This window comes from Meriones unguiculatus, chromosome 4 (genome assembly GCF_030254825.1).
Source record: "Meriones unguiculatus strain TT.TT164.6M chromosome 4, Bangor_MerUng_6.1, whole genome shotgun sequence".
NCBI lineage: Eukaryota > Metazoa > Chordata > Mammalia > Rodentia > Muridae > Meriones > Meriones unguiculatus.
Window position 1 is genome coordinate 137,683,926 of NC_083352.1, and position 288,358 is coordinate 137,972,283.

Below are 288,358 nucleotides of genomic sequence, written 5' to 3' on the forward strand. Positions count from 1 at the left end.
CAGCTGTTCTGGAACTCACTTTGTAGAGCAGCCTAGTCTAGAAGTTGTGGTAATCCTCTTGCTTCTGCCTTCCAAGTGCTGGACGGAGAGGCATGTACCACCACTCTCAGCATTTTATTTTCAAGTTGCCTGTAAGTTTAAAACTTTTTCACCAGGCTGGAGCAATGGCTCAGAGGTTAAGAGCACTGGCTGCTCTTCCAGAGGTCCTGAGTTTAATTCCCAGAAACCACGTGGTGGCTTACAACCATCTATAGTGGGATCTGCTGCCCTCTTCTGGCCTGCAGGCACACATGCAGGCAGACTGCTGTATAAATAAATGAATTTAAAAAAAAAATTTTTTTTCCCATCATTTAGAATTGGGAGGAGAATGAAGATAAGTGAACTAGTTTGGAAGTTCTATAATTGTGTCCTGAGCTCTGCTACTCCCTAATCTCAAATCCTAAATCCAGTGAGGATATCCTTACAGTAAAATTTAAAAGGTGCACCCATAACCCCAGAACACAAGGTTCAAAATGGAAGGATAGGAAGTGCTAACAAGTTCAAAGCTAACCTGTGCTACACAAGGCCCTCACAAAACAAAATGATGAGGGGCATTAGTGGGAAGGGATGCAGTATAGAGGAGCTTCACACAAGGCCCTACGAACTTTCTCCTTGTATTGGTTTTAGTTTTTCCAACTTCAGATGAACCTTATAGAACAGGGAAATCAATGCCCACAGATTTTACTTGTTTCTGATTTAGTAACAGTGTTGTAATATCTTTGGTGTTTGGGGTTAAATAATGTTATTATTTGTGCTATAATTTTTATGGCAGTATTATTTAACCTGATATCATAATTAATAAGACACAGACAACTGTTAAATTTTATAATTGCTTTATTTACCTTGGGCTGGGCAGATATTTCCCCTACACTGTCTCAATAACCTCACTGTCCACCTCCCAGTCCCCACCCAATGCCATCCTCCTTAACCACCCTCATCTGGGCTACTTTCCCTCCACAATCTTATAGATACTTGCTTTTATTCTTCATCTGGGCTCTTCCACGCCATTGTTGGAGTCCTTCCTTCTGGACCATGTGGGTTTTTTCCACACTAACCCATAATGGCGTCCTCCTGTCTCCTCTCCCTGTCTGTCTGCTTCCCGTGACTCTCCTGAACCCAAAGCCTGGGAGCTTTATCCACGCCTACCCTATTCTGCCTTGCCCAGGTTTTAGGCCTTCAGTCAGTCAATCAGGTATAATGTCTGGGCAGGTTTACACAACAAGGATAGGTGTATCCAGGCAGTAACCAGATCTTGAGGGCCAGCAATTAGCATCAAAATCAAGCATCAGACCAACCCCTAGCATAACACTAAAATGTAAAGACCCTTAAATTTTGGGGAGCTGGACTGGGAACACACCTCATTAGTTCAGATATTTGGGTTTGACTGCTATAAATATAATAAATGCTCAGAAAAAATAACTGTTTTGTGTGACCCTGAGAATATTCTTTTCAAACAGGCCTAACTTCCTTGTGATTATTAGGTAAAACCCTTTTGAAATATACAAACAGAACCCTAACTTCTACCAGCCCAAAGGCTAAAAATGGCACCATATGGAATTTGAGGCCTACAATGACAAGTTTCCCAGACTTTTCTATATTTACATATCTGGTGATGTAAAGAGCCCTGATTTACAGTTTTCTTAGTGTGTTGCTGCAAAGACAGCATGAACCTGTTACACATGGGAACATGGTATTTGCGGTAACCGAAATATGCTCTTGGGTAATGGTCATTCATACTTGGTTCCAGAATAAATGCTTTCTCACTCCCTTTGCAATGAAAACAGTGTTCTTCGGCATCAACAATTTGATCTTTCATTTTACCTGTAAAGGAAAACGAGACTCAAAGATGTGAAATGCCAGTTCAGGAGGATGGTAGCAACTTCCAGAACTCGGGCACACGTGGGTTTCTTGTTGATCTTTCCACCTCCCAAGTGCTGAGAGTATAGGCATGTGCCATTATGACTGCTTTTTATGTGGTGCTAGGTCAAACCTACAGATCTCTTTAATGTATTCTTCACATAGATTTCCTTTGCTCCAACTTTCGTTGGATTAACCCACTGCTACCTTTTCAGCAGTTACATTGATGGTGAAAAAGCAGAAGCTAAATATACAGAGTGAGTGAAAACAGAAGTGGGAGTGGGGACGAACCTTTGTGTAATTGTTATTCTAATGAGCTAAACTTTGGAATCAACCCTGCCAGGCTTTCCTTACAGAAAAGAAGGCTGATCTGTAGGCTCCCACCAGCTTATGGATAAGTTGTTTACACAGCTGGATGGTCTGAAGGAAACCAGGGCTGAAACCCTTAGGTGAGCAGTCAGATGGCCAGCCACAGCTGGAAGCATGTGGCTCCCATTAGAGACAGCAGGTACAAAGGGCTGCCCTCTGACCTCTGAGTGTAGCTTCTCTGGGGCCCTAGGTGTGCCTTTAAGTCTCAAGGTGCTGACAACCAACTCACTTGCCAACATATGCTAGGAGAATCCATGGCTAGACTAGTGGCTGAGCAGGTGGAAGTAAAGCTAAGGAATCAGGGAGGGTGGGTGAAGTTACTTATTGTCAGCTCTTGAGGCACACTTTAATTCTTTATAACAGCCGTCACAAAGGCAGCTTACTCCTTTCCTTTCCTGTTTCCCATTTCTTCCTTTTTAACTAAGCAGCATTCAACTAAAATTCTTATTTTTGAAACAAAAAGGGTTCATTATGTTATAGTATATGCTAGACAAAAAAAAAAAAAAAAAGAAAGAAAGAAAGAAAGAAAGAAAGAAAGAAAGAAAGAAAAGAAGAGGAGGAGACCAGGTTCTAGAATAAGTTTCTATAAACAAATAAAACACCAAAACAACAAAGTTACACAGCAGTTAAGAAAATATCTGCTTCCAAAACTAGGAGTTTTGTTTTTCTTAATAATGAAAGTTCAGGAGAGAGGGCCTAAATCACGTAGGCTCAGCCTGTTTTTACAGAAACAATGATGGGATCTCACAGGAAGTAAGGGAAGCAGTCCACAGAGACCAGGCTTGTTTGGTTTGGGGTTGGTTGGGGTCAGCAGTATGCAAGGGTTTTCTATGGACTATCCAGGGGCTGCTTGCGAATGTAGTGGCGGTTTTAGCTCTGGGAGCTTTTGTTCCATGTTTGCTTCTTGGTTCTGTATTGTGGGGTGTGGACCATGATGGAGCTCCACGAGCCACAGTGTCGTGCACACTAGGTAAGTGTTCACTATTACTGCACTCTCTCAGCCCTACAACAGTCTTTTTCTTGGTTTGCCCTAGAGCTGTCAACTGCTTTTCCTTACCTCCTTCCTTCCACCATCTTGCCTTCAGCGTGGATACTGAAGAGACTGGTAGTCACTTAGGTAGAAATGCAGATTAAGTCCTCCATAACAAGACATATTGAAAAGCATTTCAAAAGGTATACCTTGGCAGATCTCTGTGAGTTAGAGGCCAGCCTGTTCTACAAAGTGAGTCCGGGACAGCCAGGGCTCTGTTATACAGAAACCTTTGTTTCAAAACTAACTAACTAACTAACTAACTAACTAACTAACTAAAGGATCCACCTATGTGCACTCGGCACATTGTGTAAATTATATTAGACTTTGCCTGTCCCCAAAAGCTGTAGCAGGACAAACAGTGCCAGCGCACAGGGTACTCTTTATGAATACAGACCCTGTAGGTGCAGGGGATCTGTGGAAGCAAATGTGAGAACTTTGCAAAATGAGGCTGGGAAGAAGGAAAGGCCTATAGAAAAGATGCTTCTTTAGTAGTCAGGACTTAATATCCTCTTGCAATTAGCTTAAAGGACAGACAACATTTCAACTCCTTGGACCAAAGATTGCCTTTGGGGAAAAGTTTCCTTCCAAGTACTTCCAGCCAGTACTTGGGCATTGAGGCTGAGCAAGCTACTTCACACTGGGGATGGTGCCAGGAAACAAAATGCAGGCTAGCTGACTGTGCAAGTGAGAATGGCTTGGCAAGCGTGGGGGCAGAGGCAGCCAAGAGGAGACCTGGGCAGCGGAAGCTTCCCTTAACAAAGTGTGAGCAGCAGAATAAACTCGGATAAAGTACAGATTCACTGCTGTATGGAACATTCCAGCACTGAATTTTTAGAAAATTTCTGCAATAAGAGGTTTTTTTTTAAATAGTTAAATATGAAAATTACCTCTTTTCAATGGCATCCCCACACTCAAAAGAAACATTAAAATAAAAACTAATCTCTCTTAAATTTTATCAGAACTCTTCCCTGTATTATAATAGATGAACAAATGCTATTAGTTTTAAACTAGTAAGTAATAAGGGCTAATATCTCCAAACAAATGATTAACTTGAAATTTGTTGAAAGTACACTGAATGCACAAAAATAGCTGGGCATGTTATCTTGTTCTTATAACTATAGTACTTCACAGCCAAGGCAGGAGGATTTCTGGGAGTTCAGGGCCAGCCTGGGCTACATAGTAAACTCCATGCCATCCTGGGCTAAAGAATGAAACCCAACACTTCTTGTAGGCAGGACAAATTTTGGATTGAAGGTTGTGGGAGCAGAGATTGGGGAAATGACCAACTAATAACTGGTCCAACTTGAGACCCACCCCAATGGAAGAGAGCCAGCCCCTTACGCTATCAGTGTTACTCTGCTATGCTTGCAGACAGGAGCCTAACATAACTGTCTTCTGAGAGGCTTCTTCCAGCAGCTGATGGAAACAGATGCTGAGACCCACAGCCAAACATTAGGTAGAGTCTTGTGGAAGAGTGGGAGGAAGGATTGAGGGAGCTTAAGGGGTCAAGGACTCCAGAGGAAACTAACCTAGACCAGTGGAGGCTCACAGAGACTGAACCAAAGAGCATATGTATGTGGACTGGACCTATGTCCCTATACCTACATAGTGGATATGCAGCTGATCATCATGTGGTCCCTTAGCAACTGGATGGGGGCTGTCTCTGACTCTGTTGTCTGCCTTTGGATGGATCCTTTTCCCCTAGCTGGGCTCAGTGGATGAGGAAATGCTTAGTCCTGCTGAGACCTGATGTGCCAGGGTGGGTCGGTAGTGTCTTCTGAGGAGAAGGGCATGGGGAATGAGGGGAGAGAGATGTGAGGGTGGGACTAGGAGGAGAGAAGGAAGGGGTCTGCAATTAGGCTGTAAAGTGATTAAATAAATCAATGAAGAAAAATAAGGAGTGAAATCCAGAATCCAAACTAAAACAAAACCAAATAAACAAACTAAAAGAATTCACAGAAATAGAAGCATATCATAGACAAATATCCAAATTATCCCTCTGATTTTTGGCAACATTACATATAAAACATTGTGGACAATAAATATTTACTGGCCTTGCATCACAGTGTCCACATGCCTCCCTCAGGAGATAACTTATTTACTTTATCCCAATTAAGCAGTTTTAGTGGGATCATAAGTTCAAGAATTATATGCTTGAGGTTGGAGAGATGGTTCCGTGGTTAAGAGTACTATCTGTTCTTCCAAAGGACCCAGGTTCAATTCCCAGCACCCATATTGCAGGTCACAACTTTGTTACGCCAATTCTAAGGGAATTGTGTGACACCTTCACACTAATGCACATAAAATAATTTATTAAAAAAAGGATTATGTTCTTAGTGCTGGAGAGATGGCTCAGTGGTTAAGAGCACTGGCTGCTTTTCCAGAGGACCCAGGTTCAATTCCCAGCACCCACCTGGCAGCTCACCACTATCTGTAACTCCAGTTCTAAGAGTTCTAAAACCTTTACACAGATACACATGCAGGCAAAATATCAATGAACATAAAATAAAAATAATTATGTTCCCTCATGAACAATCATCCAAGTTAATCTACATAGAATTTGTCCTTGGAATTTGAATCTTGCCTATAGAAACAGAAGAAACTGAAAAGCTTGTCCAATAGTGTTTGCTATAGAACCAGAACTTGGGTAGTTCAAATCTAATCTGACCATTGTTTGTTTTACTTTGTAAACTACCTCCATGATGAATCGACCAGAGACACAGCTCCTGCTGCTGCCATTGGTAGCCTGAGTTCTTCCTAGAGATTTCCACTCAGGTACAATTTGAATTCCTCAATTTACTGCAGAAATGACTTTCAAGATGAGCCAGTATGAGGCAGACTTGGAGTTCATTTTAAAGGTTTGCCTACTTACTTTTATTTACGTGCTGATAGGAAGCTCAGTCTCCATGTGGGTTTCCTAGTAAGGGGAGCAGGGGCTGCCCCTGTCATGTTATTTGATCACTTTCCCCTGACAATGCAGCCAGGGAAGAAGAGGATCCAGGCAGTCCTGATAAGACTTGATAAGCTATGGGAAGATGGCAGAGGAGGAGAACTCCCCCTTTCAGTGGACCAGGGGAAGGGGATGGAGGGAGGGACTGGGAGGAGTTGAGGAAGGAGTCTATAATTGGGATATACAATGAATACATTGTAAAAAACAAACAAACAAACAAACAAACAAACAAAAAAACCCATGGGTCAAAAGGGTTGCATAAACAAGAGGGCTAAGTTATGTCTTTTTCTATAAATGGTGTTTCTTGTAGCTGCCATAGGCTACATCTGAGCAAGGGTCTAGGTCCTCTCAATGCATGGTCCTTGGTTGGTCCTCTATAGGGACTGATGCACCATGGTTTTTATTTTTTAGGTTGTGGTCTTACACAAAGCACACCCAGAGATACCCTATAGCCTCTCATTTTTTTAAAAGGAGTGTCAGAGATTTTGATAGCACAGGCAAGACCTGTGCTAAAGACATCCTAAAGACATTCAGGAAAGGAGAAAGGCCATATGCATTTAGGCCTTAAGCATGATTCATTGCTAATTCAATATTCCCTTTTGAAATAGCTCTACAAAGAAAGAGCAGATATTGTGAATTATTCTGGAGTTGTTGGCTCATTTGGTAAATGAGTTTAACCAGACTCCAGGATGAAGGGCTCCCTTCCCTTCTCACCTCTTAATTTTCCCTTCCTTTTTATAGTCTCCCACCTGTTTTTGTTGAATAAAAAATTTTTTTTCATGTGTGTGTTGGTGCACTCCTTTAATCCCAGCACTCGGGAGGCAAAGGCAGGCTGATCTCTGTTAGTTTCACAGTAGCCCTGTGTGTGTATGTATGGCAGAGGAGGATATATATATATATATATATATATATATATGTGTATGTTTATATGTATGTATGTTTGTATGTATACATCCAATGCTCTCTGGTCTTTGTGGGCACCTGCACACAAACTGTACACACAACACACATACACAGAAAAAATTAAAAACATTTAAAAAGGAATTTGAAATTACAAAAAAAAAAAAACAACAAAAATCTGTCCTCATGGAGCTCATTCCACAGGTGAAATGATCAATACCAAAAATAAATTAGAAAAAAATTATACAAGAAGGTTAGTTGAGGCTGTGCGCTACTGACAGAGCAGGGAGGGGAGCAGAGAAAGGTAGAAAGGCAGGTTTGCCTGCAGCTTAAATTTAAGTATCTGGGGAAAGCAGCTGCTAAGCTCACACCAGTTTCAGATCAATAGGTCTCATGCCAAGACGTCTCATTTTATGAGAGAAAGTGGGGGCACTGTTCATGAATTATAGCAAAAAGTTACGTTTTGAGAATTCAGAGAAAGATGCCAAGGTAAGTCACAAACTGGTAAGACGATTGCTCAAAACCACATGGAGGGCTGGAGAGATGGCTCAGAGGTTAAGAGCACTGGCTGCTCTTCCAGAGGTCCTGAGTTCAACTCCCAGCAAACACATGGTAGCTCACAACCATAAAGAGATCTGGTGCCCTATTCTGGCATGCGGATGTACATGCAGATAGAACACTGTATACATAATAAATAAAATATTAAAAAAAAAAAACAACACATGGAGATTGCCCTGCGGATGAGGGATGGTGACAAGGCTCGCCGGATATGGCACCGTGTACAGACAGCAAGGCAAGAACAGATGTGAGTCAAGAAATTTATCCCTGCTTTGTCTTGCTGGCAGTATAAAAGGGTATGGAAGAAGAAAGGAATTTGCTGGAGGATAGGGGGTAGCTTATATAATTGAAAGAAGATGCAGAGAAACAAACCTGGGAAGACAAGGGCTGGGGTAGCAGCAGAGAATCTCATAGCGGACCTAAATTACAGCAGCTACTTTTATCCTTGCATTATCTTGACAAGATTCCAGTTCTGAAAAATGCAGCATTGGGTTCACTTGAGTTGTTATGCCCAGTTCGTGAGAACCCCAAAGACCACCAGGAATCGACTGCAAATACATGAGGATTTATTGTATATGTGCTCAGCCATGAGTAGAGGGAAGCAGGAAAGGAATGCAGCTCCCAGGTCTAGGGGAACAAGGTTTTTAAAGGAAAAAAAATGCAAGCAGGGCGTTACATGCCTTGGCGTTATCTGATTGGGTAAGGGAAATTGACTTTTGAAATGATTGGTTTTCTTTAGGCGCCAAGCCTGGCCATCTGGGCCAGTTTCCTAGTAACTGTATCTCTAGTGGGCAGGAAAAGAGCGCAGTAAAGCTAGTTCCTTTCCCCAGGTGGCTGGACATGTCTACACCTGGCTGGCTTTTGTTCAGGCTTATAATCCAATACCCACTAATTTTAAATTCTTTGGTCTCTCAGAGTCTTATGCTCACCCCTTGGCAAGTTCGTATCATCCCAATCAACAGCCCCATTTACCCTGGATGCAGGTAGTGAGGCACAGTCAGTGTAAATGAAATGGAGTTCTGACAGAGTGACACCAGGGGATATAGTGCCACTTTTGCAGGGACACTGGTCTCATAGATTAAGACTTAAAAGTAGACTCGGAAGGAAATACTCAAGAGATCTATTTGCCTCTGCCTCCCTCTAGAGTGTTGGGAATAAAAGTATGATTGCCCCAACTCCCTCAAAGACAATTTTATTGGCAACAACAGGGCAGGCAAGCTGAGATCTCTTGGCAGGTGGGAGGAGTGAGATAGATGAGAGAAAAATAAAGCCATACTTTCTCAGAGGTCAAGAAAGCAGGCAGGCTCTGATCTAGAAAATCTATGGGCTTCTGAAAGGATGGCAGCAATGGTGGTGATTTTTAAGAAATAATGACAGTGACTGGAGCGCTAGGGCAAGCAGGCTACCTCACAATTTTGTTCAGTGTTTAGAAGAGGGAGTGGTGGTACACACCTTTAATTGCAAAGGCAGGCAGATCTCTGTGAGTTCAAGGCCAGCTTGGTCTACAGAGGGAATTCTAGGACAGCCAGGGCTACACAGAGAAACCCTGTCTTGAGGGGAAAGGGGGTATTGAAAGAGGGTAGAGACATTATTCTGAGTTTGAACTAAGGAAATGGGTAAGCTTTGTCCTGAGGATCTGTAAGCACAGCTGCATTGAGGGAGGGGTGAGTATTTAACTCATATCTTTTTTTTTTTTTTTGGTTTGTTTTTCTTTTTTGAGATAGGGTTTCACTGTGTAGCCTTGGCTGTCCTGGACTCTGCTTTGTATATCAGGCTGACCTTGAACTCATTGAAGAGATCTGCTTGCCTCTGCCTCCCCTGAGTGCTGGGATTACAGGCGTGTGCCACCAAGTCTGGCTTTAAAACTCATATCTTGTTAAAGGATATTTATTCCCTCCATTTCCTTATATCTTCACTTACATCATATATGTGTGTGTACATATATATATTTCCACCTTTGGTGCTGGGCTGGTCTTCCTTGTGTTATAAACAGAGCTCACTACTGAGCCCTATCCCCCATTGAAGAAGATCTCCAGCTTGGTCTGGGCAAGGAAAGTGCCTACTGTGTACATCAAAACACAATTATCAACCATTGACAAAACAATTTGTAAAACAGGTTCCTGACCATCAACTACCATATTTGTGTCTAAAGATGTCACCATGCCATTATTTCTATTTCTCAAAGTGGTTCTCTGTCTATATCAGAAAGTTAAAGGCTGTGGATCCTGCCATTTGTACCAAAGAAGCTGGTGTACACTTGAGTATGTCCCCAACTGGAACGTGGGAAGCAGCTAGTTGTACAAGGCCCCTTTCATTCCCCACTGGAGGCCTATGTCCTGGAAAGAAAAAAATGACAACAAAATACCACAGTTTAGCATGCAGGGTTGGTGCAGTCACCCTACTGTTGCAACTTTCTTTAACTCATAGAAGTAGGAATATCTTAAGAATAATTTCTACTCCTGGTGGTATACACATATTGCATGAACCTCTTTCCTTGGATGTAAACAGAAACAGGTATTTATTCCATCACCATGAGCTTGTGAAGGCATGGGTGAAGACACAAATTAAGTACATGTGAAAAAAAAGCCCCTTTAAAAAATATTACATTTATTAAATCAGGCATGGCAGCACAGGTAAGCCCAACACTTGGGAGAGTGGGTCAGGAGCATTTCTGGAAGATCCTTGGCTGTACTGTGAAACTGTCATAGAAACAAAAAAATAAACAATTCACATCTATAGATTACTCACTATGGGGCTGATACTTTAAAAAGCATTTCTCATATATTTATTTATTTCACACAATTTTTCTCATTTTACAAATGTGGAAATAATAGAGAGATTAAGCAAATTGTTTAATGTGAGTTATTTAAGTGGTAGAACAGAGATTATAAATACCAGTTCTTCTGTTTCTAGAATCCTTGCTGTCAATCTCTACTTTACTGCTACCATTTGCTGGCTTGATCATTAAGATAATTTTTCCTTACCCAAACCACTCATTTTAATACTGGTCTCTACATTCCCTTTCAAATCTAATGTTTGACTTAAACAGATAAATTTCACAACCATCTCTTAATTTTAATCCATAAAAGAAAATATCAGAAAGATATCCTGGACAATACAAAAATTATTAATTCTATGTTTGGGATTACCAGCAGTTGAAAGAAATATTTATTTTAATCTAGGAATGTCTTGGTAAAAATCAAGACAGTTGTCTCTTGCTCTTCCCTTCTCTTGCTTTCTGTCAGGGTGCCCCCTCTCCCTACCATGTCTCTCTGTCTCTTTTTCTCTCCATCTCCATCCAATAAACCTCATTGGATTAAAAAAAAAAATCAAGACAGTCAACCTCAAACTGCCATCCTGCATTTGGTTTGGTTGCTCTCCTCTTCTGAGGGGTTGGGCTTATCACCCTTTCTGCTTCACCTCTAAGACTCAGTCAAGGAGTCCTACAGTCCAGTGACTCTCAAGCTTTAGGTGCAGTGTAATCCCCTACAGGGCTCATTAAAAGCTTGATTTAGGTGTGTTCTAAGAGTTTGCATTTTTAGTACGAGTTGAGTGGTCCTAAACTGTTAGTCTAGGACCTCACACAGGAAAAAGTACATGGTGAACATCTCTAGTCTAAAACTCCTAACCCTCCACTGCTCCCACACCAAGCACCAAGTTATTTTAAAGTGCTTTATGAGATTACTGTTAGGTTCTGTACATAAGGTCTGTATGAAAACTGAGTATTTTTTGCAACTAGAGTCCCATCCCCAAGATGTCTTATTATGTATAAACAAGTATTTTAGGTGTTGAGGACAGGATCCTGGAGGGATATGAGGGGGATTCAAGCAGAGACTCCTAGTAACAGAGGCCATAGAGACTGAAGAGGACATCCTCTAATTAGACTAATCTAGTAAGGGGCGGGGAACACCAACTCACCCACAAAAAACTTCAGCCTAAAATTTACCCTGCCTATGAGATGTGCAGGGATGAAGACAGAGCAGATAGAGCAGAGACGTCGGGAATGACAACCTATGCCTGGTCCAAACAAAGACGCATCCTATCAGCGAGTCAAGCCCCGATTATGAATGATATTCTGCTAAGCTTGCAGACAGAAGCCTGTCAGAGTTGTCCTCTGAGAGGCTCTAACCAGCAGCGCCTCAAAACAGATGCTGAGACTCATAGGCAAACATTGGTAGATGATAGTGAGTCTTGGGGAATAGTGTAAGGAAAGAGAGTAAGACCTGGCAGTAACAGCAGCGCCACAAGAAGACCAACAGAGCCAACTAACTAGAGCCCAGAGGGGTTTGCTGAGACTGGAGCATCAACGAAGGACCATGCATGAACTGGACCTAGGCCCCCTACAAAGATGTAGCAGATGGGCAGCTTAGGCTTCATGTGGGTTCTCTAATAAGGGAAACAGGGACTGCATCAGACATGGACTCACTTGCTAGCTTTTTTATTACTTTCCCCTGGCGGGACTGCCTTGCCAGGCCACAGGCGATGAGGACAAGCTCAGTCCTGATGCAACTTGAAGAGCTGGAGTGGATGGGAAAGGGAGCTCCCTTTTTCTGAGGAAAAGGGGAGGAGGAAGGGAGAGGAGAGAAGGTGGGACTGGGAGGGGAGGAGGAAAGGGGCTACAAGGATGTAAAGTGAATAAAATGAGAGGAAAAAAAACTGAAAAAAAAAATCCAAAATAGTTCTCATCCTAAGTATTTCAGATGAGTGATACTTCACTTGCACGATTCTATTCCTTCTAATATCTGCTTCTTCCAAACAGGCTATCTGATGAAGGATTCATGACCCTAGTTACAAGGAAACTATATACTAGCTACTGGGTCTCGGTCTTTGACCCTGGACAGTAAAGAAGGCCAACTACATTTTGCTTCTTCCGGGTACGGCTGGCTCCCTCCACACACAAGCCTGGCAGAATCCTAGTTTTCTATAGGAGTCAGACTGTAAGGATGGGGGAAGGGCCCTTCAGCAACCTGATGACCACTATTTTCTCACGTGCAACAGCGACAGTCACCCAACCACGTGGTTAAGAGGTAGAACACAGCCTGAAAGCTAATTACCGGGTCCAGGGAAGGCAAAGTGGGCATCGGTGACGGTACAGCTACGACAACAAACAAGCCCTAAACATGGCAAAAAAAACCTCCCCAAGTATCGGAGACTGAAGGAAACCTGCGCGTCTCCACCCTGAAGCCTAAAGAGCCGCGACAGAGTGGGCGTCCCAGACACAGGCTCGCGGGGCGCCTGCTTCCGGCCACGTGTGCGCCCCAGCCAATGGGAAGGCTCTACGCCACACCCGCTTCCTCACCCTGGCAACGGGCGAGCGACTACTTCCGGTGTAGCGAGCGCTCTGCGCTGACGCGGTGAGTGTCCCTCGTTCTCACGCTGTCCGTGTCGCCGCCGCCGAGCCGCGGTCTCCGTGTGGCCCCGCGGGCCAGCGTGGTGTCCTCCCCCGGCGGCACCGGGCGCGCCGCCTGCCTGGCCTGGCGCAGCGGCGCGCGGATTCCCCGGCCCCCGCCGAGTCACGCGTGGGGCCGGCAGTTCCCTCAGCTTCGGCGCCGAGCAGCCCCGGGCTGCGGGGAAGTCGCGCCCCCAGGTCCGCAGCGGGCCGGGCTGGTGCCGCCGCGGCGTCGCGTGGGGCCGGGCTTCCCCGAGCGTCCCGGGGCCTGGGGACCGTCCGGGGACACTAGCACCCGGTGCCGGGGCAGAGGAGGCTGGGATCGCGCAGATGAAGCGGCTGCAGGCGTCTTGAAGCCGAGGGCTTAGCGATTCCGAATTCAGCGTAATTATGCTGGGTAGAGGAAGGGAAGGTGTGTCGGAGGCTGTTGGACTAAGAGCTTTGAATAGTCAGCCTAGGGAGTTTAGCTTAACACACTTGGGTGTTTAATTTCCCGTTTTGTTTGTTGTAAATAAACCCTTTTCCTCTCACAAGTTCAAAAAGCACTGGTGGTCAGAAAACGTTTGGGAGTTGCAGAAAGAGATTAACATAGTTGCCCCTACTGAGGATTTTGTTCTTTATGATTTCTTAGGCGTTTTAAGGTATCACCTAGAAGTGTGTGCCTATAAAACGGTTAAACAACAACAACAACAAAAGATTGCAATTTGTGCATGTTTATGTGTGCGAGTGATTGCACCATAATGCCTGTACATTTTATGTGTGTGATTGTGTCCTAGTGCCTGCGCACCTCCTGCATACCCGTGGGGGCCAGAAGAGGGCACCCTATTTTCTGCAACTGTGATCAAGGATGGTTGTAAGCCAGCATGTGGTGCTGTCTCCCCCTACTTCTGACCCGTGGGTCAGTATGTGTCTCCCTGTTTTGTACATAATAAGTAGAACCATGTAACAAATGTCTAGCCTCTTTCAGGTAACATAATGCTTTCAAGATTCGTCCATCGTGTGACAATGCAGCATTCCTTTTTATTTCTTTATTTTCCCCTGTCATTCTGGGGATAGACCTTATACTTGCTACATAAGCATTCTCTTAGGACCTACACGCCCCACCCATTCCTTTCTATGGATATGCAGTTAAATCAGTTGGAATGTTTTGTCCTTTCGGGATTTGGGACAATTCTACATACATCCTTTATAACTTTTTGTGTGGATATTTTTTTAGTTTAGTTTTATTTTTTAATTTTTTATTATTTTATTTTTTGGTATGTACCTAGGAGTGGAACTTCTGGGTCATATGTCCTGAGAACTGAGGAGATACTTTCCAGAATGGTTATAGCATATTGAATCTCACAGATTATAAAGGTCCGCATCTCTAACTTCTAGCAAATATCTGTTTTGATTATACTGTATTTTACAGTGACAGTATTGAAATAGTATCTTGATTTTGATGGTTAATAATCATAAGCATCTCTCGTCATTTTTATCAGTCCTTCCATAGTTTTGGAGAAATGTCTAATTTGTTTGACAGGTATTTTTAAATTTATGTGGATGCGTGTTTTGCCTGCACATATGTCTATGTACCATATGCATGCTGGTTATCAACAGAGGCCAAAGAGGCATCAGATTCCCTGGGACAGGACTTACCTATGGTTGGGTTGTGCCATGTGTGTGCTGGGAATCAAGAGCAGCCAGTGAGTGAGTGCTCTTAACTACTAAGTCATCTCCCAAGGTGTTTTCTTTTTTGAGACAGGCCACTACAGCAAAAGCAAAAACAAAAACATTGCTGAATTCAGGGTCACAGATATTTATTTCTGTATAACTTTGGTAACTGCAAAAGATTTTATAGTTTTGACTCTTGTTTTTTAGTACTTAATTTTGGTGTGTAGTAGCAGGGAGGAGTATGTCTTTTTCTTATTGCCTTCTGGCTTCTAATTTTCATCACCTTTGTTGACTCTCATTTTCCCACAGAATGGCATAGGAATCCATCTTTTGTTTGTTTTTGCTTTTTGAGGTAGAGCTTTTCTGTGTCTCCTTGGCTGTTCTGGAACTCCCTCTGTAGAACAGGCTGGCCTCAAACTCACAGATATCTGCCTGCCTCTGCCTCGCATTTGCTGGGATTAATGGTGTCTCCCCCCCATTTATCTTGTAAAAGCAAGTGACATAAATGTTAGTGCTATAACTATTCTTCTCTGTCAAATTCTTAGGTTGTATATATTTTTAAAATTCTGTATTCTGTTATTAAGTATAGCATGAAAGAGGTAACCAGGAGCACATGCGGGCAGTCCTAGAATTTGGGAAGTAGAGGGAGGAGGGTTAGGAGTGTGAATTTGGCCCAGGCTACGTGAGACCCAGTCTCCCAAAGCAAAGTAAAACAAGACAATATATTAACAACAACCCAAACCAACGAAAGGAAGACTAAGATTTTTCCATATTTAAAATTTTGGTAGAAAGTGTTTTCAAAAGTAGAATTACTGGATCATATATGTTTGCTCTGGAACTCTTTTAATGATATTAAATGTACACAATACTATATTTTGTTTTTTAAAATGATACGGCTTCTCATCTCCTATGCCTGGACTACAGCCCATTACGTAGTCTAGATTGGCCTTGAGTTTGCAATGATTTTTCTCTCACTGCCTCTCTTATGGGCTGGGGTTACAGTCATCTGCCACATGGCTCCAAACAACATGGCTTTTTATTGTCAATTGCAAAAGCTTAAGGGCTGGATTTCTTCTGTAAAGAAATATTTTGTTGGCAGATGACTCCTTGACTATCTTCCTCCTATACTGCTTTGGAAAGATTAAACAGGACATATACTTTTCTAAGTTGTTTAACTAAAAAACAAGTGTCATGACATGATAGGAAAATTAAAAAAATATGCATATATACTCATATATTTGAGAGACCCAAGGTCAAGATTTAGACCTTAAATTAGTATCTAGAAAGTGCCTGAAGTTAAAAAAAATGTTTTATTTTGAGTTTCTCTTTTGGTTTTGATTAGTGAATTAGTGTTCATCTTGGTCTCAGACATGGTCAAATAAAGAGTCTCTTTTCAAAGGACAGTACTGAATCAAACAAGTTCAAATATGAAGCATATTAGAGCAAACGGGATTTCAGTTCTCCTTAGAGGTGTGTCTGTGATACTGTATCTATATAGACTAGTTCATAAGCACAGTGTCTGGAAGATGGTTAGCTGTAGTATTGCACAGTTTCAGGCTTTTCCTACCTACATAACAGACCCCTTTTCAAAACAGTTCCGTTCAGCTTACGCCACCAATACAATGTTAGTTAGAAACCATTTTTTCTTTTATGACTATTTTTAAATTTTGGATGTTTAGCTTGTCTTTTCTTTTGTAGATTATCTGTTTCTGATTTTTGGCATAGCATTTGTCTTCCTTAATACTGTCCTTCATGGGATTTATTTTGTCAGTCTTTTGTAATCGGTTACTCTATGATAACTTGTGTTTGTGGAGAAAAGTTCGGATACTGTGTAATATTTATGTAAGAGGCATTTGGGCTAAACGGGTACAGGAAAATGACGTTAGGTGCTTGAGGAAGAAACCTACAGGATTTTGGTGTGGTCTCAAATGACTGTAATGTGAGTTAGAAACAGATTATGCAATTATGAAGGACAATGTGCAGAGGCCTAGCCTTTAGTGGAGCAAATGAGCTCAGTTTGGTAGGTTAGTAAGGAACATTAAGACCGAGCTCCAAGGGAAGAAACTGGAGCCATAATTTTATTTCAAGTCACATGAAAAAGGCAAAAAAAAAAAAAAAAAAAAAAAAAAGATTTGCTGAGAGGATCGTTTTGAAAGATTGGCAGTAAAGACAGTTCTAGAGATGTGAAAAATAGGCTTGGAGGGCTCATGAACTAGGATCGTAGGTTGGCATGTTGCCATGAAAAGTGAGAGGTTAGCCAAGCAGAGAGTGAAGTGGGACATTTAGAGAGACCATCGGCTTTAGTGAATCGGAAAAGTGCAGCTTATGGGAAACAGGAGCTTATATTTTAATATGACAACTTTGTTCAGATAGAGTTTATGCATGTGTATGACTGTTGGTATTTACTGTATTCAGACTGTGAAACCATGAATGCCATAATCAATTTTAGAATGTTGATTGTATGTACATTGATACTGTATTCAATATTAAATTCCCCCCCCCCACCCACCCAAACAGGCTTTCTCTGTGTAGTCTTGGCTGTCCTGGACTAACTTTCTAGACCAGGCTGGCCTGGAACTCACAGTGATCTGCCTGCCTCTGCCTTGGGATTACAGGCATGTGCCACTGTGCCCGGCAGTATTAAACACTTTTAAGGTTCTTAATACTGATGTCATGAATATGTTATGCTCATACATAGAACATATGTATTTTTCTACAATGTTAGAACTTATTGGATAGTGCACAGGGATAGTACTTGGTTGTTAGAGTGTTAGCCTAACAGGCTACAAATGCTGGATTAGATTTCAAAGACTCATAATACTGGTTGTGGTGGCACATTCCTGTAATTCCAGGACTGGAGAGGTAGAGACAGGAAGATGAGAAATTCAGGCCCATTGTTGGTGATGTGTGTAAGCTGGGGATGTATGATCTGTTGTCTCAAAAAAATATATATATATATTGAAGAACAGGTTCCCTAGCTTTTGTTGCCTCTAATTTATAGTCAGATTTACCTTGATAGCTGATTATTACATGCACAAGTTTTTTTTTTTTTATCTCAGTCTTCATGACTGTACCACACACTGCATTATATTACTTAGTAATTGTGTGTGTTAGTAAATGTGGTAAAGGTACAGTGAGCTCAGACAGTTCACAGAAGCCTTCCTAGAGGCAGAGGAAGAGTGAGGTGTGAGGTGTGGGGCTAGACCTGGGCAGAAGGACAGGCAGGTGGACGGAGGACAGTTTGTGGGCCATGGCGGCAGCGGGGACTTACCTGAGCTTAATCCTCACAGAGTCCAGGTTTCTTTGCCTGTGGGTCCCTTTATGTACACACTTGGTGGTGTGGTCAGATGGCAGGTGGTGGAGGCTGTTGATGATAGTGTCAGGGTACCCAGGTAGAGGTGTCCTTCCTTCCTCAAGCTGATAATCTGGTAAAGCTTTGGCCTGTTTTTGCCTGGTAAGGTGTAATGTACCCACGTATCATAAGTTCCCAGTCTGAAAACCGTCTAAAGATGCTGCTGGGTTGGTAGCAGTGCCTGTGCACAGCGTGTGCAGTGAGGTGCAGACTCAACTTGCCTCTGCATTTACACTCAAAATGGACCAAGATTTGCCCTGTAAAATGGAGTTGCCCAGGGTAAGGCACAGCTTGGAAGCCGCTGTTCTCTGTTCTGTGGAAGAATGTAGAGCAGGGCACAGGTTCTTCTCTACAAGTGAGAACTTTCCTTTCAGGTCTCACCACAGAATGAACTCTTCCCCTATTAGCAGCTGTTCATCATTTCTTCTCCAGCTTTAAGCTGCTATGGATGACTTACTTTCTGTCCGCTTACACTGGTGGCCTTTTGCTCTTGGTTTCATTATTGCTTCTAGTGTTTGTTTATATTTTATTCATTTTCCTCCTGTTAGGTTCATTTGCTTGGAATTAATTTGTTTGTTTGTTTTTTGAGACAGGGTTTCTCTGTGTAGCCTTGGCTGTCCTGGACTTACTTTGTACACCAGGCTGGCTACGAACTGATAGCTCTCCACCTGCCTTTGTCTCCTTGAGTGCTGGGATTAAAGATGTGGTGCCACCACATCTAGCTCTTAATTTTAATACATAAAAATTAATACAAAAATCACTGGACAGATTTAAATTGTTAACTTTACATGTTCTGTCATTATTGTCCAGTTCAATAAATCTATTTTGAAAATCTATGTGCATGCTGTTTTGTAAGGAATGTGCATGTTGGTAGGAAGAAGTGGAAGTAACCTCTTCTTGTTTTTCTCTAGGGTGGCCCCTCCTGTGCAGTTGCTTTTGCATGGAAGGATGCGCTTTTCCTGATAGAAGATGAGAGTCTTGGAGAATGACCATGGAGAAGGAGATGAGTTCTGGAGAGGGACTGCCTTCCAGATCATCTCAGGCATCTGCTGCTAGAGGAGCAGCCAGGGAGGCAGAAGCCCAGCAGCCCTGTAAGGACAAGCGGGGGGGCTTCGTGTTGGTGCACGCAGGTAAGGCCGTGTGGGGAGCCGGAATGGAAGCTGAGAATGACAGTTTCCTTTCTTGCTTTGCGGAACAGTAAGAGCTGTGTTTTGTACCTGCCAAAGAGGAGTTAGCCAAAGAGCCTGCTAATAGAGGTTAATAGAGTGAGGGCCTCTTCCACACCCTGGGTTGGAAAGTTTTACAGTGATACTTCTTCCTATGTCTTCCTTAATTCCCTTCCTCAGTTACCTTTACCTTACATAATACATATGTACAGATAAGGAGTGTCAAAACCCAAGCAATCCTTAAAACATTCTTTATTTATTTGGTTTTTTAAATTAATTAAGTTTTTATTTGAGACAGGGTCTGTAGACCAGGCTGGCCTTTGTGTGTACAGAGATGTGCCTGCCTCTGCCTCTGCCTCTGCCTCTGCCTCCACCTTCAAGTGCCGGGATTAAAGATGTGTGCCACTATGCCTGGCTTGAAATCAAAGTAAGTTTCAAATTCTGGTTTATGTTTTATAGAATAATGCTACTGAAAATCCTTTTAGGCCCCATTTTAGACAGGGCTATTTTAAAGTATTATTATAAAATTAGCTAACTTAGCCTTTTTTTTTTTTCATTCATTCATTCATCCATTCATCCATGCGTGTATGTGTGTGTCTGGGCTCGAGTGTCGTAGCACATTTATGGAGGTCAGAGGATAACCTATGGGAGGCAGGTTTCTCTACCATTTGGGTGGTGGGGATTGAACTCCAGTCATTAGTGACATAGTTCAACCTTGTAAGACATATATATATATATATATATATATATATATATATATATATATTAGCTTTTGAGACTCAAAGAAAGGGCCAGATGGTTGAAGCTGCTGCACAAGAAATAGTCTTTTGAGCTATAGAAAGAGCATCTTGAGCCAGGCGCGGTGGTGCACGTATGTAATCTCAGCACTCTTAGAGACAGAGGCAGGTAGATCTCTGTGAGTTCGAGGTCGCCCTGGCCTATAGAGTGAGTCCAGGACAGCCAAGGCTATACAGAGAAACCCTGTGTCAAAAAAAGGGAGGAGCTTGAGGTACCTGGGAAGGTGGTGACGGGTTATGAGTGGACAAAGAGAAGAGATAAACTGTGAACAAATGTTTTGTTCTGGGGAGATGGTCCCCCAGGTTACAGTCATTAGAAGGTTGTGTCATTCTGTGGCAATCTTTTGCCAGGGATAATTTGCTAGGATCTTTACTAGATGTAAGGATGACAGAAGAGTGATACAGATGTTTGGTACAGCACAGATCTCTTCCCTCTGCTCCTCGGTCCGCAGTCCTCCTGAGTGGTTGTATTATGTTATGGTAAAGAAGTGGATTTGATAATAGTGAGATGGCTTTGGGTAAAGGACCTTGCTACCAAGCCTGAGCTCAGTCCATGGAGTCCCCACATGGTGGAAGAGGAGCGCCGTCCCTCAAGTTATCTTCTGACCTCCACATGGGTGCCTCAGTGTGTGCTTGCATGCACACACCCACACATACACAAGATAAATAATAGATGTGAGAATAAAGAAAATAATTAGATTTTGAAGTTGATCATTTCCTGGCTTGTAGCTTCTAGTAGTGTAGGTGAAGACCCTCAGGACTGGATACTGAGGAGCTTACATGGTTCCAGTTATACTGCTGACCCTAAGGTTTTCTCTCATCCTGTGATCTTTCTACCTCAGAGGACTGTGAGGACAGATAGGCTAAAGCTTAACTTCTGGAGCCCCTGTTTTTAAGAGGCATGGTTTTGAGGGTAGGTCTTTATTTTTTGGCAATTTTTCTCTTCTTCCACTGTCAGCTCTGTGACATCTACAGAGAAAGGATGGCAAGTCTCCTTTCAGGTTTTTCCAGAGTAGACCCTTTTCTCAGGAAACTAGTATCTTGTCTGCTTGTTACCCTTTGGCTGTTTTAGACTGCTCGACTTGGAAGTTCCATAGAATCTAATTCAGAGGGATTAACACACAAAATACAGGGAGTTTAGTTTTCCGTCTCTTTTCATTGCCGCTGCCCATCCCCTCACCCCCTGACCTGTCACACTCTTTCTCTTGGGATTTACTACAGGGCCTTATGTGTGCTAGGCGAGTGCCTGGTCACAGAGGTCCATTATCAGTATTTGCCTTCTTACTTTTTAAAAATTTTTTATTGTGTGTGCATATAATATGTGGGTGGGTGTTTGTGCTGTTGTATATGTGTAGAGGTCAAAGGACAGTTTGGTGGAGATGGTTCTTTTCTTCCACCTTTACCTGGTTTCTTGGGATCAAACTCAGATTGCCAGGCTTGCCATAGGTACTTCATCTGCTGAGCCACCTAGTTGAGCTCCACTTTTTTTTTTTTAAAGACACTCTCACTTTAGCCCAGGCTGACCCATTACTCAGTTTGTAGCCTAAGTTGGCCTGGAAGTCAGGGCAGTTCTCCAGTGTGGCTTTTTAGTGTTGACACTGCAGACATGAGCCACCATACATGGATTTGTAGTTTGCCTGTAAGATAGTGTCCTGTTACAAAGCACAGGCTTGCCTCAGAGTTGTAAGTCTCCTGCCTTGGCATGTGCCATCAAACTGGTTCATTCCCCTTTCTTTTGTCTGCTGTGTTTTCCCACTCCACTGCCCTCCTAATTCTCTTTTCAAGTAGGTACTTTTACAAAGAGAGATGGCCAGCTGGAGAGATGGCTCAGGGTTTAGGAGCTCTTGCTGCTCTAGAGGACCTGAGTTCATTTCCTAGCAACCATAGAAGGCAGCCCAGAACATTATAACTCCACCTCCAGTGGATCTTATATTATACACACCCCCACACATGAGGCACACACACATACAAACACACAGATAAAATATACCTTTAACAACAACAACAAAAAAAGAGAGGTGAGGCAAATTACGGAAACTCAGTTAAAAGCAGACCGTTCTGAATAAGGTTTTGGCCTCTTCCCTAGAGTTCTCCATGTTGTTTAGCTTCTTTAGATTTTATTATGTTTATCCTATGTTATATGACTAATATCCACTTATAAGTGAATCTATACCATGTGTGTCTTTCTGCTTCTGGGATACCTCACTCAGAATGGTCTGAATGCTCACTAGAGTGGGACTTGAACATTCTTTCTTCCTGGCACCACCTACATTATCACTGCCATACTGCAGAAACTCCCGAGTTTAGTAGTTGGTTTTCTTTTTTCTTTTTTTTCAATTATAAAGTCATACTTACAGCTGGGCGTAGTGGCACACGCCTTCAATCCGAACACTTGGGAGGCAGAGATAGGTGGATCTCTGTGAGTTCAAGCCAGCCTGGTCTACAAAGTGAGTTGTAGGACAGCCAGAGCCACACAGAGAAACCCTGTCTCGAAAAACAAAAGTTACATTTATTTATTTGGTTGGGTATGTATGTATGTATGTATGTGTATTTAATTTTGTGGTGGTGATGGTAGAGGGGCTGTGCCACAGCATGTTTATGGAGATCAGTACATGTATAAAGATCAGAGGACAACTTGAGGGGGTTGCCTCTCTTTTTACCACACAGGTCTTTGGATTAGAACTTAGATGTCTGGCTTGCTGCAGGCATCTCTCGAGTCCTGGTAGAGTTGTTGAAAGGGGGTGGGGAGTTACTCTGTGGAGGCTCTCTGGGGTATGACTTCTTTTTAGGAGCTCCAACAGGCAACTTTGAATAAGGAGGAAAGCATGATATTAGCTGTTAGATTTTAGCATACAGCGAAGGTACTGGGATTGTGTCTGTGTGGCTGCTTTTCTGGGTGGTGGGGTCCCTAGTAGCTGAGCAGTTACTAACACTTGATTTTTGTTTCCTGCTGCAGGCGCAGGCTATCACTCTGAATCCAAAGCCAAGGAGTACAAACATGTGTGCAGACGAGCTTGTCAGAAGGTAAGACTGAGTGCAGTATGATTTGTGTGTGAGACTTCACCTTGAGATACAGAGCTTAGATTTCATTTCTAGGGAAGTCTGGCTGGATCTCAGAGTTGTTTGACCCGTATTCATAGACTTAGTCCTCAGCTTTTACTTTGGTTTGTGTTTTGTAGTTATGGGTACATATAACCATATCTTTTTAAACATTTCTATAATGATTGAACTCAATGGAAAGGAGGGAAAAACTGTTCTGTTAAAGAGGTCGATGTCTTTTCTTTCTTCTTAAAAAAGGTTATTTTTTTTGAGAATATATGTATGTATATATAAAAGGTGTATATAGATATACATATATATGTATATCTTTTTTTTTTTTTTAGTTTTTTGAGACAGGGTCTCACTCTGAAGCTGTGGTTGGCATGGAACTCATCTTCCTTTGCCTGCCTGTGAATAAATGCTCACTTTTTTTTTTTCTAATGGGAAGTCATTTACAAAGAAAGAAAGAAGGAAAGAAGGAAAACAAGTGCTTTCCTGAGATGCTCTTGAGCCCTGTTCTGTTCTTCAGCATGGGCCTAGCCAATGCCTGTCTTCTTGGTGTGGTGAGCTCTGCTTGTTTGTCAGCTTCAGCTTTGTACACCTTTGACTTCTGAGGTTTGCTAAATTGTTGAATGTTTAATTTAGGGACAGGAATGAACTCAGAAAAAGTATTATTTTTTAATTTTGATCCCGATTATATAGTCTTGTAGGCAAACTTTCTTTCACTTTGTACACATATAGAATGTTGATTGGATGCTGCCTATCAGCTAAATAAGGGCATTTTTCTTTTTTTATATTTAAATACCATTATAAAAGATATTTTATCAGAGATATAAGCTTTTTCTTATTAATGGATGATCATAAATAGAGTATTTTTTTATAGGGATTTTATATAGTAAATATATACATATACACAAATATGGACTTAAATATTTTCTTATGTTTTTCAAGTGTGAAATCTTTTTATTATCTGGAAATGTTTATTTTTTTCTACAGCCTTAGTCCTAAACTTTAATTTATTTGACCTGTAATTCTTTTCAATTTATGTAATGATTCCCTTCTTTTTTATATTTATTGTGTTACCTTATGTGTGTGAGTGTTGGCCCACATTTATGTGTGTATACCACACGCATATTTGGGAAGTCAGAAGAAGGTGTTAGAGTTCGTGACTGGAGTTATAAACAGTTGTGAGCTGCCATGTGGGTTCTGGAATTGAACTTTCTGAATCCTCTGCAAGAGCAAGAAGTGATAGCTCTTCTTAATTGCCAAGACTCTCTAGCTTCATGAATTACCTTTTTATTTTAATTAACTAATTAATTATTTTTGACAGGATCTCTTTCTCCATAGCCCTGCCTGTCCTGGAACTCACTGTGTCACTGTATATCCTAGGCTGGCCTCAGGCTCACAGACATCCGAGATCTGCCTGCCCTGGCCTCCATGTGTTGTGATTAAAGGCCTGCGCCACCACAGCTGGCGTGAATTACCTTCTTCAGATTTGAGTTATGCGAATGGGGCTGGCACGATGGGCAGTGCGTAAGAGCATTTGCTGCCCTTGGTGAGAGCTTGGCTTTGGTCCTCAGAACCTACATGGAAGCTTATGGCTATGTGTAACTCCAGTCCTGGGGAAATCTGACCTCTTCTGACTGTGGGGGCACCAGGCATTTATGTGGTGCACATCCGTACAGGCAAGCGAAACACTCCTACAGACAGTAAAGCACAACAAAGAAAGTTTAATTGGAAGTTTATTGTTATTTTTGGGGCTTTGTCTTTGTTAATCAAATTAGAGTTTTAGTAAATCATTTGAAGCCATTTTTCTTCTTTCTCTTTTTTTTTTCTCTCTGAGTTTAGGTCTTAGAAAGCTAGGTGAATTTTACAGACCTTTACTCTGTAGAATGTATTCAAAAGAGTATTTTGATATACGAACACATATATCAGTAATTTTTTAAAAGTGATTATTTCCATCTATAGATTCTTTTTTTTTTTTTTTAATTAATATACACTCTATCCCTCTCTTTGAAGCCCAGGCTTCACCTCATGAACTCAGACCCTGTTCCTGCATCAGCCTCATACCTGAGATTAGAGGAATGAGCCTCCATGGCTGGCTGGCTCTGAAGATTCTGTGGCTTAGAAACACTAGTTGTTTTTGATAGATGCGGGTGGGGAGAAATAGTGGGAGAGAAGTAGCTGGGTTGAGATGCAGTTCTTGAAGTAAACACTGTCAGGATGTCTTAACTGGACCACACTCATTGTTTCTGTGGCTGTTTCTGGCCCTCTGTGAAGAGCTGTCGTCCTTTCACTGACTCCTCTCCTTGTGCCTTGCATGTAGTGGCTAACTTTTAGTTGTTGCTTTAGCTCAGGGAATACTAAGGATGGCAATTAGTCTGAGTAACAAACACTGCTCTTCTTAAATCTGAGAAACTACACCTTAAAGCATCTGTGTCCAGCTTGAATCCCTCAGGTCACATGCACCCAGGACAGAAGGTCAGCATGAGCACAGCTTCATGCCAGAGTCATGCAGTCAGCCAGTCCTGCCTTTCAGTGTGGAGTGGGTATGCTGACAGGTGGTGTTAACGCTGAGCGTCTCACATGTTTAAGCCGTTGCAGAGTTTATGGTATGTTTGAGAAGCTGGTTTTCCAGTGAGTAATTTCTCCTCTTGTTTTCATAGGCTATCGAGAAGCTACAGGCTGGTGCTCTTGCCACAGATGCAGTGACTGCTGCTCTGGTGGAACTTGAGGTATTTCTTTCTTGTAATGTTTTATTTAAAATATTGTGAATTTACATTTCTTATTTTTAAATGTCATGAAGATGCTGAGTTACTCAGCCGTAAGTCATGTAGCCTTTGTTTCCCACCAATATTAGCAAAGCTGTATTTTGATTTTGCTACTAAGTATTTCATTGAGACTTTCATGAGTAATGAAGAACTTGGTTAAATCTTTTTTTCTCTTGTTTTTTCATTGGTGATAGGTAGGGCAGTTTTTGAAGTTGACATCTCCGAAATGAGATATCTCTTCAACAAGCTCCTGATTCCAGCTCTCTAGAAGTGTCTAAAGTGGAAAGACAAGTTTTATCACACACATAACAGATGTAGGTCCTGAAGCTATTCGTTGTGTGTTTGTGAGCTCATGCTTGTTGCCGTGGTTTTGCAGCACAGTTCCGTGTTTGCGGTGGCTGTGGAGGAGTGGAGTAGGGAGGCTCTTTCCTAGTGAGTGCGCTCAGTTTCTCTGACTCTGGAGTACGGATGGGTTTGAGGCCTTTGAGAAGGCTGCAGTGTGGAGAGAATAGATTGTTAGCTGAGAAGGTTGTTAGGGATGTCTGTTCTACTGCTTGTGGAGGAAGGGCAAGACACCGCGATGAGCAGTGATGAGTGTGAGAAGGTGAGAGGGAAGACAGACATTCCCAGGTTGACCGTCGGGGCTCTTCGGTTGCTTTTTATGTCAGGGCATCTGTCAGATGTCTTTCCTTGGAAGAGTGTCTCGGGAGACTGAAAGTCCTAGCCGTGTTTTCTGTACATCCCCTCTGATTTAACTGTGTAGCTGCACTTTCAGTTATTGTTTTGTAGATTTTAACTGACGTTTGTAACACTCCTAACTTCAAGGCAGGTGGGAAGTATGTGTGTGTGAGGGAGGGGTTGGGGGAGAGAGAGCTGGCTTTAGTTCTGTTGAAGTTTGGCCCCTGAAGCATCTGATGTTGGGGTTTGTTGGTGCCTTTTGAGACTCATGGTGTCAGTAATCACTGCATGCCACTGGGGTATGGCAGAGCTGCCTGTTGCTCTAAATACTTCCTGTTGACTCAGTTCTGTCTGTAATGGGATAATTTCCACTCTTAGCATGTGCTCTGCAACTATTAGTTACCAGTTTACCATGTCACAGTTTTTAGATGTGGATAGCAGAAGATAAGTGACACAAGGAGGAAGGTTGATGAACTTACTGCCAAATCTTCCTTTATTCAAAATACATAGTCGTGTCCCTTTTGTGGAAGGTGATGCCAAGATTATAATTTTGTAGAGTCAGTATAGGTTTGAGGAAAAAGCTTAATGAGTAATGCAGATATATGATATTATGGCAATCCTAAACACAAAATTTATTTATTTATTTATTTTCACCTTCTTCATAGATGATTATGTGTCCTTAAAAAAATTACCTTTTGGGCCTCATTATGATGGTATATACTTGTAATTCAAGCATTGAAGAGGCCAGCATTTGAGGCCAGCCTGGGCTACTTAATGAGACCATATCTTAACAGCAACAAACCCCCAAACAGCAAAAATCATGAGTTACTCATGAATACGTGGATTTTTAGTTTTGCCTTTACATTTTTTTTCTTTTAAGATTTATTTTATTTTATTGGTATGAGTATTTTGCCTGCTTGTTTTTCCTGAGAAAGAAGAATCTTTCTCAGATTCTTGAGTATTGGGATTATAGGTGTGTGATGGCTAGTCTGGTTGTTTTGACACACTTAGTAAGAGTGAACATCAATTGGGGACTAGCTTTATCAGATAGGCCTGTGGGCATGTCTTGAGGCATTTTAATTGTTAATTGATGTAGGAGAGCCTAGTCCATTATGTGTGCTGCCATCTCTGAGCAGGTGGGCCTGGGCTGTAGGAGGGCAGGATTAGGCAGAGGGAGCAAGCCAGTGTCCTCTACAGCTCTGCTTCAGTTCCTGCCGCAGATTCCTGCCCTTGCTTCCCCAGCAATGGACTGTCACTTAGAAGTTGTGAGACAAAATAAACCCTCCTTTCCCCATGTTTCTTTTGTCCTGGTGTTTATCACAGCAAGAGGGAAACAAATGAAGACCAGGTATCATATCTTTTATGGAAATAGATGTTCATAGTTTAAATGCGAAGGCTACACTAGCTGGAAGAGTTTTCCTGTACCATGAGGATTACATGGTCATTTCCTTTACTGTCTTCTGCAGTCTCTGTCACCTTAAGTGTGTGAAATGTATTACATTAGACCCAGGATAGATTTTTATATGAAGAGTTCAATTGAAGAGTTCAGTTGAAGAATTATTATAATAGTTTGCATCAGTGGGAAGATATAGGAAAGTTGGATGTTTAAGTTTTCTCTGCTTAGATAAATATAAGTAATTCTTGAGTCCTTTGAGCATATTGAAATGAGAAAAATCACAGAAAATCCTGTTTATATAGTTTTGCATTGGAGAGTCACATTCATCATTAAGCTTAGTTAGCTTCTTCAGTTATGTGTTGTCCTAGATGTGCCTTATACTTTGAAAGATTCTTTCTTTGGATGATGGGAGGAGAGGAGGACTCTCTATAGTAGTTCTTGCTGTCCTTGAACTTGTGATCCTCCTGCTTCAGATACCTCAAAACTGGAATTACAGATAGGTGGCATCAAAGCCTGACACATTCCAGAGGGTGGGTGGGTTCATGTGTATTTATGGTTTTTAAAATTAAGTTTTGTTTGTTTTTAGTTTTTTGAGACTGGGTTTCTCTGTATAGCTTTGGTTGTCCTGGAACTTGTGTAATGCCAGTTTTCATAGGACCCTCAGAGACCATCAGGAGGTGACTCAATGCAATAGCAAGAGAGTTTTATTACGAGAGCGATCAAACTCAGGATCCAAGTCTCACTGACGCAGCAGTAGAGAAGTGGGACTCCAAGCCCCGAGTGAACAGGATTTTTAAAGAGAAAGTCTGTGATTGGGGGTTTCCATGGCAGCAAGCAGGGGGGCACAAGCCTTGGCGTTACAGAATTGTGTAAAGTTTAGCAGGACGGGGTGACCTTTTCTGAGGCACACAATCACAATGGCTAAGGCATGTAATCACAATGGCTATTCTTCTAAACCATATCTGAAACATTGGGGAGAATTTTCCCACCTGATTTCTAACTGATACTCATTGATTATTGCCAGGGAATTTGTCTCTATTTTCTATGAAGTATTTATTCTGTATTATTTCCTGGAGGCTGTTGCTAGGAGAGTTTACTTTGTTCTCTGCCAAGTGTACATTCTGTATTATTACCTGAATTCAGCTCCCAGTCAAGATGGCTCTTTACTCAGGCTAACTATACCCAGGCTAACTTAAACTCTTCACTTGCTCTGTAGACCATATTGGCCTTGAATTCACAGAGATCTGCCTGCCTCTGTCTCCCAGGTACTGGGATTAAAGGAGTGAGCCATCACCACCTGCCTGAAATTGATTGTTTACACACATGGTCTCTCTATGTGATCCTGCCTGTTTTCTTCTTTGCCAGCTCTTGGAGTTGAGTACTCTCCCATTACAAACTGAAGTGATGGAAATGAAATGGTTTAATGTTTATTGTCAAGTTAGGGTGTCTAGCCTTGTATTTAATAAAGTGTGCTCACTTGTGTTTTTCCAGATAGTGAATATTTTTATATAGTATATCAACTTTATACGGTAGGGGAGTAAGAGACAGTGTGACACAAAAGGGACTTTTCACAAGTTCCATTCCACCTTGGCATATACTCTGTCATTCTGTTTTCTTTCTCTTTCTCTTTCTTTCTTTTTTTTTTTTTGAGATAAGGTTTATTGTAACACAGGCTGGTTTCAGACTTGTGAAGTAGCCACGGCTGATTTTGAACTCTTGATCTTCATAATTCTACTTCCCAAGTGCTGGGATTACAGACATGTGCAATAATTTACAATTTATTCATTACACATCCCTATTGAAGCCCTCTCCCTCAACTCCTCCTAGTCCCACTCTCCTTCCCTCTTCCACATTATTCCCTTCCCCTAGTCCACTGAAAGGGGGAGTTCTTCTCTTCTGCCATCTGCCCATAGCTTACCAAGTCTCATCAGGACTGCCTGGATCCTCTTCCTCTTGTGGCCTGGCAAGGCCAGATTGCCAGGGGTGAGTGATCAAAGAGCAGGCAACCAAGTTTATGACTGAGGCAGCCCCTGCATCCCTTACTCAGAGACCCACATGGAGACTGAGCTGCCTAAAGTCTACATCTGAGCAGGGAATCTAGTTCCTTTCCATGCATGGTCCTTGGTTGGTGCGTCAGTCTCTGCAGGACCCCCTGGGTTCAGATTTTTTAGATTTTTTGGGGCTTCTGTCCCCTCCATGTCACTCTATTCCTCCCCCACTTTCTTCCATAAAACTCCCTGTGCTCTGCCCAAAGTTTGGCTCTGAATCTCAGCATCTGCTCCGATCCTGGGTCTTCTTTTAAGCCCTGTTGAATTGCTTGTTTTGGTTAGCACACAAAAAAGTGGGTTTTGTTGTGGAATTTCTGTAAATATGTATGTGGTGGTTGGGTCTGGACCTTGTGTTTCTGTGTTTTTGGGCTACTATACAAAGAACTGAAAATAAGGGCTGACAAAGATTTGTAAAAGAAGCAGGATAATTTGATTTGGATTGAGGAGAGTGTACACGTCAAGGTTGACAGGGGCCACATGAGTAAAGATCCTCAAGAGCTCCAGGCTACAACATTGGGTCTCTCTTTATGGGGTCAAAGCAGAGGGAGCTTCTGGTCACTAAGGGGCAGTTTGGGTGGTTCTCTATTTTGCTTGATAAGCCTAGGTTATATAATAATTTTTCAGCTGTCTGTGTTCCTCCCCCATGGTGTGTTTGGTATGACTGCTGCACTTAGGCATAAGGTGGCAAAATGGGGCTAAGGAGCCCAGTTCTGCCTTACTTTTCATGCACTCATACACTGTCCCTTCTAGTCTTTACATTTGGATATGTTGGGATAGATTTGAAAGAGTTGGAGGGAGGAGAAGGAAGGAGGAAATGCTGTAATTAAATCTTAATTAAGAATAACATTGGGGGCTGGAGAGGTAGTTCAGTGGTTAAGAGCACTGACTGCTCTTCCAGAGGTCCTGAGTTCAATGCCCAGCAACCACATGGTGGCTCAGAACCATCTATACCTTCTACTGCCGTCTTCTGGCATGCACGTATACATACAGATAGAGCATTCAAAATAAATAAATAGATAAAATCTTAAAAAAAAAAGAAATAACATCAATGGGCATAGTAACACATGCCTTTAATCCCAGCACTCAGGAGGCAGAGGCAGGAGGATCCCTGTGATTTCAAGGTCCACCTGATCTACAGAATGAGTCCAGGACAGCCAGGGATACACAGAGAGAGAGAGAGAGAGAGAGAGAGAGAGAGAAGAGAAGAAGAGAGGAGAGGGAGGGAGAGAGAGAAAGAGAGAGAAGAGAGAACAATTACATTAAAAAAGAATAGTGCTAGGACTAACTTAAATTTCATCTAATAAAAGGTAAATTGCATAGGTTCTTCTGTGTAAAGTGCTCTGGCTGGGAATGTTGAGTAGTACAGGAAGCACATATTTAAGGTGTACGAGGTCCTGAGTGTGGTCCTCAGCACTACAGAAAAAACAGAAACTAAACTAAACTAACCAACCGACCAAGAAAGCCAAACACTGCAAGAAAGACTCCAAAGTATTCTGTTTAAATTATTTGACCCAGTAGTTTTTTCCTTTTTTTTTTTTTTTATCCTTAAAAGTATTCGGTAGCAGGAAAAGAGCTTAAGTTATGTCTGAAACTGATTTATTGTTTCAGTCCTGACCTGTGGCGACACCCTTTCACAGGTGTTGCCTAAGGCCATGGGGAAACAGATATTTATATTACCATTAATCACAATGGCAAAATGATAGTTGTGAAGTAGCAACAAAAGGAATTTTATTGTTAGGCTCACCACAACGTGGGGAACGGTACTGAGGGCCCAGCATTGGAAGGCTGAGAACTGCGGCTGAACGTCCTTATGAGCAGGTTCCGGGTGGCAGTTTCTTGCCTTTGAACCTCTGTGCTGTCCAGTGGCCTTCTTGCTTATAGACCTGAAGTCCTTTATGGCATGATTTCTTATCCACATGGCTGTTATTTTGAGGAAAAGAAAACAGATACTACCTCGCTACATATTTGTGTTATATTTAATACTGTTACACGTTTGTTCGAGTCTGTATACTCTTCTGTGCCCAGAACCCACTGCAGCCTGCCAGTCACCTTTGAGCTGTCTGCTCCCAGGAGCCCCAGCCATCTGTTCAACTGTAGGGGTTGCCCACCCTCCTTTCCCGGACACTGCGTATTTCTGACTGACACTGTCTGTGCGCTAAGACACTGGAGAAGTAAAATACCTGAAGCCTACTGGTGTTTGAAGCGTGTGGTGGTCATGATGATGAAGTGGCTTGCTGCTAGTGCGTGACATCCCTGGATGGAAGAGCGCATTAAGGAGGGCATATCTGTATCAGAGCAAGAGGGGCCTCTGGGATCAGGGGTTTGTTGTCCCTTCCTCTTTGCATCACTTCTGTTTTTTTTTTTTTTAATTTTAAAGATATTTATTTTATTATGTGCATGTGTATATCTGTGTGTGGACAGGCTCTGGAAGTCAGAAGCATCAAGTCCCTTGGAGCTGGAGCTGTAGGCAGTTGATCTACCTGACATTAGTGCTGGGAACTTAAGGACAGCCAGCTTTCTTTCTTTTTTTTTTTTTTTTCAAAAATTTTCTTTCTCTAGACAGGGTTTCTCTGTGTAGCCTTGGCTGTTGTGGAACTCCTTTGACAACCAGGCTGGCCTTGATCTCAGAGATCTGCCTGCCTCTTCCTCCAGGTGCTGGAACTAAAGGAATGTGCCACCATGCCCAGCTTGCTGCAAGCTTTCTTAACTGCTGAGCTATCCTCCAGCCCTCATTTGTTTGCTGTTTCAACAAATAACAAACCAAACTGAAGGTGTCTGATTGAAGCTCATTTCCATTAATTTGAGAAGTTTGTAGACAAAGTCCTAATTGTCTAAATTAGGACCTCAGTTTTTCTTTACAAAAATGTTTCCATAAGCAGAGGGTGGCTGAATATTCCTGCCGTCCTGTTCTCCAGGCTGAGCAGAAGGTCCCTGTCCCCTCCCCTCCCCCATAGGGCTCTGGACACTTTGGGCTTGATGTGGTTAGTTCGTACCCATTAGCTGTAATGTGGCTGGTGAGGCATTTATACACCTTGCCCTTTTGAGTCCAAGCTTTCTCTTTTGCTGATGATGTCTTTTATTCTATGTGATAGAGGAGGGGAATCCTGATTAAAAGATTTACCTTTAGCAAAAGATTCCCTTTTCCCTCATAGTGCTTACAATATATTCATTGCATGAAATTTTAGTCTTAAGTTGAGATGTTCTTTGTTTTCCTTTTAAAATAGTTTTTATTTCCAGTTATTTCAGAGCTCTGATTGTGCCTACCTCTTGAGCAGTATTTCCAGTGGTGCTTCATTATTTCTGTGTGTTCTAGCTGTGTATGGAGTCTTTATGTTTCTCTACATTTTTTTGTTTTATTTTTTGAGGTGTATACACACAGTTACACTTCATGGAGTTGCATCCAGCCAAGCCTCTATGTTCTTCTTGTGAAGAGGCAGAGAAAAATCACCTCTCCCAAGAATTTCCATCTCCTGCCAAGGGACCTGTGTCCTGAAGAGCTGTACACAGACGGGAGGCACCTTGTTTGCTCGCTGTGCTGCTAGAGCTTTGATTTAATTAGAAGACAGGCTGTGGGTGGCCATGTGCAGACAAAGACGCACCAGAGAGAGCCCAGGTAGCCTGGGACGGGAAAAGTAAGTTGCGTTCTTTTAAAACATTTTTGGAGTACTAATGCTGACTCTTGCCTTTAGTCCTGAGGACCAACTTGTAACTTACTGTGTTTACACACTAGGTAGGTACATCTGTTCTTTCCCAAGACAGTAGAAGCCATGTTTGCTTTGTAGCACAAAGTACTTAGTGGAAAAGCAATTTGTTTAAGAATAAAAAGAAATCCGAGCCAGTTATTAACTTTACTTTGTACCACAGTCCAAGTGAAAACTCTTTAATACCATGTCATGTTTTTCTTTGTATTGATGGGAACATGAAGGATTTCTTTAGCCTTTTCCAGCCATTGCTTTACGAGCTCTGTGGACCCCATGATATGTTTCCCTCTTGACTGAATCTGTCAGGGGTATGCTCTGAGACTACACTTAGCAATTTCTGGGAAGTATGTAGCTCCATGTGTGAGTTTTCATTTTTCTCTGGGCGTTATTACTGTCAAGAATATACTATATTTGATACTCAGTTTTGAGCTGTTTAAACCAACCTATTGGTGGTATTTTTGTGTCTTGACTATGTTTATTCAATCTTTGAGTATAAAATATCTTGTAGTTTTGTTCGTAGATATCATTAGATTTATATGATCCAAGAATTGGGGTTTTGTCATTTTTGAATCATTGTTATCTATGTTTGCAGTTAGTTGATTATTTCAAACATTAATTTAATAGTTTAACAACTTTTCCCCTTTGTTGTTAATGAAGGATCTAAGCTAAAACTTTTTGCATGCTTCATTTCTGTGTACCCATAGACTATTTAATTTGAAAGACTACCTTTCTTTACTTTTTTGGGGGGAGGGATGTGCTGGGTATTAAAACTAGGGCTAAGTTAGGGTTTCTTTTGCTGTGATAAAACACAGTGACCAAAAGCAGCTTGGGGAGGAAAGGGTTTATTTTAGCCTACAGTTTTGTACCATAGTCTGTCTCTGAGGGAAACCAGGGCAGGAACTCATGGAGGGCAGGAATCTGGAGACAGGAGCTGACACAGAAACCATGGAGGAGTTCTGTTCACTAGTTTGTTTCCCATGGCTTTTTAGCCTGCTTTCTTAGAGCCTCCAGACCACCAGCCTAGGGGTAGCATTGCCCACATCAATCATCCGTCTAGGAAATGCCCCTGAGACTTTTCCATAGAGCAGTCTGTGTGGCCATTTTCTCAGTTGAGGTTACTTCCGACCAAATGACTATCTTGTGTCAAGTTGCTAAAAAACTTATTAGGACAGTTGATCTCTTTCAACTTGATACACAAACCCATCACTTATCACGCTATATAACTTGATAGGCTAAGATGTCATGTTAATATTAATATGACAGTATAAAACATTCCAAACTTCAACAACCCTACAGTCTTTAAAACGCAAACATTTTAAAAGTTTAGTCTCTTTAAAACATTGTCTCTCTATTGAAATTCAAAATTAGCTGGTGTGGTGGCCTTTAATCCCAGCACTGGGGAGGCAGAGGCAGGTGGATCAATGTGAGCTCAAGGCCAGCCTAATCTACAAAGTAAGTCCAGGACAGCCAAGGCTACACAGAGAAACCTTGTTTCAAAACAAAACAAAAAACCAAAATAAAACAAGCCAAAACCAACCAGCCAAAAACAAACACCCCCCCAAACAAAACAAAACAACAAACTAGTACTTTTTTTTACTCCAAAAGGGAAAAATGAGGGCATAACACAATCAAATAAAAATAAAACAAAATTCAGCAGTAGAAATCTCCCCATCAGACTTCTAGGACCCACTCATGCTCCTCTGGGCTCCAAAGGACTTCGTTTTTCCAGCTCTGCCATCTGCAGCGCACACAGCTTGTCTCCTAGGCTAAGGCCAGGTCTACTTCACAGCTGCTGCTGTGATGGTCCTGTAGTACTGGCATCTCCAAACGTTGGGCCGTCTGCAAGTAGGGTACACTTTCACTAGTACCCTCTCCTGTCTCTCTTTAGACCCTGACCTTGCCAAGTATATTAAGCTTCCCACGACCCCTTCAGGCCTGGGCCTTCTGCTTCATCGAGTCTGTATCTTCACCAATGGCCTCTCATCAGAGATCCTAGCCCTGCTCTCAGTGCCAAGCCTCCGCTGCCGTTTCTGCCTTCAGCACCACTTGGGAAATGTTACACAATACCAAGTTCAGCTGCCTTGGCCCTTGCTGGGCCACAGCTTCTGTGTGCTGACTCTGTGGAAGTACTTGCAAAGATTTCACCCCAGTGATGCTGGCTTCTTAAGTACAGGAGACTCTAACTCTCACTGACCAGTGTCAAATGCCTCAGCGAAGCAAATATTTCACTTGTAAGAGCACAAAATATGTTCTCCCACAGAGCCTTCCAAAGGAGGTAATCCTCCTGGAACCTTGACCTTAGATCTCAAGCCTCCATAACTCTGAACCAACACATTTCTCTTATTTACACCATCCAGCTTGTGACACTTTATAATGGCCTAGGGCTTATGATTGTGATCTGAAGTGGAGAGGGGGAAGTCTTATGGCTATGTTCCAGTAAACTTGTGACAAACATTTGTAATCCAAGCACTCTGGGAGGCAGAGGCAGGCAGATCTCTGAGTTTGAGGCCAGCCTTGTGTACAAAGTGAGTCCAGGACAGCCAGGGGTACACAGAGAAACTGTATTTCCAAAACAAAACAAAACAAGAACAAAACAAAACCAAATTAAAACAAAACAAAACAAAACCCAAAACACCGTAATGAAACTTGTGTGAATGATAGCCTTAAAGGATTGATTTTAAATTATTATTATTATAGCTATTTTTAAAGCAGCATATTTAGTTTATAAACTGTTGCCTCATGTTGCTAATTTAGATATTGTTTGCTGTAAGTAGCACTTAGAATAGCCTGAATAGCCTTCAGTGCATTAACATGAACAAAAACATGAATTCAGAGTCAGAGAACCTGAGCTCTTAAGAGTTCTTCCTGTTTCTGATGCTTATTCTCTTAGCCCACTGGATCTAAAACTAAATCCAGGCAGACAATGTCAGAATTGATTTGAATTATAGGATGATTATTTTTTTCTGTTATGTTGCTTAAAAATAAAGTTTCCCTTGTTATTTTTGTAAAAAAAAAAAAAAAAAGATTTTGCTTTAGAGGTTCACATCTCTTTTTAATGAGAGCTGATATTTCAACTTGAGCTGACTAGAACTACAGTCTGTTAAGATTCAAAATATCAGACAGCCCCAATACTCTTTATGTGACTCCAAAAATTCTCTGAAACTCCATAAGCCAAGCTTCACGGTCTGCCCCGCTCCCGGCATTCTTATCTTCCAGGTTCCCACAGCTCTGCACTCATAGTGATTTCCCAGTCCAAAGTTCCAAAATCCTTTCACTATTCTTCCTTAAATACTGTCAAGTCTGTTACAGCAATACCTCACTTCTGGAGGCAAAAACCACGGAGGTGCCCTGCCCACGGTGATCGGGATCTTTCACATCAATCATCAGTCAAGAATGTTCACAGGAGGACCTTATTTGCTTGTTAACTCTTTTTTTCAAGTATGGAAGTTAGAGGACAACAAGGGAATTGGTATTTCCTTCTACCATGTGGGGTTCTGGGATTGACCTTGGGTTATCAGGTGGAGGGTAAGTGCTGTTACCTATCGTGCTGTATTACTACCCTGGACTCCTTCTCAGTCCCAGGAAACTGGCTTTTGTAACTTAAAAAAGTGTGTGTGTGCGTGTGCATGCGTGTGCATGCGTGTGTGTGTGTGTGTGTGTGTGTGTGTGCGTGCGTGTGCGTGTGCGTGTGCGCGCGCACGGTACTGAGTACGTGCTTGTACGTACTTAGGAAAGTCTGAATGTAAGCCTAGGCATCCTCTAATGCTCTCCCTTAGTTGTTGAGATGAAGTCTGTCGCTCTGGCTCACTGAGGATAGAGGATCTCAGCTTCCCAGTGCTGTGCTTACAGGCAAGTGTGGCAAGTTATGCCACATATGGCTTGGCTTGGCTTCAAAGATTTACTTATTTGTGTGTCTGTGTATTCATGTAAGTGCAGGTGCCCATGGCTGTGATCCACCCAGTGTGATTTCTGGTAGTTGAACTTGGGTCCTCTGGAGAAGTAGTGCTTGCCATATCTCCAGCTCCACACCTGGTTTTTATGTGTGTGTTGAAGATCTGAACTTTGGTCTTAATGCTTGGGAAGCAAGTACTTTACCTTTTGAGCCACCTGCACAGCCCCAGAAGACTGCCAAAACAAAGAATGCTGTAATGGCGCACTCCTACTCCTTTGATCCCTTCACTTAGGAAATAGAGACAGGCAGATCTCTGTGAGTTTGAGACCAGCCTGGTCTACACAGGGAATTCTAGGACAGCCAGAACTATATAGTGAGATGCTGTTTGAAAAAAAGAAAAATAGAAAAAGAGAGAAAGAAAAAAGTTTGTGTATATCTCTTGAATTTAGTCCTAATTTATAATCTGGGGAAGAATTAAGAAGAAATGTAGCATGTAATTTAAAAAAAATGTTTAAATTCATTTTTTATTACAATTTATTCATTTTGTATCCCAGCTGTAGCCCCCTCCCTTGTCCTCTCCTAACCCTACCCTTCCTCCCTCTTCTCCTCCCATACCCCTCCCCAAGTCCAATGATAGGGTCCAGTCCTTCTCCCCTTCCTAGCCTATCAGGTCTCATCAGGACTGGCTCCATTGTCTTCTTCTGTGGTCTGGTAAGGCTGCTCTCCCCTCAGGGGGAGGTGATCAAAGAGCAGGCCAATCAGTTCATGTCAGAGACAGTCCCTGTCCCCATTACTATGGAGGCCACTTGGATACTGAACTGCCACGGGCCATCTCTGTGCAGGGGTTCCAGGCCATCTCCATGAGTGGTCCTTGGCTGAAGTATCAGTCTCAAAAAAAACCCCTGGGCCCAGATTTTTTGGTTCTGTTGCTCTTCTTGTGGAGCTCCTGTGAGTAAGGTATTGCAGAAGCAGAAAGACACACACGGTATATACTCACTTATAAGTGGATACTAGACATATAATATAGGATAAACATACTAAAATCTGTACACCTAAAGAAGCTAAGCAAGTAGGAGGACTCTGGCTAAGATGTTCAATCCACATTCAGGTAGGCAAATGCAATGAACATCGGAAGAGGGAGAAAACAGGGAACAGGATAGCAACCTACCACAGGGGGCTTCTGAAAGACTCTACCCTGCAGGATATCAAAGTGGATGCTAAGACTCATAGCCAAACTTTGGGCAGAGCGCATGGAATCTTATGAAAGAAGAAGGAAGTGGCACATAACTTTTAAGGATCTCAGCAATATCATATAAATCTAAATCTTGCTTCAAAATTGTGTGTGATACTTTAAAAATGTCCCTGTCTTCTGTCTCATTTTTAATGTGTGAACAATAAGGGATCATATGTCACTGTAGAAAACAACTTTAAATTGTGAGCCTTCTGACAAAAGTTATTTGGTTATTTTTCCTGCTAAAGGAGTGTTATTGGGAATAATTTTCACTTCACGTCTGCTAGGCTCTTGCATGCTCTATACATTTCCTGACAGTTCATTGCATCCATATATCTTGGCATAGGACATGAAAACACTGTACAATGCACTAAGCTCACAAAATTCAGAGCGGGAAACTCATTTATAATTCCCTCTTCTGGCATATAAGTAGAGATCGATAACATTTTGTAGTAGGCTAGAATCTTTTTAATAAAAACAAATATAGTTTGGAGAGGTCTTAAAAGATTGCAATCCTCCCTTCCCCCACACCACGTCATGAACGAAGGATCGTGTAAATACAGCAATTCTGTGATTTGTTAAATTCTATTTGAGTAATATTTCCATATTATTGTCAACACGGTTAAAAGGTATAATGACTTATGACTTAGGTTGAAGGGGGAAGTGTAGGTTGCTGCCAAATCTGGCAGAATTGGAGAAATAGCATTTGTCTTTTTATTGTAGTTCATGTGGAAAGAACAGTTTCAGGTACTGTGTGTGCTAACTTCCTTCTGAACATCATAATGAATCCAACTAAAACACGTTAAAACTATTTCAGATGTGCAAGTTATGAAGCCAGTATTTTAGCTTACAGATTTCTGTTGTGTTTGACAAGTACCTCTTTGTACTGTGGCTCTGTGGCTTTCAGCTAAAAATGTGGAAAAACCTGCCATGATGTCATTTTTTTACTGCATAATTACATTTATTTGAAAATTAGGCAGATTAATAGCAAAGAGGTAAGTATAGTGATTCTTGCTTAAGTATTTTAAAGAAAATATGATTATTTTCTTTGATAGACTATGCCAGATTAACAGATGCTTTAATGAACAAGTACCAACATTTATTCCATTTTTTCTGACATTTTTCAAAAGATCTTACATAGTTTAGGATCATAAGAATTTTCCTAGTACATATGCTGTTGTTTCCCCAGCCAAATTTTTTTTTTTTTTTTTTGTATAGTTGGATCATTTAACAAATGAACTGTCACCAGTATTAAACCTTAGTATTCACAGAGGGTGATGCAAACAAATGTTCTCTGGACTTATATCCAGCACAGCTAAGATATTACTTTAACACATGTTTAAGTAGAGCACTGTAACTATTTGGCAGGATACAGTTCCGGACTGTCTAGTTGAGTAATTTCCTCAGACATTCCAACTTTGATCAGCCACAGCAAGAACTCTTAGCATGCCTGTAAAGCAGCCAGAGCATCTGCAAGTATGTCCTGAGGAAGAGAAAATGCCAAAAGAGAAAGAATACTTTGTCATTAAGGAGTTATGGAATGAAAAGGGAAAGTTGTTTTTTTTTTTCTCCTTAGAAACCGTTTTAGATGATTGACTCTCTTTTTTCAAAGTGTGCCATATTATTTAGTATTGATAAATGAAAAAGACTTTCATTGGGCTTAATACGAATGTTTTCTGGATAACTGCAGTGACTTACTAAAGTAAAGCTAATTGTTAACTTTCTGCTCTTTAAAATTGTAATAGTTTGCTAACATTTCAAATACAGTATGTATCTCAGTAAAGTATGTCTTCATCATTTCTAATTGTCTAGGTTTTTTGGTAGAAATGTTGCTATATAAGTGAGTCTTCAAGAATATCTTAAGAAACAGAATAACCAAAAACAGGCATCATAGGAATACCTCAAGTACCTTTTTTACACATACAATAAAGTACGTTTTCTGTTTTTTTATTTAAGTTACCTGAGTACGAATTTGCAAATATTAACTGATTTTGATGCATCAGCTTAGTGTAAGCAGTTTATCATGGTAAATTGCCTTCTGCAATGTGGAAGCTGCATGCTGTGTTCCTGGAAATGCTTTAAGGTGTAGGCCACAGCTATTTGTTCTCTGACTTTGTTTTCTGTAGTCCTGTGGAAATAGATAGGAGTACTTAATTAGTCCCAGTTCTTTTCTGCTTTGTTTTGTTCAAAAATTTTTTCCCCTCTTAGTTCTGGGGCTTAAACCCAGGGTGTATGGTAGGCAAGTACTCTATCACTGAGGTATATCCCTACTCCTTAACTAGTTTCAGTTCTGAAAGTCTTCCTTAGATTCAGTTTACATTAACAGTTATGGGAAGTTCATATTCCTTTTGTGACTTCCACATGTAGATTCTGTCTTCTCAGTTATTTATTACATAATGGAAGGTTAACACAGTTAAATAAAATTTATTAAAGTAAAAGTAAAATTTATTGAAAGTAAAAGTTTTGCTGAATTTTCACTGAATGTTTATTTAGAATTAAACAAAAGACATTAAAATTGGCACACTTATTCCTCAGGTTTGTATCCTAAAGGGTGTGCAGAGAAATGATCAATTGGCAAGCTGAAGAGAGGGTGGTGGGCAAGTCCCATATCCACTAACAGATATTCAGGGTTGGTGTAAGCAGGCCTCTGAGGTGACCGCTCTATTAGCCTTTTGCCATTGTAATGAAATAGCAGAAACTGAACTTTATTATTATTTGTTATAATTTATTCACTTTGTATCCCGACTGTAGGTCCCTCTCTCATCTCCTCCCAGGAGTCTTTTCCTCTACGTCCCTCCCCTAGTCCTTCTATCTGACTCTAGACTATAAGGTCTCATCAGGACTGACTGGATCCTCTTTCTTTGTGGCCCAGTTAGGCCACCTTGCCAGGGGGAGATAATCAAAGAGGCTGACACTGAGTCCATGTCAGAGACAGCCCCTGCTCCCCTTACTGGTGTACCTACACGGAGACTGAGCTGCCCACGGACTACCTCTGAGCAGGGGGTCTAGGGCCTTTTCATTCATGGTCCTTGGCTGATTCATCAGTCTCTGCAGGACCTCCTAAACCCAGATTTTTTTTTTTGGGGGGGGGAGTTCTGTTGGACTCCTTGTGGAGCCCCTGTTCCCTACATGTCTTTCTGTCTCCTCCTTCTTCCATAAGATTCCCTTCATTCTGCCCAAAATTTGTTTGTGAATCTCAGCATCTGCTCAACTATGTTCATAGCAGATTTATTCAAAATAGTCAGAATCTGGCAACAAACTAGATGTCCCTCAACTGAAGAATGGATACAGAAATTGTGGTACATTTACACAATGGAATGTTACTCAGCTATTAAAAACAAGGACATCATGAAATTTACAGGCAAATGGATGGAGCTAGAAAAGAGCATCCTGAGTTAGGTAACCTAGGAGCAGAAAGACACACATTATATACTTTTACTCACTTAAAAGTGGATATTAGCCATATAATATAGGATAAACATACTAAAATCTATAGTCCTAAAAAAGCTAAACAACAAGGAGGGCCCTAGGGAAGAGACTTAATCCTCATTCAGAAGGGCAAAGAGGATACATCACAAGTAGAAGAAGACAGGGAACAGAAACAGGAGCCTTCCACAGGGGCCTCTGAAAGAAACTGAACTCTTCAGAGGAAATATTGAACTCAAGTATTTGGAAGTTCAGTGCTGTGGAACCTTCATTGGGTGATGTCTGCTCATGACTTCTTGGTGAAGGGCAGGCAGATAGTAGGAAGGTATGTTGGAGCAATTGACTATGTCTCAAACCAAGAAACAGAAACCTGGGAGGGGCCAAACTCAGGCATTGATGATGGTTTTCTCTGAGAACTGCCAGGCAATCCCATGAGGTCTGCCTTCTGAGGGCATGACTCCAGTTATCCAAGATTCTACTTCTGCAGAAGCATGAGACCTAAACCTTCATAAAATATTGAAGTTCAGAGGTAGCAGAAGAGACAACACACAGATGTGTGTGGATGGGCCCATATCCTAGTTTTTAGAAGCTGAAATTTGAAAGCTAGAAGTTTGGTGGCTCAGTGGCTTATGCCACTTTCTTGCTCTTGCAGAAGACCCATTTTGAGTTTCCATCACTCTCCCTGGCAGCTCAGGATACCTGTAACTGCAGATCAAGGGGGTCATATATGTTCTCTCCTGGCCTCCATGGGCACTACATGCGTAAGATGCACTTATGTATGTATTTACCAAGGCACTCAGACACATAAAACAAAATCTTTAAATATTTGGAATTAGTTTTCACCATTTAAATATTAAGAGAATCATATAAAAAAATCTAGATTTATAACATCTCTATAAAAAGAAAATGGTGATCTGGCCAAATGGAATGTGCCGTTTTCAGGGCTACAATTTGCCCGAGCTGAGTGACAGCTGGCCCTTGAGTCCAGAGCTTTTGACTGTGACTAACACTATATTCAAGGTATAACTGAACATAATCTTGGCTCAAGGTGTCAAGTTTATCTTGTTATAAGTGCCAAGAAAAGGAATCGGTACTTTGACAGTAGTTTAACATTCTTAGAGGCTGAAAATTGTTATAAAAAGAATTTCTATCAAAACTAAAGTAGTTCATTAATTTTAAAATGAATCTCGAGGCAAACTAACAATTTTTCAAAAACTCCATTCAAGACAATTTGAACCATTACCTGAGTGTGTCTGTCTCTCCTTAGAATTTTGAGCTCCATCTAAAACAGATCAAAGTACTTAGTGCTCCAACTAAAGTTGAACCAAATTCTTGATCTGCTTGTAGTCCCTGGAGTAAAGCACTGTGCTGAGTGTTTGTGCTGGAATGTATCGCGAATCCAACCCTTCATTTCCAGTCTTTGTTTTGCTAACCTTCTATAAAGAATACTTACCTTTCCTCATTCCATTACTTCTTACTAGAAATATGCTTAGTACTTCATATGTTTGTGACTATATCACTAATGATTTCCTAGAAAACTCTGTCTACCTCACAGTCCTTTCCATTTTTCCCTTGTTTTGATTCACTTTTTCTCTGCTATAGTGTGAATCCTCCTACCATAGTGATCACCTTTATAGTTGTGTGGCTTTTCACTGATTTCCTCTGTGCTACTGTTGATAGACACTTCAGACTTTCTCAGAGAGAATGAAAGTGAGTTAGGCACCTCAGGGAGTCACTGAAATGAGTTTCTCAAAGCAAGGACCATGGCCAGCTATGCCAGAGTCATGTGTGGTAGCTTATTAAAAAAAAAAAAAAAAGACTCCTCAGCTTTAACTGATATTATCCAAATGAGACCCTGTAGATGGGAGAATGGAATTTTATGAACTGATTCTTTTCTTTTGAGCGGACAGACTCATTGGATCCACAGTGGTAAGAATCTTTAAAAACTTCAGTTGTTTCATACTAAGAAATTTGCATTGTGGTTTTAAAGTTTTTTTTTTAACTTTAGTATGATATTTATTATTTATTGGCAGCTCTGATAGTTTTTCATAGTGAACATAGTCCAGGACACACAATTATGCCCTTCTAGAAGGTCCCAGTGACACTAGGGCAACAATATTTTGTGAGGTATAAAACTTGGCATATGTGGAATCATTGAATATATGTACTTTTATATCTACTTTTGTATGTTTAATTGAGGTGAGGTCATATGATGATTTGAAAAATCAGTTACTGGTTCTACAAGTTTACATTCCCACCAGTAAAGGAGGAGGGTTCCCCTTTCTCCATATTCTCTCCAGCATGTGTTGTCACTTGAGTTTTTGATCTTAGCCATTCTGATGGGTGTAAGGTGAAATCTCTACCCAGCAGGGTATCTAAGCAGATGCTGAGACTCACAGCCAAACTTTGGGCAGAGGGCAGGGAATCTTTGAAAGAAGGGGGAGACGGAAAGACCTGGAAGAGTCTGGAGCTCCACAAGGAGAACAACAGAACCAAGAAATCTGGGCCCAGGGGTCTTTTCTGAAACTGATACTCCAACCAAGGACCATGCATGGATATAACCTAGAACCCCTGCACAGATGTAGCCCATGGCAGCTCAGTGTCCAAGTGGGCTCCCTAGTAATGGGAACAGGGACTGTCTCTGACATGAACTCAGTGGCCTGCTCTTTGATCACCTCCCCCCGAGGAGGGGTGCAGCCTGACCAGGCCACAGAGGAAGACAATGCAGCCAGTCCTGATGAGACCTGATAGACTAGGGTCAGAGGGAAGGGGAGGAGGACCTCCCCTATCAGTGGACTTAGAGAGGGGCATGGGAGGAGAAGAGGGAGGGAGAGCGGGATTGGGATGGCTTGAGGGAGGGGGCTACAGCCAGGTTACAAAGTGAATAAATTGTAATAAATAAAAAAATTTAAAAATAAAATTCAAGGGCCCCCTCAGCAGCCAGATAAAAAAAAAGAGAACTTAATAACTCTCAGCATGTTCATAGTGCTTTGTAATACAGTTTTCCATCTTTTAAATGTTTTTATTTCTGTAAACAATCCTCATGCCTTTATTCTCTTGTCTTCTACCAGCTGGCGGCTCATAGTCTGTTGTTTCTCTGTTCTGAATTTTTCATATGACTGAAATCATACGTTTGTGCCCTCCTGCTCCACAGTGCTTTGTGGTGCTCCCACGTTGCAGTACCTGTCAGCACTTTTCCTCCCTTTGGAGGCTCTCAGCATTGTTCTTGTAAACACCATAGCACTTTCATCCATGCATCCATCTGTGGGCTGTTGTGGACGCCCTTTTCTGAATAGCCCTGCACAAATACTGAATACTTGATTTTAGTTTTCTTTGTATATTTATTCACCTGTAGGTAGACTTTCTGTACTTTAAACTTTCTTTGGAATCATCAAGCTGTTTCCAGAACTAGAGGATGAACCAGTTTTTCATTGCAGTAACACTATGTAAGAATTGCTTTCCAACTGTCTTGTTACATTTTTTCTACTTTCCTGTCATTAAATGACCTTTTGGATGAGAATTGGTTTATCATAGTTTATTTATTTATTTTTCATTTTTTTTTAAGTTCGGTAATAGAAATGATGTTCATTCCTAGAGCGGTGGCACATGCCTGTAAATCCCAGCACTCAGGGAGACAGAGGTAAGCGGATCTCTGAGTTTAAGGCCAGCCTGGTCTACAAAGCAAGTCTAGGACAGCCAAGGCTACATAGAGAAACCCTGTCTCAAACCCCCCCCCCACAAAGAAAAGAAAAATGTTAAAAATACCTATTTTTAATGTGTTGCAGGCCATTCTGTATTTTCCTGGGAAAAATACCTATTGGTGTCACTTCAAGTCCTTTGCCCATTTAACATTTTTTCCTGATAACTCAAGGCTGTAGAAGAACTGTTTATCTTCTGCTTATTACACTACTTAAATTTTGTTTATATGTGATTTTCTGTGTTGTCATGCATGTGCCATGCAATCTGTAGGTCAGAGGACTGCTTGTGGGAATCAGTTCTCTTTCCATCACGTGGATCTAGGGGACTGAGTTTAGGTTGTTAGACATGGTGGCAGGTGCCTTTACCCACTGAGCCATCTCACTGCTCGCTCTTGAGTATTGGATTATATTGCAGGTTTAAGTCTGAAATAATGGCAGAAGAAACAAAAGAAAGACTAAACTATATGGATACTTTTTATGGTCTGTTTGTCTCCTCTGTTCAGCTATTTGACCTATTTTCTATTTTAGGTTTGCATTATTGTATTTTCTGTTGTCTAATATGCCACCTAATTTATTATTAGCCTATGTAGCTGTGATTTTTGAATCTTTGCAGTCAACTAGTTGCAGATTGAAAAATATTCCAACTGAAATATGCATTTATACTGAATAAGTACAGAGTTTTACTTGTCTTTCATTTAACAATGCAGTGTAACACCTATTTATTTAAGTATGTATGTTATATTGTATTGTATTGTATTAGGCTTTGAACTCATGTAGATCTTTCTGCCTCACCTTTCTGGGTGCTAAGATTATAGGCTTGGGCCACTGTGTTTGACATCATTTTTGGCTTTTTGAGACAGCTCACTGTGTAGCCCAGTCTATGCCAGTTCTCTCTGTACATATAAAGTGTTTGGGCATTGCCTGCATGTGTATGTATGTATCTTGTGCATGGCTGGTGCCCTCAGTGGCCAGATGGTGCTGTGAGATTCCCTGGAACTGGAATTACAGATGGTTTGTGAGCAGCAATCTCTCTCTCTCTTTTCAAGACAGGGTTTTTCTGTGTACCCTTGGTTGTCCTGGACTTGCTTTGTAGACCAGGCTGGCCTTGAATTACAGACATATGCCTGCCTCTGCCTCCTGAGTGCTGGGATCACAGGAGCGCGCCATTGTGCCAGTTCAGCAGTTTCTCTTAATCGCTGTCTCCAGCCCTGTCAATCGGTCTTTGAATATGCGTATTCCTCCTGTCTCAGCCTTTTGAGTATTGCAGGCAGGAGCCAACATGTGCAACAAATGTGTTAGTCAAGGTTCCTAAACGTTTTCTTTCTCTTCATAATCCTAAGGGTACTGGGGATTGCACTCAGACCCTTGCATGTTAAGAAAGCATTTTACCACTGAACACCAGCCTCAGTTCCAATGCCACTTAATTTCAGGGTTTTCGTGTGGTGGAGGTGTTTTGAAACTTATCCTCTTCAGGTACTAGGGCACAGTTGTGTTTCCTTCCCTTCCCTGCCCTGGCAACTTCTCTTTTCTTGGTACTGAGTATGGAAACCAGGGCCTTGACAGTGTTAAAGATCTGGTCTCCTGCTGAAGTTTACCTCCAGCTTCTGTGTTTAATTTGTTAACAGATGCCTCTGATAGTTGGAATCGAGAGTGCTTGTTGGGAAGACTGTATTTTGTTTTGTGTATTTAGCCTACTATTTTGTGGTTTAGCTCACTATTTAGCAAACTTGGGTCAAAAAGCCAAAAGGGCTTTCTGCCTGTTTTTGATGCTCTGTAAACTTGTAATGGTTTTTAGTTTTTAAGAAGATTGAAATAAAATCAAAAGGAAACTCATATTTCATTGTATAGAAAATTACACAAAGTTCAAATGTCAGGGTACAAATGCAGTGTGTTTGGGAGGCAGCCATGCTCACTCATTTGTGTATTTTTTCTGGCTGCCTTTCTACCTCAGTGGCAGGGTTGAGTAGCTGAGACATTGTGTGGTCCATAAGTCGGAATCATTTAATATATTTGGCCCTTTGCAGGAAAAAAAATTGCCTGGCAATAGGTCCCCAATAAATATTTGTTGAATGAATGAATCCTAACTCATAGTAGCACAAAAGATTTTAAATGGGAAAACTTTCAGTCATGTAGTTCTTGAAAATTTGAGCTTAGTTGATTATGAAATATGTCCCCAAATGGTGTGTGTGCGTGTGTGCATGTGTGTTGTGTTTGTTAATTGATTGTGAAATATGTCCCCAAATGGGGTGTGTGTGTGCATGTGTGTTGTGTTTGTTTTGAGTGTGTGTGTTTTTTTTTTTTTTTTTTTGTAGCTCAGTTTCCTTGGCCACCTTTCCTTCATTCTGTTGATATTATGAACCAATAAGGAAGTACTAGAGAATTGATAATTTTTGGAATAGTGTTGGCTAGGATAGGAATAATGCATTAATCCCTCCCTCCACTTGGGATGGGCTCTCATTATGTAGCTCAGGCTGGTGTGGAGCTGCATTTTTCTTACTTTACTTTAAAAAGGTTTGTAATGGAATATGCACCCTCCCTTTCCTCCTTTCTTTCTTCTTCTGTTCTGGGAATCAAGCCCCAGTGTCTTGCATGCACTAGGCAAGTTCTGTGCTACTGAGCGCGTTGTATTTACATCCCTATTTCTCTTACAAGAGATTCATCAAAGTTTGCTTTAAGACATTTCCTCCTTACTACTTTAAGATGAGTAAAGCTACTAGGTTGTCAATAGAGGCAGTAATTAAAACAATTTCAGTAGACTACTTAATTTGAATGGGTAAAAATTATAACCTGTTAGTGATTGATCAATAGATATATGAGTTCCACTAAGAGGAATGTTGGAGATTGGACAGATATAAATCAGTTTATATAAAATGACCTTGTGCTGTTTTGTTTTTTATATACTTGAAAACTGAATTGTTTGCATCTGTAAGAGATGTTCATAGAAGTTACATAATAATCCCCCAAGGTACAGTACACCCTGTGGCTGTGCAAACTGTCCTTATTTTATGTTTTCATCAAAGAACACTCAATAGAAAATGCAGGTTGTTTCTAGTGAACAAGTGAAGTGTTGCAGCACTTGGCTGGATCTTGCCACATGTTACTGTAGGACTCACTCCCTGTCATGGCAGTGCAGGGACTCCTGGCTTGCCACTTCCATCCCATTCAAAGGGGTCTTGCTCTTTGAAGCTTTGTTTTTGTTTTGTTTTGTTCTCTGAAATTTCTCTATAAGAATGTCATGCAAGAACTAGTATCTAGCTCGCTTAGTGCGTAATAACTCACAATAATAATTATTCTAATTTACCTCATTGTAATTAACTGCTATTTAGACATTTTACAAACATTTGTCATGTTTGAATAAAACATTGCTTTAGACTATGGTATACAACAGTTAAAAAGACAAAGGGTCATGTGCGCTGTGGGAAGAATGAACAAGAGAAATTAAGATGTAAGTGATGCACTCTATCTTAGTTAGGGTTGTCTGGATTTGGGTTACTGTTGCTGTGATGAAACACCGTGCCCAGCAATATTTGGGGAGGAAAGGGTTTATTTGGCTTATTTTTCTATATTACTGTTTGTCTTGGAGAGAAGTCAGGACAGAGACAGGGCAGGAACCTGTAGCCACGTGTTGCTGCAGAGGCCACGGAGGGTTATTACTCACTAGCTTGGTCCATGTGACTTGCTCAGCCTGCTTTCTTATGGAACCCGGGACTAGCTGCCCAGGGATGGTACCACAGGGGTCTGGCTCTCGCCATTAGTCACCAATTAAGACAGTGTCAGCAGGTTTACCTACAGTCTGTCTGTAAAAGGCATTTTCTCAATTGAGGAGCCCTCCTCTCCAGTGACTAGCTTGGATCAAGTCACACACACCTTTAAAGCCAGCACTGGGAGGCGGAGGCAGGCGGATATCTGAGTTTATATCATGAATTCAGGTTTGCCAGTGCTCTCAAAAAATAGTAAGGTAGTGAGAGGGATTGTCACCTAGATGGGAAAGTGCTGTGAAGGTGGCAGTGTAGCTGAGTTAGTCAGGAGGGCCCTCTGACATGATGACAGTAGAGCAGAGAGTGGAGAGCAAAGGGCCATGAGGAGCTAGGAGAGCTTTCAGAGGAAAGTGCTCTACCGACCTTTCTCAGGACTTCGTTGCTGTTAATTCTTGTCACCGCGCACGATCCCTGTCACTGTCAGCTATTCACGTGTGTGTGCGTGCGCCTTGTGTCAGTTGGCCTCTCCTTTCGCTAGAGCTCCTACTAAGCTCAGCATTTCAGAGAGATGAATGAACAACAGATTGAGGTCTGGGTGAGGCGTTCTCAGGGTCCTAAGGGGCTCTTGCTTAGAGAGTAGAAGGGAGACAGTTGGAAGAGGGAAGAATGGGCCTGCCTCTGAGGACAGTGGTTCTCAACTTTCCCAGTGCTGTGACCCTTTAATACAGTTCTTCATCGTGTGGGGACCCCAACCATAAAAATATTATTGTTGCTACTTCATAACTGTAATTTTGCAACTGTTATGAATCATAATGTAAATATTTTTGGAGATAGAGGTTTGCCAAAGAGTCCCAACTTACAGATTGTGAACTGCTGTAGGGTCATGGAAGCCTTGAAAATTAGGATTTCAGGTTTCAGGCTAAGTCTGAACAAGGGAATGACTGGGTCTGACACACTTTAAAGAATTACTGGCTTTTTCCTGAATAGAAAGCTAATTCTACAAAATCTCATGTCAAGCTGCATGGTGATGTGTTCCTGAAATCCTAGCACTGGGGACATTAAGGCAGGAGATACCTGTTCAGACCAGCCTGGCCTACATAATCAGATCCTTTTTCAAAAAACCAAAACCAAATCAAATCAAGTCACATCAATTTGAATGCAAGTCTTAAGGCAGTTATATGTTCATCTCTCTTGGCTGTGTAATTACGTGTTGTGTTGTTGAGTCTGGTGAGTGCATGCTGAACTTTGACAAGCCTGTTAAAGGATTTTCTACTTACGTTCTTAGTAGTATGTGGGTTCAAGTTGCTCAACATTCTTGCTAGTACTTAGTCTCTTTGTCAGTCTCTTTAATTATGGCTGTTATAGTGGCTGTGTTGTGTGTCACTGTCATGGCAATGTTTCTTAGATCTGGTGGAAGTCTAGGAAAATGCTTAAGTTTGTAGATGACTTTGAATATTGGGTAAGCTTTAGGTTGATCCAGAATTGTCCTCCTTTTCTAGTACTATTGAGTGCACCCAACTTGACATCATTTTACAGATTGCCTTAACGGTTTGATGTGTGAGCACTTTTCATATTTGATCACACTGCTATTTTGGGATGAGGGCTTATGCAATGACTCTAAGAGTGTTCAATCTAAACTAAATTCTTCCTTTGTTGAAGGTCAAATAAGCCTTGAGATTTGTCTCACTGCCATTTAATTGTAAGATTTTATATTGTTAGCTTTTCATCCGTAGTTTTTAGTTGGACTTTAAGTATGATATAGGCTTCCCTAACATCACTTAGCATATGCATTAACTTTTAAAACGCAGTACTGTTGTTTTCCTTTAGGTTCCAAATACATTACTGGTCCCCAATTCTAGGCCTTTATGCTTTATCTACCTTACAGCTTTAAACTTTTTAAAACTTAGGTTTATTTGTTTTGTTTTGCCTGTATACATGCCTGTGCAACGTGTGTGCTTCATGCCTGTGTAGGTTAGAAAAGGGCATTGGATGATCTGGAACTGGAATCTAACCTGGGTATTCTGCAAGAGCAACATATGCTCTTAAGTGCCTAGTCACCGCTCTAGATCTCTAAACTTATTTTGACCATGGCTCGATTTTAACATTATTCTTGCCCTTTGGAGACAGGGTGTCATGTAAGCTCAAGCTGGTCTCAGACTTGCTAAGTAGTGGAGAATGACTTCCTGCTGCTAATTTTCTTGTTCAGGATTTTTACTCATTCTCTACCATTCTTAATTTGGAGCTAATAGAACCCTGAATATAAAATGCATTTTTAATATATATTTATAGAACTTCATACTCAAGTGTACCATATTTAGTCATTTCTATTCCTTTCTCTCTTCCCTGTAGTCCCCCCACCTGCATGATTGCACTTTTTTTTTTAAAATTTGTTGATATAGACATATGAGTGCCATAGGAAGCCTGTGGAGGTCAGAGGACAGCCGTGGGAATCAGCTCTCAGGCTTCTCACTCAACTATAGGTTCTGGGAATTACATACAGGTTGCCAGACATTCGTGGCACATACTTTTCCTGCTGAGCCCCGTCTCCCAGCATTATGTGACTTTTTGAGATATAACTCATATTTGTGAATAGTTCATAGTGTCTTTATAACATTTTATCTAGCACAAGTGCCCAGTTTCCTTAACTTTTACCACTCCAGAATGAAACATTTTAGCCCTTAGCAGTTGCTTCCTTTCTTCCTCTTATGGTTCTACTCTACTTAGGGATTTGCCTATTTTGCAAGTTTAATATAATTGGGATGCCTATATGGCCTTTTGTGTCTGGCTTCTTTCTCCTTAGCATAATTATTTTTAAAAAAGGTTCTTCGAGTTTGCATTGTTCATCAATATTTCACCCTATTTTTGTTGCTGATTAATACTGTTCTTTTTTTATTTTTTATTTTTATTATTAGTTATATTTTATTAACTCTCTATCCCAGCTGTATCCTGCTCCCTCATTCCCTCCCAATCCCACCTTCCCTTCCTCATCTTCTCCCTGCCTCTTTCTAAGTTCACCGATGATAGGGGAGGACCTCCTCCCATTTCATCTGACCCTGGTTTATCAGGTATCTTCAGGACTGGCTGCAAAGTCCTCCTCTGTAGCCTAGCAGGACTGCTCCTCCCTTGGGGTGGGGGGTGGGGGAAAGGTCAAAGGGCCTGCCATTGAGTTCCTGTCAGAAATAGTCCCTGTTCCCCTTACTATGGGAAACCAGTTGGTTACTGAGCTACCATGGGCTTCATCCAAGCAGAGGTTCTAGGTTATATCCGTACATGGTCCTTAGTTGAAGAAACAGTCTCATAGAAGACCCCTGTGCCCAGATATATTTGGTCCTTGTGGAGCTCCTGTCCTCTCCAGGTCATACTAACTCCCCCTTCTTTCATATGATTCCCTGCACTCTGCCAAAGGTTTGGTTATGAGTTGCTGATTAATACTTTTCTTATGCAGAGATACCATATTTTGTGTAATGTATTTTTTGGCAGTACTTGAGTTGTTTTTACTTTTTTGTCACTGAATAATGGCCTATTTTGGTAGACATATATTCTCATTTCTCTTACATATACGACAAGTGGAAATTTTGGATTCCTTGGTAACTGTGTTAAACTTCTGAGGCCCTCCGAGTGGTGGTGGTGTACACCTTTAATCCCAGCATGCAGAAGGCAGAGGCAGGCCAGCCTGTCTGAATTTCAGGACAGCTAAGACTACAACAGAAACCCTGTCTCAACAGCAGAGTAAACCAACCGACCAACCAAAGAAACAAAGAAAAAGCAACTAAAACTCTTGAGCGTCTACTAGATGTTTTTCAGATTGGCTGTACCTTTCACAGTCTTTTTAGACATGTCTGCATGCTCTCATTTTTCCATGTCCTTGCCAATATATGTTATTATCTAATTATAGCCATCCTTGTGGGTGTGAAATAGTATTTCATTGTGGTTTTGATTTACCCTTTTTGATGACAAATTACGTTGAACATCTTTTCATGTTCTTATTGGTTATTTATATAACGGTGGAGAAATGTTTATTTATATTCCCTTCCCATTTAAAAAAGTTTGAGGAACTTTTATGAACTCTGAGTAGAAGTCATTCATCGTATGTGTTTTGGCCTGCAAACATTTTCTTCCATTCTGTTTCCTTTTTTCATTAGTGTCCTTTGAAACATAGAAGATTTTAGTTTTAGCTGAGTGAGGTGGCACATGCCTGTAATTCCAGCACTCGAGGCTTAGAGAGGCAGATGCCCGTGAGTTCGAGGCCAGCCTGGGCTACAAAGGAAGTCCAGGGCAGCCAAGGCTACACAGAGAAACCCTGCCTTGAAAAACAAAACAAACAGACAAAAAATTAGTTTTGGTAAATTGCAGTTTATTTATTTTTTTATATTGCTTGTGCTTTTGATAAAAGAAAAAAACAACCACTATGTAATTCAGTTTTTAAGAATTTTTTAAAACTGAGACAGTATTTTACCATGTAACTGGCTGGCCTTGAATTTATCGAGATCTTGCTTACCTCCACCTCCTGTTTGCTGGGATTAAAGATGTGTGCCACAATGTCTGGAGCTCACGCTATTTGGCTCTGTGTTTAATTATACACATATACATTTGTGGTTTCAATTCACATTTAGGTCTTTGATCCACTTTGACTTAATGTTTGTATTTGGTGTGAGCTAGAGATGTAGTTTCTTACGTATGATGTCTAGTCCCAGCACTATTGAGTGAAAGGATTATTCTTTTTTTATGAGTTGTTTTGGCATCCTTGTTTAATTGATTGTGCATGTTTTCGTGAAAAGGTTTCTGTAGTTTGTTAAATGCCCTTTCTGTATGTCTTCTAACGATTCCCTTATTTTATTAACATGGGTTATTTTGATTAATTTTATTTTTCAAGATATTAAACCAACCTTGCTTTTCTGAGATCCCTCTTGTTCATGATACAAAACTCTTGTTTACATTGTGCTGGTTTGTTTTGATTTTGTTTCTTCAATGATTTTGATGTTAGTATCTACAAAGTATATTGATCTCTAATTTTGTTATACTATTTTAGAGACATACTGACATCTGCATGAGTCTTAGAAAATGTTCTGTTTCCTTATAGTTTCTAGAAGGGCTTATGAGGGACTGACATTAATTATTTTTTAAGACTAATAGAATTTAAATTTGTTTTATTTTTTAGGATTCTCCTTTTACAAATGCAGGAATGGGATCTAATCTAAATCTCTTAGGAGAAATTGAGTGTGATGCCAGCATAATGGATGGAAAATCCTTAAATTTCGGAGCAGTTGGAGCACTGAGTGGTATGTGGGCATTTTGACATAGAATGTCTGTTGTTTGAACAACTACATCTGTTACCACTTCATGTCTTCTGCAGACTCATTTCCAGTCAGTGAATTAATCAATTGACTAATTAATTAATTAATTATAATTAAGGCAGGGGTTCTCTGTGTAGACCAGGCTGGCTCCCAACTCAGAGATTCGCCTGCCTCTGCCTCCCAAATGTTAGGATTAAAGGTGTGTGTCACCCACCAAGGCCTGGCTTAGTCCCATATTTTTAACATGGGGAAGTTGAAACAATTATTATTCCTCCTTAACCAAATTAAGAACATAAAATCTTAGGTATAAACAGTTTTAAAGAAAACAACGAATGCTAGGGCTGTAGTTTATTTGGTAGATCACTTGCCTAGTTTCTACAAGGTCCTGACTCTGAATTTTGACACTGAAAAGCAACAACAACAACAACAACAAAACATAACAAATAAAGCAGTGTCCATGTTTGGTTAGAAGTCCATTACTCTTCTCTAGTCCTTAAAGAGATTATAGACATTTAATACTTAATTCAGAATAGTTTATTAACTTTGCAACTTGAAAAGTATTAACATTAATACATCTTAGGTGATACCAATAAAATTTACTTTTTATTCCATATGTCTTTCCTTTTTATCTCTGTTTTTCCCTGGTTATTAACCAGTAAAAAAAATCTGAGTTATTTACATAGTAGAGCTATGGTTTGTGAGTATGGTTGTTTTAAAAATTGAATGTTGTTCTATGTGCATGATATGTAAGTGAGCATACACATGTGTGCCTCACTGTGCGCATGTGGAGGGTAGAGGAAAACCTAGGTGCTGGTGTTCTCTTGCCCCTTGGCTTAGGAAGGCTTTCTCATGATTTCTGTCACACTGTGCACTGGAGGCTACCTGTCACAGGAACTTCGAGTGGTTTTGCCGTTTCTACTTCACATCTCATGGCAGGAACACTGAGATTGCAGAGGCATGCCACCCATCCATATTTTTAAGTGTGTTCTGGGGCTTAAGTCAAGTCCCTGCTGAGTCATCTCACTGGCCCACATGAATAGATTTTAATGAAACAGAATTCCCTTCTTTTCTTTTTTCCTCCCTTCCCCTATCTCCTTTTCTTCCTTCCTCCTTTGTTAAAGGAGAATCTTATGTAGCTTAGACTGTCCTTGAGCTTGCTTTGCAACCCAGGCTCGTCATGATTTCATGATTACCCCTGTGTTTGTCTTTTGACTGTTAGAGTTTTAGGTTTGCGACAAATACCCTGCCACTGTGGGAACTTTTTCTCTTTAAATCAGAATCTTGTAGCTGTAATTTTTCATCATTTACTTCATTTTCAGCAAAGAACTTATGGTATAAGATAAACATTCCAGAAATCATTAAAATGATTTCTGTCCATCATTTTAAAAAATTTACATATATTTCTATATCACTTTGGGCTAAAAGTGCTCTTATCAATATTCTCTGAGTGAAATCCCAGTGCTTGATTTCTTGATGAAAATCGTTGCTTTGGAAAGGACTTTCATGCTCTTCTTGCATGCCTCAGGAAAAAAAAATCTTTTACTCTTTACTCTGATCTTCTGGTGTGATGGCTATTCTCAGTAGTCAATCTACTCTATCTGGATTTAACAAAAAACACAAAGAATAGGTACTGGTGGGAAGTTTTCTTAATTATAACTTTTGAAGTGGAAAAACTTTTTAATCTGAATGTTTTTATGTGATAAAGATGCACCTTCAGTCTGGGCTGCAGGTTTTGGTTGCAGCCAATATGTATATAGGAGATCTTGGCTCTTTCTCTTTTTTCTGTTTGCCCTACTTTTGGTTAGTTAATTTTTTTTCTAGTATTAGAGCCTACTTATTTGGAATTCTGGCATACACTGAAGATCATCTGAGATCTCAGCATTAAATGTCATCTTGTTAGGATTTAGATCAGTAGGCTAGAGAGATGGCTCGGTGGTCAAAGGTGTATACTACTTTTATAGAGGACCCAGGTCTAATCCCAGCAGTCTTCAGCAGTTTACAACCACCTGTCAATCCAGGTTAAAGGGAACTGAAGGCTCTGTCCTCTGTGAGCACCTGTGTTCCCCAGACTCCCACACAGAACATTGTCACAGTCCAGAAAGGCTCTTTATGCTTTTTGCTAGTGCACACTTGCTGATTCTCCCCACCTGCAGATGTGGTTTTGAACCAATATGTCTCCTCCTGAATTTGCTGTGAGTGGAATAAGATAACTGTGTTTCTCTCTCTTTTTTTTTTCCTTCTCAATATGCATGTGAGATTTATCCACAGTTTGTGCCACAGTAATTTATTTTTCTATTGCTTGTCATTTCATTTTGCTTTGAAGTCTGTAACTTATTTCACCTACTGTCACTTGAGACATTTGTAGTTTCTGGTCCTAGACCATTTTCAATAAAGTTATACAGAGTGTTCTTTTACATATGTCTTGGAAATAAGCACTAACTTTTTCTGACTATATCCTACGAGTTGACCTCAGTATTAGGTGTCTTACTGCTTTGCTAGTGGCTGCTGCTAGTTTTCAAAGTAGTCTCTGTGCTTGCATTCCCACTAGACAGTGTAGGAGCATTTCTGTAACTACAGTTATTGATTATTATTGAAATTCAGCAAATGTGATATTTCTGTATTTGTATTGTTTTGAGTTTTCCTATGATTAATTATACTAAAGTACTTTTTCTTCTATCTATACAACCTTTAGACATTCTTGTTGAAAAGTTTTCATTTACAACTTTTTAACATATTTATTGAATATTCTTTTTTATTGCTTTTTAGATATATTTTGTATATCTAGATAAAAATCCTGTCAGATACATATATGATGGAAATTTCTTTCCAAGCTGTAATTTCCTTTTTTTTTTTTTTTTTTCATTCTGTTAATGCTGTCTTTGGGTGAGCAGGTTTTCTATGATAATGCATTTAAGGAATCAACTTTTATTTTTTTAATCTTTATTGAATGTGCATGGGTATTTTGACTGCCTGCATGTATGTCTGTGCCCTACTTGTGTGCAGTGCCTACTGAGGCCAGAAAAGGGCATTAGGTGCCTTGCAGTTAGAATCAAAGATGGCTGTGAGCTGTATGGGTGCTGGGATGGAACCTAGGTCCTCAGAAAGAGCAGCCGGTGCTTTTACCTGCTGAGTTATTTAGTTATTCCTCTCTCTCTTTTTTAAAACCAGCGGGTCATTGTATTTTAAAAAGTTGCACTTATCCGAAGTTAGGAAGCCAGTCTCTCTTATTTTCTTTGTTATTTTTTTCATTGTTTTTACCTTGAGCATTTGTTTTTCTTACCATGTTCAGACTAACTTTTCTGTGTGTTAGGGGTCAGGATTTACTCATTTTTTTTTTCTGGGTTTAAAATGAGTTATTGCCCTTTATTGAAAAGATACTTCTTTCCTTACCAGATTCTATTGGGAATCAGGTGAAGTCCACGGGAAACGGCTTGTTAATGTAGCTGCCATAGCTGGCCCTACACCCCAAGGGGAGGGGTTGTTCTCTACTTGAAAGGGTTTGCGTATCACTGAAATGCTGTTTTTTGAATTATTACAAATTATTATTATCTTTACTGAGAGTCTCATCATGTAAGCTCTAGCTGGGTTAGAACTCACTGTGTAGACTTGGCATTCTTGGTTGGCAGTTCTTTTTTATTTCAGGGCTTGATGTATATCATTCCTTGCTTTCCTGACAGAGTTCTTAAGAGACCTGGCATCTCTTACGTGTTTTCTTTGTAGGTGAGCTGGTGCTTTCTCTTACAACTCTTAATGTTGTTTCTCTGTTTTTGAAGTTTTAATGACTTAATTGTAATAAATCTCAGACATTATATTAATAATAAAGAATCAAAAAGAAGATGGGAATGAGGAAAGAGAACAAGAGGGAATGAAGTAGGAAAAAGAGGAAAAGTATATGAGTTAGAGGTAGGAGAAGTACTAGAGAAAACACCATAGAATAGGTTCAGAAAAGAAAAAACAAACAAACAAAACAGCAATGAAATCCATGAAGCAAGATGAATGCTAAAACAACTAAACACTCACATACAAAAGTGAAAATTAAAACAATGTAAAATTATGAAATAGGATAGAATAAGCATGTCATCAGTTAGCACAGTCTTTTAAATGCTGTGGTTGGCATTTAAAGAAAAATGTGGGTCCTAGGGGTTGAGCTCAGGTCCTTGTGCTAGTGCGTGAGCCGCCGCCTAGGTTCTGTCTTGCGGCTGCTGTAATTTAGGAAGAGGAATCTTTCTGCATATCAAAATAAATGGCTCCAGAGAGTTTTCTCCACCGGACTAGGCTCCTGCACAAGACTCAGTTTGGTCTGGGAGTTCCTCCATCCTAGCTATGGATTGCCACATCTCTCCTTAGAGAAATTATGTACTTCATGTAGTGGAGCCTAAAATGAGGTGGACTAAAGTCCATGCAATAGCCAACATTATTCACAGCCTCAAACAATTTATGCTCGGAGGGTTGGGAATTCCATGAGTAAAGTGTACAATCAGAAGGGCAAGATATATGTAGCACAAACATGTTTTTCCATAGAGGCATATAAACAAATAACAGTATCCAGTTGTAATGAATGACCTAAAGTAGACTCGCTCCTATCTGGGAGGGTTATGAAAGCACATTTCAAGAACAAGTCTGTGATTATTTAAAGAAACTGAGGTCACAAGACTCTTGTTTTGTTTTTATGGAGTTTTCTCACAAGCATTCAGAATTCCCCTCACATGACTTCGTTCTTGGACTGTGTTCCAACAACAAAGGAAGGAAACAACAGCATTAGCAGCCCATAAAATGATAATGCTCCTTCTCCTCCTCTTTCCCCTCTTTTTCTTTCTCCTTCTCCTCCTTCTCTTTCTTCTAGCTCTTGTTGTCCTGGAATTCATTCTGTAGACCAGGCTAGCTTCCAGTTTGGAGATCAGCCTGCCTCTGCCTCCTAAGTGCTGGGATTAGAGGCATTTACAATCTGGCAGGATGGCAAAGAACTCTTTACCAGCTGCATTCAACACTGGGCTAATATCCAGAATATGCAAAGAATTGAAGAATTTAAATACCAAGGAAATAAAACTGACAATCTACCAATGATCAGATGGACCAAGGATAAAGTTAAAAAAAGAAATACAAATGACTAATAGCTAAGTGTTCAATATTCCTGGCTGTCGTAGAAATGCAGTTTTAACTACTTTGTGGTATCACTTCACCACAATCAAAACCATCCAAAAACACGACAGAGATGTTGGAGAGTATGTGAGAGAAAGGAGCCCGCAATCATGGTAAGGCTCCAGATTAACACCATCCTTGTGGAAATTAGTGTGGAGAGCTCTCAGAAATTAAAAGTAGGACTACTGTATGACCCAGCTCTCTCTCTTCTGGGATATACTAAGAGCTTCACACCTACCACAGAGATATTTGCATCCTCAGGTTTATTGAGCTTTAGTCACTATAACAAAGTTGTCTTTCACCAGATAACTAGATAACAGCTATATACAGAATGAAGTATTACTCAGCTCTAAAGAAAAATGAAGTTAAAAATTGCAGAAAAATGGATGGATTTAGAATGTAAGGTCACACTATCTCAGAAAGAAAAAAAATGTATGTAATTCTTCCATGAATGGAATCTAGCCAATAATAGATGTATATATGTAAACAGATGTACATGTAGGTACCAGTATGACAAGAAGAAAAGAGAACAAGAAAGACTAAATATAAGAGGTAAAGGAGGATTAAATGCAGGAAATGGACATGGGTTATAAAAGAAGATATAAAGTTAATTGGGATTTTGTTGTTGTTCTAGTTCTGTCATGACTCTCTTGTTATGTTTTGTGAGGCAAAGTCTTACTCAATAGCCTGAAACTTACTATATATCCTAGGCTAGCCTCAAATATTTGGTAATCTTTTTTTTTTAAACATTCTTTTTTTAAAAATTTATTTATTATGTATGCAGTGTTCTCCCTCCATGTATACCTGTACAGCAGAAGAGGACACCAGACCTCATTATAGATGGTCATGAGCCACCATGTGGTTGCTGGGAATTGAACTCAGGACCTTTGGAAGGGCAGCCAATGCTCTTAACCTCTGAGCCATATCTCCAGCCCATATTTGGTAATCTTTCTGTCTCAGTATCCCAAGGGCTGGGATTACAGGTGTGATCAGGTTTTCCCTGCTGTGTGTTCAGTGTCCCATGTTCTGAGTGGTTGGGTAGATGGGCTGTGGGACACAGACACACTTGTATTAACCTTTGCTGCTTGGGCTCTCCTCCCATCAGAAAAGGACTCTGGCTGTTTTTCTGCCCACAGTGTGTAGGTTTACCTGAATATACTGTATTACCACTGTGTTCAGAAATTGTAATGCTTACTTCTTAGTCTCAGGTCAGAGTTCCCCTAGAGCCGTGGTTCTCAGCCTTCCTAATGCTGTGGCCATTTAATACAGTTAGTTTCTCAAGCTATGCTAACTTTCAACCATAAAATCATTTTCATTGCTACCGCACAGCTGTAATTTTGCTACTGTTATGAATCATAATGTCAATATTGATATGCATATGGTCTTAGAGGACCCCCCTGTAAGAGTCTTTTGACTCCCAAAGGGGTAGCTATCCACAGGTTGAGAACCACTGCCCTACTGCCTTGTCTAGCCTCAATAGGAGAAGATGCCTTTTGTCTTACTGCAATTTGTTATGCCAAGGCTGGTTGATATCTATGGGAGACCCCCCTTTTCTGAAGAGAAAGTGAAGAGAAGGGCTGGGAGGAGAGAAGGGAGAAGAAATTGTGGTCAGGATGTAAAGTAAGGGACTGGAGAGATGGCTTAGTGTGTAAGAGCAGTGGCTGCTCTTCCGGCAACCACATGGTGCCTCACAACTATCTATAATGTGATCTGACATCCTCTTCTGGTTTGCAGGTGTATCTGCAGATAGAGGATTCCATATTTAAAATAAATAAACATATATATATATATATATATATATATATTTAAGGATGTATGTCAGAGGGAGAAAACAGGGAACGGGACAGGAGCCTACCACAGAGGGCCCCTGAAATATTCTACCCAGCAGGGTATCAAAGCAGATGCTGAGACTCATAGCCAGACTTTGGGCAGAGTTCAGGGAATCTTATGAAAGAAGGGGGAGAGAGAAAGACCTGGAGGGGACAGGTGCTCCATAAAGAGACCAACAGAACCAAAAAAATCTGGGCACAGGAGTCTTTTCTGAGATTGATACTCCAACCAAGGACCATGCATGGAGATAACTTAGAACCCCTGCATAGATGTAGCCCACGGCAGCTCAGTGTCCAAGTGGGTTCCCTAGTAATGGGAACAGGGCTGCCTCTCACATGAACTCAGTGGCAGGCTCTCTGATCACCTCCCCCTGGGGGTGGGAGGCAGCCTTCCCAGGCCACAGAGGAAGAGAAGCCAGCCAGTCCTGATGAGACCTGATAGGTTATGGTCAGAGGGAAGGGGAGGAGGACCTCACCTATCAGTGGACTTGGGGAGGGGTATGTGAGGAGATGAAGGAGGGAGGGTGGCTTTTGGAGGGGACAAGGGAGGGGGCTACAGCTTAGATACAAAATGAATAAATTGTAATAAATAAATAAAAAAGGATTTAAAGCAATCAAGTAAACAAACAAATAAATAATATCCAAGTTAAAAAACAAAAAAGAGAACCACTTCCTTAGCAAATCTTTAAGCTATTATTGTGTTCATGTGTGTAAGCTTTGGTGTACATAAAGAAAAATTTCCAAGGCATTTTAAAGTTGTTTTATTGAAATAGTCATGAAATGAAGTAGAGAGATATGAAGATGTTTCTGATTTTTTTATACCAATTTTATTTTATAGGCATCAAGAATCCAGTCTCAGTTGCAAATAGACTCTTGTGTGAAGGACAGAAGGGCAAGCTGTCTGCAGGCAGAATTCCTCCCTGGTAACCACTTTGTTTCTTTTGACTTCTGTTGGATTGTTAGTGTGTGATGGCTGCTTTAATTCATAGGGGACTGCTGCTCTTGGTTCCTTGCAGCAGTAACATGTTTTAGACTAAGGCATACTTTGTTCTGTAATGGTGGAGCAATATACTGTTGATGAGCTCCAGATGGAATAGGGAGGTTGGAGTTAATTTCTGGATTTATGTGTCGTTAATTCTCAAGAGGATTTTGTGTTGTGAATCTCAGAACCTGTCATAGATAGTGGGGCCTATTGTCTGAAGTAATTAGTCTTGGGATGGTCGTAGAAAAATGTACATTGCATATTGTGAATAGTCATGATTCAACTACTCTCCAGCACTAATGCTTAAGAATGTCTTGTCTTTCACCTTATTCATCTTAACGAGAAGAGATAAAAAGGGTTAAGAGATCATTAGAACAGACTTACAAGTCAGTGTCGTGTGTGTGTGTGTGTGTGTGTGTGTGTGTATGTGTGTGTGTGTCGTTTGTGGTGGGAAAGCTGTACTATAAGATGGGCCTGTCGTTCTCCCGTGGTGTAGCCCATTGCCCCAATTGGTCATCACATGGTTTAGAAAAGCACAGCACAAATTAAAGTTTGAAAAGTGGGTGGGAAAGATGTGTGACTCAGAGGTTAAGAGCACTTGATTCACCCTGAGTCTTTTCTTAGTGCCCATATGGTGTTTTATACCTATATATAACTCCAGTTCCAAGGGACCTGATGCCCGCTTCTGACCTCTGTGCACACCAGGTATATGAATGGTATATATACATGCAGGCAAAACACTCATACACACAAAGTAAAAATCAGTCTTAAAAAAAGTACAGTATAAAATTTTCTCAGTATAAAGCTATAAACAGCCTAAATGACTGAGTGGTTAACATTTTTGCTTTCTAGTCCTGTTACTAAGTACAGAGAAGAAGGGTGACAGTAATGTTAATTTATGTCACAGCACAGAATCTTCTAGCAAATGTTTCCACAAAGTTTAAGTTCTCACAAATGTAGATATTGAGACATTCAAACTCACAGTTGTAGCGTGTCTGGGTTTGGTGTGGGCTTTCTTCTTGCCTTGTAGGTAGTTGCTATCTTGTGTTGTCCTCTCACTGGAAGTTTATGGGAGAGGGAAGGGGGAGAGCAAGTTACAGAGGGACAGATGGGGAGAGGAGGGTAAGAAGAGAGGGAGAGAGAGAGGAAAAGGGAGGGAAGGAGGAACAAGAGGGGAGAGGGAGAAGACAGTGAGAGGAGAGAGAAAGTGATAGAGGTGGGTTGGGAATGCTGTTTCTTTTATAAGTACAGTAATACTTGTCATGGGGATCTTATCCTCATGGTGAGCTCCCTCATCCCATAGCAATAAATCTTTACATTGTAGAATTGAAAAAGAAAGTTAACTTATATTTTGTTTCTTTTTGATATGTTGAGACAGGATCTCACTGTGTAGGTTTGGCTGACCTAGAACTTGATTTATAGTTTAGGCTGGCTCACAGAACATTGTCTGCCTCTGATTCCGGAGTGCCCAAGATAAGGTGTGCACCACCATGCCCAGCTATAATTTCTAAACCAACCGACCAACCAACCAACCAACCAAACAAGCAAACAAACCCTCAAGTCCCGAAAAAAACCTACAAAATAATATTATGAACAATTTAATACCACCTAATAAAATATAATATAAATAAAATATAACCAAAATATTTGAGGTTACCTAGACTGAGCTTTTCTTTCTTCATGCTTCTTTTAAGATAGGATATTGTCATTTAGCCCAGAGTGGTTTTGAACTTGTGATTTTTCAGCCTCTTGATTGCTAGGAGTACAGGTATTAAACCATCAGACTCAGCCAACTAAAGTCTTATTAGTGGATCCTCATCTTTCACACTGTCCCGTATTCCCGTGCTGAGCTGTGGAGTTCCTGTGCCTAGTAACAATTGTCCTGAATTGAAGCTTTTCTAATTTTTCTAATTTTTAAGTAGACTTTTATGTTATTTGTATTTTCTATTTACATATAAACGTATGCATTTACATAGTTGTGTTTTGTAAGACTAATAAAAATATGCATTATATTCTTACTTTTTTATTTCTGCAATGAGACACCATGACCAAGCAGTTTGTAGAAGAAAGAGTTTAACTGGGCTTACTTCTTGTTCGGAGGGTTGGAGTCCATTATGACAGAATGAAGGCATTGCAGCTCAAGCTGTGAGCTCACAGTCACAAGCAGGGAAACAGAGAGCTAACTTGAAATGGCGTGAGCTTTTTCTTTTTTTAATTAAAAAATTTTAAAATTCACTTTACATCCTTGTTGTAGCCTCCTCCCTCCTCCCAGTTCCACCTTCCCATCCTTCCCATCCCCTCCCCTTTTACTCAGAAATGGGGAGCTCCCTTTCCCACTCAGCCTAGCTCTTCAAGTTGCATCAGGACTGAGCATATCCTCTTCTCCTGGAAAGTCAGTCCTGCCAGGGGAAATGATCAAAAAGCTGGCAAGTGAGCCCATGTCTGATGCAGTCCTCACTTCCCTTACTAGAGGACTCACATGAGGCCTAAGTTGCCCATCTACTACATCTTTGTAGAGGGCTTAGGTACAGTTCATGCAAGGTCCTTGGTTGATGCTTCAGTCAGCAAGCCCCTCTGGTTCCTAGCGGTCGTCTTCCTGTGGAGCTCCTGTTACCTCTGGGCCCTTTTCTCTTTCCTCCCCCTTTTCCACAATACACTTCTCAGCCTTGGCTGTCCTGGAGCTCACTCTGTAGACCAGAATGGCCTTGAATTCAGAAATCTGCCTGCCTCTGCCTCCCGAGTACTGGGATTAAAGTTGTGTGCCACCACCACTGGTGTGAGGTTTTTGAAACCTTAAAGCTTACCCCTGGTAACATACTTCCCCCGGCTAATAGTGTACACGTCTTTGTTCTCTGTAACAGCCATCACCTGGGCACCAAGTGTTCAAGTGCTTGAGGTTTATGAGGGACCTCTCATTCTAACTACCTCATGTGTAGGGTTAGAGGGACCTCTCATTCTAACTACCACCTCTCATTCTAACTACCTCATGTGTAGGGTTATTGGACACTTTGGAAGGATTAGGTAACTGACTATGGGTTGCTCATAAAGGGAAGAAGGAAGAAACAAGTAGTTGTTAGAATCACTTCTTGTGCTCTTGGAGTTCTTTTCAGAAAGCCCTTATCTGTTCCTATAACTGGAACTCTTTTTCCTCATATCTTCTAGTATCAAAGTTTAAGGTCCTACTTAAGGTCTTCCATTCATTTTAAATTGACTGTTGTCATGTGAGATACACAGATTTCGTTTTGTTGTTCTACTTAGGAAAACTCAGGTTTTGTTGAAGAAGCTCACCTCTTTGCTATGTGTGTGTCTGCATTTCTGGGTTTCTATTTAGCCACACGATTATGAGTGTAAACTATAGTGTGCTGTGTTGCTCAATAGTGATGCTAGGTAGGTTATATATGTCAGATATTTTTGTTGTTCTTATATGGGTTCTTGCTATGTTGCCTAGGCTATCTTGGCACTCATCATTTAGCATGAGCTGGCCTACTTCTGTCACTTGAGTGAGGATGGATGACAGATGTCTGTGACTATGCCCTGTTATCAGATGTGTTTTTCACTTTTGATATTTTGTTCCCTTTCCTTCCTTTGCTAGATCTTGCAAACACTAGGCAAACGTCATGTCACTGACCTATGCTTCCATCTCATTTGAGGACATTTCCCTAAACAATAGGTGTTATAGTTTGTTTCTCTGTTGCTACACTAATCATGGACCAGAACCCCTTTGGAGAGGGAATAGTTTATTTGGCTTACCATTCCATATCACAATCATCATTCAGGCAAGTCAGAGTAGGAACACAAGCCAAAGCTGGAGGTAGGAAGTGAGGTCAACACTGAAGAGTGCTGAATCCTGGCTTGCTTTCTCTGGATTGGTCAACTACCCTTGTTAGTAAACTGCCCACACATGGACACGCCCATAGGCCAATCTGAAGGCCCTCCCTCCACTGAAGATCCCTCCTCCTGGGTGTGTCAAGCTGAAGCTAGCTCTGACAGTGGGTGCATCTGCATGCTCCTCTCCGTTTAGGAACAGCTGGATATGGCTCATGTATAGGTCTACAACTTCCTGACTTTGTTTTTCTTTCCTTTTTCTTCCTTTCACTTGGAAGTTTGCATTGCTTGTGCTTTACCATTCTCCTGTGGTATCCAGTCACCAGAAAATCCCATGCAGTCTAGTTTGTTATTTCTCACTTTTCAGTTATTTTCATACATTTGATTACTGCCTTTAAAAAAGGCTTCTGTCTATGAATATATATGAATGGGGTTATTAATTGCTTTAATATCTTTGTTTACTGTGTTTATCATTTTTATTACTTTTAGATTATGTTGAGTTGGGTGATCCTCTCCCCCCCCCCCCCGGTTATATTTTTCTGCTTGGTAGTTTGTTTTTTTTTTTTTTTTATTACATTGCTGGCATTGTAAATTTTACATTTTTGTGTATTGAATTTTTTATATTTTAGTAGGCATTCTTAAATTTTATTTCAGGATGTGGCAAAGTTATTTAAAAAGTTTGGTTCTTTTCAGGTCCTGCTTTAGACTTTGTTTCACAGGCCTACAGAATGCATTTAATGTTGAGCTAGTTTTGACTTGTTATAAGGCAGAACTCTTAGAGTATTATATCAGATGATGTCAGAGTGAGAAAGTTTCTTCTAGGTGTTGGGACCTTAAAGTGTACTTGGCCCTATCTGAACTTGTTGCCTTTGTAGTTGTAGGTTGTGTGTTTCAAGGCTTTGGTTAATTCTGTCTTTCTTAGGTTGTGATCATCATTCAGCAAACTGCTAAAAAGGTACAGATCTCTGGGGTCCTCTTTGTGCAGTTGTTTTCACTCTGGTACTTTGTCCTGTGAACTCCAGCCATTCTGGCTTCTAGTGGCCCAGTTCCATCTGTTTGCCCTAGAGACTGCTGGGCTAGACCTAGAGGTTCTAGGATTGTGGCCTAGAACCTCTCTGGAAATTATATCAGTTAGCTCTCTGATTGCAGCAAGGCACATTTTATGTTCTTCCTTTTTGTTGCCTGGTGTCTGAAACGGTTGATTTTCATATTTGCAGTTTTCATTGATCCAGACAAGAGGACAAGTTTATTCTACTACCCTAATCTTGCCTAGCAGAGAAAAATCTTTACTCACCTGGAAGCTCGCTGTAAATTACTAACAGTAGTAATTTAAAAGTAGATTCTTCTAGTACCTGTATCAGTTTAACCAGATTTATCATTTTTTTTTCTTCAAAAAAAAAAAAAAGGTATTTTTAAAAACTAGTTTGAGCCTTAGAAATCCATGCAGTCTCCCCTGGTCCCACATAGTATTTTATGGCATGAGTTCTCTCTTCTTACATGCTGATGGTAACATTTCCCAGCTATGCAGTACACCCGTTAATGAAAGAGCCTGGGCCTGAAGTTTAGTTTCCTAATCTGGGCAATGATAACTGGCTAATTACCACATTCGTACATTTGATATGGGTTTCATTCATTGTCTTAAAATGTTACAGAGCTTTTTAGGATAAGACACAGTTTGAGATAGGAGAACTTAGTCCTACACTTACCCACGTTATGTTTTTAGGAGTTTGTGGACTCCATCTAGGTTACGTGCTTATCACCATTGTTGCAGTTACTCAGCACAGGACATCTAAGTATGTGTTGTCCCAGGTCCCTGTCCCTTCATCCTCCTCACTTGCTCCCTCCTGTTCCCCTCCCACCCCTTCTTCCACCGCAGTCTCTCCTTTCTTCACTGCCAATGTTCAATTCATTTCCCCTTCTGATTGAGACTCAGGCATCCTTCCTTGGGGCCTCCTTTCTATTTAGCTCCTTTGGGCCTTTGGATTGCAGCATATTTATCCTGTACTTTATGGCTAATATCTGCTTATATGTGGGTACACACCATGCATGTCTTTCTGGATCTGGTTACCACACTCAGGATGATCTTTTCTAGTTTTATGCATTTGCCTGCAAATTTTATTATGTCCTTTTTAAAAAGAGTTGAGTAGTATTCCATTAGGTAAATGTAGCCTAACTTCTCTATCCATTTTTGGCTGGGAGACATTTAGGTTGCTTCCAGTTTCTGGATATTACAAGTAAAGCTGCTGTGAACATAGTTGAGCAGGTGTCCTTGTTGTATGGTGGAGCCTCTTTTGGGTATATGCCCAGGAGTGGTGTAGCTGAGTCTTGAGGTAGAACTGTTCCCAGTTTTCTGAGAAAGCGTTAGATTGATTTGCAGAGTGGCTGTACACGCTTATATTCCCACCAGCAGTGGAGGAGGGTTCCCCTTGGTCCACACACTTGCCAACATATGATGCCACTTGAGTCTTTGATCTTCTGAAGGGTCTACAGTGGAATCTCAGAGTCACTTTGATTTGCATTTTCCTGAGATGTTGAATATTTCTTTAAGTACTTCTTGGCCATTAGAGATTCTTTTATTGAGAATTCTCTGTTCAGCTCTGTATTCCATTTTGAATTGGATTATTTGGTTTGTTGGTGCTTATTTACTTATTTGAATTCTTTGTATATTTTGGATATTAGCTCTCTGCTGGATATAGAGTTGGTGAAGGCATTTTCTCGTTATTGAGTATTTTCCATCAGTGTTCATCAGGGAAATTGATCTAAAATTCTTTTTCTTTGTTGGGTCTTTGTGTGGTTTAGGTATCAGGGTCACTGTGGCCTCATAGAATGAGTTTGGTAATGTTCCTTCTGTTTCTATTTTGTGGAAGAGTTTGAAGAATATTGGTATTATCTTTTCTTTAAAAGTCTGGGAGAATTCTGCACTGAAACCATTTGGCCCTGGGCTATTTTTGGTTGGTAGACTTTTAGTGACTGCTGACTGCTTCTATTTCCTTAGAGGTTATAGGTATATTTAAATTGTTTACTTAATCTTGATTTAACTTTGGTAAGTGATATCTATCAAAAATCATTCATTTTATTTAGATTTTCCAGTTTTGTAGAGTATAGGTTTTTGAAATAAGACCTAATGATTCTTTGGATTTCCTTGATATATGTTACATCCCCCCTTTCATTTCTGATTTTGTTAATTTGGATATTTGTTCTCTGCCTTTTAGTTAGTTTGGCTAAGGGTTTGTCTGCCATGTTGGTTTTCTCAATGAATCAGCACTTGGTTTCCTTGATTCTCTTTGTTTCTAATTTATTAATTTCAGCCCTGAGTTTGATTATTTCCTGCTGTCTACACCTCCAGGGTCTGTTTGATTCTTTTTATTCTAGAGCTTTCAGGTGTTAATTTGTTAGTGTGAGATCTTCTTCATGAAGGCACTTAATGCTATGAACTTTCCTCTTACCACTACATTCGCTGGGACCCAGAGGTTGGGTCTATTGTACCTTCATTTTTATTGAATTCTAGAAGTTTTTAAGTGTTTTCTTTATTTCTTCCCTGACGCAGTGGTCATTAAGTAGAGAGTTTTCAGTTTCCATGAATTTGTAGGTTTTCTGTTGTTTCTGTTGTTGTTGAAGTCCAACTTTAATCCATGGTGGTCTGATAAGATACAAGGGGTTATTTTAATTTTCTTGAATCTGTTGAGGCTTGTTTGCTTTTTTGTTTTGTTTTGCTTTTGGAGAACGTTCCATGAGGTCTTGAGAAGAACGTATATTCTTTTGTGTTTGGGTGAAATGTTCTGTTGAAATCTCTTAGGTCCATTTGATTCATCATGTCTCAGTTCTATTATATCTCTGCTTAGTTTCTGCCTCAATAATCTGTCCATTGGTGAGAATGGGGCGTTGAAGTCTCCTACTATTACAGTGTGGTGTTTGATGTGTGATTTAAGCTTTAGTAGTGTTTCTTTTACAAATGTGGGTGCCCTTGAATTTGGGGCATAAACATTCAGAATTGAGACATCATTTTAATGGATTTTTTCTTTGAGTATGAAGTGTTCTTCCCCATCTCTTTTGATTAATTTTGGTCGAAAGTCTATTTTATTAGATACTGCAATGGCTACTCCAGCTTGCTTCTTGGGTCCATTTGCTTGGAAAACCTTTTTCCAGCCCTTACTGTGAGGTAGTGTCTATCTTTGTCACAGAGGTGAGGTGTGTTTCTTGTATGTAGCAGAATGATGTATCCTATTTTTGCACTCATTTTATTAGCTTGTGTCTTTTTATTAGGGAATTGAGTCCATTGATAGTGAGAGATATTGATGGCTAATGATTCTTAATTTCTGTTATTTTGATATTGGTGGTGGGTGGAGAGAGAGAGAGAGAGAGAGAGAGGGGAAAGGAGAGAGAGAGAGTCTTCTTTTAGTTTTGCTGGTGTGGCCTCATTTATTCCTTGTGTTTTCTTGGGTATAGTTAACCTTTTTGGGTTGGAATTTCCTTCTAGTATCTTTAGGGCTGGATTAGTGTATAGATACTGTTTAATTTTGGTTTTGTCATGGAATATCTTGTTTTCTCCATCTATGGTAATTGAAAGTTTTCCTGGGTATAGTAGTCTGGGCTGACATCTGTGGTGTCTTAGGGTCTGTAAAACATCTGCCCAGGCCCTTCTGGCTTTTAGTGTCTCTGTTGAGAAGTCGGATGACAATCTGATAGGTCTACTTTTATATGTTACTTGGCCTTTTCCCTGGCAGCTTTTAATATTTGTTCTTCATTCTTTATATTTAGTATTTTGATTAATATGTGGCAGGAGGATTTTGTGTGTGTGTGTTTAATCTGTTTGAAACATATATGCTTCCTGTATGTTTATAGGCATTTTTTTTCCCCTCTAGATTTAGAAAGTATTCTTCTATGATTTTGTTGAAAATATTTTCTGGGCCTTGGAACTGGGAATCTTTTCATTCTTATTCCTTTTATTCTTAGGTTTGGTCTTTTCATAATGTTCCAGATTTCTTGGATGTTTTGTGTAAGGAACTTTTTAGATTTAACATTTTCTTTGACTGATGCATCAGTTTCTTCAGTCGCATCTCTGCCTCAGATTCTCTTGTCCATCTCCTATATTTTATGGTTATGCTTATGTCTTTTGTTACTGTTCTTTTCCGTAGGTTTTTTTTATCTCCAGGATACCCCCAGGTTGTGTTGTTTATTTCATTGCTTTTATGTCCATTTTCAGGTTATGAACAGTTTCATTCATTTCCATTTTAAAGGCCTCTATCTTCTTTATAAAATTGAATTTAAGGTCATTTTCTTGTGCTTTGGCTGTGTTACGATATTCAGGGCCTGCTGTAGTAGGATAGCTGGGCTCTGGTGGTGCCCACAATGCCCTGGATCTTGTTGATTGGCTGTCCCTGGTGCTTTCTGGCCACCCGGATATTCCTGGTGCTTGCAGGACTCCTGAATGTTTCTGATGCCAGCAGGCCTCCTTGGGAAGGAAGGCAGATCTGGGGACTTGGACAGTGGAGCTTAGGGGCTAAAGCATACCTCAGTGCTACTGACTGTGTACCAGAGACCAGAGGGACCTGGTGGGATACGGATTATGGAAGATGGGGGTGCGTGTCTAACCTGGATATTCCTTGGTCCAGCAGGTATCCTTGGGAAGGCAGGCAGAGGAGGGCCTGAATCAGCTCAGGGGACAGAGCGTAGCTCACAGATGCTGGCTGTGCCCCAGAGGGACCTGGTAGGGCTCAAATGTTGCTTTCTGGTAGCAGAAAGCATGGAAGTGCTGATTTTTTTAAATACTGGTATTAGTAATAATTTCATATAAAGACTTCAATAATTATCACTCTTGAGGTGTGTTTTAATACTACACTTTTAAAATTATATTTAACTTATGTGTATATGTCTGTGTGGAATTATGTCCACATGAATTTAGGTACCTACAAAGGTCAGAAGATATTTAGAAATCTTGGAACAGAGGTGGTTATGAACCTGTGAACATGGATGCTGGGAAACTAGTGTGGGTCCTTTGAAAGAGCTTTGAATGTACTCGTCACCACTGATTTTCATAGTTCCTACTCTTGAGTTTCAATGTGTGAATGATTAGAAGAACAGAAGCAAGAAATAGAGAATAGTAGACCAACAGTCAGGTGCAAGTTCAAGGGGCCTATTACTAGCTAGCTGGGGTCTTTAAGTCGTTGACTATGGAAGCAAATGAAGTGATTATTATAGTTGTTCCTTGAAAATACTGTTTCTCTCATGAAATTACTTAGATCGTTACTTTTGTTGGCATGCTTTTTGAGGTCTTTGGAAATTAGTCTTCAGAAGCCCCGTTTCACTTTGTTATATTAAAAATTGTAGTTAGTCCTGAAAAATCTCTTTTGGGATGTATTTCAGCTTTTGCTCACTAGAGTGAAAATGACTGTGAGAATTCTGTATGCCTTTTTGCATTTAACTTAGGGTGTAAACATGACAGTGTGTTTGTGCATATCTAGATTTATTACTTATTTTGAGCGGCTATAGTTCTAGACAAGAACAACAATTCTGAAAACATCCACTTAGACTCTTACCCTGATTGAGTAGGTTGTATGAATTTAATAACAATATGGATCAAAGAAAGCCTGTAGGAAGTGAGTTTCACTTTTTTATTGTGTTATTTTTTTTCCCAATTTCTACATTAGTTACTTCCAGTGAGGAAAAATGTAGAAGAAAATGTGAGCATGCAACGATCTTATTTTGCACCAACTCTAGAATTACTTGTATCTCTAAGACTTTAATTTAGTTCTCATGTGATATTACTTCTATAACTTTATTGACTGTAGAAGATGACACTGCACTTTTAAAAGAATAACTTTTTTGTTGTTAGCTTTTTAGTTGGAGAAGGAGCCTACAGATGGGCAGTGGATCATGGGATACCCTCTTGCCCTCCTAGCATCATGACCACAAGTGAGTAAAACCTTCATGAGTTAAGCTGTACAAACAAGCCTAAAGTGTTATACTACTTCTATTCTGACACACTTATAAGTCGAAGTATTTATAATTAAAAGATAGGTCAAGCTTACTGATTTTTTTTTTTTCTCATCATCTTTTTATTCTGGAGATTTCCTCTTTGCTTTTTGTTTAGAGGCAGTGTTACTCTGTAAGCCAGGCTGCCCTGAAGCTTCCTGTATAGCTCTGAACGTGTAGAAGTCCTCCTAAGTGCTAGCATTACAGGTGTGAGTTTTCAAGGGGGGGGGGTTGTAGAGTTATTTCTCAAGTATCACTTTTAGGCTATTTAAAGTGGTTATGAATAGTAAAGCCAGAGTGCTTTCCCTGGAGGACACTGTGAGGAAGTAGGGAAGGGATGTTTAACTGCTCTTGAGGTGAGGGAGGATTCTCCCTCACCCCTTTTCTCTCTCTTCCTCTCTCTGTCTCTCTTCCTTCCAAGACAGGGTTTGTCTGTGTAGCCTTGGCTGTCCTGGACTTACTTTGTAGACGAGGCTGGCCTTGATCTCACAGAGATCTGTCTGTCTCTGCCTCCTGAGTGCTGGCATTATATGCGTGCACCACCATGCCTGGCTTCTTTTTGTTTTCTTGAGACAGGGCTTCTCTGCATAGTCCTGGCTGTTCTGGAACTACCTCTGAGGACCATGCTGGCCTTGAACACAGAGCTCTGCCTGCCTCTATCCTGTCCCCGACTCCCTCCCTCGTGGTGGCACCAACAGTGTGTGCACCACCACCGCCCAGCCCCCCCTCCCTTTTTTCTGTTTCTTTTTTCACTTTTTAAGATTAGCTCATTTCTATTTGTTTGTTAATCTATTTGTTTAGTTATTTATTTTTGGGTATGGGTAATTTGCCTGCATCTATGTCTGTGCACCGTATTTGTGCAGTGGGCCAGAAGAGGGCTTCAGTTTCCCTAGAACTGGAGTTTCAGGTGATTATAAGCTATTGCTTGGATGCTGGAAATGGAATTGGGTTCCTCAGGAACAGTAGAAAAAGCTGTTAACTACTGAATTCAGCCCCTTGCTTTGTATTTTGAGGCAGGATTTTATTCACTCTATGTGCCAAGATGGCTTGAAATTTGTTATGGCACTCTGGTGGTTGGAATGAGAATGGCCCACATGGGTACATGCATTTGACTGGTTTCCAGTTGGTGCACTGTTGAGGAAGGACTAGGAGATATGGTCTTGTTGGAGAAGGCCTGTCATTGGTAGTGGGCTTTGAGGCTTCAGAAGCCCATGCCAGGCTCAGTCTTGTTCTCTCTCTGTCTCCATTTTCTGATCAGAGGTAAGCACTCAGCTGCTGCTCCAGAACCATGCCGGCTGCCATTCTCCTCACCATGAACTAATACCTTGTGAAATTTTAGGCCAACCCGCAGTTAAATTCTTTCCTCTACAAGTTGTCTTGATTATGCTGTCTCTTGGCCGCAATAGAACAGCAATACACGCTGGCCCCAAACCTAATTCTTCTAGCTCTGCTGCTCCATTGCTCAGATTATAGGCATGGGTACCATGCCTGACCCTAAGGAGTCAGCAACAACTTTTTAGGCTTAAATGTAAAGAAAGACACATGAGTTAAAACTGAGAAACTTGAGCAAGAAAAAAGGATACATTGTTTAATATGATGATGTTTTGCTGACTTCAGAACCACAGCATCCAAGTGATCCCCAGTAGAAAAATGGTCAAGTCATAGTAAGTAACAGGGAAACCCAAATTAAATGAGTCTGTGCTAAATCTATTTTCTTAATATGCAGAAAAGTGCTTAAAAGTTCTTAAAAGTGCTCTTGTTGAGCTCATGAAATTAACAGAAGACAGATTTTGGAGGATGGCTAAATCATGTAGTTCAAAAGTCTTAAAATCATCTAGTAATCTTTAATTGGAGAGAGAGATAGAGACAGACAGACACACAGACAGATAGACAGACAGACACACACACAGATACAGACAGAGAGATAGACCGGCAAGGATGAGGTGTGTGTATATATTAATAAATTTATAAATATACTTATATTATATACATATATATACATATAATATATTACATATATTTTTATATATACTGATTTATGTAGATTGCTTCTCAGTGAGCATTCAGACCACTAAAGAAAAACAAAACAAAAAACCACAAGAGAAATATCCTGTGTCCAACCCAGAGGAACTGGGGTAAAGCTCCATATCTGCAGAGAGCTATGCAGCTGCCACTCTCCTCTTACCCCAAATGGAACTGTTGAGCTTGCTCCCCTCTTGCTGGTTGCTTGTGATCCTGCTTTTACTTTCTGTCTTTATGGATCTGTCTCTTTGGCTACCTTAGAGAATTGCAGTAAAATCTAGCCTGTATGTATGGCATATTTCACCTAATGTCGTTCCTTCAAAGTGTTCATGTTGTTGTTGCACAGCTCAGAAGTCTTCCTGTTTCATGGCTGAATAATATTCCATTGTGTCTTTATTTTTTCCCTGGTGCTGCGTGCATGTTGCAGGTACCCGAATTACTTCTTGTTCTCTCATCATTAAAAAAAAAAAAAGGTTATGTTGCTTTGGGCTTGTGATATTTCCTAAAATTACTATTTTTAAATATTTCCTATAATAATGTGATGTGTTTTTTTTCTCTGCTTTTTAGAAGAATTCTTTATATATGCTTTTCTTCAATGTAAACATGGTATGCCTAGATGTTGGTTTCTTTGTGCTTTGTCTACTTGGTGTGTGGATTAGTTTTATTTTCTTTTAAAAAGTTTACTCATGCCAGGCCGGGTGGCCCATGCCTGTAATCTCAGCACTGAGTGGGGATTGTGGGGAGAGGCAAATGGATCGGTGTGGGTTTGAGCAGCCTGATCTACAAAGCGAGTCCAGGACAGCCAAGGCCACACAGAAAAACCCTGTTTCGGAAACAAAACAAAATAAAAGTTTACTCATGGTTTGTAATGTTGGCATGTATAGGAGTGTCACTGCTGTGGAGGTGCTGGGAACTGGGAGAATGGAGATGGTGAATGAGGTGGACTCAAGTCTCATGGACTAGCCAGCTCTATTCAGAGTCTCTGACACTTTATACTCTGAGGGTTAAGAAAGGTCACGTGAATAAAGTTCTCATAAGTTCAAGCTGTGTACAACCACCAGGACAAGCCATACTTGCAAAACCACGTTTTTCCATAAAGCATATAAAGCATAATTTAAACATTTAATTGAATAAACACCAGCAAGCAATAATGAGTAATCTGAGTTCAACTCTCTAACACCTGGATGGAGCACAAAAACACATTCCAAAAACAATTGTGTGATTTAAAGAGGTCACAAGACTCTTGTTTTCTTTGAGTGTTCTCACAAACACTCAGAATTCTCCTCAGACTCTATTCTTGGGTTGTGTTCCAAAATAGGTTGGTTTAGTGTAATTGACTTCTTCATTACAGAGATACAAGGTGTGCTTTCTAAATATATGGTCTTAATAAATGCAGTGTGAATAGTTAGAAATAAAAACAACAGCACGTAAGTTATTTGTCTTATTGCTGTGACAAATACCTGACCCTTTGGAAGGAAAGGTTCCTTGAGGTCTACAGTACATGGCTCACAGCCCATCATGGCAGGAGAGGTGTGACAGGATGAAGAGGAGGGCTCTGTCCTACTGTTACCCAGGTTAGGAAGTGGACAGTAATGAGTGCTTAGGCTTAGGTTGCTTTGTCCTTTTTATTCAGTCGATTGTTCCAGCTCATGAAATGGTGCTACCCAAGTTTAGGCTCGGTCCTTCTCTTTCATTAACCTATTTATATAGTCTGAAGTATATTTATAGTGCTTCTAAGTCCCATCAAGTTGACCATAAAGATAACAAATAATAGCAATAATTGATAGTAGATATTAACAAATACAGTAAATGTATGTTATAAAAATATGTTATTTAGACATTTAACTCTTTCAAATTATAAAAATCCGACACATCTAAGTATTTATGGGGTACAGGGATTCATTGTACATTGTGAGGGTGAGATCAGGCTAATTAGCATATCTGTCATTGTAAGTTGCTTTTATTTGTATTTATTTACTCTGTGTGTGCATGTGCACGTGTGTGGTTTTTCTAGCGGCATCTCAGTATGCCGTCAGTAGGACGAAGATTGAAAAACGCTGACGTCTTCAAATAGGTCTTCCCTTTTGACTGTTTACGAGGTTGCCCACTTTGTCCTGCTTTCTCCCTGGCAGCCCCGAGATACTGTCTATGTGTATAGTTTTGTCGTCTTCAGCTTCACATCGTGCTACCAAGTGGCTTAGCTGGGAAAGGCACTTGCTGCTGAGCTTATGACTTGAGTTTGAAATGTGGACACACATTGGTGGAAAAAGAGAACCAATCCCTGGACGTTGTCTTCTGACCTCAGTGTATATGCTACAACACACATACAATGTGTGTACATTAATGCTCTGTGTTTAGATTAGCTGTTGCTATTAACTTTTATGTTTTCTAGTATTTGCTCCTTATTTATTTATTTATTTATTTATGTATTTGTTTTTTTATTCCATTAATCTTTATTTGGTTTTATTTTCTTCAATAGTGATTTTAATTCTTATTTCTGAAACTATTGTATATAATTTTCCTATTTTCTTTTTGGTATGATTACCATGGAGATTAATTACCTTAAATTATAGCATAATTTGAATTTATGCTAGGTTAATGGGGCACTATTAATAAAGAGTTTTGTTATATACTTCTGTCACCACTCCCTTTCAGCTGTCAATGTCACAAGATTTCTTAATAGTCATAGAGATGGCTTAGCAAGTACAATGCCTGACACCAAGCCTTATAGCCTGATGATTCAAGTTTCATCTCAGACACACATGGTACAAGGAAGGAACTGATTCTTCAAAGTTGTCTTTTGACCTCTAGATACATGTCATTGCACATGCACAAACACACATTCTCTATTCATGTAAACACACACACACACACACACACACACACACGGAATAACCTTTTCCATGTTTTAGTTGTAAAATGGTGTAGAAAGTAAACAGGAACAACAGAACAGGAATAGCTTTTGTAATTGTGTATTCACCTGGGTCAGATCTCCATTGTAAGCCTTTGTGTCTTTTATGTTGTTGCCTGAGATCCTCTTGTTTTTGCCTGTTGATTTCCCTCTTTAGTCGTTCTTATAGGGAAGGTCTGGTGGTGGTCAGCTGTGTATGTTGAGACTATCTTAATTTAGTCCTCGTTTTTGAAACACAGGTCAATTAGATCTGGGATTTGTGCTTTACAGCTCCTTTTCTTTCAGTTCTGTGAACACATGAATTGATAACTTAGGGCCTCAAAGATTTGGATGAGAAATCTGTTTATAATCCTTTGCTGAGTCTTAGTGTGTGACTATTGGCCTTTAAAATCTCTGTCTTTGGCACAAGTCCTCACTCTTGATTAGTTTCTTTAGGTGTACAGATTTTAGTAGGTTTATCCTATATGATATGTCTATATGAGTGAGTATATACCGTGTGCGTCTTTCTGCTTCTGGGATAGCTCAGGATGATCTTTTCCAGATCCCATCATTTACCTGCAAATTTCATGATTTCCTTGTTTTTTTATTGCTGAGTAATATTCCATTGTGTAAATGAATCACAATTTCTGTATCCATTCCTTCACTGAGAGGCATCTGGGCTGTTTCCAGATTCTGGCTATTACAAATAAAGCTGCTACAAACATGGTTGAGCAAATATCCTTATTGTGTACTTGTGTCTCTTTTGGGTATATAGCTAGGAGTGGTATAGCTTGCTAAAATGCTCAGTCCCTATCCAGAAAGGCAAAGAGGATGGACATCAGAAGAAGAAGAGAACAGGAAACAAGTTAGGAGCCTCCCACAGAGGGCCTCTGAAAGGGTCTGCCCTGCAGACTATCAAAGCAGATACTAAGACTCATGGTCAACTCTTTGGCAGAGTGCATGGAATCTTATGAAAGAAGTGGGAAACAGTAAGATCTGGAGAGGACAGGAACTCCACAAGGAGAGCAACAGAACCAAAAATCTGAGCACAGGGGTCTTTCCTGAGACTGATTCTCCAATCAAGGACCATGCATGGAGACAACCTAAGACCCCTGCACATATGTAGCCCATGGCAGTTCAGGGTCCAAATGGGTTCCCTTGTAATAGGAATAGGGACTGCCTCTGACATGAACTCAGTGGCCTGCTCCTTAATTACCTCCCCCTGAGGGGGGGAGCAGCATTACCAGGCCACAGAAGAAGACAATGCAGCCACTCCTGATGAGACCTAGTTGACTAGGATCAGAAGGAAGGAAAAGAAGACCTCTCCTATCAGTGGACTTGGGGAGGGGCATGCGTGCAGAATGGGGAGGAAGGAAGGGATTGGAATGGGAGGAGGGAGGGAACCATAGGGGGGATACAAAGTGAATAAAGTGTAATTAATAAAGAATAAAAAAATGGAAAAAATAAATTAATCTAAAAAATCTCTGTCTCTGGTCTTTGATAATTAAACATAAAAATCAAAACTTTATAAATTGATACAACTTTTTTAAATATAATTTTTTATTTATTACAATTTATTCACTTTGTATCCTAGCTGTAGCTCCACCCTCATCCCCTCCCAATCCTTCCCTCTCTCCCTCCTTCCCTCCCTCCCTCATTCATACAACATTTATATGTATTTATGTTGTAGAATTTTGTACAGTTTTGAAGTTTATGAGAATGCAGTTAGATTGAGCAGTGTGCCGGTCCCTGAAGAACTTGAACTTGTCAGAGTCCTGATCTCCAAGTTACTGGGCTGTGTGTTTTCAGGTTTAAGCTGCAGAGTCCATATCGTGTCATAAAGCACCACGCTTAGTTACTCTTTCTTGTCCTTGTTGCCATTCTTTATCAGGCTTCTCTTTCTTCTGACCTTTCCTGGTCTTCTTTTCTATCCTGGTATCTGCTGACCACAGTTGTCTTTTGTTAATCGACTTGTTTAGCTTACACAAATGAGTAAGAAAGAGTTCAATTTTTCTTTCTGTGCTTGCTTTATGTCATTAAACTGTCTTTTTATTTCATTAAATGTCTTATCATATCTACCCATGGAACAAATGACAAACTTTGTTTTTTACAACTCACTATTATTCTATTGTTTATATGTGATTCCTTTTCTTACCTACTTTTATCCATTGGTGAGCACCTTGATTGATTTCATGCCATGGGTACTATGTTTGATGCTACAGTAAACACTGGAGTATGTTTGTTTCCATGATAGGATGATTTCATTCATTTGGATATACAATGTATAATAGGTTTACTAGCTTACATGGCAGTTATATTCTCAGACGGAGCTTGGTACTATTTTCTATGATGACTGTTGATTTATGTTCTTACTGAGAAGCATTGGAGTTCCTCTGTGTCTTTCTGTTGACATGTACTTTCCTCTTTTGATAACATCATTCTACTTGGATGAAGAGATAATTCATTATCCTTCTGAATTGCTTTTACCTTATGGCTGTTTTTGCTGTACATTGTTTATATACTTTTGGGCCTCTTTATGTTTGCTTGGGAAATGCCATTTAAATAATTTGTCTCATATCCTTTGTCCATTTAAAAAAGCAGGTAATTTGTATGGTTTGCTGCTGCCCTTTGGAATTTGCTGTATACTCAAGTTTTGTAGCAATTTCAGGTCTTGCATGCAGAGCTGTGATTTTTTTTTTCTTTTATTGAAAATAAATTTTTTGAGCTTCCAAGATGGTGGTGGCTAGTGTGCAGCATAGCTGAAAGTGAGAGGACCTGTAATGCGGAAATTGGTGAGTGAAGGGGCTGATCAACCCAGAACAGAGTTATCTAGACTTCCAAGAAGAAAGAGACTAACCATGATCTGAGTCCATCTAGAATCAGGTCACGGCAGACTCCTTTGGGAGGAGACACCCCGAGAGGTGATCCCTAGGCACTTCCCGGCAACCAAAACCCTACTCCCTCATTGGAGGAGGCAGGAGGCGTCCAGCAGAATCTGCCACAGACCACACTGTCTGTACCCCAGCCCCAGTGAGAGCTGCAGCTCCCACCAAAAAACAACAACAACAACAAAAACAAAACAAAAAACAAAACCCGAGATTGGGGCTGAGAAAATCCAGTCCTTTCGGGCACTCCCCAGAGAACCAGAACGCCACCATAACCCTGCCACGGCGGAGCAGAAGGCTAGAGAGGCACACAACGGCTTCACAGCGCCGGGAAAAGCCGGGACCCCAGTGTTGCCAGCTGCTCCTAGCAAACAAACTTCAGCTCGGGATCTGGGACTGTGGTCATTCAACACGTCTTGAGACTTTCCCGGGACCAGTGCAATAAGGTCTAGCACCAAGTCCTAACACTGGCGGCCACCCCCCCCCCCCCGACTTCTGGCAGAGAAGCCCCGGCTCAGGATCTGGACTGAGAAGTCCCAACTCCTTCTGGCACTCTCCTGAGAGTGCCTCCATAAGCTTGCCCTAGTGGAGGGGAAGGCCAGAGGGGAAGGACAGAGAGGCAGCCTGCCACCGGTCACAGCACCCCCTCTCCAGCTCACCCAGTGGCCCCTGGCAGAGAAACCCAAGCTCTGGATCTGAGGACACTCAACCATACCTGGCACTCTCTTGAAATCAGCAAACATAAGTTCTACCGCCAGGCTGCTTCTGGCAGAGAGATCTGGTCCCAGGATCTGGGATTGAGAACACTCAACCTAACTCTTTCCCGAGCTACCCCGGGACCAGTCAACATAACCCCTCCTGGCAGAGGGAAAGGACAGAGAGGCAGCACACAGGAAAGCTGGACACCAAGTCCTGCGGCCACAGTGCCATAGAGCTGACTGTTAGCCTACCCGCACATTTGCCGCCTCAGGACCAAATCAGAGAGTAGAGAGCAAGGGGAACCCTGTGCATTCCAGCTGGTCCTTCAAGACAGTGAGTGAGCCTTCTAGGGAGAGTTTGCCCCAGACCCAGTTGCCTCGCCACAGAAGCAACCAGATGAGATCCCTGCCACCCACACCCCTAGTGTGGGCATCATAAGGATATTTGGGATAGTGACCCCAATGTTGAAGCCTCTGCCTTGTGGGTCCACCAGTGTAATCCAGGCAAACAATCCCTGGATCTCGGACAAAACTGCATAATAGTGGCCTGCAGGCCACTGCAATAGTCAGATAATCCGCACATGCACACTGCACCCGCTAAAAGCGCATGCGAATAGCGCCAGCGTCACATTCCTTACTTAGGCAAAACTAAAACCAAAACGCCCACTCCCAAACCAGCGAACCTCTCTCATCTTCCTGAAAAAACAGTCTAGAAAACAGAAAGAGACGATCATAGGCTGAACTACAAACTCGAGGAACAAACAGTGAGGGTTATAAATAACCAGATGGCTAGAGGCAGACATAAGAACACACCCAACAAAAATCAGGACATAATGACCTCACCAGCAACCCCACAAACCAATGGATACTTCAATTCACTGGATATACAAGAAACCGACCTCAAAACTATGTTTCTCCAGCTATTAGAGACCCATAAAGATGAAATGAACAAAGCTCTCAGAGAAATAGCCAAAGAAATCTTGATGAACAAAGAGGAAACAAATAGAGCTCTCAGAGAAATGACCACGAAAATTGAGGCACATAAAGAAAAAATGAACAAAGCTCTCAAAGAAATGTCCACACAAATGAAGACAAATGAAGAAATAAAGCTCTCATAGAAATACAGGCAATTATAACCAAAGAAATAGAGGCACAATTAGTGATATATAGAGAGGAAACGGACAAAAAAATAGAAGCTGTCATTGAAAAGCAGGACTCTACATTCAAACAGATGAAGGAAATGGTACAAGACATGAAAACAGAATTAGAATCAATAAAGAAAACACAAATAGAGAAAAACCTGGAGCTGGAGAACATAGAGAAAAGATCAGGAACTACAAAGGTAAGCATCACCAACAGAATACAAGAGATGGAAGAAAGAATCTCAGGAGCCGAAGATACACTTGCGGAAATTGACACGTCTCTCAAAGAAAAAAATAAAATCAGAAAAGTTCCAAACACAAAACATCCAAGAAATCAAGGACACCATGAAAAGACAAAATCTAAGAATAATAGGAGTAGAAGAAAAAGAAGACATCAGGCTCAAATGTCCGGAAAATATTTTCAAGAAAATTATAGAAGAAAATTTTCTCAACTTAAAGAAGGAGATGTCCATAAACATACAAGAGGCCTACAGAACACCAAGTAGACTAGACCAGAAAAGAAATTCTCCACGTCACATCATAGTCAAAACACTGAACCTACAGAACAAAGAAAAAATTCTAAAAGCAGCAAGGGAAAAAGGCCAAGTAAACTATGAAGGTAGACCTATCAGAATCACACCAGATTTCTCAACAGAAACTATGAAAACCAGAAGGGCCTGGACAGAAATCATACAGTCCTTCCTTAAGGGACCACAGATTCCAACCCAGACTACTATACCCAGCAAAACTTTCAATCAACATAGAAGGAGAATTCAAAATATTCCATGACAAAACCAAATTTAAACAATATCTACATAGTAACCCAGCTCTAAAGAAGTTACTAGAAGGGAAACTCCAAACCAAAGATAACAACTACATCTAAGGAAACAGAGGAAAGAGATAACTACACAACAAAAAAACCCAAAGAATACAAGCAGTGAAACTCAGTGACACCACCAACCCCACATCAAAAGTAAGTAACAATTGTTGGTCACTAGTATCTATCAACATGAACGAACTCAACTCCCCAATAAAAAGACACAGACTAACAGAATGGTTTCAGCAACAGGATCCAACATTCTGTTGCATCCAAGAAACACACCTATGCAACAAAGATAAACACTACCTCAGAGTAAAGGGCTGGAAAAATGTTTTTCGAGCAAATGGTTCCAGAAAACAAGCTGGAGTAGCCATCCTAATATCTAATAAAATAGACTTTCAACCCAAGTTAATCAAAATAGATAAGGAGGGCCACTATATCTCATCAAAGGAAAAATCCACCAAGAGGACATCACAATTTTGAATATGTATGCCCCAAATAAAAGAGCACCTATATTCATAAATGAAACAATATTAAAGCTTAAATCACACATTGATCCTAATACCTTAATAGTGGGAGACTTCAACACTCCACTCTCAACAAGGGACAGATCAACTAGACAGAAAACAAATAGGGAAATAAAAACACTTAGAGTCCCTAAATCAAATGAACCTAATAGACGTCTACAGATCTTTTCATCCAAACTCAAAAGAGTATACCTTCTTTTCAGCACCACATGGAACCTTCTCCAAAATAGACCATAGAGTTGGTCATAAAGCATGCCTCAACATATACAAAAAGATTGAAATAATCCCTTGTATTCTATCTGACCACCATGGACTAAAGCTGGACCTCAGCAAAAACAGAAATAACAAAAAGCCGACACACACATGGAAACTGAACAACTTGTTACTCAATGACAGCTGGGTTAAGAAATAAAGAAATTAAAGACTTCCTAGAATTCAATGAAAATGAAGGCACAACATACCCAAATTTATGGGACACATTAAAAGCAGTGCTCAGAGGAAAATTTATAGCACTAAGTGCCTTCCAGAAGAAATTTGTAACATCACATAAAAGCACCTTCATGGCCCAACTGAAAAACCTAGAAAAAAAAAAAAAGAAGCAGAAACACCCAAGATGGCTGGATTTCCAAGATGGCTGGAAATAATCAAACTCAGGGCTGAAATAAATCAATTAGAAACAAATAAAACTATTCAAAGAATCAATGAAACAAAAAGCTGGTTCTTTGAGAAAATCAACAAGATAGACAAACCCTTAGCCAAACTAACTAAAAAGCAGAGAGAATCTATCCATATCAGCAAAATCAGAAATGAAAAGGGTGACATAATTACAGACACTGAGGAAATTCAAACAATCATTAGGTCATACTTCAAAAGCCTATATGCCACAAAATTTGAAAACCTAAATGAAATGGACAATTTTATTGATAGATTCCATCTTCCAACATTAAGTCAAGATCAGGTAGAAAGACTGAATAGCCCTATATCCCCCAAGGAAATTGAAGCAGTAATTAACAGTCTCCCCTCCCCAAAAAAAGCCCTGGGCCAGATGGTTTCAGCGCAGAATTCTACCAGACCTTCAAAGAAGTGCTAACACCAATTCTCCTCAAACTATTCAACAAAATAGAGACAGAAGGTACATTACCAAACTCATTCTATGAAGCGACAGTCACCCTGATACCTAAACCACACAAAGACCCAACAAAAAAAATAGAACTTCAGACCTATCTCTCTTATGAACACTGACGCAAAAATACTCAATAAAATACTTGCAAACTGAAGTATTTTATTCTTCAGAACATATCAAAGATATCATCCACCATGACCAAGTAGGCTTCATCCCAGACATGCAAGGGTGGTTCAGCATACGGAAATCCATCAATGTAATCCACCACATAAACAAACTGAAGGAGAAAAACCACATGATCATCTCCTTAGATGCCGAAAAAGCATTTGACAAAGTCCAACACCCATTCATGTTTAAAGTCTTGGAGAGATCAGGGATACAAGGCACATATCTAAACATAGTAAAGGCAATATACAGCAAGCCTATAGTCAACATCAAACTCAATGGAGAGAAACTTAAATCAATCCCACTGAAATCAGGGACAAGACAAGGCTGCCCACTCTCTCCATACCTGTTCAACATAGTACTTGAAGTCCTAGCCAGAGCAATAAGACAACTAAAGGAGATCAAGGGGATACAGATCAGAAAGGAAGAAGTCAAAGTGTCACTATTTGTAGATGATAGGATAGTATATATGAGCGACCCCAAAAATTCAACCAGAGAACTTCAGCTGATAAACACCTTCAGCAAAGTGGCAGGATACAAAATCAACTAAAAAAAAAATCAGAAGCTCTCCTGTATACCAAAGACAAAAGGGCCGAGAAAGAAATTAGGGCAACAACACCCTTCACAATAGCCACCATTAACATAAAGTACCTTGGGGTGACACTAACCAAGCAAGTGAAAGACCTGTTTGAGAAAAACTTCAATTCTCTGAAGAAAGAAATTGAAGAAGATATCAGAAGACGGAAAGATCTCCTGTGCTCATGGATTGGTAGGATTAACATTGTGAAAATGGCCATCCTGCCAAAAGCAATCTACAGATTCAATGCAATTCCTATCAAAATACCAACTCAATTCTTTACTGATCATGAAAAAAAGATTCTCAACTTCATATGGAGAAACAAAACCCCCAGAATTTCCAAAACAATCCTGTACAACAAGAGATCATCTGGAGGTATCTCCATCCCTGATCTCAAGTTGTACTACAGAGCAGTAGTAATAAAAACTGCATGGTATTGGCATAAAAACAGAAAGGAGGATCAATGGAACCGAATAGAAGACCCAGAAAAAAAACCCACACACCTATGAATACTCGATTTTTGACAAAGAAGCCAAAACCATTCAATGGAAAAAAGACAGCATCTTCAACAAATGGTGCTGGTCTAACTGGATGTCTACATGCAGAAAAATGAAAATAGATCCATATTTATCACCCTGCACAAAACTAAACTCCAAGTGGATCAAAGACCTCAACATAATACCAGATACTCTAAATCTGTTAGAATAAAAAGTGGGGAACAGCCTAGAACTCATTGGCACAGGAGACAACTTCTTGAACAGAACACCAACAGCACAGGCTCTAAGAGCAACAATCAATAAATGGGACCTCATGAAACTGAAAAGCTTCTGTAAAGCAAAGGACACCATTTGGGAAAGAATCTTCACTAACCCTTTATCTGACAGAGGACTAATATCCAGTATATACAAAGAACTAAAGAAGCTGAAAAGCAGCAAACCACGTAATCCAATTAAAAAATGGGGTACAGAGCTAAACAGATTTCTCTGTAGAGGAATATAGAATGGCAGAGAATCACTTAAAGAAATGCTCAACCTCATTAGTCATCAGGGAAATGCAAATCAAAATGACCTTGAGATTTTACCTCACACCCATCAGAATGGCCAAGATGAAAAACTCAAGTGAGAACACATGCTGGAGAGGTTGTGGAGAAAGGGGAACCCTCCTTCATTGCTGGTGGGAATGTAAACTGGTACAACCACTTTGGAAATCTATCTGGCGCTTTCTCAGACAATTAGGAATAGTGCTTCCTCAAGACCCACTTACCCACTTACCACTGCAAAGTATATACCCAAACTTTGCTCAAGTACACAAAAGGGATATTTGCTCAACCATGTTTATAGCAGCTTTATTTGTAATAGCCAGAACCTGGAAACAACTTAGATGTCCATCAACGGAGGAATGGATACACAGATTGTGGTATTTTTACACAATGGAATACTACTCAGCAGTCAAAAAGAGGAAATCATGAAATTTGCAGGCAAATGATGGGATCTAGAAAAGATCATTCTGAGTGAAATATCCCAGAAGGAGAAAGACAAACACGGTAGATATTCACTTATATAGAACTATAAGATATGATAAACATAATGAAATGTATACACCTAAAAATAGATAATCAAGAAGCCAAAACCATTCAATGGGAGCTGTGTGTGTATGTGTGATTTTTTATTTTGTCAGTAGCATTCTGTTCTGGTTACTGTGGTTTTGTAATCTGTCTTTTAAGTGAGGTTGTGTGATGCTGCAGCTTTATTTTTGCTGAAGATGGCTAGGATTCCTCAGGATCTGCTATGGTTACAGGTGAATTTTGATTGCTTTCTCAAATTCTATGAAAAATGTTTATGGTATTTTCATGTAGATTGCATGAAATCTATGGATTTGTTTTAGGTTGTATATGTATTTTGAAAGTATTGGTTGGTGTTTTTAATTTTTTTGTGTATGTTTATGTCCTTTTAAATTTCTTTTTTAAAATTTATCTTTTTTTAAAATTAATTACAGTTTATTTATTTGTATCCCAGCTGTAGTCCCCTTCCTCGTCCCCTCCCAATCCTGCCCTCCCTCCCTCATCTCCTCCCATGTCCCTCCCCACGTCCACTGTTGGGGAAGCCTTCCTCACCTTCCCTCTGACCCTAGCCTATCAGGTCTCATCAGGACTGGCTCAGAGGCCCTCTGTTGTAGGCTCCTGTCCTGCTTCCTGTTTTCTCCTCTCCCGATGTCTGTCCCATTTGTCTTTCTGAGTGAGGATTGATCATCTTACCCAGGGTCCTCCTTCTTGCTTAGCTTCTTTAGGGGTACAGATTTTAGTATGCTTATCCTATATTATATGTGTAATATCTACTTATAAGAGAGTACATACCATGTATATCTTTCTGCTTCTGGATATCTCACTCAGGATGATCTTTTCTAGTTACCACCATTTGCCTGCAAATTTCATGATTTCCCTGTTTTTAATTGCTACGTAGTATTTCACTGTGTAAATGTACCACAATTTCTGTATCCATTCCTCAGGTGAGGGACATCTGGGTTGTTTCCAGATTCTGGCTAGTTCAAATAAAGCTGCTAGGAACATGTTTGAGCATATATCCTTGTTGTATACTTGAGCATCTTTTGGATATATGCCTAGGAGTGGTATAGCTGTATCTTGAGGAAGCGCTATTCCTAGAAGTTAAACAGCAACAAACCAAGTAATCCAATTAAAAACTGGGGTACAGAGCTAAACAGAGAATTCTCAATAGAGGAATATCGAATGGCAGAGAAACACTTAAAGAGATGCTCAACATCCTTAGTTATCAGGGAAATGCAAATCAAAACAACTCAGATTTCACCTTACACCCATCAGAATGGCTAAGATCAAAAACTCAAGTAACAACACTTGCTGGAGAGGATGTGGAGAAAGGGGAACCCTCTTCCATTGCTGGTGAGAATATAAGCTTGTACAACCTTTTAAATTTCTTTACAGTCTTTTGTAGTTGCCACTATAGAGATTTCTCACTTCTTAAATTTATTCCTAGACATTCTGCTTCTGTGGTATTTATACATATAATCAACTTTCTTTTTTTTCATTCATGTTTTCATTTCACAGAAATACATTTTTATTTTTTGTTAACTTAATTTAGTAATTCTGTATTGGTATAAATTGCCTAAGACACAGTTAACAAATAACATACATGACAAATATACGTGTGTGTCTGTCTGTTTGCTTGCCTGCCTGTCTGTCTCTGTATGTATGTACATTCATTCATAGCATGATGTGTGGGGCTGGAGAGGGAACTCAGGTCATCAGGGGGTGGCAAAGAGGCCATTACCTGCTCAGACATCATGCTGGCCTGCTGTGCTCTAGGCCATTTCCAGTGGCTCTGTGAACTCTTCAGGTCTTTCAGTGTAGAGCCTGCCGTGAACTCTCTAGGTGAGCTAACACACAGAGAACGTAGGCTTCCTTCCTTTTCGGTTTATATTTGGAATAGTTTGAGAACTGTATTTCATTTGTTTTGAGATATTTTTTAGAATTCAGCAGTTAAAATCAAGTAATGGCCTTTGCTTTGTCAGGGAGACTCCCTTATACATCCTGTGTGCTCAGGGGTTGTCTTAGGATTCCTCCTGCTGTGAAGAGACACCAGGACTACTCCGGCCTGGTCTTGGAAAGGATAGCATTTGATTGGAGCTGATTTGGGTGTTTTTCTAGTCCCCCCAGTAGAGGCTCTGTGAAGTAGGAATTAACTATTGCCAGCTGTTTTTGTTCTACTGCATTTGATAAATAAGCAGGCCTTTGTCTGCAGTGTTTCTGTCAACTTGAGAGAATTTTTTTTTTTTTTTAGATTTGTTTATTTTATGTATGAGTGGTCTATCTGCATTTACATATGCCAGAAGGGGGAATCAGTTCTCATTATGGATGGTTGTGAGCCACCATGTGATCGCTGGGAATTGAACTCATGACCGTTGGAAGAGCAGCCAGTGCTCTTAACCACTAAACCATCTCTCTAGCCCCAATTTGAGAGAGAGACTTTATGATTTCTTTTTCATTTCCTCAGTGACCCGTTGGCTGTTCATGAACAAATTGCTTAATTTTAATGTATTTTCTTATTTTCTATTTTTACTTATTTATTTCTAAATTTTGTTCTGGCATTTCATGGAAGGTTTGTGTTAAGATTTATGTTTTTAAAATCTTGAGACTCATATTGGTGCCTAACATGTAGTCGAGGTTGGAGAATGTCTCAGTGGAGATAGATGTGTTTTCTATAGATGCTACATGAAGCTCCAGTGAATTTTTTTTTTTTTTTTTGAGGAAGTTTTATTCTGTAGTCCAGGCTGGCCTCAAACCCATAATAGTCCCCCCTTTTCAGCCTTTTGAGTCCTGTGATTATAGGTGTGAACCACTATACTAGGCTACTCAGTGATTTTTTTTTTTTTTTTTTCAAATTGCCTTTCTGTGTGGATGTTCTGGGGGGCGGGGACAAACACCCAAGAAGAAGAAACTTATGAGGAGTGTGTGCTGGCTACAGTTTGAGGGGCACTGGCCACTGGTCCACATGATGAAGCAGAGACACACAAAGATTGGCGCTGAGCTTGCTTCTTTTTTTTTTTTTATTCAGTCTTGGACCCCAGAAAAAGCGCTACCAACATTCAGGGCGAGTCTTGTCAGTATTTCTGTATACTCTCGTAGACACAGACAGAAGCATCTTTCCCTGGTGATGCTAATTCCAGTCTAGTTGCCAGTGGAGTTTAAAGGCCCCTTTTTCCTCCTTGAGATCGTACAGAGACCTTCGTAGTTAGGACTCCCTGTGCAAACTTTTCTCCCTTCTGTGTAGAACAAGGTTAAGATTTGCACCCTGCTTCTTAGTGTGTGCAGCTTGCTTTACCTTCCCGGGTGTATCAGCCTCCAGGATTTCCTCTTTTCTAGTAGCTCAGCTCTAGTGCACTTTCTAGTGCTCTGTCCCCACGTCCTCTTCCATCCGTGCACTGACTTAGCAAACCCCGAAGCAGAATGGCCGTGGGTCGCTAAGGCCCAGTCTGCCTTCAGAACTCAGTTGCTTCTCTTCTTTGAACTTTTCCTTAAGTTTATAAACTTGTGCTGTTTGTTTTGTTTTCCTGTTCTTTAAGTGTACATTGGGAAGACTTTAAAAATCAACAGTTCAAGTTCAACAATCTTAAGTGCTTTTTTTTTTTTTTAAATTTTTGGGAAGACTGTCCAGGTTATCTTGTTTTCCTTCTTGTCCTAATTATTCTCAAATATAATTTTGTTATTCTCTTTTTTTAGGATTCAGCTTAGCTGCATTTAAAAGGAATAAGAGGAAACTAGAGTTGGCAGAAAGGGTGGAAACAGACTTCATTCAGCTAAAGAAAAGAAGACAATCAAGTGCAAAGGTCAGGAGATGTCTGAAGTATTTGCTGATGCATGGTAATGATATTGTTGACCTGCCTTTGGAACAGTACAGTCCATTGGAAATACTACATATGGCGTATATGTATTTTATAGCTGAGTGGAAGCTGGTTGGGCTCTTAGGTAAATGTACTTACCACAGAGCCTGATGACCCCAGTTCCTTCTCCAGAACCCACATGATAAAAGAGAACTGACTCTGGCAATTGTCCACTGACCTTCACATGTGTGCTGTGACATTGACTGGAGCATGTGTGACTGGACACATGCATGATGCACATGTAAAATGTAATTTACAGAGTAAAATTTGAATTGCGTGTCATGGTGCACACCTTTAATCCCAGTACTCTGAGGCAGGGAGATATCTGAATCTCTGAGTTTGAGGCCAGCCTGGTCTATAGAGTGAGTTTTAGGACAGCCGTGGCTATACAGAGAAAGCCTGTCTTGAAAATTTGATCATGAAAAGAAACAAATGAAATTAATTTTAAAATGTAAACAAAAACATTTTAATAATATATGTGTTTTAAGTTACTGAGTTGAAAATACCTTCTGAAACATAATTAGTAGAAAATTTAATAATCATCTTCTTGGAAGTTTTGTAACTGTTGAGGAATGTGGTGGCTCAGTGGGTAAAGACACTTGACATCACCCTGATGACCTGAGTTGATGGCCAGGGTCCACATGGTCAAAGGACAGAGAAGACATCTGAAAGTTGTCCTTTGATCTTCACAATCATCCTGTTGTATGTGTGTATCCAAACAGATACAAATAATTAAACAGACATGTAAAAGGATACATGTAATAAAATTAACTGTTGGAAAGTAAATATATATACATTTAGTTATTAGAATCATGCTTGGCAGTGGCTGAAAGTGTTTAAACTTAATTAAAATTGAATAAAAAAAGAAAACCAGCTTTTTATTTGCCAGCTTTTTATTTTTATTTTATTTGGTTGATAGCCACAAAATGCCATGACTATTGTCTTGATTTGTTCCTTCCATGCTTTCTTTTGATGGTAGAATGAAGTTGAAAGCTACAGAGTTCTTCTTCAGCTTGTGGCTTTCAGGTTCATTAGGACACAGCTCTTGATTGCTGTGTCAGGTCACATATTCCTGGGCTATACCTTATTTGTATCATATATTCTTTCTTCAATGCCTCATGAGCTGGTTTATGGTATTTATCAAAGTTTTGTATGATTGTAGCAAAGCACAAAATAAGCAGTCTTTCATTATAATAGGTATTTTTCTCAGTATGTTTCCTCATAAGGATAATTAATCAAACAACTTGGCCCAATTCTGATCATATATCTCACAAAAATGGGTTTTAGGAAGCAAGTAAATTAATACATAGATTTTGATGAAAATTTGTGTAGTTTGGTTTCTTTTTCGTGTGTGTGTTTCTGCATTCTTTGTAATGGCAGGGTGAAAAATTTTGGACTTTCTGTTCTTTAACAAAATCTGAGTATCTGGGTTTACTTATCGGTAAGCACCGAATGCAGGAAATTGAGTAGAGAGATCACAGGCTGTAGTGTGTAAACTTGTCTCAAAAACAAAATGCATGCAGTAGACAGTTTCTTCAGCTTTTGTATGTACTCTTGCAGCCCAAATCATATCAAGACACAGAACATTTCTGGTTTGGTTGTCCTTCAGTTAACTCCTTTCCTAGATAGTAGCCAGTATTCCATGTTTTACCGCTGTGGATGTTTTGTGTTGCTGTCACATGGAATGTGTTCTTCTCTCTATACTTTTTTCCACAGGATATTTTTAGACATCCCATCACTGTTTCCTTAAAAGAAAAACAAAACCCTACATGCACAGACTATAATTTGCTTATACGCCCTCCTGTTGGAGATTGGTTGTTTCTTGGTGTTTACTATTAGGACTAAAGCTGCTGTGAAATTCTTACACAGTTCTTTTTTGTGGCTGTTAGCTTAGAATTTTATGCATAGAAATTTTACTAGTTTTTACAGGCTGTCTTTCCCTTAAGGTTATTACCAATTCACATCACTCATTTTTTAAATTTCATTCAGAAAATGAAAGTGTAATAAGAAATAAGTAATAAGGTAATAAGAAAACAGTGCTGAGCAAAATGTATCGTGAGATTTGACATTTTAGTGGACAGACGGATGAATATATATATTTATTTATATATATTTAATATAAAACTAAGGTCACTCTTTTTTTAATCAATATATGTTTTTATTTTTATTATTAGTTACATTTTATTAACTCTGTATCCCAGCTATATCCTGTTCCCTCATTCCCTCCCAATCCCACCTTTCCTCCCTCATCTCTTCCCTGCCTCTTTCCAAGTCCACTGCTTGGGGAGAACCTCCTCCCCTTTCATCTGACCTTAGCTTATCAGGTATCTTCAGGACTGGCTGCAAAGTCCTCCTCTGTGGCCTAGCAGGACTGCTCCTCCATTGGGGTAGGGATGGGGTCAAAGAGCCAGTCATTGAGTTCCTGTCAGAAATAGTCTTTGTTCCCCTTACTATGGGAAACCAATTGGATACTGAGCTACCACGGGCTATATCCGAGCAGAGGTTCTAGGTTATATCCATACATGGTCCTTGGTTGGAGAAACAGTCTCATAAAAGACCCCTGTGCCCAGATATATTTGGTCCTTGTGAAGTTCCTATCCTCTCCATGTCATATTAATTCCCCCTTTTTTCATATGATTCCCTGCACTCTCCCAAAGGTTTGGTTATGAGTCTTAGTATCTGCTTTGATACACTGCTAGGTAGAGTCTTTCAGAGGCCCTCTGCAGTAGGCTTCTGTCCTGTTACTTGTTTTCTCCTATGTCCAATGTACATCCCATTTGTCTTTCTAAATGAGGATTGATCATCTTACCCCATGTCCGCTTTCTTGTTTATCCTCTTTAGGAGTATAGATTTCATTATGTTTATCATATGTTGTAGGGCTATATAAGTGAGTATATACCATGTTTGTCTTTCTCCTTCTGGGATACTTCACTCAGAATGATCTTTTCTAGATCCTACCATTTGCAGATTTCATGACTTCCTTGTTTTTGATTGCTGAGTAGTATTCCATTATGTAAAAATACCACAATTTCTGTATCCATTCCTTCGTTGATGGACATCTGGGTTGTTTCTAGGTTCTGGCTATTACAAATAAAGCTGCTACAAACATGGTTGAGCAAATGTCTTTGTTGTGTACCTGAGCAAATTTTGGGTATATGCCTAGCAGTTGTATAGCTGGGTCTTGAGGAAGCACTATTCCTAATTGTCTGAGAAAGCCCCAGATTGACTTCCAGAGTGGTTGTTTACATTCCCACCAGCAATGGAGGAGGGTTCCCCTTTCTCCATAACCTCTCCAGCATGTGTTGTCCCTTGAGTTTTTTATTTTAGCCATTCTGGTGGGTGTAAGGTGAAATCTCAGTGTCATTTTGATTTGCATCTCCTTGATGGCTTAGGATATTGAACATTTAAGTGTTTCTCTGCCATTCTATATTCCTCTACAGAGAATTCTCTGTTTAGCTCCATATCCTATTTTTTAATTGGATTACTTGATTTATGGCTTTTTAACTTGTTTAGTTCTTTATATATTCTGGATATCAGCCCTCTGTCAGATATAGGGTTGGTGAAGATCCTTTCCCAGTGTGTAGGCTCGTTTTGTTCTGACAATAGTGTCCTTTGCTTTACAGAAGCTTTTCAGCTTCATGAGGTCCCATTTATTGATTGTTGCTCTTAGAGCCTGTGCTGTTGGTGTTCTGTTCAGGAAGTTGTCTCCTGTGCCAATGAGTTCTAGGCTGTTCCCCACTTTTTATTCTAACAGATTTAGAGTATCTGGTTTTATGTTGAGGTCTTTGATCCACTTGAACTTTAGTTTTATGCAGCTTGATAAATATGGATCTATTTTCATTTTTTCTGCATGTAGACATCCAGTTAGACCAGCACCATTTGTTGAAGATGCTGTCTTTTTTCCATTGAATGGTTTTGGCTTCTTTGTCAAAAATCAAGTATTCATAGGTGTGTGGGTTTTTTTCTGGGTCTTCTATTTGGTTCCATTGATCCTCCTTTGTTTCTATGCTAAGGTCACTCCTAAGTTTTGTTGTTTGTTATTATTTTGTTAAGAAGGGAAAAAGAGAACAAGGTGATGTGATATAGTAGCTTAGATTTAAGAGTCTGAGGATAGAGTCCCTTCATTAGGATGACAGGCAGAAGTCCACATGTGAAAAATCAGTGAGTTTTATAACCAGTCAGCAGAACAGTGTAACACTGAAAATGAACTGCGTGTTCAGTACTAGAGAGTTGTCATATTGGTGTAATGAAGAAGAGAGTCGGTGTGCTTGAAGCGAAATGGTCAGGGGAGGGTGCTACGGAAGGAAGCTGAAGAGGCAGAAACAGGCATGACCCTGAAGGATGGAAAGAATGTGGAAAGGAGTGCAACTTTATTTTAACAGCTGACTTTTAGTGCGCTGCGCTGCTCTGCTCCTTTCAGTCAGATGCCTCAGTATCCTCGCTGTGCTCTTTGCTTTTCATAATTGAAATTACATATGTTGTTTCATGTTAAAGTTAAGAATAATGAGTTAAAAAAGAGAGTGGTCTATTTGAAAACTAAGGATTGTCTGAATATTTAGCGCTGTATTGGAAAAGTAAACTGAAAAAGTAGAAGTGGCTTGTCAAAGAGATGTTGCATACTGATTATGGATAAGTGAGCTAGGAAGATTGAAAAATCATAAATATCTCTATAGAACTGTATTTAGAATGTTTTGTTAGTGTCATCATCTTGTTCTCTTCTACATATTGTGAAACTCAAAATCATTCTGTTCATTAAGAAAAACAGTATGGAACATTGTCTGAGGACCTATATTCTTCTGGTTCTATCAGAAGATCAGGGCTCAGCATCTAGCTCAGTGGTAGAGCTTTTTCCTAACAGTGGAGGGCCCTGAGTCAGTCCTCAGCACCATGGAAAAAAGATTAAAACGTTAAGGTACTGTTGTTGAGTTTTTCATTACCAGCAAAATACCCAAAACAATTTGCTTGTGAGGAGAGTTTTAATCTGGATTTCAGAGATTTTGCGTATTCTTTTGGCCTTTTGCTGTTGTTCCTTTGGCGAGGCAGTCCGTCCTGGCTGTGGCCATGATCAAGAAAACCTGCTTACCTCATGGCAGTCAGGAAGCTAAAGCAGAGACTGGGCATGGCTCTCCATAGCGTCCTCCAAGTGCACCTTGCAGCGGCCTCATTTCCTCCTTGGGGTTTCCTTCCATCTCTTGATGGTTCCACAGCTTTTCCAGCAGCGCCTGAGCCTAGACACCAAGCCTACCACACCAGAGGACACTGTAGCAGATACAGATTTAAATACGTATTTCTCTGCTTTTCCTAGTGTATTTTCAACTTTGGAAATTTGCACCGGTTTTTCATTATTGGAAAGCTTGCTGTTACACGTAGAAATAGTAACTGTGAAGTTGGTTAGGGGAGCAGCTGCACGTCCATGGGCAGGAGTTTGGTTTATAGACAGGCTGAGAGGACGATGTCTGTGATGAAATTACTGACACCAAAAATGACAGCCATATCGATGCACTCTCTGAACAGTGAGACTGCTTGAGAGGTTTGCACCTGAATCTCAAGCTAGTTCAACATGTGGAAACTGGGAGAGCACAGAATGGCCTAACAAAACGGGAGCAGACACTGTTGAGGCAAAGGTTCCAGGGTGTGTGTGTATGTGTGTGTGCACGTGTGCGTGCATGTGTGTGTTTTGGGGTGTGTCAGAGAGAGGAGAGAGAACACTAAAGGAGTGTGAACTGGCTCACACTTTTCCTGTGGAGTGGCTCTGGGGCTTGGCACTGGAGCCTGTTGGTCTGGATTGGCCGTATTTGTGGCGTATGGATGGAGATGGACATGGCATGGGTTCGTTAGGGAGAAGGGTCGGAGTAGCTTTTGACAAGTTTTGTCATGGAGGAAGAGCAGATGCCATTGCCCATTAATTTCTGTAGGTCAAGTCAGTTTTGTGTACTTAATTTCTAGCTGTAGGGTTTGTAGATTTTAATACAGGCTTTTAGGAATTATCTGTTTTTAGTGATTGGTATTTCTGATTTTTCCTCATTGCTTTTTTTAGTGACTTACATAGTAGAGACAGGAAAGATAACTTTTTTTTTTTTGTTTTAACTGTTGTATTATGTTTTAATATGAAAATAGTAGTGAATGATTGGCCCTGGTTTTCCTTCTATCTTGTTGTTATAAATAGTGTACTTCGTATGTTCTGAGACAAAAAGCGAAAGGTATCTGAGTCAGTACTTACTGATCTTTATCGTAGCTGGGGGAAGAACAGTCTTCCTGGAAGGATGTGATAAACTGGTTGGTCTGTTCCTGTACTTGGCTCATACCACAGGAAGACTGAGTTTTTCATGGCTGAGAAGACATTTACATTTAGAAAGCAGACATGGTGCATCTAGATCATAGTCTAGATTTCATAAATATCATTTTCAAACAGTCCTGGATCTGATTGGAAGGGACTCTTATTCTTCGAGTATTAAAAGAAGTTGGGGGTATTGTTTGATCTCAACATTTTGATGTTTCAACCCCCCCCCTTTCCCTTTTCATTTTCCAGGAGCATATTGCCTAAATAGTTTCCATCTCCTTTTTTTTTTTAATAACAGACTTTGCAGTTGAGTGTGCATAGTTCTCCTTGCCTCCTCCCACCACGTGCATAAAGTAATTGAGGCTTTCAGTTAATTTTGTTGGCTTTTAGGTAAAGCATCACTTCCGTAGGACAGCCCATCAACTGCTCAGCAGACCTTTCCCACTGTGTGAGTATGTTTTAGTCTTCAGTTTCTAACAAACACATTTTGAAAAACAGTCACTGCATTTTGTGCTTTCATACCATGTCATGTGTTCAAAACCACTCTAAAGAGATGCTACAACTTTTAATTTTGGTTCTTTAGCCACCACACAGGGATATTAAATTGGCCACATGTTTCAGAAAGGAAATGTTGGGACTTGCTTTGTGTGTTTCATATAAATATATTCTATTCTTTTGAAGTATATTGTGGGTAATGTTTTCCCCTTTTCCCCTCCATCTTGAAGTTATTATGTAAGCGCTTAACTGCATCATACTAAATCACTGTATTTTTTTTTTGGGTGAGAGGTAGGTTAAGATCAAAGAAAATGAGTGCCCCCAAAACAACATATTTTCTTCAGATTGTTCCATTTGCACACGCCTGTGCATTTTGTGTGCAAGGAGAAGTGTCATTTTAATTTTCTTGAAATTCTTTGCTTGATCTGATGCTCTGTGTTTTTCAAGAAGATAGTTAATATGTGGGCATTGGGTAAGTGGAAGTATGGACTTCTGTCACTTTTGTAAAGAGATGTACATTATAAATTATGCTCTAAAATACGGAAAATTATCTTCCTTTTGAAATCACTGCTTTGAATGATGGGTAATAGTTTAAAAATTGCAAGAAGCCCATCTAAGAATATGTTTATTACTTGATGAGCCACTGCTACAGCTCTTCTGTCTTAATTGGCACTAGGCAGACCAGTCATTAAATCTGTTAGTACCTCATGTGTTTATATGGGGGTTGGACAGTCAGCACAAATGGTCAGCTTTTTCCATTATAATGTATTTAGTTCATGTATTCATTTCTGTGTGTTTGTGTGTGCACGTGTGTATGTTATGGCATGCTTGTGGAGGTCAGAGGGCAACTTGCTGTATTCAGGTCTCTCCTGGGGCAAGAATCCAGGGAATCAGGTGTAGTGGCAAGCACCTTTACCCACTGAGGTACTTCACTGACCTGATGGTGATTCATCTGTATTTAAAATCCTATGCCTTTAACTGTTGATGGTGGGATAATTATAATAATTTTGACCATTTAAGGAAAAGCGTCTAAGTATATGTATTGAGTAGCTGTGAAGATTGGTTTCTAACAGGAGCTAAGTCTTAAGACTGCAGTTAACAAATGTTAAATTTGTGTAGCCTTGAAAGTTATAGATAAAACCAATGAAAAAGTCAATGGAAAAAATTTAACTTTTTGAAAAATGTTGTAATGAAAGTAACCAGTGGTATCCTCGAATATTTATTTAAAGTTTACATTGGATATTGTGAGTCCTTTGTAAATCTTGCTTCATTTTGTTATTAGGCTTCCATTAATTTTTAGTATTTAACGGAATTAATGAAGGGAAGAGAAGTTACTTCTTTGTCATTGGAATAATTCCAGCTGATCTGTAATATGGAGATTGTCATATCATAGCTTAATAAGCAAATACTCCCCGCGAGCAAAGTTTCCTTAACACTTTAGATAGAAGCTCAGTCCATGATAGTAAATATTTCTTAATGATAAATGAGGAGGCCGACTTAATCTCCCACACCTGAGGCTGCATCAGTTGCTGTGAGTTTATTCCTGCTGCGAACATCGGGCCTCTGCCCTCTGGCTTCAGGCAACCTCCCTTGTGCCATGGCCCTGAAGTGGCAATCTGTGATCCTGCCGCAGTCCAAGAAGTCCAGACTGGCTCCTGCCCCAAAGCTGGAGAGCATGCCGGCCTGTCCTGGCCTGCCAAAAGGAGAGAAAGAACAGCAAGACGCAACTGAACATACCGATGAAGTACACAATGAAACAGACAGACCTAGTGAACAAGCCAGTGAGGGAAATTAGAAAATTGAACAAAAGCATAACAAACTCCGCCAACTGTTTTTTCAGAAGAGGTCAGAATTGATGGCCAAAATCCCAAATTTTTGGATAACAACCTTTGTCAACCACCCACAAGTGTCCACGCCCTGCATTATTTGACCAGAGTCGAAGTGACAGAATTTGAAGACATTAAATCGGGTTACAGAATAGATTTTTATTTTGATGAAAATCCTTACTTTGAAAATAAAGCTTTCTGCAGAGAATTTCATCTGAATGAGAGTGGTGACCCATCTTCAAAGTCCACTGAAATGAAATGGAAATCTGGAAATCTGGAAAGGATTTGACAAAGTGCCCAAGTCAATGCAGAATGAGGCCAGCAGGGAGTGGCCTCACAAAGAACCAGAGAGCTTCTTTAGCTGCCTCACCACCCTTCTGATGCAGGGGCAGCAAGGGGGTCGGCAAGGGTGATAATGGGCCAGATCCCTTGCAGTGCTACTTGGTTCCTGATGATAATGACAAAGAGGAAGGGTTGGAAGGTATTGAGGAAGAAGGGGAAGATGATGATGAAGAGGAAGGAGAGGAGGATGAAGGCGAGGATAACTAGCACAAAAGACTTAGGGTTTCCAAACTTCTTTTTAATTTTCTTTTTATGTTTTACATCTTCTCCAGGCCCTGGGAGCAAGTTGCAGTCATTTTCCTCCCCTCCATTCTTGTGTTCAGTCACCCTGTTTTGAGTTCTCTCTTGACACCATGGTTCTCAACTTACTTGGGGCAAAATACAATAGGAAGAGAATCTCCACTTTTTCTTTCTAAATTCATTTGTATCTTTTCTTGTCTCAGAAGCTCTGGATTCAATATCCACACCATGCTATGTGGGGAAAAAAAAAAAAAGAGAAGGCCCCCAGCTCCCTGGGCTCTGCTGGAGGGTGCTGGGCCCCTGTGGAGTAGTGCATAGAATTGTAGCTGTTTTTCTTTCTATAGTGGGCTCAGAGACACACTGTGTTTCTATGTGAATACAGTTGGCATTTACCAGCATGTATCTGTCTACTTATTCTTGTTTAATAAAAAGAAAAAAAGGGGAGGAGAGTGTAGAAGGTCAGCAAAGAGTGCGCTTGAGGCGTTGGGAGGCTAAGTGGGTACTTTGACAACACGGCTTCTCCTTTGGCATGTTTAACTGTGATGCTTAATGGACATCTTCGCAGTTTAGGGTGACACTTTTAAAATACACTTCTCTCCTAATGAGGACTTGAGTTCTGCCACCCGGTGGGAGAATCAGCAGGGTTTTATTTGGATTTGACATTCTCTGTTGCAATTTTAATTTTAATTTTTTTGTTCTGTTTACACTGGAAGGAAAAAGATGCTAATTTTAAATGTTGATGTGTGCAAGTTGCTTTGTTACAATAAAACCAATGTGAACACAAAGGACCTGATGCTTTTCTGTCAGAATAGATGCTTGTTATGACCTTCCAAATTTGACCTGCATAATGACATCATGTCAGACTTTGTCTTCCTAACTCGGTCTTTTTGGTACACACTTTGCAGGACGACCTCAGGGCTATGCAGACTGAGTTAAAGGGGTTTGAATCAGGTCTCAGTGTCTCTGTGTCTGAGTGACGTGGGTACAGTTGCTGTCGTGGACTTGTACCCTTGATTTTTATCTCAATTTGGTATTTTTAAAAATGGGCCTTTAGTTGCCTGGATATTATGACAGCACTGTGTCATTGCCCTGTTGCTCGAATGCCGTCTGTATGAAGGACAGCTGCTGGCAGGTCTTTACTGGCAGTGTGAACTGTTGAAGAAGGTGGGCTGTCAGAGTAAGCAGTCCATGAGGTGGTCGGGAGTGTTCTGTCCCAGGTGTGCAGCAGAAGCTCTCAGATGTGACTCAGTCTGGTGGATGAAGATTTCTGTCTACTCAGCGCCACTGTACAGAGAACATTGTTTTGGGAAGCTGCCTGATGGGTAAGCCTTTTGCTGCTGTAATATAGAACTAAAGTTCAGTGCCACTTTTTCAGAGATGGTTACATTCAAAGCTTTTTGATGTGTAAAACTTTATAAATGGAACTACTCCATCGATAAGCAAAGTGTAGCCAAAATCTGTCTAGGTGGATACTGTGTAATTTCTGCACAGGACTCTGTTTAGAAAATACATCATTGTATATGTCAGGAATCTTGCCTCCAATAAAGGAACGTAAAGATTTGTTATCACATACTAATGATTTAAGCTGAATCACTTTAGACATGCTGATACTGACACTAAGGCCAGCAAAACAGCCCAACTCAGGAAAAGACAAATGTGTGTGCACAAATGACAAACTTGCCAATTACAAGGCTCGTTTTAGATCAGAAGATAAGAACCAGTGCTTAATTGGTTGCCTGCCTGCTAGTCTGCCTTCCTTCCTGCCTCCCTCCTTTCCTTTCTCCCTCTCTCTATTCCTGGCTTCACTTTGTGTGTGTGTGTGTGTGTATGTGCATGTGTATACCTATTTGCACATATATGGAGTTCAGAGGTCATCTCTAGTTGTCACTCAAGTGCTGCCATCAGTCTTGTTTGAGGAGACAAGGTCTGTCACTGTCCTTGAGCCTGTAAGGAGGCTAGTCCTGCTGGCCATGGGGCCAAGGGAGTCAGTCCTCTTGTCTCTCTCGCCCAGCACTGCACTATAAGCTTGCGCCACACGCTCAGCAGTTGGTAATGTTTGTTCTGGAAATCAAACTGAAGTCACGCCAAAATGCATGCCAACCATTTTACTGGCTGAACCATCTCTCCAGTGCTAGAAAACTCAGTTTTTAAAAGCTTGATTGGATTACCTCGTGAAATAGATAGCAGGGACTGCTTACAGTTCAACAGATCCGAGAATTACTTAACAAGTACAGGAAATTGAACAAGTATTGAGGTGAGATATGAGACCAAGCGTTATGTGAATACTGTTGGTTAGCCCAGAAACTTTGGCTAAATGTGATACCCCTTCCAAATTTACTTTCCTCTGTGGTACAGTTGGCATGTTGAATCACACGGTTACTGTGGAACTGATAATTCTGTTGAGATTTTGAGGTAACAGAGGTTGTCCAGATTCCCCCTTTTTCTCTCATCAAGGGATTTTTAATTCTAATGTATCTTAAATCTGAGTGATAATTATTATATCTGATGATCTAAACACTATAGATTAATCTTAGAGGCTTTACTACTTTTGGGTAAGCGAATGGATCAGCGCTTGAGATCATTGCTTCTGTTTTTTTTTTTTTTAATCTTTAGTTAGCATATAAACTAGTGGGTTTATTATGGCACATCGTCTGATACACAGTCATTAAAACACTTATTTATACGGGGTGGTGGGTGGGTGACAAGCCATGGTGCATACGTTTGTGGAGGTTGGAGAACAGCTTGTGAGAGTTGGTTCTCTCCTAGTCTGTGGCTAGGGTTCTCCACAGGTGTTTGTCTTTTTGTTCTGGAGCTATTGGGAATAGGATTTCCTGCTCTGGTTTCTTTCCTAGCAAGTTTGTGACTAGATTATAGAACGGCTCCTGATTTCTGCATTCTGATTTCATCTCCTGCTACATTGGAGAAAGCTTTTTTTTTCTTTCTTTTTCTCTTTCTTTCTCTTTTCTTTTTTGTTAAAAAAAAAAACAACAACATTTCCAAGAGCTTTTTGGTAGACCTGTTGGGAGTTTTAAAATACAGGATCTTGTAGCGATATTTTAACTTTCTTCTATTTGTATCTCTGTTGTTTCTTTTTTTTACAGTTGTTCTGAGATTTCACTGTATTAAGAGCTGTGAGAGGGGAGAGGATACCCTTCCTTTATTCCTGGTTTTAGAGTAGATGCTTTCAGTTTTCCTTTGTTTAACATAATTGGCTATGGATTTGTTATACATAGTCTTTTTTGAGATACTTTTTTTTTTTTTTTTATTTCTGGTCTCTGAGGATTCTGACTCAGTTGTTACCTCCCTCCCTTACCCACTCTTTTCTCCCTACTCTTCCACCTTTCTTACCTTCTGTCCTCTCCTCTTCCTTTCGCCCTCCTTTTTCTTTTTAAATGATCCACTAATTAGGGCTGCTTATGCAGATGTGGGGGTATTTTAAATGACTGTCGGCATCCATTGACCACTTGCTGCTGTAAGCTCCCCTGAAGAGGGGACGCCTCAGGGGCGCTCCCCACTGCAGGTGTTACCCAGGCAACTACAAGTGCTAAGTTCAGGAGTGCAGTTGCCACTGCAGGGGGGGGGGCATCAGATGTCTTCTTAGTGGCTCTTAAGATGATTGTGTCTTCTTCCAAGTTTATTTATGTTTCCATTCAGGCATATTATACCAGCTTAGTTCCTTATTATGAGCTAGCTTAGTCATAGAGTATGGCCTTTTCAAATATATATATTTTTAAAGTACAACTTGTACGAATTTTGTTGACAGTGTTTGTGTTTGCAGGCATATGGGGACTGGTCTGTAGTGTGTGTGTGTGTGTGTGTGTGTGTGTGTAGTCCTTGCTGGTGTAGTAGGACGAGCTTTTGGTATTCTTTTTATGATGTGAACACTTTGTGGGGTTTTGGTTGTTGAGTCCTGCAGTAAAATTCTTTGTGGGGAGAATTTCCTTCCTTCCTTCCTTGGAACTGGAGTTAGAGCTAGTTGTATGCCACTGTTTGATCCTCGAAAACAGATCCTGTGCTCCTAGATCAGCTCAGTGCTCATAACTTCCGAACCAACTTTTCAGCCTCTCCAGTCCCAATAGTGGACTGATTGATGTTTGTTAGTTGTGTGTGTGTGTACCAGAATAGCTGTACCTGTTCCTCCCATTCTCTTAGTATATTGTTTCTATCTTTTTACTGTAAGCCTATGCATGACTTTACCAGTGAGAGGCAGTTTTTATGACAAATTAGTTGAATCTGTGTTTTAATTCAGTCAACCAGTCTTGCATCTCTTTATTGGTGATTTGAGGCCATTTACACTTAAGGCTGTTATTGAGAGATGCATGCTAAGTCCTGTAATATTGTTCATTGTTTTCTGATTGGTTAGCTTGTTCTTTATTCTTTACCTTCTCTGTTGTTTGCTGATTTTCTATGTTAAACAAGCTTTCCTTTCTAGCTCTCTCTTTTGATCTGCTCCTTTCATGAACTTTATTCTTGTGTTTTACTGATTAAAGCTGTCCTTCTTTTATTGTAGTATGCATTCAGGAATCTTCTTTAGTGTTGGCTTGGTTTCTGCAAACTGCCTTAGTGTGTTCTTGTCTTGAAATGCTCTTATTTTATTGGTGATTAAAGAGAAAGAAGTTTTGTTTGCTATACTTGCTAGGCAGTTATTTACTTCTAAGACCTGAGGTGTTCCATGCTCTTCTGGCTTTTGTCACTGAAGATGAGAGATTTGTTGTTAATCTTGACATCTTGATGATTTTTTTTTTTTTTTACTTTTTTTTTTTGTTGATCTACTTTTCTGCTTCAATGCCAATGCCATGCAGTTTTTATTACTATTACTCTGTAGTACAACTTGAGATCAGGGATAGAGAGATACCTCCAGATGATCTGTTGTTGTACAGGATTGTTTTGGAAATTCTGGGGTTTTTGTTTCTCCATATGAAGTTGAGAATTTTTCTTTCAAGGTCTGTAAAGAATTGTATTGGTATTTTGATGGGAATTGCATTGAATCTGTAGATTGCTTTTGGCAGGATGGCCATTTTCACTATGTTAATCCTACCAATCCATTAGCACGGGAGATCTTTTTATCTTCTGATATCTTCTTCAATTTCTTTCTTCAGAGACTTGAAGTTTTTTTCAAAAAGGTCTTTCATTTGCTTGGTTAAGGTCGTCCCAAGGTACTTTATGTTATTGGTGGCTATTGTGAAGGGTGTCGTTTTCCTGATTTCTTTCTCAGCCCTTTTGTCTTGGGTATATAGGAGGGCTTCTGATTTGTTTGTTAATTTTGTATCCAGCCACTTTGCTGAAGGTGTTTATCAGCTGAAGGAGTTCTCTGGTTTAATTTTTGGGGGTCACTCATGTATACTATCATGTCTTCTGCGAATAGTGAAACTTTGACCTTTTCCTTTCCGATTTGTATCCCCTTGATCTCCCTTACTTGTCTTATTGCTCTAGCTAGGACTTCCAGTCCTATGTTGAATAGATAGAGAGTGGGCAGCCTTGTCTTGTCTCCGATTTCAGTGGGATTGATTTAAGTTTCTCTCCATTGAGTTTGATATTGGCTATAGGCTTGCTGTATATTGCCTTTACTATGTTTAGGTATGTGCCTTGTATCCCTGATCTCTCCAAGACTTTAAACATGAATGGGTATTGTATTTTGTCAAATGCTTTTTTCGGCGATATTTTTTTTTAAAGTCAGTTCAAACCCTTTCATTTCATTTTCATTTATTTATTTATTTATTCATTCATTCATTCATTCATTCACCCCTACCCCTTGTGTGCCGTGGTACATGTGTGGAGTTGAGAGGATAACATGAAGAAGTTGGTTTTCTTCTAGTGTGTGGCTCCAACTCAAGTCGCCTGATTTGTCAGCAAGCACCTTGGACGCACTGAGCTATGTCACTGGCCCCCTTTTCTGATATCTTTTGATATTATTTGTTTTATATTTTTGCACTCTTGACTGAAAGTATTTAAGGTTCTTGCCTGACCTTGTCTTTTTGGGGATTCTAAATGCCTCATACTTGAAAATTATTTTCTCTCTCTAGATTTGGAGAACTCTATGCTAATTTCATTGAAAATATTCCTGTGCCTGTACTTTTATATCAGTTCTCTATCTCATGAATATCTTGATGGTATTCCAGAGTATTCTCTATAGTGATTAATAGCCAGTTTCCCTATTGATTTTTATTTTCTTGACTGTGTTGTTTCTTCCTCATATTTTTTTTTATTTGATAGGATGTATTGACCATATTTTTCAGTGTACTTTAAAATTTTCTTTATCCATAGCCAGGTGTGGTGGTGCACGCCTTTAATCCCAGTACTTGTGAGGTAGAGTCAAACGGATCTCTGTAGTTAGAGCCTAGCTTGACCTACAGAGTGAGTTCCAGGATAGCCAAGGCTACACAGAGAATCCCTGTCTCAAGAAACAAAAAATCATGTATGAGTTTTTAATTTCTAATATTTACATTTGTTTCTTTTCTTCAAAAATCTAAATTTCCTTGATTAACTTTTCTTCCATGTTAGTAACTTTTTCATCCATGTTTATGAGTTTCTCGTTCTACTAAGTTAGTGCAGTTAATTGGAAGTTTTGCATTGTTGACATTTGCCATGTGATGTTGGAACATTCTCAATAAACATGGTTATGTTATATATTATTTTAATACATTATTTTATTATCTATTTCTTAATGACTTATTTTCTATGGAGATGATCTCAAACAAAAACCAGATTGGAACAGTTTGCTGTCTGAGTTGGAATAAGTCAGACAGCAGTGTAGGTGACTTGGAATGTTGACAGCGTATCGGTCTCAGGAAGTGCAGTGGTCCTGGGAGTCCATGTGCCAGAAGAGATGGTGTGAACCTCTCTCAGTACATACAGCCTCAGAACACTGGCGTTTTAAAGGGTAAAATTTGCACATGACAGCAAAGGAGACATCAAGGAAGGCTTCTCATAACTCAACTGGAGTATGAATTGGAATATGGCATTAAAAACGGTAACCCCAGTTTTCCTAACATTGATTGTTTGGTAACCCAGATTGTACATGCATTATACTCTGAGTGAACCCAAGGCAAGAGTCACAGGTCTATATCCTGAAAGCTGGCCAGCGGAATGCCTCTAGACTGCAGGGAAAATGTTTCAATCTGAACTTTGCAGGAGTGGAAAGATGGAAGCTTTGATGGATCCAGACTATTAAAGGTACTGACTGTGGGCACTGGCATTACGCAGTGCGCAGATACCAAGTGAGCTGCCTAGTGCTGAACCAACATTCATAACCACACTCACTGTCCTGGTTAGCTCTAGCTGTCAGCGTGACTTAATCCAGAATTGCCTAGGGAAGAAATTCCTCTACATCAGATTGGCCTTTCGGCATGCCCGTGTGGGAGGCCCCATCCTGCTGTGGGTGGCGCCAGCCAGCCAGAACAAAGTTAGTTGAACATAACGTACCAGCCAGCAAAGCCGCATCTTTCATGGCTGTTGCTGCACTTTGCCTATGAAATTGTTTCCTTGGTTAGAGGTGATGCTGTGTGGAATAGCAAGCAGGTCTGTTCAGGTTCCTGTCTTGTCCTCTCAGTGGTCTGATAACCTGTACTCCATCCTCAGGACCCATGTGTAGAAGGAGAGAACTGAAAACTGGCACGACCCCTGCACCGTGACACCCTCACCCATAGAGCAGTCATTTTAATAATTACACAATCAAAGACTCAGCCTAACAATGAATAGTAAGGCATGAAAAGAGTACTCTAGAAAAGTACTCTTTGAAAAGACAAAAATCTATGAATCATGATGTAGAAAAAGAAGAACTCCATGCTCAAGGCATAGAAAATAGTTTTGCCAAAATTACAGCAAAAGCTTTCCTAAATCTAGGAAAAGAAATCTTTATATAGGTATAGGAGGCATTTAAACACCAAACAGACCGCACCAGAAGTGAAGGTTCCTTTCCTGAAGTTAAAATATGAAGTGTGCCAGAGTGACGCTTTCAACCATGTATAGCTGTCCTTTGAGGATACTAGATCTCGTATCTGAGGCGTTCAAAGTCAAGAGGGCGTGGAATGTTGTATTTGTTTATTCAGTTCTTTTAGTCTCAATTCTGCATTTGCTCATGTCCCTGTGTTTATGGAATAATAATTGGTAATAAAACAATTGCTATTTTTCTGCCTCTTAAGATTTTAATTCTAGTCCTGCTTTAAGGACCAGCTCCAGTTCCACTGAGATCAGAATACATTTTCCCTTCTACTTAGTAGGTGAATTAAGCAGCAGGTACTTTTCAAATTGGATTATTTACATTTTGCATCTGTCACTTTGAGATTGCTGTGTATAGTTATATGTGTTAGGTCATGAATAGATGAACATTTATTTTTATATTCTATAGAAAGTGTCATTTGATTATGTTAGCACTAATCATCTAAAACTGATTCTGACATTAATTTCTAAGAAAGAAACATTTTATTAGTCTTGTAGTCTTCATAAAAGGTTTGATTGTGTTAATCAAACAAAATTTGATTGATGGTTAAAAAATATCCACTTCAGAATATCCATGCTTAAGTTTTTGATAATAAACTTGTATAGGAATAAACAGCAAAAAGTAAAGTTAGGTTAATTGAAATATTAAATACTGTTGTTACTTTCTCAGTATTGTAGCTATTAAGGAATGATCCTACAAGGGAAGGGAAACAAGTACCAGGCAATAGTTTTGAGACTTCTGGAAAGGTAAGTATGGAAGTGTCCACAAGGGGGCGTGCTCATCTAGAGAAATTTGAGCAAGTACCTTTCCTGTTACACAGGGTGAATGTGCCTGTTTTACAAATGTACTTCCAGGCCATGTCTCTCACATCCTGGGTAAGAATGAAATCTCAACACGCCAAGACTTTCCATTCCTTTCCTGGCACATGTTTATTTTGATGTGTGCTTTTGCAAGGGTGAACAACGGCATTCCAGAATGAAGATGTGGATTACCTAGTCAACATAGGCAAGGCTGTAATTGTCTGGGCGTTGTTACAAACTAAACGTTTGTGGATTGGGGAATAGTAATAGCATTTTAGATTTGTAAACACCGTTATCTTTTCTGTGAAGACGTGTTAAGGTTCACAAAATACTTTTTGGATCATTAGCTCATTTTATTTTATTTTATCTCTCCCAATCCCACCCTCTCTCCCTCTTTCCCACCCATACCCCTCCCCCAGTCCACTGATAAGGGAGGTCTTCCTCCCCTTCCCTCTGATCCTAGTCTGTTAGGTCTCATCAGGAGTGGCTGCATTGTCTTTCTCTGTGGCCTGGAACCCCCCTCAGGGGGAGGTGATCAAAGAGCAGGCCAATCAGTTCATGTCAGAGACAGTCCCTGTCCCCATTACTATGAAGGCCACTTGGACACTGAACTGCCATGGGCTACCTCTGTGCAGGAGTTCCAGGCCATCTCCATGAGTGGTCCTTGCCTGGAGTATCAGTTTCAGAAAAGACTCCTGTGCCCAGACTTTTTGGATCTCTTGTTCTCCTTGTGGAGCTCTTGTCTTCTCCAGGTCTTTCATTTGCTCTTTTAAAACACAGGCAGTGCTGCTATATTTGCTTGCTGTTTGTTTGTGTAACGTTCATCAGGTGACATTGAGAAATGCACAGGCCTTGAGTGCATGGTCTCATGTGATCTTTAGGTTTTCTTATTCAATACCTTTTATTTTTACTTTGTATTCAACATTATAGTCAGCAAACAATTACAGAATATTCTTTTTTGAACTTTTAGAAACAGGTTTTAGTTAGTAAAGAAAGTGTTTGGTGTTTAGGCTCTGCCTTTTGCACATTTGGCTCTGGGGTATTAAGCTGTAAATGGAAATCATATCATTTGCTATGTACCAAGACGGTGCCAACACCAGTGAGCTACAGGAGGGTAGAGAAGTCTTGAGCTTGCTGACTTCCTCTTGGCAGGCTTATATGGAAAGAGAGGGATTAGGGTCAGCAGCCTACAGATTGGTGTGCTTGGCTGAACCACAGGATCGCACAGGTAACAAGTGTGGGCTGATTGCCAGCGTTGCTCCATTTTAATGTAATACCAAAAACTAAAGTACTGTCCAAACCCAACTCTGCTGGTTACAGTTTGTCTCAGGTAGGGAATGGTAGTTGACCAAGTTAAATTGTCTGCATAATTAGGCAAAATTTAAAGGCCCTAGAGAAATTAAGTCTACATCCAGAGGTGTTTTTGCCATTCTCAATGCTTCTCTACTTTTATTGGTCCTAAGTGTGCTTAGGACCAAGTGAGAATCACCAAGTTTGGATGTATGATGGGGCTTTTGAGTGCCGTGAGCCTCTGAAAACGTCTTTGAGGTTAAACTGAACGGCATTTGATATTCTAGGATATATTATTTATGTCCTAGGTTATACAGTCCCCTGTACTTAGTCTTTAGTTTTTTTTCACTTATCTCTATTTTCTAATAAGATTTTAATCTATTGGAGAACAAAAGGAAAAAGAGCACTTTTCCTTTTTTACTTTTTAATATGCTTGCTTTTAGTTGTTAAAGTTTTGTGAGTTTGAATAATTTTTGTTTTTGTGGATATTCTCATAATTAACTGGCCAAGCAGATAGTCGACTCTTTTTAAAATCTCATGCATATAAAGAAACTTAATAGTGTTTTATTAAGTCAGTATTAATTATTCTTCTTCAGTGTAGAGAGGGTCCCTGTAAATCCAGGTTAAGTGGCACATCCTAATTGTTGTAGTGCTTCTCTGGCAGGAATAAGATCCAGATTGCTCTGTGTTACTTTCCAGTTCTTTATCTGTTATTCCCCACTGCTTTAAGACTCAGTTCAAAGGCCAGTGGAGTTCTGGCATTTAAACGTGTAATTTTATCCAGAGAAAGTGAGGGTATGCCCAAAATGAAAGAAAGGCCTACTTTGCAGGCTCTGGCCAGGTGTTCCTTGAAAGAGCTAAATTGGACAACTAAATTGAAGAACGTTGCCTGCTCTTATAAAGAGTTTGCTGCCGTCTATTTAATTAACAAGTTCTAGCTTATTTGTGTGTCTTTTAATCTTCCCAGGTACTGAATTCATATCCTGTTAGAATGCTGCTCTGTCACTGTCGGAGAAGTAGTGTGATGTACATGCCTCTATGAAATGTTTTTATTTATCAGATGTTGATTTCATTATAGCAAAGGAGAGGCAGCTTTCCAGGCAGGAAAACATAGTGGAAGCACGACTTCGCCATGGTGGTCACTGATTAGTGCTTTTGGGAAATAAGAGATTTTGGAGTTAAGGAACACTGAGTCAGGTATAAAAAGAATATGATCCAATGTCAAATGATCTCAGAGGGTGAGAGGGCAGTAGAGCACAGGAGGATGTGTGGTCAAAATCAAGACATAGTTCTTTGTAGATAACGTGAGAGGCGTAGTGCTTGATGGGTAAGTCTTTAGGTTATTTTGAGCAGTAGACTAAAGGTCACACAAGACTTCCTGAAAGTAGTGAGAGGTAGGGTCTGGACTAGAGTGCCCTGAGCGTGAAGGCGGCAGGACTCACAGCAGTGGTGGGGCAGGAAGTGCTGGGGGACGGAGCTCATGAGGAGGACGTGCAGAAGCAGCTGTCTGTCAGTCATGGGAAAACCGCCTCCGCATGCCAAACCTTGGGGCTTGCTTATGCACGGAGTAAGAGTCTCTTTCAGGGAATAAAAGGTATGAGCGATTGGCGTAGTGTTTGTTATCTGTTGCCACAGTAACCTACAGAGTAGCTAGAACACGCAAATATAGAGTGAGTGCCCCTGCAGTGAGGAGTGTGTTTGGGGAGTTAGAGGCAGAGAAGTCTGTGGGAAGTGGCGCAGGAAGCCTTTCCTGGAGTGTCGTGAGGCTGCAGGATTTTAAGATGGGGTGGGTGCTGGGCGGGCTGTATCTGTTACTGGAGAGGACCAGCCCGCTGTTGCAGATTTCAGGGGTGAACAAAGTGGCTGCTTCTCAGACTGAATCCATTCAGTTTACTTAACATTTTTTCCCTCAGAACCAGCTTTTCTTGTTTTGATCTCTATATAGTGTATTTCTTCATTGATATTTTAAATTTCCAATTTCTTTTTTCTAGATACTGTGTTGAGCCTGCTCTTATGGCTTATTTTATTTTATTTTATTTATTACACTTTATTCACTTTGTATCCCCCCATAAGCCCTCCCTCTTCCCCTCCCAGTCCTACCCTCCCTCCCCCTTCCTCATGCATGCTCCTCCCCAAGTCCACTGATAAGGGAGGTCCCCCTCTACTTCCTTCTGATCTTAGTCTATCAGATCTCATCAGGAGTGGCTGCATTGTCATCTTCTGTGGCCTGGTAAGGCTACTCCCCCCTCAGGGGGAGGTGATCAAAGAGCAGGCCAATCAGTTCATGTTAGAAGCAGTCCCTCTTCCCATTACTATGTAACCCACTTGGACACTGAACTGCCATGGGCTACATCTGCAGGGGTTCTAGGTTATCTCCATGCCTGGTACTTGGTTGGAGTATGAGTCTCTGTGAAGACCTCTGTGTTTAATTGGACATTTAGTATTAGTTTTCCCAAATCAACATTTTGTATGTAAATTTTCTTACAAGTACTATTTTTCTTGTATTCCCCATTTTTGAAAGTATTCTATAATTATCATTGTGCTTTGTTTCCACTTAGTTTTGTTTGACCTATAAATTCTTCAGAAGTGTTTAATTTTTAAATTTTCAAAATTTAATGATTCTTTAATGTTTTATAATCAGTGTGTATTCTTTTTTATGTGATTTTTGAAATTTATTGTGGTTATAATTTAATGTATGATAACTTGTAAGCATTCATGTGTGCTTTTAAGATAATGTGTCCTGTGTAATTGCTGAGTACAGCTTATGAACACCTGTCATATCTGGCTTCAATGTTTGTTCATGACTGTTTTGTTACTGACTTTTTTTTTTTTCTTACTTGATCTACTTACGATTGGGAGAAATGTGTTAAATAGTTCATTATGGTCAGTTGATTTTTTTCCTTTTTGATTTTTACAGATGTTTTTAACTGCATATGAATTTAAAATTAGTTTTTCTTCTCAGTGAAGCAGACTTTTGAGCCTTTATCCCAGTCTCCATGTGTCTGGTGATGCTTTTTGTGTGAAAAGCATTAAAATGCAGTACTCATGTAGGGTGATACTTGCTGATGTTTCTAGCCCCACCTGTTCCTTCATTTTTAACTTGTCTGTATCTTTAATGCTTTACACATATTGCATGTAATTAACATATAGCCAGGCCTGGGGACAGTGCACGATGGTGGAGCACATGCAGAACATGTGGGCAGCCCTTGGCTCAGAAATAATACTGCGAACAAAAACAAGTAAAATTAAAAAATTTAAAAAGAAACCCAAAAAGGCAGATTTTTAAAAATATAGTTGAATATTCTTAATAAAATGTTGTTTTAAAGACAGTGTTGCTTTTATTGTACATGTGGGTTTGGCATTTGATTCACTTGTTCTTACATTCATGATAGCCCTTCTTGGAGTTTTCCTTTGTTCTTTTGTTTTCCCTAGTGGCTGCTATACTGGCGATTGGTCCCTAAGGCTCTGTTCATGCTAGGCATATGCTCTACCATTGGGCTGTATGCCCAGCTCTTTTGAAGTATACATCATCTATTCATTCATTCATTCATTCATTCATTCATTCAGGAAGTACCTTCAAGGTATCAACTGCTCTTTTTAGTGTTGACATGTGTTAATGAAATATACAAATGTTCCTCTCCTTGTAGGTCTTGTGGGTAGAAATAGACAATTTAGGGTCTGGAGAGAACTCAGCAGTCTTTAAGAACACTGGCTGCCCTTCCATATAACCTGTATTTGATTACCAGCACACACATGGCAGCTTGCAACCATCTTGTAACTTTAGTCCTGGGGGACCTGACATTCTCTTGCGACCGCCACAGGCATACTGCAGTCAACACAGATATACTCCTAAAAATAGGTAAATAAAGTTTAAGAAAGAATTAAAAATAGTTTAAACAATTTGAAAAATAATATGCCATTTAAATAAATCAAAAGTTAATACTTTAGGTGACATTAGAGAAAAGAAAGTGAAAAAGACGTATACACATGACTGTATGGTAACGAAGATGCATGGGCAATCAAGACAGACTGCAGTTCTACAGGGAATGGCACCTCAGGCTTGCTTTAAAGGATGCTCTCCTATTTACAGATTCACAAGTATATTTAGTTAATTTTGCTTTTAAAATATAGTTTTATTGGTTATTCATATTTTGGGGAAGATACCAGGCCAACCACTATTTTCTGGCATTAGGCTTTTGGGAATTTGTCATTTCATTGTAAGTGCTTCTCCTCCTCCCTAGCCCCATTCCTGTCCCTTTTTAACAAGTTCCTAGAGTTCTAGATTCTTTGTTCCATTATCAGTCCTGGGAACATTTGATTTATTTCCTACTTAAATATTTTTCACCATTATTATCTATACTATGTATGTTACATATCTTATATACCCATTGTTCTGAGTTAGGCAGAGATTAGACATTGTTCTGTATGTATCTTCTTCTATATTTAAATATTTAAAATTTTTTCATGGTATCTTTCCTCCTTTGTTGCTATAAAATGTGTATTCTGTCTTAAACACATAGAAACAGAAAAAGTTGAAAATTTTGGTTTGTTTGAGATAATATATCCAAAATGTACAATTCAATGCATTTTGACATACATGCATAATCCTGTAGCCCATAAAGAACATTTTTACTACATGGTAACATTTCTTCATGCCATGTTAGTAATTTCTCTTTCACCTAAGACACTTCTCAGTTGCTTGCTACACATTTTGACCTGTTCAAATGTCATGCAAATGCAAACAGCATTGTTGTTTTGTATCTTACTTCTCTTACTGTATGTCTGAAACATAGTAGTTTCTTTTAATTGCTGAGCAGTTTTCTGATGTTGATGGCATTATAATTTGTCTACGTATTCTTCTGTTGGTAGACATTTGAGTTACTTCCAGCTTTTGGTTCTTGCAAATACAGTCTGAATTGTTAGGGTCTGAATCTCACTGAAGAGAAGACCCCAGACTCACATAGTATGCAAACAGCAGAAATTGTTAATTTTCTGCAGAGCTCCAGCACGATGCGATCTCCACCTTGACAAAATGGCGAAGACCCTGAAGCCGCCTTGCATGCCCTGTTTTATGGGGAATTCTAGGGATGCGTAGGAGACCTTTATCTTGATTGGTGGGCAGCCAGCCAAGGGTATGTGGCCAATCCTGATTGGTCAGGGTCTTAAGGGACTTTCCCAAGTAGCTATGGTGTAGCTATGTCTGGCCCAGCCACACGTTGATGCTGATGGGCTGCTGTTTTCAAACTGAAACTGAAGCTTTTCATGTAGTCAGACTGGCCTGATGGTGGGTCGTCTGGAATCAAGCCCCTCAGAACATCCTTGGCAAGTCTTCTGTGATATTTATTGGTTTGATTTCTCTATGATAAATACTTAGAGGATTAGCTGCCGAGTCATGCTGGATTTATACCTCATACAGGATTTTAGAATTTGATTTAGAATTGGAAGTGTGATTAACATTTATTCTACACAAGGAAGAAGTCAGTTAGATGTGTTTATTATTGAATATTTAATTTCTTTGATTTTGTGAGACAGTCTGTAGCCAGACAGGATTCAAGCTGCAGTGCTCCTTCCTCGCCCGCAGAGTGCAGTGTTTACTGGCCGCCACCTTCAGCGAGGCGCCGATCCTTGATGTCTTTGAGTGAGCTTTCTGAGTGTTTGAAATGATAAGTAATTTTTATTATCTTTGAGAGCTTGCCCAAATTATCATATATATAGATAGATGGATATTGTTTCAACTCTCAGTGTCTTAGGTATACTGCTTACCAATGGCTTACTATACATATGTATCTTTAAAATATTGTTTTAAAAGCATATGAATAAGAATAAAAGTGATTTAAAGTTTTGTTAATTAACTTTTGGCGAGAGAAAATGTTCCCCAGATAGATGAGCTTGTGTACAGGCCTGACGACTTTCGCTTAGCTCTGAATTCTGCAGGCTGGCAGGAGAGAAGCCACTCCCAAGCATTCCCTTTGATACCCACACTGGCTCTCAAATTGCTTTATTTTACAGAGGCAAAAAGCCCACAGAAGTCATTATTTGAAAGATTTATTTGTTGGTTTCTCTGTGTAGCTTTGGCCATTTGTCTTTTCTACTTTTAACTTTTTAGACATTTTATTTTTATTCTTTGAAAATCTCATATATTTTTACCATATTCACCCCTCTCCCTACTTATTTCAGATCTACTCTCCCCTTCCCTTCTCACCCAGCTTTGTGGAGTTTTGGTTTGTTTGCTTTGTTTTAATCCATCCATGTCAGTTCCTGCTGCCATTACATAGTCTTGAGTGTGGTTCACTCACTAGGGCCAAAGAAAACCAGCTTTATCTCAGTGCTGTCAATGTCCTTAGGAAGGAGTGGGGACTTCGAGACCACCTTTCCTCTCTGTGGGATTCTTCCTGGCATGAGCTTGTTCAGGTCATGTGCATGCTGTTACAGTGGCTGTGGGCCCATGAGCACCTGCCATGTGTGCTCCTCGTAGTCATCCACTGCCTCAGGAATCTCACAGTCTTTCTGCCCCTCTTAAGGAAGTAATCCGGAGCTTTGCTATATAGGTCTCATTTAGTGCCGAGCACGTCATAGTCTTTTATTTTCTGCCTCTTGACCAGGCATGGGTTTCAGTGTTGATCACAGTCTGCTGCAAAAGAAGCTCCTGATGAGGGTTGAGAGATGCACTAATCTGTGCATTTAAATACAGGCAATTAGGAGACATTTAATATTGTGCTCATTTAGTAGAGTAATAGTGGCAGGTTCTTCTCTAGGGCCTCTGACCTTTCTAAGCACCCTGTCATCGCAGCGCTGACAGAGGTGCCGGGTATCAGTTTCAGCTTGTGGGGCAGACCTTACCTTCAATCACGAGGTGTTTGGATGCTCTCATGGCATTCATGCCGCTGCTCTACCAGCTACTTTGTCTTGTTAAGCCAGTTGTTATTGTCGCTCACAGGGATCACAGCTGGGTAAGTTTGATGCTTACCTTTCTTCTCTAATAGTGTGAAATAGTTTGATGCTTACCTTTCAGCACTGAAAGCTAGCCAGAGTGACCATTTCCAGGTCATTATCAGGTTGATTTCTCCATATTCTGTGACTCGAATATGTCTTCAGCGGTAGGTTCTGTCAGTTATACCGACAGCAGCACCTATAATGTTTGGTGGTCTGTGAGAGTTTCAAAAGAGTTTCAACAGTTTCAAAAGTGCCAGCCCATTCCTGGCTGTAGGCTTTTTATTTGTTAGCCTGTAGTGTGGGGTAGGGACAGTACTCGTTCATGTTCGTTACTGTTCTATTCACAATAACCAGGACACAGAAACAATATAGGTGGCCCTCAACTGATGAATGGATAGTGAAAATGTCATACGATTACACAGTGAAGTATTATTGAGCTGTTAAAGACAGATGAAAATATGAAACTCCCAGGTAAATGGATGGATATGGAAACAGTTATTCTCAGTGAGGCAACCCAGACCCAGAAAGACAGATGTTGCACCTTTTTCTCATTTGTGGATGGTAGCTTTGACTCTTCAGATATGTGTGTTCCGTTTGGAATTCCCATGGGGGTCAGGAAGGTTAGTAAGGAGCCATGGTGGTGAGGACTTTGAAGAGAAGACAGATAGGATGCAGTAGTATAAAGGGTTAGGTTATAGTGAGAATAATGGAGCGGGAAGGGTTAAATGGTGAGTTATGGAAGGGGAAAGAAGAGGAGGGAATTCACAGGGTGATAACCACCATTAGAAACCCTTAAAAATGTCACAAGGAAACCTATATCTAACTTTCCTAAAACATATATACACTTACATAAAACTTTTAAATTGAGTTACCTTTCAGTTTTAAAATAGATTATTTTTTGATAATTTTATACATATGTGAAATATTTTGATCATATTCATCCCCACTTATGCTCACAACTCCTAACCTAATGTCCCTCCTAATCTCACCAACCTAATATCTCTCCCTTTATCTCTCCAACATGTCTCTGCCTCCTCCTCTGTCTCTCTGTGTGTGTGTAACCACACTCTGTGTGTCTCTCTGTCTCTCTGTGGCTGTAACCCACAGAGTCCAGTTGGTGCTGCCGTTCTACATACACCTGTGTGTAGGGTCATCCAGTGGAGCATGTTTGGCCCCAAGGAACTACATCCCTGTAGAAAACTGATTTCTCCTAGCAGGCATCGTAGGTTAGTTAATAGCTTTTTGCCTAATTCTGATTTTCCAATCCCTGAGTGTTGTACAGAGATTCTACCTTTTGGAAAACATTTCCTTTGCACCTTGGAGAGTTTGTAATTCTTAACATGCTCTTACGGAGCGTCCTTGTGGTATGAATTTATAATTAACATTATAGTCCAAGTAATATGAAATCTTATTAAAAACACATATAATCCAATATATTTTTCATTGAAAATTTCCAACTTTTGTTGAGTAATTTAAGCAATAGTTTATTTTATATACTATATGACTCTGATTTGGGTCCTCAATGTTTATGTGAATTTACATGGAACTGCAGAGACATGCTATACATCTCAGTTAAAAGAAGAAAGGATTACTTAGCACTAGAGACCCTTGCCTATAATTTGTAAGTCAGTATTTATAGTTATGGCCACAGAAGGTGTTGTTTCTGTTTTTCTCTCTCCCTCTCCTTTCATGTTTGGAATCAAACCTGATGCCTTGGACATGCTGGTTATGTACTGTCCCACTGAGCTGTACCCAGCCCACAGGATGGCTTCTGCAGAGGGGAGGGAAAGATCGTTGGATATTCCTGTGTCCAGACTGCTCCTTGATTTTGGCCAGTCTCCATGTGTGAGGGGAGATGACTTAGACTTTGTGTATCTGAACTTAAATGTACAGGACAGTGCTCCACAGTGGTCACTGTTACAGGCTGGTTTGTCTGGAGACAAACTTTGAATGAAATCTTGTTCTCTCTGGCCAGTGCCATCTTTTGGTACTTTCCCAGATACTCAGAGAAGGTGGGGCTAATGGTGATGAGGGCTGGACAGTTAAGGGCATTTTTTGCTCTTCCAGAAGACCCAAGTTTTGGTTGCCAGTATTCTCATGTTGGCTCATAACCATTTGTAACTCCCAATTCTAAGGTATCTAGTGCTTTCTGACCTCTTTGGGAGGCAGGCACATGTGGTACACTTACATTCATACAGGCAAAATACGTATTCATGTGAGTAAATTTAATAAAATAAAACAAGATTTATGGTGTCATTGCTGTATTGTCTTGTAGGCCAGAGATTTTCTTTCCACCAGGAGAAGCTCTTACTAGCTCTGGTGATACCCTGAGATGTAATAATCATTCATTGGGAGAGTTTAATGTATTCTAACTATTGCCCCAATTGACTGTTGGCTTGAAATTTACTGTTAGGATAATTGTACAACATATTGACTTCAGATACATTCATACAGCTAAAACTTAGTTTTACATCTACCTGGTTGATATTTAAGTAACTATGTACAAGTGAAAATGAAAGATTGATTAATGCTAACGAGACAAATGATTGATAAGTGGCGTCTTTTAGAGTGTTTCAGAATTAGAAAACCTGGCCAGAGGTGTAATTTTCTGGTGAGAAAAAGTTTTTAAAACTCTCCAAGAGATTTATTGCTTTTAAAGTAGTTTACACACGTCACTTCTATTAATTCTTGTGATGTGCTTGCTTCAGTCAGGGACAATAGGTGCATGTGTATCTGTGTGGTACATGCATTTTAAAATATTTATGGGGTGTAAGAATGTAGCGGTAGTTTTGTATAGTAACAGCAGTTGTGTGTTTTAACCCAAGAGTTCATTCCCACACAAATGAGCTCTATGAGATTTTTATGCCAAAAATAGCAATATTTGTCTTTCACTCAATTTATCTACACTTCATAAAAGTCCTTAAATATTACTTAATTATCTTAAAATTTGCCTTGCAAGTATATGAACTATGTAGAATGATTTTGAAGTATTTATGAAGTAGTTATATTCTTTGCAGGTGTTGTAGATTGTTAGGAATATAAGTTTAATTTAGAACAGAATTTTCTTTTCTGCATTTTTTATTTTTAAAACCATATTACAGTAAATCTCTTTGTGTAATCCAATCATGCTGCAGTGGCTTTTATGTTTTTCTATACTGTTTAGTTAGGCAGAAGAGTTCTCTTAGTTTACAGGATCCTGACTGAACGCTCTCACAGATAATGCTGTCATTGTATTTATATCATACTTCCCCCTGTAAGAGTCTGTCATGTACAATGCTCAGCCTGGATCAGCATTGGAGTTTATTTAAAACAAACCCACAAACAGCTAATGAATACCCTTAAAAATAGATTTAAGGGCTGAGAGTTAAGCTCTGTCATAGAATGTTGCTTAATATGATGAGAAAATTAGTTCAATCTTCCGTCCTAAAGAGTCTGGGCATTAAGAGAGATTTAAGTGCCTATCACCCAGATAAATAGTGTTGCTAAGGTAATCTCAGAATAAAAGGGCTATTCCTTTTTAATACATGTTGTTACTTACTGTTGGGGAAACTTGGTCTGTTCATTTCAGTAGCGGTTGTCTGTCTGAGAAAAATAACTGAAACACTGATGCCAGGCCAGTGCTGGAGCACACATGGTAGTATGCCTGTGGCAGCTTGAGTGGCGATGTGCTGCTTAAACGGGGTAGGAGCCACATCCTGCTGTTGCCTGTTATCTTTGCAGGTGGGAACTTCTCGGTCTGTGCCTGTGTATGTTGGTTCAGCTGTTGATATTAGACACATAGAATCATATCAGACCTTGGTTTTCCCTCCCTCCCTCCCTCCCTCCCTCCCTCCCTCCCTCCCTCCCTCCCTCCCTCCCTCCCTCCCTTCCTTCCTTCCTCCACCCTTCCGAAAGGATTTCTCTTTGTAGCCTTGGTTGTCCTGGATTCACTGTTTTTGTAGACCAGGGTGGCCCCAAACTCACAGGGATCATCAAGCTGCCTCTGCCTCCATGAGTGCTGGGATTATAGTTGTGCACCACTGCGCCAGGCTTCAGACCTTGTTTTTCTTTTTTCTTTTTTAATTTTTATATTAATTACAGCTTATTTTCACTTTCTATCCCAGCTGTAGCCCTCTCCCTCATGCCCTCCCAATCCCACCTTCCTTTCCTCATCTGCCCCCGTTCATCTCGCCAAGTCCACTGAGAGGGGCGGTCCTCTTCCATCTGACCCTAGCCTATCAGGTCTCATCAGGACTGGCTGCATTGTCTTCCTCTGTGACCTGGTAAGGCTGCTTTCCCATCAGGGGGAGATGATCAAAGAGCCAGCCACTGAGTTCATGTAAGAGACAGTCCTTGTTCTCCTTACTAGGGAACCCACTTGGAGACTGAACTGCCATGGGCTACATCTGTGCAGTGGTTCTAGGTTATCTCCATGGGTGGTCCTTGGCTGGAGTATCAGTCTCAGAAGAGACCCTGTGCCCAGAGTTTTTTGGTTCTGTTGTTCTCCTTGTGGAGCTCCTGTCCCCTCCAGATCTTTCTATCTCCCCCTTCTTTCATAAGAATCCCTTACTCTGCCCAAAGTTTGGCTATGAGTCTCAGCATCTGCTTTGATTCCCTGTTAGGTAGAGTCTTTCAGAGGTCCTCTGTGGTAGCTTCTGTTGTGTTCTCTGTTTTCTCCCTCTTCCAGTGTCCAATCCATTTGCTTTTCTAAAGAAAAAATATTAAAAGCAGCAAGGGATAAAGGCCAAGTAACATATAAAGGTAGACCTATCAAAATCACACCAGACTTCTCAACAGAAACTATGAAAGCCAAAAGGGCCTGGGCAGATATCATGTAGACTCTAAGGGACCACAGATGCCAACCCAGACTACTATACCCAGCAAAGCTTTCAATCAACATAGATGGAGAAAACAAAACATTCCATGACAAAACTAAACTTAAACAATACACAGTAACCCAGTGCTACAGAAGATCTTAGAAGGAAAACTCCAATACAACGAAAACAACTACACCTAAGAAAACACAGGCTATAGATAACTTCACAACAAAAAATTAAAAGAAAACAAACATTGAAACACCGTAACATCACCAACTCCACAATAAAAGGGACTAACATTCATTGGTCATTATTATCTGTCAACATCAACGAACTCAACTCCCCAATAAAAAGACACAGACTAACAGAATGGTTTCAGAAACAGGATCCAACATGCTGCATCCAAGAAACACACCTCTGCAACAAAAATAAACATTACCTCAGAGTAAAGGGCTGGAAAAATGTTTTTCAAGCAAATGGACCCAGAAAAAGCTGGGGTAGCTATCCTAATATCTAATAAATAGACTTTCAGCCAAAATTAATAAAAAAAGATGAAGAGGGGCACTACGTTCTCATTAAAGGAAAAATCCGCCAGGAGGACATCACAAATGTGAACACCTATGTCCCAAATACAAGAACATGTACATTTGTAAAGGTAACATTATTAAAGTTGAAATTACATGTCGATTCCAACACCTTAATAGTGGGAGACTTCAATACTCCACTCTTACCAAGGGGCAGATCATCTAGACAGAAGCTAAATAGGGAAATAATGACACTTACAGAGGTCCTAAATCAAATGGACCTAATAGATGTACACAGAACTTTTCACCCAAACTCAAAAGAATATACCTTCTTTTCAGCACCTCATGGAACCTTTTCGAAAACAGACCATGTAGTTGGTCACAAAGCAAGCTTCAACAGATACAAGAAGATCAAAATAATCATTTGCTGGTTCTTTGAGAAAATCAACAAGATAGACAAACCTTTAGCCAAACTAACTAAAAGGCAGAGAGAAGCTGTCTAAATCAGCAAAATCAGAAATGAAAAGGGGGACATAACAACAAACACTGAGGAAATCCAAACAGTCATTAGGTCTTACTACAAAAGCCTATATGCCACAAAATTTGAAAATCTAAATGAAATGGACAATTTTCTTGATAGATTCCATTTATCAAAATTAAATCAAGATCAGGTAAATAGATTGAATAGTCCTATATCCCCCAAGGAAATAGAAGCAGTCATCAAAAGTTTCTCTTTCAAAAAAAGCCCAGGGCCAGATGGTTTCAGTGCAGAATTCTACCAGACCTTCAAAGAAGAGCTAACTCCAATTCTCTTAAAACTATTCCACAAAATAGAAATAAAAGGAACATTACTAAACACATTCTATGAAGCCACATTCACCCTGATACCTAAACCACAAAGACCCAACAAAAAAAGAGAACTTTAGATCTGTCTCTCTTATGAATATTGATGCAAAAATACTCAATAAAATACTTGCAAGCCAAATCCAAAAACACATCAGAGATATCATCCACCATGACCAAGTAGGCTTCATCTCAAGCATGCAAGGGTGGTTCAATATATGGATATCCATGAGTGTAATCTACAATATAAACAAACTGAAGGAGAAAAACCACCTGATCATCTCCTTAGATGCTGAAAAAGCATTTGACAAAATCCAACATCCATTCATATTTAAAGTCTTGGAGAGATTAGGGATACAAAGCACATACCTAAACATAGTAAAGGCAATGTACAGCAAGCCTATAGCCAACATCAAACTCAATGGAGAGAAACTTAAATCAATCCCACTGAAATCGGAGACAAGACAAGGCTGCCCACTCTCTCCCTATCTCTTCAACATAGTACTTGTTTTTCAAAGTAAAAACTGCTGTTCCTGGCCTATGGTATGGTGAGCACTCAAGAAACAGATTTCTCAGGAGGAAGCTGCAGTTAGACAGCTTGTTTCATTGGGGGAAGAAAGGCTACTTAAACCTTTGGGTGGCATCAGGGTGAGCATACAGCTTTGGCTGGGGCCAGGGTGCTGAGGGTGTCTCATTTGTAAGGAATTCCAGGAAGTTTAATCTGGCTGCCATGCTACATGATGCCGTAGGAGGACAAGGGTGGGGCGCAGGGCTACGTGCTCCAGGGCTTGCTGGGGCCCAGAGGGAGTGGTCCTACTCCTGCTGATTGCAGGATGAGGTTTTCTGGGTTTGGACACTTCTGGAACCCACTCTTACTCCAAGCCAGCTACCTCTCTCCTCCCATGGCTCCCTGACCCCACACTTGGTTAGTTCCTGGGAAACTCCACAGGAATCTTCACTTACCCAGATTGTCTGTGTGATCTGTTTGTGCATTAACGCTTTAGAAACCCTGCTGTAAAAGACAAAAGACTTGTAATTTGTACACTTTTGTAACCGGTTACAAAGCTTAAAAATTTAGAAATGATTTGTAAGAATACTTAACACATTCAACTTAAAACCTTCCTTTTTGGTTTGGGACTGATGATAGCCTAAAAGAATGCTGTCAGACCTTGTTTTTCCAAGTGTACCTTGGTGCGTTTCTATCCTTTGATTCTTAATCTTACCTGGTAAAGAAGAGAAATGGTGCTGAGGAGCAAAGTCATTGCTTTTAAATCTTTACTTAGTAGCAGCCTCTGACATCACATGAAGTTAGTTCTTAAGGAAGGGAGACAGGCTTGTTCAGACACGGTGGTGGCCCAGACTGTGTAATCCCCACTGGGCTTGCTACGCATACAGGGAACACACATCTACTCAAATCCTAAGTAGATGCCAAGTGAAGCTGTACACAGGGCCTAGATGTCTACTCAGGGAGTTGATGGCTGAGCCTGAAACTGCCCCTGAAAGTTAGGTTTCTGTCCATGAGAAGAACCACAAGACTACATGGTTCTGTTGGTTTCTTCTTTCAGGGTGAGATTAGAATTGTTATTCTTACTTCATCTCTATGGACTTTTTCTGCCAAAGTCAGTACTGTCATCCATTGTTTTGTTGTTAGGACTTTGGAGTAGAAATATGTAACTCTTTTTTGTTATATTTACAATAAAAAATTTGTGACACTCTCTACCTTTCACCTTCAGTTTATTTTAGAGAAGAAAGTTTTTGTTTGAGTTGTACTTCCTTGATGCGAAAGCTCCCTCAGCCAGTTAGCTAAATGGCTCCAGGGTGTCCTGGACGTTTTTGTGATGCCTTATGTGTCACTCCAACTCCTAGTGCACTGGCGGTCTCAGCACAAATGAAGAGCCGCTCCGTAGTCCGGGTATCTGTCTCCAGCCCAGGGTAGCTAGCTGTTCTTAGGAGCTACTCCTGTGAACCTGGGCTTGTGCTTGGTTCTGTCATTCCTTCAGGGTTTTTAACCCTTGCACTAGCCAAGAATACTCCCTGACTGCTGTTGACCTATCTGCCCGCACTAAGTTTCCTTTTTAATGTATGGTAAGGATTTTTTCCATGCCTCTTTTAATTCTATTCTTATCTAATAGTTTGTCTTTTTGGAATGGACGACCAGGAAACCTTTGTGGTAGGAGACAGTTGCTCATCATTAATACATTTTAAATCCTTAACTATGCGGGACTGGTGAGAAGGCAAAGAGACACAAAAGGCTCCTTCTACTAACACAGTTGGCTGTCGTCAGCTGACAAGCACGTTAGTACAGCAGGAAAGGGGCCATGTTGTAAAGTTTCTCCCATGCAAGGGATTGAGAGGACGATGGTAGTCTCCTGTGCCACAAGGTGATGGATGGCGTTCTCCCCCCTTTCTGAATGCAGAACTCCTGGGACTGTGCATGTAATCTTTAAAAACAAGAGTGGCTTATTTATATCACAGATCTTTTCACACACAGATTCTCACTTATTTATTTAATCATTGAGATTCAGAGAAAAAAAATAATAAAGGAATGAGCAAGTATGAATGCTTTTGTTAAGGACTAGTTCCAGCATTTTTGAGTTGAGATGACACCATCCCTGGTGAACAGATGTCTGCTGTGTAGTCACACGTAGGTGTCTCACGCTCTGTCCCCTTTGTTCCACAGGAAAATGACGCAGGCACCTTGGACACAGTGGGCGCTGTGGTCGTCGATCAGGAAGGGAATGTCGCTGCTGCTGTCTCCAGTGGTGGCCTGGCCTTGAAGCATCCAGGGAGAGTGGGGCAGGTGAGCATTTGTGGGTTTCTCAAACTCCTTTGTAAAACAAAATCACATCTATCCTAAGCACAACTTTTGAATTACTAGGACATTTTTTTTCCCATAGAAAAATAAAAATCCTTGTTCTTGAGCATTTACTTCTTATAGCTCAGGAACAAAATTCCTTTTTAGTATTATTTTTTTAAGAGCCTTTTTTAAAGGGCTCTTGCTGGTCTTTATAACCAGTAACCCCACCTTCCCTGCACTCAGCAGCTTGGGTGGCACTGGCCTATTTTTGTAGTAGACATTCAGTAAATACTGATTTCCATCTTGCGGAGTAGATACCGCTCTGTAGGAACTGGCACCCCTGATATTGCCCAGTGCTTAAAGTGTGAATGTCGGTTTAGCATGCATTTTATTCTTTCCATTTAAGGCACTCTATGTCTCTCCTGTGACTTTAGCCATTTTACAGAGTAGCTGAGATTTCTAGTCAGCCCCATCCTACAGACGTGTATGTACTAACGAAAGGCTCGGATTTATGTGAAGCTTGCTTATTCTTAGTTCTCTTGCAGAACTGTTTTGAACATGCCTTCTCCACCTTCAGTCTTCTGAAATCTAATAATGAATTTGTTATACTAAGGGCAGTGGGTATTATGACCTGATTCTGTGTACATCTTCTGATCATAGAAAATTTTTTTGTGAATCAGGATACTCTAGTCTTTTAAAGAGGTCATGAGGATTTTATTTAAAATTAGTATTTGGATTTTGTCTTCCATTTGAAATGAAGCTCATTATTTGTATGCTTCACATTTCAAGAACAACCAATGTCACTGGTGCTTTGTTCATGGTTGTTAGGTATAGCTTAGAGCTCATTTGTGATAGATGCCTTTGCAAAGCTCCCAGTGTTATTTCTCAGTCAGCCTTGATGTGTCCAGGTTTCTTGTAGTCTTATACTATTGGGGTATGGATGGTAATATTAAATGATTTTATGTTCCTTTTTGTGTAGCACATAGAAAATTTATGGGGAGTGATTATTTATCATATTATTTACACTCATTGTGAAAGCATTTGTTCAATCACATTTTTTCTACATTATGGAACTGTAGATTTGTCAGGTTTGGAGTAAGAAAATCAAGCTTTTAATATCCTGATTTGCCTCCATTTCTTTGTAATTCTTCAGTTTCTCCAGTTTTTGTTTGTTTTGTGTGGTAAACAACAGCATCAGAACTGTACAGATGTCTTGAAGCCATTTTGCCACCATGCATGGGTGTCTATGAAATTTGTGCATTGACTTGCTCCACTTGGGGTGTTTAAGAAGACACAGTTACGAGAGCCAAAACGTCATAAAAGGATGTACAGTAAAGGAGACAGTGCTTACAGGAAAACACAGTCACTTATTTGTATTAAATTGCTTGGTCAAGAGGACATTAGGAATCTGGAGCTGTGAAGCATCAAATGAGAGAGAAAACTGTGAAGCCCAAAAGCATGTCCTTCAGAGTCTAAGTAAAGATGTGCAGCAGTAAGATACATTTCAGTACATTGTAAATGCTCAACTAAATTATTTTTAAAAATTAGCATAGCTGCTGTAGATATGTAATAGAAAGCGATTGTGAAATTTACTTTGAACTAGAATTAACTTCCTTTAGCGTGTAATTATTACAGTTTATAGCTGGGATATGAGGAAAGAATTACTAGACTTTACTGGTTTCTACGTTCTAGAAGATGAACACCACAGTGTATATCTTACTGTGTTCTAGAAGAATGATATAATGTTTAAGTTCCACATTATATTTCTCAGTAAAAATAGTGATAGGGGTTGTTGATTATGCATTTGCAGAACAGTGTTCAGATAAAATTTAAACATTTTATGGCATTCTGTTATTATTATTTTTATGTCCTTAGACCTCATTCACTCCAGTGTTCTCCCCGCAGGAATGCCCATGAAGCAACCATCTGTTTCTGTTATGAGAACTCACTGCCTTATATAGGAACGGTATCCTATTGAGCTTTTCTAACTGGTGCAAAGTTCTTCATTGAATGGTGCAAATATCTGTTTATGAGAACTTCCATCTATAGCCCTAGTACCTTTTTAAGTATCTGAAATTAATTACAAACAGGTAGTAAATAATGCGACATCAATACCAACAATAATAGGCTGTTCAAGCTAACCCGCTAGTCCCAGGGGTTATTTCTGACTCTAGTTCTGGGGTTCCAGGTGACTGCCTTGCTGCCTGGCTTGTTATGTAGGCTTCGGGATCCAGACTCCAGTTCGCATGCTTGCATGGCAAGTATTTATCCACTGAGCCATCTCTTCAGCCCTAGTAATTTTTTGAATGACATATAATGCCTTCATGTCTTCATGAGTCATATAATGTATTTATATATTCAAATAACATCGGTTGATTTATGTGCATATTGATTTCTTAAATGTGACTAGCCACTAGGGAGAACAGAGTGAAAGGGACAAGGAGAGGTTAGTCAAAGATACAGTTAGCTAAGAAGAGTAAGTTCTGGTGTCCTTGGCCTAGCAGAGTGAGTTTGGTTAACAGTAATGCATTGCATATCTACAAATAGAAGATAGAGCGTTGAGAGTTTTAAAACTATTTGCACAGTTTTTATGCAACTTCTCCTTTAAACTCTTTTTTATTTTTTGTTTTCTCCATGTGTGCTCATGTATATGCGTGTGTGCACAAGAAAACAACTCCTGGTGTGGTGTTTTTAGTCTTCCCGGGTTTTTAGTCTACCTTCTTTTCTTGAGATAGGAATTCTCATATTTCTATTTTTAATTAGCATAGAGCATTATATTTCGTTTTGTTGTCTATTTTGTATATCATTAATAAACAGTTTTATCAGATGGATATGACTTTATCTTGTACTGAAGACTGATAGTTGTGTGTAATATTTAGAACTTATTATATGCACCTATTTTCTGTTTTCCTAGGCTGCTCTTTATGGATGTGGCTGCTGGGCTGAAAATAGTGGCGCTCAAAACCCCTATTCCACAGCTGTGAGTACCTCAGGTATTTGCTGCTTTCGTGACCATTCTTCATGACTACAACCCTGTCACTCGCTTAATCATTAAAATCGGTATTTTGAAGGAAACATTTAAGAGAGCATAGATGCATAAAAATATCATTAATGTTGAGAAGTTTTAAAGATTGTTTAGTTTCCTATTAGAAAAACTTTGCAAACTTCCATCAGTACAACTGACATTAACTATAACTTTATTGTGTTTATTATCTAATGACCCATGGATGGCTATATTCACATCACAAGTGATGTCAAAGCAGTGGAGCATTTAAAAAAATTATCATGTAAAATGTTGCCATAAAACCCGCATGATGTGCTTCTGAATGTGTTTCCTATAACATTCCTCCAGCTTTTAATAACAGAGCCCTTTTGTACTTATATTAAGAAAGTTTATAATTTGGAGATGATTGAAATAGTGAGCACGTGTGGTATAGTATTTGTGTATGCAAGCATGCACATGCATGTGTGTTTGTGTGTATGTTTCTGTGTACTGTAGGGGTGGTCAATAGGGGAGGGTTTAATGTAGAGTAATAGTCTGTTTTCAGATTTTTATAATTCTGGTCCCAATTTACTTGAAGCCCCTTCTCTTTATCTGGTGATGCCAATGGTGGACAATGTCAGGGCTGTCCATCCCTTCTCCTCTATTATCATATTCATGTAGCATTGATACGTCTGCCTTCTATTCTTCTGCCTCTTCAGTTTCTGACCACATTAGTTTTGTTTTTTTTTTTTTTTTTGTCAGTACAATAGCTTGCCTATCCATCCTGCTTAATTGTCCTGTGATCTACTGTAATTTACAATGTATTACTAAATTGTCATATGCTGTTTGAACTCACTGACATGCTGTATCAGTTTTTGGACTGTGTCTTCCCTCCCTTCAGACCCAAGCATGTTTACCTTAGAGTGTCCTCCAAGATCCCTTCATCTGGAATGGGTTGGTCCTGGTCCCTAGGGCTGTCAGAAAGGGAATAGAGAATGATAAAACATTCCAAAAGTAAGATAGTAAGTAGAATAAAAATGAAAACCTGTTTCCTTGAACATGGCTGGGAGGTAAATAATTCCCAAGTACCTTTTAAAAAGATTCAACTACTTTTCATTTTCAACTACATTTCATTTTAAAAAGATTCAAACTATTTTCATTTTCCTTGAATTCTAGGAAATCTGTAATTTCTTGTATTTCCTCCCTGACCCAGTGGCCATTCAGTAGGGTGTTGATTAGTTTTCATGAGTTTGTAGGTTTTCTGTTGTAGTAGTCCAGCTTTATCCATGGTGGTCTGATAAAAAACAGGTGTTAGTTCAATTTTCTTGTATCTGTTGAGGCTTGCTTTGTAACCAACTATGTGGTAAATTTTGGTCAAAGTCCTGAGAAGTGCTGAAAAGAAGGTATACTCTTTTGAGGGTTTGTTGTTTTTTGTTTTTTGTTTTTGTTTTTGAATGGAATGTTCTGTAGATATCTGTTAGGTCCATTTGATCATTACATCAAATGTTAGTTTCATTATTTCTCTGTTTAGTGTTTGTCTTGATGACCTGTCTGTTGGTTGAGAGAGGGTTGTTGAGATCTCCTACTATTAATGTGTGGGGTTCGATGTGTGAGTTAAGCTTTAGCAATGGTTCTGTTAGGAATGTGGGTGCCCTTGGCGTTTAGGGCATAGATGTTCAGAACTGAGATGTCATCTTGGTGGATTTTTCCCTTGGAGTAGATATAAAGCATCCTTCCCCATCTGTTTTGATTAATTTAAGAATGGCTACTCCACTTCGCTTCTTGTGTCTAATGGCTTGGCAAACCTTTTTCCACTACTCAGAGGTAGTGTCTATCTTTGTTGCTGAGGTGTGTTTCTTGTATGCAGCAAAAATGGTGGTTCCTGTTTTCCACATCCATTTTGTTATCCTGTATCTTTTTATTGGGGAATTGAGTCCTTTGATGTTGATAGGTATTAATGACCAGTAATCGGTAGTTCCTGTTATTTTGATGTTGGTGGTGGTAATGTTTGTGTGTGCTTCCCCTCTTTTGTTTTTGCTGGTGTGGGGTTATTTATTTCCTGTGTTCTTGAGTGTAGTTAACCTTCTTTGTGTTTGAGTTTTCCTTCTAGTATTTTCTGTGGGGTTGCATTTGTGGATAGTCTTTAAATTTGGAATATCTTCTTTTCTCCATCTGTGGTGATTGAGAGTTTTGCTGGGTATAGTAGTCTAGGTTGGTATCTGTGATCTTTTAGAGGGTACAAGACATCTGTCTAGGCTCTTCTAGCTTTTAGAGTCTCTGTTGAGAGTTTGGGGTTGGGGGATAATTCTGATAGGTCTGCCTTTGTAAGTTACTTGGGCTTTTTTCCTTGAAGCTTTTAATATTCTTTCTTTGTTTAGTGTTTAGTGTTTTGATTATCATATAGCAGGAGGATTTTCTTTTCTGGTCCAGTCTAATTGGTATTCTGTAGGCTTCTTGTATGTTTATAATAAGCATCTTTTTCTTTAGGTTGGGAGATTTTCTTTTATGAGTTTGTTAAAAATATTTTCTGGTCCTTGGAAGTAGGACTGTTCACTTTCCTCTGTTAGGTCTCTTCATAGTATCTCAGATTGCCTGGATATTCCGCATCAGGAATTCTTTTAGAGAAAACATTTTCTTTGATTGTTCTATCACTATCTTCTATCGCATCTTTTATGTCTGGGATTCTGTCTCCATCTCTTGAATGCTGTTGGTGATGCTTGCCTATGTTGTTGCTTTCTTATATTTTCTGTCTCTAGGATTTCCTCAGTTTTTGTTTTTGTTTTTATTGCTTTTACTTTCATTTTCAGGCCTTGAACAGTTTTAGTCATTTCCTTCACTGGTTTAATTGTGCTTTCCTATATTTCTTTAATGGATTTATTCCTTTGCCTCTTTAAAGGCCTCTATCATCCTTTTAAGGTTGGATTTAAGGTCATCTTATCTATCTATTTATTTATTTATCTATCTATCTATCTATCTATCTATCTATCTATCTATTTATATTTATTTTTAGGGTTTTTGCTTTCTTACCATTTTTCTTTTTTTATTGTTTATTATTAGTTACATTTTATTAACTCTGTATCCCAGCTGTATCCTGCTCCCTTATGATATTATATATTATGTATACAATGCTCTGACTACATGCCAGAAGCAGGCACCAGATCTCATTATAGATGGTTGGGAACGACCATGTGCATGCTGGGAATTGAACTCTGGAAGAGCAGCCAGTGCCCTTAACCTCTAAACCATCTCTCCAGCCCTTAAGGCCATCTTTTTGTGCTTCAGTTGTGTTAGGGTATCCAGAGCTTCTTATAGGATAATTGGGCTTTGGTGGTGCTATGTTGCCCTGGCTCTTATTGATTGTATTCTTTTTTTAAAAAATTCATTTTCTTTTTATAAATCACAGTTTATTCACTTTGTATCCCAGCCATAGCCCTCGCCTTCATCCCCTCCCAACCCCACCCTCTCTCCTTCCCTCATCTCCTCCCAGTCTCACCTTCTCTTTTCCCTCCCTCCCTCATCTCCTCTCATGCCCCTCCCCAAGTCCACTCTCTTCCCCTTCCATCTGACCATAGCCTATCAGGTCTCATCAGGACTGGCTGCATTGTCTTCCTCTGTGACCTGGTAAGGCTGCTTTCCCATCAGGGGGAGTTGATCAAAGAACCAGTCACTGAGTTCATGTCAGACAGTCCCTGTTCCCATTACCAGGGCAACCACTTAGAGATTGAGCTGCCATGGGCTACATCTGTGCAGTGGTTCTAGGTTATCTCCATGCATGGTCCTTGGTTGGAGTATCAGTCTCAGAAGAGACCCCAGGCCCAGATTTTTTGGTTCTGTTGCTCTCCTTGTGGAGCACCTGTCCCTTCCAGGTTTTTCTATCTCCCCCTTCTTTCATAAGATTCCCTGCACTCCACCCAAAGTTTGGCTAAGAGTCTCACCATCTGCTTTGTTATCTTGCTGGGTAAAGTCTTTCAAAGGCCCTGTGTTGTAGGCTCCTGTCCTGCTCCCTGTTTTCTCCCTCTTCTGATGTCTGTCTCTTTTGCCTTTCTGAGTAAGGATTGATCATCTTACTCAGGATCCTCTGTCTTGCTTAGTTTCTTTAGGTGTACAGATTTTAGTATGTTTATCCTATATTATGTGTCTATTCTCCACTTATAACTGAGTATATACCGTGGGTCTTTCTCCTTCTGGGATATCTCACTCAGGATGATCTTTTCTACTTCTTACCATTTGCCTGCAAATTTCATGATTTCCTTGTTTTTAATTGCTGCATAGTATTCTATTGTGTAAATGTACCACAATTTCTGTATCCATTCCTCAGGTGAGGGACATCTGGGTTGTTTTCAGATTCTGGCTATTATGAAGAAAGCTGCTACAAACATGGTTTGAGCAAATGTCCTTCTTGTGTACTTGAGCATCTTTTGAATATATGTCTAGGAATGGTATAGCTGGATCTTGAAGAAGCACTATTCCCAATTGTTTGAGAAAGCGCGATTGATTTCCAAAGTGGTTGTACAAGTTTACATTCCCACCAGCAATGGAGGAGGGTTCCCCTTTCTCTACAACCTCTCCAGCATGTGTTGTCACTTGAGTTTTTGATCTTAGCCATTCTGATGGGTGTAGGTGAAATCTTAGGGTCATTTTGATTTACATTTCCCTGATGACTAAGGACGTTGAGCATTTCTTTTAAGTGTTTCTCTGCCATTGGATATTCCTCTGTTGAGAATTTTCTGGTTAGCAAAATGGATTTTTAAAAAACTTTTTAACTTTATTTATTCAGTTGTTTACTTCACATCTCAATAGTAGTCCCTCTCCTCCTCCTGGTCCCACCCTCCCTCCTTTCCCCTTGCCCTTCCCCTCTCCTCAGGAAAGCTCTTCCTCCAAGCTACCCCACCACTTCAAGTCTCATCAGGACTGAGCTCATCCTCTTTTATGGTGGCATGGTCAGTCTCGCCAGGCAAATTCGTGAACACAACACCAGTACCTCAGGTTCTAAGATCAATAATTAATTAATGGGACCCCATGAAACTGAAACGCTTCTGTAAAGCAAAGGACACTGTCAACAGAATAATACAGCAGCCACAGATTGGGAAAAGATCTTCACTATGTTCAACAGTGGGCTAATATTCAGAATATATAAAGAAGTCAATAAATTAGATCCCAACAAACCAAATAATCCAATTAAAAATGGGGTACAGAGCTAACCAGAGAATTCTCAACAGAGGAATTTCTAATGGCCGAGAAACACTTAAAGAAATGCTCAAAGTCCTTAGTCATCAGGGAAATGCAAATCAAAACGACTCTAAGATTCCATCTTGCACCTCTCAGAATGGCTGAGATCAAAAACTCAAGTGACAACACATGCTGGTGAGGATGTGGAGAAAAGGGTGGGAATGTAAACTTGTACAACCACTTTGCAAATCAATTTGGTGTTTTCACAGAAAATTAGAAATAGAACTACTTCAAGATCCAGCAATACCACTCCTAGGCATATACCCAAAAGTGGATTGTATTCTTATGCTGGCCTTGGTGTTGGCCAAATGTTCCCAATGCAGAACTCCTCAGGAAGTCAAGGCTGCAGTGGAGCTCAGGGAAGAGCCCCTGCAGCTCACCTCTGGGAGCTGTGTCTCAGGTGGACCTGAATGTTCCCGAGGTCCTGCAGGCCTGTCTGCTGGCTCTGCTCTCTGTGCCCCAGGTGGATGAGGCAGGTAGGGAACAGGTGGAAGGGGCTCTACACATAATGTTGCCTGAGTACCCACTGGCCTCTTTGGGGAGGTGGCAGCAGAGGTCTGGGACAAAGTGCAGCTCACTTCTGCTGGCTGTGCCCCAGGTACATCACCTAGGTAGGGGATAGGGAGATGGGGCTCTGTCACAGTAACTTTCAGTTTAGTCTTCACTGCATGTTTAAAAAGCATTGCCACACAATGCCAAAATTCCCTAATGCATGTAGTACCCTGTCTTTAGAAAATTATGTGAACAAACTGAAGTCTGAAACACTGCTTTATTTTCCTTGCCCACATAACTCTCAATATTAGGTATTGTGTTCGCTTTGGTTTAGGTAATGTCTTCTTCACTGAGTTAGTTTATTGTTTTGGTGTTATCCTCATATCTGGGTATTTGAAACTGTCTTGAGAGTCTGCCTTACTGTGTCAGTTTTTGAAAGAGATTCAATTCCTTTGGGATTATCTACTCATCCACAAATCCCTGTTTTTACAAACTTGTGGTGTAGAAGTTAGAATAAGAACATACTTCATGAATTTGATCCTGCTAAGTAGAATTACAATGGTAAGTAAAGCTGGAATTGCACCCTGAGGTGTTTATAGGCTTCCCTTTCCTCTCTATTTTCCAGTTTATGTCTTCTGCACTGGTTGTTTCCTGCTTATAGCTTGCAGAATTGCATTTGAATTTGGATATGCAGAAGGCAAAGGATTAAATACTAGAATTGGAGGATGAGAGAACAGACTTTCTGTTCCTCCTTTCTGTAGGACTGTTTTTGCTTCATTCTTAGTTTTTCCTGGGGCTGTTGTTACGAGGCTGATGATGGAAACACATGGTAGAGTTGGGTGGCCAAGTCCTAGGTAAGGCGGAACAGTGAATTTTGCAATTGTTTGACCAGAATAAGAGAGTTGTGCTTTGGGCTATTGTAGAAAATCCAGAGAGCTGGCCAGTGTTTTGGGTTTATGTATCTTGGAAGGTGATAACTGAAAAGCAGAAAAAAAAAATAGTTATGGTCTGGATAGGGCTTTCCCAAGGACAGACAGGCAATTTGGTCATTAGCCCAAGGAATAAACTCTCGCATCTTGTTCTCATCTTTAGGTGGGGAGGAGTGAGTGGGGTGTGTATGTGTCCGGAACTGCTCAACTCTGACAAATGTTCTGGAATTATGGACTCTGTGACACTAGGGAAGGAGAAGAAGAGCCACCTTGATTCTTGTCCAGACTTGGTAGCCGTCATTGCTTGTTGTTAATAAGACAACACGAATAACTGGCTGTTGCCGAGTGTAGAGTCAGTCAACAGACTAGACTAGAAGAGATCCCATTATGTATCTGAATTTACTGTTTATGTTCCATTGACTGTTTTTGTTTTTCCAGCAAGACTCATAGATAAAAATTAACTTTCGTTTGCAAGTTGTCAATTGGAGAGAGTGTATAGGTTATAGATTGAGGCTGGAGTGGGAGGATCAAGTGGTGTGTGGAAGTAAGAGGGAATATGGGGGAGAAATAGCTGAAATTAAGGGGCATTTCAGAGGTACTGTGGAAACATAATACAGTACCAGCTTCCTAAAATAGATACAGAAGAAGGCAATCTAAATGAAGGCACCAAAATGGTGGCTTCTGCTTTCAGCTCTAGGACTGTCTGGTGCAGGCCCATGCTCCTGTGTACCTCAGTCTCTATTAGTTCATGTGTGTCCATCTATTGATTAAAGGGTCGTGTTCTCCTGGTGTCCTCCATTCTTTCTTGCTCTTTTACTCTTTCCATCTTTTCTTCTGCAGGATTCCCTGATCTTTGAGGGGAAGGATGTGATGGAGAAAACCTGTTTAGGGCCAGGTATTCTAAGGTCTCTCACCCAATTCATATTTTCTGCCTGTGACTCTCTGTATTTGTTCTGATCTGCTGCAGGAAGAAGCTTCTCTGAGGATGGCTGAGCATGGCAGTGATCTAGGAGCACAACAGACTGTCATTAGGGGTAGAACAGTAGTATTTGGTTTTCTCTTAGGTCCCTGGGCTGTCTAGTCTCAGGTTCTTGGTTACTTCTAAGCAGTATCAGTTATGGGTTTTATCTCATGGAGTGGGCCTTAGGTCAAATCTGACATTGGTTGGTTATTCCAATAAGCATTGTGTTACCATTGCACCGGCTGTCTTATAGGTAGGACAACATTATTGATCACAGGGCTTGTAGCTGTGTTGGTGATTATGTTTCTCCTTTGGTAGCTTGTAAAGTACCTTCTAGTATGGAACACTAGACTGTAGGGTGTAGACTAGGTCAGGTGCTGTGACCCTTTGATACAGCTCCTCATGTTTTGACCCCCAACCATAAAATTTTCATTGCTACTTTATAAGTGTAATTTTACTAGTTACGAATTATAATGTAAATATTTTTGGAGATAGAGGTTTGACAAAGGAATTGTGACCCATAGGTTGAGAACCACTGCTCTGCGTAGCCATTAGCTCAGCTTCTCAACGAGAAGTTCAGTGAATCGCGAAGGCATTGTCCTCAACAACAGGGCCTTACTGTCATTTTGTGGAGAACAGCCTGGCTTGTTTGGGGTTTTCCATGGGTTTGGCCAACAGCTTAATCAGATGTAACCAGTTCCAGAAGCTTCATGTGGTGATAATGAATGTCCAGTGGCAACTCTGTCTCCCCCATTTTGCTGCCTTTACTTAGATTGCCTTAATATATGTATCTGGCTTGGGAGGCTTCTGCTCCACCAGGTTCCATACTGCCCCTCAGATGTCCTTTAATCTTAGCTCCTTCTCCCCAGGCTCCCTCCTCCTACCTCCCTGCTTTTTCCTTCCATTCCAGCCCACCCCACCCTCATCCCGTGATAACTATACATTCTGTTTCCCTTTCATAGGGAAATCTGTCTGTTCCCCTGCCCCAGGCCCTTCTTCGATGCCTGACCTCTGTGCTTTTATGGATTATAGCTTGGTTACCATGAACTTAACAGCTAATTTTCACATGTAAGTGAATATATACCATATTGTCTTTTTGGGTCTGGGTTACCTCACTCAGGATGATTTTTTTTCCCCAGTTTATCTGTTTATCTGCAAATTTCATTCTTTTTAAACTCTGAGTAATATCACAGTGTGTAAATGCCACCTTTTCTCTATCCATTCATATATGGAGGACCGTCTAGTTTGTTTCCAGTTTCGGGCTATTATGAATAAAGCAGAAATGAACATTACTGACTAAATGTCCCTGGGATGGGATGAAGCATATGCTGGACATATGCCCAAGAGTGGCACAGCTGAATCTTGGGGAGATTAACTCCTGTTTTCTCTCTCCCACCGGCTGTGCGCAAGTGGTTCGCCTCATTCAACATTCTTGCTGGCACCAGCCATCATTTGTCTTCCTACCTCAGCCACTCTGACGGTGCAAGATGAGACCTCGCAATAGTTTTGACTTGTATTTCCCTTGTGACTAAGCATGTTGAACATTTCCAGAAGTGTTTTTCAGGTAGTTGAGTTTCTTCTACTGAGAATTCGCTGTTTAAATTGGTACATCATTTTTTTTTTTAAAATTCAGTTTGTTTTATATATATATATATATATATATATATATATATATATATAGTTGTTTTTTATTTTTATTTGTGTGTGTGTGTGTGTGTGTGTGTGTTTTGTATACATTTTGGATATTGGCCCTGTATCAGATGTGTGGTTGGTGAAATTCTTTTGTTCTGTAGGCTGATGCTTTGTCCAAATGGCAGTGTCCTTTTCTGTACAGAGGCTTATCAGTTTCATGAGGTCCCACTTACTATTCTTAGTGCTTATTCTAATGGTATTCTGTTCAGAAACTCTTTTCCTATGCTAATGAGTTCAAGACTATTTTCTACTTTCTCCTTTACCAGGTTCAGTGTATCTGGTTTTATGTTGAGGTCTTCGATCCGTTTGAAGTTGAGCTTTTTTTGCAGGGTGATAAGTAGAGATCTGTCTGCATTCATTGAAATGCAGCCATCTAGTTTGACGAACACAATTTTGTGAAGATGCTGTCTCTTTCCCAGTGTTAATTTCTGGCTTCTTTATATTAGAAAAAAAAGCAGGTGTTCATAGGTGTGTGGATTTATGTTTGGGTCTTCAGTTTGATTCCATTGAACAAACATGTCTTTTTGCACCAATACCATGCTGTTTTTATTATTATAGCTCTGCAATACAATTTTCAAGTGAGGATGCTGATGTCTCCTTCAGTTCTTTTATTATTTAGGATTGTTTTAGCTATTCTGTTTTTGTTTGTTTGTTTTTTTCCTTTTTTCTTTCTGGGTGTGTTTTCATCTTAATCTGAAAATTGTCCTTTTAATTTCTGTAAAGAATCGTGTTGGGGTTTTGATGGTGATTGAATGGAATTTGTAGATTGCTTTTTGTAGGATGGCCATTTTTACTGTGTTTTCATCCTACTGATTCATGTGTATGGGAGATCTATCTTTTGATATCTTTTTCAAATTCTTCATGTTTTAAAGTTTTTATCATTCAAGTGTTTTACTTCCTTGGTTAGAGTTACTCCAAGACAGTTGTTTTCCTTCTTTCTTTTGGTTTTATTCATTTCTTCCCAATGTTTGTTTGTGTTTTCATAGATTTATTTAATTAATTTATTCATTTGCAATTTAAGGACGGTCTTAGGGTTTGTACTGTTGCAGTGTAACTCCATAACCAAAAAGCAGAAAGTTGGGGAGGAAAGGGTTTACGTAGCTTACATTTCCACAATACTGTTCATCGTGAAGGTAGCAAGGGCAAGAACGCAAGCCAGCAAAGCAAGCAGAGGATCTTCAGATCTCCCCTCTTCTTCTGCCCCTCAAATCAGACCCCACGTCTTACCCCAGCTCTGTAGCAGGTTGTGGCCTTCTCTTGTTCTCTCATCCCATTCTCAGGGAACTAAGCCTATCCTGGGGGAACAAGCAGGGCAGGAATCTGGAGGCAGGAGCTGATGCAGAGGCTGTGGTGGGGTGCTGGGTACTGGCTCGCTTCCATGGCCTTGTCATCCTTCTTATAGACCCCAGGACAACCAGCCCTTGGGTGGCACTACCCGCAATGGACTGGGCCTTCCCCATCGATCACTAAGAAAATGCTCTACAGCCTGGCCCACAGCCTGATCTTTTGGAGGCATTTGCTCAATTGAGGTTTCTTTTTCTTGATGACTACAGGTTGTGTCACATTAACATAAATCTGGTCAACACAGGAACCTCCGTCATATTCCAAAAGGCTATTTTAAGGAAGGTCTTTGTCTTGTGTTTTGGGCATATTGCATTTCTCAGGCTCACTGTGTAGGTTGCTAGGCTCCAGTGGATGCATACTGTCCTGGCTGCTCTTGATTGTGTTTTATGCTGGTGTCTAGGCATCTGGGTTTTGGATGATTGTAATTCATGGTGCCTATGTCTGGTCTTTGTTGGGTGAGTGTGCTGTTCCTTGGTTTCTGTTGCCTTCTCTGGTTCTGGGGTGTGGGAGCTGTGTGTTGTGTGGTAGGGGATGCTTCTGGGCTGCTGGTAGCTGTGGCCACTGGCAGTTCTGCGTGGAATGTGTTTCCAGGTATTGGGAGCTGACACTGGGGAATGGGGATGGACTAGGAAGCAGGGTTGAGGAGGTCCACAAGAGGGAGGGAAGTAGAGTGCTTCCCCAGGATAGGCTTAGTTCCCTGAGAATGGGATGAGAGAGCAAGGGAAGGCCACAACAGGTAGCCTGCTACAGAGCTGGGGTAAGACGTGGGGTCTGATTTGAGGGGTGGAGGGAGGGGGAGATCTGAAGCTCCTCTGCTTGCTTTGCTGGCTTGCTTGCTTCTTGGGCAGGCTTGGCTGGCAGGTTCCAGGGAGTGCCTGCTGCAGTTGGGGTAGGCTAACAGGAGGAGTGGGGCAGAAGGCTGGAGAAGATCTGTGTGCATTTGAAGACATAACCTGCCTAGGTTCTGTTTCGGAGCCCAGTGCTTTCTGATTGTCTAGCTTCTTTCCTTTTATGGCACTGCTAGAAACCTGAGGTCCAAGAGAGCTATGGCTGTGGTTAGCCTGAGTAAGTACCAAGGTAGATGGGATTTTAAAATTGCAAACAATTGTATCTTAAATTGAGCTCCTCACTGGAGTCTACTCCGGAAGAACTAGGAGAGTTTGCCACTTTTTTTCTGGTTTCACAACTATCCCTGCCCCCCTTCTACCCACATGAGGGATGTTTGAGGGAATGTGGTCAAAAATTGTTGATCAGATGATTGTCGGGAGTGGAAAAGTAGACCTGCAGCAGGATGCAGTGTTGGACAGGTGCTGAGGTGGGTGCCAGTACCACACTGCTGTTCTGGGGAGGTAGAAAGGCAGTCAGGAGCGTCCTTTTTAGTGGCTGTCATTCTTAATCTTTTTTCTTCTGTGTGTCACAAGCACATTTGGTGACAACCTCCCCCCCCCCAGGTGAAACATGAAGGGATTGTTAAGACTTGAGGTTCATTGTCTTAGTTGCTTTACTTCTTCTCTCTATCTTGTTTTAATTTTGAGCCAGGGTCTTTCTCCGTAGCTCTGGCTGTCCTGGCGCTCGATACATGGGCCACACTGGTTTCAAACTCAGAGACATCCTCCTGTCTCTGCCCTCCCAAGTGCTGGGGTTAAGGCACGTGCCACCCCACCTGGCTTCAAGTTGGATTCATGTGTATGAGAATATGCACTGCAGTACTCTCAGGCCTCTGGAGTGTAGCTGGCAGCGTGGGTTGTACCCGCGGTGTGGCATTAGTGTGTGTTGTTTCTTCCCCCAGTCCCATCTCAACAGTTGCCCTTCAGTTTTGTGGCACATCGTAGTCACACTACTGCAGTGCTGCTGAGAGCTCCATGCAACTCAGGATTCGTGATAAATCTTTCTCTGAGACTATAGACCTGGAATGCAATGGGCCCCAAGGTGGTGTTCGTACTTTGTCAGTTTTGTTTTTCCTTCTAGCTAGATACTTTGCATTGCTTTGTTGTTTTGCTTTGTTGTTGTTTTGTGAAAGAACAGACTTCTAATTTTAAAACAGAAGGTGAAGAAGTGGTAAAAACAGAGGAATGAGATCAAGGGATGGGTTAAAATGCCAAGGCTGTGATCCTTAGTGTGTTTCCCCCGTGATTGTCCTCACTTTAAAGAACGCCTCTTCCTTCCTATTGTCAAGTACTACCTGCTGTCAGCTGGAGAGGGACTAAGTCAAGCAACTTGTCAAAAGACCTTCTAAGCTCTCTTCATATGGTTAGCAGAAACAGAGCTGGATTTTCATTTCTTCTTTCATTCAACAGGAGTCCCTTTCATGTTTGAAAATTGAAAACGCCTGTTTTTCAGTGTGGAGCGAGGATGTGTGTGCCCTCTGGCACACCTGTTTCTAATTTCCTGACTTGAAAGCATAACCCATCAAAAGGAGCAGAAAAACAATTTCTTTCTGACACGCTGCGTGGCCCTTACTGGACTCGTGGACGTGGTGGCTTAGCCTTCTTGGTTCGTCACTAGAAGTTTCTTGTTAGAGACAGAATTTCACTTAGTACAACCAGTGCCTTTTACAGCACAGGGCCATTTTTGGTATTGTTCTGTTGTGGTGCTGAAAGATCTTTTTAGTTCTGGAAATTTACTTAAAATAAGTTGTACTTAGAAAAATACATAGAAAAAAACGTTAAAATTTTTAAAAATTAAATTTAGCTGAACAGTGTATGTAAGCTAATCAGTGAGCTGAATGGTCAGGGATAGGGCTTGGGTGAGTGTGTTTGAATTCCATACTGGTGTTCAACATAAATCAAATATTTCCAGTATGTTACTTCAGGTTTCTTTCTACTTTGTACTCTTGCCAGATTAAATGACTGTGAGGCACTATGTGTTGACTTTGAATTTTTAAATTGATAATTTGTTGCTGTGAAAGCTGTACAGGGCATAATTCATCAGTTTCTGAAGCTATCTAATATGTCTGATGTTGGCAAGCCTTTATGAGAAGCTGGTGTATAAGGGACTCTTTAGGCTTAGTTTTCAGATGCTTAATGTGTGGATCTTCAGGTTTGCGCTTTCTGTTCCTAAGGTCTTTGGGAATAACCATTTCTTTGTTTTGTTTGATTTTCTTTTTGGAGACTGTTTCCCTATGAAGTGCATGTTGGCCTTGAACTTATGATCCTCCTGACTCAACTTCTTAATGCTGGCATTGCAGCTGGTTTGCCAGTGGCTGGGAAATTAAAGTGTTGAAAGGTTATTTTACTATTTATTTATCTTTCTGAGAGGGCACGTGTGCTACAGCACGTGTGTGGAAGTCAGAGGACAACTTGTAAGAGCTGGTTTTCTCCTGGTTTGTGGGTCCCGGGGAGCAAGCTCAGCTTGTCAGTCTTGCTGGCAAGTGCCTCTAACCCGTCTCTCTGGCTTTATTTTACTTATTATTGTCATGTGATACACATGTATGATGTCTGCATGTGTACATGTTTGTGTGTATGTGTTCTGGAGCCAATTATTTCCTTTCACCGTGGGCTGTAGGGATCGAACTCGAGCTGTCAGGCATGTGCTGCAGGCACTTTAGCTGCTGAGCCATCTCATTTGTCCAGGGATAGGAATCGTAATTATATTCTCAGTCATTTTTAATTTTAACATTGTAGCTTCTCAAACAAACATGTATGAGTTACCTGGAGGTTTAATTTAAAATACAGAGTATGATCTGGCAAGCCTGGGATGAGTCCTGGGGATTTGTCTGATTTTGTAAGCTCTTGGGGTACCCGTGGGCAGAAGGCCATTCAGTGGGCAGAATGGTCCTCCCAGCTGTGCCTCGTCCACAGCTTCCCCTCAGATACAACTTCCCACTCTGCTCTGTTTCCTTGCTGTGTTTGATGGTGATGAAAGTGAAAAGATGTGGCTGCAGGGTATTCCTGGCAGCAGTAAATGAATACTTTCGCAAGTTACAGTTGGAGCCAGAGGAGCATGCACTACCGTAAGAGGCTAATGGAGACGTACGTTTGTTTATCAAGCCTTGTAGAGTACACCAACCCTGTACATTAGTGAGACTTCTGAAAATGGGGCTGGATGAGACAAGCTGCTCATTGTAAGTGGAGAGGCAGAAAGACATAATGATAATCTCATACTTGCTTGTATTTTTGTTACAAGACTATGCTTGTATTTTTATTACCTTTTTATTGAATATGTATCATGGTTCTCGTTAACAAGTCACAAGACTGTCATACAAGCCATGACCAAAAGGCTTCTTGTACTTTCAGAGTTTGTCCATATCTGGTGGAGTACATTTATTGACATATAGGTATTGGGTTTTATTGGTTAAAATATCTAAAGTGAGTGCTGGCTGGTAGAAAGCATACACAGTTATTCAAAACTCACATAGTTTCTTATATAGTACATACTTAGTTACTTACAAAAAGCTAGCTGTTGTAGAGTTGTGGACTTTAATTAGAATCCCCAGTGATTTTTAGCTCAGAGTGTGTCTGTTGTGACTGGAAGAGGATGTGTATTCAAGAAGCACTTTGTGTTGGGGCATAGTTAGCTTTGTAGTGACACTCGACTTTGCATGCTAATGTAAGGCGTGGATTAGAAGAAATGCATTCACTGGGTCCAGGACATCTTCCCTCATGAAGGAGAGACATGTAGGTGTATGCTAATTATTGCGCACAGTTCTGTGACAGTTTTACACATACATACAATATATTGTAGTCATTTGCAGCCCTGTTACCCTTTCTTGTTTCCCTCTTCCTCTCTATAAACCTCCTCTTTGTTGTACATATTCTTACTTCTCCGTCTTATTTATGTTGATTTCATTTTACGCTTTAGGATCAGTTTCTTTGTGGTAGCTTTTCTCATCAGAATTATAATCAATTTCAATCTGGAGTACATATAAGGAGTAAGGTGCTGGCCTTCAGTCAGTAGAGCCTGTGCAGGCTTAAGTCATTAAGGTCATAGACAGTTGTCAGCAGCTCACAGTTCCTCTTGCCGCTCCATTTGAGGGTCTCTACTCTTATTCACTGCTACGGTTTGCCTTAAATGTCAAGATTAGCCCAGAAGATAACATTTTCTGCAGCTTGCTTTCTTTCGTTCTCTCTCTCTCTCTCTCTCTCTCTCTCTCTCTCTCTCTCTCTCTCTCTCTCTCTCCCCCCACCTTCTGTTTCCCTGATTCCATCCCTTTTGCACCCTCTTTCCTACTGCCCATGGTTTCTTGATGGGCTCAATTCCAAGATTTATTCCCGTTGATGCTGACGGTGCTGTGGTGTATCACACACAGAATTTGTGTGCTGTTCTTTGCCACCTGGAAGCTTCTGGGGAAGAGGCTGGTGGTGGGTTGAAAATGTTATAGATCGTACATAGTGAATACTTGCTGGGTTGTATTCAGGGATTCTTTGTGTATTTTGGAGAATTGGCAAACAGATTCTGATTGGCAAATGAGTCGCTTGCTTCACATTGAGAAACCAGAGTTAGTTCTTTGTCTTATACATTCTGATATACATAGACTCTTGTTTTATTTAGAGGATAGTTTAAATTTGGTGTAATTTTATCAAAATATACTATTCTCTTAAAACTCTTTCCTCACTGATACTAAGATGATTTTATGTTTTTTTTTTTTAAATTTACAGTATTTGTAAAGTGTTAAGCAACTGAGTAGAAATTTTTTATGGATCTTGATGCTAGTGATATGTGGTGTGTCTCTGCTGAACAGTGAGTTTATTTAGCTGTAACCACAGTAAGTTGAGGAACATCTGCAACAACGTTCTTTGAGTTCCGTGGAACAAAATGGCAGCTTTGGCTTCACTGCTGAAGATGTAAATGATGTGTAAAAAGCAGTTCAGAGGTGGAGTGGCTGCAGGTAACTCAGCCTGAGTCTCTCTTGGTGAGCAGCAGTTCTCCTTCTCTTGCTTGTTTTGTTGGCTTCACTTTTGGCTTCTGTCTTGGGATTATATCAGAGTTCTGCATTAGCAGAAAAAAAAAATCATTTGGTAGCTCACTTTTTTTTTCCTTCTGAGATGACTCTGGCTGACCTAGTTCTCAGCCTCCTGAATGTTGGGATTACAGGTATGTGCCACTTTGCCCACCTGTAGGGCTTTTTTAAAAGAACATTTTCCTTCAAGATACCTAACAGACTTCTTTTTATATTTTGTTGATTGCTTAATGGACTCATTTTGTTTATGACCAGTCACTAGCCAAGGGCTATAGTATTATTCAAGCGCTAACCATGGACACAGGACATGTTTATAGGTTGTTTTCACTGTGGTGGGTGAGGGGAATAAAACGGAAAACGAAATGGGGGTTTATTAGGCCAGAAGAACAGGGCAAAGGGTAAATACACACAAGTTCCCCATCCCCCTGCTACTGAGAGTTGCCATCATTTTGTGATCACTAATAAAGATATCAATAATAATATTTTGTTACATATGTGCAGTTGCTAGGCACTTAAGATTGTTCAATCTCATTCTCATTTTCTGGTGAGAAATCTGAAGTTCAGATAGATTAAATATTACCCAAGTACCTAAAGAATATAAAGACTTTTTACTTAAAGGTGGTGGAGAAATTTGAGAGAGAAGAAAAAAAGCTAAATTTAAGTTAAATCTTTTAAAAATTGTAAATATTATAAGTTATATATATTTAGGTAGTTTAAAAAAAAAAACACGTACTTTTCATATAAGTTTGTTCTCAACAAAGCCATGCCTTTTACCATTCATTTTGACTAACAGAGAACTGGCTGTGGAAAATGGATGTTTTTGTTTTGAAAAATCAAATACAGTAGATGAAAACAATGCCACCACAAAGTTTGTTTATATCTTCATTTCACTTAAGCTGAATGGATGAAATGAGGTCTGGCCTTTCTCATATTGTTTATGTTCTGCTTTGCTTCTTGGCTCTGGGGCAGGGTTCCCAGTTCTGTGAGGTTTTATTTTCCACTCAAGTATCATTTGCAGGATTATGTTGAAAATCAATAAAAATATTCCTGTTCAGTAAGCATTGTAATTGTACTAATATGATATAATGCAATGTTGTTTCATCAACATTTTAATTATCTTTTAAATGTGCTTTCTTAGCTTCAGTCTACCTTTTTAAAGACTAGGGAGGAAGAAGGTATTAGGCATAGCTAACCACTAATATCTAAATGAAGGGTCATTTGAATGCCTGACTCTGTTTCACTTCTTTTAATATAAGGACATAATTAAGTGTTTGATCTATATTTCACCTCTTTGTAATAGAAACAGCGTATGTAAATAAAACACATAAAATTAAAGTAACTGAGTTTGATTTTGTTTGGTTTGGTTTTAGGATAGGATTTCAGTATGTTGCCCAGACCGGGCTTAGAGTAGTGATCTTCTTGCCTCAACCTCTTGAGGGGTGTCTATGACTTGCCACAGTGTCTGTTTTCTTATTTCTCATACTAAGTTTTCATGTGGGCAGTTATGGAAGCTCAGTGGCAGCCTAGCTACATGTGTGTGATAGTCCACTGGTACTGCTGGCACCTTTGTGGAACAGCCAGAAACCGACTTCAGTTGATACAAGAGGACACTTTATCCTTGCTTTCTTTCCCGGAAGCCTCAGAGATTCTTTATGTCTGATGTAGCCTCTGGAGCAAACTTGCAGGAGTGCTGGAGTTCTGATGTGGTGGTTCAGGGTTCTTCAGAACTACAAAAGTGAAAGCCATTAAGCCTCTGAGGGGTTTACTCTGAGACTGCTATTGCATTTATTAAGAGTAAACCAGAGTATCACGCTGGAATATAAACAGTCAATAGCAGTTTGGTTCACCACAGGCCATCTCTGGGGACTAGTTAACGTATTGTATTTTTCTTTTCTTCTTCTTCTTTTTTCAACCAGTGCCCTTTTGAGAGTCTGAAAACTTTGTGTTCTTTTCCTACTGAATACATGCACAAGCTGGTAGTATTCTTAGGAATATCAGTTTGAGATAGTGGTGGTTTAACTTATAAATTGAGTAAATCTCAAGTTAGGGTCCTAACTTTTTTTCTTGTTTCTATGATAAAATATCCGGATAAGAGCAACTTAGGAGAGAAAAGATTTTATCTGGCTGACAGTTTTAGGTAAGACAGTTTCATCATTGCACCGAAGTTTAAGGCAGGGACTTGAAGCTAATCATATCCGTACAACTTGAAGAGAGGGAATAAATGCAAGCATGCTGCCAGTCAGTGCTTAGTTTGTTTCTCCACTTGGACCCTGGCCAAGACCCTAAGCCCAGGGAGTGGTGCCACCTACAGTGGGCTGCGTCCTCCATTGTCAGTGTGATCACGGCAACCCCCCCCCGCAGACATGCCCACCTGGTACAGACAAGTCCTCACAGAGACTCTCTTCTCAGCCAAGTGCCAATTAAAACGAGTTACATGGCCAAGTGTAGGAGCACATGCCTTTAGTGCTAGCACTTGGGAGGCAAAGAAAAGTGAGTTTATGGCTAGCCTGGTCTACACAAGTTCCAAGACACCCAACTCTTTGTAAAGAGAAAAGAGACCCTTTCTCAACAAAAACGACTAACTGTTACTACAGTTTACAATTTAAGTAATTAGTTTTATGCAGTTGTTAAAAATTCTGTTCTAACTCCTTAAAATAATTTTCCTGATTTCATTTTGTTCTTGTCACTGTTCTTAATAATTTGTTTTTCTAATAACAATAAATGTTTGCGTGTCTTATTTCTGCTTTGTTTGTGTAGCTATCTGTACTAGTTCATGTGCATGTATATGTAGAGGCTAGAAATCAACATTCGGTGTCTTTACACTCTACCTTAGTTTTTTTTTTTTTTTTACTAATTTTTTTTTCGAGACAGGGCTTCTCTGTGTAGCCTTGGCTGTCCTGGACTCCCTTTGTAGACCAGGCTGACCTTGAACTCACAGAGATCTGCCTGCTTCTGCTTCCCTGAGTGGTGGGATTACAGGCGTACACCACTGTGCCCAGCTCTACCTCACTTTTAAAAGTATATAAATTTTTTTCATTTTTCACAAGTTTATGCTTGTATTCATTGAAATAATGTCATATCTACTGCCATTTCTTTCTTCCTCTACTAGCCACCATATTCCCCCATAAAGTCTCCTCCTCTCTGCCCTCCCAACTCTTGCTTTGTTTTGTTTGAGGCAGGGTCTCACTATATAGCCCAGACTGGCCTAGAACTTGCTAGTAAGACCTGGCAAGGCCTGACATAGGTCCATCTGTCTCTTCCTCCTACTTTCTGGGATTAAAGAGAGCTGCCACCTACAAGAAGTGTAGGGATAAGCATGGAACAAAGATTGAGGGAGTGGAAAGCCAGTGACTGGCCCATCCCAAGGGAGAGAGCCAACTCCTGATACTACTAATGACGCTCTGCTATGACTGCAGACAGGAGCCTAGCATAACTGTCTTCTGAGAGGTTTCATCCAGCATCTGATGGAAACAGATGCAGAGATCCAGCCAAACAATAGGCTGAGCTCAGGGAGCGCTGTGGAAGAGTGGGAGGAAGGCTTGAAGGGGCTGAAGGGGTCAAGGACACCACAAGAAGACCTACAGAGTCAACTAACCTGGGCCATTGGGGGAACACCGACTGAACCACCAACCAAAGAGCATGCATGGGCTGGACCTAGACCCACTCCACATATGTAGCCGATGTGCAGCTTGATAATCATGCAGGTCACCTAACAATGGGAATAGGAACTGTCTCTGACTCTGTTGCCTGCCTTTGGATCCCTTTCCTCTTGCTGGGCTGTCTTGTCAGGCCTCAGTAGGAGAGGATAGGTTTAGTCTTGCTGTGACCAGAGATGGTAGAATAGTTTGATACCTCTTGAGAAGTATCAATAGAATAGTTGGATACCCCTTCCCTAAGAAGTAGGAGAGGAGGGAAGGGCATGAGGGTGGGACCAGGAGGAGAGGAGGGAGGGGCTGAGATTAGGCTGTAAAGAGATTAAATAAGTGAGTAAGTAAGTGAGTAAATGAAGAAAAAGACTGAAAGAAAAAAGAAAGATAAAGTGTGCTAAGCACTGTTTTGTTTCTGTGAGCGTGATTTGCTTAGGGTTACACAGTGTGCGTGCCCTTGCATTATTTCTTCTCATCTGCTTATCCTATTTAGTGCAGTGTCCTTCCAGGTCATCCGTACTGTCACACATGATTGGGTTTTTATTATTAAAGCTTTCATAGTACTCTATTATGTATTATGTATATATGTATATCCATATTTTTATTATTTATTTATTAATACATAGGGTATTTCCATATTATGGCTATTTTGAGTAATGCAACAATGAACATGCATGCATAGATGTCTTAACAAGCTTTGTCTATATTCCAAAAGTATATCGTTGTATTATGTTGTAGTCTGGTATTTTTCTGGGGAACTACTGCAGCATTTTGCATGATGGCTGGATCAATTTACATTCTCACCAGATATGTAAAAGAGCTCCCCTTTCCCACCTCCTCACCAACACTTGTTGTCTTTGATCTTTTAACAGTAGCCACCCTGGAAATTATTAGTTGAAATCTCATTATGGTTTTGATCTGCATTCCCTAGTGATTAGTGATATTGAGTACTTCTTCATATGTTTGCTGGCTGTCCTGTTTGAGAGAATGCCTTATTTAGGTCCTTTGGTTATTTTTTTTTTTTTTATTTGACTAAACAGTATTTTATTCTGTATACTTACAATATTTCCTTCAGGCATTATTGTTGTTTTTTTTTAACCACTCTTTTTTTTTAAGATTTTTTTTTTAAATTTTTCATCAATTACACTTTATTCATTCTGCATCCCCCCCATAAGCCCCTCCCTCCTCCCCTCCCGATCCCACCCTCCCTCCTCCCTCTGCATGCATGCCACTCCCCAAGTCCACTGATAGGGGAGGTTCTCCTCTCCTTTCTGATCTTAGTCTATCAGTTCACATCAAAAGTGGTTGCATTTTCCTCTACCACATCCTTTGGTCATTTTTAAATTTGGGGTTTTTTTGCTAAGGGAGTTGTGTGAGTTTTCTTTGTGTGTGTTTTTGATATTAACCCTTATCAGAGAGTTTGTTCTCCCTTTATTGTGTGACATGTCTTAATGGAACATGGTCCTGCTTGCTTAGCTTTGCCGTTACTGTTTTTGGTTTTGTCATGATATAAAACCATTTCTGAGATCAGTGATTTAGAACTTTACCCCTGTATTTTTCCTTTAGGAGTTCTACAACTTAAGTCTTTGAAGTGAATTTGGGGAATGATACAAGGATCAATTTTTATTTTAAAAGTATCTGTAATCCAATTTCCCCAACCTCACTTGTTAACCTTGTTTCAGTTTCTCACAGGTGATATATTTGGATAATCAGTCCAAGTTTTGAGAGTACAGTTTTGAGAGGTTGTAAAACGTTCGGGAGGTGGGACCTGACTGGAGGAAGTGAGTAACTGGGGTAGGCCTTGAAGGACAGCCCTTTCCAGTGCTTTTTCTGCTATGTGCAGCTACAGTGCCTTCAACCACGGTCCAGAGTTAATTTATCTGTAAACTGATTTTGTCGTATTTGATCACAGTCATAACAGAAAACTAGCCAACATACCCACCCTTCCTTGATGGTTTTCTCTCAGCCCTTCTCCTCCTGTTTGCGGGCTGCTGCCTGGTACTAGGAGAAGACTGTCTGTATCAGCCTTAACGGAAGAGGCTGTTTCCTCTCCTGATTTATTCCCGGTCTCTAGCTTTCTGCTGCTTGTCACTTGGCCAAGCTCTTAAATGCCTGAGAGTGTTGGCGTCGTTCACTTCTGCTGTGTTCTAGGTCTTGGACTCCTCAATGAAAATGGGTAGGAAAGATTGTGAAGGGGTTCAGATTTGCTCTGCGGCTGGGGATTTTCTTGATTCTGATTCATGTTAGCCCAAATATGGTCTGTCACTCAGAGTTATTGATGTTCAGCTTGTTTCTCCTTGTCTTCTTCAAAGGCATTTTTGTCCGTATACTGTTTCCTCAGGAGCAAAAGGGGTCATAAGCCACTTTGCTGTTAGCAAGGTGGGAATTATATTCATTGAGATACGCTTGCATCTTCATTTCATTTACAACTTTTAAATTGGTTTTGTGGCTTGTTTTGCCTGCTCTGTTAGGGCAGGAGTGACAAGCTCTTGTAAATGCCTCCATTAAAACAAGATGCAGGATGATCTTGGGGAAGCACTATTCCCAATTGTCTGAGAAAGCGCCAGATTGATTTTCAGAGTAGTAGCCCATGGCAGCTCAGTCTCCAAGTGTGTTCCTTGTAAGGGGAACAGGGACTGTCTCTGACATGAACTCAGTGGCTGGCTCTTTGATCACCTCCCCCTGAGGGGGAAGCAGCCTTACAGGACCACAGAGGAAGATGAGACCTGATAGGCTAGGGTCAGAGGGAAGGGGAGGAGGACCTTCCCTATCAGTGGACTTGGGGAGGGGCATGGGAGAAGAGAGAGAGGGAGAGAGGGGGTGGGGTTGGGAGGGGACAAGAGGGAGGCCACAGCTGGGATACAAAGTGAATAAACTATAATTAATAAAAAAAATAAACAAGCAGCAGCAGCAGCAGAAATCTCTCTTGAGCCATGGAGGCCTTCACTGCATATTCTGGGGTTGTAACCTCCCCCTCTGTCAGCGACATCTGTGGTCTTTGATAATCCTATCATTGTTTCCTTGTTTTTAGGAAGACAAGACTCTTTTAGATTCTTCTTGGGTGATTTCCTCAGCCACCTAGAGCGCCACCTTTCCCTGGGGTTCTTTCTTTAACAGGAAATCTAACACAAAGGTGACAGCATAACTGGGAGTATGTTTATGCGCTGCCGCTGGGGATGATGGCTCTGTGGCTTTGGCACAGAGTTCCTGTTTCTATCACTATTTTGCTGGAAGTCAAAATGGACATTTCACCTATAGATTTAAAGCCATATGGTTGTGTATTTTTAAATAAAATCATAGGTGTGTGAGTTTTTGATTGAGGTCTGTGAGCGCTATGCAGTTGATAGGTGGGTTTTTATGGAATAGCCTGTGAATTTTCTGATACATTATAGAATCCTTTGGTGAAGCTATATTATCACAACCTGGGAGAGATTAAAAAGCACAATTTTTAAATTTTGGATAAAATTATAAATAAATCTCTATGTTGTATTTAGAATGATGTAATTGTATATAACTCATTCTTTTACTAGTGTAAGTTCTTCACAATTGTGTAAAACAAAACCATGAAGAATGCCTCCCCTTTGCCCCAAAACTAATTTCAGCTAGGCCATCTGGTTTTTGCCTTACATATTTACATGCTTGTTTTATTAATTTGTGATAAGTTAACTTTTGGGTGATTTCTGTATTAGTATTCCCCAAAGTTTAGTCTGATACAGATAATTTAATATGCTGGCCATTTTTTCCACTCATCAGAACGTTTATGTCCTTTTGTACCCTCAAATCACTCAAGCTAGGCTCGTGAATAAAGAGATAAGCAGTGGCTGATCAGTAGACTTAAGACTTTTTCTGTTGTACTTTATATTACTTCTAAAAACTGAATGCTGTTTTAAGCTTTGAGTACAGTTTAAAAAGCAATGAAATTATTTATATTGCCTTTCTAATGTAGCAGGAATTATTGGGAAATAACATCAACTCAGACTTCTCTTTTCAGTTTTTAAAGAGGTCTGGAAATTGAAATCAACCTCATAAATCACATCTGAATTTTAACTCACTAAGAAAGTTAAATGATATTAATGATATTATTTAATAAATATGGTTGTCTTGGTAGTTATGTTAAATTTATGGTATAGCATAAGGATCTTACTTATAATCTTTTGTTTGTGGACCTTATTCTACACATCTAACACACATGTATTTTACATTATACCTACACATTAGATGCTTATACTCATCTCTTGACTTTTTTGGCTAATATATACTACAGGTTTGAAGCAAAATAAAGATCTAAATTTTTTCGTTTGGTATATGCTTTGGGAACTTACTGTTTCCAGGACATTGTGAATAAAATTTGGGCCTACTACCACCTAAGGTTTAGTGCCAGAACCTGTTGAGCTTTTTGTTTTCAGATTATTCTTACTTTAATTTTGACCAGGGTTCAGATTTTTCTTTTTTTAAAGACTTAATTTTTACTTTATGTGTGTATGTGTTTGTGTGTATGTGAGTCAATGCCCTTACTTAGAAGAACCTGTGTGTGTGTGTGTGTTCTGGCTTGTCTCCCTGTTTATGTGCGAGGGCGGTGAGTGGGGACTCGGGTCTCTGACTTTAGCACAGCAACTCACTTCTCTTACCTGTCACTTAGGTGGCGCACCTCTGTCTGAGCCCGCTGCGGACACTCAGGGAAACGCTTGTGAGGGCCCCAAGCACACAATAATGGTCATTTCACGGTAAATCACCAAGTCAGGGGCCTTTCCCCGTTCACTGTAAAGCTTCTGTATAGTTGGAGTTCATCTAAATGTGCTTTTATCAATTAATGTTTGAAAAACATTTTCTCCTAAGTGGTTTATCCATTGTAAGCGCTTAAACAGAAGTATGAATAGTCATAGCAGTGATGACAGTAACAACATTATGCTGTTACTCCCATGGAGACAGAGCTTCCTTTGCATCCCAGCCTGGTCTGCAATAGTCTCTTTAGTCCTGGCTGCCTTAGTCTCAGTAACCCTCCTTCCTTATCCTTCCTAGGGCTGGGATTAGACATCAGCCATGACACCTTGTTTGCAACTAAATTTTAAGTTTAGATTCATTGAAGTTCTAAAAGTACTTACTGGTATAAATATTCTGTTTTGGGAACATTAATGCCATGTACATGAAGCCATTTGAGCTTTCAAAGGAGGAGACCAAGGTGAGGATGTGCCAAGTGATTCACCTCAGGGTTTGCATCGGAATTGGCCCTTATCCATGGTCATTTTCTTACAGAAAAAGAAGCTAGGTAAGAGACTGGCAAAGAACATCAACTAGGCACCACAGTGTTACTTCTTAAATGGCCATTGCCATTGATAAAGGTCTCAGGTTTGGATAAGCCTAACGCTTTCCCGCGTAATGCATTTCTCACTTGAGTACCACAGTACAGACCCACACTTAGGGACAAGAACAATTGGAAACACATAGAAACATACTTGTACTGCAAGCAGGTGCTCTCATTTTAGAAAAATTCCCCTGTCCATTTGTACATGTCCTTTTAGTGTATGCTTTAGCTAAGGCTAACAACAGCAGAAAGATACTGTTTCATCATGGCCCTTCCTAGTGCACACGGAGTAAATCTCACACCGAGATGCCGTTTTGACAGAGAAAAAGGCAGCGAGTAGAGGTTGGGGAGGAGGGCAGCTATGGATGAGCTGTGGCCTTTAATGTGACACTACTTTCTTTAGTGGAAGGTCTTTTACTTACGTGTCAGTCTCTTTAAGCATGGTCTAATTTGTGACAGTATCACATTCACAGAACCGAAAAATTTACCTGTTGTGTAGCTAATTGTTTTGACAGTGAAAATGTTTATAGTTTGTTTATATCTTTTCAGTAAAACTGCGGCTAGTGATAAACACTAGATAGGAATTTATGTCTCAGATCAGATGTTCTTCTGTGTTCCGCTAGACTCACATGTTTTTCTCTCATGAATAAGTATGGGATTTAACGCATATCTTAATCATATGCATTGCCCTTGTTGTTTTCTATTTTCCATGCTTTTATTGTTGGAAAAAAAAAAGCGAGAAAGAACAGGTCTGTACAGAACAAAAGTACCCAAAGGGCTGTGAGAGTCGGGTTGGGCATGTGGACCCCGGCCCCACTACCACCTTGACCACGTGGGCCTCTGAGGCCTACCTGCAGCTAATTGGTGTAACTGGTGGCTGGGTGACTGCCAGGAGTGTGTCGCAGCAAAGCTAGCAGGTGATAGTGGCCATTCGGGGTCTGCTGGCCTCCGCTGTCAGGCTGCTACATGCTCTCAGGCTGCAGCGCCGCACAGCGCCCTGATCTTTTAAAGATGGTACCTCTTTTCATCTTCTGAAAGCTTCTATTTCTTTCTTCAGAGATGTGAAGGTTTTTTTTTTTTTCCTACAATTCTTTGACTTGCTTGGTTAGAGTCACACCAAGGTACTTTATGTCCTTTGAGACTATTGTGAAGTGTTGTGGGTTGTAAATATTTACTGTTGATGTATCTTTTAGTAAAGCAGTGGTTATTCCTAAACAGCTGTATAACAGAAATCACTACACAGAGACTAGGATTTCTTTAATTAACCTAGAGCACAAGGCTGGGAAATACTTTCTCCATCCTAAACCTCTAAGCCCTCATAGTTTCCTCCCATTCAGATTCACCCATTCTACTTGCTTTTAGTGATATCTTAGCTCTGTTCATTTCTCCACGTGGTTCCAAGACCTCTCCTGCAGATTCTCCTCCTCTCCCCTCCTGCTCCCTTCCTCCCCCTTCCACTCTGGAACAGGATCTCTTCCCTCATCCTCTCCATTGCTCAGCATTGTGGCTCGTTGTTTTAATTGACAATTTAGAGAACAAATGGTAGCATGTTTACACAAACTTGAGACAGGTGATGCTTAGAATAAGCATCACAGTGCACTGTCCAGATTGAAACCAGACAGTGGGGGAGAGAAATCAGCATTTGATTGAACAAGGTAAATTGTATACATTCCAAAAGAACATTATACCAACAGTGAAGGGTGTTGTTTCCCTAATTTCTTTCTCAGCCCATTTGTCTTTTGTATACAGGAGGGCTACTGAATTTTTTTTTTTTTTGAGTTAATTTTCTATCCAGCTGAAGGTGTTTGCTGAAGGTGTTTATCAGCTGTAAGAGTTCCCTGGTAGAATTTTTGGGGTCACTCATGTATACTATCATATCATCTGCAAACAGTTGATACTTTGACTTCTTCATTTCTGATTTAAATCTCCTTGATCTCTTAATTGTCTTATTGTTCTAGCAAGGACTTCAAGAACTATGTTGAAGAGACATAGAGAGAGTGGCCAGCTATGCCACTCCTAGGCATATATCCAATATATGCTCAAGTATACAACAAGGACATTTGCTCAACCATGTTTGTAGCAGCTTTATTTGTAATAGCCAGAATCTGGAAACAACCGAGATGTCCCTCAGTTCAGGAATGGATACAGACATTGTGGTACTTTTATACAATGGAATACTACTCAGCAATTAAAAAACAAGGAAATCATGAAATTTGCAGGCAAATGGATGGAACTAGAAAAGATCATCCTGAGTGAGGTATCCTAGAAGCAGAAAGACACACATAGCATATACTCTCTTATACATGGGTATTTAGACGTATAATATAGGATAAACATACTAAAATCTGTACTCCTAAAGAAGCTAGGCAAGAGTGAGGACCATGGGTAGGATGATCAATCTTCACTTAGAGAGGCAAATGGGACAGACATCAGCAGAGGGAAAAAAACAGCAAACAGGATAGGAGCCTACAACAGAGGGCCTCTGAAAGACTCTACCTAGCAGGGTATCAAAGCAGATGCTGAGACTCATAGTCAAACTTTGGGCAGAGTGCAGGGAATCTTATGAAAGAAGGGGAAGATAGAAAGACCTGGAGGGGACAGGGGCTCTACAAGGAGAGCATCAGAACCAAAAAATTTGGGCCCAGGGGTCTTTTCTGAGACTGATACTCTAGCCAGGGACCACCCATGGAGATAACCTAGAAGCCCTGCACAGATGTAGCCCATGGCAGCTCAATCTCCAAGTGGTTTCCCTAGTAAGGGGAACAGGGACTGTCTCTGACATGAACTCAGTGGCTGGCTCTTTGATCACCTCCCCCTGAGTGGGAAGCAGCCTTACAGGACCACAGAGGAAGACAATGCAGCCAGTCCTGATGAGACCTGATAGGCTAGGGTCAGAGGGAAGGGGAGGAGGATCTCCTCTATCAGTGAACTTAGGGAGGGGCATGGGAGGAGATGAGGGAGGGAGGGAGGGCGGGATTGGAAGGGGATGAGAGAGAGGGCTACAGCTGAGATACAAAGTGAATAAATTGTAATAATAAAAAAATGAAAAAGTAATCAAAATATAGTACCTCTGTATCATAATAAAAATGGTTTTGTTTACTTACTGTTTATCAAAGAGTAGCTGAAAAGGTCTGAGTTGTTTTTAATATTATTGCTGTAAATAATCAAAAGTATGATGAGAATTATGTAACAGAACTAAGTACACATTGGAGAAACACTGTTGCTAAGCTGACCTTTGGACTTGACTGTATTAGACATCTTCACTACCTATTCCATCTTTTTATAAAGTTCCTTATGTTTTCCTCTTCTATATAATAGGTTCCAGGTTTGATAGCCAAAGGGACACTATGTAGACTGAACTCATGTGTGTTCTATCACTTTTAAGGCAGCCCTCTCTGTAATTTCACAAGACAGGCCTGAAAACCAGAAGTAACCCAACTCCAAAATTGGCAGTAAATCCTCTGACAGGAGAAAAGGTGAAGTACTGTGTAATAAATTCCTTTGCTGAAAAAGAGATGTTGCAATACTGGAAACTGAAGTTCCAAATGTTTCCTTTTAAATTTGGAAAGGCCTTTGCTCATTACTTATCTGTCCCTGTGGACTTCTAACAGGGTTGTGTTGAAAGATTTTTTCAAATGTCCAATACTTTCAGTGAGAGTGAATGGCAGCGTTTATACTGGATTTCATAATCATCAGTGTTCCTTGCATATGTGTGGCATGCCGTTACTACCTACTGAATGAGTTTTTCTTGCTGCTGGTCCAGTGTTCCTGTGTGCTGGCTGCTTTGGAATGTAGGATACATCTCTCTTAATGCTTGCAACTTTAGTGTCGTCCCCCCTCCAGAGAGGGGGGGGGATTTTTGATACCACAGTTGAGGTTCGAGCAATTTATGGAAGAAAAACAGTTTGCCAAAATCAAAAGTTTGCAAGATAATAAGTTAAATTTTAAAATGCTAATCTCAGAAAAGACCCCTGTGCCCAGATATATTTGGTCCTTGTGGAGCTCCTATCCTTTCCACATCATACTAACTCCCCTTCTTTCATATGATTCCCTGTACTCTGCTGAAGGTTTGGTTATTAGTCTTAGTATCTGCTTTGAAACACTGCTAGGTAGAGTCTTTCAGATGCCTTCCAAGGTAGACTCCTATGTTCAATGCACATCCCATTTGTCTTTCTAAGTGAGGATTGATCATCTTACCTCGTGTCCGCTTTCTTGTTTATCTTCTTTAGGTGTATAGATTTCATTATGTTTATCATATGTTGTAGGGCTATATAAATGAGTATATACCATGTTTGTCTTTCTCCTTCTGGGATACTTCACTCAGAATGATCTTTTCTAGATCCCACCATTTGCCTGCAAATTTCATGATTTCCTCAGTTTTTGATTGTTGAGTAGTATTCCATTGTGTAAAAACACCACAATTTCCATATCCATTCCTTCGTTGATGGACTTCTGGGTTGTTTCTAGGTTCTGGCTATTACAAATAAAGCTGCTACAAACATGGTTGAGCTAATGTCCTTGTTGTGTACTTGAGCAAATTTTGGGTATATGTCTAGGAGTGGTATAGCTGGGTCTTGAGGAAGCACTATTCCTAATTGTCTGAGAAAGTGCCAGATTGACTTCCAAAGTGGTTGTACCAGTTTACATTCCCACCAGCAGTGGAGGAGGGTTCCCCTTTCTCCACAACCTCTCTAGCATGTGTTGTCACTTGAGTTTTTGATCTTGGCCATTTTGATGGGTGTAAGGTGAAATCTCAGGGTTGTTTTGTTTTGCATTTCTCTAATGGCTAATGAGGTTGAGCATTTCTTTAAGTGTTTCTCTGCCATTCGATATTCCTCTGTTGGATATAACCTAGAACCTCTGCTCAGATGTAGCCCGTGGTAGCTCAGTAGCCAATTGGTTTCCCATAGTAAGGGGAACAAGGACTGTTTCTGACAGGAACTCAATGGCAGGTTCTTTAACCTCCCCGCCCCCCAAGGGAGGACTCCTGTTAGGCCACAGAGGACTTTGCAGCCAGTCCTGAAGATACTTGATAAGCTAGGGTCAGATGAAAGGGGAGGAGGTCCTCCCCAATCAGTGGACTTGGAAAGGGGCAGGGAGGATATGAGGGAGGGAGGGTGGGATTGGGAGGGAATGAGGGAAGGGGATACAGCTGGGATACAGAGTTAATAAAATGTAAGTAATAATAAAAATTAAAAAATAAAGTAAATTCTTCAAGAGAAAAAAATGCTAATCTCATTAAAATGCTCTATAGAAGGATTATATTATATAGTGGCCACACCCAGAAAGAAACATGGCTCTTGCTTACCCAGAAGTCATCAGCTACAGATAGCTGCTGAGGTAGGGGTGGGGTTTATGAGACCTTCTCACCTTTGTATGATTTTGGTTGGGTTGGCCTTTTGCAGGAATGTTTCAGGTAACCATAACTGCCATCATGAGTTCATGAGTGAGTTCATGAGTGCAGCCATCATGCTGTGTCTAGAAATGGTGTTCCATGGCCTGTTCTTTGGTATGTCCAGCTCTCATAGTCTCAGTTCTGCATGCTAGTCCCTAAACTTAGATGGGCTCGATGGAAACGGCCCATTAAGGGCCGAATGCCAAGAAGTTGTTCACAGCTTTAACCAGTTGGGAAGCTCTGGACTGACTGTTGCTCACTGCAAAATGAAGTTTCTGTGAGCAGTGTTGAGATAAGCACTAATCTGTGGATTTAAACACACACTTAGAAGGCAGTTTGATTGCATATCCATTTAAGCAACCAACAGTAATAGGTCCCCTTCATGCCCAGGACCTCCTGAACTATGTACTTTTAGTCAGGTTTGTGGTACCTGGCATGAATTCCCACATGTGAAGCAGGCCTCAGATCCAATCAGACAGCATTGGTTACCCTAATAACCTTCATGTCACTATTACACTAGAGATATCTTGTCTGGCAGGCTAGTATTGTAGCATTCAAGGTCCAGCACTAAGGAAAACCATTCTTTCCCCTGTCTGGTGCCTTCTGGCACTATGAAAATTAGGCAGTACATTCCTTTTGTTTTATAACCAAAGTGTTTTGTGTCCTCTGTTGTATGCATCCAAGAGTAGTGGCAAAAGCCTACGTTGTTTTGATGATCTCGTGCTGAGTAATTACTCCAAGAGTGTATTCTGCACTAGGCACCAAGACTTTAATTTAATAACTCATGTCTTATTGAAGAGAGCATTGTCCACTCATACAATGTATGGCCACTCAAACTCTGTCTTTTGTTGTTTTAATTAGCATGCAAAGCAGGGATATCCATAAGGTTTTTCCATACATGCTTAGTTTTGGTTAACCTCACTCTCATTCTTCTTCCTCATCCACATCCCTGCTTAAACTTTGAACTGCTAGTATTGCCCTTCAGTCTTTGGTATCATGTGTGTTCTTCTATTCACTCACCATTCCTTTAATCCTCCTTTCTTTACTTCCTCCCCATATGTGCTGTTTCTAGCTTCCCGACTCCTAAAGGCACACTGAATTAAACCCACAGATCTAAACTTTTGAAGCTAAGCGTGTGCAGTGTTTACCTGGGTTACCTTACTTAAGTATATTTTTTTTAGTTCTTAATTTTCCTGCAAATTTCATAATTTACTTTCTTTTACAGCTGAATAGCTTTCTTTTGTGTAGATCGATCCACATTTTCAGTATCCATTAGTTGAATGACTGGGTTGTTTTCCATTTCTTGGTCATTGTAAATAGAACAACAGTGAACATGGATTAGCTAGCATCTTTGTAGTAGGATATAGAGTTCTTTAGGTATAACCCTGGGTGGAATAGCTAATTAATATGGTTGATCTATTTCTAGTGTTTTGAGGACCTGCCACACTGATTTCCATAGTGTGTAATCCTGTCAACAGTGAATAAATTTCCCCACATCTGCTCAAACATTTGTTGTTTTCTTTCAATTTTGCCATTCTAACTTGGATAAGATGAAATCTCAAAATAGTTTTAATTTTCATTTTCTTGATTGTTAATAAGGTGCTGATCACTTACTCACCATTTGTGGTTTTTTTTTTTTTAAGAACCCTGTGTTCAGTTCCATAGAGCTTTCTTTTTGGATTATTTGTTTAATGTTTAGTTTCTTGAGTTCTTTTTATATTCTAGATACTGATCCTCTGTAATATTTATAGCTGAGAGATTTTCTCCATTCTTTAGGTTTCCTCTTCACTTGATTAACTGTGTCTTTTGTGTTTAGAATCCACTTAATTAAGATCCTGAGATCTCATTTTTTGATTATTGACCTTTTGTGAGCAATCAGAGTCTGGTTCAGGAAGTCTTAGCTGTGCGGATAACTGTAAGATCACTTCCTAGTTTTCCCTCTAGTAGTTTCAAATTTTCATGTCTTTTGTTGAGGTTCTCAGTCTATTTGGAGTTGATTTTTGTGCAGGCTGAGAGAGATGGTTTTGATTTTATTCTTCTACATGCAGGCATTCATTTTTTCTGGCATAATTTCTTGAAGAAGTCACCTTCTCCAGTGTTTATTTTTGACATTAAAAAAATTCAGGTAGCCATAGTTGAATGGCCATGCATATGGCTTCTGTATTCTGCCCCTGTTTGTCTGTCTGTTTATGTGATGGTACCATGCTGGTTTTTATTACTGTGGTTCTGTAGTGTAACTTGAAACCAGTTCTGGTGATGATACTTCCAGTAAGTACTCATATGGCAGAGATTGTTTTCGGTATCTAGGGTGTGTGTGCGTGTGCGCATGTGTGTTTTCTATTTTCATGAGGAATGTTGCTAGAACTTTGATTGTGATTACATTGAATCTGTAGATTGGTTTTGGTAGGATAGTCATCTTAAAATTTTTTATTGTTTTGATTCTTGAGCATGGGAGGTATTTCCATCTTCCAGTGTTTTAAAAAAATTTTCATTGTATAAGTCTGTATATCTTTGGTCAAGTTTATTCCGAGGTTTGCATGTTTGGTTGATTGGTTTGGAGCTATTATGAATGGAGTTGTTTTCCTATATTTTTTCCTTAGGATATTTTCATTAGTCTATAGAAAGGCCACTGGGTTGTTTGTTTGTTTGTTTTCCTCACATGTGAAGTTTTGATGTAATGTTATAACTTCATGTAGTTTAGCTTTTTGACTTGAGGCATGTGTACATAACCTTTTGAACAGTAGTTTAGCTTTTAATTTGTGAATTTTCTGTCATTACTGTCCTGAAATATAACATTTCTTTATTCAACATCAAATATATGCACAAAGGGAATTAAAATTTATGGGGATTTTGTGATCTTACCACGATGCTGTTACATAGCATTACATGGTTTTTTGCTATTTGTTTTATTATGTTTTTAATAAAATGAATATTAGAAAGTGAACAAAATAATAATTGATATAATCCTGCCAATAAAGTTCTGTATTCAGTTCCATGGGGAGATTTGTCTAAGTGTAGATATTTTCAGAGAGATCTTGAGAGGTGATATTTTCATAAAATATCAGGCAATTTGAAAGTTGTGTTCACACTTCCATGAACTGTTGGTGTCTTGGCAATGAGTATACATAGTATATGTATGTACAGAATACATATGTGCATGTATATTTAAGTAAGAAGATAACCGAAGAGGAGTGAACAGAGGAGGAGAGGTGTATATATGAAGAGCAACAACATGGCATAATGGTTATTAGATATAATGTTTCTTAAGACATAGCAGTAGTGCTTGGTTCTCATCACAGTAATACTACCTACAAGAGAGCTAAGCTTTGTATCGGTTTTCATTTATTTTACAGACTTAAGGATTTGTGAGGCTGGAGGCGTAGCTCTGTGGCTGAATTCTTCCCTAGATAGGGTTTCATCTTAACATTCCTCCTCCTCACCCCAATTCCATTATTTAGGAGTGGTTTCTTGCTGGAAAGATAGCTCACATGTTAAGAGCACTTAGCTGCCCTTCCAGAGGACCTGGTTTCGATTCCCAGCACCCACATGTTCAGTGCTGTTTGTCTGCAACTCCGTTCCCAAGGGATCTGACAGCCTCTTTCGCCTCTGAGCGTTGGGTGCACGTGGCGCATAGACGTTCATGCCCACATCAAAAAGTGAGCACATTTTTGAACAAACAAAAATAAAAGTGGTTGCTTAATTTATCTCTTGTAGCCCAAGTTTCCTTTTGAGTGTTCAGACCCTCTTTTGTTAATCGACTCTTTAGTGCAAGTGACCATGTGTGCATGCATTTGTGTGTACTTGCATGAGGGGAGGTAGCAAGGGAGAGAGTGAGAGCCAAAGGTGGAGTGGGAAGCAGAGAAGGGGGAGAGGGAGAGAATGGGCCAGGGAGGGGGAGAGTGCCCTGCTGAGAAGCTGAATGGATCCTAGATACTTCTGAAGCTAAGTTAAATACACTTGTCTTTTAGGTTCACAAATGCCTTACATCGTGATACCAGATTTAAATGTTGAATTTTTTTCCTGGTAGAAAGGAAGCTGCTCTTTTCCAAGAAATTGTTTTACTAGAACTCATAGGTCCTTAAACTAGCTTTTTTTTTTTTACTCTGCTTCTGCAGTAGTAACTGTTGCCTTAGAACTTAAGTTCATTACTCCCAGTCAGTATAAACCTTCCTGAACCTACTTTTCCTGTGTCTAAATGGTCCGTTTATCTCACTGTCAAGATCCCCCTCCCTCCCCCTTCTTCTCTTCCTTCTTTCCCCCTCCATCCCTTCCTTCCTTTCTGTCTTTATTTCATGTGTTTGAATGTTTGCCTGCATGAGTCTTTGTGCATTGTGTGTGTGTGTGTGTGTGTGTGTGTGTGTGTGTGTGTGTGGTGTCCATAGCAGTCAGAAGAGGGTGTCAGATTCCTGTTCTTACAGACAGGAATCTTATAGGGGCTGCAAGCTAACCTAGGTCCTCTGTATGAACAAGTACTTTTAACTGGTAAACCATCTCTCTAGACCTGAAATATACCTTTTCTTTAAAACTACAGAGAGACCTGACTTCTGAAAGCTGTGAGTCACTGTGAGAATGTGAGAAAGGTGATGTTTTATTATGTCTCCTTCACACTGTTGCTATATGATTCTCTTGAAAAACAACAGGCAAAGATAGATTCAGCCTGACACTGCATGCCAACATTTCTGCCTCCCAGGCAAAGGGAGTGTCAGAAAGAAAATGGTTGACAGTTGTAGGTACCATTTCTTGAATGGGGTGTCTAAGACCATCCAACAGGATGGTTTGTAGTTACTCAGTGGGAGTGAGACAGAACCCTAGGTACTGAATCTGCATTTCTATGTTTCATAAGTTATTTCCCTGAAAGAGGGATTTCTTTTACTTTTAACTACTTTCTTTTGAGATTAAATAGAACTGTGTTTCTTTATTTTGTACAGAATCTTATTACTAAGTTATCAGACGATTCATAGAAGCCATTTTATTCTGTCATTGAGTTGTCCTGTTGCATCCCTCCTTTGTAAGTCCTGTGCGAGGGTGCTCTGTTACTGGGATAAGCGAAGCGCTGAGTGTTGCTTTCCCTCAGTATGTTTTTCTTGGACTTGCAGGATGTGGAGAGCATCTTGTGCGCACCATACTGGCTAGAGAATGCTCACGCGCTCTACAAGCTGAAGATGCTCACCAAGCCCTCCTGGAGACTATGCAGAACAAGTTTATCAGTAAGTGGAATGCTGAGAAAAGGACACCTTTCTAAGTGTAGAGCATTGCCTCAAGCTGTCATATGCCTCTAGGCTTTCCTTCACTGCCTACCATAAAGTTAGACCTTCTGTTAATATTATTTGTGAGCAGAAATCCTATCACAGTAGTTACTACAGCAGGATATTAAATTTAACTAATTGAGTGTCTAGATTCCGAGATATTATATAGCATTAAAATGACAAGTACTGGAATGAAATGCTGAAAAAAAAATCAGCGGACAATTGCTATATAGCATGTTTGAAATGCAAATAGGATTCTTCTGATAAAGTCAGCGCTGCATCCTGCACACTGCACTGCCATGTGCACTGCCCAGGGTCAAGATGGAGTCTTGCCTGGACTTTGCCCAGTGCTCTTAACTAGATGTGCAGATGTCTGTGTGTGGGGCTAACCTCAGGGTGGAGGAAGGAAAGTTCCTCCTCTGTTTGTATCAGTTGAGGAAAGCAGCAGTGGGAAAACTTGTGGACTTAGGTTTAATACAGAGTGTGTGTTGCACCTCTGCTCTAAGCAGGATGTAGAGACCTTGCAATACATTAAACGGTGGGGGGTAAAAGGAAGAATTTCTAGCTGTGATGAGCAGGAGTGCTAAGATAAAAGGAGGGTGTTTGCTCCTGTGCCAGCTAGTGTTTGTTAGTTTGACAAGGCTAGGGTTTTCTGAGTAATGAAACCTTCATTACACTGGCTCTAGGGAAACCTGTGGTCCACTTTCTTTTTTGATATTGATGTGGAAAGGCCTAGCCTAGTGTGGACAATGCTGTCATTAGGCAGGTGGTCTCCAGATGCACAAGAAAGCAGGCTTAGCAGGCCAGTAAGTAGTGCCCCTCCATTGCCTCTCTTCAGGTCTTGCCTCCCGGTTCCTGCCCCAGCTTCTCATAGAGACAGAGCATGAAGGAGAGCTGTAAGGGGAAGCAAACCTGTTATTCCCAAGTTGCTTTTGATCATGGTGTTTTATCACAGCAATAGAGACCCTGAGACAGGTACTCTGGAGGTGAAAGGTTTCCTAAAAGAGCATGCATAGAGGGACTTTAAACCCCATCAGAAAAGATGTAGTTTGGCCATCAGAGGGCTGGACTTCGATCGTCGGGTTCAGATAGGATTGCTGTGGAATTAATTGAAGTGGGTCGCACTCCAGAGTTGAGAAAGGGCAGCAGATGCTGAGCCCTGAGTGATTCGGGGGTCCTGTGTCAGCGAGGGTGGAGTTCTCAGCTCTAGGTTGCAGGCTCAGGTCACAGCGGCGGCTGTGTCAGTCTGTTGAGCTCTGGTTTCCATGCCGAGAGCTGTGGAAGGGCTTTCCCTGTGCCAGGCTGCATGGTTCTGCATGAATACTCTCTGGCCCTGCAGAGGCAGGTAGCCTTGTACCCACACTGCTCCTCCCCAGTCAGTGCTGGAAGTTATACACAGGTTTGTCTCATTTGACTTGTTGCCTCACCTTTCTGCTAGTTACATAAACACCAGTAAGCTCATTTGTCTTTTTATATTCATGCATGTACTTATTTTGTACTGTTATATTTTGTTCTTTCCTGGTGGCCCCTGGATTTCAGGCAGTGTGTATGTTCTGAGGTAGTGTTGGGGAGGGGACAGTTGGTTCTATAGTGCATGCTTACCACTCTTGGCTTCTGCTGAGATGTGGTTTGCCCTCCGCCTGCCTGAGGGCAATTAGCCTCTGTCACCACTGAATTCACTGTGGTAGATGTACCTTCTGGGTCCCTTCACCCACAGCAGCCAGTGACCAGAGCCACTGGCATGACAGCAACACACCTTCCCAGGTACACATTCCCTCTCAGCCTAAGTGAGTAGTTCGGACAGGGAATCTGGAACCTCTGGGATGATTTATGGGATGGTTAGGGTACATGAGACTTTCTGCATCTCTCTTGGAGCATCTGCTCTTCTTCCGTGTGCCTTGGAATGGGGAACTTCACCATCGGAGTGTCTCGCTCACATCTTGCTGGGTGCACCGGTCCCTTCTGCTCTTGATTTCTCCAAATCCAGCTAGGGCTGTCTTGTCCCTTCTTTCTCCCTTCCCTTGTCATCACAGGAAGGAGAAGCAGAAACTCTTGCCAGTGACAAGCCTTGTTTAGTTTTCCTACAAATTGCACATCATTCCCAGCACTATTTTTAGGATTCTTACAGAAACCAGGCTAAGCAAGTATTTCTCCAAACTATTGTCTTTCCAATAATTTAGCCTTTATCTACCACAAATACTTTGCCATCTGAAGTTGGCACAATGCAGAATTTGCAAAAGCCCACAGAAGAGCTCAGAGGATGAAACCAAAATCAGCTGGATTCACTAATGGTAAAATGAAGGAGTTCTAGAATCTGAATGACCTCTTCAGAATTCCAGGTTGTCACCTTGACTTATTAAAAGTAGCAAGCTCTGTTAGAAAGAGGTTTTCAGCCACATAGAGAGAAAACAGTAGTGTACCCTCAGAAAAAAAACTTACATTTCTTTGGTTGGAAAATAGAATGAATTGACCAAAGGAAAATTTGCTTCACTGGGAAGGGATTTTGAACATGTGTTTTGTTATGTTCTTCTTCTTATGGGTGTATGACCTGCATATGTGTCTGTGCACCCCATGTGTGCCTGGTGTACACGGAGGCCAGGAGAATGCATCAGACCCTTCGGAACTAGAGTTGAGGTGAACGTAAGCCACTGTGGGGGTTTTGGAAACTAAACCCAGGTCTTCTGGAAGAGCAGCGAGTTCTCTTGACACCAAGCCATCCTTTCAGCCTGCTGTCTTGCATTTCTTATGCTAAAATTATGAAGCTTTAGAAAAGATCCAAGATTTTTCCAAATCATCTGGATGGTTGTATACCCCCCCCATGTGTGTTAATAAGTGCTGCTTGATATCGACATTCTTGTTAAGTTCTCAGATCTGTCAGTCAGACTTAGATCTTATTCTTTGTTTCATTAAGAGTGGTGAATGCTGTTGTTAAAGAAAAGTGATTCTCGGTCCAATAATGTGATTTATACAATTGCTGTCATTGTATCCATATGGCATATGTATACATCAAGGAGAAGCAATAACAAGACTTGAAAATAGAGGTTCACGAGAGCTAACTTCTTAGAAGTGCTGTGACAGGTTTGTAGGTACAGCACCCATTGAGAACGACCCACAGGACTCTGCTGAGTCTAAAGCTACAGGGTCATGGTAGGCTTTGCTCAAGTTTGGGGTCTTTAGACTCCCTAAAGTTATTCTTTTCTGGTGCTTTGCTCTTCTTTTGTGTAACTTTTAAAAGTTGCTAATGACACTGGGCAGTTTTGCTTCTGGGACCCTTGTATTGAGTACCTGTTGGGCCCCATCTTAAAAATTCCTTGCTGTAGAAAGGAGCAAGGACCTTTATAGAGCTAATCGACCATGCGCATTTAATATTAAAAGTTATCTATGAAAAATTCAGAAATTTGTTCCAAAGTCATCTTGTTGGCCAGTGAGTATTGATTTATTTGTTCTGTGTAAAATAGGGACGAAGTCCTAAGACTTGGGCAGCTGGTCCTCTTTAGTCTTGTGTCTTTTCTCCTGGGAGCAACTTGCCTGAATGGTTTTCTCTCTTTTTTACCATCAAGGACATTAGGTAAGAGGAAATTTAACAGTTCCTTGGCTGTACTCAGTTCTCTTGGTTCTCTAATGAAGTCAGTCTATAAATACGAAAATTTCTTTTAATCATACAATTTGGACATGAAATTAGGAAAAAAAAAAAAACTTGAGGACACTAGTGATCGTTACAAAGTACTTGGAATGAATGAACTGGATTTAGTGGAGGCCTGGAGTAAGAGTATGGAGGTTGAGTTCTTCTTTTAGTGCACTGATGGTTTAATTAGCTGTCTGTCTCAAGAAGACAGATCTTTTGTTTTTTTTTCCTTCATTGTAGAATAAGGAGGTAGACCTTCATGATCCTGAAACTCCTTCCAGTTAAAAAAGTGTACACTACCCTTGGTTTAGTTCATGGGCCCATCTAAACTATTTATAAAAGTACATTTATTTCCACCAGCAGTGGAGGAGGGTTCCCCTTTCTCCACAACCTCTCCAGCATGTGCTGTCTCTTGAGTTTTTGATCTTAGCCATTCTGATGGGTGTAAGGTGAAATCTTAGGGTCGTTTTGATTTGCATTTCCCTGATAGCTAATGAGGTTGAGCGTTTCTTTAAATGTTTCTCTGCCATTCGATATTCCTCTGCAGAGAATTCTCTGTTTTAGCTCTGTACCCCATTTTTTAATTGGATTACTTGACTTTTTTGCTGTTTAACTTCTTTAGTTCTTTATATATACTGGATATTAGCCCTCTGTCAGATATAGGGTTGGTGAAGATCCTTTCCCAGTGTGTAGGCTGTCGTTTTGTTCTGATGACAGTGTCCTTTGCTTTACAGAAGCTTTTCAGTTTCATGAGGTTCCATTTATTGACTGTTGATCTTAGAGCCTGTGCTGTTGGTGTTCTGTTCAGGAAGTTGTCTCCTGTGCCAGTGAGGTCAAGGCTCTTCCCCACTTGTTCTTCTAAGCAGTTTAGTGTGTCTGGTTTTATGTTGAGGTCTTTGATCCACTTGGACTTTAGTTTTGTGCAGGGTGATAAATATGGATCTATTTTTATTTTTCTACATGTAGACTTCCAGTTAGACCAGCACCATTTGTTGAAGATGCTGTCTTTTTTCCATTGAATGGATTTGGCATCTTTGTCAAAAATCAGGTGTCCATAAGTGTGTGGATTTATGTCAGGGTCTTCTATTCAATTCCATTGATTCACCATTCTGTTTCTATGCCAGTACCATGCAGTTTTTATTATTGTTGCCCTATAAGTACAGCTTGAGATCAGGGATGGAGATACCTCCTGAAGATCTTTTCCTATAGAGAATTGTTTTAGCAATTCTGGGTTTCTTGTTGTTCCATATGAAGGTGAGAATTTTTTTTTCAAGGTCTGTAAAGAATTGTGTTGGTAATTTGATGGGAATTGCATTGAATCTGTAGATTGCTTTTGGTAAGATGGCCATTTTTACTATATTAATTTTGCCAAGCCATGAGCATGGGAGATCTTTCCATCTTCTGATATCTTCTTCTAATTCTTTCTTCAGAGACTGAAAATTTTTTTCATACAAGTCTTTAACTTGCTTGGTTAGGTTTACACCAAGGTACTTTATGTCCTTTGTGGCTATTGTGAATGGTGTTGTTTCCATAATTTCATTCTCGGCCCTTTTGTCTTTTGTATACAGGAAGGCTACTGATTTTTTTGAGTTAATTTTGTATCCAGCCACTTTGCTGAAGGTGTTTATCAGCTGAAGGAGTTCCCTGGTAGAATTTTGGGGTCACTCAGTTATACTATCATATCATCTGCTTATAGTGATACTTTGACTTCTTTCTTTTCAATTTGTATCCCTTTGATCTCCCTTACTTGTCTTATTGCTCTAGCTAGGACTTCCAGTCCTATGTTAAATAGATAGAGAGTAGGCTGCCTTGCCTTGTCCCTGATTTCAGTGGGATTGATTTAACTTTCTCTCCATTGAGTTTGATGTTGGCTATAGGCCTGCTGTATTTTGCCTTTACTATGTTCAGGTATGTGCCTTGTATCCCTGATCTCTCCAATACTTTAAACATGAATGGATGTTGGATTTTGTCAAATGCCTTTTCAAGATCTAAGGAGATGATCATGTGATTTTTCTCCTTCAGTTTGTTTATGTGGTGGATCACATCGATGGATTTCTGTATATTGAACCACCCCTGCATGCCCGGGATGAAGCCTACTTGGTCGTAGTGGATGATATCTTTGATGTGTTCTTGGATTCAGTTTGCAAATATTTTGTTGAGTATTTTTACATCAATGTTCATGAGGGAGATTGGCCTGAAATTAATTACCTCCCACTGAGGGGGAAACAGCATTACCGGGCCACAGAAGAAGACAACGCAGCCACTCTTGATGAGACCTAATTGACTAGGATCAGAAGGAAGGAAAAGAAGTCCTCCCATATCAATGGACTTGGGGAGGGGCATGCGTGCAGAGGGTGGAGGAAGGGAGCGATTGGGATGGGAGGAGGAGAGAACCACAGGGGGGATACAATGTAAATAAAGTGCAATTAATAAAGAAAAAAATTAGAAAAAAGTACATTTATGCATCAAATAATGTGTCAATTAAAATTCTATATTAAGACTTTGAGTAGTGATAGCAGGTTCCTGTCTGGAGTGGTATGGCTGACATCTTTTCAGGTGGTAACTGAAGTAAGTTAATGACTACCTTCTTCCTCTCATGGAAATAGGAAATTCTTCCATTTTTGTCTTTTATGTAATTCCTACAAAAATTATAAAAACCAATTTAAAGATTATGAAGTAAAAAAAAAAAAGCACCATTTTGTTCATCCAAAGCTCTTTCTGTCAGAAAGAATCATTGCTAAAAGGTTTATGTCTTCATAGTCTCCTGTTGGTTTGCTATGTTTTATCAGCATTTTAAATAAATATGTAGTCAAATAGTAACATAATTTTCACTTTTACTGAATGGCTTTCTTTCCCTCCTCTCTTCCCTAAAGCCACCCCCCCCCAAACCCTGAACTCTAGGGCCTCATAGCCAAGACTGACCTTGAACTTCTAATCCTCTTTCTGAGCCTCTCAATCACTAGATTATAGTGCACCACCATACCTGGCTACTTAACATATCTTCACACTCATATATCAGTATAGTTAAACTAATAGTTGACTTGTTCCATGATTCTGTGACTAATTCATTCCTTTACTGGAAGGGATTTAAATTATCTGTATCTTTTTATCATTGATGAAATCTTACCACTTCATATTCTTTTAAGATCATCTATGTGCTATCTACCATATTTATTATTATTATTTTTACTTATTTATCTATCTGTTTATTTATTTTAATCACAGGTCATTCACTTGTATCCCAGCCCCCTCTCTCTTTCCCTCCCGAATCCCCCCCTCTCTCCCTCATCTCCTCCCTGCCCCCTCCAAGTCCACTCATAGGGGAGGTCCTCCTTCCCTTCCATCTGACCATAGCTTATCATAGCTTATCAGGTATCTTCAGCACTGGCTGCAATGTCCTTATCTGTGGCCTAGCAAGGTTGTTCTTCCCTCTGGAGGGGGTGGGGTGGGGAGGAACTCAACCAGCCAGTCATTGAGTTCATGTCAGAAATAATTCTTGTCCCCCTTACTAGGGAACCCACTTGGATACTGAGCTACCATGGGCTATGTCCAAGCAGGGGTTGTAGGTTATATCGATGCATGGTCCTTGGTTGGAGAAACAGTCTCATAGAAGGCCCCTGTGCTCTGATATAGTTGGTCCTTGTGGAACTCCTGTCCCCTCTAGGTCATACTAACTCCCCCTTCTTTCATACGATTCCCTGCACTCTGCCCAAGGTTTGGTTATGAGTCTGAGTATCTGCTTTTCTACACTGCTGGGTAGAGTTTTCAGAGGCCCTCCTGGTAGGTTCCTGTCCTGTTACTTGTTTTCTCCTACTTCCAACGTCCATCCCACTTGACTTTGTAAGTGAGGATTGATCATCTTACCCCTGGTCCTCTTTCTTATTTATCTTCTTTAGGTGTACAGATTTTAGTAAGTTTATCCTATCTTATAGGTCTAGTACCCACTTATAAAGTGAGTATATACCCTGTGTGTCTTTCTGCTCCTGGGATACCTCACTCAGGATGATTTTTTTTTTCTGGATCCCACGATTTGCCTACAAAAGCCATGATTTTCTTTTTTTAATTGCTGAGTGTTCCATTGTGTAAAAGCACCACAATTTCTGTATCCATTCCTCCGTTGATAGACATCTGTGTTGCTTCCAGGTTCTGGCTATTACAAATAAAGCTGCTACAAACATGGTTGAACAAATATCCTTGTTATGTACTTGAGCCTCTTTTGTATATATGCCTAGGAGTAGTATAGCTAGATCTTGAGGAGGCACTATTCCTAGTTGTCTGAGAAAGTGCCAGATTGCTTTCCAGAGTGCTTGTACAAGTTTACATTCCCACCAGCAGTGGAGGAGGGTTCCCCTTTCTCCACAACCTCTCCAGCATGTGTTGTTGCTTTTACCTTAGCCATTCTGATGGGTGTAAGGTGAAATCTCAGGATCATTTTGACTTGCATCTCTCTGATGGCTAAGAATGTTAAACATCTCTTTAACTGTTTTTCTGCCATTCTGTATTCTTCTACAGAGAATTTTCTGTTTAGCTTTATACCCCATTTTTTTTTTTTCAATGCAGTTTATTCAGAAACCTTGAACAATCCTCGGACCCTGGGGAAAGCCAGCCCACAGCTTAAATAGCCTCTGGGTAGCCAACCCAGGCGTGCCATGTGGGCAATGCAGATAGGTCCACATACATGGAAGCAAGCCAGATCCTCAGCCTTAGCCAAATGTGGAGTTGTTCGTGACAGAGAGCACTCACCATCGGGAAGGTGGAAGGTGGAAACCAGCTCCATCTTTAAGGCATAGCATTCCGCAGCTCTCTACAGTTCCCCCTTTTTGTTTTAGATGCATCAGGCAAGAGTAGAGGTCTGATCTCTGATATTAGAAATAAATTGGGACTTTGTACCGATGTTCGTTTAGTTGTCATCCACCCAAAGAGCATCAGACCCGTCCGATACCTTTTTCTCAGAGGCGGGACCTGGGGCATCAACCCGCATGCAACCAAACATGCTCTTCTCTGGGTCGAAAGCGGCTGACCCTGAGTGCAGTGCTTAGCCTCGCATCCTGAGCGTAACATTTTAGCTTTTTATGGTATCCAACCGTGCTTGGGGAGAATGTCCTGCTTCAATGGCTGTAAAGGCCTGAATGATCAAGGCTGCATCTGATGCCCCTCACGCTATGACTCTCTTCAGACAGAAAAGGGATCTTGGAACTACAGCCACCATTGTTACTACCATCTCATTGGCGGCTGTTGGAGCTACCACCGGGGCATTAGCCATGAGTCATACTGGGCAGACTGCTCAGAACCTGAACAATCATTTAGCCAATGTAGCTCATGCCCTAGTTGTACATAAAGGAATTAATGCTCAACTAAAAGGAAGCTTGATGGTGTTCAATCAGAGGATTGACCTCGTGCAGGAGCAAATTGATACCCTATGGCAAATCGCTCAACTTGGCTGTCAATGAAAATATGCTGGACTTTGAGTCACTAGCATATAACATGAGAATTTTTCCTGTGCTGCAAATCTGTCTAAACAATTGTCGAGCTATATTTTAGGTAATTGGACTGGAGAATTCAATACTACGATGGAGCAGCTGAGAGTGGCCATTGTCACAGTAAATTCTACCAGAGTGGACGCAGGACTAGCCACAGGATTATCATCATGGATTGCTGCAGCCATGAATCATCTGAAGGAATGGGCGGGCATGGGAGCGTTAGCAGGCCTTCTGGTGTTGGTCTCCTTGGTTTGCCTGTGGTATATATACCCCATTTTTTAATTTGTTTGCTTGAATTATTGCCTTTTAACTTCTTTAGTTCTTCATATATTCCGGATATCAGCCTTCTGTCGGATGTAGGGTTGGTGAAGATCCTTTCCCAGTGTGTAGGCTCGTTTTGTTCTAACGACAGTGTCCTTTGCTTTACAGAAGCTTTTCAGCTTCATGAGGTCCCATTTATTGTTTGTTGCTCTTAGAGCCTGTGCTGTTGGTGTTCTGTTCAGGAAGTTGTCTCCTGTGCCAATGAGTTCTAGGCTCTTTCCCACATTTTCTTCTAACCGATTTAGTGTATATGGTTTTATATTGAGGTCTTTGATCCACTTGGACTTTAGTTTTGTGCAGGGTCATGAATATAGATCTATTTTCATTTTTCTGCATGTAGACATCCAGTTAGACCAGCACCATTTGTTGAAGATGCTGTCTTTTTTCCATTGAATGGTTTTGGCTTCTTTATCAAAAATCAAGTGTTCATAGGTGTGTGGGTTTATTTCTGGATCTTCTATTCAATTCCATTTATCCACCATTGTGTTTCTGTGCCAATACCATGCAGTTTTTATTACTATTGCTCTGTAGTACAGCTTGAGATCAGGGATGGAGATACCTCCAGAGGATCTGTTGTTGTACAGGATTGTTTTGGAAATTCTGGTTTGTTCTTTTTTTTTTTTTTTTGTTGTTTCTCCATATGAAGTTGAGAATTTTTCTTTCAAGGTCTGTATTGTGTTGGTAATTTGATGGGAATTGCATTGAATCTGTAGATTGCTTTTGGCAGGATGGCCATTTTCACTGTGTTAATCCTACCAATCCATGAGCATGAGAGATCTTTCCATCTTCTGATATCTTCTTCAATTTCTTTCTTCATAGACTTGAAGTTTTTTTTAAACAGGTCTTTCACCTGCTTGGTTAGAGTCACCCCAAGGTACTTTATGTTATTAGTGGCTATTGTGAAGGGTGTTGTTTCCCTGATTTCTTTCTCAGCCCTTTTGTCTTGTGTATACAGAAGGGCTTCAGATTTTTTTGAGTTAAGTTTGTATCCAGCCACTTTGCTGAAGGTGTTTATCAGCTGAAGGAGTTCTCTGAGTTTTTGGGGTCACTGAGTTATACTCTCATATCATCTACTTATAGTGATACTTTGACTTCTTTCTTTCCAATTTGTATCCCTTTGATCTCCCTTACTTGTCTTATTGCTCTAGCTAGGACTTCCAGTCCTATGTTAAATAGATAGAGAGTGGGCAGCCTTGCCTTGTCCCTGATTTCAGTGGGATTTATTTAACTTTCCATTGAATTTAATGTTGACTATAGGCTGGCTGTATATTGCCTTTACTATGTTTAGGTATGTGCCTTGTATCCCTGATCTCTCTAAGACTTTAAATATCAATGGGTGTTGTGTGTTGGATGTTGGATGTTGGATTTTGTCAAATGCTTTTTTGGCATCTAAGGAGATGATCATGTGTTTTATTTTGTTTTTTCCTTCAGTTTGTTTATATGGTGGATTACATTGATGGATTTCCATATATTGAACCACCCTTGCATGCTTGGGATGAAGCTTACTTGGTCATGGTGGATGATATCTTTTATGTGCTCTTGGATTTGGTTTGCAAGTATTTTATTGAGTATTTTTGCATCAATGTTTATAAGAGAGATAGATGTGAAGTTCTCTTTTTTTGATGGGTCTTTGTATGGTTTAGGTATCAAGGTGATTGTCGCTTCATATTTATTATCTTTAAATACATTTTTTATTCTTTAAGAATCTCTTATAATATATTTTGATCATATTCATCTTCTTTAATATCATACCCACCATCTCCACAGTGGGGCCTGCCCTGTAGTGTGATCAACTGTGCCATGGAAAGGAGCCATGTGTACACATTTAGGGCTCAGTGTTGGGGGAAGGGTTCAACAGGGACATGATGGTTAATGGGATTACAGTTGGCTTTTCTTCTTACCCTTGGTTGTTTAGGCTTATATGAAACCCCATAAATTTAGCTTCTGAGAAAAGAGTTTCTCCAGTTTTGAGGTCTGTTAAAGAAAAGAATGCTTTTTTATTGAAGTTAATAGATACCTTATTCTTGGTATGAATTTTTATTTATATATTCCTGACAATTATTGATATTGATAAAAATTTTCACACACTGGTTAATTATGTGTACGTCTTAATTTTGAGATTTACCTTAGGTCTCTTCCTCTTTTAAAAATTAGATTGTCTTATGAGGCTTGGTAGTGTAGGCCTGTCATTTCTGCATTTTGGAGGCTGAGGCACAGTGTTCACAAGCTAAAGGGCTGCTTGGGCAAATTAGTGAGACTGTGTCTCAAAATATAAAACAAAAGTTATGAATGCAGTGCAGCAGTAGAGTGCCTGTCCAGCATGTGCAAGACTGTTGGGTCAGTCCCAATTATTGCTGTATGATAGAGTGTCTATTATTATAGAGGTGTCAGTCTAAGAACATGGTCTGATTTCTGGAGGTGGAGCCCAGGACAGTGTAGGTATCGTCCTGGGGAGTTTGTCACTCACATTAGCTCAAGCTTTTCGTCCTTTGGCCCTGGTTCCACAGGTGGGCTCTGCTCTGCTCAGCGCAGGCACTTCTATGACCTCATTTTTCTCGTGCTCTTCAGTGGGTTGTGTGTGTTTGTGTGTTTGTTTGTTTGTTTGTTTTTGTTGTTGTTCAGTGTGATTGGTACTTTGGTTGCTCACCTGGCAGGATCTGTAAGACTAGTATCTGGTCATGCCTTTGGGGTACTATGTGCATTAGGCTAATTGAGGTGGGAAGATACACTTTAATGGTGGCTGTCACCATCTCTGAGCTGTAGTCCTGAACTGACTGAACAATACTGCAAGAATGAGCTGACTAGGAGCATTCATTCTCTGTGTCCTTCCTGGGTCTGCACTGCAGCCCACTGCCTCAAGCTTCTGCCTCCCTGACTCACTCCTGCCGTTGACCCTCACACTGTTAGGCACAATGAACCTGTTCATTTGCCTTTGTAACAGCCTTGGCCATCGTGGAACTCACTCTATAGACCGGCTGGCCTCACACTCACAGAGGTCCACCTGTCTCTGGAGTGCTGGGGTTAGAGGTGTGTGCCACCATTGCCTGGCCCTTAAGTTGCTTTTGATGGGTATTTTATCCCCATAGTGTGGAAGGTATAACTAACGCTTTTGGCTTTTAACTAGCTGTTAGGACATAGTGTCCGCTTCCACATTCCTGAAGTGCCAGATTGTCTGGAGTCCTACTCCATTTCAACAATAATGGTCAACTTCTTCAAATACAGATAATTATAGCTAAAATAATCTCTTTATTTTTGTCTGCTTTAAAACTAATGCTTTTGTTTATTCTTTGAGGATTTCCCACAATATATTTAGATCATACTGTTTTCCTTCCCCAAAGCCCCCCCCCCATTTCCCTAATTGCCCATTCGATTAACTGAAGCTAAAACCATGAGGCCAATTTATGCTCGCCAGCTACTCCTCAGCGTGGGTGAAGCCTACCTTGGTAACTAACGTACATAGAGTGATGTCATTGAAGAACACTCCCAGAACCTATCAATTCAGAATACCTTCTTGGCTCTGGGTGTGATTTAGTGCCCATTTTCCCTCCTCCATGCTGGTGTTTTGTCTGACCCCAGCCTGTCATATATGAATGTGGTCAAAGTTTCTGGGAGTTCACATTTGCATGTTTTCTGTTGTGTCAGGAAATTGCTGTTTTCTTGGAGTCATTTGTCACCTCTGGCTCTTCAAACCTTCTGCTTCCTCTTTTGTATAAATACCTGAGCCTGTGGGTAGGGGTTTGACAAAGACATTCCACTTAGCGCTGAGACTTTCAAGGTCTTTTATTCTCTTCATGTTTTCCAATTGTGGGTTCCTGCATTAATTATCATCTACTGCAAGAAGCAGCTTCTCTATAGAGGGCTGAGCAAGACAGTTTTAGGAGTATAGTGGTATATAGCAGCATCTCTGCAGGAGTTGTTTTATTGCTGTATTCATTCAGCAGACAGTGGTAGGTTTTCCCTGAGAGCCTGTCACTTAGCCTCAGCTTTTTGGCCTCATCTGCGGAGTCAGGAATGGGACTTTTCTCATGGAGTAGGCCTTAATTCCATTCAAAAAGTGCTTACTCCTAATATCCGTGCTACTTTCCCAGCAGTGGGCATCTCTTAAGTGCAGATCATTATTGTGGCTTGTGCGGTTTGTAGCTCAGTGTGGATAGTGATCACTCTTCTCCTCCAGGAGCATGTACCACAGCTTTCAGCACCGCTTGTCCGCGCAGTACCAGATTCATCATGTTCTAGGACATAGGTATGTGAGGTGTTTGACAGTGAGGTCTTACCATCTGGTTGTGGAGGGTAACCAAGAGTATTGGCATAGCTAGTAACATTTGGAGGGGTCTATGGGACTCCCATGGCAACAGCTGAAAACGAGGTAATCCATCCTGACACTGACGATTTTATTTGGTAGCATATGGTGTTTAGTTGGGGTGTTGTTCCCCATTATATGGTAGCTCCATATAAACACCTTTTATATATTTATTTATTTTAGAAAGTTTCTATAGTAGTAGATTTCTCTATGACTTTTCAAAAGTGTTAGTCAAGCCTCCCCATATTCCATCCCATTCTCTAATCCATTTACTCCTCCTGTTCTGATTTTCTCTTTATCCCCTTATAATGCTATGTTCTATTTCTCCTTTCTTGGAAGATCACCCTCTCTTCCCTAGCCCCTTACTAGCTATCTAACCTCTTTGGATATTTTGAGTGAAGCACATATATCTAAAGCTTAAAAGCTGATAGCCACATATAGGAGATTCTTGGGTCTTTATAACCTAACTCAGTGTGATTGTTTCTAGCTCTATTCATTTAACTGTGGATTTCATGTTTTTGTGTGTTTGTTTTTTAGGGGCTGAATGATATTCCATTGTAAAGTACTGCATTTTCAGTATCTACATGATGTTCATGTCAGCTGTTTCCAAGTTTTGGCTTTTATTAGTAGAACAACAGTGAATATGGATGATCAAGTGTCACTGTAGTAAGATATAGAGACCTTTGCTTATATGGTCATGAGTGGTGCAGTTGGATCTTGTGGTATGTCTGTTTCTCAGCTTCTTGAAGACCTTCATCCGCATTGATTTCCATAGTAGCTGTGTCAGTTTACAATCCCACCAGTAAATAAGTGCCTCTTTTCAGGTATCTTTGCCAGTATTTGCTGTCATTTGTTTTATTAATCTTGACAATTCTGATTGGAAATTGTAAGAGGAAATCCCAAAGCAGCTTTAACTTTGTGTTTACCTGATGGTTTAGGATGTGGGGCAGAAGTAGTTCATCTTTTAGGAACTCTATTTAGTTCTATACCCCATTCTAAAAGCTTGTTACTTGCTTTCTTGATGTAAAGCTGTTATTATTATTTTAGTTCTTGTGTATTCTAGATACTAAGATGTGTATTTGGTAAATATTTTAAAATCCATCTGTAGGCTGCATCTTCACTGGACTTATGGTTTCAGTTGTTAGACAGCCTTTTAGATTCCTGGAGCTCCATTTTCAGATATTGGTCTTAATGCCTGAGCTGTGAGAGTCCTGTTTAGAAGGTTCTTTCCTGTGTCAGTTAGTTTAAGCCTATTCCCTACTTCATCTACTATCCGATTCATGATATCAGCTCTTATGTTGAGGTCCTTGAGTTCAGTTTTAATGTAACTTTAGGTTTTGCACAGGGTGAAAATATTCATCTATTTTTATTCTTTTACATGAAGCCATGCATTTTGATTATTTTTTGAAGACGCTGTTTTTTGTTTGTTTGTTTGTTTGTTTGTTTGTTTTTTCCTCCAGTTGTATTTTTTACTTCTTGGTCAAAAAAAAAATCATGTTTCTGTAAGAGTGTGGACTTAATGCTCGGCTCTTCAGTTCCATTTTATTGATCAATGGTATTTTTGTTGTTGTTGTTTTGTTTTGTTGTTCTATTTGTTTGTTTTTTTTATAACAGTACCGTGCTGTTTTTATTACTATAGCTCTGTAGTACAACTACAAATCAGGAATGGTTGTAATAATTTCCAGCAGTTCTTTTATGGTTCAGGATTGTTTTAGCTATCCTGTTTTGTTTTGAGAATGAAATGTTTTCCCTCATGGTGGACTCTTTTTTTTAAAATAATTTGTTTAATTTTATTTTATGTGCATTAGTGTGAATGTGTCAGATCTCTTAGAATTAGCATTACAGACAGTTGTGAGCTGCTACCTAGTACCAGAGAAAAAGTAAATTTCAATTTGTTTATACCACAGTAGGTCTGATTTTTTATTCCTGTGAAATCATTATAAAATTGTTACTCATGTGAATGGAGGAAGGGTGTGTTAAATGTGTTTTCTCATTAGCCTCTTTATACAGATTACTTGCGATATGGTTTTTTTCCAAGATAGCCACCATAATTGAAAATATTGTCACTTGACAATGCTGTAGTAAGAATATTTGGTTTTGTAAAAACAGAAATATTATGGGATCATTCATATATATATATATATATCTATATATATGTATGTATGTATGTATGTATGTATGTGTGTATGTATGATTATGTGTTGCCTCATGCTCTAGCAGGGATGTGATTTCTGCCAGCCGAGGATAGTTTACATTTGGAATTTTGGGACTCTTTGGAGGATATATATAGATGCCAGAGTCCCAAGAGGCAGACTGCTGATGCTCCTTCTCCTGATGCTGCTCTTGCTGGTTGCTGGTTGCTGGTTGGAGATGTCTTGATGACGAAGAGCAAACTCGCCCCTAGGAACTTGGTGCCCCTAATCTACAGTATCAGATGTCTAACAATTTTGACACCCCCTTTCCTAGCTAACGTTTTTTTCCTACCTAGTGTTGGGGCACTGGAAGGGTGGAATAGGAATGGTATAAGGAAGAAGTAAAAAGAACCCAATAAAGTACCCCGCCCCCCTCCAAAAGAAAAACCTGGCTACACAGTGCATTATAGAGAGTTAAGACAGCAGTTGTCCTAACTTCACAAATATGAATACTGGTGGACATTGATGGTTTACAGTGGTGATATGTGAGTTGTGGTAAGCCCAGCATCTTGAGAAAGCATTATTTTCTGTATTTCGAGCTAGGGGAAACATGACAAATTAAATTTATTCACATATTTTACTAATACCACATGATTTTTATGAAGCACTTCATATTTCTGTGTTTTCAAGTGTACGCTTTCCACTAATCCTTTTAATTCCCAAATGGTGAAAACTCAGAGCCAAAGGTCTTGTGTCAATGTAGTGTCTTCTATCTAGTTTAGTAAAGAAAGCTGTGCCCAAGGTGTCCCATGATATTGCAAGTGTGTAAGTCACACACGCGTGGGTGTAGGCATGTGTATATCTGTTCAAGCACATATGTAAATATTCTCCCGTATCTTTCATTCGTTCCCTTTAACTGGGAACAAACATACAGACTCTCATTTTGGAGGGGTTAACCTAGTCTTTCCGGGTCAAAGTAATGACCTGGCCTTGCCGACTAGGTCAGGGATGAGTATGCTGCCCACATTAAGCCACGCAGCATTCTTTCTGTGGCTCTCTTGTAGACATATGCAGAACGAGCAAGCATATTTCCTTCTGTTTGGGTTGCTTGTATTGGAATTGTACAGGGATTTTCACTGTGAATTCAGCCACATGTGACACTGGGTCAAATCCCCAGAATGTCTAGATAGCTGAGGAAGGAAATGATAATTTATTTTGCATAGTAATAAGATTTTGGTTCCCGTGTTATTTGCTTTGTGTCAAATAGCATGTTGTACCTTTTATTCTAACCCTGAATTAAGTTTTCTCTTCATTTCTGACTATTCAAATAACCCATATAAATGCAATAAAATGTAATTCAATCAAGCTGTGGCTGTTTGTTTTAGTGTGTTAGTTCTGTCTCTGTCAGAAGGCAGAAGAGAGCTACACGAGAACTACGTCTCATATGGTGGTCGTGGGATAATGTTAAGTCTCCATCTGCACCGTGTTGGCTTTTGAAGAATCTCGAATGATTATTGGTCCATGATTCCCTAAACTGTTTTGTTATGTACGTACCATCCTGCAGTCACATGCATACTCACTTGGTAGTTGCATTTCTCCCTGTGTGCACCATGGATCTCATTTTAAACCTTTGCCTGTCGTGGGCAAGAAGATAACTGTGCTTACAAATCGCCTTGCTCATGCTTGTCCTTCCAGTGACCTGCGTTTGCTTTTGGGTCTTTCCTCATTATGAGGATTTTCTTTTTTTTTAGAGTTGCTTGAAACTTGTTATCTTTCCTGCCCTCTATAAATTGAAACGGGACTGAAAAACCAACTTACTCTTCTGTTAACACTGAGTCACAATATTCTAGCACGGATACTTTACAAATGCAAATGAAACAAATGAACTGATGGTTTTTAGTTTTCTTTCTAGATTCTCTGAAAATTACAAGGTTTCACTAATTTAGAAATTTCAATTTTTTTTAAATACATAACTCACTTTTCCTTATCTGCTAGTTTAAGAAATTTATGTTTTAATTTTACATTTTTTTCTTTTTATTTTATTTATTAGACATAGTAAAAGATTTCCCAGTGCCCACACCTTCTGGGTGTGTATGAAATGCACAACATATGGCATTAAATCAAGCAGAGCCACTAAAATTTCACAACAAGGTGGAAAAGAAGTTCAGAGCTTTACTTACTTTTTAAAAAGTAAGAGGAGGAGAAGCAGCAGCACAGGCAAAAAACTATTCTAGCCAGTGTTCGAAGGTTAAAAAACTTAGTCTTTGCCAAGTTAGGACACAGAGAGAACTCCAGAGATAAACAGGGCCCAATGGACTGGTAATAAGAGGGAGGGAATTCAGAGCTTCAGACCAGAGAAGGAATCTCATAGCACCCAGCCTCAAGGTGCCCAGAATTCTGACGTCTATCCTCAGGGCACTGCATGGACGTTGTATGATGATAAGAGGACGTGTAAATGACCTGACTTAAGTGTGAGACTGAAGTCGGTAACTGCCTACACACATTCCAGCGTGGCACACAGGCTCCTGCTGAACAGCTGTGACTCACCGCTCTTCTGGCTCAGTCCATCAGATGTCTTCTTGCCTCACTTTTGCTGCAGCATAATTTGTCCCTCTGAAGAGGAACGCTGTGCCTTCACCCAGCCTGACATGTCGAGTTAGGTCAAAGGAAAGGTGGCTGTCCAGTGACCGTCTCCACACTCCTTAAGAAGCTCTCTCCTAGACCTCCACAGAAGCTTCCTTGCCAGGCTTCCTACTCCTTTTCCTATTTGACTCCCGTTCTCCGCAGAACAGCTGTTTGGGTTTCTTCTCCACAGGTTTTATTTTAAAATAGTAGATCAGCCTTTCAGTAATTCTCTGGGATCCTAGAAGAGATATTGAAAACCTATAATGTTCTGACCACTGGGTACTCTTCTGTGTGACAGTTTTCAAATTTCACCATCTCCCAGCAGAATGAATGGTGAATAGCTATTTTTCAATGTTATGGACTGATGTGCAATGAACAGGTTACAGAGTGAGAGTTAGTAGAGTTTGTGCGCTGAGCAAATGGGTACATAGAAAAACAACTCAAAAAAAAAAAAAAAAAAAAAAGGAAACTACAATAACAGCAGCATCAGAAGTTTTCTTAGTAGCCTAGTACCGTTTAAGATCTTTGTGCAGAGGTTGGGAAAAACTCTTTCCAGGTGTTTCTCTGCATTCTTTGAACGTTTGGACTTTATGTGCCAAGTCCATGTTAAAACAGAACACAGCAACTGATCCCTGAAGCAAGAGATACTGCTTATGAACACTGAGATATCCTCAACAGTAGTGTAAAGGGCATCAGGCGTAGCACACACACGGGACCCTGACTACAATTAGCACAGCCTCTGTTCCTTCAGAATTGTTTACAAGTACTGTATGTGTTTTAGGTGCTGAATCAGTGAAGTTGTTCATGTACTTTTGACTAATTAAATCAGGATTTTTCTACTTCATACTGTTTTACTTTTACTCATGGACAACATGGCATCCAACGTCTCTTCAAAACATGAAGGATTTATTTTGTGGTGCTTGGGTTTTGTTCTGTTTTGTGAGATCAAACTGAAGGTCACTCCGCATGAATTTCTTTGTTTTTGAAATATAGTATGTGGTAAATAAGATAGGTTGTAAGATAAGATAGGAAAATAAGATGGAAAGACTAAGAATGGAGAAAAAATTTGTAGTAGCTTTATATATCAGCGAACGTTCTACAGTTGCATGTATTTTTATCAAAAGCTTGAGAATAGAGGTATCAAGCATATATCAAGGGGAATTTTATTAACATATTTGATTTGTAGGTGAAAATTACAGATAATTTATGTTCAGATAAAAATTTTATTTTAATTTTTATTAGTTACACTTTATTCACTTTGTATCCCCCTGTAGCCCCCACCCTCTTCCCCTCCCAATACTACCCTCCTTCCCCCTTCTCCACTCATGCCCCTACCCAAGTCCACTGATAGGGGAGGTCCTCCTCTCCTTCCTTCTGATCCTAGTCTATCAGGTCTCATCAGGAATGGCTGCATTGTCTTCCTCTGTGGCCTGGTAAGGCTGCTCCCCAGTTAGGGGGAGGTGATCAAAGGGCAGGCCAATCAGTTCATGTCAAAGACAGTCCATGTACCCATTACTAGGGAACCCACTTGGACACTGAACTGCCATGGGCTACATCTGTCCAGGGTTTCTAGGTTGTCTCCATGAATAGTCCTTGGTTGGAGTATGAGTCTCAGAAAAGACCCCTGCGCCCAGGTTTTTTGGTTCTGTTGTTCTCCTTGTGGTGCTTCTGTCCTCCCCAGGTCTTACTATTTCCCCCTTCTTTCATAAGATTCCCTGCACTCTGCCTAAAGGTTGGCCATAAGTCTCAGCCTCTGCTTTGAGACCCTGCAGGGTGGAGCCTTTCAGAGGCCCTCTGTGGCAGGCTTCTGTCTTGTTGCCTGTTTTCTCCTTCTTCTGATGTCGATCCTCTTTGCCTTTCTGAAAGGGGTTTGAGCATTTTAGCCAGAGTCGTCCTTCTTGATTAGTTTCTTTAGGTGTACCGATTTCAGTAGGTTTATCCTATATCCACTTATCTAATATCCACTAATGAATGAGTGTATACCCTGTGTGTTTTTCTGTTTCTGGGATACTTCACCCAGGATGATCTTTTTTAGTTCCCATCATTTACTTGCAAATTTCATGATTTCCTTGTTTTTTATTTCTGATTAGTATTCCATTCCCAGTAGTAGTACACAATTTCTGTATCCATTCCTCCACTGAGGGACATCTGGGCTGTTTCCAGCTTCTGGCTATTATGGATAAAGCTGCTACAAACATGGTTGAGCTAATAATGTCCTTATTGTGTACTTGAGCCTCTTTTGGATATATGCCTAGGAGTGGTATAGCTGGATCTTGAGGAAGCACTATTCCTAATTGTCTAAGAAAGCACCAGATTGATTTCCAAAGAGGTTGTACAAATTTACATTCCCACCAGCAGTGGAGGAGGGTTCCCCTTTCTCCACAACCTCTCCAGCATGTGTTGTCACTTGAGTTTTTTACCTTAGCCATTTTGATGGGTGTAAGGTGAAATCTCAGGGTCATTTTGATTTGTTATTTCCCTGATGACTAAGGATGTTAAGCATTTCTTTAAGTGTTTTTCACCCATTGGTTATTCCTCTATTGAGAATTTTTTGTTTAACTCTGTACCCCATTTTTTAATAAGATTACTTGATTTGTTGCCGTTTAACTTCTTTATCTATACTGGATAAGTTCTTTATCTATACTGGATATTAGCTCTCTTTCAGATATAGGGCTGGTGAAGATCCTTTCTCAGTGTGTAGGCTGTCGTTTTGTTTTGATGACTATGTCCTTTGCTTTACAGAAGCTTTTCAGTTTCATGAGGTTCCCTTTATTGTTTGTTGCTCTTAGAGCCTGTGCTGATGGTTTTCTGTTCAGGAAGTTGTCTCCTGTGCCAATGAGGTCAAGGCTCTTCCCCACGTTTTCTTCTAACAGGTTTAGTGTTTCTGTTTTCATGTTGAGGTCTTTGATCCACTTGGACTTTAGTTTTGTGCAGGGTGATAAGTATGGATCTATTTGCATTTTTCTACATGTAGACATCCAGTTAGACCAGCACCATTTGTTGAAGATGCTGTCTTTTTTCCATTGAATGGTTTTGGCATCTTTATAAAAAATCAGGTGTCCATAATTGTGTAGATTTATTTCTGGGTCTTCTATTGGATTCCATTGATCCACCAGTCTGTTTCTATGCCAGTGCCATGCAGTTTTTAGTATTGTTGCTCTTTAGTACAGCTTGAGATCAGGGATGGAGATACCTCCAGATGATCTGTTGTTGTATAGGATTGTTTTAGCAATTCTGGGTTTCTTGTTGTTCCATATGAAGGTGAGAATTTTTCTTTCAAGGTCTGTAAAGACAGATAAAATTTTTAATAAGACTAGAAGGCAAGACTGTTAAGGAATGCTGTTATAAAAATTGTGTGAAAACTGAAAAGATTATTCATATGAGAAGAAATCAGTCCAGTCAAGTAGAATATTCTGCAAGACTATAAGTAAATTCATTTGCTTTATATTAGAGTAACTTCCATCATTTTAACAATTTATGGATTCAAACACATTACAAATTAATATATGATAAAATATATTTTAAAGCAGTAGAAAAAATTAGGTCAGTAGAAAAAATTCATTTTTCAGTGAGTAGACAAGGAATGAATTTTTCAACAAAGTTTTATTATTCAGTTGGTGACCACTTAAGGGGAATAAGTCTTCCACAAGATCTCTACCATAATCTTTCTCCCAAAATTAATTTCAGAAGTTTGAAATTTTAAAATTAAAGTCTGTAGTTGTAAAAGTACTAGTAGGAAACATGGACAAAATATTTTCAAATTTTCCATTAGAGAAGCCTTTTCCTGTAAAACTTACAACATAGACGCTTTAATCAAGAAAGGTTGACAAATGGGCCACATAAACATCAAAAGCAAGTAAGCAAAACATGAAGAATCATACGTAAAATCAATGTAGTTAATAAATTGGGGAAAATATTTCCATTACACGTGGGCAAAGACTTAACCGGTTTGATATAGAATATAGCAAATCAGAAAGAAAAAACATTAGGAGAGAGGTAAAAGCAGATTTTATTTGGCATTATGTTTTGTTGGCCTGACAGAAATGTAGCTAGAAGTCTTGACTGCTCAGCCAAAGTGAAGTCCTTTCTTAAGAAACTTGGGCCAGGTAGTGTGTCACAGCTAAAAGTCATGTGCTTAACAGGGATGGAAGTAGGAAACCAGACCCCCTCTGCCCTGCCTCCCCTGCCCCTCTTTCTCTTCTCCCTTGCAAGGACAAGTTACTTTTCCAGTGTCTCTCAAGTAGGTTTCTTCTCTTGTGCCTCATGGCTGTGGGAAGGGGATTATCCAGTCTCTATAGGATGAATCCTTCCCTCTAGTATGAATCCTGCGCCCTTAGATCAGGCTCTGGCAAGTATGCTGGCTACTTTCATGTCAACTTAGTACAGCTGCAGCCTTCTGAGAGGCGGGAACTTCAATTAAGAAAATGCCTCTACATAAGCTGTCAGCAGACAAGCCTGGAGGATATTTTCTTAATTAGTGATCTGTAGGGGAGGCCAAGGTCTGTGGGCACCCCTCCTAACCCCATCCTAGGCTGATCCTGTGTACTGTAAGAAAGCAGGCTGAGTGAGCCATGGGGAACAAAGCCTCCTCCATGGTCTCTGCATCAGCTCCTGCCTCTATGTTTGTCCTGTTTAAGCTTCTGTCCTGACTTCCTTTAGTGATGGCGTGACGTGGAAGCATAAGCCAGATAAACTTTTTTCTCCCTCTTTGTTCTGGTTATGTCACAACAGTAGTAATCCTAAATAGGGGACAGCAGATTTTCTATAAAAGGCTGAGAGAATAAGGGTCATTGGCTTCACATTCTTCTTTATAGTCCTGCTACCTACTTGCCTCCTTCCCTTGCCCTTTTCCTCCCCTCTCCCATCTTTCTCTTCTTACTCTCGTAAAACAACCTTTTAAAATGCTTTTCAAGCAATACAGACTTTAGTATGTTTTATCCTATATTTTATGTCTAGTATTTACTTATGAGTATATACCATGTGTGTCTTTCTGCTTCTGGAATACCTCACTAAGAATTATTTTTTCTAGTTCCCACCATTTGCCTGCAAATTTCATGATTTCCTTGTTTATCATTGCTGAGTAGTATTCCATTGTGTAAATGTACCACAATTTCTGCATCCATTCCTTCGTTGAGGGACCTTTGGGTTGTTTCCACATTCTGGCTACCTTAAGAAGCTAAGTAAGAAAGAGGATCCTGGGTAAGATGTTCAGTCCTCATTCAGAAAGGCAAATGGGATGGACATTAGGAGAGGAGAAAAACAGGGTACAGGACAGGAACCTACCACAGAGGGCCTGGATGCAGGAGCTCAGATAGAGGTCATGGAGGAGCCCTGCTTACTGCCATGCCCCTTATAGCTTGCTCGGCCCGCTTTCTTACAGTACACCGGACCACTGCCTGGGGCTGAGGCACCCACATCAATCATCAGTCAAGAAAATGCCCTGCAGACCTGCCTATCAGCCAATCCTGTGGATACTTTTTTTTAAATTGATTTCTTCTTCCTAAATAGCCCCAGCTTGTGTTTACTTGACATAAAAACTAGCCAGCACACTGGGTCTGCAAGGGAAATAGCTGCTTGTCCTTCTTTTCTTCCCCAAATATCTGCCTTTTTAATTTCCTAAACTTTTTGGGTCATTTTTATCCCCCCTTTCTTTTCCATCAAACATTCCCTGGGATTTGAGGAGGGAGTGGAGATAAATGCATGCATTTAATCTGCTAAATTTAACCAGAAGTTTCCCCCAAATCCAATTTGGTTGGTTTTATTTTTACTACTCTCTTTGATAGTTGTTGGGTTAATTTTGCATTTGTTCTCCACGTGCTCACTTGCTATGCCAGATGTTCAAGAAGATGTCCTTGGGGGAGAAAAACGAGGGGCTTTAAAATATAATGTTCTTGAAATCTCACAGTGGTTCAGTGTGTAGATCCCAAGGAGGCTGTGCTGTTTCTAACCACCAGCCTTGCATAGAAGAAGCTCAGCTTCACCCATATTTGTGTAAACCATCAGGAGCATTTTTAAATGTTTGTAATAAACTTTGTGGCATATTGTTTAAAATTGAATTTAAGGTAGTAAATCAAAGCTTTTGGTGGTGTGCCTCTGGCAGCAGGGAGAGTCTTGTGCAGGATCTCCAAGAGTTGATCAAAGGGTTATGCTGAAATTCGTGTGTGTGGAGTTGTTTTGGTCTTTAATCTGGCAGTGTTTCCAGTCCCATTCCAAGTACAGTACTGCACATGCTCTCCCCAGCTCAGTCATCTTGGCAGGATCCTGCACTGCCTTTGCCAAATGGCTCCTGTGCAGGCATAAGACTGCCTTTACCATCAAGTGTATATGAGGCATGAACAGTGATCTCTCAAGTGCCTGTGCATGCCACATTTTTGTTCTAGTCTTCAAACTAACTGAGAGAGAAGAAGGAGTTCACTGAAAGGTGACTGCCGGTCTTTTCTGCGCAGGTTCACCTTTCCTTGCCAGTGAGGATGGCGTGCTTGGCGGGGTGATCGTGCTCCGGTCCTGCAGATGTTCTTCGGAGTCAGATTCCTCCCAAGAGAAGCAGACTTTGCTAGGTAGGTGGACCGTCCAGCTGTGAAGCTTCTGTATTTCACAACATGGAAAGACTGATGTGCTTAAGTCAGCAATTTATGCTGGTATTATCTTACCTGTCACTATCCTACTACTTGTACTGTTTTTTTGTTTTTGTTTTTGTGTATAAACTTATAAAAAGTCACTGTCTTAAGACTGTGCTTAAAGCAAATTTTCAATCAATTAATTAATTATTTTATATTCTGACAGCAGTTTCCTCTCCCCCCCCAGGTGTGTGTCCATCTGTCTCCCCCAACCCCCTACTCACCCCTAACCCTAATCCAGCCTCCTTCTTTTCTCTTCAGAAAAGGGCAGGCCTCCCAAGGATATCAACCAGCCCTGGCATATCAAAGTACAGTAAGACTAGGCATGTCCTCTCCTATTAGGGCTAGATGAGACAGCCCAGTAGGAGGAAAGGGGCCAAGGCAGGCAACAGAGTCAGAGACAGCCTCTGCTCCTGCTGTTAGGAGTTTACATGAAGACCCAGCCGCATAACTATAACATATGTGCAGAGGGCCTAGGTCAGACCCATGCAGTCTCCATGGTGGGCAGTTTAGTCCCTTTGAGCCCCTGTGCGCCCAGGTTTGTTGATTCTATAGGTTTTCTTCTGGGGTCCTTGACCCTGCTGGCTCTTCCTCCCCCTCTTTCACAGGACTCCCCAAGCTCTGCCTTAATGTTAGGCTGTTGGTCTCTCTGCCTTTGTTTCCATCAGTTGCTGGGTGAAGCCTTTTTGATGATTATGCCAGGCTCCTGTCTACAAGTCTAACAGAGTGTCAGTGGTGGGCTCCCTGTCAGGGCAGGGGTCTCAAGCAGGACCACTCATTGGTCGGCCACTCCCTCAATTTCTGCACCATCTTGTACACCAGACAAATTGTAGATGGAAGATTTTTGTGGCCGGGTTGGTGTCCCATCTCTCCATTGGAAGTCTTGCCTGGTTACAGGGATGGCTGATTTAGGCTCCATATCCCCCATTGCTAGGAGTCATAGATAGGTTTACTCTCAGAGATTCCTGGGATTGTTCCGCCCTAGTCTAGCTTGTCCCAGAGATGCTCCCTGCACCCCTGTTTCACTTGTCTTTCCCAGCGCTCTCTCCCTCTGTCCTCTCCCTGCCTGACCCCTCCTGTTCCAGTCCCACCCCACCCCTGTACAGTTCTCTCCCCCTGTCCTCCCACAACGTCTATTTTATTTACTCTTCTCAATGAGATTAGCTTGTTTGAGTCTGTGGGTTGTAGCATGGTAATCCTTTATGGATAATATCCACTTATAAGTGAGGATATACCATGTGGGTCTCTCTGGGTCTGGGTTACCTCACTCAGAATGATATTTTCTATTTCCATCCATTTTGCCTGCAAATTTCATGATATCATTGGTTTTAATAGCTGAGTAGTATTCCATTGTGTAAATGTGCCATATTTTCTTTATTCCTACAGTTGAGGGGCATCTAGGCTGTTTCCAGATTCTGGCTGTTACAAATAAAGCTTCTATGAACATAGTTGAGCTTCAGTAAAGTTTTACAGCATGTCTTCTCTCATGTCTTATTCCATGGAGTATCAGAAATGACCCAGTGAGGTGCACTTAACAACACAGAAACAGGGTTCTTCTTTTCCCCCTTCTCTGAAGAAATAAGACTGTGAGCAGCCACTGGCCTAGAACTTAGTCCTGGTTTCCTGCCTTATTATTCTGCCACCTTCATGTATCACCTTACTGTCCTGTGCCCCTTCCTGTAAAATTAGATCTTTGCCACACTTTCCTCATAACACTGTTTTGGGGAGGGGTCAATGAGCTTGTTTTGAAGATTGCAGTGTACGTCAAATGTGAAGTCTTGAGTCTAGCCAAGAACATCTAGCTTCATACCCGTAGGTATGAAGTCACCCTACCTCCTATTTATCAAGGTACAGTAGCTTGTCATGGCTCACAGGCTGCTTTTTTACTCACCTATTTATCTAGATCAAAACTTCTTACAAGTCTGTGTAGCAAGGGCCCAAGGTCTGTCTTTTTAATTAAAGTATACATATATTCAGAATCATAACTGTACTTTGTTAATGAATTATTCCCTCATGAACCTACCTTATTTAACCTGAACTAAGGTTGAATAGGTTACACTTTATTGCCACCCCAAAGGCCACTGTGATCCGTCCCAGTCTCTGTCTTCAGAGCTATCCATGATCCTGGCTTCTAAACACCAGAGATAATTGTCCCTGGGCTTATAAATTGAATGTGTGGATTATACACTGTTGTATCTGGCCTGCAGTAAACTGGCCCTAGTTTCTAAAGAACTTAAGGGACAAAGTCTTTAGTTCTCATCAGTGCATCTTCGTTCTCCTCTTTAGGACTCGCTGAAACAAACATCACCAGTATTTTGAACTGTTTGTATGCTTGTTTGTTTGAGACAGGGTTTCTCTGTGTAATCCTGGAGCTCACTCTGTAGACCAGGCTGGCTTGAATGCAGATCTGCCAGCCTCTGCCTCCTGAGTGCTGGGATTAAAGGCAGGCACCACTACCGTCCTGTGAACTGTGGTCTGTAACCGCTCTTTCCCTTTTTACACTCTCCCTCCTCCAGCTTTTCCCAGGCTTTTTTCAGCCTTTCCCTTTCTATCCTCTCATAAAAAATTTCCACATCCAGATTTTTATCAGTTTTCTCTGTAACATATTTGCAGCTGGTTAGATAACCTAACCGTGGCCCTAAACCTAGGTCGATTAGGAAAGAAGACAATGTTCCAAAGCAAAAAAGGATAAAGATAAAAATGTGACCGAGAGAACTACACCAGCCTTAGGGCCAGAGTAGCCTAAATAAGAGTGGTGTAAGTACTTGTGATTAATTTACTCCATGCTTAAAATGAAGGGTGAGTATCTTTCTAAATGTGTTTCAATACAACCAGAATATGTATCTCTTAACAGTATTTCCATGTTCTCTACTATTTATATCATTCCTTTTTTTTTTTTTTTTTTTTTTTTTTTTTTTATAGCCGAGGCTAGCTTCAAATTCTGTATCCTCTCCATTGCTGGAATAACATGGGCATTCAACCATGTCTGGTTTTCACTTTTTATTGACATATAATTATACAGGTGAAGAGTGTACAATGATCAATCTAGCCAACTAGCACATCTGTCACTTAAACTTACTATTTTTTGTTCATAGAACATCTAAAATACTGTCTTGCAGCTACTTTTTTTCCCCCAGCATTTTTTAAAATTACAATTTATTCACTTTGTATCCCAGCTGTAGCCCCCTACCTCATCCCCTCCCAATCCTGCTCACCCCCCTCTTCTCTTCCCCGTCCCTCCCCAAGTCCACTGATACAGGAGGTCCTCCTCCCCTTTCATCTGATCCTAGCCTATAAGGTCTCATCAGGACTGGCACATTGTCTTCCTCTGTGGCTTAGTAAGGCTGCACCCCTCCTCAGGGGGAAGTGATCAGAGAGCCAGCCACTGAGTTCATGTCCATGTTCCCATTACTAGGAAACCCACTTGGACACTGAGCTGCCATCGGTGCAGGGGTTCTAGGTCATCTCCATGCATGGTCCTTGGTTGGAGTATCAGTCTCAGAAAACCCCCTTGTGCCTAGGTTTTTTGGTTCTGATGCTCTCCTTGTGGTGCTCCTGTCCCCTCCAGGTCTTCCTATCTCCCCTTTCTTTCATAAGATTGCAGCTACTTTTAAATATACAATAGATGATTGCAGGTAGAAATATTCACTCTGCTGAGCAACAGAACTTATTCCTGCTGTCTGATTGCAGCACATGCATGCCCCAGTCATGCTCTTCTCCCCAGACCCAGGAAATGTTTAGGTCACTCTCAGGTTCTTTAGAATCAGCCTTTTCATATCCTATATATGTCATCCTCACTACTGTTATTCTTTTATTGAGGCACAACACACACACACACACACACACACACACACACACACACACACACCCCTCTGCCTCTGATTACTGTTGAATCTGTTGGATGGCTGCTGTCACCTAACCTAAGAAGAAGAGTTCCCACCCAATCCCTAAGCTGACTCTTCATTGCCTCATTCATCTCCAATGTCCCAAGTCCTCGTCTTTTCAATAGTGTCTCCAAGGGGACAGCTCTCTCTTTCGCCCAGCACCTCACCTTCCCTGTTACGTCTTTCTTGGAAATGCCCTGTCTTGGTGAGCTTTTTGTAAGGTCTAGTTCTAATGTGAATTCTTTGGAATAGTTTTTTTTTTTTTTTCCTTTTCTCTGCTGGTACCATGCAGTGTATCATTGTGACACTTCACAGGAGAGTTCCAGTCAGATCCTCAACTGCTGACTTCTAGGCTGGAAAGTCTCCAGTTACCTGAGAGGATAAATCACAGGTCACTGAGAACAGAGAGGAGGATTTGACATACCTCGCTATGTATTAGAACCTCTTACTTCAGAAAAGCACTCCACACATCCAGTACCACTCCAGTACCACACAAGCAAGGTACTGGGTCATTGAAATTTGTCCTCATCTTTATAATAGGTTTCCAATAAGTGCCCAGTATACTTTTTGTATTATCTTAGCAGAACTCTCTCTTTCCCTATCTCTCTTTCTCCCCCTTACCCATTTGTGTGTGTGTCCACAGATGTGATTCCAGATGTGCATGTGTGAAGACTAGAAAATGCCACTAGGCATCCTTGTTCTCCTTGTCTGTGAAGAGACAGGGCCTCTTTTGTTGCTCTTCATGCTGCTTCGTGCTACAGGCCAGCTCCACCATGACGCTGCCTCTTGTGGTTTCTGTGTCTTCCTCCCATTCCCCAGTAGGGGATTGGCATTATAGGTGTGTCCAACTGCAGCTAGCTTTTATGTGGATTCTGGGGATAGAAACTCAGCAGCTCTACCCACTAAGTTCTTTCTCTAGTCCCAGAACTAACTTTTTTGAGTTGAATACTCTCCCAGAAAAATTAAATGTCACATAAAATATCCCCATATGTTCTAAAAGGCAAACAACATAGATGGAAAATTTGGCTAACGCGTGTCCAGGAATAAGACTTAGAGATGGCTTCAGTGGCTCCCAGAGGACAGCTTCTGTGTCCGCCCTTGTGCATGGGCAGTGTGGCCGTGAGCATGTTCGCAGCACTTCCCTGCCGCACCCCGCTTCCCAGACCGAGAGAGGATGGCGGAGCCCGCCCAAAAACTGTACATCAAACACCAAGCAAATTGTTCTGTCCTGGGATGGAATGGCTGCAAAGAATCGATTTTTCTATACGGTTTTGGGGCGGGGGAGGGGAGCCGATATATTTTTATCTGCTGAAGTATAAGTGCACATTTTCCAGGCCTTCTAGAAGTGCTTTCTTGCGGATGCTGGAATTGTATGTTAGGAAATGTGCAAACAGGGGCTGGCAAGATGGCTAATCAGCTAAAAACACTGGCTCCTTTTTCAGAGATCTTGGGTTTGATAGCTAGCACCCAAGCTTAGTCCCCCTCTGGCCTCCCTGGGCACCAGACATGCAGGTGGTACACAGACACAGTCTAGGCAAAATACCAACACACATTAAAATAGTATGTTAAAATGTGAAGATGGAACTGGTTTCCGCCTTCCACCTTCCCGATGGTGAGTGCTCTCTGTCACAAACAACTCCATATGTGGCTAAGGCTGAGGATCTGGCTTGCTTCCGTGTATGTGGACCTATCTGCATTGCCTACGTGGCATGCTGGGGTTGGCTACCCAGAGGCTAGTTAAACTGTGGGCTGGCTTTCCCAAGGTTCCTGAATAAACTGCATCGGAAAAAAAAATGTAAAAAAAAGAAAGAAAGAAAGAAAGAAATAAGAATTATGTGAGTTAAAAAAAAAAAAAAAGTGAAGACAAAGGCACATCAGGCCCTCCAGTGGAAACAGTGAGTATGCTGCTAATTTAGGCTTGTGATAGAGGTAATTAGAATATATGTAAATATTTTCTATAAACAACCAATCCTGCAACAGGGAGTATTTCGTTCATTTATCCTATACCCCATGTCTTCATTAGAACCCATAAAGTTGAAGATTTTCTCACTTAAGTGGTCAGTAGGAACGACAGGCCAGTGTAAAACAGTCTGTACATACTTAAGGAAAATCTGAAGCAATCCAGAATACATGCATTAGGGGTGCAGAGCAAACATTTTCTAAGTTTGGTGGTTACCTTTGGTTCAAGGCTTTGTTGGAATCCTTCATGTTAGGCAGGATTTTAGGCCCACAGTTAGTCAAGGCCTGAACACTCATGAGCACACATGGTGATTGTTACTTTGCCATTAAGTTAATAGCACTTAGAGAAGAACTCAGGTTCTCTCTACCTGGAAATGTGTTTATGTTGCTGATAATTAAGTTTTGAGTACAATATGCTTCCATTTCTCAAGCTACCTCTTTATCCACTTCTTGTGTTTTTCATCTTTTACAGTGCAATGTTTCAAATATGTTTTAAAGAAGGACATAATGAATTTGTGAGTTATAGAGGGTAATAGTAAAATGAACACCTGTGGATCTGACGCCCAGCCCAAGAAATTGCCCATTACCCAATCTTTGAAACCCCCATGTGGGCCTCTCTGATCTCATAGCCTTCTCTCCCTGAGATTTTATTTCATGGTTACCTTTGGGTTTTTCTTAAACCCTTTTCATATTTCTGTGTGTCCAAACAGTATGCTGTTTGGTGTCTGATGCTTCTCAGTTGCCTGAAAAGTAGAATTAAAGCTTTCTTTTCCACAGAGGTCTGGTGATCTCCCATGGTGGGAAGCTCATTTCTTTTGTCCCTCAGCAGTGCTTTGGAGGTGTTTCTTCTCCACTGCTGTATTGAAAGATGACTTGACATTCTAATTCCTGTTTAGGTCAGGAGGAAACACAGTAAAGTAGCCAAACTGTTTACAAATAAGCCGATAGAATATTTAAGCATTTAAGCAAACAAAATTAGCATCAGTGCTTTCTGATTTGTGCTTTTGGAAATATTTGTTTGATCTACTCTGTTTATAAGAGAACATTTCTTTCTTTAAATGTCACCAACATTCTTTTAAAACAAGAAGTAGACTTTCTTGTTGTAATTGTCCTCTCTTTTATGAGAACTATAGTTCTAGCTATTATCTAGCCAGAAGTTTTTAATTTTATTGTTAGCTTTAGTTTTCCACTCAAAAATATGATGATTTCTAAGTTGAATTCTGGCAGTTATGTACTTGTGGCAGCTATTCTAAAACTCAGGAAGCAATTTTGGCAAATTTTATAGTCAATTTGTGTCTGTTTAAAGGGTAATAGGTGTCACTGGAGCATGAGATAAATCCTGAAAGAAGAAGGAATTGTTGAATGAATAAAAACATGTCTCAATAAACTTAGCTTTGCTGAATGGTTTTCTGTTTAGTCAAGATCATCAAGATCTTCGCCAGTAGCCCCTACCTCCAGCAGTTCCCGGTGCAATAAAAGAGTAAACCAGGGAGAGAAGTGAAATGTCTTTAGGGTTTGTTTTTCCCTTTGACCCACAGCCCTTACTCTGCAGTAAGGTAAGCAAGCATCCCTTTCAGGCTTGAGCAAAGCAGAGTGAGCCCTGGAAAGAGGGAGTGATCCTCCCCTCAGTTCAGTATAAGTGGGACTCTGAAAACTCAGTCTCCATTTGTTCCCAAGACAGCTTACTAGTGAAAGCTTAACAAGGAAGCATGCCAGCTTGGCCACCTCATGGGCATAATAAGACATGCCTTGTATGATTCATACAGATTCTATATCAAGACAGTAAAGCATTTTTGTGTATTATTTTTAAAACCACGAGCCACTAATGGGTTAAGAAGTACTTAACAACCAGGAGCAAACAAGAGGAAGCTGTTGTACTTGCAGTCTCTCATTCTTCCCACTGAAAACTTAATTTCCCTTTATTCAGTAAGAAGTTCCTTATTTGGTGTGCAGAGCACCCTGTAGTGCGCCATCCCACCCAAGGAAGGCTAAGGAGCAGCAGCTGACTTGGCAACTGCCCAGCCAAGTCGGTTCTGATTTTAGACTTCTCCAAAAAGTGCTGGAGTGTAAGACCAAGTGGAGAGGTTTTAAATGGTTGCGAGAGCCAGGGCAGCTGGGGGATGTTAACAACTATTGGAGGTGTGTTTGTGCGTCTGGGTCTTTGTGCTTCTGCATGTCTATGTGTATTTCTGTGTGGCTGTGTGTATGTTTGTATGGGGTGGTGTTGGAGGTTGGTCTAATGCTAATTATTGGCCCTCAAGATCTGGTTACTGACTGCCGGATACACCCTAATCCTGCCTAAAGCATTATGCCTGATTGGTTCATTAAATGGCCTATACCTGGGCAGGGCAGAATGGGATAGGTGTGGCTAAGGTTCCCAGGTTTAGTAGGATAGAGAGAATCATGGGAATCAGACAGAGAGGAAGAGAGGAGGAAGGAGGACACCACAGTGGGTTAGCCTGGGAAGAAACTATGTGGGGCCAGGAGGAAGGACTCCAATAATGTTGTGAAAAGGCCCAGATGAAAAATAAAAAAGCAAGTGTTTATAAGACTATACATGGAAGATAGGAGGGCTTAGGAGGATGGCATGGATGGGGGCTGGGAGATGGATGGTGAGGTGATCCAGACAGTGTAGGTAGGAATGTCTGCCCAGCCCAGCATAAATAAGGCAGTTATAATTCTAACAGGTATCTGTGTCTTATCTGTGACAGCGGGTTAGATAATACCGTTGTGAAAATCATAGAGCAAATAATAATGAACATTAGATAGCCCAACAGCCATTTCTCTTATTTACCGTGTTTAGGTCTGCACCTTGTATCCCTGTGCGCTTTAAGACTTCTTGTCCTGGCAGACAGAGAAATGGGGTGTGTCTTACCTGGTAGTCACTGATGGCAGCTGATAGATCTGTGGCCCAGGAAATGGAGCAACAAGTTCTGTCTTATCATTCTTGAGGAGCACACACATAGCTATTCCATCCTCAGCCACCAGTGGTACAGAAACGTCATCACACTGTGATCCTTTCCACGTCACAGTATGACGTGATGTGTTGACAAGTCACCGTGTAGAGAAGAATGCTGCCAAAGCCCTTGGCCTGGTTTTTACATATTAAACCTACGTAGGATGTTTGTTAAGTTCTTAATGTTTTCTCATGTACACGTTTCCATGGTGTGGGCTGGGAGACTCACAACTCCCTGAGCTTTAGTCTAACAAACATAAGGCTTTTGAATCAGTCTTGAACTTGTGAACAGTCACTGGCTGCTACCAAAGCAAAGTAGTCATTACTAAAAGGCTAGGAGTGTTTTTAAATGGCAATAGCTTGAGTCTGACCACACCGAAGATCAACCATATCCAGCACTTCACAGGCTCAGACATCTCCTGGCCATTCATTAGTCCTAGCTGTAGCCTGAATTCACAGTCCCCCACATGTAATAATTGGGCATGAAAACAATCCCGGTACGAGGGAGTAGCATCTCGTGTAGTATTGTATGGCTGAAGTAAGTAGTGTCTTTAAATGTGAGCTGCTTACATTCTTTAACTCAGGAAAGCGTGATGCTGAGGGCTGCCACACTTACTAAAGTACTTCTATCCATGCACGTGTGTGAGCGTGAGTGTCTTAGTTAGGGCTCTGTTGCTGCAGCAGAACACTGTAGTCAAAAAGAAAGCCGTCTGGGGAGGAAGAAAAGGTTTTTTTTGGCTTACATTCCATATTGTTGTTTATCATCAAAGGAAGTCAGGACAGGAACTCAAACAGGGCAGGAACCTGGAAATAGGAGGTGAAACAGGAGCCATGGAGGGATGCTGCTTACTAGTTTGCACCCCATGGTTTGCTCAGCCTGCCTATTTATTTATGTATTTATTTGGTTTACTTACTTACTTACTTACTTACTTATTAAATAGAGCCCAGGACCACCAGTTCAGGTATGGTAACACCCATAATGGACTGGCCCCTGCCTTACCAATTACTAATTAAGAAAATGCTTTACAGCCAGATCTTATGGAGGCATTTTCTCAGTTGAGGCTCTTTTCTTTCAAATAACTCTTAGTTTGTGTGTCAAGTTGATGTAAGAATAACCAGTACAGGAGCAGTGTTTTTACTACCTTTTGCTGGCTTTTCATACATTGTTTTGATTAGCCCTTCCATCAGCCCTCACCTCTTCTTCCTCCATCTCTCTGCCTCTCTCTCCGCTTACATAGTTGCATCTCTAGTATTCCTCCCTTCCTACCAAAGCATTGTACTACTCCACCTCCACACCTTAGAGGATCCTTTCTCTCTTCGCAGCCATATGCTCATTCCCACGTAAGGACGTATCTGCAAGGTAGAAGGTAGGGGCTGCAGATTAGAGAGAATGGGTGGTATTTGTTTTCCATGCCCAAATTACTTGCTTAATGGACTTTGCAGTTCCAGCCTTCCCCCACAGATTTCATTTTATTTTTCAACTGAATAAAATTCTATTATGTATCTTTACCACATTTTTATCTTTCATTCCTCAGCTGATAGACATCTAGGCAGAATGAATGTCCGCACTCTTGTGAATAAAGCAACAATAAACATTGATTTCCAAATATACCTGTGGGTATTGAAGAACCAGCTTGACTCCATCTTAGGCCTGTCATCTTCTATCAAAGACAAACCAGGCTCCTTCCTGTTTATGATTAAATCTCTGTTTCTCATGGATTGGACTATGCCCCACCTGCAACCTTAACTGCAGATGGTTCTGTACTACCAGGAATGGCAATCATGCATCTTTTTCAAAAAGTTGTTTATAGCCATCTTACTGCCATACCCTTGTTTCAGAAGGTTCTGTGGCCCCTCTGGCTACCTTGTTATGACTGCCTGGTTATGCCCCCCTTGCAACCCTGACTTACTTTCATGAGGTTGTAGGACTCATTTGTTATGTTCAGCTCCTGTAATCCCGCCTATTTTGCCCACTGACTACCCCAGGTGGAAACTCTACACCTGAGCTTAAAAAGCCTTGTCTTCCTTACATCCAGTGCTGACCTTTTGAACCCTGCCTTAGGGGGAGGCAGCCTGTGTATAGGAATAAAAAAGCTTGTTTTAATTGCTTGCTTTAATTAATTTGGCTGTGATGATTTGGGTCAATAGTATTTCTTTTCCCATCTTTGGTATTAACAGTGTATATCCAGGAGTGGTTTATCTAGGGGCAGAAAAGAGTTGGGAATACTGTGTAGCGATAGAGAGCCTGCTATGTCCTCGGCTCCGTTTTCATTGCTCGTGCTTATATTTTTAGGGAGGCCATGTGGGAGTTCTCACCTTAGTTCTTTTTAGAACTATCCATCATGATTTTCACCATGGCTGTATTAGTTTACACTCCCACAGTAGTGAATGAGGATTCCTCTCTCTCACAAAGACTCGTAATTTGTTGTCAGTTATAGCCATGCTGGCTGGGTAAGATGGAATCTTAAAGTAATTTTAATTTGCTTTTCTCTGATAGCTACTTATGTTGAATTTAAAATGATTTTATTAATTCTTCCAGAATTTTATACAATGGGTTTTATTAAAGACTTTCCCTCAGCAGATCCATCTCTCCACCTTCACCTTGATGCCCATCCAACCTCAAGCTTTCTTCCTTTATTTTTTGGTTTTGCTTAAATACATCAAGTCCAGTTTGTGCCGGACAGCTTGTTAGTGGGGCATGTCCTGGAGTATGTTCAACCTCCCGGTGACCACAGCGCTAAAGAAAGTAGACTCTCTCCCAGCAGTTACCCATGGAGCACTGGTGCCAACAGCTCTTCACATAGTGGTGGCATTTTATGTCCGTGCCTTTCTCAACACATAGAGACTTCAGACTAAACATTTTGTCTGGCGTGAGCTTGACAGGTCTTGTTGATGCTGTCACAGTTGCTGAGTTCATACGTGCAGCTTCCCTGTACTGAGCACTACTCAGCTTTTATTATCCACACATTGATCGGTTGTGGCTCTCTGTATTAGTCACCATTGACTGAAAAGAAGCTTTCCTCATGACGGCTAGAGATGCATAATCTGTGAGTATTAAGTGCTTAGGTGGTAGTTTAATACTAAGTCTTTAGTGATTCTCCCCTGGGTCCTGTCATCTGCCCATTTACTATTTGGCCCAGTGAGGGTACCAGGTTTGAGTTTCTTTTTGTGGATTCAGCAGTTAATCCAGCTGGGCTTCCATCTTTTCTTTCTTTTCCTTCCTTCCTTCCTTCCTTCCTTCCTTCCTTCCTTCCTTCCTTCCTTCCTTCCTTCCTTCCTTCCCTCCCTCCCTCCCTCCCTCCCTCCCTCCCTCCCTCCCTCCCTCCCTCCTTCCTTCCTTCCTTTCTTCTTTTCTTTCTTTCATTTTTTTTCTTTCTTCTATGCACCAATCTCATTGTTTGTTATAGATCTATTTAAATTCTGTATCTCACAAACCAGGAGGTAGTAGCATACGCCTGTAGTCCCAGCACTAGGGGACAGAGGCAGGCAGATCTCTGAGCCTGAGGACAGCCAGAGCTATACAGAGAAACCCTGTCACAGAAACAAAAACAAACAAAAAAAACATTAGCAAACTCATGTATTGTTTGTTTGTTTTTGACATATTTTAATTATAACCTTTGTCCATTCTTCATGCTCTAGACCCTCCCGTATGCTTCTCCCCACTCTTCTCTCTTTTCATCGGTTGCTATTATATGCATATCTGATTTATGCGTATAGATCCTCAAACATGACCTGTTAAGTTCACACAATGCTACTTGTCTGCCTATCTTCAGGTCTGACTGTTTTTGGCTCTGGACAGCCACTTGGTATACTCTTACTGTAGCGGGGTCGCCTCTCCCACTCCCAGCTTTACTTAGTTGACTGTAGTTCTTTGTGTGGACTTGAGGTCTCATGGATTTCTCTGTGAAGTTTGGCATGTTCATTAGTACCCTTGTTCAGCTCATACTTGGGTGACCACGTTACTGAAACTTTATAAGTTTAGCTTCTGATGTTGCTAGGGAACACAATCTCACAAGAAAGACCCTGACCTGCTGGCATTTCCAACTTTTCCATCCTGTTCTCTAGTAGCCTCTGGACCTTTGGTGCGGGAGTTTTGTAGATGCATTCACTGGGACCAGGCTCCACAACTCGGCATATTGATTGCTTGTGTTTTCTACGGTGTTGTCCATCTGTTGCAAAGAGAAGTTTCTGTCATAAAGAGTGAAGATTACGCTCATCTGGGTGTAAGGACAAATGTTTACACTGCTGTTAGGGCTTATGCTGGTTTAGTCATGACTATGTCTCTATATATGTCAACATCTTTCTCTTGCAGCTCTCAATATATTTTCTTTGTACATTTTACATTTAAAAATTTTAGTTATTCCATTTGTCTTTCTAAATGAGGATTGATCATCTTACCCCATGTCCGCTTTCTTGATTATCTTCTTTAGGTGTATAGATTTCATTATGTTTATCATATGTTGTAGGGCTATATAAGTGAGTATATACCATGTTTGTCTTTCTCCTTCTGGGATACTTCACTCAGAATGATCTTTTCTAGATCCCACCATTTGCCTGCAAATTTCATGATTTCCTCGTTTTTGATTGCTGAGTAGTATTCCATTGTGTAAAAATACCACAATTTCTGTATTCATTCCTCCGTTGATGGACATCTGGGTTGTTTCCAGGTTCTGGCTATTACAAATAAAGCTGCTGCAAACATGGTTGAGCAAATGTCCTTATTGTGTACTTGAGCAAATTTTGGGTATATGCCTAGCAGTGGTATAGCTGGGTCTTGAGGAAGCACTATTCCTAATTGTCTAAGAAAGTGCCAGATTGACTTCCAAAGTGGTTGTACCAGTTTACATTCCCACCAGCAATGGAGGAGGGTTCCCCTTTCTCCACAACCTCTCCAGCATGTGTTGTCACTTGAGTTTTTGATCTTGGCCATTTTGATGGGTGTAAGGTGAAATCTCAGGGTTGTTTTGTTTTGCATTTCCCTAATGGCTAATGACGCTGAGCATTTCTTTAAGTGTTTCTCTGCCATTCTATATTCCTCTACAGAAAATTCTCTGTTTAGCTCTATTCCCCATTTTTTAATTGGATTACTTGGTTTGTTGCTTTTCAGCTTCTTTAGTTCTTTATATATACTGGATATTAGCCCTCTGTCAGATAAGGGTTGGTGAAGATTCTTTCCCAATCTGTAGGCAGTCGTTTTGTTTTAATGACGGTGTCCTTTGCTTTACAGAAGCAATTGAACTTATGACAGGAGTCTACCGCAGAAAGCATCTGAAAGACTCTACCTAGCACTGTTCCAGAGTAGATACTAAGACTCATAACCAAACCTTCGGCACAGTGCAGGGAATCATATGAAAGAAGGGGAGTTTGATGTGGTAAGGATAGGAGCTCCACAAGGACCAAACATATCTGGGCACAGGGTCTTTTCTGAGATGGACACTCAGCCAAAGACCATGAGAGGATAAAACCTAGAACCTCTGCTCGGATGTGACCCGTGATAGCTCAGTAATCAATTGGTTTCCCATAGTAAGGGGAACAAGGACTATTTCTAACAGGAACTCAATGGCAGGCTCTTTGACCTCCCCACCTCCCAAGGGAGGAGCAGTACTGTTAGGCCTCCCCTATCAGTGGACTTGGAAAGGGGCAGGGAGGAGATGAGGGAGGGAGGATGGGATTGGGGAGGGAATGAGGGTACAGCTGGGATACAGAATTAACAAAATGTAACTAATGAGAAAAATAAAATTAAAAAAATATGCATAATTAAAAAATTTTTAGTTATTTTGTGGTATAGGAGTTTCATTTTTGTATTTGGTTTTCAGTAGTCTCATTTTGAAAATGCAATCATTTTCCATGGCTGTAGGAAAAATTACTCTGATTATTTAAAAATATTTTCTGTACCTTTGGCATGGAATTTATTTTCTTCTATGCCCTCATTTTTGGCTTTTTTGTCTTTTCATAGTGTCCCACAGATCTGACATAATCATATTTTGTTTTCTGTTTGTGTTTTTGATATTTCATTGTCTCTGACTGAATGTGCCAATTCGTCTTCTGTGTCTTGAAGCATTACTGTTCAGCTTTGTGTGGTCTGTTCTATTGGTGAGTCTTTTTGCTGAGCTATTTATTTGAATTAGCAAAGTTTTTATTTCTAGCATAATTTCAGTTTAGTTTTCTTCTATCTTTATTGAGTTTCGTTTCTAATATCCTGAACTGGCTTCATTTCATTCAGCTACCTACTGAAGCCACTCTAACTGGTAACCATTATTCTGGGCTGTGTTTTAGAGGAGGTGTATCTTGTTTTTATAGTCCTCTTGCTTTTGCAGTAGAACATAAACAGTTCAGGTGTTAATTGAGAAGTGCATTGATGATATTTATTCGGGGCTGCAGTATGATTGAGATGTCCCCTTCCCCTGTTTGGTGAGTGTTTGGAACACCAGGTGCATTCCTACTCTTCTCCTTTGAGTATAATACTGTGTGAACAGTGCTAATCCTGGAATAGACTGCTAACTGTTGGGTTTCATCTGGACTTCTTAGCCTCCTGTCCCTTGGTCTGGAATGCTGTCTTGCTGCTTAGGGGAACCCTTAGCAGTGGGTAGACCTTGCTAAGGTTTAACTATAAATCAAGGCAATAATTTTTTTTTATGCGCGCGCACACGAGCATGCACATGTGAGCACTTAATTTCATCTTTGAGAGAAATATTTGCTAGTCCTTTTATAATTATATTTTTTATTATTTAAAACAATTTTTAAATTATTTTGTGCAGTTTATTCACTTCGTATCTCAGCTGTCGCCCCCTCCCTCATCTCCTACCAATCCTACCCTTCCTCTCTTAACCCCCATGTTCCTCCCCTAGTCCAGTGATAGGGAGGTCCACCTCCCCTCTCTGACCCTAGCCTTATCAGGCCTCATCAGGGCTGTCTGTATCCTTTTTCTCTGTGGCCTAGTAAGGCCCCGGGGGTCCTGTAGAGACTGATGAATCAACCAAAGACCATGCATGGAGAGGGCCTAGACCACTGCTCAGATGTAGCTCATAGACTGCTCAGTCTCCATGTGGGTTCCCTAGTAAGGGAAGCAGGGACAGTCTCCGGCATGAACTCGGTTTTCCGCTCTTTGATCACCTCCCCCTGGTGATCTGGCTCTACTAGTCTTCTTAAACAATGGGCTGGATAGTCATGATACCAGGAACACTTGAAAACATCAGATGATATTTACATCATATTAAAGCCTTCTGATAGACAGTTATAAATACATGTCAAGAGAACACTACACCAGGTTTCAGTTGTTCAGACCATTTTAATCTAAGTAGAGAAGAAATTAGTTCATTGACACTGAAGATTATCAAGGTAGTCAGAATTCCTAGGAATATTTTATCACAAAAAGATGTCATCATCGCTGTACATTATTTTTTCCCTTCCCATGTATTAAACAGAATTATTTATCTTGTAGATTGGTGTTTTCAAACTGTTATCATGTCACATTAGTGAATTCTGAAGTTGGTGAGTCACAAGCAGAATTCTCTGTGCAGTGAGTGGCTGGTGAAGAGTTGTGTAGGAAGAATAATGCATTGAAAGTAAAAGGGCAAGTGTTTATGAAATTTTAGTTTTAAATTATGTACGCTAAATGATATTATGTGGGATTTTTTGTTTTGTTTTTGCCTTTATAATGCAGAAGTATTCAAAACTTTCTAAAATACTGTTTTGATACTGAAGAGTTTTCACTAAGATTTTTAGATATATAATTTAAGAGCTCTTAGAATAACACAATGTTTACACTTACTTTTCAGTGTTTTCAAATATTTGTTATTCCCACAGAAGGCAATATACTGTATCAACACATTATTTTCTTTTACTTTTAAAAAATTATTTTATTTTCATTATTTTTTAAATTCTCTCATACAGTACATACATTCCCCTTCCTCCCTTCCCCTAGATTCTTTCCCCTACCTCTCTTCTGCTCCAGCTCCACCACCTCCACCTGACCTCAGAAAAGATCAGGCCTCCCAGGGCATCAACCAAACAGCATACAAGCTACAACGAGCACATACCATCACTTCAGGGCTGGACAAGGCAACCCAGCAGGAGGAATGGGGTCCCACAAGTAGGCAAAATAGTCAGGGACAGCCCTTTCGTCCACTGTTAGGAATCCCACAAGAACACCAGGCTACTCTGCCATAACATATGTGCAGAGGACCTAGGTCAGGCTCTCTGACCTCTGTGAGCTCCCAGAGTCCTGGTTAGTTGATGCTGTGTTCTCCCGGTGTCCCTGACCCTTCTGGTACCTCTGATCCTTTCTCCCTCTGCTCAACAAGGCTCCCTGAGCTCTTCCGAATGTCTGGCTGTGATGCTCTGCATCTGCGCCCATCCGTTGCTCGAGAAAGTCTCTCTGGCCTCTTTGATGATGATTCTGCTAGGCTCTGGTCCCAGAAACTCTGCAGGCAGCACAAAGTGCAGGCCAAAGGTTCTGTGCCTGCTTTGGAGGACACGTTAGTTTTACAGCAACAATTTGGATCATTATATAATGACTACATATTAGTTCAGGCCACTCAGAAAAATTCAGGGATAATCACTTATGATTAGAGAAAGCCTCTGAACCAATTAATTACACGGATTATTTCTTGGTGAGGGATATCAAGGAAGCAGAACATGGAAAAAGTAAAAATAGAGGCAATCACTACCAGACAATGTTTTCCACAAAATTCATCAACCAACTCCATGAAGTGAAACCTGAGGCTCCAAGAAGGGATGTAACATAAATTAGGTTACATTAGAAAGTGCACAAATGGAATTAAAAATAGATACTTGGCTCTCAAAGTCTGTGTTCTGTGTTTAATCAGTATAGATAAAATATCTATAGTTAAGTTTATATATTTAAAAAAAAAAATTAAATCCTTAAAAGCAGAAAAGACCAGACTCAACATCCTCTGGAAGAGCATCTAGTGCTCAAAGCCACTCCATGAGTGAGCCATCTCCCTGACTCTTGATTTTCAGTTTTAGGGAGAACAGTGTTTGTAAAATCATTAAAATGGGGCTGGTGAAATTGCTTTGTGGATAAGGTGCTTGTCACAAGCCTGAGGAACAGAGTTGAAATCTCCAAAATCCACAAAGTGGGATAAAATAGCACACTTTCTAAAATGCTAGCAATACTTTGGGGATCTCTGAGGCAAAGACAAGAGAATCTCTGGAGGCTCACAGCCAACCAGCCTGTTTTCTGCATGGTGGTGGTGGGGGCCAGTGGTCAGCGGAGAAACCTATTTCAAAAAATGACCAGTAGCAAAGGTCATTCTCTGATCTTCATTCACACATTGTGGCATATGAGCACCCACCCATACACAGTGGAGCCTGTACACACACACACACACACACACACACGCACACACTGATTTTCATGTTTGTGTTGGTGGTGTTCCTAGGCTGTGTTTCTGGGTATGTTTGTTTACTTTGTGTGTCTCTTCTGTAGGGCCAGTCTCATTCGTGAAAAAAAATCACAATTTTAGTAGTAGCTGCTGCTGTTGTTTTGTATTTTGTTGTTGTTTAATAAAGTCACTGCTCCATGGAGAACTTCACTAAGCTTGGGGCCTTTGCAGTGTTGGCAACTTAGCATATTCAAGACCTTGCTCTGGACTTGAAGATTTTTTGAGCTCAAAGCAAATGTGTGTGGAAGGAAAAACATCTGGTGAAACAGACTTCCCTGCATGACTGTTTTCCTGCCTTAGCAGCTGGGTGTCTGCTTAGCAGGTTGGCAGGCTTGGTAATTAACTAATGATGAGGAAACGAGCTATGGATGTGAGGAACCGTGTCTTGTCCCTCACTGTCTCTTTCTTCTGCACATGTCTGCCAGAACCTTCAGAGAGTAGGACCACTCTTTCACACTGAGTCTTAACCGCCCTCTTCCAGCATGATTAGCAGAGCTATGAACAGATAAGTGGCCTGGAGGAGCGCCATGTCAGGCAGTGTGGCTTTATTAGCAAGAACACTTGAGGGTTTTGTTGGAAAAATATAGCCAGACTTTTAAAATGCCTTTGAAAACTTAGAATCTGGGGAAGTTGCACTTGAAGTTGGTGGTGGGTTTGAAGGAAAATGGCCCCCGCAGGAGTGGCACTATCTGAAAGGATTAGGATGTGTAAGCCTTGCTGGGGGGAGTGTGTCAGTGGGCTTTGAGGGTTTGAATGATCAAGCCAGGCCCAGGGCCTCCCTCTCTCTGCTGCCTGAGGAGCCAGATGTGGACCTCTCAGCTGTTTCTCCAGCACCATCTCTGCCCGCATGCTGCCATGTGTCCCGCCATGACAGTCAGTAATGGACTGAACCTCTGAACCTGTTAAATTTTGCTAGCCCTAATTAAATTTTTTCTTTATAATAGTTTCCATGGTCATGTTATTTGTAACATTTTATTTAGATAATATTTCACACGTAAGGAAAGTTTAATATTGGTACTATAGGTCCCACGGATTTACCTCTCAGATGTGCTGTTGCTTTGCTTTCCAAAATTATATTTTGTATCCTCACTCGTCCCTTCCTCTACGTACAGCTTCCTCAGATATTTCAGAGATTTAAACTCCTTTACTCTTAATCCGTCAGTGTGTATTTCTGAAGAACAAGGGCATTCTTCTAAACAATGTATTTTCACCTGCTGACATTTGTCTTAATAGTGTCCATGGAACATCCCCTTGTCACCCAGTCCTGACACAGTCCAAGCTGACATCCTGCATTTAGTGTTATGTGTCCCTTTCCACATTTCTCTCAGCTTCTCTTGTGAGAAGTTAACTTTGACAAATTTGAAGCATTCAGATGAGTCACTGAGTGGAGAGCGTTGCTACGTCAAGCTGTTTGCTACTCCCATTCAGATTGGGCTCCACAATTTAAGTTATGGACTTTAGTGGTTATGTTATAAGTTGAGTTGCAGTCAACAACTTAGAATTTTGTCTGTGCCTTAGTTGTTGAAATTAGCTCTCTCACTTAGTTAAGTTAGAGCTCGTAGGTTTATTCCATAACAAATTTACATTGTCATTTTATTTTTAATAAGAAATTTATAAAGAGATACATTGAGACTGCAGATGTCATGCCCTTCTTTAAACCTTCACCCACAAGTTCTATTGAATGTGATTTTCAGTCACATCAAAGCTCATTCTTTGTGTACTGTATTCTGATTACCCCCTCCCCGTACCTTGTTTTTCTCCTTCTAGCCCTACCACCTCCACTCTCTATCCTCCCTGAAAGGCTCTTTGCCAGATTCGTGGCTTATTTTCTTTGGTTTTGTGACCTGCTGAGTTTAATGAGAGGTCCCCTTCACCCCCATGTGATATCAGTTGGAGCAATTAATCAGGATTTGGCTGGTCGCTGGTGGGTGGACAGCTCAAGCCGATGACTTCCCTTTCCTGGAGTCTCAGTAGTCAGTACTTCAGCGGTGGCAGAGTGGGCTGGTCCTCTTGAGACCCTTCCCTGTCCATGCCTAACTTTTGACAGTTTTTGTATAGACCCAGTTCAGGTAAACCCAGCTGGTGTGACTTCATAATCATAATTTTAATTTGTTTGTTTTGATTTTTCCCTCTATTAAATATAGATTCTTTCCTCATACAATATAATATGAATACGTTTTCTCTCCCTCCACTCTTCCCAGTTTCTTCTCATTTCCTTTCCCATCCAGATCCACTCTTTTTCTTTCTTTAGAAAAGAATAGTATAATAAATAAAGTATATAAGTATATAAAAAATAAAGTATAATCAGATAAAACAAAACCATCATACCAAACTTGGACAAGCCAAGCCAAAAGGAAAATAAAAGTACCAAGAGAAGGCACAAGAATCAGAGACCCACTCATTTACACATTCAGGAGTCCTCTAAAGTACCAAACTGAAAGCTATAGTATAAATGCAGAGAGCCTGGTACAGACCCATGTGGACCGTGTGATTGCTGCTTCAGCCTTTGAGAGTTCATATGCTCATTTGTTGTAGAGAGCCTTATTCTCTTGCTGTCCTTCCTTCTACCTTTTCTTCTGTAGGGTTTCATGACCTCTGAGGGAAGGAATTTGATGGAGACATATCGTTTAGAACTGTGTCATCCAAGGTATTTCTCTCTGTGTAATGTCTGGCTGTGGGTCTCTGTATTTGTTCCATCAGCTGCAGGAGAAAGCCTCTCTGATGATGACTGAGTAAGACACTGATCATGATCATAATAATTATGTCTTGCTTGAAGATGACACTTTGGAGCCTTTCTCCCTGTCTCTCTTCTTTCCCCCTCTTCTACACTATTCCTCAAGCCTCAAGAGGATGTCTTGTTTAGGAGTGTAATTTTAAAATATTATTTATTATTATTGCACATGTACATACTGTGGGGACCTATAGGTGTCACAGAGTACACATCCAGGGAAATTCACAACTCTCGGGAATCAGTTCTCTACTTCCACTGAATGTCAGGATTTGAACTCGTATCATCAGGCACGAGTGACAAGCACTCAGTAGTTGTCTTCTGTGTTTATTCATTGGCTTTGCTGCAAAGGAAGAAGTTGTCTCCTCTTTTATTTTTTCACTTGTTCCTATCAATATGGCTTCTTTGGTTCTTAATTTGCTCAGTGGTTGTAACTCATCACTGTCACTTTATTGAGAGCAGATTTGGCCAGTCAGAGACCTTCAAGCTGGCCCCTGGGTCTTTTTGATAAGTGCCTCCTTCTTGGAGCATTTCCTTACTAGTTCAGATCCAAGTTAGCTCAGATCCATTGCTATTGCTTCTGTCCTGGCCATAGAGTCTTAAGTAAAGACTTTAGTCATATATGCGCATGAATGTGCTGAAAGAAACTGTGCTATGAAGTATTGCATTTATGAAATCACTATGTACAGTATTTTGGACGTATATATGTTTAATGTGCTAAGTCAAACGTGAGCATTTATTTTACAGGTAATAATCGTAAGTTCTGACAAGAAAGAAGTCCGTTTTTCATTTCACAGTAAATGGCATTACAGTTTTGAGTACTAAATCATGTTGACATTTATGAAGGAGCAAATGGAAAGTAGGGAATGAGTGTTAAATATAAAGCTATCTTTACCTATTGTATTAAAAAGGCAAAGATTTACTTTCCATCTGTGAATGTGAACATGCCTGTTTGTGTTCTTGTTGGCACAGTGGAATTTCTGTGGAGCCATACTACAGAGAGCATGTGCGTGGGATACATGTCAGCCCAGGATGGGAAGGCCAAGGTAAGCCGGGGAGCTGGGTCAGAACCTGAAAGCCTGGTACGCAGCATATAAGCTTTGAACCCATCTGTTGAAACAGATGGCTTTTCCCCCTCTCGTGAAGTAGCCAGTGAGCTTCATTCAAAGCTCAGTTAACAGTGCCAAAGGAAACCAGTAGATGTTAAAAGTGCTCTTCTTGACGGAACAAAGTGAATTGGCAAACCCCCTTTCTTTTTATTTTGTTCCCTTTTGCCCCAGTATGAATACTTAAAAAGAGGAAACTTGGGATTTGTAAGAGAAAATGAGAATAAAGCTGACAAGCTGACCAAGATGGATGATTCTTCCAGGAAGGTTGAAAAAGATAAAGGAAACTGAGGCAGTTTCCCATTAGCCCCTGGGATGTGTCTCTGCATCCTCCATAACAGAAATGGCTGACATGCTTGTGAACCTCATTCCAGCTCTCTTGTCACCCAGTGTGCCCTGTCATGTGTCTACCTGGGCTTTGCCTCCAGGTGCCACGAGAATTGCCACAGCAGTCATGTAGCCATCCAGGCACCAGTTCTTGAGTGGCTGGGTCTCCTTAAACTTAGTGTTTGGTCTTGAGAATAAGAAACACGATCTGTGGATTTTACCTTTGCCTCATATTCCTGTTCATAACCATTTTAGGAACAGCTGTGGTATATGACACTTGGCATTAAGGCACCTCGGCTGCAAAGTTACGAAGTTGGGCAGCCTTTTTTTAAAAGAAAAGTATCTGGTTTTACATATTTGGAAACAGCAAGTAAAGAAACTTCTCATAAGTGTTCTCTAATATACATTAAGTAGTTTTCAAAATTGAGAGTAAGTGAACTGAAGAGTAGGGATACGTCATAATGGCAGGTTTGACAGTGGTCACATAAGATCACATTGCCTACTGACATCATACAAGTGATGCTCACTCAGATAAAGCGAGCTAAGGACAGTTTTCTTGGGATGAATCTTAATTGTTAAAGAAATGGTGTAGTTGACTGTTCATTTCTCACACAATACTCATCCATAAGTATATTATCGACTAAAGCATTAGGTTTACAGAATGTCTATGAATGTAGTATACAAGAACATTTTCATAGTAAGAGATTGACTGGTATTTGTGAAATATTACTGAGTTTCTCACTCCCCTTTTGTCTCACCTTCACCTGATAAACTTGTACTTGTTTTTCTACCAGGGAGCTATTGCATAGATAAGTTATGCTTTGCTTCATAATCTGTCATAAAGATTGTAATTGTGCACTTTAAGCTGATTGACATGTTTGGAGCAGCACTTACAGGCTTTTGTTATGGTAGTTGAAACATTGATGTCGGGGTCATCTAGTATTACGGCCAGAGTGACTTGCTAAGATATTGAGTATTTGAAATATGGCTGCTAGAGCTGAAGAATTGAATTTTAAACCTTACCTAATTTTTTAGTAGCATGTGTGACTAGTAGCCACTCTATTGAGCACCATAGGCTTTATAATGGCTAGTCAGAGGTTTTCAGAACTTTCTCTCATGTATGACAGCAGTTTCCAAAGAGGAAGCACAATCTGATAAGCCAGAGTTCCTTACAGCCATTAAAGCCTTCACATGAAAGAAGGAGGAACTAGAAAGACCTGGAGGGGACAGGAGCTCCACAAGGAGAACAACAGAATCAAAAAATCCGGGCCCAGGGGCCTTTCCTAGACTGATACTCCAACCAAGGACCATGCATGGAGATAACCTAGAACCCCTACACAGATTTAGCCCATGGCAACTCAGTGTCCAAGTGGGTAGTCTAGTAAGGGGATCAGGGGCTGTCTCTGACATGTACTCAGGGGCTGGCTCTTTGATCACCTCCCCCTGAGAAGGGAGCAGCCTTACCAGGCCACAGAGGAAGACAATGCAGACACTCCTGATGAGACCTTATAGACCAGGGTCAGATGAAAGGACCTCCCCTGTCAGTGGACTGGGGGAGGGGAGAAGGAGGGATGGTGGGATTGGGAGAGGATGACAGAGGGGACTGCTGTTGGGATACAAAGTGGATAAACTATAATAAATACACACATACATACATAAATTAATTTTAAAAGCCTTCGCATTCACTTTGCATTATTGATCAATTTGCATATTGATCTGGAACAAAGATCATGATGCGGTAGGCTTCATCCCTGAGGCCAGTTATGGGAAGTGGGGGTTAGGAAAAGACAGGGTGATGTGCAAGTCCCTTGAGTAGAAGTATCTGTTTTCCCTTCTGGTGTTCTGTGGAAGAGACTCGTCATTTAACATGAAGAATAGATAATAAAGAAAGTTTAGAAACCTCAGTTGGATGCAGAGCTGCTTGGCCTTCAGTTGTGTTGCTTGGTGCATCTCCCTGTGTGTGTGTGTATGATTGATTTATAAATTCTCTAGTGGGTGTTAAAAGATTATTAATGTTTAATATTGATTTATATTTTTAGTAAAGCAGCAGTTAATCCCTAGCCAGCTATATACCCAAATAATCACACAGAGAGTCTAGGATTTATTTAATTAGTCTAGAGCACAATGCTGCACAATAATTGCTCCATCCTAAACCTCCAAGCTAGTATTGCCTCCTCCCATTCAGATTTTCTGAATTGCACTTGTCTTTTAATCATATCTGAAGCCCAGTTCATTTCTCCTGATGTTTCGCAGTCCTCCCTCGTGATCCATCCTCACCTCCTGTTCTTTCTCCTCTATAGTGATCAGGAGGTCTCCCACCCTGTTCTCTGTATTGCTTAGCATTGGCTGGTTGTTTTTATTGGCAGTGTAGACAACAAATGGTGGACATGCTTGCACAAACTTGAGACAGGAGATGCTTAAAATAACATCACAGTGCGGTGTCTGGATTGAAGCCAGCTGGTGAAGCAGAGAGCTCTGCATTTGAGTGAACAAGGCTACACCCTCCACAGCACTGTGTGCTAACAAGCTGGCGATGTGGCGGTAGCACTGCGCCTCTTGCCTCATTCATGAGTCAGACTTTTCACTGTTTCCTTTCTTTTTTTTTCAGAGACTTCATCTGTCTTCCTTTATAATTTGAACCATTGTCTATGAATGCTTTATAGAAAAATAAAAGAAAGCAATAAAACAGCAACATTTTCGTTCCTCAATTTCATTCATCAAAACAACATAGACAAAACCCAACAGAACTGTTTTTTTTGTCATAAATATAGAGGTTACTGTGTTGCAAATGAGACAGAAATTATATGTGAGATTCTGGGCTCAAAAGAAAACAGAGTGTTGGGGGAGCTTTAACAGCATAGGTATTCCTTTAAGAGTGGCAGCCTATGGCTTGGCCTCTGCCAGAGACTGTTGGGTGGTGGCCTGATGAATGGAGGTCTTCTCTCCATGACACGGAGGAAGCAGCTTTAAACACACATTTATTTTTATTTAGAACTGTTTTTAAAGAAAAGTCATTTTCCAAATCTTGCCTTCCTTTTTCCTGTTACCAAACACGGAATTTAGAGGCATTTGAATGTTTTACATAAGGCTGTGCTTAATTCAAGTTAAAGCTCTCTTCAAAGCTACACTGCCCAGGAAAAGTAAGGAGTAATTAATGGTTGTGGTCAGAATCATAGATAATTTGCATGGAAGTGGGTTATTTTTACAAAAATAAAGAACATTGTTATTTCATTTAATTAATAACACCCTTCTCTGACATAAAATAAAATTCTTTTTATGAGACAAACATTAGAGTATTGATACTAGTTGGGTTTAAAAATCATGTTGCCTATTTTTTGTAGTGACTGGACATTTAATGAGCAGCTTTTCTTAAACACTCCGTGCACATAGTCTAGTGCAATAAAACATATTTAACCTGGCATGGAATTGACTCATGCACATAACTCTCACCCTAATGAATTAGATTCTTTTATGTAGAGAGGCTACTTTTTCTAACAACAGTTAAATACTGTTATAAAATTTATCCTTGAGGAAGTATAGGCTGTTTTATAGTTTTAATATCTTTCTAAAGATTTATTATTAGTTTGGGAAAAATAATAATTGTCTATGGAGAAAACAGGCAGCACTGCAACTGTGTGTTCAGAACTAGGGCCGCCGTTGAGGAACCATTAAGTCAGTGTGTGCCTCTGGAGGTAGATGGCATGAACTCAGTGACAGGGACACAGACTAATATGTGCATGTTGGGAAGAAAGTAAAGAGGGATGGTACTATAAACACCTGTCAAATGCCATGAAAGGGCCTTGGAAGTGTTCCAGATTGAATACTACAAAAGATATGTTACTGGTAAATGTTTTAACACACCTTAAAATGGCTTCTGTATATAAGACCAAAATGCTGTAATTCATTTTAGGTCAGTTTCCAAAATGGAAATGTGGGTAGCAAAAAGAGTTGTGTTGTTTTTAAATTCACTAACATTGTTTTTTTGTCGTGTGGTTAATAGGGAAATACCCCTATCTTAAATTCACTAACATTGTTTTGTGTGGTGTGGTTAATTGGAAATACCCTTATCTTTAGTCAGTTCACACAGAAGTATCTGGGCAGGTAGGGACCTGTAGATATAATCTTGGTCTTTGAGAAAAGTATTACATGAACAGATGTGTGGATGGTAAATTACCAAGTAAATGGAACAAAATGATTACAACAGGTAAACCTTGGGAGGTGTTTCATGATAAACTACTCTATAATTTTAAAGTTATTTTAAGGTAAAATGCCTCAAATATATCACTTAAATATAACCCAGATCCGATCGTTTGTTAGCTTAGTTGTATAGCTCGAAAGTATTAGCCTTGGCTTATAACCAGTTCTACGTTGGGTGGATGGTTACTCTCCTCCATCCTGCTGCCTTCTCTTGTTTTCTGGCTGGAGCTCTGAGCAGTGAGGCTTTGTCACTGTTGATAAGCCTCACGTTAGGATGTCTTCTGGAATATTACCTGGCCTTTTTGGCTTTAAACTTTTAGCTACTTAGGAAATATTTACTTGTAATATCCTCTGCCCTGTGTGTCAAACTGTGTTCGTGTTTTGACAGACATTGCTTGTGTCATTATTTTCCTTGGATTAGGCAGACATTTCTTGAATATGACCCCATAAGCACACACAATAAAAAAGAAAATAAATTATCATCAATATTAAAACCTTTACTGCGAAGGTATTATAAAAAAAATAGTGAAAAAACAGTCCACAGACTAGGAAAACGTGTTTACTATCAATGCCATAGATGAGGGGCTTGTATCAGTTCAGGATACCTTTTTAATTTCTGTAACTTAATAAGATATAAATAAACATTTCTCCAATGAAGATATACAACCTGCAAGTAAGTATATGGAAATGTGCTTACTGTCAGTATTCATTAGGGAACTGCAAATCAAAACCACAGTTGACTCGCATGCATTTACCATCCAACATTATGTTCATAAAAAGAAGAGTGACAGGCATCCATTGCGACTTTCATATGCTGTGGGTAGTAGTGCAGAAGTGTTCTGCCCCTCTTGGAAAAGCAGCATGGTAGGCTCTCAGAAAGTGTAACAAAATTGCCACACTCCCGGCAGGTCCCTTCCCAGGTACACTGAAGGGAAATTAAGGTGTTTGTAGTAGCAGCATTCATATTCAAACAGTAGGGACAGCTTGATGCCCCTCAGCTGATGGATAGGCAAGTGTGTTGAATTCATGCAAGGAACTTTTTAAACCACATAAAGCATGAAGTTGTGCAACAGTTAGCTCCGATGACTCTTGGAAACGTGATGCGAGGTCCAAGAAGCCGATGAAAAGGACCCGACATTGCATGTTTTCGTCTGCATTAAGTGTCTGGAATTGGAAACATATAGAAGCAAATGGAAGAGAGCAGTGGTTTCGAGGGCCAAGCGGAGGGAAGAGGGTACGGGACGTCTTTTCAAGGGTGTGAAAACGTTCTAGGATTAGCGTTGTCCAGCTTTATGAGTACCCTGCAAACCACCGCCTGGACACTTATTTAAAATAGTGCACTTTATGGGGTATGTGTCTTTCCATAAAGCCACAAAATATCAGCCACTGTAATTACTGCAAAATAAAGGGAGAGAAGTAGATGTTCATTCTGATACCACACAACCCGTTCAGCTTGCAGTCATTATAACCCACTCAAAATATCGGATACTGGGAGACCTTCCATGGATTTAAAGAAAAAAAGAAAGAAAGAAAAAGAGAACCTGCCAAAACCCTATAGGTAAAAATCCTAACAATCAGTGAGCCTTGGAACACCTTTTAATGCTAGGAATACACAGAATGAAGGTCCGCTTTCATCACTCTCGTTACTTCTGTATTTCCCTGGAAATCCCCCTCAGTACAGTGTACAGTGAAGAAAAAGAAATCAGAGACAGAAGTTGGGAAACAATTCTTAAAACCTGTGTTTTCACATGATCTGGAATGAATAACAAATGTTCCAGAACTGTCCTGTTAAAACTATAAAACCTACCTCTGATGAATCTGAATGAGAAATATGTTGTAGGTGTGTAGATTTTTAGTATGTTTATCCTATATTATAATGGCTAATAGCTGCTTATAAGTGAGTGTATACCATGTGTGTCTTTATGGTTCTCGGTTACCTCACTCAGGATGATCTCTTCTAGTTCCATCAATTTGCCTGCAAATTTCATGATTTCCTTCTTTTTAATAGCTGAATAGTATTCCAATGTGTAAATTGCCACAATTTCTGTATCCATTCCTCAATTGATGGACATCTGGGTTGTTTCTAGATGCTGGCTATTACAAATAAAGCTGCTAAACACTTTGGACCCTAGAGAGGATCTTAAATATTATTCAGAATGGCAAACAGTATAGACACCAGAAATGGTGGAAGAGAGTGAACGGGCCAGAGCCTACCATAGATGACCTCTGAAAGACTCTACCCAACAAGGGATCAAAGCAGATGCTGAGACTCATAGCCAAACTTTGGGCAGAGCACAGGGAATCTTATGGAAGAAGGGGGAGATAGAAAGACCTGGAGGGGACAGGAGCTCCACAAGGAGAGCAACAGAACCAAAAAATCTGGGCCCAGGGGGTCTTGCAAAGACTGATACTTCCACCAAGGACCGTGGAGAGGACCTAGACTCCTGCTCAGATATAGCCAGTTGGCAGCTCAGTCTCCATGTGGGTTTCCAAGTAAAGGGAGCAGGTTCTACCTGTCTTAAACTAGATTGTCTGCACTTTGATCACTTCCCTATGGCAATGCGGCTTTGCCAGGCCACAGAGGAAGAGGATCCAGCCAGTCTTGATGAGACTTGATAAGCTATGGACAGATGGCAGAGGAGAAGAACAACTCCCCCTTTCAGTGGATTAGGGGAAAGGAATAGGGGAGTTGAGAGAGGAAGGGTGGGACCTCCCCCTGTGTGGGGAGCAGCCTTACTAGGCCACAGAGGAAGACAGTGCAGCCACTCCTGATGAGACCTGATAGGGTAGGATCAGAGGGAAGGGGAGGAGGACCTTTCCTATCAGTGGACTGGGAGAGAGACACAGGTAGGGAAGAGAGAGGGAAGGTGGGATTGGGAGGGGAGAAGGGGAGAGCTACAGGGAGGATACAAAGTGAATAAAGTGTGATTAATAAAAAAGAATAAATTGTAAAATAAATAAATAAAATAAAATAGAGAAATACATCGTATTCTTGAATTGAAAATGAAATAATGTTAACCATTCTTTCCAAATTTATTTGTAGATTTAAAGCAGCTGAAACAAAAGTTCTAATAGTTTTTGTTGTTGTTTTATTTTGTCTTTTTAAAGTAAGAAAGTGATAATGTAGTTTAAAATTTGGTCTGGCAGCTCCATACCCACTGTATCTGGTCAACACAAATTGGACTCAATAGGTTATTTAAAAAAAAAAAAAAAAAAAAAGGGTTGGGAGCAGGGAATGAAAAACTAGGGGTAAATGTTATCAAAGTACATTGTATATACATATGATATTCTCGGAGAATTACCAAACTATTATATTAAGAAGACGTCAGTTCGATTTTATGAAAATTTTATTGGGATTCTCATTTGCTCTTACGTGAACATTTCCATAAACCACAAGAGGCCAAAGCCACACAAGTGCCCTGTTGTGTTTGGGGAGCATTATTTTGAGACAGTCAGTACTACTGCTGGCCCTTGCAGTCTTTGCTCCTCTGTCTTGCACAGTGATCCCTGCGCTTTAGGGGACAGTGTAATATAACATCCATTTGGGAATGAGACTCTTCAGTCTTTCAGTCCCTGCGTGCGGACCAGTTGTGATTCTGTATTCACCACTGTTTATTGCAAAAAGAAGTTTCTCCCATGAGTATTGAGAGATACGCTAGTCTTTGGGATAAGGTAGGTGTTAGGGATACCAAGCCGTAGATTCTCTGTTGAATTAGTGGAGACCTGAGTTACTTCTTGTGGACTGGGCCTTCAGTTTAACCAGAGTGCTGGATAACTCCCATAACATTGCTGCCACTGTTGCAACAACATGCACAGCAGGCCAGGGCATTGCCCCTGGGGTTCACAGCGGGGCAAGATTACTTCCGGTTTTATTCCCCCTATAGCCTGGATAGCACCGTCTACCTCTGTGGAGCATGTCAGTAGTGATGCCTCCTGGTTGATAGCAGTTGGGGTCCTGTAATGTTCTGGGGCTGCTGGCAATAAGCTGGATGCTTGGGGAATCTGGAAGAGTCACCTATAGCCGGCTGTGTGCCCATGTTACAGGACAACATTGTAGAAACAGTTTTAGATGTGTGTGTATGCTATGTGTATATAGTCTGAGGATGCCGAACATGTTCAAACATCTTCCTCAAATGTTTCTTCTTTTTTCTTTTGAGGGCCACTCCTTGGGTTCATAGCCCATTTTTAAAAATTGGATTGTTTGATGTTTTGTTTTTGTTTTTAGCTGTCAGTACAGTCTAGACACCAACCCTCTGTCAGATACATAACTGGTAAAGACTTTCTTTCCATTCTGTAGGCTGCCTCCATACTTAAATCCTTAAACAATTTTAAAACACTGCCCAAAAAAACAAATGAGAACTTGGAGATTCAATACCACAACAAAATATTATTTCTAAAATGAGAAAAATACTATAGATAATTCATGTATTCCTACCATATGCTTTGGTCATCATCTTCCAAACTTATTTATGAATTTTGTAATGTTTCATCATAGATTAAAATTTTTAAATGTTTTCTCTTTACTTTTTCAAGCTTTACCAGTATCCAGTTTTTGTAGTAATTTTTTCTTCCTTGAGCCTTTATCACACATGTGTACAATCAAATAAAATTAGAGCTAAACCTCTTCCCTCTCTAGTTCCCACGCAGCTCCCTAGATCCTCCCCAACTTCATGTCCTTTTTCATTCTCCACCTTATCACCTGTCCCTGTCTTTTCCTCCCCCTCAGTCTGCACAGCTCCGTGGGCGGTAATGAAAGCAGGCTGTGAGGAGGATGGTACTGACTGCTCTGTGTCCCATAGCCAGTGTGAGGGGTCTTCAGCAGCCGTCCCCCACAGCACTTGCGGACGGTGGTGCAGTGGCGGTTAGCCTGTGTCTGTCTTAGAACTGGTAGGAGGTAGCTGATGCTTCGTACTATTTTTGTTTTGTTTTTTCTCAGTAACGTATGTTTTCTGGAACTGGCATTGTTCACTTACAGAAAACTACTAAAACATATATTTTCTAGTAAACTGACATAGATTTCCACTATTTGTTTCAACCTGTTTAGGAATGGAAAGAATTTTTGAGGCAGAAGTTTTGACTTACGTAAATGGTTTTTCTGAAATTGGATGAGAATCAATAAAATAATAACCTCATGTATTCTTAATTCTCTAACCTTTTAAAAACATGATTATTTAGTATATAATTAATATAAGTATTTCCTGCTGTTAAAAATAAAAATACAGTAAATGACTTTGCTATTGAGACAAGGGAACTTACATTCAGAAATTTTATTTAAAGATCACAAAGAATATAGAATACGAAACTGAATTTAAAATGATAGTTTATTCTGTTTGAGGGTTCGTTGTGTTTTGTTCCTTTTTATTTATTCTTTAGTATCGATAGTGATTGCATAGACAAATCTTTTCCTTCCTGTGTGGTAGGGCCTGGGCAGAGCCTTAGACATGCGTGGCAGGTCCTCTGCCACCAAGCTCTGGTACCCAGCCTCATAAATCCTGGGTGCCATTAATTTTCTCTGACCTCATAAAATCGTCCTAAATAGAGTTTACAAAACTTGAGTAAATCTTTCTTGTGCCAAGCATAAAGCCTCAGAAAGCTAAATAAATTCTCTTCTACATCGTAAAATTGGGGTGAAGCGTTACACTGTGTAACCAGGCTAGACACAAAAAAAGGTGCTTGGTGGGTTTTTCCTCTTATATGAAATACTGACAAAGTTTAGACAAGGATAGAAATCTAAAATGCTAAAACATGGGGCCTGAGGGAATTTTAGGACGATAGTAGAAATGTTCCACATATAAAGTTTTTGTTTATGTTTTGGTTTTATGGGTATACAAGCTATTAGACGTCTTTTAATCCTTTACTTACCATCTGTGCATTTTTTGACATGTAAATTATACCTCTGTGTTTTGAAAATCTGAATAAATAGAAATACTATATGAAAAATGACACTTGAGTTAGACTTGGATTTCTATGTGAGCCCATGTTTATAATGTAGGGCAGGTTACCAACGTGATCCCTAACTTCTTTCTATTTATCTGTCTGTCTGTCTATCTATCTATCTATCTATCTATCTATCTATCTATCTATCTATCTATCTATCCATCCATTCTGAGCCTCACTAGATAGCCTAAGTGGCTGGCTTAGATCTCATTATCATCTTGCTTTGGTCTCCTTGGTCCGTGTGTGCCACTTTTCTGTACTTTCTAGAGAGTACTGCTTTTGGTTTTGAATTCATAAGCAAAATAAACAGATAAATAGTAAGTAGCTGATAGAAACTGCAAACATATAACAAAACATCATCAAATCAGAGCACTCAAAATACCCAGCAGGGATGACTGAGGTAGCTCGATTGAGAAAGCAAATAAAAGGTCAAAAGATAACGTTATTAAATCTTACAAACATCTAACACAAATAGACTGGTCAGCTGGAGCTCCTGAATAAGTGAATCTGAAATGTAACAGAGCATCCCCACCTGCAAGGCTTCCAGATAAAAGATCAAGTAGGGTAGACAGTATGGTCAGATTGGGCATTCACAAATATCCAGTAGAAACCAACTGAGGAAACCCTGAAATAATGTAATACTGGGATTTCTACTCAAAAGACCAAACAAGACAGAGCAGACTTCTGCATGAGCCTCTGCTTTTCCTTTTCTATATGTGCATTTTTGCATCATGAGATGAACAGCAGTAATCACTGTTGGGACAGTTGATCTTCTAGGTATTCTCAAGAAGGCAGTGTTTTTAGTATCATAAACAGTTTGTTGATTTCTCTCTTCCTCCTAGAGACAGGAGACCAGTGTGACTCAGAACAAGGGTTTTAGAGGACTCTCAAAGTGAGCAAGCTTGGATCTGTAGTAGGAGGCCCAACCCTGCTTTCAGAGCCAGCTTCTCAGTGGTCGTAGACAACACATGACAGTTCCCCGTATCAAGGACAGTATAGCCACCACACCCTGCTTCTCTGTCTCTTATTTTAAAGGGGGTGTACTTGTGGTGCTTTGCTAGCACTCTGAGAAGTAGGTAAAAAGTTCAAGTGTAACATGCACAATAGATATGACATTCCTTATGATGGTTGGAGTGGTGATGGTGGTACACGTGGTGGAGATGGTGGAGAATCGTGTAGAGCCATCACATGTTGCAGCTCCTGGGTCGCTTCTGCATTGTTAGCAGTTGACAGAGGTTTCACTTGCTTTGATGATCATTAGTTACACTTGAATTTTTACCCTGGTGGAAACAGTAGGTTGACCTTTAAACTATTACTAGCTTGTATATATAAATGAGCTAACAGGTAAATTCAGGGACTTCAGAACAAGGAAAGAGAGAAAAAAAATGCTTGTAGCAACAAGGCTAGATACCCATACCCCATAGTGTAGTTGAGACCAGTACACTGGTGATGGAGTGTTCTCTAGATGCTCTGGACAACCATAAGAGCACATTGACAGTGTCATGGCTTGCTTTTTTTTTTTTTTTTTCTTTTTGTTGTTGATGTTTTCTTTTTTAATGAATGATTCTGAAAGCCAGCAGGTAAAGGTACTTGCTACCAAGCCCCATGACATGAGTTCAGTTCCTGGCATCCACCTGATGAAAGAAGAAAAACACGTCTGCAAGTTGTCTTCTGACCATCAGATGCACAGCACAGCACAGCACAGCATGTGTACTATCTAAGCAAAGTAAGAGCAAAAGATCCGCCTGGTTTTCCTGCCAAAGTCTCCTAATGAAGTAATGTTGAGGAAATGTACAGGAAAGTTTTCTCACTTGCTGTGAATGAATTTTCTCTTGGTGACTACAACACACAGTCCTCATGGGCTCTGCTGAGCACAGCTGGAGAGGCCTCTATGGGCTCTGCTAAGTGAATGTTTCCAGTTGCTAAAAAGAGCCTTTGGTCCCATGAGAGTGGCAGGTGTCATTAGTTAGCAAATTAATTTACTGAACAGTATGAGTGCTAATTGTGTTTATTTTGTCACACTTTAGATGTAGAATTGTCTAATTATAAGTTGGACTTAGGGTAGGCCAGACCTGAATGTAGCTTAATGATGCAGTCCTGATAGAGCCCAACAACTGAAGACATCTCAGGATGGTAGGCTAGGTGCAATCCAAAGCTATGAACTAAGAAAACACTCCAGACGACTGGATTGTCAACTGTGCCTATAGACTACAAGGAAAGGGGACTATGGATTGACTTTGCCTGTATTTTTTAAATTGGCTCAGATTTTAAAATACAGAAAAAGGATTTTTGTTTTTGTTTTTGTTTTTCCTCGTGGTCTTCAGGCTTCCAAGTCCCTTTGGCTCTATTTAGGAAGTGCTTCAGACAGATAAAAGAAGATTGTAAAATTCAGAACATAAAATACAAGAAGAACTTTCCCCTTCTTCATGTTAATTTCTAAATGTAGTTGTTAGTTTTATTTTTTTTTACCTAATTACTAATTTTATTTTTTGCCTAATCTCCAAATGACCCATCTGAAATTTCTCTAAAGCAGTAAGTACAATAACCACAAAAGGAGAATTCACTGTGTTGGCAAGAGCATGAATCTTAGAATATGAAACACTTGTTCACATAAACCCCATTTTCATCTTGGTGTATGTTACATCTGTGAAAGGTACATGGCTACTGCGTGAACTTAGAGAAACCAATATTTTGGTTACAACAGCATGAAAAAATGAAAACCTTAATTTCTTTACCTTTACATAGTTGCATACTTACTGTCACAACTGAAAACTTTTTTACTTTCTAGTACTCAAATTTTGGATAAATATCTGCTACTTTCCTACAGGACATGTTAACCACAACAAGTAAATGAGACAAGCATACCTCCGAGTGATTAACTTTATTATCCACATGAAGGAATATTCTGTAACTGTTTGCTCTGAACTGTTTGCCCTTGCTGGAGGGCTCAGGAAGTAAATAAAATGGAAGGTTCTGAAACTAAGATTCATCAGAATCCTGGCCAAGAGACATGATATTCTCTGTATTACTTGATTTAACCAGGAGACTTTACTCTTCATTGTTCCCCCGGGGGGGGGGGAGGTTTTATTTCATTTTGTCTTGTATTCAGAAATTTTATTTCATTACTTAATTCTACCTTCATATCTTGGCTTGTTTTCATTATTTCATTGAACTCTTTGTATGTTCATAATCTTCATTCAGAGATTTGTTCATATCCTTTTTTTGAGTTCCTGGAACATGTTGTAATTGCTCTTTTAAAATCCTGTCCTTTGCATTGGCTAACTCGCATTTCTCAGAGAATACCACAGTGGGATGCTAACTTCTGTAGGAGAGGCGCTGTCGTGGTTATTCCTGTTTAGTTTGGTGATGGACACTGGTGCCTGGAGTTAGGTTCTGATCATGGCTTTTGGTTTGTTGTGTGGTCTTCCCTTGCTAAGTTGTTGTTTGGATTCTTATTTGCTCTTACCCCAGTATGTCAGGTTGTGATCTCGCTGACTGGTGCTTGGGTGGTTCTCAGTCTTGAATAGGGTATGAGCAGCGTTCTGAGCTCTCCCAGGAATAAGTGTAGCTTTCGAGTCTAGGAATTAACCTGCCGTAGGCTTAGAATATAAGAATTCTCTATGCTGATCTTGAGAAGTCTGAAGAGAGTTCGTCAGGCTCTGCTGGTGGTCCTTGGGTAGCAAGCTCTGGGGTTTAGAGTCTTGCTGCACCTAATTGGAGTGTTTTGGTACTGCAGGACTCGAGAGAGAACTCTTTCTGGTCGGAGTGCAGGAGTATTGTCAGATAGGCAGGCAGCGATAGCTTCCGGCTGGACTCCACTGTAGTTCTGGTGCTGGCTGGTGGAGGGGGTGACTGATAAGCAGAGAAATGGACTGGAACACCTTTTAATTTTGGTATTATCCACTTAAAAATACAGTTTGTAACTGAAGGAAGGAAGGAGACTAGGAGGGAGGTGGAGGAGGAAGGACCAAGGCGAAGGAACTGGAATGGTGTGGGCACAGTCAAAGTGCATGTTATATTTGAAAGAAGTTAACTTTAAGAAACCAAACACAGGCTGGAGAGATGGCTCAGAGGTTAAGAACACTCGCTGTTCTTCCGAAGGTCTTGAGTTCAATTCCCAGCAACCACATGTTGGCTCAGAACCATCTACAGTAAGATCTGTTGTGCTGGCAGAATGTTGTATGAATAATAAATAAATCTTAAAAAAAAAAAGAAAGAAACCAAACACTATGTACAGTGAATACATACCACTAAAAGGGGACTTTTAAAAAGGAAACAACTGACAACATGAAGAATGTAAAATGTTTTATCAGGGAATATTTGTTGTGCTTGTAGAGTCATCATGTGTAGGTACTTACGTCCTGTATATATGTGGCTGTGCATAGAACAGCATGTTAGTCCATGATCATTTAAAGAGGATGGTGGTTCCATCCTATGAAATTTTAGTAGAGCTGTAAGAAAACATGTTTCTTTCTCTTTTAGAAGTCTCAAGTAAGATTATCCATTCTGTTAATTTTAGTGATTAACATTCCTTTATGATAACTAAATACTCTTATGTGCCGCTTGTAAGGCAATGCTAGAAATTGAAGAGTGGGCCTTTTCATATGGACAGATTGAGACATTTGGACATGGTTGAGCTCTTCCCTTTGCTTACATTCCTTTCAAATACTGCTGGATGTAATAAGTGGTAGGTACTCACAGTTTACTTTATGCCCTCGAGCTGTCATCACTAGGCTGTGTATGTTTGGACTGTACTGTCTGTACAGTATTGATGGAATAAAACTCCAATTAGGATGAAGATTATATTAACACTTTGTTAGGGGATACTCAGAGAGCTTTGAAACACCTTTTACTTAACTTAAAAATAAATAATATCACTTTTAAATTTCTCTTAAGAAAACAAAATATAGTAGTTCTCAAATTTCTTCCATTGATGGTTCGTATGAATATTAAATTTGAAATTAGAACCACACTGCTCCTTTAAAAATATTTATGATTCATGTCTTAAGGACAAAAAGGAAAGTCATTGGTAAGAGTATTTTTTATAGTTAAATTGTAATAAGCCCCAGACTCTGAGTAAAACATCACAAATTCCTACAACTTTGCAAAAGTCCGTGGTCAGACAGCTTGGTAGCCTCACTCTAGAGGGTGAAGACTTTTGGTATAGCAAGTTACTAGATTTAACAAGTAATATTTTAACTAAGAAAGCCTTATTTGGGGAAAAATATTATTTGTTAGTTTCACCATCAAAGATGACAAAAAATGCATGTTTATTTACATTGAGCTAGCTAATGTAGACTGTTAGGGATTTGTTGCAGTAGCTAGCTTTGACAGACTGGGAGGAAGCTTTAATTGTTTTTCTTCGGGACTTTTGCTAAGAAGATGGACAGAAAACCAAGTAGTAAGTTTGAGGACTTTCCCTGATGTTCCCTTCTTTGGAGTACCTGCTGGGATCCAACAAGTCAGCTTTCCACACAGAAGACCATAACTGGCATCACAAATTTCACCTACAGAAATCCTCAGGATGTCAAGACCTCCCCACAAAGGTTTTTGAAAAGGGATATTTGGTTGCTACCTTCACTGTGAAAATGATGAGCTGTATCCTCCCATCTGTAAACCCCAAAGGAATCTCCAGTGTCTCTGCAAGGGTTGGATTAATTGTACCTTAATCCATAGGGTGGGCTTTCCTCTTAGCATACTTCCTGTTACCCTCGCCAAAGAGCTGCGTCTGAGATATCAAGTCCCTTACTAAGGAGTCAGGTGCAGAGGGGTGCAGCCAAGATCTAGACCACAGTCTGTGGGCTCCCAAGCTCATGCTTTGAACCACGTAGTTATTGTAGGTCACTAAGCTAGAGGTTTGCCTTTGTGAATTTCAGCTTAAAATACTTTAAAAGGAGAAGAAAAACTGAGGAAGAGCACCAAAGAGAATGACTACAGACAGAAAGGAAGAAGCCTGAGTCCTGGGCCATTCACATTTATGTACTGGGAAATGAAGAGCTAGCAAAGACCTCTGAGATGTGGGCAGTGCCAGAAAACAGAGAAAAGTGAGGTTCAGAGAGAAGAGAGGTCACTGCTGTTGGGGATATTTCAGTTCACCCCCGTCCATGCTGAGGGATAGAGGAAGGACTAGTCTAAGGACCCTTAGATGACATCTACTAGACTGAATTATTATTTGTATTGCAATGTTCAACATGAACTCAGAAGGGTGCTGTCAGTCCTGATCCTGAGTGAGTCCTGGTACTGCAGAGAGGCTGTCCATCCATATTGAGGATTCACCGATGTAGCAGTGCAATAAACACTCAACCCCGATTTGTTTCTGCCCAGCTGTGCTTCTGTGGAATATTTACACTATATGCTGATTTTTAAATTTTAATGTTGCTTTTAAATTTTGTTCCTCTTTAAATATTTGGGGGAAAGGATTAGAGTGTTTTAAAAATCAGAACAAAGGGCCAGTGAGATGGCTCAGCACTTGCCACTAAGCTTTATGACATAAGTTTGATTCCCAAGGACTCATGTGGTAATAGGAGAGAATCAGCTTGTGCAACTTGTCCTCTGAACTGCACATTCACATGTCACATGCATGAGTGCTCTCTCTCTCTCTCACACACACACACACACTAAATAAATGTAATACAAGTATTAATCAGAACAAGGACTATAAAAGGGCTCAAGGTTCTAGCCCTTGCCATTAACATGCCATGAGGAGTAAATCTCCACATAGCCTGTGCGGTATCCCCACTGATGGTCTCCTGTCTGTCCTGCTTGAGGCAGGAGAAGCTTTGTTCCTCTATGGCAGTGCAAGTCCGCAATCCAGGATAGACTGACGAGCCCGGCCTCCTGCCTACATTAGATATTGATGCTGCCAGTGGCGGCAGGTCTGGAGATTGATTTTAGAGTGTTACTTCCTAAGGAAAATGGGGAACAAACGTCTAGAATGAATTGTGGTTTTCATGAGTTCTTAATGAAGCTAATAATTTAGGACATGGATTCAAAGATACTGATGTAAAACATACAGATTTAGATATATGGGATTTAAAAATTGTTTTAAATAGCGTTTACAAGAATATTCTAATGTATATCAGAATCAAAAAGGAGTTTCAATATTGTTGAGTCAATTTTTAAGAAGAAACTTTTTTTTTAACCTATAGAATGTTGAATGTCAGCAGTGGCTCATACCTAGTTCTCTGAGTCTTAGAATCACTCTAAGCTTAGTTAAAATGTGTGGCAGTAGCTCTTCAAACAAGCAATATTGCAGTCTGAAAAACTTTTTGGGATAGGCTGCTTTAGTGAAAGGTGTGTCTCTAACAGAGCTAGATTTAGAACCCTTTGGCTAGGGCATTGTGGGAGTAAAAAGGCCTAAATTTGGAGTCCAGACACATTCATTTATGACTCAATTTTTCCACTTCCCCTCTGACCATAAGCAAACCACAACATCATTCTGTCTTGCTCATTTCTCTATTTTTTTCTTGGGGGAAAAAAGGTATAGTATACATCTTTCTACCAGTAGTGGTATTTTGAGAGTTCACTGATTCAGAGCACTCTGGATACTACAATATTATGTAATTATAGGGATCTCTTATTTCTAGTAAGATTTCACAAGGTGCTGGTTTCTATATCCTATAAAGGTAAATTGCCCTGGAGCAAGGTGCCAAATGTGCTTCATCGGTCTGTCCCCTATTAAGAGTATAGAGTAAATATTTGCTAAATGGTGGAGAGTTCCTTTTTTTTTTTTTTTATCACCTTTAACAAAGGCTGTATTCATGATAAATCTCCTTGTGAGTGGCAGGGAAATAGCTTGCTGTAGAGTTTGCCACAGTTTGTGGGATGCCTCACAGGGCCTTCAAGTGAAATCCAGGAGGGAATTCCTGTGCTTGTTGCCTCTAATCTAAGTGTGGTGTCAGCAGGCATGTTAAGAGAAGAAGCCAGAGCAGATGGGGGCTGGGCCGGCATGCTGTTCTCATCAGGCAGCATTTTCATCTTCCTTTAAGAGTCTGTGGACATGGTTTTATATGTGAGAACAATAGAACGTTTTACCCTTTCTGTAGCCTTGTTTCAGTGCTAACAATGAAATTTACTGTAGTGCTTTCTTTTTGTTTTGTCCACATTTGCCAATATATCTTTTGTGCTGTGGATATTTTGCATGTGGGAAATGAGGTAGGGAGGACATGCAGCAATGACTAACACATGGCATCAATTCCTCATTTTGTTGGTGTTTCTGATTTGTTAAGTTCAACTTAGGAATAATGTCTTCAGATTGCTCTGGCCTATTTTTATGTTTTACTTTTACTTTAAGACAATGATAGAATTTTATATTCATTAACAGGATAAATAAAAGGCAAATGAAGTTATTTAATGTCTTATGGTGTTAAAACCCTGGGTTCTGAGGCTGGAGAGATAACCAGTGATTACAAACACTGGTTGTTCTTCCAGAGAACCCTACTTCAATTCCCAGCACTCTCCTGGCAGCTCATGGCCATCTAAAACTTCAGTCCCCTCTTCTGACTTATGTGGGCATCAGGCATGTACATGGTACGTAGACATACATGCAGACAAAATAAAATAAGAAGAACTAAGTGTTGGAGAGATCATCACTCAGTCCTCATTTTCCATTGCTTAGTGTCTGTTACATAGGTTCTGTGTCAATGAGTGAATACCTTCATCTTTCACCCTTGTGATATGGGCTTTATTCTGTAAGCTAGGCACACCATTTTAGACCATAGTAAGAAGGTTCATGTGCAGTTGTCAGCTACTAGAGTACATCTGCCTTCATGATGAGGGCTGATGTCCAAACTATTTTTAGTTAACTACATTCCGAGGTTTAACACCGCACACAAAGAATGTTCAGAATATACTTATTCACAAGTCGTGTCTCCTTGAAAGACAGCTCTTGAAAGAGACAGGCAGGGACTTCTGGGAAACCAGTGAGGGCGGTAGTCTCTTGATTCAATTCATTAAGAGACAGGGAGAAGAAGGAAAGCCCACAACAGAGGCATGCTAGCAGAAGCTAGCCAGACGCTCCTTCCCCAAGCCCTGCTCACTGCAGTTGCTTTTTAAATGTCTATCATGTTTATGCCCACAAAAGAATACTGAGAGTACTGTCCCTGGGTCAAGTGTGGATTAACTGTGTTGGGCCTGGAGACATGTCTTAACAGGTACAGGCACTTGTCACACAAGACTGGTAACCTGAGTTCAAGCCTGAGAACCCATGCTCAGATGGAGGAGGAGGCTGAGTAGAGAAGCTGCCTCCGACCTCCATGTGTGCCGTGGCTCACCCTCCCTGCACCAGGGTGGTTTTTTATTGTTGTTGTTGTTGTTTTTAGGTTTGTTTGTTTGGTTGGTTGCTTGGTTTTTGTTATTGTTGTTGTTTGTTTTTTGTCTTTTCAAGACGTGGTTTAATCTATGTAGCCTTGGCTGTCCTTGAACTCACTTTGTAGACTAGGCTAGCCTCAAACTCAGAGATCATCTTGCCTCCGCCTCCTCGAGTGCTGGGTGTACAGATGTGCACATCTGGCACAGTCAGTACTTATTATTGTAAAAAGTTGACTATGTTAAGGATGCAAAGTGTGTTCAGCCCATAGTACAGTCCCTTCAAACCGAATCCACACTGCCCAAGGAACAGAGGGAAAACACAGAAGAGAGGCTTGTGTTTCTGTGAGTCATCGTTCTATGAACACAGATTATTCCAGGTTATACTGTGAAAGCCTATGTGGCACTATCATTACATGAAAAACTAGAAGTCCTCAGATGCAGCAGTTTAAAAATACAGTCACTTTAACAAGACACGGCAAAATGGTAGAGGAAGGGAGTATCTTTCTCTGCAGAGGGAAGTGGTAATGAGAAAGTGAGCTAGAGCCCTGCTTTCCAGAAGGAAAACACACATGCAAGCAAGTTCTTCTCAGTGTTTTTCACGTTTCTCCTGCTGTTGAAGTCATCGGAATTTTACAAAAGTAACAGGCCAACGGATATACATACATACAGCCTCCACTTGGCCATGACTTTGGTTGCTCATGCCTCTAGTTCCCTCTGCAACAGATAGGTCCAGAAGAGGACAACTGTGCAAAAAAGGGATGGATGAAGCCAGATGATACCATTTCTGTATTTGATACCAATCTAAGGAAATGTATGTACTTTCATTTTTATTGAGAGCCCACAACTTCAGTATCATTGTTATTTCATTTACATAACATCCAGAAGACCAAACCCCAGAATGGCAAGACCAGTGAGCGAAGTATTTCTGAGGGATCATTTTTATTGTGTCTGCCTAGGTAAGTTTTCTAACTCCACCACAGTAGGGTAATGACTTAATTTCACCCTGTGACTACCATGGAGGATCTCAAGTCTAAAAGTAGAAACATGGTTGTGTGTGGAGAGGCAGAGGATCAAAATATAATGACTAAATAAAGGCTTTGTGACTTTTAAAATTAAATCATGTGTTTGTAGCTTTCCTGGCAGCTACAGGAGAACAGGCACCAAGGTGTTTTTAAAAGATTTTTAAAAATGGATGAGCGATGGGACGTGCTTAGGCTCACTTTAGATTTGGCATCAAGTAATTAATTTTTTGATATCACTCTGGATTCTCAGTGCTGAATGTATTTGGACTTTTAAGGAGCTAAAGCCCTGCGTGTGTCAGTTAACTCATGTACACATTATAGTGCTTCAGGCTTTTAGCAGCAAGGCTCTGTCCGCTGCTCAGAGCATCTGCAAAAGACGCTAAAGCTGTGGAGTCACTGGGCTCCATTGCAGGGCTGCTGTTTGCATCTCGAGTTCCAGAGAGTCAGCTTTCAACAGTGTTTACTGTTCTCCCAACTGGAGAGATTTAGTCCATATATTTTCTTTTTCTTTTTCTTTTTTTTTTTCAGTCTAAAAAGAATTGTTGCTGTGGGGGAAAGTAGCTTGATTATTGACTTCTTAGCTAACCTGTTCAGTCACATCAGTCCACACACCTGAGATCCTCTGTGTACATTAACAGCTGTGGAAGTTGTTTTCCACTCCCGTTCCCAGTGAGTGTGACCAAAAGGTGCTTCTTTGTCAGGTTTTCGAGTAAGTGTAGGGAATCCTGAGGTACTCAGAACACAACTGCCTTCAACTCGGTTTCAGTTAGACATGTGTAAAAGTGAGAAACCAGTCAAAATCAAGCGTTGCTGGGTGAGAAGTGGCAGATGGCTGCACAGAAGCAGGAGGGGTGCTTGGTTGGGCTGGTGACTGGAGGAGGGGCGCTCTTCTTCACCAGAGAGGCAGGGCACTGGCAAACACTGGCTGTGTGGTAAGGCGACCCTGATGCACGTGCCCGCTACATTAGGGTTAGCTCTCAGTGACAGCAGAACTGCTCTGTTCAAACAGCTGTGGTTTTCCTTGTGAAATGTCCAGTGCTTGTAGGACACACGAGTTTACATAGTGCCTAAAGGTGTGCAATAGGAAGCTTTCTGCTGGGCCTGGGAAATGGTTTCATCGTCGGAGTGCTTGCCACATAAATAAGAGGATTTGAGTTGAATCTTCAGCACTGTAAAAATATGGCTGCAGCTTCTCCCAGCTCTGGGGAGGGGGAAGAGAGAGGGCTCTTGGGGCCTGTCGGCCAGATAGTCTGCCCAGGCTGTCAGTTCCAGGTTCAGTGAAAGTCCCTGCCTCACAAAAGGCGGCCTTGCGAGAGCTGCAGGGAGACCCTGGCCTCACTTTCTGGCCTCCTTGTGTGCATGCACAGCTCCTGTTGGTTCCTAGTTAAGTTTTATGTTTTTAGTTGCTGCAGAATGGACGGAGGGTTTACACATGTGTATGTTCATTTGTTTTGTAGCCTACTTTTCTTGCCGACTCTAAGATTACAGTTTTGTGCCACCACACTTTTTATGTAGGCTTTGGGGGTGGGAGGGGCACATTTGTGCTGGTTTGAATAGGTTTGCCCCCCCCACAGACTCGTGTGTTTGAGTGTGTGGCCCATGGCTAGTGGCACTGTTAGGAGGGTGGCCTTGTTGGAGTGGGTGTGGCCTTCTTGGAGGAAGTTTGTCACTGTGTAGGCAGGTTCTGGGTCTCCTATGCTCAGGCTTCGCCCAGTGTGGAATCTGTTCTCTTCCTGGCTGCCTGCGCATCAGGGTGCCTCCAGCACCATATCTGCCTGCACACTGCCATGCTTTCTACCATGATGATAGTGGACTAAACCTCTGAAGAGGTAAGCCAGCCGCAATTAAATGTTTCCCATTATAAGAGTTGCCTTGGTCATGTATCTCTTCACAGAAGTGGAAACCCAAACTGCGACAACACTCATTGTAGAAAATACTCTGTTGGGAGCCTGAGAGGTTTAGACACACTGCCCTAAAAGATCCTTGGAAATGAGTTCTCATAGAACAACGATAAGACATGCAGCAGCTCCCACTGCTGTGTAAAGTAGCTCAGCTGATACAGTTTAACTGTGTGTTTGTAGCAGTTTACTCATGTGCTGTTACTGGCTTCAGGGCTTTCTGCTCCCACCCTCTTTTGACTGTCCTAAGTTTTCTTGACACTTTGTGGCTTAACCCAGCTGTCCCTGTGTTCTGCTGTCCTTCACTTTGGGTAAGGGTTGTAGCATTTCGGGGGCCTGAACTGGCCATGTATGCTTTTTGGAGCCGTAGGGTTAGAATTACATCAAATTTCACAGTGCCCACAGTAAGGTATTTGCTCTTCTACTTCAGGATCTTTATCTTGGTCAACAGGAAACCTTTTTCTGTAGAACTTCCCAGGATATTTTATCCCAACTCTTCTTGTTGGACTTAATCAGAGTAGGATGTCCACCCTCAAACTACAAACCAACAAGCTTGCTTTTCAGTCTAGATCAGTGCGTTCTTCGTTTTTTGTTTCATGGAAGAGTATCAGCCCTGTCCGAGGCTTGACCAACTTAACAAGATTCAGCTAACAACCTCATCCTATGGCCTTGGATTCACTTTGGTTTCATCCTTAGGAAACATTTATTTTTGAGAAAGAATTAGAGAGTGGCTGAAGATTATGCTGCTCCTTTGCCCTTCCTAGAAACTCCTGACATTTATTTGTCCCTGGATTCAGCCAGATCACGCCAAAGAGGAATTCCTGCTTAAGTTTTCCTGGCCCTGCGGATCAGTGTTTACTGTCTTTCTTGGGTTCCATCTGCCTTTCAGTGGTGCACAGCCCTCAGCCCACAGATCCTTACTATGTGGCACACAGATGTCTTCTCTTAGCCTTTTCAGTCAGGGACCTAGTTACAACAGTCCCCAGGAGAAATGCCACCCAGCTATAGTGCCAAGAATAGATGTTCTCACCTGAGCAGTTGATACACTGTGATCCTGTACAGCACACAAAATGGTCTAGACAACAAGGAATCCATGTAGCACAAAAGCCATGAGGCTGGGACAGATAGCCTCAATTTTGTGTTGTCAGCAAGCCTGTTTTCACTTTACTATATATAGTTTCACTGTTTTCTGGTTTTGTTTTTTATATGTCCTTATTTACTTTTGATTAAGTTTTTGTAAGCTACTTTAATTGCTGGAAAAAATAAAAATGACACTGAAAATCATTATTGTTATTGTTATTATTTTTTTTTTTTGAGAATTTTGAGGGTCAAAATTATACAGATGAGCTGTTTTAAGCATCTGGCGTGTGCCCTGTTCAGTTGTCATCAATCCATGCTTGTAAAATCAAAACTGTTGTGTGCTGTTGAGATGTTGGTGTCTTGTCACCTCGGCATCCCTACGAACTGGAGTTGTGCTGGTGTGTGGCACACACCCAGTGAACATCCTGAGCCATTGAACAAACAGGGCCTGCCATTCCTGAACGTCACGCCCATCACAGCCAGCAGACACTCAGAAGCAAAGTGAAGGCCTGGTGTTCCTGACTTCACAGTAGTCAGCCTTGGGGACTCTGCAGGCGCCTCTGACACTCTCCTTCTCTCTCTCTGCAGACTCACATTTCAAGACTCCCTCCTGGTGCTGTGGCCGGACAGTCGGTTGCAATCGAAGGTGGAGTTTGCCGCCTGGAGAGCCCCCTGAACTGACTCAAGGCTGAATGGGAAGTGTGTCAGAAGCCCCTCAGAACCTTACCTCTGGGCTATGTAATTGAAGTTGGGCGTTTTATCTTCCTTGTTGTGTAATTCTTATTGCAACCTCGGGCACTGCTTGGGACACAAGTGCTGCTATGCTTAGTGCTAGTTGACACTGAGTCTTTGCTGGGTGACTGGGAGCATGTGTGGGTATGTGTCTGTGTCCAGTGTGTGTGCTTGCTTCTCCCTGATGGGATAGAATCTCCTCAAGTGTAACCTATGAACAAGAATGATAATATCTTTTCTTTAAAAAATGTGTGCTTTAACTGTTTACAAGTAAAACCTAAAGTTGTGGAAAACTTTTATTTCATAAAGAGGTACCAGCTATGGTTGATACAATGTGTCTGAGCTGAAGAGTGGATCTGCTTGCTTAAAGGACTTGACCCTGATTGTGGTCCATTTAATAACAGTAATCAGTGATATTGTGTCAGGTTAGGTGGATGGTGTGGTAACGTAAACTGTTTTCTCACCCCTCACACAGGGCATATTTTCTTGAACAAAGAACGGTTTCCGTGAAACAGTCTAGCAGAGAATCAAAGTCAAAACCTTTTAAAGTAATGGTCTTATTGATAAAGTTTGTACTTCTTCCCTGAGGTATTTGAAGCTTAAGTATTGTATAGCTTTGCGCCGTGTGTACTATATTATGAAAGAATCTGTAAAGAGAGTGTTCAGTAATGCACAGTTTTAATTTGTGTATAATGGAATGTTATTTACAATGTAACACTGTAAATAAGAAATCAAAGTTTATGGGAAAATTCAATATTATCTTTGTTTCATGTTTAAATATATTTTTAAGATAAAGGTACAAAATAAAAGAAGCATATTACTGCGTATAGTGTATGGCTGCTAGTCTCAGACTGATCTTTTGAATCCTAGACTGGTAACTTGTGTCTTACTTTCTTTGCAGAAAACAACTTGCAGAATTATACCATTGCCCGTCTTGCTAGCCTTGCTTCATGGAGATATAGCTATCACTAACAAGATGGAAGGCGAACCTAAAGTGATTGAAGTCTCAGTATAGAAACACCTACAATTTTTCCATTGCAACTTGATAAAAATAACAAAGGGAGTGAGCAGGAACCCTTTGCTTTAAAAAGTTGTAGTGGCAGCCAAAAGCTCAGTGTGGTGGTTGATAAATTGCTCTAAATGTTATATTTAGGGATTCTGGAGCCACATAAGAAAACCCAGACTTTCCTTTTAATTTTTTTTAAATGTAAGAAGTAGTTATCAAGAAGATACTAAAGATAGACTCGCTCAAGGGGAGGAAGTTTCCCTGAAACATATAATCATGGCTCCGGGCGGTAACTGATAAAGCCTCAGATGAAATTATATACTTGACATGGATGTATGGCCAAATTATAAAGGAAAGACAACCAAAATGAAGAGGGTGTAAATATGAATGATTTGAGAGTTGCTGATTTATATTCCATGTACAGGCAATTAACATTTGTCTCGCTATGTTCTCGTAGACAGGATGGTGCCATAGTATCTGTTTCTCATTCTTAATGAGGCTGAGAACCTAAGAGATGGACTGGCTGCTGGTGAGCCTTTGGTTTCAAAAGCTTTCAAAGACCTATTACCTGGTGGTAGAGTGGTTTTTTTTGTTTTGTTTTGTTTTGGAGCTGGACTGGATCACATAAAACTATCAGGACATTTGGAATCTGAAAATCATCTGTCCTATTTCACCAAGAATGCCAGTTCTTTTATCTCCTCCTGACTTATTCTAGTCGTATTTAAAAGTCTGAGTTTGCTTAAGACTCTTTCTATGAAGAGTTTAAAAATTGGACAGCAAAATAGGACACCATTCCCTCTGTCCTTGATGAACAGTCTGTCAAGACTATTCTCCAGTAGTGTAAATACTTCTTTGTAAAGATATTGTGGCATTTGCAGCAGAGACACTGCTATACAGAATCAGGGGGGCAAAAACAGAGTATATTTACAAATTCTTCCATTGTACAGTAATGTTCAGTTTAAGGTACTGAACCCAACAGATATCAATAAATATAAAATAGTCATTATACTAGAGTAGGAAAGGTAGAAGCAAATAAGAAGACAATTGTTCTTCAACTCACATCACCCAGGCTTTCACACTGTTTTTAAGAAGTCCACTTTGGATGTGGATGACCTTGACATATGCCTATATTCAGTCTTCTCCGGAGCCAAGAAATAGATGCTTTACTCTCCTGGTACAATAAAACCTAGTCTGGGGTCCTTAAGGACGTTGCTGTAACTCTGCCCTCAGTCTAAAAGTGGGCTATCTGCAGGGCTTGGTGGGAGCCAGGCTGTGGGCTCTTCTCAGGCAAGAGGCGCCCTGTGCTGTCCAGAACATTGGTGACCATGTGACTTTGTCACGCTCACCTGTCTCCTCCATGGGGCTGCCTGTGGCAGGTCCCATTTCTTCTTACATCTTTACTTCTAAACTTGACCTTGACCTTGACCTGTGATAGCTTCCTATTTGCCTGGTGGAATTATATCTACAGTATGCATAAATAAATCCCAACTGTTAATTTACTTTTTTTTTTTTAAATTCTCTTTAGGAGCAAATTGTTTGTTTTGGTTTATTGATATAGGACATCTCCTGGGCCTGCTCATAATCCCTATGATGTGATTGCTCTTTTGACACAGTGGGTGAAGGGGAAGGTCATCCTTGTTTTGTTCCTGAGTTTAGTGGATATGCTTTTTTTCTGTGTTTCAGATGAGGAGTTTCTTTAAATTGCTTTTAGTGTGTTGGGAAATGTCCATTGCATTCCTGTTTTCTCCAAAACTTCTGTTAAAAATGAATGTTGGATTTGTTGAAGACCTTCTCTGCAGCTGTAAAGGTCTGTTTGTACAGAAGATTAGTCATTAGTTTACAAATGTTGAACCATCCGTGCCTCTCTGGAATGAAGTTGACTTGATCACAATAGATAATTTTTTTGATTTGTTCTTGAATTTTTCTGCTAGTTTTATTTTTTTTTTATTCTAGAAGTGTGTGCTTTACAAATGCACCACAGCTAAGCACACATAGTAGTCACTGATTCCTGATGACTTTTGGTTTTATCCTTGTAGATTAACACAACACAGCCCTCCTCAGAGAAGCTTCTGTTAGCAGTACATGGCGAGCTGCACAGATTCACAACTAGCTGAGGCGCAGAGCACGAAACTCCGGCATGCTCAGCCCAGATGGGAAATCCCAGAGAGACCATTCATTGGCTTTGTCTTTCTACTGCTTTTTCGGTGTGCCCCAAACAACTAGAGGTACATACCAACACTTCGGTGCCAGAGGCTATTTCTGGGAAGCATGATGCTTGTCCTGTCTCTGTAAGCAACAGGCCATAGGTATCAGAAAATTAGCACATCTCCAAAGCAACTCCAGGTGTGCCATCAAAGTTGAGGATAGACCTCTGAGTCAGCTGGCAGGCCCTGTACTGCTGACATGGGGACATGTCTAAGGACATGGTTGGTGTGTGGACTCTGAAGAGTGATTTACCCAGGACTTCTTCAAGGCATGTGGGCATCTCAGGACAGACCTAGAATTGCATCAGCAGAAGTTGGAGGAAAGTTTACCCAAAGGAGCAATATTACTTTAAGGAGCCTTAGAGCCCAAACTGGTTGTGGAGTCCTATGCCATGAATGCTGCTTCATGATGATCATATAGTAATCATTAAAAGATGGCATCTTTCAAGCTGGGTGGGCTGGCATATGCCCCTGTGCTCAGCAGTCAGCAAGTGAGAGACTAAGGCAGGGGATCCAGAGTCTTCAGTTCAGCCATAGGGGGACCTTCTAAGGAGGTGTGAGGGAAGTTGTTTTGTTTATTCTTGGGTGGAAGACCTCGAAAGGCCGTCCAGGTGAAGCTGTTCTCCTTCCTGGGAACACTGGCACAAGAGAAAGCTGAGCCCAGAAGTAAACACTTGTGTGTTTATAAACCTTTTGTAGAATTCTGTTGAACAGTGGAAAAGCCTGGTTGGGTGGATGTCATGGGCTCTTAGTAGGAGTGAATGGTAGATTGGCAATGTAAAATTATTCCTTTTAAATTCACACTTGTTCTGGGACACGACAAATTCCTAGGAAATGTACAGCCTTGCCTCAACATAGGTTGGGTTCAGGTCTGCAAGATAGGAGCCCAGATGTGTATGGTCAGAGAGACCCATCAGCTGACCAGACTGACCATGCAGCTTTTCTTTTCCCACAAGCTGCTGTCCAAAGGAAGAATTGAATCCATCCTTGGGCAGGGCTTCTCTCCAAGGAGCCCACTCAGCTTCAGATGCCAATCAGCCAAGCCCTGGGTGGTTTACCAGGACTAGTTGTGGAAAGTGTGGAGGGAATGTGAGCTTAGTGGTTCCTGCTTTACATGATGCTATTACCAAAGCCCTCAAACCACAGCAGGCAAAACCAGCAGCAAGCAGGAGATTCTATGCCATGCACAGCCATAAGGGTTCCTCTGATTAACAACCTCAGAAGCTGGAAGGAGAAAAACTGAAAAGAAAAAAAAAAATCCCCCTAACTTCTGCTGTTATAACAGCATCCAAATACTAGCTCACCGAGTTGCCTCTTTAAACCTTGGGAAAACCATCAGTACTTAAGAGATAGAGGATTTATTAAGAAAAACTTGGTATTCACCCATCTCATGTAGAAGTATAAGATTTTAATTTCTTCCCCTAACTTACTGAACATGCCTTCCTGTCTAGTTAATGCTAATTCCGTCCTCTAATTGCTCAGGCTGAAACTCTTGCATCATATAGTTGATGGTCCCATGTTGAGTAAGTCACCATAGACTTTAAAAGCTAGCTTTAAACTATTTGCTCCCAGTTCTGCAACCGGGTTTGGCTTCCCTTCGTGTATTTTCTGCTGTTCTCAATGACAGTCCCTGATGTGCTATGCTATAGTCTGTTGGAGGGTGACCTAGAGGCTGGTGTTTCACTCTTCCTGCATGGCCAGGCTTCTCTTTGTAATCTGCCCATGCCACCTTCTTGAAAGATGGCCTCACAAGGCTTCCTAGAGCACAAAAGTAGAAGTTACTTAAGGCCAAGGTGTGCACCCCCACTGGCCCCGCATCACAGGTTGCCTGTGACAGCCCAGGTTCACAAGAAAGGGACTGGAGAGGGCATTAATAGCAGAAGCCAGGTTTACCTTCTTTCCTGTTGCACAGTCTACCCGTGAGCCCTACTGGGCTCCTCACTGGCCTTCCTGCTGCCATTCTTTCTCCAACAGTCACGTGTCTGCTGGAACCTAAAGCAGTAAGATCATGGTATACCTTTGTTCAGAATTTTCATTGTACTTTTCTCAGGCCTTCAAAATCCTGGGATTTGTTTCTCCTTGTTCTGTGGGTGTTTCCTTCTGTTCCTGGCCTTCTTGCTGCTCCTCGCAGCATGGCAGAGTCATTACATGTGACTGTGCTCTACTTAGAAAGTACTTGCTTTTGAGTCAGGGTCTTCCGACAGTAGCCTAGGCTGACCTCCAACTTGTGACCTTCCTGCCTCAGCTCCCAGTATGCTAAGATAAAAAAAGTGTTGCAGATGACTCCACATGGTCTACCTCTGCATCTCAAGTCTTTGCTGAATATCACTGTATGTGGTACTTTTCTCATTCTGTTACAAAGTACTTGAGAAGAAGCAGCTTCAGGGAGCAAGGGTGTGATACTCATATTGACTGTCAACTTGGCAGGGTCTAGAATCAACTAGTACATTGGCCTCTGTGCTTGCTTTTTAGGGATTATCCGTTAGATTATCCTGTGGAGCAGCAACCTAGACTAGATTAACTGAGGTAGGAAGATCCCCTAAACTATGAGCCTCACTTTTTCTAGACTAGAGGCCTTGGACTGAATAAAAAGGCGAGAGTGAGGTGGGCATTAGCAGCTGTCAGTGTCTGCTTCCTGAATCCAGTATGGCCAGTGCCCTGGAGATCATGCTACCATGACTTCCCCAGCAACTGTGAGCCAAAATTAACCTTATCTCCCTTAAGTTGGTTTTGTCCAGGCATTTTTGTCACAGTGTTATGTAGCAATTACCTCTAAATTGAAATATTCCATATGGGAGGGAAGCTTGTTTAAGAATTCTCTGGAAGTCTTTGAAACTGATCAAACTGACAAGACCCTTTCTTCCCAAAGCTTGTACAGAGCAGTATGGACTGCTGAGACGAGAGTCCTACCTGCCCAGCCACCTGACTGCTGAGCGAGAGCTAGGGTTCCAGTTGCATGAGTAGTCCTCTGTGCTGAAGAGGGCATTCGGTGCTGCAGCTGCCTCTGAATAGCCCTCTGTGCTGAAGAAGGCATTCAGTGCTGCAGTTACCTCTTGAGTAGCCACTCAGACACACTCCGGTAACTCCAGTAAACTTCCTTGTTCATCAAGTCGGACATCTTTACTTCGGTCTGTTATTTCCCTAGCTGTAATACGTGTCCGTGTCATGTCTCCTCAGACAACATGTGGCACAACACACAGCAACAGAGTAACTGATAGTTTATTTTTTATTAGAGTCTGAGAGGATGAAGTCCGTTGTGGTGAGGAAGGGGGAGGCATGGTGGTAGGAACTTGAGTTTCCTGGTCTCCTTGTATTCAGTCAAGAAGTAGAGCCATATGAATGCTTATGTGAGGCTTACTTTCTCCTTTTTATTCAGCCCATGTCCCCAACCATGGATGATGGCTCTTCTCTGTCAAACCTAGAGTCTATTTCCATGGTGATTTAAAATCTGATCACATTTACAGTTAAGATTGTGGCCTTCTTCAGTGGTCATCCCCGACCACGTCCCTCGCCACCCTCCTTCCAGCACTCTGTAGCGTGCCTTTCTCGCCTATCATAGAGCACTAACGTGCATGTCTTGTTTGTGTGTCTCCTTTGCATACGTTCTTCCTGAAAATGGATGTTTGTGTTATATATGCTACTTCTGGAGTACTTGCATGTCCTGAGTGCCTAATACCACGTAGGTCCTCAGTAAGTGCTTTAATGCAAGGTTCCTTAGGGTGACATGGAAGAAACAGTGTGGGGATATGTATTGGTTGTCTTTTGCAGCCATAAGTTGCTACAAATCCAGCAGCTAAGAATATGTCAGCAAATAAGTTCAGTCACCCTAGATGGTTTCATTATACAGTTCCATGGTCAAAAGTGTTATGTCTGCATTTCTTTTAGGAAGTACCAGCGATGATTTATTTCCAGTGCATTCATACTGGTGGAAGAATTCTGATTCATGAGATTGTAACGTGGCTGAGGGTTGCTTTCGGCTTTCACCCACTCATGGGCACTGGCCATCTTCAAAACTGTTCTCAACTGGATAGAATCCCTTAGTGCTTCAGATCTCTTACCTGCCTTTTGCCTCATCTTTGCCATGTACCTCATCTGACTATAGCTGGGAAGAGTTATCCACTCTTACGAGCCCACAGAGATAAGCGAAGAGAATTCACCTCCCATGAGACCCATATGTAAGGCCACCTATACCGGTAAAGTCCTTTCACTAGCACACAGCATGTTCAGAGTGAGGGTGTCTTTGAGGGTTGCTCTGCTGCCCTCCAGATTATAGATCAGTAGACCTGATGGGAAGGTACCAAGGGCTACTCCTGGGTCTGCCACTGTGCTCCCACATGGACTTAAACACGCCTCTTACATTCTTGGGGGCACACTTTCCACACCTGTCAGACTAAGGGTGTAGGCTTAGATCTGAGATCCTTAGGACCTAACCTTCCTTTATTGTGTTGGGAAGGGCTGGGCTGCAGTACAACAGAATCTTCCAGAGAAAATCCTATCATTCAGCTTTCTTCATACCTCATATGACCTACGCTGAGATGCCCTATCTTTTCTAAAACCTTGGTAGACGTACTGAAATTAATTCTCAAACATTTCTAGTAAAAGGTAGAAATCTCAGAGTGCCTCAGTCCAGCCTCCCTTTTCTCCCATGCTCACTGTCTCTTGTCTGTGGGGACAGAGTAGTTTATCAGTATTTATCAAGATGATATCAGTTTACTTCTTTATAGCAACACAACTGTATGGCACTGACAGCTGCACCCACCACACACAAAAGTGATGTATGTGCAAGGACATTTGTTGTGGCAGATTCCTGATAGATTATTGAAGGAAATCTGTTGTGTTAAAGGAGTGGTTTTTTTTTTCTCTGCTTTAATGAGAATAATTTTGGGAATATATTAATCACAAAAAGCCAAATAAAGATTAGTGGGCACATCATGCAGTCTTCAAGATAAGAATTGGGGAAAAAAACTGCGTTTTAAAATTTTTATATAATCTTGAAGGAAAGAGGAAGAAAAATGGGCTTGGAAGATGTAGCTCAAGTGGCTGAGCAGGGCGCTTGCCTAGCATGTTCAAGGGCCAATACTGAAAAAGAAAAATGTTAGTATTTTTAAGAGATGTTACAAACTCTTAAGGACGTGGGGAATGGGGGTGGAGAAGGGATGGGGACAAACTCAGCAGTGGGGCTGATTGATTGGTCTCTCCGGAAGGCCTCTTGCTCTTGTATCTGTTTTCTCATCCTCTGAATGGCTGCCAAATCAGAATCCTTACCAGATGTTAGTATAGATGAAGAAAACGTAGTGTAGAAAACGTAGATGGAGATATAAAGGCTGGTAGTAGCCAAGAGCTCCGTGACCAGAACAATAGTGACAGGCACCACAGATGTCAACACTTACTATAAAGAATACTCATCAAGACTGCATCTTGGTATTGACACAGTCAGAAAAAGAACAATCTAAAAGAACATAGGGTCCAGAAACAGAATCTGCAAGTATATGATCAATTGACTTTCAACAAAAACAGTAGAACAAAGCAGTAGAGGGGAAAGAGGGTCTTCGTAGCAAGTGTTTCTGAGGTAATTAGTTGCACAAATGGGAAACATGAACTATACCTCACACTGTGCACATGAAGAAACAGCAAATCAAGAACCCTACCAGATCTGGCTAGCAACAACTAGAGTCTGTGCCATTTACACCATGGCCCAACTTTCCTCACCAATTCCCACCTTAGCTTGATACACGATTTTTTTTTTAATTCACTTTATATCTTTGTTGTAGTTCAGCCCTCCTTTCCTCCTCCCTCCCTCCCCCCCATTTCTCAGAAAAGGGAGCTCTCTTTCCCGTCCACTCGGGTTCTTCAAGTTGTATCAGGATTGAGTGTGTCCTCTTCCACTGAGGCCTGGCAGGTCAATCCTCCCAGGGCGGAAGTGATCAAGAAGCAAGCAAGTGAGTCTATTATCTGATGCAGTCCCCCTTCCCTACCTAGAGGACCCACATGAGGCCTAAGCTGCCCATCTGCTACATTCGTGTAGGGGGCATAGGTCCTTCATGCATGGTCCTTGGTTGATGCTCCAGTCTCAGAAGCCCCCCTGGGCCCTGGTTAGTTAGCTCTTTTGGTCTTCCTCTGTTGGTCTTCCTGTCACTTCTGGGTCCTTTTCTCTTTCCTTCCACTATTCCACAAGATTCCCTAAGCATTGCTCAATGTTTGGCTGTGAGTCTCAGGGTCTGTTTTGAGGTACTGCTGGGTAGAGCCTCTTAGAGGACAACTCTGGGAGGCTCCTGTCTGCGCACTTAGCAGAGTATCCTTCATAGTGTCAAGGACAATTTCCTCAGGGTATATGACACCAAGGTAGGGCTTCCTTGTTAGGTGGTCTTTGACAGTTGGAGGAAATCCAGCTGGGTAAGTTTCTTTTAAATTATATACACTGACTTGTACTCATAGGTAATTTTAGATAGATTCTTTAATAGTCTGGTTCCTTGCGACTTTTCAGACCTCCTTAGTGTTAGCTTACCCTCCTTCCTCCTCTCTCTCCCCTTTCTAGCTGGAGCCCATACTTCCTGGTCAGATCACTTACACTGTGCTCATCCTCTTTGCTCCCAACCCTGGCAGTGATTTCTTTTTACTTTTCTGGTTTCTGCAGTTACTGCAGGCTATATACTCACATCAGAATATTTAGAACTAGGAACTCTGGTGAGAGAGCATGTGGCATTTGTCTTTCTGGGTAACCTCACTCAATATGATCCTTTCTAGGTCCATCTATTGACCCACAAAGTTCAGGGTTTCACTTTTCTCTGCAGCTGACGAGTACTCCAGAATGTACACGCACTATATTCCTACTATGCGTCCATCGGTTGAAGGGCATTTAGGCTGTTTCCATGCCCTAAGTATTGTGAACAGAGCATTGAGCAAGTACCTGCGGAGCTGGGTGTCAAGCAAGTTCTTGGGCTTATGCCAGCGAAGGGCATAGCTGAGTCACACGGTAGGTTGAATTTTAGCTTTGAGAAAGCATACTGGTTTCCAGTGACTGTAGCAGGCTGCAGCCTCACCAAAAGTGACTGAGGGCTCTCCTTTCCCATGAGCCCTCCCCTTCCCTGGCCCCCAGCATTTGCTGTCCTTGTTGTCTTTGTCATTCTGACTGGGTAAGAGGAAATCTCAGAGTTCTTGTGATTTGCACTTCTCTTATTACTAAGGACAATGAAGCAGCCCCAGTGAAGTCAGGAAGGAGACAGGGCTTTCCACTGTCCCCACTCTTTCAATATTGTGCTCCACGCACTAGCTGGAGCAATAAGCTAAGAGAAGGAAATGAAAAGACTACAAACAGGAATAAAAAAGTTCAAACTATCCCAGTCGCAATTGACATATTGTACATTAGCGATTCCCAAAATTCTACTAGAATATATGGAAATTATTTTTTTAAATGCAGCAATGTGGAAGGATACAGAAACTTGTAAAATTTAGTAAAACTTGTAAAAATCAGTAGTTCTATATACCAACCACAAACACAGAAATGGACACATCCCATTCACAGTAGCCGCAAAGAAAATGAAATATCTAGGCATAAACCAAACCAAGGAGATAAAGGACTTTTACAATGAAAACTTTATACAACCCAAGAAAGAGACAGAGAGAAAACACTAGAAAACTGAAATATCTCTCACATTCATGTGTTGGCAGAACTAATACTGTAAAAATAACCAGTTTTTCCTTTGTGATGATTTTAACATCTTAAGTCTGAAAATTCAAGAGAGAAAGGAATATCTAAAGGGCAACATTCTGCTTTGGAATTTGTTCGGTGGCAAAAATTCATAGAGAGGCAAATGTCTGTGAAATCCAGACTGCCAATACTGCAAGCTGACTACGTTCTGTCAAGTCTACTGCTGTGAAAACAATCATTCTACCAAAAGCGATTTACAGATCCAGTGCAGCCCTGATCAGAATCGCTATCCCGTTTTTTTACAGAAATAGAAAAAAAAATCCTAAAATTCATATGGAACCACAAAAGATCCCAGACATCCAAACAATCTTGAGTTTAAAAACAAAAATGCTGGAGGAATTACCATTCCAGGTCACAAGGTATATTACAGAGCCATAGAAATAAAAACAGCATGGCATAGCACAGAAACAGACGTGACTAATGGAATAAAATTGAAACCCACGTGTGTACTCATAGCTTCAGCCATTTAATGTTTGACAAATCCATTCTCTGGAGAAAAGAAAGTGTCTTCACAACAATTTGTGATGAGAAAACTGGATGTCCCCATGTGGAAGAATGAAATTAGACCTGTACCTATCACCTTGCACAAACACTAACTCTAAGAGGACCAAAGAGCTAAGTGTGCAACCTGAAACACTGAAACTACTAGAAAACAGACAGCAGCCATACATCGAACAGGTGTAGGAAAGGTCTTTCTGAATCAGACTCTATTTGCCCAAGAATTAAGGCCAACAATTGACAGGTGGGCTGTCATAAAACTAAAAAGTTTCTACTCAGCTAAAGAAACAACCGAGCAGCCAGGTGAAGTGGAAGCCACAGAATAGGAGAGAACCTTTGCCAGCTACACATCTGACAGAAATGATACCCAGAATGTAGAAAGAACTTAAAATGACCCACTTCAAAAGATGGGCTATGGATCTGAGCAGGTAGTTCTCAAAAGAAGAAGAACGGCTAAAAAATGCCACATCCCTCCTATTGTGTCTCAGCAATAGGCAGATTGCTGCCATTTCTTACCCTTCAGATTCCAAGATGAAAAGGCGAAATTCCCTGTGAGAGCTTTTGGGACAGCATGTGCCCTGGACAGACTGATATGCTAAGGAAGGTCGGGCAGCAAAACAAGGAACTGGAAACATAGGACATCTAGTGTAGTGCCATGTGCAGAACAGGGGCTGTAACAAGGAGAGAGCTGAAAAAATACTTAAAGAAGTAGCTGCTGGAACTTGCTCCAATTTGCTGCACAGAAAGCACTATGCTAAAGCTCGAGAAACCATAAGTTGGAACTGGAGAAGTAAAACAGTAAAAGAAAGATAGAGGAACAAAATGTACAAATAAAAAGAAATTAAATGACATAAGTACAGCAGTACTTACAGGCTTCCTCGTCAACACGTTGGACTCAGGTGTGACGGCAGCTCACCGAAGAGTCTCCTCATGCTCGGGAGACTGGTCGCTGTTCTACTTCAGCTGGGAACATTATTTTTCAAATGTATGATTTTCGTCATTTCTGAGCTATGGAGGCTATACCTGCAAACACACAGGAGTATATAAACTGTAGTTGAGGAAACTTGGTTCGATCCCAGCCATTTAAGGAGGAGTTCCTGATGCACGCTGGGAAATGCTGGGACGTCAGCTTGGGGAAGGACTGGTGAGCAGTGGGGATGGCTATGGGCTTCTTATTTGCTCTGTATCACTCACTGGCAGTCCCCCGGAGCCCTTGATCGCCGCTGCTCCCACCGTGCTAGAAATCCATTTCCAAGGATGCTTATCTGTGTCTCTGCCTGAGGAGTATCCGAGTCCTCCTCAGGAGACGGTTCTACCTCTGGCAGGAGTGACGTTTCTGACACCATCAGTTCATGGCTCCCAGAAGTGTACCTCACAGGACCCATATAGCTGTCTGGGAGGAGGGAAGAGATAGTAAACGCGACCTACAATTGACTAAAATCCCTTTATCTGTTACTTGTTTTCTCCCTCTTGTAATCCAAGAATACCGTTTGGCTCATTATCCGGGCTGAACAAATAACTGACAAAAGGGGAGGAAATGGATACTGCTGTAAGCAAAGTGCTAGTGGTATAGCCAGAACTGTAAAGTAGTCTTTTGGCTCCAGGCACCATGTGCTTAGTTTCAGTGTCTCTGTCTCTCTCCACATGTATGTGTGTGTAGAATATATGTTTATACACACACACACACACACACACACACACACACACATATTTGGGTATACATACATACATACATGTACCCAAATGTCTGTTCCTGACACTGGGACCTCAGTAATACATTTATAGGGACTGGACTTAGGAGCGCTTACCTGAGCTCAGTTCCCAGCACACGGGTCAGGCAGGCAGTGCACAAGCCCCTGGAACTCCAGTTCCAGAAGAGCTGATGGCCTTGTCTGGTCTTTGCAGGTGTATGTGCGCACACAGAGACACCGATTCTTAAAAATATTTAAAAAGATTCTATTAAAACAACGTTGATGGTACTGGAATTGAGCCAGGTCTACATTCACACTAGGTAAGTACTCTGCTACTGAGCTAGCTGTGTGCTTGCCTTAGAGATTATTTAAGCACATTGCTAGTGTCATCAGTTCTAAAAGAGAGCAGTGGCAATAGTTTCAGAGTCTGTGGACATAAGATATTTGGGAGACCAAATGCCACATGTGTTTGCTGTATTACAGACATTTGAGAGTCGCTGTTCCCACAGTAGCCACTTGAAGATACATGGAGCTGCAGCAAGTTTTTCTTTACTCCAAGGTAGCTGGAATGCAAGTGAATACTTAAGGTTTTTAAATGCTTCCCTCTCTATTTGGTGAAGAGCTTCCTCCAAGCTAGAGTGACCATTTAAAAGTCAATTTGGGGGGGCGGATTTCATTCTCTTTTTGTTTTAGGGTGTGTTGTGTGTGATCATTATTTTTTCTTTTTTAATTTTGTATAATGTATTCACTTTATATCCCAATTGTAGCCCCCTCCCTCCTCTTCTCTCCGTCTCATGCTCCCTCTCTGTTTACCCCATCCCCTTTTCCTAGTCCACAGAAATGGGGAGCCCTCCTCCCTTACCATCTGACCCAAGCCTATCAAGTCTTATCAGGACTGTCTGGATCCTCTTTCTCTGTGGCCTGGGAAGGCCTCCCCACCAGGGGGAAGTGATTAAAGAACAGTCATCAGAGTCCATATCAGAAAAAGCCCTGCTCCCCTTACTAGGAAACCCACATGGAGACTGAGCTGCCTATCGGCTACATCTGAGCAGGGCTCTAGGTCCTCTCCATGCATGCTCCTTGGTTTGTGCATCATTCTCCACAGGGCCCAGATTAGTTGGCTTTGTTGGTCTCCTTGTGGAACTCCTGTCCACTCTGGGTCCTTCTATAAGGAGGAATACCCAGAGAAGATGAGGGAGGGGGCTACCATTGGGATGTAAAGTGAATACTTTGTACAAAATAAAAAAGAAAGAAAATGATCACATGCACACACACACACCAAAACAAAAAAAGAATGAAATTCCCCTCAAATTGACTTTCCATAGGACTCCTTGCAGTTTGCCCGAAGTTTGGCTGTGCGTCTCAGCATCTGCTTCAGTACCCTGCTGGGTGGCATATTTTAGGGGACGTTTTTGGTAGGCTCCTGTCCTGTTCTCCCTCTTCAACCACCTCCCGTGTCTATTCTATTTGCCCTTCTGAAGGAGAGTTAAGCATCCTCCCACACTCCTCCTTGTTATTTAACTTCTTCAGGTCTGTGGATTGTAGTGTGGTTATCCTGTATCATATGTGTAATATCCACTTACAAGTGAGTATATACCACGTGTGTCTTTCTGGCTCTGGGTTATCTCACTCATTCTTTGACATCTAAGTTGAGTTAAAAAAAAATCATAAGGATTCTAATGAGTTACTTAATGACCAGACAAAACCATGTTTAGTGTTACGAACCAAGAGTACCCATTGCAGTTAGCTCTCAGATCAGATACTAACCCATCAGTTTTTACAGAAGGCAAACACGCTCATCCAGTGGAGAGTTGTTCTGTGAAGCCATTTTGAGGCAGCAATGTTTTCCCTAAACTCCTTACAGCCATCAGGCACATTAAAGGATATCCAGTTTCCTTGGTCTAAGCTGAATGATCGCAATTCATCAAGGCATGAAAAGTCTGTCCAGTATTCTGGAATATCATTAAATGGTTCAAGGACATTTCTAATCTTAATGATGGCCAAGGGGGAACCACTATTATGATGATGAATGGGAATGAATATCTGGAAAAAGCTCAAGGCATTTATACTTCCAGAGACCAGTTCATGTTGTTTATCTAGATCATCCAACTGATTAAAGAAACACATGAAGCCCAAGACAGTTGAAAGCAAAGCACCAAATAGGGTTTAACCTACCCTGGTATATTTATCACTGACCATGTCATGTATGTAAAATGTATTGCTCTACCAAAATGCTGTGTATATAAATCGGGAGGGCCTTTTGAGGCTGCTGTTGAGTAATATAGGCTGTCCACTTTACTGCCTGGCTAAATATTTACATAAAATGAGTTCATTGATTGTGGGGAAGCCTCCATAAAGGGAGTCTTTCAGTGTTACTAACTGATTAGCTACAATTCCCAAGGCTTAGCAAGAGCGTGGGCGGTAACATTTAGTCCTCCTGTTCCTACAAACGGTGTTCTAGTTGCTCAGTGTTTTTCATAGCTGATCTGAATTACATTTGCATGCATGCCCAAGAAGGCAAACCCTTCTTAATTCTCAGAGCAATGCTAATATTGCAAGAAGAACAGGAAATGCTGTTTTGCACACAGCTGGAAGTCTGCTCTTCGTAGTCTGCCTATCTTCCTGGAGCAAATGTCCTTAGACGGACGTTGTTCCTGCTACAGGGGAATCAATGCTGGGTGAATGAAGCAGCGAAAACATTTCATTTTAGAAAGGCCAGAAAAAGAAATCCTTGATACAGGGAAGATGTGGTTTTGTCTGACCTTTCCCTGGACAAGTTGGCAGGGAGCGTCGCCCCATCGATATCTGGGGAGATAGTCCAGATGCAGAGTAAATATCTTTTCGGTAGGTCTGGGCGATAGTGTTGAGGTGAGGTAGTGCCAACACTGCTTAAAGAGATGCTTACAGAGGAAAAGTGGGAGTCCTGACAGGAAATAATAAAGACACGGGATCACAGGCTTCATTCGCTTGGATTCTTGCACACTTCTGGCTTCTGGTTTTCTGTACACCTCCTTGGATTCCTGGTCAGTGTCCTTGAACAATCTGTTTTCTGTTCCTTGCTGCTGGACCTCAGGAGTCTCTGGACGTGGCTCTGAGCCCTGTAGATGATCTTTCTGAGCCTGATAGTGAAGATGTTGTGCCTCCCAAACCTCCAGCCAGGGCTGGAACCTGCACCTGAATCTAGGCTACCAGGACAACCAGCAAATCCTTCTCTAGTCACTGTGTTCAAACCCTTCTCCCTCTTAACCCAGAATTTACCATGTAAATGTAAAGATAGATAAATGCTCTCTCTGAACTTCCTCGTTGTCTTGAATCCTTTCACATTCTTTTATGGATGTCTAGTCCCATGCTTGGCATCAACATATCCACCAGTGCTTTTACTAAATGCACTATCTTGTGCTATCCAGACTTGCCCTCTACCTGGTCTCCATGTCCTAACCACTAGGCACAAAGATCTTTTAAGATATTAAAATCGTCACATCTCTTTTGTAATGAACAGCTTCCCGTGGTTTTCCTCAATGCTTTGATTGAGGAAGTGTTCTTCATATCTTGGTACCCCACGACTTTCCAAACCCTCTCCTCCCTCGCCCTCATGTTTTCTCTACTCTGTGTTCCCTGCGCACAGTAAGCTTAGTGCTGGTTGTTGTCACTAGTCATTCCACTTATTTAGACTGATGTTCCCACCTCTTTTCAACCACTCAGGCCTTTGCTCACCCAGCCCCGTCACTGAGCAGCCTTCAGAACACAATAACCAAACTCTCCCGCACAAGTTATACTTCCTCTGTTTCATTACCTTGTTTAATTTTTTATCACATCACCTACAGTCTGACATTTTTTATTAGCCTGTTTTCTGTCATTCACATTATAAATTTGATGATGCTAGAGCCTACTCTGTGTTGGCTCTCCTTCTGTCTACAATAATGTTTAGCACTCAATAGGGAGTAAGTAATTTTTATTTTTTGAGTAAAGATAGATAAATGTAAGATCTCGCTAGAATAATTAGAAAAATTCTGAAGATTTGGCATTGATATGACTGTTCGTAGAGAAAGACAATGGAAAAACCCATAGCAGAAAATAATACAAAAGTGAGAGGTAAAGTGTCTATTTGATAATGCTAAATTTTCTACCACTTATTATATTTAATCAAATCAAATTGATCTGAAAAGTGTCCATCAAAATCCATCTTTTTACTTGCTTCCTTGGATAGGATTTGAAAACTTAGTAATTTAGCTCAGAAAAAGAAAGTGAACAACCCAGTACACATGAAAATACTGTCTCGTGTAACCGTAGGCCTGTGGTCCCAGCAGAAACACACCTTTCTTTTACCAAGGACCTTGCCAGCACAAGGGGACAATGAAAGGGGAACATGCAGGTGTGTCTGTGTGGAGGACCACTGATATTCTCTCCTGTATACGGGGAACTGGGGTAAACCCATGCTTCCTAGAACATGTAGGTGTGTCTGTGTGGAGGACCACTGATATTCTCTCCTGTATACGGGGAACTGGGGTAAACCCATGCTTCCTAGAAAACCTGCCTCTTGCCCACCCTCGGAGTGAGGTGATCCGTGGGTTCCTGGGCACGCATGTCCAGGACTGTCACTGTTCTGTAGTTTAAACTAAGAACACCTTGAGGGAGAGGAGGGACTTTGACTGAGCTGCTGGTCCAGTGCCTCAGCAGTACCCTGGAAGTGACACTGTCCCAGCTCCCAGCAAGGTTCTGTCAACCACACCCAGCCACTTAGCTTCTCACGTCAGCTAGTGTTTCTCCCCTGTGGACTTCCCCTTCCTTGGGAGTGTGTGTGGGTGTGTCTTTTTTTTAATTTATTTTTTTATTACAGTTTATTCACTCTGTATCCCAGCTGTTGGCCCCCTCCCTCATCTCCTCCCAATCCCATCCTCCCTCATTTCCCATGTTTCTCCCCAAGTCCACTGATGGGGAGGTCCTCCTCCCCTTCCATCTGACCCTAGCCTATCAGGTCTCATCAGGACTGGCTGCATTGTCTTCCTCTGTGGCCTGGTAAGGCTGCCCGCCCCCTCAGGGGGGGGGGTGATCAAAGAGCCAGCCACTGAGTTCATGTCAGAGACAGTCCATGTTCCCATTACTAGGAAACCCTCTTGGACACTGAGCTGCCATGGGCTACATGTGTGCAGGCGTTCTAGGTTATCTCTGTGCGTGATCCTTGGTTGGAGTATCAGTCTCAGAAGAGACCCCTGTGCCCAGAATTTTTGGTTTTGTTGGTCTCCTTTTGGAGCTCCTGTTCCCTCCAGGTCTTTCTATCTCCCCCTTTCATAAGATTCCCTGCACTCTGCCCAAAGTTTGGCTATGAGTCTCAGCATCTGCTTTGACACCCTACTGGATAGAGTCTTTTCAGAGGCCCTCTGTGGTAGGCTCCTGTCCTGTTTCCTGTTTTCTCCCTCTTCCAATGTCCATTCCACTTGCCTTTCTGAATGAGGATTGATCATTCTTATCCAGGTCCTCCTTTCTTAGCTTCTTTAGATGTACAGATTTTAGTATGATTATCCTATATTATATGTCTAATATCCACTTATATGTGATTATACACCATGTGTGTCTCTCTGCTTCTGGGATGCCTCACCCAGGATGATCTTTTCTAGGTCCCACCATTTGCCTGCAAATTTCATGATTTCCTTGGTTTTAATTGCTGAGAAGTATTCCATTGTGTAAATGTACCACAATTTCTGTATCCATTCCTCAGTTGAGGGATATCTAGGTTGTTTCCAGATCCTGGCTATTATGAATAAAGCTGTTACGAACATGGTTGAGCAAATGTCCTTGTTGTGTACTTGAGCAAATTTTGGGTATATGCCTAGGAGTAGTATAACTGGTTCTTGAGGTAGCACTATTCCTAATTGTCTGAGAAAGCACCAGATTGATTTCCAAAGTGGCTGTACAAGTTTACATTCCCACCAGCAATGGAGGAGGGTTTCCTTTTCTCCACAACCTCTCCAGCATGTGATGTCACTTGAGTTTTTGATCTTAGCCATTCTGATGGGTATAAGGTGAAATCTCAGGGTCATTTTGATTTGCATTTTCCTGATGACTAAGGAGGTTGAGCATTTCTTTAAGTTTTTCTCTGCTATTGGATATTCCTCTATTGAGAATTCTCTGTTTAGCTCTGGGCCCCATTTTTTTAATTGGATTACTTGGTTTGTTGCTGTTTAACTTAATTCTTGATATATACTGGATATTAGCTCTCTGTCAGAATCAGGGTTGCTGAAGATCCTTTCTTAGTCTGTAGACTGTTGTTTTGTTCTCACAACACTGTTCTTTGCTTTACAGAAGCTTTTCAGTTTCATGAAGTCCCATTTATTGATTGTTGCTCTTAGAGCCTGTGCTGTTGCTGTTCTGTTCAGGAAGTTGTCTCCTGTGCCAATGAGTTCCAGGCTCTTCCTACTTTCTCTTCTAACAGATTTAGTGTGTCTGGTTTTATGTTGAGGTCTTTGATCCACTTGGACTTTAGTTTTGTGCAGGGTGATAAGTATGGATCTATTTGCATTTTTCTACATCCAGTTAGACCAGTACCATTTGTTGAAGATGCTGTCTTTTTTCCATTGTATGGTTTTGGCATCTTTGTCAAAAATCAAGTATCTGTAGGTGTGTGGGTTTATTTCTGGATCTTCTATTCAATTCCATTTATCCACCATTGTGTTTCTGTGCCAGTACCATGCAGTTTTTATTACTGTTGCTCTGTAGTACAGCTTGAGATCAGGGATGGAGATACCTCCAGACAATTTGTTGCAATTCTGGGTTTTTTGTTTTTTCATATGAAATTGAGAATTGTTCTTTCAAGGCCTATAAAGAATTGTGTTGGTATTTCTTCTAGCTCTTGACAGTCTATCCCAATTGTTCTTGTAGTCCTGGGATTTGGACCTTTCAGTAGCCTGAGTGACAAGGAGAAGAAATATCTGAAACAACAGCCTCCCTTCATTTGCGTTTTTCACTTCCTCACTTTAAAAGTTACTCACAGTCGTACATAGTCCAGAAATACTACATGGGAAGTGACAGAAATAAATAACTCAAACATTTAAAATAGTGTGGTACATTAGAGATTGTCCTATATTTTATAATTAATTTTATAATTATAGTAATTATATAATCAATATCTTATTGTGCATGACTTATAAATTAAATTTCATCATGGACATGTATGTATAGGAATGAACTATGCATAGGGCTCAGTTTTAGCTATGATTTTGCAGCGTCCACTGGGAATTTTGAAATGTCTCCACTGATAAAAGAGGATTAGTCCACAGGCACAGAAATGGGATGTGACAAAGACAGGAGGGTCATGCTGACTTAAAAAGAGTGCTTTTGTAATGAATTCCAAGTTTGCTCCCCAGGAGGGAACCCATGCCTGCTAAACCCGGTCGAAAGCCCATAGCTGGTGAGGATATGTGCCCTCAAAGAGAACTTTCTTGCCCTGCTAAATGGATATGGTGCCAAACTGCCTTTGAAATGTTTGTGGTTATACACACAGACATGTGTTGCTCTGAGCCTTGCTCAGAAAAGCCCCTGTTTGTAGCGGATGGTGACTAATGCGGAGACTAATAACTGGTCAAAGTGCGGAAATCCAGCAGCTACTGGGTTTTCTGCCCTAAGGAAGTCGTCATATTGCCTCCTCCCTGACTTGGGGACATTGGAAGGGAGGGGTGGAAAGAGTGCAGGAGCCCATAATTGTGGAGTGCTGGAAAATGTTTCCTTTAGGCATGACAAGACTTTGAACTACCTGCACAAGTCCTGCTCAAATCTCTAAATATTCTGTGATGGGTAGGATTCATGGTCCCCTTTCCTCCCTGGGGAGCTGTGGTAGTTAGTGGTTGCCAAGGAAGGAGTGTAATTTTCTTCCATTGTAGCCACTGGCAAGTTGTGCATGCTCTGATAAATAACCTTTGCTAATGCAAACAACTCAAATTAAACCAAGTCATTGGCCCCCTAGCTCCCCTCTTTCACACACACAAATAAACAGATATGAAAATAGGAGTTGTAACTTGCTTAAGCTGCTTAAACTGTATGGCCCCTTGTTGAGACCTACTTTAGCTCTTAGCATCACTGCAGTGCCTCTGTTAACACCTGCTGTTGCCTTCAGCATATCAGAAGCCATTTTGCCTCCTTGTCTCCATGTTGATCATAAGGTGAAATTAAGTTCAAGTTTTCAGGCCCCAACATGTCTGAGACCAAAATACAATTCAGTAGTTCAGTACTTGTTGCTTAGAATAAAACAACAGATGATAAATGCATCATTTGCTATAGTTAAAAATAAATGTATGTTTCGTTAAATGTTCTTTTCTCCCGGAACCACGGGGAACTGGAAAGCCCCTGAGCCTATATTGTAGCCAGTCAGCTTAAAGTGCTTTCAATACATTCAGAACAAAATCAATTATGTTTAGCTAGTCAAAATGATGTCATGCTACCCCAGGCCTGCTTCCTACACCTGGTTACCTGGTTGTTGCCTGCTTATGGTTTTTCATATAAAAGCCTTCATTAGAGACAGGCTGCCGTCATAGTCTGGCTCCCGAGCCCAGGTTATGGCCCTCACCGTCAGTCTTTGTTCTGCTTCCATCCATTTTGGAGGGTGTTGGAGGGCCAACGTGTGGCTGTTCCTGAACCCAGAACAGAGTGAAGCTTGTTGGAATGAAAAAGTAGTTTATCGGGAAGGTAGGGATGAGAGAGGAATGGGGAATTAAAAAAAAAAAGTCAAAACATTATATACACATGAAATTATCAAAAAAATAAAAAAGGGAAAGTTTAGCTCAAATTTGGTCTTTGGAAATGCCATAGGCAAAGCATTAGTGAGAGGGCATCAGTAAAGTTCAAAGAAATTATTTCATCCAAGTTCAGGTTTTTTTTGTTTGTTTGTTTTTTGTTTTTAAGTTCATTGGTCTTACTTACATGGGTGAGAGGGGTTACATCCAAGAGTGTGGGAAACCCTCAAACAGCCAACTGAAAGTCCCCCCCCACACACAGAGCCACACACTGGGCCACAGATAACCATTTCCAGAAATCTCACTTCCCATATAATCCGGCATCCTAGACTGCACACAGCTGAATCCGAATTCCATGCAGACTGAGCCAGTGAGGAGTGGGAATCTCCGGGGAAGGTCTAATGACTCTCTCATTGGCTCCGATGAAAAACTGTAACTGGCTGTGTTCTGTAAAAATCTCCTGTGGTAATCACGGGTGCTCCGATTTCAAACTGGAACAGCCCAACCCCAATTCTGCCTCAGATTTCTTGGCCTCAGGGGTTCTCTGGAACTGTGGCACAAGATTCAGTGACCCCCTCAATCTTGCATCTTTCATGCTTGAAAAACCAGGACCTCGTGTGTCCTTGTGCCCACAGATCTCCAGGAAAACCACAAACATTAAGCACACAGCATGGACGTAACACCTGAACTTCCGTCTAGAAAGCTGGAAATTAGAGGTGGTTAATAGCCGGGTGATCTGCAGTATCTGTTGGGACAGGACATACCAAGCCCCCACAACCAGGACCAGAGTTCGGTAATAGCTCAAATGACATCTATTCTGTCTCAGTGACTGAGACCAGGCCCGATCCTTCTCCAGGCCCTTAAGCCAATGCAGGTAGCTTTTCTCTGCTCCCCATCTTCTTGGAAGAAATGACACATACCCCGAGTTGAGTTTTGATGTAATTACACTTCCGTGTGCACCAGGGATTGCATTATGCCAGGAAACAGTTTCCAAATTACACTGTGTTTAAATGTGCTGGGAGTAAACCAGCTGGCGTCAGGCTCTCTGGGAGGTTTGATCCAGGTTGACAAAGTCCATCTGAACCGACTTTTCATTTTTGCCTCTTTATGGTTCAGTTTTCTGCCTGATCCCTGCAGAAATGCCCTCACTTGTGGAAAATGCTGCCCAATTGTTCTGCTGGAGTGACATGTGGCCTGGGCCCTTCGGACTGCCTAGATGGTTGTTTTCAAACAGGGAACTCCTGCGACATTCTCAGTGTACATGCTCTCCTTTCAAATAAATTTGCATTTTCATGATGTGGGGTCCTTTATGGGTAGTTATGGCCCGCAGAGTATCTTTCCTGCTACCCAAGTGCAGAGTGCTTCTCTTTGTTGGTGCTATGCCCTTCTGTATGATGTGTGTGCGAATGCGCATGTATAGAGGACACAGGCAGCTGCCAGATGTTTTCTGTAATCACTGTAGGTCTTATTTGTAATAAAAAATTATTGTTTGTGTTCACATGATGTGTGTGTGTGTGTGTGTACCAGGGAGGACATGTGGATGGCAGAAGACAACTTCGTGAAATTGATTTTCTTCTTCTGCCTTTACACAAGTTCTGAGTATTGAACTCATAACTGGCGGGCTTTATGCTACAAACACCTTTGTCCACTGAGCTAGATCACTGTTCTTCACGCTTTTGTTTGTTTGGTTGGTTGGTTTTTGTTTTGTTTTTTGAGGAAGGCCTTTTACTGATTCAGTTAGCCTGCCTGGCCAGGTCCCAGGGACTCGCTTGTCTCTACCCACCAGTGATGTGTTTATAAATGCCTGCCACCGTGTTTGGCTTTTTAGTGGGTACTGGGAACACAAACCCAGGTCCTTATGCTTATGTGCCTAGCTCTTCACTGAATGCGCCATCTTTTCAGCCTCATTAGTGATGGTCATCTCACTAACAATTGCACCTCCTTTCTTAGCCGCCACCTCTGCAGTTTTCTTTTTATTTTTTTCACAATTTATTCATTTTACATCCCAATTGAAGCCCTGTCCCTCAACTCTCCCACTGCTGTTAGGGCTTATGCTGGTTTAGTCATGACTATGTCTCTATATATGTCAACATCTTTCTCTTGCAGCTCTCAATATATTTTCTTTGTACATTTTACATTTAAAAATTTTAGTTATTCCATTTGTCTTTCTAAATGAGGATTGATCATCTTACCCCATGTCCGCTTTCTTGATTATCTTCTTTAGGTGTATAGATTTCATTATGTTTATCATATGTTGTAGGGCTATATAAGTGAGTATATACCATGTTTGTCTTTCTCCTTCTGGGATACTTCACTCAGAATGATCTTTTCTAGATCCCACCATTTGCCTGCAAATTTCATGATTTCCTCGTTTTTGATTGCTGAGTAGTATTCCATTGTGTAAAAGTACCACAATTTCTGTATCCATTCCTCCGTTGAGGGACATCTAGGTTGTTTCCAGATTCTGGCTACTACAAATAAGGCTGCTATGAACATAGTTGAACAAATATCTTTATTGACTATTCCCAATTTTCTGAGAAAGCACCAGATTGATTTCCAAAGTAGTTGTACAAGTTTGCACTCCCATCACCATCATTCTTCCTGTCTCCCCTCCCTCCCCCTGAAATCCAAAACACATGCTTTCTTGAGTAAGTTGCCTTGGTCATGGTGTTTTACGTCAGCAATAAAAACGTCACAAAGGACACTGTGGGAACAAAAGCAAACCCTTTTCCCCTGCTTGTTCATGCCACTCATTGTGATTGTTCTAATACTAGGTGTGTGTGGATGCCCCTCCAAACACACTATCATACGTCTACTGGGTGTTCTCTAGTTTAACTGAACCATGACATGGCCCTACTAGAGACAGCGCCCGATTCCATGGGTTCAACCCCTCTTCCTCCAGATCCTCTTCCAAGTAGTATGTTGTTACTCATGACTGGCAGTGCTTCAGGGTCGCAGGCCTCTTCTTCCTGGTGGAGTAATTTGGTCTGTTAACAAGAGACACGTTGAAATGCAGATGAGCAGCCATTTAGAGAGATCCACAGGGCAGGGTCTGAAGGATTTGTGAGCTCAGGAGCTTTTCTCCCAAAGAGCTGGGGTGTGCCAGCCTCTCTTGGAAGGGGAGGTGTTTCCCAACTCAGAACCCATGGATCAGGGATTTTTTTTTCCTCATGGATACTTCGTCATATACCATGACTGATTACTAACTCAAGTTATAGTCTGTCTCCTTTTTTGGAAAGTGTGTGGTTGTGGGTGATAGGGGAATGAAAAGTCCAGCTTTTGATTGTGGCTTATTTCTGGTGAGCTGCTCCATCCACAACTTTGTCTAGAGTCACCTCATTAGAAAAAGAAAACTTGTTACTACCAAACAAAATTCTAAGGGATCTGAGCACTCCATGTGAGATGTCCTCACCTCTCATGAAATTACAAAGATTCTAGAAGTTTTAAGAAATCAAGGTTGAAGGCCAACTGTAGGAGAGATGGCCCATCTGTGTCTACAGGAAATTGCAAGCGCTTTCAAAACTCTGGGACAGGAACCAGGGTACAGACCAACATACAAATTTCTTATTATTTTCACCCTTTGTAGTCAGGCCCTTTTAACCTCAAATCCTAGGCATTCGCTGATCTTTTTGCTTCCATGATAGATTAGTTTTGTCTTCTAGAATCTCATATGAATGGAATAGTATGTGTCTATTTGTGTTTTGATAATGTATTGTCTGTAAGATCTGAAAATACTGCCATATATAAGAATAGGTCCACCATATATGGCAGTGTGGGTAGTGACCCGTTCATCGAGGTCACCGGAGGCCATCGGAAACCACAGAAGTTTACATTATTCTTCATAACAGTATCAAAATTACAGTTACGAAGTATCAAAGAAGATAATTTAATGGTTGAGGTCACCAAAAAAAAAAAAAAAAAAAAAAAATGAGGAACTATATTAAAGCCTTGCGGCATTAGGAAGGTTGAGAACTCTTGCAATAGACCATTAATTTTCTTAGTCGTGAAGTCTCCGATTGGCTGGATTTACACTTATTTATCCATTCCACTATTGATCCGCCCTGTTATTTTCTGCTTGAGCTAAAAGGGACAGCACTACTGAAGATATTCATATATACCCTGTCTTATTGGGCTATCCTTTCTCTTGACCTAGGGTTGGCCATTCCAGGCCTGCCATTTTACAGTTTTAGAAGAACTTGCGCAGTGGTCTTCCAGTGCTTCGTCCTCTTCCATTTCATCACAGCTGTTTCTTACCACGAGCTTAAAAGAGCTCAGAGAGAGAGAGAAAGAGCTTAACAATGGGAGGCATAAATTTGCTTTTTTCTTTGGTGCTCCTCTTATTTGAAACATATTTAGCTTTCCTTTTTTGTTTCTGTGAGAGAGAAATAAGAGAAACAAAACAGTGATCTGTTCCAAGCAAGAGGAATGGAAGACTGTTAATGGCTCTCTAGGCTAAGGGGTGAGCTCTTTCCATTGAAGAAGTCTTCCTGTTTATTCCTTTACTCAGATCTGGGTCCATCTTTCATGGCCCAAGCCTTTGTAGAGTTCTCAAAGGGGGGCCAATAATTGTTCCTCTGCCCTCTTTCCTTTTTTGGCACTGAGCATTTTGTAGCCGTATATATTTCTGTGATTAGTTGATGGCTGTCTTCCTTACCACACATGATGCCTCACGGTAGAACACAAAAGCATTTGCAGGAGTACACAAATAACTGGAGAACGATCAACAGGCTAATGGTGGAGCTCTGTGGATGAATAAAAGCCTGCATGTGCTTGTCATTTGCAGCTCCTCCAAAGGACCAGGGCAGGCAGCCTTGGTCAAACAGAGCTGAGCTCATTAGCCTACTGTAAAGAAAGCAACACTTTGGAACACTCTTGGGCAAGAAAAGGGTCAAGGGTGGATATGAATAGGGATTCAGATCTGGTTCTGAGTGGCTTAAAGCGAGCTTTCAATGTGGAGAGTCAAGTGGCAAAAATGCATGATTTAATGGCTTAGATAAGAGACATAAACTGAAGAGCAAGTTATACTTGGATAAGGGAGAGAGTCTGTCTTGGAGAACCACCTGTGGACCCGAGAAAGCGAGCTAGTTTATTATATAGACTATTACTAATAAGGTTTATTATTTGAGGGAAAGAACACCCTAACAGATGTTCAAGGAGTGTCTGAGGAAAATATGCAAGTGATTTACTGAATAAGAGTTTTCTGGGGCCTGGAGAGATGGCTCAGTGGTTAAGAGCGCTAACTGTTCTTCCAGAAGACCCAGGTTCAATTCCCAGCACCCACATGGAGCTCACAACTGTCTATAACTCTAAGATCCAACACCCTCACACAAACATACATGCACATAAAATACCAATGCACATAAAATAAAAATAAATAAAAATGAAAATTTCTGGAACAAACTGAAGTTACACTGACAGGAACCTGGTTCTCTCATTGCCAGGCAGTTGCTGAGATTCACTGTTCAGTCTGGAAAGCCTGCAGATGTGTGGGCACTGTAACTGCTGTGTCTTCTCAGAAAGAAGCCAGGAACACCTCCACGGCACATCTGGGACTCAAGATACAGAATTTGTTGGGGTTTTGTTTTTGATTTTGAGACAGGCTCTCACACTGTGGTTGGCCTGAAACTTACCATATAAACTTGTCTGGCCTCAGACTCACAGAGATCCTCCTGCCTCTGCCTCCCCAGTGCTGGGATTAAAGGCGTGTGCCACCATGCCCGGCAGAGTGTTTGTTTTTGTTTTTAAGAAAATATCTCACTATGTAGCCTCAGATTTATGCTCCTCTGGCTCCCTCGCCCCAAAGTGCTTGGAGACTTCAGGCATGTGACAGGACATCGGGCAAGATGAGCAATTCTACGTTTGTACTGAAGAGTCCTCTAGGAGACAGAACGTTACCTCCCCACCAGAAATCCCGCAGAAACAGCAACGGAAGGGAGTACTAACAGCGCGTCATCAGGAAGTCCCTAGTGAACTCTCACTGGTAGCAACGGCGGCCGAATCACACTTGCAGTTGCACAAAGGGTCAGGAGCTGTCTTGCTGCCAGCATGGGTACAGATCTTCACAGGACTCCCTGGGCTTGGCGGACATCTCAAACAGGTCTGGGGACTCGGCAGAAAGGAGCAGGACTAAAAGCAAAGAAATAAACACGTCTCCCTACCTACATTTCCCAGCCACATTTACCTGGCTGAAATGGAATGCAGAGCCAGTTCACGTAGCATTCCACAGCCTCCACCGCGCCACGTGATTGGCAGCAGCTCGCCAGACCGCGGGCGGAGGAGGTGGAGGAAGCTTGCTGAGGCTCGTGCAGTTCCCTACGGCGCTTGTATGCTGCGCGAATAGGGGTGTAGGAAACTTTCTAACCGTGGAAAATAAACATCTCACCTCCAAAAGGCTACACTCCAGCAAACACGGGGGAACAAAGACCCAGTGTTGTAGACAGAGCCAACCATTTCCCCAAAGGGAGGGTGGAGCTTGGCGTGAACTCTCTTCTCTTCCCTTGCATACTATCGCCACGTCATCTGGGGCAGTGGAAGGGAGCCTTTAGAAGGATGGCTGTGCCACGATTTATGGCTTCCCTGGCCAACTGAATTTTTGCTTTCTGATGTACAGCCCAGCAAGCATGGTTTCTCCTTTGCTTTTTAAGCATTTCCTTTTCTCTTCATAAAACATTTGACCATAATATTTAAATTAAATAAATGTCCCAAACATAGGGCCTCACCTCTTTCTACAATCCTAACTGCCCACGGCCCACGTAGGTCTATGCAAACATTTCCTTCCGGTGTTTGCATTCGTTTGCTTACAATCTCTGTGGCTGTTCCCATTTTAAATCCTGTATGTCGACCCCTGCAGCCTCGTGTAAGGATCTTACACTTTTGTAGGCATCTTCCTGTTTTTCTTCCTCCCTGCTCTGAGAGTACCAAGTTCTGCTGCAGTTCTCTGAGTTGTGACCCACAAGAACCATGTAAGGGTTCCTGTCCTCTCCAGATCTTACTATTTCCCACTTCTTATATGAAATTCCATGCACTCTGCCCAACAGTTGGCCGTAAGTCTCAGCGATAACCTAGAACCCCAGCACAGATGTAGCCCGTGGCAGTTTAGTGTCCAAGCGGGTTACATAGTAATGGGTGGAGGGACTGCCTCTGACATGAACTGATTGGCCTGCTCTTTGATCACCTTCCCCTGAGGGGGGTTCCAGGAACTGATTGGCCTGTTCTTTGATCACCTCCCCCTGAGGGGAGAGCAGCCTTACCAGGCCACAGAGGAAGACAATGCAGCCACTCCTGATGAGACCTAATAGACTAAGATCAGAAGGAAGGAGAGGAGGACCTTCCTTATCAGTGGACTTGGGGAGGAGCATTCGTGAAGAAGGGGGAGGGCAGGTGGGACTGGGAGGGGAGGAGGGAGGAGCTTATGGGGGGATACAAAGTGAATAAAGTGTAATTAATAAAATAAAATGAAATTTAAAAAAAGAACCATGTAAGGACTCGGATTATCTTCCTTGCGCATTGCCTCATTTTATTTTCAGTTGCAGTTTTGTGTGCTTGCCTTAGTTTTTCTCCTGTAAGAACTGCCCAGACCTATGCTCTATCAGGTAATTTAGTTTCTTGATTGTTTTCTTGGCAGGCCTCCCTGCTCGAGGCCCTTACCTTCCTGTTTTCTTGCAGATTTGAAGAATGCTGTGAGGCTTTCCCTGAAGTGATCCTCTGTCATCTCCTGTGAGCCGCCCTTTTCTGGACTGTTGTATTTTATGTTCGCTTCTTGCTCTCTCTTGCTGCAGGATTACATATTCTATTCCCATGAGAAAGAGTACACAGGAAACAATTACTTTTCAATTTAAGAATATGCATGTCTCCATATGTATACTCTGGCTATGTGTAGATTCCTAGTTGAAATTTAGCAGCTCATCTTTCACCAGATTGTGCTGTAACTAGTCCAGTAATCTCCTTTCCAACATGTCACCTCTCTTTCCTTTTGGGTGATTTTAGAATACCCACTTTATTTCAGAATGCCAGTGAGTCAGTAGACCCTTCAGGTCTTAGCATTCTCTTCAACTACAGAAATTTTCTTTTATTATTTCTTTGATGATTTCTTTCCCTCACTTTTCTGTAACTGCCTGGAATAACTATTATTGTTAGTATTTAGGCACCTGCTTCTGGGTTTCCTAGCAATGTATGATGTCATTATGGTTTGCCAGCCAGGTGGCCACACCTGGAAGGGGTGTCACGTGGTCCCTCTCTTGGCCCCTCTTGCCTTCTTGCCCACTCCCCTTTCTCTGTCGGGACACCCCCTCTCTTTTTCCTCCCACCATGTCTGTCTGTCTGTCTCTCTCTCTCTCTCTCTCTCTTCATCTCCACCTAATAAACCTCTTTCATATAAAATCTGTGTGTTCCTCATCATTCATTAATGGTCCCAACAATTATTTGGATCTTGAATTGCGTCTGTTGTTTTTCTAAGATGTTTATTTCTCTTTTGATAATTTTAAAAATATATTTGGTTTCTTTAAGACTATGACGTCATCTATTTTATTTTCTAAAACCCCTACTGATGCTTTAAAATTGCTCATCCTTTAAAAAATTTAGAAGAAGACTGTAGAGATTGCTCAGTGGTTAAGAGCACTTGGCGCTCTGGCAGAGCTGGGTTTAGTTTCCAGCACCCACAGCAGCTCACAAACACCATGATTCTAGTTCCAGGGAATTCTTTGCTTCCTTCTGACCTGTATACGCACCAGGCGTGTGTGTGGTGTACATGCATACACACAGGCAAAGGACCTGTTCGCTTACAATAAAATAAATCAATGTTTAGAAATAAAATTCAAACATTTAGGGGCTAGAGAGATGGCTCAGCAGTTAAGAGTACTTGTTCTTCCAGGGGACCTAGGTTCTATTCCTAACAACCTCATGGTAGCTACAGCCATCTGTTACTCCAGTTCCAGGTGATATGACACCATTTTCTGACCTCTGGGGCACCAGGCATGCATGTGGTACAGGCTTATAAACATAATATGAAATAAATATTGAAAAAATTAAAGAATTTACATTCTTATATCTAATCTAATCTTTTCATAGTATTTCATTATTTACTTTTCTTTATTTTTGTTTTTTGATAATCTGCATATAGACACTTATTTTAGTTGTTAGCAAAATATAACTAAACATCAGACTTACAATGTCATAGACAGTCTCACTGAACACCAGCTATTCAAATGAAGTGAGTCAAGTAAAAATATGCTAAGGTGTGATGGTTTGAATGTGAAGGATCTCTCACAGCTTCATGTGCTCAAGTTTTGGTCTGCAGGAAATGGTGACATCTGGGGAGCATTTAAGTGGGTCGCTGTTAGTGTGCCTGTGGAGAATGAAGCACCAACCAAGGACCATGCATGGACTGGACCTAGGCTCCCTACACAGAGGTAGTCCATGGGCAGCTTGGTCCTCATATGGGTTCCCTAGTAAGGAGAATGGAGAATGACTCTGACATGGACTCTGTTGCCTGCATTCCAATCGCTTAACCCTGGCAGGACTATCTCAACAGGCCACAAGAAAGAGGATGTGCTCAGTCCTGATACAACTTGATATGCTGGGATGGGTGGGTAAGGAGGAGTAGGGGAGGGAGGATGGGGAAATAGGGAGAAGAGAGGGACTAAGAGGAGAGGAGGGAGGTGGCTACTATTGAGATGTAAAATGAATAAATAAATTTAAAAAAATAGATAGTGTTCTGTGTGCAGTTAAGAGCTAAATCAAAGTGTGGGAACATTTCAAGGCCCTCTGCATAATGGAAAGTGATGAGAAGTGGTCAGAGGCTGGATTATTATTGTCTTAGGTAGGGTTCCATTGCTGTGACAAGACTCCAAGACCAAGGCAACTCTAACAAAGGGAAACATTTAATTGAGGCTGGCTTACAGTTCAGAGGCTTTGTCTGTTGTCATAGTGGCAGGAAGCAAGGCCGAATGCGGGCAGACATCAGGCTGGAGAGGCAGCTAAGAGGTCTACATTCTGATCGGCTGACAGCAGGAAAAGAGTGAGATGCTGGGGCTGGCTTGAGCATCTGAGACCTCGAAGCCCACCCCCAGTGACACACTTCCTCCACCAAGGCCACACCGCCTAATAGTGCCATTCCCTGTGGGCCCATGGGGGCCATTTTCATTCAAACCATCACAATTGTAGAGAATCTGCCTCCTTGAGTTTTCATTTTTAAGTAAATTTTAGAACATTAGTTCAATGGTTGTGCAATGTCAGGAAGGCACTGAGAGGCAACATGGTTGCTGAAGTCATCATATCATGACTGGCCTTTGTATTACTCATGTCAGCCTGAAAAAAACAAAACAAAGCAAACTCCATGGCTTTACCTGTTCCTGCCAGCCTCCTCCCCAGTGCTGGGGTCACAGAAGCATGCTGCATGCTTGACCTTTATTTGGGTGTTGGGGATCGGAACCTAAGTCTTCAGGCTCATGTGGTAGGAATTTTATCAATGCCACCATCTCCCCAGTCCTGAAAATCTCAGAAAATCCTCACCGAGCCTATCCAGCTGCTGGAATGTCTAAATGCTGCCTCTCAGTGAGCACACACTCCATGGGCTTTGATTTGATGCTCATGTAAGGTATTCTAGCCAGTGCATCATTTAGATAAGCGCTGGGCCACTCCACACAGACTGGTTCCCTGTGGTCACATTGCTCAGTGCGGCAGCTACGAGGTATAGGAACTGTATAAAATGAAGTTGTTTAAAATTAAACAAGATCCTCAGTTTTGTAGCCTTATCTTGAGCGCTTGTGAATCACGTGCAGCCAATAGCTAGAGTGATAGAGACAAAACTATGGGTCACGGTATCACCACAATTCCATTGACGTAACAGTGGCATATGAAGCCAACTTTGGCTACAAAGTCTACATTGAATTGAAAACAAAAACAAAACATTTAATATGCCAAAATGACTTCTTTTGAGTGTATACAATTAAATTTTAACACAAATCTAGATGAAAATAGACACTATGACAATCATGGTACAAAATAGTGCCCTTCCCCCCTCTAACTCTGCAGGGCCACTCCTTTTAAGCTTTTTGAAAATGCTGATTAAGTGGAGCCATATGATGTGTGGCCTGATCGATAAACATTTATTATTTGTAAGGTATTTTGAAGACTTCTTGCATATTTCTACCTTGACAATCATGTTGTATCTGCAAAGGCTTCCTTCCAATACCAGAATTTTGGTGACCCTCTACTGAAATATTACAGATTCAGTCATGTGGAACAGAGATACAGTGGCTGCTCTCTTGTCTTTTTTGTTTGTTTGTTTTTCATTTCTATCTCCATGCTTTTTGTCCCATGCCACCATTCCATAAATCATGCCTTGATGAAATGTCTCAGGGTGGTCTTAGCAGCAGATATGCTGGAACATTTAGAACGCCATAGCCAGCAAGCCCTGGTACCTGGGGGTAAATGCTGCCCCTTTGGCACCTGGAATGATGGGCCTGGAATCAGATGCCCCGCAGGGCATTTGACAGCAGCGGGAAGACTATCAGCCAGAGCACTGAGACAGCTATGGAGCCGAGAAAGAAGGGGGCTGATTCTGAATGCCTCAGAGGGATTCAGGGAACAAACCACAGCGGTGTCTTCCAGACACCGAGGTTCCATCTCTGTTTATGGGAAACCACCGTCCCACCACTGGCTGCCCTCACGCAGCTCTCAAACAGCTCAGCCCACACAAATGACAGGCTGAAGTGAACCATGTTTCTCTAATTGAGGACTGTCAAAAATACCAGCATGCAGGAGGTGGTGGGGCACGGTGCTCGCAGGGCCGCTTAATCTGCTGTGGCTCCAGACTGTCCTAGGGAGAAAGAAGGCAGCGAGGGAGGTGTGAGCCCTGTGGGCTGTCCTAACTCATGTGTTAGGTGCCATCAAGCCGGCCTGAAAACAGGAAGCAACATAGGTGCTCAGAGCCAAAAATAAAGACCTGGTGCCATGTCAGGAAAGTCTGAGGAGGCAAAGGCAGGCTTTTAATTAGGCCTGAGCAGCCCTCACACAACTAGAGAGCAGACCTAGACACTCTTGGCAGTGCTCCATTCCCCCTAGGCCGCAGGAGCTAAATATTCACGTGAGTGAAGAGGAAGACAAATAAGCCAAGACAAAAACCTTCATCTCTAGGGGCTGTCTCCTTCCCCCTTTCCCTTTACCCCTTCCTCCCTTCCCCTCCCCATGTCTTTCCTCTTCCCTCCCCTCCCCTCCTGCTGTTCTCCCCTCCCCTCCCCTCTCCTCCCCCCTCCTTCCCCTTACTTCCTCTCCTCTCCTTCATTTCCTTCCCCCTCCTCTCTCCTTTCTTTTCCCTCCCTGCCTCTCTTCTCCTCTTCTCTCCTCCCCTCTCTCTCCTTTCCCTTCCCCTCCCCTCCCTTCTTCTCCCCTCCTCTCTTATCCCCAGTGCTAGGAAAGCATAAGTATAAATGGCTTCTACCAAATCCCCCACCTCTTTTCTGCAGGTTCAGTCTAGGGAGGCTTCCAATGATTTTCGGAAGTGCTTGGGACTTGGTTTATTATTTTATTCATCAGTAAATAAGAACATTTGGCCACAGCAGAACTTTTGATATGCTAGTCATTTTAGCTTAAAATGTAAATGAACTCTTATTTTATTTCTTAGGAGTAACTCAACACTCCAGTGTTGTATAAAATGTAGAATCATGGGGAAAAAATAAACAAACAAACAAAGCACATCAGTGCACTTCCTAAGACCAGCCCCCCCCCCCATATTGTCAGCACCCTGACATTTAAGGCTAAATGAGTCTTCTCTGATCTGGGGAGCCTGTGCGTGGTAGCCCCTGCCCATCAAATACCAGTCACAACTCCTCCTCCACTCACTGCTCTAGCTGGGACAACCCAAAATAACTCCAGCCATTGCCATCATCTCCTGGTATGGGGCAAGCTCTCAGAACCACTCCCTTGTCATACTAGAAAGGGCTTATTGACTGAATCCTCACACTTCTTCCCTCCAAGGAGACTGGATAACACTTACAAGGTATTGAATAAAATGGTTAAAATCACCTCCTTATCAATCTTCCCGGTGGAGCGGCGTCGACCAGGGGAAGCTGAGCTGGCTGTATTCCCCACGGCAGTCTGAGAAGCTGGCTTATCAGGATGAGGGGCTGCTGCCCTAGAGTAGAGGGGAGGGGTGGGGAAAGGAAAGGGTGAGGCTCTGTCTCACATTTTAAGGAGAACGACTCCTATCTACTAGTGTGCCAGGGTGAGAGAATGCCAGCATCATTGGTGGGTACTTCTTTCACAACACCTTCCCGAAGAGCCAAGGAGTTGGAAGAAGCTTCTGTTCCATGAATCAAAACACAAATGTGGTGGGCAGGCAAGGAGGGTCTTCCTCCAGAGTTCTGTGCTAGTGTCTCCAGATGGGTATTTGATGTGCACCGCAGCAGCGACTCCTCCTTCTGCACTCACATCCTATGGTGCAGAGCCCCTCCCAGCCTGATACTGCACCCACTGTTCCGCTTTCAGCTACACAACAGCTTGTCACATTAAGTTCTGGAAGATGCAGCGTTGTGTGGCCGCATTTTGCCTGTTTGTAGCCCACGCGCACACACACACACACACACACACACGCACACACACACACACCGTTTCATTTTTCACTTTGTAAGCACACTTGGACACCTGAGTGGTCCAGCCTGCAGGGTAGTCCTGCTGGCAAGAGAGAAGTGAGGTCGGGTGCGGGGAATCTGCATATAGTCCTAGCACAGACATGGTGGAAGAGGCGGGTAACCCTAGCTGGTCATGGCTCACATGCTTAGAATCACAGCTGTGAGAGAGTGAGGCACAGCTATTGAAAGTTCAAGGTCAGTCTGTTTCAATAAGGCATCACTCACACTGACACTGGAATTATTGGGCTAAATGTGTGTGTAGAAAAGCCTCCCAGAATCCCGCCACCCCACTCCCGTTAAACTGTGTGGTGAAGGAAAGTTTAGTTAACCGTGGCAGAAGTCACAGACGGGTGACATGACATTGTGTGCATTTCCTGGCTCTCCTGGAGCTCAAGTGGCTGTCAAGGTCAGGGGCTGCCAGTGACAAAAGCTTCGTGTAGACACGTCCTTCTCAGTGTCCTCAGCAGCTGATAAGTCTGAGGTCCCTGAGGAGGCTTTGCTCTTTCATCCTCAGAGCATCTAACCCCTGGAATGACACTTGTACGTTGCCTCTGGCACGGCACAGCGGACAGACCCTCTATGCAACTCGGCTGTGATCTCGCATGGGAGAAGGCCATGATGAAAAAAGTTCTCCCAGCTCCGTGCCTCACTCCTCAAAGCTCCCGGCCTTGAGCTGACGGGTTGGAGTTCATACAGGTGTTTTGCCGTCTTTACCCTAAATCCAGACACTTTATTTTCATGGTTCCTGGATGAGGATCCAGGAGAAGCTGGGATTTGAGTTATGAATAAACAGTTGGCTTTAAGGGTTTTAAGGAATAGCACTAGTTAGAGACCAATAAAAATTAAAGCTCAGGTTGTTCCAGGAAATGTTTGATCTATTCTCTTCTTCTTCTCTTTTTTTCTCTACTTTAACTTAAAGTGACCCCTAAAAGCACTGCCTGAGTCATAAAGAAGGAGGCAACCGAGTAGCCAAGGCTAATACTTGGGTTTGGAGCAAGGGTTCTGTCAGAGAGGCAGTAGCCCTGAGCTGCCTCCAAGGTCTCTGAGACAGAGTGCTGGCCAAACGGTCCTGATGCTTGCTTGCTTTTCACAGCTCCAGAGAGAGCTGCATGATTTCAGTTTTGTGTCCAAGTGGATTCCCTAGTAATGGGGACAGGGACTTTCTCTGACATGAACTGATTGGCCTGCTCTTTGATCACCTCCTCCTGAGGGGGGAGCAGCCTTACCAGGCCACAGAGGAAGACAATGCAGCCAGTCCTGATGAGACCTGATAGGCTAGGATCAGAAGGAAGAGGCTAGGATCAGTGGCCTGGGGGAGGGGCAAGGGTAGAGAAGAAGGAAGAAGGGTGGGATTGGGAGGGGAAGTGGGAGGGAGCTACAGGTGGGATACAAAGTGGATAAAATGTAATTAAAAAAAGTAAAAAATTGAAAAACAGAAGTGACCCCCATGTGAAGGAGCTGGAACAGCAGCGTGTTAGGGGCCTGTCCCACGTCCTCCTCAGTGTCTTCAGCTGTTCGTCAGTCTCACTGGGCTTAAGGAAATGGTAGGATAGCTGGGATTAGCTCAGCTCCTGAGTCCATGGTGCCCTTCCTGCTCTTAACCCATCTTCTGGAGACACTGGTGACTTGATTCTGTGCCGATACTGTGAAGTCGAGGGTTGTGGCACTCATCTTCAGAAAAGAGCGTGCTGGACCAACCTCTCTTTTGCAAGAATGTAAAGCCAGAGCCGTATAGCCATGACGTTACACGCATGCAAGGGCACTCAGAGAGGAGACTCCCTGTGGGGATCAGGGGTGCTTAGGCTGCGAGGGCGAAGGTGAAGAAAATGCATTCTCGGCACTCTGATACTGCCTTCTGCGGCCTGTAGGGGCTTTCCTGGGCACTAGTGGACTCCCCTGTGGGTCAGAGCAGCTGATATAAAAAATGCCAGCCAAAAAATACATTCTCATTCCTGGTACTTTTTACAAAGTCCGTATGTATGTGGTCTTAGTTAGGGAGATTGTTGCTATAATGAAACACCATGACCCAAGCAGACTGGGGAGTGAAGGGTTAACTTAGTTTATGCTTCCACATTGCAGTCCATCATCCTGGAGATAGGAGCTGACTCAGAGACCATGGAGGAGTGCTGACAGTCCATACACTTGAAACCATCACAGTACCTGACTCCCAGAGCCTGGAGTCAAGGTCAAGGGCCCTGCTGGTCCCCTGTAAGCCACACTTCTCCCTCAGCCTAGAATGCCATTCATGGAGGTGTGGTGCAGCCAAGAAGTCAACTAAATAGCAGAGAAGAGAACATCCTTAAACGCAAGCAAACAAAACAAACAGTAATCAAAAGCAAACAAAGATGGACTCCATCTAGGACGGAGCTGTCAGGAAAAGCAAAGAATTATTGGTATTTACACTGATGACACCACCAGTGGCAGCATCCTCTCGTGGGGTCTCTGCATGGAAGCTACAGAGTGAGGTGGGAAGGAAGGACCAGTGTAGGGGCACGATGCTTGGTCTGCATTGCTAACGGGACAGCATTTCAGGGTCACTGAGGAGACACTTCTGGGGGGGTGTGGGCTTAACTCAGGAGGGAAGACTGCCCTGAATGTAGCTGGCATCGTCCCATGCCTAGGTCCAGTCCAGTGAAGAAAGGGCTGAGCCCGTCCTCGTCCTTCTCAGCGTCTCAGCTGTGTGCGGAGTGGGCAGTCCCCTCGTGTGCCTGTTGCCATGCTTTCTCACCATGACGGGAGTCTGTATCTTCTCACACCAGGAGCCTTGTGTTGAGTTTGTCAGGCGTTTTCCCATAGAAACAAGAAAGTAATTAGCACTTGGGGCTGGGAAATGGGGCTGCTGGTTAGACTGGGGAATCTGGCTAGATCCTGGGCTCTGCAGGACCGGACTCACTTCGTTGGGATTGTAAAGGGCTGGACACAGTCAGTTGCTGGGATGGCCAGAGCAGATGCTTCACCAATGGGAGAGGGGTGTGGAGCTACAAGGAGAAGAAGCACAGTTCTCAGAGGCCGGAAGTTGAGCCTTCCATCTCAGGACTGGTGTGAGCCATGTCCCTGCAAGGAAAGTGGAGCTGCGAGCTTGGTCCTGCCCTACTGCTCCAGGCCCAAGAGCAGAGCCTACAGGAGGAAGTGCAAAGTTGGGAAGTACTTGCATTTCTTTTGCTCATTCTCCGGTCCTGGTATGGTTTAGGGAGTCTCCTTGGCTTTGAAAGCTGGAAACTTTATAAGGAACTGAACTCAGCATTGTCTCTAGAGCCAAAAACAAGAACCTGGGGAACAAGGCCCAGGAGGACCCTTTTCTACGAGCAGGCTCTGTTCTCTGCAGCTCTGCTGAGTCTGCTCTCTCAGAGTGGTGGGTGAGCTGGCCATGGCTTGCTCTGGCAGAGGCTCTGCCATCCCCATGGGGCCTCCAGCCATATCAGGTACTGGCTTCCTGCTGGACTTTATTTCATACCTGTGTATGGGCGGGAACTGTTTGCCCACTCACCCAGGAATGCCGATGTTGGAGCCCATGTCTGAGGCCAGGGCCAGTGAAGGGACACTTGCCACAGCTGGCCAGGACCCGCCCCTGACCCTACAGCAGCCGATCCATGTCACCACATCTCCTCAGGGGAAGGCTCTGTTCCCAGAGGGCCTGCCAGCAAAGCACACGAGGGCCAGTTTTTGTTCCCTTCTCTAAGGGAACAGAGATGCATTCCTCCTTGCATCTCTGGCAGCTGCACGCGCATCCTCTAGTTTCTCCTTGTCCTGGCCCCACATGACTTCTTCTAAAGGGCAGAAGTGACTAGAACAGCGCAGTAACCCATTCCTTTACCCTGCCTCCAACACATACACAGACACAGACACAGACACAGACACAGACACACACACACACACACTCACACACTCACACACTCACACACACACACACACTCTCACACACACACACAGGCTCACACACACACAGACTCACACACACACACTCACACACACACAGACAAACACACACACAGATTCACACACACACACACAGACTCACACACACACACTCACACACACACAGGCACACACTCACACACACACAGACTCACACACACACACACACACAGACACACACAGACACACAGACACACAGACACACTCACACACACACACAGACTCACACACACACTCACACACATAGACTCACACACACACACAGACACACACACTCACACACACACACACACACACACACACACACACACACACGCTCACATCTGAAGGAAGCATCCTGTTGGGACATGTGGCTCCTCCTCATTCGTTTCCACAGGGGACAACAAGGTTCTAAAAACCAAGACATTCCAAGCCCCTTGACAATCAGTCACAACGAGTGTCAAACCTTCAAACACACAAGTGCTAGCCAGATATTGTCATCTGTGGCCAGGAGACCCACACTTTCCTCAGCTCAGAATTCTCCCCTGTTAGCTGTTGAGGTGAGATCACTTTGTCACCACCGGCCGGCTAGACAGCATGGACCATTGTACCTTGTACAACCTTGGCAGTTGAGGGGCTCCCACCTAAGAACTAAGAGTAGCCGCCAATGCCTCACTGAGCCCGTCACCGCCTCTGCCGAGTGTCCCCGCAGGATCCGAGGACCCCGACAAGGCAAGGCCCCCTGTTGTCTTAAATCACTTGCCAGGCAGAGCTGACTAACCTTTCTGAAGGACATACACTGGAGGTAAAAGTCAAAACAAACAGCAAAACAAACAACCCCTTTAGGCCTGTAGGATGTGTCTTGCTAGAAATGCAAGCTCTGTCTGGGTTTGGGAAGGCCAGCCCATACGTGTGGCTCTGGAAAACTGTCTGGATACTGCCATCTATTGCTAAAAGGGCCACACATTTTTCCTAGTCCAGAATGTGACTCTGCAGCTCCCCTTGCTGAGAGATAAGCCTGTTTCCTCACACAGCGGATCTGGTCTGCCCTGGGACTCCCTTTAGCTGCTGAAGTGTGGACAAGTTAACATTTGCCCGTTCTAAGCCTGGGCCTCAAGAGCATCACACACTTTCTTTCACTCTCTTGTGACTACTAAGTGAACAAGCTCAAGAGAGCCAGCTGGTAAGTGACAGACATGTAGCCCGGCATCCCGCTGGAGATGCCCGGCATCCCACTGGAGAGGTTGTGACCCACCCACCAGTGAGGCAGCCATCCCAGAACAGTTGAGAACCTTGTGACCGCTCATTTGCTCACAGGCGTGTTAGCTTAGCTGAGGTCAGATGAGAAGACCCACCCTACAAGCACGGCTGTAGGATGTTAAAGAGGAATGCAAGGGTGTTTTGAAAAATTAATTTATTCATTTTACTACTGGATCCTAGCCCCCTCCCTCATTTCCTCCCAGTCCCCTAGTCCTCAGAAAGGGGAGTCCTCCTCCTTTACCAACTGGCCCCAGACTATCAAGTCTCATCAGGACTGCCTGCATCCTCTTCCTCTGTGGCCTGGCAAGGCTGCATCACCAGGGGCAAGTGATCAAAGAGCAGGCAACAGAGTCCATGTCAGAGGCAGCCCCTGCTCTGCTTACGAGGGAACCCACATGGAGACTGAGCTGCCACTGGCTACATCTGAGCAGGGAGTCTGCATCCTCTCCACGCATGCTCCTTGGTTGGTGCATGGGTCTCCACAGAGCCCAGGTTACTTGGCTTTGTTGGTCTCCTTGTGGAGCTCCTGTCCCCTCGGGGTCCTTCTACCCCCCACTCTTCCATAAGACTTCCTGCTCTGCCCAAAGTTTGGCCGTGAGTCTCAGCATCTGCTTCGATCCTCTACTGGGTGGAGTTTTTCAGAGGACATCTGTGGAAGGCTCCCATCCTGTTATCTCTCTTGAGCCACATCTGGTGTCTATTCTATTTGTCCTGGAAGAGAATTAAGCATCTTACCTAGGCTCCTCCTTGTTATTTAGCTTCTTTAGCTCTGTGGATTGTAGTGTGATTATCCTGTATTGTATGGCTAATATCTGCTTATTAGTGATTATATGACAGGCATTCCTTAAATCCACTACGTTTAGGGTTCATGTTCCAGCTCCTTGGGGTTACTCTAAGGATTATCCAAGATGATGTAACAATGGAAATCTGCAGAGCATGCTACCTGAATCTTACCATAGAGTTATGGACTGGAAGGGACTGCAGAGGACATTAAGCGCACACATGAAACCATGTGATAGGAACTTCACTTCCTAAGCTCCTATTACCTTATTCAGCCCTAAACAATGATTTTTAATAGTTTTAGAATGCCATCCCTGTGTGAAACTAGGGCTGAAATCCAAGAATTATCTGGCCAAGATGCATACTAATAGTGTAGCCGGATTGAGTTCAGCCATGTGGAAAGCTAAAGGCCACATTTAAAATTTTGGTTCATATATTTAAAGATTATATTTGAGGCTGTTCACTGAAATGGATAAATGATAATGTAAAAAGAAAGATGAACACATTCTGTTTGTAGAAGCCCAACAGGGCCAGTGGCTTTATTCTCTGAGACAATGTGAGAAGGATTTTTTTTTTTTTTTAATTCGAAGCAGTTCTGAGCTGTGGGGCTAGGAGGTTCAGGCCTGGTGAGCTGCTTAAGGAATGACCTTGGTTAATAGCTCAGGTTGCTTTGAGATGGAGAGCTGTATCTGAGTTCCCCAACCTATAGATTTGCATAGATATTTATCACTTGTGGGAGAAGTTCCAGTACCCTAATGGCTGACTGAGGGAAGTATTTGTCCTCACAACATTTGAATTGCAGCCCTAGTGCCTTTCTGGGCCTCTCCTGACCATAGCACTCCTGTTTCCGTACTCTGAAAATGGAGATTAGTGAAATGATGAAAACTGAACTACCACAGGAGCATCAGTTATTACAAGGGCTGTGGAGGCTTTGCGTAAACAAAGATGTGAGGCTGACTCCGGTCAGGAGCCGGAGACCCTGGAAGGGTTCACCGCTGCCACAGACTTTTCTAGGTACCTGGGGTTGTCAACTGACAATAGCTAATGTGACAGAAAAACCAGGTAGCTCTGTTCCATGTAAACTGGCATGACTTCCTCCACTCAAAAGTAGAAAGGTACTAACATGAATCTAGTTGTGCAGTAATCCTCTTCCCCCCACCCTAGACTGTCATTATACTGGCTTTGGGCCTCATGAGGCCTCTTGGTCTCAAGAGAGCTGCTGCATTTTCTGTCAAGAAAGAGAAGTGAGAGAACCTTGAAGTGTCTCAGATATTTTTTCTCCTTTATTTAGTTCTTGTTGGTTAGAAATGTGCCTTGATCTTAACTGATAATAGTGTTGGCCTCTTGTGGACTCCATAGCATGAAGAGCTAAGTGAAAGAATATCTGGGACTGTGTTGCCCTAACCAACAGAGCTCTTATAGGAAGAATTTAAATCTCTACGTTTTTCCCTATTCTTTTGGTTTGTTAATGATTCCTGACTTTTTTTTTTTTCATCACAGATGCATTTTATTTCTTTATAAGAAAGCAAACACCAAAGACTGTAACTTTTAAAGGAGCCAAATAAAAGGCTTCAGCCTGCTTTTGTGTTGGGAAGGGTCTGGGAGCTGTTTGACCAACAGTGCGTGAGGGCTGACAGCCTTTTCTTGCCCGTCCAAACCAAGCAGATGTCTGATGGTCAACACCCACAAATGGCTACAGCCTGCAGTTGTTTCTGGGAAACAAAGACCATCTATCCATGGATTTTTCTGTGCTATACCTGAAGTCATTCTTTTTCTCGCTGCTATGATGACACTTGACAAAAGCAGCTGAGGGAGGGGCGAGGTGAGCCTGGCTCATGTTCTGAAGCCTGTCATGGAGAGGGAGCTGAGGTAGCAGGAAACGTGACATCAGGACTGTGAGGCAGCTCTCGCATGTAGTTAGGAGGAGAAAGAGACTCGGGTGCTTGGGTTGGATTCTCCTTTTCATCCTTTCAGGACCCACACACAGAGCGCATCTTCCTTTTTGGTTAAACCTCTGTTGAAACACCCATAGACATGTCCAGAAATGTGTCTCCTGGTGACTTTAAATCCTGTCAAGTCATCAGTCTGGATAAACCCTCCAGTATCCTGTGTAGACCAGTTTTGGATCGTTGTTCTCTGTTTTTGTAAGTTTTTTTTCAATGCCTGTGTGAGTGCCTGCTTGTCAGCATGTGTACCACGTGTGTGCAGATGCCTGCAGAGGCCAGAAGAAGGCATTGGAGCCCATGGAACTGGCAGTGCAGGCCGTTAAATGGGTGCTGGGAACTTAACCAAGTCTCCAACAACAGCAGCAAATGCTCTTAGCCACCGAATCATCTCTCTAGTTCAGTGGTCTCTCTGTTTTGTTTTCTAAATCACACACAAGCAAGAAGAAATTCATATGGACCTAATGTCAGACTTAGAGGCAAATTTTACAATCAAAATTCTACCTTCTATCCTTTAAGTCTAAAAAAAAAAAAAAAGGCGACAGCTGTTATTGACAAAGTGGCTGCTAAGTAAATAAAGAAGATAAAAATGACATACTAGGAGCTGTCACAATCTGCAGCATGTTAGGGATTATCTGCTCTGTCCTCACCAAGGAGACCAGTCTGAAGGAAAGAGTAAAAATGTGGCTTGATTTAGAGCTGATGATATCGTGTGTCTAGTCAGCCGAGATCAAAAGCAAGCTGGCCTGTGAAACACTGCTAATGAAATGAGGAGCAAAGGCCAGGCTCCTTTTGGGTGCGTCAAAGGGAAACGTTGCTGGTAGCAGGCATGCGAGCCATAGTATGTGCTGTGGATGTGGTGAGGGACGGTGGCCGTGCGGCAAACCCCAGCAGCCCTGCCAACCTCCGATTTGTCGTGGGGACCATCCTCCTTCATACCTGGGACTTGGTGGCTGAATGCCTGTTTATTCCCCAGGGTGTGTGCTAGCGACCTTAACACGCTGGTTTAGGTTTTCTTTAAAAAAAAAACCTGGCTTGTGAATGTATAGCTGTGTGCGTGTGTCGGTGTGCATGTGTGCCCTCATGCTGCTGGAGCGTTGACAGCAATTGACTTCAGGCTCACTTTCTAAAATTAGATTTTGAACAGCCGACCTGTAATAATTATACATCTTTAATTTTTTTCCTGAGACTGGACACCAACACATCGATAGTGAGCTATATCCTCTTTGGATAACTCTCAGGAAAGCAGAGGGTGTTGTGAATCCAAGAAAACCACAGAAATGAATGCTGTGCTCTTTGCAATGAAGAATTCGTGTGAAGGAAGACCAAAAAAAAAAAAAAAAAAAAAGTCCTTAGTGTGAAAGCTCAGCAAAAGAAACCTTTTGCAGCGGATGGTATTCAGTGGGCTGGAAAGAAGTTGGTCACGGTAGGCCGTCTTACCCTGTGCTGGGACACATTTTTTGTAAGTACAATGGAAACCATCGGCCTTGCCGAACCCCCTCTGCAATTCCATGTGTACTGAATTTCCATGGAATTCCTATTTATAACACGACAGAGGTGCTGAAGAGCTGTCAGAGCCACGCTCAAAGCTTAAGCGGAGCACTCACGTTTCCTTCCTCCTGGCCTTTGGTTACTGAAAACATTTGCTGACGATTGCTGTCCCACTCGAGGGCTGTCAAAGGTAATCGTGTTGCACAGAAGTTAGCAAGAAGCATGAAATAATATGGTTACCACCTGGCGACCAAGCTAATAGAACCTGTCTGAGGAGCCGCCAGCCACGCGTGAGCACGCTGCTTTCTGTCTGAGACGGGACAGCATAAATTGGTGAGGAAGATGTGGATCAAGGGCCTCTTAGTGGGAATTGATGATACAAATCCCTGGGTAAGGGCAGCTGTCAGGTCACCAAATCCAGTGAGGTCTATGGTTCTGCAGATGGCAGCCTGACGAAGGTGGAGGAAGGAAAAGAAAAAAAATCTTTGAGAAATGTGGACTTACAGGAAACAAGCGGCAGCACTCAGAACTCAAGGTCGAGACTTGGCTACTCTCATGGCTGGCAGTGACCTTGGTGTCTGCGAAAATAAAGCTCAGACTCCTGCATCAAAAAGGGCTCTTTCTGTGTCCTCCCACCCCCATCCTTTGGCTTCTGGCTGCTCTATGCTCTTCCAGGGCAGCTGTTTCCTGTCCGCAGTCGCCCCGGGAGAAAAGCCAGCCCATCCCCAGAATCTGCTCAAGGGGTCTCATGTCTTCTAGAGAAGGTGTATCTCTAACCTGAACTTAGATCCAGGGGCCTCTATTCATCTGGCCCAGACTCTACTAAGCCTGCAGATAAACCTGTGGCTGCTTTGACAAGGGCCTAGGCCTGCATGGAATTGACTTTTCCTGTGGTTAGACATTATCCAATATGGCTAGATGTGAATCCAGTGCTCACTCATGCGACAGACAAGAGGTGGCTCAGAAATGACGCACAGGACCCTGACTTGCAGTAGTGCCATCCCAGGATCAAGTCTGAACCATCCTGAGGGAATTCTCAGTGCAGCGGGCTTATATGGGAGTTTGTGCAGGGTTCCTCCAGGTTTAAAAATTTGTCAGTCACTGCTGAGTATCCTCAATCTAGAAAATATTCCTCACTTCTCAAGCAGTGATTAAATCGAAATCAAGGCTTGCTACATAATTTATACAAGTAAAAGTATGGCATTTTTTAATTTTTTCCTAAAAGGCAGGTGGATAAAGACAAAGACATAACAAAACTTCCTTTTGTTATATCTCATCATTTTGTGGTGGTGCATGTTTGTGCTTCTGGGATGAACCTCAGGGCCGCATGGGTGCTGCTCAGGGAGCCTCCTTCTGAGGTACCTCCCTTCAGGGTGAGTGTAACCTTCAGAGGTGCTGGCAAGGGACGGTTGTGCTCTCTTAGCCAAGCATCCTGCCAGGACAGTGGGCGGGGGACAGGAGCGGATGGGTGCCATCTGGACAGCTTAGAAGTGCAGATCGCCGAGAATCCATACGAAGGAGCCAGGGGTGGCCAGGCACCTGAGCCAGCACCGCCTGATGCCTGCACCCCTGTTCTGTTGACTCACAAACACAGTCCAGACAAAATGGTCAAGAATTTCCAAATGGCGACAACCATAGCATGAAACCCAGTGTGAAGTCTTCTGATTGTGAGAATTGAAACAAATTCTTTCCGGGCTGCCAAGGTGGCTTGTCGATTAAGGGTGCTTGCTGCTCTTGCAGAGAATGCAGGTTCAGTTCCCGGCACTCATGTGGCAACTCACATCTCTCCAACCATCCCTAACTCTAGTTCTAAAGGATCCTATATTTTCTTTTAGCATCCGCAGGCGCTGTGCACGTGTGGTACACTTAAATACATGTAGGAAACACACCTATGTAAAAATTAAACAAAATTAAAATGTTCAAAAATAATCCTCATTATTGTGGCCTTCTGTGGCTCAACAGCTATCAGGAAATGTGCTGGTGGCTTTCGGATTCCCTCACTGTCTTATGTAGTCTGGTTTTAATTCCTGGATGTGAGTTACATCTGCACAGGCCTAATGTTTTTATTAATTCATGTCTTGGCGCTCATCTTTTTATCTTTGATTTCATCCATTCGTGTTGGAATTCTTTGCAGTATCTGGTACTTGCCAGGATCGAGTACCCTAAGATCATGGACGGGAATGTTCATAGACCTCACCACTCAGAGAATACCACGTCAGTCAAGCTTGCACTGAGGACTTTTCATATCTCATTATCTGCAAGTCTTTTCTGGACTGTTTAGAAGGGAAGCGAAATCTCTTGGCAGAAAGTGTGTATGTGTGCCTGTGCATGTGTGTGCATGAGTCCTGGGAGGAAGGTGGGACAAGGCCTTGGGATGCTGTAGCTTTCTGCTGTGGTAGACTTCAGCTCTCCTTTGTCTTATTTCTGCTTTCTCTGGTCCTGTTCCATAAACACGCACTGACTCCATGATGCTCACTGTGAGAGAAGAGATCTCATGGCTCTGCCCATGAAGGGTGGACTTCCCACAGCGGCCTGCCCACAGCGGCCTGCCCACAGCGGCCTGCCCACAGCGGCCTGCCCTGCCTTCCTTCGGGAATAGCCTGCACACTGAGTGTCTCGGCGCTTCCTTCGGGAGAAGCGCCTGTGTTTCTACATGTCTAAAAGCATTTGGCTTTCCCTTGTCTGCATTCTGCCAAGATAATTAGCATTCTTCCTCTCATTTTTCACTTTCCAAAAATGTGTTGAATATGTTTATGGCAAATGGTATCTCATTCTCTTGGACAGTGTTTATTAGTTTGTTTACTAGTTTATCTCAGAAGATTGACTGCCATCACAAATGGGCTTGGGCAGGAAGAAGTGATAGTTGGGTAGTCATATTTGCAACCTAGGTCCAGAAGAGATCGTGACCTCTGGTGGAATGCAGACCTGCTCATGTTACCGTAAGGGGAGTCTTGCTTTGTAGTCAGTGAAAAAGGGACGCTGTGGACAAATAACATCTTTTACTCTGTTTCTCATTGCCAAGTTCTGGTCCAAATACAGTTCTAATAATCCTGGTTATTTAATTTCCAAGGTCTGAGTGGACAAAGAGTAGAGTTTGGGTAGATGGTTGGACCTGGATATGGCTTGACCCCCTGACGATGTCAAAGAGATTAACAGTGGACCAAATGAGGAAGCTGCCACAGAACACGACTGCACAGGCTTTCTAGGGGACAGAGCCTGGCACACTCTAAAGGCATCACTCCATGGAAATGCCACTGGGCTGTCACGCCCTCTGGCAAAAGCCTACTCCATCTCTCCAGTGTTTGAACACTGAAGCTCTATTTTTGGCCCCCATTCCTTTGTTAGAAGAGGTGGAATCATTGGTTTCAATGGAGTATCCCATGTTATTTCATACTCATGAATTTCTTCCCCAGACCCGTGCTCATGGATTGGTAGGATTAACATAGTGAAAATGGCCATCCTGCCAAAAGCAATCTACAGATTCAGTGCAATTCCCATCAAAATACCAACACAATTCTTTACAGAACTTGAAAGGACAATTCTCAATTTTCAATAGGGAAAAACAAAAAAGCCCAGAATTGCTAAAACAATCCTGTACAACAACAGATCATCTGGAGTTATCTCCATCCCTGAACTCAAGCTGTACTACAAAGCAATAGTAATAAAAACTGCATGGTACTGGCATAGAAACAGACTGGTGGATCAATGGAACTGAATAGAAGACCCAGAAATAAACCCACACACCTATTGATACTTGATTTTTGACAAAGATGCCAAAACCATACAATGGAAAAAAGACAGCATCTTCAACAAATGGTGCTGGTCTAATTGGATGTCTACAAGCAGAAAAATGCAAATAGATCCATATTTATCACCCTGCACAAAACTAAACTCCAAGTGGATCAAAGACCTCAATATAAAACCAGACACACTAAATCTGCTAGAAGAAAAAGTGGGGAAGAGCCTTGAACTCATTGGCACAGGAGACAACTTCCTGAACAGAACACCAACAGCACAGGCTCTAAGATCAATAGTCAATAAATGGGACCTCATGAAACTGAAAATCTTCTGTAAAGCAAAGGACACAGTCATCAAAACAAAGCAACTACCTACAGATTGGGAAAGAACCAACCCTATATCTGACAGAGGGCTAATATCCAGGATATACAAAGAACTAAAGAAGTTAAAAAGTGACAGACCTCTGAATTAATCATCCCAAACCTTTTTGAATGCTTGAAGACCCATTTGGATTTCCACCATTTCCTTTTCCTTCCTCTGTGTTTCCAGGAAGCTTTAGGCTTGTGGAGCAGAACTTGCTCTGTTTCACTAGGAGTTTTGAACTGACATGGGCAGTCTGCCGATGCACATCGTGGAGTAGATGTCCTTACACCTGGAATAATGTCTTGCTGGTCAGTGGTTCCTCATAGTGGCTGCTCATAGACTCTGACTGAAAATGTAACTGATAGCAACCTGACTAGCCTTGGTTCCCATGAAAAATTATAAAGCAAGCTGTACATTTCGTTAAATGTTAAGTGAATGATGTGTTTTAAAAAGTAAAATATTTTACTATATGAAATTTACCTTTTACATACGTGTTGACAGACAGTGTTTTTCTCATGGACCGCAACCTTGGTATGCCACCACATTGTTTTAAGAATGAGCTTCATATCTTAAGGGTTAGTGATCAGCTTCATCTCTTAAAAAGAACCAGTGGAGACAGATTGTGGGAGGTGAAAAGTGTATCTCTACAGATGCATTGCTGGTCGTCTGTGCTCCTGGACATAACTGACCCACTCCCCAAATACCTGGGCTTAAATCCTGTCTTGCTACAGACTCATGTTGCAGTTTTCAAGGAGCTTTTATCTTTGCTCCAGATTGATCTTTAATCAGGTGTGACTTGAGACACATTTGCTTTAAATCTCTCTGTACTCCCCTGTCAAGCAGTTAATGATCCCAGAATGTCGAAGTGGATTCTTCAGATTTCCCAGGGAGTCCAACATGGATAGAATGACAAAACAAATGGGTCGCAGAGAATCACCTGCTTGGTGTCTGCGCTGTGCCTACGTCTTCATGGGCGTGTGAGCCATGGGCAAGCGGCACCATAGGCTCAGGAGGTTACTGAGCTTGGTTGAATGCTCTTCTCCACTCTTTTGGCACTCTTAATCATTTTATCTTTTAATTTGTGTTGTCTGATGGGTCAACAGAGCATGAACACAAACAGAAGTATGCAGCTTATGTGCTTCCTGGTCTTTGAGGTGCTTTTGCAGTGTTCACACTGGCCAGAAAGCACAAAGTTCTGTTGGATTTCCAGTGATCAGGAACATCTTTCAAAGCACTCCTGTTTATATCCAAACCAGATCTTTCTGCGAATGGAAGAAGAAGAAGAAATTATATTGAAGGATCAAGCCAGCTTGTCATTTCCCACAGAAGCCAACTAGCACACATGCAGAACATGACACAGAAGGGCGACAGGACAACCCATAAGTCTTTGCCCTTTCAGATTCCATTAGTTATCACTAATGGAAAAAAAAAATAGTGTGGATGTATGAGGAGGGGAAATCGCTCAATTAGTTTATGTCATATATCCATAGTCTTAGCAATTATGAAATACATCCACATGAATAAAATACAAACTATGTAATTACAGTAATAATGTCACAAGTTAAATGCCCCCAAGGTTTCATTTAAAACTGGAATTGCACAATATAAAGTCAATGATAAAA

The 288,358-nt window shown here is 41.3% G+C and overlaps 1 protein-coding gene and 1 pseudogene across 14 annotated transcripts; both read left to right on the plus strand.

Annotated features, from left to right (window-relative positions):
• The first annotated feature begins 13,008 nt into the window (after positions 1–13,008).
• Tasp1 (taspase 1) lies at positions 13,009–238,643 on the plus strand. 14 transcript variants are annotated; one of them, XM_060383183.1, is made up of 14 exons: positions 13,009–13,060; positions 19,012–19,230; positions 23,020–23,087; positions 25,769–25,837; positions 54,800–54,920; positions 62,742–62,826; positions 73,543–73,622; positions 91,783–91,889; positions 126,932–127,051; positions 129,963–130,041; positions 166,018–166,128; positions 191,097–191,207; positions 213,174–213,247; positions 237,666–238,643. In XM_060383183.1, exons 2-14 carry the CDS (start codon positions 19,086–19,088, stop codon positions 237,756–237,758), a joined length of 1,263 nt encoding a protein of 420 aa, XP_060239166.1. In that variant the 5' UTR covers positions 13,009–13,060; positions 19,012–19,085; the 3' UTR covers positions 237,759–238,643. The 14 variants fall into 14 exon arrangements, 13 of the variants coding, with proteins under 13 accessions (XP_060239166.1, XP_060239173.1, XP_060239167.1 ...); XM_060383184.1 differs by lacking the exon at positions 13,009–13,060 and adding an exon at positions 13,085–13,293; XM_060383182.1 differs by lacking the exon at positions 13,009–13,060 and adding an exon at positions 13,336–13,507.
• On the plus strand, positions 91,896–102,355 carry LOC132653779 (protein SET-like; annotated as a pseudogene).
• Positions 238,644–288,358: the final 49,715 nt, after the last annotated feature.

Excerpts from the sequence above, each read along its gene's own strand:
- Tasp1 (XM_060383183.1), top strand. The coding sequence starts at position 19,086 with ATGACCATGGAGAAGGAGATGAGTTCTGGAGAGGGACTGCCTTCCAGA. Across the intron at positions 23,088-25,768 it reads GCAGACGAGCTTGTCAGAAG|GCTATCGAGAAGCTACAGGC; the intron begins GTAAGACTGAGT and ends TTGTTTTCATAG. Across the intron at positions 130,042-166,017 it reads CACAGCTGTGAGTACCTCAG|GATGTGGAGAGCATCTTGTG; the intron begins GTATTTGCTGCT and ends TTGGACTTGCAG.